The sequence below is a fragment of the Zophobas morio genome, unplaced genomic scaffold (genome assembly GCF_036711695.1).
Source record: "Zophobas morio isolate AGI-343-1 ecotype UQ-CSIRO unplaced genomic scaffold, CSIRO_AGI_Zmor_V1 ptg000030l, whole genome shotgun sequence".
Taxonomy (NCBI): Eukaryota; Metazoa; Arthropoda; class Insecta; order Coleoptera; family Tenebrionidae; genus Zophobas; species Zophobas morio.
In genome coordinates this window covers 7937564-8193806 of record NW_026972135.1, presented here as the reverse complement: position 1 = coordinate 8193806, position 256243 = coordinate 7937564, and the positions used below count along the sequence as shown (strand labels likewise).

The window sequence follows — 256243 nt, the reverse complement described above, 5'->3', positions numbered from 1 at the left end:
AACGGACTAATAAACCACAGATATAAGACCACATTACTTACAAAATTTTAAGATTTATTTAAGACAATTTTGAGACGACGTCATTAGATTTTTGGTTGATATGAATAAATAAATTATCGTTAATATTATAAATAGTGCAAAATGTTATTGCACATAGTACTAAAAATAATGCACACTTAATTACGATATTTTAAAAAATAAACTTCGTGACCCACTAGAAGACTTTGTTTCTACGAAATATTTTTTTACTGTCCATGGAAAACCTCCTGTCAAATTTTCGGAGGTGAGAACTTTTTTATTATTAGACAAATTTTCAAAGCTTCTAGCGGAAAATTATTTTTTATGGAAGAAGAAATATTCAGTTACAATCCCGCGTTTTCAATTTGAGTGTATTTAAACTCGAGTGATATTTTCAGCAACACACAAATAACACTTCGGTTCAAATGTTTACGTTATGGTAGATACCGCTCGAGTTTAAAATTGAAAAACAACAAACGATAACTGTTTTTAATTTTAGAATAAATGAAATCTAAAACTCTGCTTGTGGTTGACCGAAAAATTGTCAATCATGAAAAAACAATAAAGGACAGTGAGGGATACGGCAAAGAAGCAGGCGGGAAACACTAATAGCCGTAGCAAGTAGAAACAAATAAAGTCCACATATTAGTACGTGCTAAGATAAGACTGATTTTGGCCGTTTTATTTTATTCTTTTGTTTTCGCGGGCGCTCACCACCTGAGATCCGTGTCTCCGGCTTGAGAGCAACCCCGGCGCTCCCTCCTCCGGAAAGGGAACTGGCACCCGATTGACCGCCGCTCCTGACCGAAGGCGCCACCCCCGGCGGCGTGAAGGTCGCCGCATAAGCTTAGGTCGGCCAGACGTGTTTTTTTAAATCAGCGACACTAATCGGCCCAAGGCTTGGCACCCAGGTACGCCGCCACCTCACGTTATCGGCGAGATTCCGGACCGTCCGTCCGTCACTCCGGATTTTCGTCGCACTATGATAAGACTGTTTTTGGCAAATGAAATACATATCCTCTAAGAAAGTAAAGGGTGGGTGGGGGGAGCTAGTACTTGCTAAGATAAGACTGATTTTGCAGTGTTTAATTACACCGAAGGCTAGGCAACCCGTTGGGAAGCTGTAGACTGCAGTTTCGATCTTATTGGATCTCAACCAACCAGTGGACAGAAACAGCTACTTCCCAGATAAAAGCCCCGCCGGTCGCTGAATTACACCTGTCCGACTAATACTGATTTTGGAAAATGATAAGAAACTAAAGGGCGGGTGGGCGGGGCACTTGCTATGACAAGACTGATTTTGACAAATGAGATATCCTCTAACAAAATAAAGGGCGGGTGGGCGGGGCTTGTACTTGCTAAGATAAGCCTGATTTTGGCAAATGAAATATGCTCTAACAAAATAAAGGGCGGGTGGACCGGGCCTGTACTTACTAAGATAAGACTGGTTTTGGGAAATAAAATATCCTCGAAGAAAATAAAGGGCGGGTGGGCGAGGCTTGTACTAAGACTGAATTTGGAAAATGCAATACCCTCTAAAAAAACAGAGGGGGAGTGAGCGGGGCTAGTAGTTGCTAAGATAAGACTGATTTTGGCAAATGATATACCCTCTAAGAAACTAAAGGGCGGGTGGGCTGGGCTTGTACTTGCTAAGATAAGACTGAATTTGGCAAATGAAATATCCTCTAAGAAAACAGAGGGTGGGTGGGCGGGGCTAGTACTTGCTAAGATAAGACTGATTTTGGCAAATGAAATATCCTCTAACAAAATAAAGGGCGGGTGGGCGGAGCTTGTACTTGCTAAGATAAGACTTATTTTGGCAAATTACATTTCATATAAGAAAATAGAGGGCGAGTGGGCGCAGCTAGTATTTGCTGAGATAAGACTGATTTTCACAAATGAAGTATCCTCTAAGAAAATAAAGGTTGGATGGGCGGGGAATCACTTCAGACTGATTTTGCCAAATAAAATATCCTCTAAGAAATTAAAGGGCGGGTGGGCGGGGCTTGTACTTGCTAAGATAAGACTGATTTTGGCAAATGAAATATCCTCTAACAAAATAAAGGGCGGGTGGGCCGGGCTTGTACTTGCTAAGATAAGACTTACTTTGGCAAATTACATTTCATATAAGAAAATAGAGAGCGAGTGGGCGGAGCTAGTATTTGCTGAGATAAGACTGATTTTCACAAATGAAGTATCCTCTAAGAAAATAAAGGTTGGATGGGCGGGGAATCACTTAAGACTGATTTTGCCAAATAAAATATCCTCTAAGAAATTAAAGGGCGGGTGGGCGGGGCTTTTACTTGCTAAGATAAGACTGATTTTGGCAAATGAAATATCCTCTAAGAAAACAGAGGGCGGGTGGGCGGCGCTAGTACTTGCTAGGATAAAACTGATTTTGGCAAATGATATACCCTCTAAGAAACTAAAGGGCGGGTGGGCGGGGCTAGTACTTGCTATGATAAGACTAATTTTGGCAAATGAAATATCCTCTAAGAAAACAGAGGGCGGGTGGGCGGCGCTAGTACTTGCTAGGATAAAACTGATTTTGGCAAATGATATACCCTCTGAGAAACTAAAGGGCGGGTGGGCGGGGCTAGTACTTGCTATGATAAGACTAATTTTGGCAAACGAAATATCCTCTAAGAAAACAGAGGGTGGGTGGGCGGGGCTTGTACTTGCTAAGATAAGACTGATTTTGGCAAATGAAATATCCTCTAACAAAATAAAGGGCGGGTGGGCCGGGCTTGTACTTGCTAAGATAAGACTTACTTTGGCAAATTACATTTCATATAAGAAAATAGAGAGCGAGTGGGCGGAGCTAGTATTTGCTGAGATAAGACTGATTTTCACAAATGAAGTATCCTCTAAGAAAATAAAGGTTGGATGGGCGGGGAATCACTTAAGACTGATTTTGCCAAATAAAATATCCTCTAAGAAATTAAAGGGCGGGTGGGCGGGGCTTGTACTTGCTGAGATAAGACTGATTTTGGCAAATGAAATATCCTCTAAGAAAACAGAGGGCGGGTGGGCGGCGCTAGTACTTGCTAGGATAAAACTGATTTTGGCAAATGATATACCCTCTAAGAAACTAAAGGGCGGGTGGGCGGGGCTAGTACTTGCTATGATAAGACTAATTTTGGCAAATGAAATATCCTCTAAGAAAACAGAGGGTGGGTGGGCGGGGCTTGTACTTGCTAAGATAAGACTGATTTTGGCAAATGAAATATCCTCTAACAAAATAAAGGGCGGGTGGGCCGGGCTTGTACTTGCTAAGATAAGACTTATTTTGGCAAATTACATTTCATATAAGAAAATAGAGAGCGAGTGGGCGGAGCTAGTATTTGCTGAGATAAGACTGATTTTCACAAATGAAATATCCTCTAAGAAAATAAAGTTTGGATGGGCGGGGAATCTATTACTTAAGACTGATTTTAGCAAATGAAATATCCTCTAAGAAAACAGAGGGCGGGTGGGCGGGGCTAGTACTTGCTAAGATACGACTGATTTTGGCAAATGAAATATCCTCTAACAAAATAAAGGGCGGGTGGGCGGGGCTTGTAGTTGCTAAGATAAGACTTATTTTGGCAAATTACATTTCATATAAGAAAATAGAGGGCGAGTGGGCGGAGCTAGTATTTGCTGAGATAAGACTGATTTTCACAAATGAAGTATCCTCTAAGAAAATAAAGGTTGGCTGGGCGGGGAATCTATTACTTAAGACTGATTTTGGCAAATGAAATATCCTCTAAGAAAACAGAGGGCGTGTGGGCGGGGCTAATACTTGCTAGGATAAGACTGCTTTTGGCAAATGATATACCCTCTAAGAAACTAAAGGGCGGGTGGGCGGGGCTAGTACTTGCTATGATAAAACTGATTTTGACAAATGAAATATCCTCTAAGTCTAAGAAAACAAAGGGCGGGTGGGCGGGGCTTGTACTTGCTAAGATAAGACTGATTTTGGCAAATGAAATATCCTCTAACAAAATGCGGGGCGGGTGGGCGGGGCCTGTACTTGCTAAGGTAAGACTGGTTTTGGGAAATGAAATATCCTCTAAGAAAATAAAGGGCGGGTGGGCGGGCATTGTATTTGCTAAGATAAGACTGATTTTGGCAAATGCAATACTCTCTAAGAAAACATAGGGCGGGTGGGTGGGGTTAGTAGTTGCCACGATAAGACTGATTTTGGCAAATGATATACAGTCTAAGAAACTAAAGGGCAGGTGGGCGGGGTAATACTTCCTACGATAAAACTGATTTTGGCAAATGAAATATCCTCTAAGAAATTAAAGGGCGGCTGGGCGGGGCTTGTACTTGCTAAGATAAGACTGATTTTGGCAAATGAAATATCCTCTAACAAAATAAAAGGCGGTTGGACGGGGCTTGTAGTTGCTAAGATAAGACTTATTTTGGCAAATTACATTTCATATAATAAAATAGAGGGCGAGTGGGCGGAGCTAGTATGTGCTGAGATAAGACTGATTTTCACAAATGAAGTATCCTCTAAGAAAATAAAGGTTGGCTGGGCGGGGAATCTATTACTTAAGACTGATTTTGGCAAATGCAATGCTCTCTAAGAAAACATAGGGCGGGTGGGTGGGGCTAGTATTTGCCACGATAAGACTGATTTTGGCAAATGATATACAGTCTAAGAAACTAAAGGGCGGGTGGGCGGGGCTAGTACTTCCTACGTTAAAACTGATTTTGGCAAATGAAATATCCTCTAAGAAATTAAAGGGCGGCTGGGCGGGGCTTGTACTTGCTAAGATAAGACTGATTTTGGCAAATGAAATATCCTCTAACAAAATAAAAGGCGGTTGGGCGGGGCTTGTAGTTGCTAAGATAAGACTTATTTTGGCAAATTACATTTCATATAAGAAAATAGAGGGCGAGTGGGCGGAGCTAGTATGTGCTGAGATAAGACTGATTTTCACAAATGAAGTATCCTCTAAGAAAATAAAGGTTGGCTGGGCGGGGAATCTATTACTTAAGACTGATTTTGGCAAATGCAATGCTCTCTAAGAAAACATAGGGCGGGTGGGTGGGGCTAGTATTTGCCACGATAAGACTGATTTTGGCAAATGATATACAGTCTAAGAAACTAAAGGGCGGGTGGGCGGGGCTAGTACTTCCTACGTTAAAACTGATTTTGGCAAATGAAATATCCTCTAAGAAATTAAAGGGCGGCTGGGCGGGGCTTGTACTTGCTAAGATAAGACTGATTTTGGCAAATGAAATATCCTCTAACAAAATAAAAGGCGGTTGGGCGGGGCTTGTAGTTGCTAAGATAAGACTTATTTTGGCAAATTACATTTCATATAAGAAAATAGAGGGCGAGTGGGCGGAGCTAGTATGTGCTGAGATAAGACTGATTTTCACAAATGAAGTATCCTCTAAGAAAATAAAGGTTGGCTGGGCGGGGAATCTATTACTTAAGACTGATTTTGGCAAATGCAATGCTCTCTAAGAAAACATAGGGCGGGTGGGTGGGGCTAGTAGTTGCCACGATAAGACTGATTTAGCCAAATGATATACAGTCTAAGAAACTAAAGGGCGGGTGGGCGGGGCTAGTACTTCCTACGATAAAACTGATTTTGGCAAATGAAATATCCTCTAAGAAATTAAAGGGCGGCTGGGCGGGGCTTGTACTTGCTAAGATAAGACTGATTTTGGCAAATAAAATATCCTCTAACAAAATAAAAGGCGGTTGGGCGGGGCTTGTAGTTGCTAAGGTAAGACATATTTTGGCAAATTACATTTCATATAAGAAAATAGAGGGCGAGTGGGCGGAGCTAGTATGTGCTGAGATAAGACTGATTTTCACAAATGAAGTATCCTCTAAGAAAATAAAGTTTGGCTGGGCGGGGAATCTATTACTTAAGACTGATTTTGGCAAATGAAATATCCTCTAAGAAAACAGAGGGCGGGTGGGCGGGGCTAGTACTTGCTAAGATAAGACTGATTTTGGCACATTATATACCCTCTAAGAAACTAAAGGGCGGGTGGGCGGGGCTAGTACTTGCTATGATAAGACTGATTTTGGCAAATGAAATATCCTCTAACAAAATAAAGAGCGGGTGGGCGGGGCTTGTAATTACTAAGATAAGACTTATTTTGGCAAATTACATATCATATAAGAAAATAGAGGGCGAGTGGGTGGAGCTAGTATTTGCTAAGATAAGACTGATTTTGACAAATGAAGTATCTTCTAAGAAAATAAAGGGCGCGTGATAGGGGCTAGTACTTGCTAAGGGAAGACTCTTGTTGGCAAACGAAGTACTTTCTTAAAAAATAAAAGGCGGGTGGGCGGGGAACGTATTACTTACTAAGGTAAGACTGATTTTGGCAAATGAAATATCCTCTAAGAAATCAGAGGGCGGGTGGGCGGGGCTAGTACTTACTACGACAAGACTAATTTTGGCAAATGACATATCCTTTAACAAAATAAAGGGCGGGTGGGCGGGCCTTGTACTTACAAAGATAAGACTGATTTTGGCAAATGAAATATTCTCCAAGAAAACAGAGGGCGGGTGGGCGGGGTTAGTACTTGCTAAGATAAGACTGATTTTGGCAGATGATATTCCCTCTAAGAATCTAAAGGGCGGGTGGGCGGGGCTAGTATTTGATTTTGGCGAATTACATATCTTCTAATTTATTAATAGTAATCATGACAAATATGTCGTTACTTCCAACAGGTTTTTTATACCTAATTATAGGGAATTAATTGATACAACAGCAAAAATAAACTTAAATTACTTAACTACTGAAAAATAAAATTTAACTACCAAAAGCTTCGACTATACAATGTTTTATATAATTAAAAGAGTCCGCATTCAAATCACATTCCCTAGAAATTTTATTAAACACTTCACATATATGATTAATAGGAGACTTCATTAACAAATTAATGCTATTTGTTTGACAATAAAATACAAATGGTTGACGTAAATTATGACGAAGTACAACATCAAACTACAGCGTTGTATTCAAGTTTGGATCGAACAAGGGAAAAGTACAGTAAGCATAATGTACGAATTTCACTCTACAGTTCCTGTAAATAAAATCACAGATCTTGAATACTTTTGCAATAAGGGCGTTAATGTGCTCGATGAAAGTGAGTTTTGAATCATATAAAACACCCAAGTTTTTTTAAGTATGCGGCGGTACTATCGCGATCTGGCAGTCCCACGTTGGCACACAAGTGATGCTCCAACACTTCCTCTCGAGTCTTCGTCGTCTTCGAAGACCTCGGTGTTTACCCTATCACGAGCTGGTTCGGCCCGGGGCTACTCTTCGAACTCGCGGCTCTCGTGCGTGCCCTGGACCCATAACCTGTTAAAGAACAGTAGCGCCACGAAATGGGCGAAACTACTAATAAGCATATATTAACACACACTACAACACAAATATATACCGGGTGTCCCAGAGCACCTGTTCCACTCAAATATCTCAATTATTTTAAAATAAAAAAAATGAAATTTGGCATGTTCAGTATATAACATAGTCTATTAAATGGATAGAATACTGGTGTCGTACTAGTTTCAGTTAAAAGTTTAAATTAAGTGTTCAAATTTTTTGCTAATTTTGCCAAATACATACAACTTGGATGTTGTCTCTCCGGAAATCTTTCTTCGTATAATGTTCTGGATTGTCGTCTATTTCGCCTACACTCTCCGTAAATAAGTATCATATCTAACTTTACGGCATTTGCGAATCTTTAGTTTTTCCATTTTTTGACACTACAATATTTTATTTATATTAATCTAGAAGGGAGAAGGCAGAACAAGATACTGAGAAAAAACTTGCTTTAGAAACACCACCATATATTTTTTTTTTTTACAAGCGTTTTAAAGCTTCTAGATGTATACTGTTATACCGAGTCATATATCACTCAAAAGAGAACAAAAGCTCTCTTTTATGGTACTACAAACTATTCTGTTTAAGATTTAGAAAAAAAAGTTAATGTCATTTCCAGTGAAATTTTTTGGAGTTCACCAGATTGTGCTTCTTTAATAAGTTTTGATCGAAATGTATTCGCCTGTATATTCTATTATTGTTATTCTTCTTTAGGATTCCTTTCCATATTACTTATATGATGGGGGTTCTAGTTCATTTTTAGGAGAAATTAACGTGGAAAATTTGAGAAAAATTTGGAACATTTTGGAAATGTCAGTTCGAATGGGACTAAAGGTGGATGCAGGCAACCAGAAAACTCACCTCCAAAATGTCCTAATTTTTTCTGATTCTAAAGTTATTGTTCTTCTTTCTTAGTACATTTTCTTTATCTGTTTTATTTCATTATTAATGTATATATATGGTGTTTCCCTAATCTTTAATATCTTCCTATTTCTATTTTTTTTTTAATTTATTTTTCGTGGAGGAACTAAACCTACGTCAATTCGTTCAATTTTCCACCCGTTCTTGAAACACTTCACTGTCTTCATTAATCAAATGTAGAACACACCCAATTTACAGAAATTTATTATTCAAAGCCTGCTCCGCAAATTCTTTCAAAATTCATGGCTTGTTAGTCATTACGTTTCCCTTTTGTAAAAACTGTCCGCGACGCTTCATTAATTTTTTTTTACTTTATTAATTTAACGATAATGGACGCATGATATTCCACCAGAAATTATACCCAAGAGAAAATCATATTTTTTTTATATAGGAGCACTTTTGAAAGCAGGCTCTTCCTGAAGTTAAAACCCAAAATATTACTCCACTCACATAGATAATTATTATATAGCCTATTTGATCACTGCTTTGTAGTTCGACTGTAGTTTTTTCCTTCTTTAAATGTGACAAAATTTAGTATGAGTCCATGCTTTTTAAGTTATTTAGGGCGGAATTATTATTTTCCACGTTAACACAACGTAAATTAAAATTGCTGTCAAATAATAAATTGCATTACTCCTCACTCCGGAAACCGGAATGATGTAAAATTCTGTCGTGAAAATTTCAACAAATTTTCGCACTTTACGGCGACCTAACTACCTCGATGTATTTAGTTTTAATGATATTTCTGTCAGCCCGTCTACACGTACAAATTGCTTCTTCAACAATAGCTCAAAGGCACTTCATCCAGTTGCAACCCAGTTTGGATACGCAAACTATATGCCAGTGTTTCTGTTTGATTTGATTTGGTAGCAGGAGATGAATGGCTGTGCTAACAGGAAAAGGTAAATTAAATACAAAACTTGAAACATAATTATGTTGGAGACTCTACTAAAGGGTCAAAACGTTTTCTAAACGCTACCAAATGCGCAATATTTGCATTCACATCACGACTAACAAACAAAATTTAAAATAAAATAAAATAAGACAGCCCAGGTTCACGTATTTTTCTTTGTTAAGATTGCTAACAAAACTCTTTAATAATTCCACAAACACAATAAACCAACAACCTCCCCTTACAAAATCCAAATTCCAATTTACTTAACAAGAAAATTACGGAACACAGTCGCCACTCCACAAACAACCGCCATTTAAATTCGCTTTTGAACAAAATATCACTCAGAGGTGAAAATCTTACTCCTCGTAGTAATAAAGCAAATACTCCATTCTAATCCATTAATTACAACCCCATTGTTCGTTCAGATAATTTCTCTGTCGGAAGCGTAATTAGAAGTGTTCTTCGGCACACCCTCACTTAATTAAAATTAATGAGATGTAATTGTACAACATTACCCATAATAACTCCTAATGAAAAATGCTTTCATGTTGGGCATTTTTAATGCGTTATATGGAAAATAAATTAACCGCGCCAGCTCCACCTCATTAATTACCGACCTCGTCCAATAATTTTCTCATTAGAAGCACTTGAAACCGCGCTCCGGATAATATGTTTGCTGTTGTGAAGGGAAAGTGGATGTTTTCGAGGAAATTGCGTTGGAGAGGTACGTATTTTTAGATTATTGTTTCATTCGGTAAGAAGACGGTAAAGTGGTAAGTTTTCGTTTGAAAAAAATTAAGTTTGAATTAAAAATAAAACCGACTTTTTGCTGGTTATCATTCGTTCATTCATGCACTCGTTCATCGTTAAAGGTCAGTGCAATATCTCAAGAACGCATCAAATTTTAAAATTCTGTTAACGTCAGTGGTTGTAGCTTAAAGGAAAAACCTTAATTACATGTTTGATATTTTTAAAGTTGGTGTCATATTTTTTAGATGACACAAATTTGTTGACTTAAACATATCCCATTTCCAGAAAACTTAACAATTAACGACAATTACTGGCGTAAATTTAAACGATAATCATTAATATAATGGTACTTTGACTACCTCGACTGTTGTACTTACTTACCTTATTAATGCACAAATAACCTACAATTACAAATGATAAAATTGTAGATACGTTGTTTATCATTCACTACGTAACTACACAGTGATAATTGATAAAGATTTTACGTCAATCAAACATTGGAAAATGTTCGCTTGTTGAAAAATCTCTAGTAAAATTAAAAATTTCAGAAAACATTTCTCTCTTTTGTACAGAAATTTTAATCTGTACTTTTTTCTCCCTGTTAGGAATAATAACACCTTATTTTTTTTTTTTGAAGATTCTTGTAGACTTTGCTTTTCTGAACTTATTAATAATGTGCCATATATTAATCACCCATACTCCGCCACTGGCTTTGATTCGAACTCTGTTAACTTCTTTAAATTTGGTCTGGAGTGTACTTCTCCACCCATGATAGAAAAAAAGTCCCTGCAACAATCGAACGTCCACGATCTTCACGTCACAAGCCCGAAGTCACATATGCAATGACCCGATGAATAACCTTGTGGGAGCTTCGCAATTACTAGTGTGAACGGTTGCTATACAATTTCATTTATTTTACGAAAATTTAGTTGCCTCGAAGAAAACCTCAAGACGGATTCATAAACCACAAGTACAGGAGTATGTTACGTTATAAAATTTAAATCTTTCTTATTATGAAAAATTTTTGGTCGATATTTTATCATCCATGCGATGTTCCTAACGTACGTTTAAATATGGAGTAGATGAAAATGTTGAAAAATGTAAGACTTTAAAACTCGCAAAATTTGAAGTAAAAAATCAAAAAAACAAAGTCGAAAAATCTAAAAATTTAAAATCGAAATACATATTGAAACCTTGAAAAATCCCAAAATTTTAACAGAGAAATCGAAAAACTGAGAAATCGAATCATCGGAAAATTAAAGAATCGATTAATCGAGAAATTGAGAAATCGAAAAATCCAAAAATTTAGAAACGCCAAAAATTGAAAAATCGAAAAATTGAAAAAACGCGAAATCAAAACATCAAAAGATCGATAAGTCCAGAAGTCGAAAAATGGAAAAATTGAGGTATGGAAATAGCTAAAGATCGAAAAATGGGAAAATTCAAAATTGAAAAATTTAAGTTTAAAAAATGGAAATGTCAAAAAACTGAGATTAATTCCAAAAAATTGAAAAATCGGAAAATCTAAAAGACTGAGAAATCGAAACAGCACAAAAGTGAAAAATCTAAAATTTAAAAATTCGACAGATTGAAAATTTACAAAATCGAAAAATCAAATCAACAAATCGAAAAATCGAAAAATGAAGATTAAAAAAATCGCAGAATTTTGAAAAATTGAATAAGTAAAAAATCAAAAATCCAGAAAGTCCAAAAATCTAAAAATTTAAAAATCGAAATACACGTTGAAAAATCTCAAAATTGAAAAATCCCAAAACTTAAACACTGAAAATTTGGAAAGCGAAAAATCGGGAAATTGAGAAATCGAAAAATCCAAAAATTTTGAAACTCCAAAAACTGAAAAATTGAAAAATCGAAAAATTTAAATACATAAATCCCAAACTGAAACGTTGAAAAATTGGAAAATCGAAAAATCGAAACGACGAATTATCGAAAAACTGAGAAATCGAGAAATCGAAAGCGAAAACTTGAAAAATCCAAAAATTTAAATACACAAATCCCAAAACTGAAACGTCCAAAAATTGGAAACTGGAATAATCGGAAAACTGTGAAATCGAGAAATCGAAATCGAAAAATTGAAAAATCGCGAAATCGAAACATCAAAAGATTGATAAGTCGAAAAGTCGAAATATAGAAAAATTGAGATTTGGAACTAGCACAAGATCAAAAAATGGGAAAATTCATAATTGAAAATTTTAATGTTAAAAAACCCGATAAATCGAAAAATTGAAAAATCGAAATATCGAAAAACTGAGAAATTAATCCCAAAAAATTGAAAAATCAGAAAATCTAAAAGACTGAGAAATAGAAACAACACAAAAGTGAAAAATCTAAAATTTAAAAATTCGACAAATTGAAAATTTACAAAATCGAGAAGTAAAAACATCAACAAATCGAAAAATGAAGATTCAAAAATTTGCGGAATTTTGAAATATCGAATAAGTAAAATCTCAAAATTGAAAAATCCCAAAACTTAAATACTGAAAATTTGGAAAGCGAAAAATCCAGAAATTGAGAAATCGAGGAATCCAAAAATTTAGGAACGCCAAAAATTGAAAAATCGAAAAATTTAAATACATAAATCCCAAACTGAAACGTTGAAAAATTAGAAAATCGAAGAATCAAAACGACGAATTATTATCGAAAATCTGAGAAATCGAAATCGAAAAATTGAAAAATCCAAAAATTTAAATACATTAAATCCCAAAAGTGAAACGTCGAAAAATTGGAAACTGGAATTATCGAAAAACTGAGAAATCGAAATCAAAAAATTGAAAAATTGCGAATCGAAACATCAAAAGATTGAGAAGCCAAGAAGTCTAAAAATAGAAAAATTGAAAAATCGAAATATCGAAAAACTGAGAAATTAATTCCAAAAATTTGAAAAATCGGAAAATCTAAAAGACTGAGAAATCGAAACAACACAAAAGTGAAAAATATAAAATTTAAAAATTTGACAAATTAAAAATTTACAAAATCGAGAAATCAAATCATCAACAAATCGAAAAATGAACATACAAAAAATCACAGAATTTTGAAAAATCGAATAAGTAAAAAATCAAAAATCCAGAAAGTCGAAAAATCTAAAAATTTAAAAATCGAAATACATGTTGAAAAAGCTCAAAATTGAAAAATCCCAAAACTTAAACACAGAAAATTTGAAAAGCGAAAAATCGAGAAATTTAGAAATCGAAAATACAAAAATTTAAAAACGCCGAAAATTGAAAAATTGGAAAATCAAAAAATCGAAACAACGAATTATCGAAAAACTGAGAAATCGAGAAATCGAAATCGAAAAATTGAAAAATCGCGAAATCGAAACATCAAAAGATTGATACGTCGAGAAATCAAAAAATAGAAAAATTGAGATATGGAAATAGCTAAAAATCGAAAAATGGGAAAATTCAAAATTGAAAAATTTAAGTTCAAAAAAACTAGATAAATAGAAAAATTGAAAAATCGAAATATCAAAAAACTGAGAGATTAATTCCAAAAAATTGAAAAATCGGAAAATCTAAAAGACTGAGAAATCGAAACAACACAAAAGTGAAAAATCTAAAATTTAAAAATTCGACAAATTGAAAATTTACAAAATCGAGAAATCAAATCATCAACAAATCGAAAAATCGAAAAATGAAGATTCAAAAAATCGCAGAATTTTTAAAAATCAAATATGTAAAAATCAAAAATCCAGAAAGTCGAAAAATCTAAAAATTGAAAAATCGAAATACATGTTCAAAAATCTCAAAATTGAAAAATCCCAAAACTTAAATACTTAGAAAGCGAAAAGACGTGAAACTGAGAAATCGAGAAATCGAAATCAAAAAATTGAAAAATCCAAAAATTTAAATACTTAAATCCCAAAACTGAAACGTCGAAAAATTGGAAACTGGAATTATCGAAAAACTGAGAAATCGAAATCAAAAAATTGAAAAATTGCGAATCGAAACATCAAAAGATTGAGAAGCCGAGAAGTCGAAAAATAGAAAAATTGAAAAATCGAAATATCGAAAAACTGAGAAATTAATTCCAAAAATTTGAAAAATCGGAAAATCTAAAAGACTGAGAAATCGAAACAACACAAAAGTGAAAAATATAAAATTTAAAAATTTGACAAATTAAAAATTTACAAAATCGAGAAATCAAATCATCAACAAATCGAAAAATGAACATACAAAAAATCACAGAATTTTGAAAAATCGAATAAGTAAAAAATCAAAAATCCAGAAAGTCGAAAAATCTAAAAATTTAAAAATCGAAATACATGTTGAAAAAGCTCAAAATTGAAAAATCCCAAAACTTAAACACAGAAAATTTGAAAAGCGAAAAATCGAGAAATTTAGAAATCGAAAATACAAAAATTTAAAAACGCCGAAAATTGAAAAATTGGAAAATCAAAAAATCGAAACAACGAATTATCGAAAAACTGAGAAATCGAGAAATCGAAATCGAAAAATTGAAAAATCGCGAAATCGAAACATCAAAAGATTGATACGTCGAGAAATCAAAAAATAGAAAAATTGAGATATGGAAATAGCTAAAAATCGAAAAATGGGAAAATTCAAAATTGAAAAATTTAAGTTCAAAAAAACTAGATAAATAGAAAAATTGAAAAATCGAAATATCAAAAAACTGAGAGATTAATTCCAAAAAATTGAAAAATCGGAAAATCTAAAAGACTGAGAAATCGAAACAACACAAAAGTGAAAAATCTAAAATTTAAAAATTCGACAAATTGAAAATTTACAAAATCGAGAAATCAAATCATCAACAAATCGAAAAATCGAAAAATGAAGATTCAAAAAATCGCAGAATTTTTAAAAATCAAATATGTAAAAATCAAAAATCCAGAAAGTCGAAAAATCTAAAAATTGAAAAATCGAAATACATGTTCAAAAATCTCAAAATTGAAAAATCCCAAAACTTAAATACTTAGAAAGCGAAAAGACGTGAAACTGAGAAATCGAGAAATCGAAATCAAAAAATTGAAAAATCCAAAAATTTAAATACTTAAATCCCAAAACTGAAACGTCAAAAAATTGGAAACTGGAATAATTGAAAAACTGAGAAATCGAGAAATCGAAAAATTGAAAAATCGCGAAATCGCAGCGTCAAAAGATTGGTAAGTTGAGAAGTCGAAAAATAGAAAAATTGAGATATGGGAATAGTTAAAGATCGAAAAATGGGAAAATTCAAAATTGAAAAATTTAAGTTCAAAAAAACTCGAAAAATCGAAATATCAAAAAACTGAGAGATTAATTCCAAAAAATTGAAAAATCGGAAAATCTAAAAGACTGAGAAATCGAAACAACACAAAAGTGAAAAATCTAAAATTTAAAAATTTGACAAATTGAAAATTTACAAAATCGAGAAATCAAATCATCAATAAATCGAAAAATGGAAAAATGAAGATTCAAAAAATCGCAGAATTTTCAAAAATCGAATAAGTAAAAAATCAAAACTACACAAAGTCGAAAAATCTAAAAATTTAAAAATCGAAATATATGTTGAAAAATCTCAAAATTGAAAAATCCCAAAATTTAAACATTGAAAATTTGGAAAACGAAAAATCGAGAAATCCAAAAATTTAGAAACGCCAAAAATTGAAAAATCTAAAAATCGAAACGACGAATTATCGAAAAACTGAAAAATCGAAATCGAAAACTTCAAAAATCCAAAAATTTAGATACAGAAATCCCAAAACTAAAACGTCGAAAAATTGGAAACTGGAATAATCGAACAATTGAGAAATCGAGAATTCGAAGTCGAAAAATAGAAAAATTGAGATATGGAAATATCTAAAGCTCGAAAAATGGGAAAATTCAAAATTGTAAAATTTAAGTTTAAAAAATCCGATAATTCGAAAAATTGAAAAATCGAAATCTCGAAAAACTGAGAAATTAATTCCAAAAATTTGAAAAATCTAACAACACAAAAGTGAAAAATCTAAAATTTAAAAATTCGTCAAATTGAAAATGTCCAAAATCGAGAAATCGAAACAGCAACAAATCGAAAAATCGAAAAATGAAGATTCAAAAAATCTCAGAATTTTGAAAATCGAATAAGTAAAAAATCAAAAATCCAGAAAGTCGAGAAATCTAAAAATTTTAAAATCGAAATACTCGTTGAAAAATCTCAAAATTGAAAAATCCCAAAACTTAAACATTAAAAATTTGGATAGCGAAAAATCGAGAAATCGAAAAATCGAAAAATGTTGAAAGCCCAAAAATTGAAAAATCGAAAAATTTAAATACATAAATCCTAACCTGAAAAATTGCAAAATCGAAAAATCGAAACGACGAATTATCGGAAAACTGAGAAATCGAGAAATCGAAATCAAAAACTTGAAAAATCCAAAAATTTAAATACATAAATCCCAAAACTGAAACGTCGAAAAATTGGAAACTGGATTAATCGAAAAACTGAGAAATCGAGAAATCGAAAAATAGAAAAATTGAGATATGGAAATAGCTAAAGATCGAAAAATGGGAAAATTCAAAATTGAAAAATTTAAACTTAAAAAACCCGATAAATCCAAAAATTGAAAAATCGAAATATCGAAAAACTGAAAAATTAATTCCGAAAAATTGAAAAATCGAAAATTCTAGAAATGAGAGGGCAAAAAATCGAAAGACTGAGAAATCGAAATAACAAAAAAGTGAAAAATTTTAAATTCGAAAAATTGAAAATTTACAAAATCGAGAAATCAAAACATCAACAAATCGAAAAATCGAAAAATGAAGATTTAAACGATGGCAGAATTTTGAAAAATCGAATAAATAAAAAACCAAAAAAACAGAATGTGGAAAAATCTAAAAATTTAAAAATCAAAATACATATTAAAAAATCTCAAAATTCAAAAATCACAAAACTTGAACATTGAAAATTTGGAAATCGCAAAATTGAGAAATCAAGAAATCGGAAAGACGAAAAATCGAAAAGTCGAAAAATTAAAAAATCCTTTAATCGGGAAAATGAGAAATCGCAAAATCGAAAAATTTAGAAACGCCATAAATTAAAAAAAATAAAAATCGAAAAATTTCAATACAAAAATCCCAAGCTGAAACGTGAAAAATTGGAAAATCGAAAACTCGAAAAGATGAATTATCGAAAAACTGAAAAATCGAGAAGTCGAAAAATCAAAAATTGGGAAATGGAAGTGACTAAAAATCGAAAAATGGGAAAATTCAGAATTGAAAAATTTTAACTTTAAAAAACTAAACCGAAAAATGAAAAATCAAAACATCGAAAAAATGAAAAATTGAAAAATCGAAACTTCGAAAAACTGAAAAATTAATTCCGAAAAATTGAAAAAGCGAAAAATCTAGAAACGAGAAAGCAAAAAATCGAAAAATTTTAAATTTAAAAATTCGAAAAATTGAAAATTTTAAAAATCCAGCAATCAAAATATCAACAAACTCTAAAATCAAAAACCTGAAAGATCGAAAAATGTAATGTTTAAAAAGTTGCATAATTTTGAAAAATCCAATAAGTAAAAAATCAAAAATCCAGAAAGTCGAAAAATCTAAAAATTTAAAAATCGAAATACATGTTGAAAAATCTCAAAATTGAGAAATCCCAAAACTTACACACTGAAAATTTGGAAAGCGAAAAATTGAGAAATCGAGAAATCAGAAAGACGAAAAATCGAAAAGTCGAAAAATTAAAAATCCTTTAATCGGGAAATTGAGAAATCGCAAAATCTAAAAATTTAGAAACGCCAAAAATTGAAAAAATAAAAAATCGAAAAATTTAAATACATAAATCCCAAACTGAAACGTTGAAAAATTGGAAAATCGAAAAATCGAAACGACGAATTATCGAAAAACTGAGAAATCGAGAAATCGAAATCAAAAAATTGAAAAATCCAAAAATTTAAATACATAAATCCCAAAACTGAAACGTCGAAAAATTGGAAACTGGAATAATCGAAAAACTGAGAAATCGGGAAATCGAAATCAAAAAATTGAAAAATCGTGAAATCAAAACATCAAAAGATCGAGAAGTCGAGAAGCCGAAAAATTGAAAAACTGAGATATGGAAAAAGCTAAAGATCGAAAAATGGGAAGATTCAGAATTGAAAAATTTAAAGTTAAAAAACCCGATAAATCGAAAAATTGAAAAATCGAAATATCGAAAAATTGAGAAATTAAATAATTCCAAAAAATTGAATAATCGGAAAAGCTAAAAGACTGAGAAATCGAAACAACAGAAAAGTGAAAAATCTAAAATTTAAAAATTCGACAAATTGAAAATTTACAAAATCAAGAAATCAAATCATCAACAAATCGAAAAATCGAAAAATGAAGATTAAAAAAATCACAGAATTTTGAGAAATCGAATAAGTGAAAAATCAAAAATCCAGAAAGTCGAAAAATCTAAAAATTTAAAAATCGAAATACATGTTGAAAAATGTCAAAATTGAAAAATCCCAAAACTTAAACACTGAAAATTTGGAAAGCGAAAAATCGAGAAATTGAGAAATCGAAAAAGACGAAAAATCGGAAAAGTCCAAAATATAAAAAAAAAACCTTTAATCGAAAAATTGTGAAATCGAAAAATCCAAAAATTTAGAAACGCCAAAAATTGGAAAATCGAAACATTTAAATATATAAATCCCAAACCTGATTCGTCGAAAAATTGGCATCTGAGAAATCGAGAAATCGAAATCGAAAAATTGAAAAAACGCGAAATTGAAACATCAAAAGATCGAGAAGTCGAGAAGTCGAAAAATAGAAAAATTGAAATATGGAAATAGCTAAAGATCGAAAACTGGGAGAATTCAAAATTGAAAAATTTAAACTTAAAAAACCCGAAAAATTGAAAAATTGAAAAATCGAAATATCGAAAAACTGAGAAATTAAATAATTCCAAAAAATTGAAAAATCGGAAAAATCTTGAAAGACAGAAATCGAACAAATTGAAGAATCTAAAATTTGAAAATTCGACAAATTGAAAATTTACAAAATCGAGAAATCAAAACATCAACAAATCGAAAAATCAAAAAATGAAGATTTAAAAGATCGCAGAATTTTGAAAAATCGAATAAATAAAAAACCAAAGAACAGAAAGTCGAAAAATCTAAAAATTTAAAAATCAAAATACCTGTTGAAAAATCTTAAAATTGAATAATCCCAAAACTTAAACACTGAAAATTTGGAAATCAAAAAATTGAGAAATCGAGAAATCGGAGACGAAAAATTAAAAAACCCTTAAATCGGGTAATTGAGAAATCGCAAAATCGAAAAATTTAGAAACGCCAACAATTAAAAAAAGTAAAAATCGAAAAATTTCAATACATAAATCCCAAACTGACACGTGAAAAGTTGGAAAATCGAAAACTCGAAAAGATGAATTATCGAAAAATTGAAAAATCGAGAAATAGGAAAATTGGAAAAATCCCGAAATCGAAATATCTAAAAATCGAGAAGTCTAAAAATTGAACAATTGAGAAATGGAAGTGACTAAAAATCGAAAAATGGGAAAATTCAGAATTGAAAAATTTTAACTTAAAAAAACTAAACCGAAAAGTGAAAAATCAAAACATCGAAAAATTGAAAAATTGAAAAATCGAAACCTCGAAAAACTGAAAAATTAATTCCGAAAAGTTGAAAAAGCGAGAAATCTAGAAACGAGAAGGCAAAAAATCGAAAGACTGACAAATCGAAGAATTTAAAATTTAAAAATTCGAAAAATTGAAAATTTAAAAAATCCAGCAATCAAAACATCAACAAATCGAAAAATCAAAAACTGAAAAATCGAAAAATGTAAGGTTTAAAAAGTTGAAATATTTTGAAAAATCGAATAAGTAAAAAATCAAAAATCCAGAAAGTCGAAAAATCTAAAAATTTAAAAATCGAAATACATGTTGAAAAATCTCAAATTTGAAAAATCCCAAAACTTAAACACTGAAAATTTGGAAATCAAAAAATTGAGAAATCGAAAAGTCCAAAAATTTTTTAAATCCTTTAATCGAGAAATTGAGAAATCGAAAAATCCAAAAATTTAGAAACGCCAAAAATTGAAAAATTGGACAATCGAAAAATTAATACATAAATCCCACACCGAAACGTTGAAAAATTGGAAAATCGAAAAAATGAATTATCGAAAAACTGGAAAATCGAGAAATCGTAATCGAAAAATTGGAATATTGGGAAATGGAAGTGGCTAAAAATCGAAAAATGAGGAAATTCAAAATTGAAAAATTTTAACTCAAAAAAGACTGTAAACCAAATGGAAAATGGAAACATGGAAAAAATGAAAAATTAATTCCCAAAAATTGAAAAACCGGAAAATCTAAAAAAACGAGAAGGCGAAAAATCGAAAAAAAACGTTAAATCGAAAATTGAAAAATCGAAACCTCGAAAAACTGAAAAATTTATTCCGAAAAATTGAAAAAGCGAAAACTCTAGAAACGAGAAGGCAAAAAATCGAAAGACAGAAATCTTAAAATCAAAAAACTGAAAAATCCAAAAATTTTTAAATTTAAAAGTCGCAATATTTTGAAACATCGAATAAGTAAAAAATCAAAAACACGAAAAGTCGAAAATTCGAAAAATTTAAAAGTCGAAGTATTTAAAAATCTCAAAATTGAAATAGATGGAAGACAAACAGAAGATCAAGATAATTTAAAATCTCTAAATCTACCCATAATAAATTCAAAATTCATTTTTGTTAAAAAGTAATGATTCGTACGAATGTGGCGATTACTTGTTTAAACTTCATTAATTCACTTTTATCTTAAGAAAAGTACTTTCTGAGTTGAACATATTTTATTGTGTAATACTACAATACAGTTTCTACCTGAAGAAAGTACTATGTAACAAATCCCTGTACTCAAGCAATAAAGAAACTTTAGTCCTTGTCGATTTTTTTCCACCTGAGTGTTTAGGGAATTATGGCAACCCGCAGGGAGAGGAGTTTAATACGCCCCGCTGCTAGGTACCGACAATACTTTTGGGTGCGATAGTATAGTTTTGGAAATTTCATTCTACCTTACAAAATTAACTACTAACTACCTGCTAAATGTTCTCAGACAAATTCGAGTGAACTGGTGTGAACCATAGATATTTCTTACCATAGTACTACTATCCGTCTCATTATTGTCAATACAATTTTACAGAGTAGAATGAAATTTCCAAAATTATACATATGAAATTTGACAAAAATCGGTAGTACACAAACAGACGGAAATGGAGGGCCTGTTTTTTCGTATTCTAGAGGAGAAGACATGAAAGTGTCGTGTCCAGTCGCCCGCTGGACCCTAATTATTACAACACTTCCTTGGCTTACACTTGCGAAATAAAAAACTACAAAAATTGAACATCTTTTCTAATGTCCGTATTTTAATTTTTTTAATGATGAAAGCTATCTGAAAGGCCTTTTTGTGACAACTTCAGAGTTATAGGTACAGTAATTGGGCTAGTAATTAAATAAAACGAGCTGACTGTAAACCAGTCAAGGCCATGAATTCATTTTCGGAAATCGTAGTAAATATTATGAAAAAACCCTAAAGTTTGCTGCCTAATACTTGAATTTGTGTATATACGGGGCACTCTTTTAACCCTTGTTCGAACATGTGATTATATTTGGAAAACTATGTGGCATCAAGCTAAGTTTTTTTTTTTTAAATTTGTATATTTTAAGGTTTCTAATTTTTTCTGTGCATATACCGACATCACAGGTATGCAAGAGCCTAGCGCTATGAATGAATAAAACTGCAGTTAACTATCTCTTATCTTAGCAGATAAGAACACATTTACGATTATATGAATTCCTGATTGAAGGATAAATAAATCACAACGCTTTATATCAGTTGATAAAGAAGACCTTGAGCTCATATCATTTACCTACAGGAAACATGTTCCTTACGTTCACCTTATCGTCACACTTTTCTTTGTGTATTACAGAATGAAAAATATTTTACACGCTGTGGTGTCCTGTTTTGAAATTCAAACTTCGCGCCGAGAAGAACAACCATGGGAAACCGCATTTGAAAAATAAGAAAAATCAATAACGTAGATAACCATATGTTTAGAAAAATATCAGCAATCGGACAGGCGATCAGTTAATTCGCGATTTGCTCACAATTATCCAGGTTTGTTTTGCCGCAGAAGCAGAATTTTGATCTTCATCAGCTAATTTTTTAAGGAAATTTAACTATGTGATAAAATTATTAGCCGCTTTAATCAAAAAATGGACAATGATCGTCTCGACATATCTAAAGAGGGTTTAATTCTTGTTGACTAAATAACATGTTTATTATTAAACAGCCTCTATATCGCAGATGATTTTCTTAAACATGATTGGTTTAAAAGAAAAAAGAGGCGTGGCTTAAAGACTAAATGTAGGAAACATGTCGAGACTTGTTCACACAAGTCAAAAAATACTCTTTGATACATTTAACGTGACAATTATTACTGCAAATTTGGACTAGGACAAAAATTTAAACATTATTATGATTATTATCGTTAATGCAATTTAAATTAAGAACAAAATACCAATAAATAATGAAAAAAAAACAAACTCACCGATTTGATGCCCCGCCACTGCATTCACTCATTAACTAAGTATCAATAATTTCCCATTAAATTCGCCCAAAACAAAGCCAAAATTGTCCAAATTGTTCTAAATAAAACCCAGCCCCCAACAAACCCAAAAATTGTCACTTCGTTATAATTTTAAACCGATCAACTCACCTGCGCCTAGTTCCACACAAAAAATCCCTAAACAATTCGAATATCAAAACAAATCACTCGCGCGAAATTTTTAAAATTCCATGACACCGTGCCAAAATCAAACAGAAATAGAATTTTGTACTTGAACGCTCTTCAATAAACAAAACGTAATAGACTGTGCGATGGGGAAAGGACCAAAAGGTGGAAAGGCAGCCTCTAGTGGACAAGGGGACGTAAGTATTCACCACATTTTGCTAAAAATCGCTTGAAAGCGAGGTTCCATCTTTAGAAAAAAGCTCCACCGACTGCAGCCAAAACAAGCGGAGAGCCGAAGACCGCGAGCAAAGAGAGCACTCAGAAAGGGGGCAAAAAAGGTAAGGGCCCCATTTAACCCAAACTAACCCCACTAATAAAACACTTGTTGTTGCAGGAGGCAAAAAATGACCCAGAGAGCACCCACAACCACCCATTTGTTGTAAATTTAAAAATTTAGCACATTTCGTTTCGTTTCGTTTGACTGCGTTTGAATGATTTTAAATCTGTGACATTTGTCACATCCATGTTGGGTTGTTCCTGAAAAAAAAAACTGTTTGTATGCGAATAAAGCGCTAGTTTTCATTGTTCGTCTTTCATTCCAATTTTGTTCTAATAAATAAAAAATAGTAAAATAGTTGGAAGGATAAAATTTAAACCGGTGCCAAATTTGACACTTGACAGCCATCAGCCCCCATCAACTGTCACAATAGCTAACGTCAAAAGTGGTGTTGATAAGTATTTAATCGTAAAATCCACTAATCAGTCTTTTCAGGGTCGCGTATAATGACCGAACTTTAATCTTGCCTAGCCTGGAGCCGCTCGTGGTCGAGGAAACATGTTCATGGTAACAACCCGCACATAACCTCACTTTTGTGCAGTCGCCCCCTTGAGCCGCACCATGCCGTTGCCTCAAAACTTCAACGCTTTACTCGGTGCCGGCGTGTTCGGGATCGTGTGCGCAGCGACGCTGTACGTGGTAGAGCACTACCGACAGGACCGGAGACGACATGCCATGGCCAAAGACCTGGCCCGCTTAGACTCGGAGTTGGCGGTGCTGCGGCGGGAACTCGACTCACTCTTAGCGCAGCAAAAGCACAAGTATTTCTATGATGTGTTAGGGTTAAAACAGATTGAGTTGTGGCGTCTCTGTAGGGCCACGAAACGTGTGAAACGCAACAAAGAGGTGTTCATTACGTCGTCGAGCACCACGGAGGATTACACGTCGGCGGTGGACGCGGACAGCTCGGATTTGGAGTTCTACGACGTCAGCGACGACGAGACGGCCGATCGGATTAATGGGGATTTGGTAATTTTTTAAGATTTTTTTGTTGGATGAGAGAGAGAGTAAGTGGGCGTTTTGTAAGCCGGAGATTGTCTTTGAAAGGAGGTTGTGGGGTGGATAGTGTTAATTTAATCAATGGTTAATATAAGGCATAAGGGGCTCCAATGTTTAGATGAACAATATCAAAAGGAATGATAAAAATTTAGCGTCATCATAACAGTAAATATTATTGCAAGATATTCCAAGTGATAAGGTGTGATTGCATTGTTTCATACTTGGTTAATTCTTATTTAAAATAGTGGGAATGGGCTCGATAAAATGGCGTATTGTTGGTTGCATAAATTTAAACCAATTATGTTTGTGAAGTTTTGTGTTGTCAAATTTTTGTGAAAAATTCCTTCATAACTGTAAAAACGTTAAAGCATGTGTCAATTTAAATAATAAAGATAATGGAAGAAGAGGAAGAAGAAGCTACAAGTAGTTATTTCAAGGCGGAGGCAACGTCTTATGTAAGATCTTCAAATTTTTGAGGTAAAAGTAGATTTTTAATGAAAGGGTTTGACGTTTTATGAAATATTACGTTGCTAGGGATTATAAAATTAAAGTTAAAAATCCAGTCGTTGAAAAACAATGGTAACTTGCGTGAGGTGGTAGAAAGAAAATATATACCGGGTGTCTAGAAAATGGCCGATTAACTCTTCATTACGTCATAGATTAATATAGATGCGACATACGGGCTGATTTTGCAAAACCACTCTTATTGACATTGGAGTCCTCAACCGCCAAATTTAAATAGTCGAAATAGTTGTTTGGTCGGTTTTTATAACGACTAAGCGAACATTTTTGGTACATATTTAGATGATTTTACATATTTTGTTTAACTAAGAATTAATTCTTTATTTGTGTTTTATACTAGTAAAACGTCTTAAACTAAGAATTTTGTTGAGATCGTAGTAACCCAATGGATTTTTTTCGGGAAAATGTTTTGGAAACACTGTTCTATTTTGTATGAATTTTTATTAAATGTTTTTAGTGACAATTTTTGTATGGTATTAACAGTGAGAAAAAAAATGAAAAACAAAAATAATCGAAAATTCGAAACCTTAAAAAATCGTAAAACCGAAATATTGAAAAATCCAAATATTGAAGAACTGAAAATCGAAAAATGTAACATCAGAAAATCGAAAAAATGCAAAATTCAAAAATCTAAAATCTAAAAACCGAATAACGAAAAATCGAGAAATCGAAACCCCCAAATTTAAAAAATCGGATAATTGAAAAATCGAAATACCGAAAGACTGGAAAAACCAAGAAATCGTGGAGTCGAAAAGTCGAACAATTGAGAAACTGAAATAGGCCAAAATCAAAATATCGAAAAATCCAAATAAATAAAAAATAAATCGAGAAATCAAAAAAGTGAAGTCGAAAAATAGAAAAATAGAGAAATCCACAAACAAAAGGTTAAAAGTTGAAAAACTGGAAAAGCGGAAAAATCAAAAAACGAAAAAATGGAAAACTGGAAAAACTGAGAAACCGAAATAGGCCAAAATAAAAAATTGAAAAACTGAAAAACAGAACATCTAACCAGGACGTCGAAAAATCGAAAGATTAAGAAATATTGAAAAATTAAAATATCACAAGATTAAAAAATCTAAAATTTAAAAATCCAAAAATTGAAAAATCGACAAAGTAAAAAGGTAGACACATCGAAAAATCCAGAAGTCAAAAATAGAAAAGCCGAAGAATTCAAATATTGGAAAATCCTAAAACTGAAAAAACGAAAAATCAAAAAATTGAAGTCGAAAAATAGAAACCTAAAAAAATCGAAAAATTGAAAAATCAAAAAATTAAAGAATTGAAGAACAGGAAAATCGAAACACTCGAGGGTCAAGAAATGGGAAAATCAAAACATCGATTAATTGAAAAATCGAAAAATTGAGAGTTCATAAAAGTCAAATTTGAAAAATTAAAAAATCGAAAATTTGACAAATTGACAATTGAAAAAAAGAAAATCTAAAACCAGGAAGTCGAGAAATAATAAAAAAAAAAGATTAAGAAATCGAAACACCTGAAAAATTTGAAAACTTGAAAAATTGAAATATCGAAGAACTGAAATGAAACATCGAGAAATCGAAAAATCTAAAATTTTAAATATTCAAAAATTAAAATATCAAAAAACTGAGAAATCTAAAATTTAAAAATCGAAGAATTGAAAAAATGACAATTGAAAAACAAAATCTAAAACCGGGAAGTCCAAAAATCGAAAGATTAAGAAATCGAAACATTTGAAAAATGCAGATATGGAAGAGCTGAAATGAAAAATCGAGAAATCGAAAAATAAAAAATTTTCAATATTGAAAAATTAAAATACCGAAAAATTGAGAAATCTAAAATTTAAAAATCGAAAAAGTAAAAGGTCGACACATCAAAAAATCCAGAAGTCAAAAATGGAAAAGTCGAAGAACAGAAATATTGAAAAATCCCAAAACTGAAATATCGATAAACTGAAAAATGAAAGAAAAACTGACGAATCGAAAAACTAAAAAATCCTAAAACTGAAATATCCAAAAACTGAGAATCTAAAGAATCGAAAAATTAAGAAATCAGAAAATCAAAAAAGTGAAGTCGAAATATCGAAACCTTAAAAAAATCGAAAAATTGAACAATCAAAAACCTGCAAAATCGTAAGATCGAAAAATTGAATAACAAGTAAACTGAAAAATCCCAAAAGTGAAATATCAAAAAAGTGAGGTTGAAAAATCAAAACCTGAAAAAATAGAAAAATTGAAAAACCAAAAAACCTGAAAAATTAATTAATTGAAAAATCGACAATTAAAGAGTTTATAAAAGTCAAAAATTGAAAAATAGAGAAATCGACAAACAAAAAGTTAAAAATTGAAAAATTGGAAAAGCGGAAAAATCGAAAAACGAAAAAATGGAAAACTGGAAAAACTGAGAAACCGAAATAGGCCAACATAAAAAAATTGAAAAACTGATAAATCGAAAACCTGAACAATCAAATCTCGATAAATCGGGAATGAAAAATTAACAAATCGAAAAATTGAACAACAGAACATCTAAACAGGAAGTCGAAAAATCGAAAGATTAAGAAATATTGAAAAATTAAAATATCAAAAGATTGAAAAATCTAAAATTTAAAAATCCAAAAATTGAAAAATCGAAAAAGTAATAAGGTAGACCCATCGAAAAATCCAGAAGTCGAAAATAGAAAAGCCGAAGAATTGAAATATTGAAAAATCCTAAAACTGAAATATCTAAAAACTGAAAAATCGAAAAATCAAAAAATAGAAACCTTAAAAAATCGAAAAATTAAAAAATCAAAAAATTAAAAAATTGAAAAACAGGAAAATCGACACACTCGAGGGTCAAGAAATGGGAAAATCAAAACATCGATTAATTGAAAAATCGAAAAATTGAGAGTTTATAAAAGTCAAATTTGAAAAATTAAAAAATCGAAAATTTGACAAATTGACAATTGAAAAACAGAAAAACTAAAACCGGGAAGTCGAAAAATGAAAAGATTAAGAAGTCGAAACACTTAAAAAATTCGAAAACTTGACAAATTGAAATATCAAAGAACTGAAATGAAACATCGAGAAATCGAAAAATCAAAAATTTTCAATATTGAAAAATTAAAATACCAAAAATTGAGAAATCTAAAATTTAAAAATCGAAAAAGTAAAAAGTCGACACATCGAAAAATCCAGAAGTTAAAAATGGAAAAGTCGAAGAACAGAAATATTGAAAAATCCCAAAACTGTAATATCGAAAAACTGAAAAATGTAAGAAAAACTGACGAATCGAAAAACTGCAAATTCCAAAACTGAAATATCCAAAAACTGAGAATCCAAAGACTCGAAAAATTGAGAAATCGAAAAATCAAAAAAGTGAAGTCGAAATATGGAAACCTTAAACAATCGAAAAATTGAACAATAAAAAGTCTGCAAAATCGTAAGATCGAAAAATTGAATAACAAGTAAACTGAAAAATCCCAAAACTGAAATGTCCAAAAACTGAGAAATAAAAAAATTGAAAAATTGAGAAATCGAAGAATCAAAAAAGTAAAGTTGAAAAATCAAAACTTGAAAAAATTGAAAAACCAAAAAACCTGAAAAATTAATTAATTGAAAAATCGACAATTAAAGAGTTTATAAAAGCCAAAAATTGAAAAATAGAGAAATCGACAAACAAAAAGTTAAAAATTTAAAAACGAAAAGCGGAAAAATCAAAAAACGAAAAAATGGAAAACTGGAAAAACTGAGAAACCGAAATAGGCCAACATAAGAAATTGAAAAACAGAACATCTAAAACCAGGAAGTCGAAAAATCGAAAGATTGAGAAATAGAAACATTTGAAAAATTGAAATATGGAAGAGCTGAAATGAAAAATCGAGAAATCTGAAAATCTAAAATTTTAAATATTAAAAAATTAAAATACCAAAAAATTGAGAAATTAAAATTTAAAAATCGAAAAAGTAAAAAGTCGACACATCGAAAAATCCAGAAGTCAAAAATGGAAAAGTCGAAGAACAGAAATATTGAAAAATCCCAAAACTGAAATATCGAAAAACTGAAAAATGTAAGAAAAACTGACGAATCGAAAAACTGAGAAATCCCAAAACTGAAATATCCAAAAACTGAGAATTCGAAAGTTGAAACAGCAAGAAATTGTGGTCGAAACCGGTTAGGAAGTGTATCAGATCACGGATCATGGCTTATAAATCAAATCGTTTCCGAACGCTTAGAGTCGACATTGGCCTTAGTGCGCTCTGGTCTGTAGATCAAACGAGTTCTCAGACGACGAACTGTAATTCGTGTGACCCGAATTAAAGTGAAGGAAACAGTAAGCAAACGCGTCGTTAAAAATATTATGACATTTTTTTCTAGTTAATTTTATTCCTAGTTAGAAACAAACACTGTTGCCAACATAAGTCGAGGAGTCATTTAATTTAAACTATGACGCTTCTCTACGTTCTCTGATTACGTAATGTAGGGGCTTTCGGGAGTCCCAAAAAAATAATAAAAAAATCTTTATGAAGTAGATTATGAAAAAAAAACAATTTTAGAAAAGTAAAATTGGCAACGCTGCACGCACCTAATCGTGAATACCTCCGGCTTACTTTCTAATTTCTTAACGATGGTGACTTAAATCCACCTTAAACAAAGTATTATTTTTCATTAATAAATAAACCAAAAAAAAACATTTAATAAGACATTTATAAATTATAAACAAAGACGAAGCCAATAACAGAAAAATCCATTAAAGCATAACCAAATAAACAATAGAAAAGATGTTCAAAATTCCTGTCTTGTGCATATAAGTAATGGCATACCCTCTAAGAAAAGAGAGGGCGGGTGGGCGGTACTAATACCTGCTAAGATAAAACTGATTTTTTTTTTAATTGTCCAAATTCTCGTACATTTTTTTCAAGTTTTCTAAACGCTTGATTTCAGGGAATTCTTCTATTGGAATATTGCCTGAAGTACAGACGAACAGCAGCATCAAAATTTTTGTCACACTTTCCCAGTATTAATAGCATGTCTATTTTTTCAGAATTCGAAAACATTTTAAAGCAAACGATATTTGAAAATATTTGGCTGACAGAAATAATTTGTCATAATTTTGGTTCGCGTGAACAGATAAAATAAACACCCTGTATATCCCCAGTTCTAATTCGGTTTTATGATGTGTAAACGTTAACTTTCTTAACAATAGATTACTACCGCTGGTGATGGGACAGTCATAAATAAAGTAGTGATCTATTGTTAGGGAAATTAACTTTTACATAATAGGGTACTATCATAAAACCGAATTAGAACTGGGGAAACTATACAAACTTACCGGCTCATAATTGTTTTTATCATAATGACGTATTGTTAGTGTTAGGATTGATAATAGTCTCGACATGAGGTTCCACTTTAATAGAATAGATCATAAAACCGGTACAGATTAATTATTATTAACATTTGTAACAGCTGACGACGGGGCAAAATTCGAGAAATTTCGAAGCCAACTTGATGTTTGTGCAACCCAAAATACATTTTCAAATGATACTTCGCGAGTGATTCATTTGAATATTTTTTGAAAAACAAAAGTTATCTAATTCTAAGAACGGTCAAATTGATTAGTGAGTTTTTCAAATAATTATTCTAATCTAAAATATTTACAAACCGCATTTGCATTGCACATTTCTGGGGTTAATTTAATAATATTTAAACAAATTGCTTTGTTTTTAGTAACTTTGCGTTTTGAAGAAAACGGTGGTCGATTTAATTATCATATATTAATACTTATCGTATTTAATTATATCGTGAAAATGTATAGCTTTACTCGACCAACTTCAGTCGTTTCGAAAATTTCCCAAAATTTAAACATTGTCGAGTAAACGAATCACGCAACCTGATAAATTAAAACTGAAGTCGTACTTACCCTGTTTTCAGTCCTTTTCGGAAAAATATCCGTTTTCTTCCGTGTTCACAACAATAACACAACACATTTTGCCTAATATTTGTTAACAATAAATTAGAAATTCGCGAAATTGCTCTACTTTTACGCCAAAAGGACGCGACGATCTTGTCGCCATCAAACAGAAATTAAAACTGAACACAAAGGACCGAAAAAGGTGACCTTTGGACGGGTAGCTCACGTGACAGTGACGTCATCGCACGTCACGATGAGATTGCAAAAATTATTTTTCATATTTTAGCGGGGAAATTAGACATTTTCAGGATTAACTTAACAATATTTAAATAAATTGCTTTGTTTTTAATACCATCGTGTTTTTGGTAAAACGGTTTTCGGTTTGATTATCATATATTAATAGTTACTTACCGTATTTGAGCATTATAAATAATATTAATTATGTCTAAATTTTATTTAATTATATCGTGAAAATGTATAGCTTTGACCGATCAACTTCAACCGTTTCGAATTTTTTTCCAAAATTTAAACATTGTCGAGTAAACGAATCACGCAACCTGATAAATTAAAACTGAAGTCGTACTTACCCCGTTTTCAGTCCTTTTCGGAAAAATATCCATTTTCTTTCGTGTTCACATCACCAACATAACATATTTTCACTAATATTTATCAATAATAAATTATAAATCCGCGAAAAGAGCCTTTTTTTGACAAAATTTATAGAAAACTTGATGTCGATATTTTCATTTATTGAATTGTACTTAAGGGACGAGGGAAGTTGTCGAAATAACTTTCGACCTATTTTTTTTTATATACTAAGTTAAATAAACTAACATTAACTAACATAACCTAACTTAGTTACTAATGTTTTTGCGGTAAGCATAATAGAGGCTATAATAGTGATAACTTTCCATTGTCGAACGAAAGCAATAAATTATACAGGGTTATTAAAAATTGTAGAAGCAGTTGTATATTAAAGAAAGAAACAGAAAATGATGACCATAGCCCACTCATAATTATTAAAAAATATATACATCTTAAGCATACAACCTGTGAAAAATGAAACAGCCCGCTTCACTCTCCTTCGATTACTTTTCAAACCAAACTAATTCCAACGTGTCCACCCTCAGGACCTAGAACGTATCGACAAGACCCTCGAGGAAGGCAACATAACCGAGCTCGAATCCTGCGTCCTCGAGCTCCAGAATCTCTGCCTGGAGTTCCCCGAGAACCCGCAACTCTTATGGCGGCTAGGCAAAGCGCACTACCGACTCTTCGTAAAGACTGAGCAACAAGACCACATAGCCAAAGGTATCGAAGCCTGCGACACAGCTCTCAAACTAAAACCCGAGCTAGCCAACGTCCACAAATGGTACGCCATCCTGGTGGGCGAGCGCTCCCAGTTCCAGCCAATGAAAGAAAAGATCCACGACGGGCACCTGTTCAAGCAGCACGTGGATGCCGCGGTTAAGCTAAACCCGATGGACCCCACTTTGCACCACATGCTGGGTCGATTCGCTTATGACGTGGCGGAATTGAAATGGTACGAGAGGAAAGTGGCGTCGGCGTTGTTCGCGGAACCACCCAGTGGTACTTACGATGAAGCTTTAGAGCACTTTTTGGCCGCCGAGAATCTGTCGAACGACGAGTGGAAGGCAAATTTGCTGTATGTTGCCAAATGCAAGGTTAAGTTAGGGGCTGTTGAAGAGGCTGTGGTTATTTTAGAGAAAGCGGAGAAGGTTGAAACTGGCAATGGCGTGGTGAGTATGCGCGGAGGAGGGAGGGTTGGTTGATTGGTTTGGTTTCAGGATGATCAGACGGATGTGGAAGTTAAAGAGTTGCTGAGGAAACATAGACGGTAGATAATTTTAGGTGGTTTTTAATTTGTAGTGTCGTATGTTGAGGAAAATTTTAAGGATGGATTGGGGCGGTTGTTTTACTGGTATTTTATACAACTTTTTATGGGCATAGCATTCCAAATAAAATACACGGGTTACGAGGGCGGTTTTATTTCTGAAAAAAGGGTGTTTTGGAATCTTGACGTAACTACATAGAATTGGTGTTGAGTGTCTTCCTTTCGTCATATAGGTATATAGGTGTGGATGGCTGAGGTTATATTAAAATGCATAGATGTAGAGATGAGAATGTATAGTAACCCCAAAATGACCCACAAGATTTGGTTCAATAAAGAGCAAGATAAAAAATTATTTATTCCTCCACTGACAAAAAAAAAAAGCTGCGACTAAGTTGTGCCGGTTGAAAACACCTCTTAATGCTCATCTCCAAAAAAAAACTTGTCTAACTTTAAATGAAATCAAATTAAACGTTTCAAATCAATGCAAATATTTGAAAATCACAAATTTAATAAAAACAAAGAAACTGAATTAAAGTAGCTGGATGCAAATGCGCACAACTCTGTCCAGCAGGGCGCTATAAGAGTGTGGCGATCAAAATTTCCCATAGGGGGTGTTGTAGCACGAGCCGAGTTTGGGGCTCCTGGTCGTGGCTGTTCTCCCCACACGACGGTGATTCTATTCTATCAGCAAGCACTGACGCACAGCACCCCTCCATTACGAACATAGCGTACGAGCAGCCCGTTACGATCGCAAGCTCGTGGTTGGGTCCCGCCTATCGATAAGCCGACAGCGTCACGTAATCTTCGCAGAACAGGTAATCCCTGCCGCCTTCATCCTTTGTGCAGATGGCGCGATCGTCAGCTCGACAAGGAACCGCGCACTCCGCCACCTCAATTCCATTTTAAGTTTCAGAAAGAGCAATAAAGATTATTTAAATTCGCCATACACTGTCGTGAAATTTGAAACAGCAAAGAATTCTTCTCTGAGATTAAGATTGGACATCAGACAATTTAGATGATGGAAACATTAATCAACAAAATATTGACAAAAAAAAACTAGCAAAGATTTATAAAAACAGAAAAAAAATTACTAAATTATACAATATAGAAAATTACTGAAGTTAAAAATTGTGAGATAGAGAAAAATTGTATGAGGTGAAAAATTGCAAAGCTATCAAAATTACATGAGCTTAATATTTACCACACTTTATCAAGGATTCAAACAAAGAATTTACCTGGTGTTAAATTACGCCACACTTTATCAACGATTGAAACAAAGAATTGACATGATGTTGAATTATACCACACTTTATCAACTATTCCAACAAAGAATTTAGATGATGTGAAATTATGCGGCAATGTCACGGTTCAAGTTTAATTTAGCGCCAGAAAGAATGATATTTTTACTTCCCGAGCGTAAGCAAAGGAAGTATTGTAATCGAGTCCGTCGGCCGACTCTCTACTTTTACGTTTTCTCGATCTTTCATGACCCCTAGAAGACGAAGAAATAGGTCTCCCATTTCCGTCTGTCTGTCCGTCTGCCGTCCCGGATTTTTATTAGACAGATAATCTCCGAAAGTTCTCGACCGATTGTTGTGAAATTTTGTACTTATATTAAGAATATCATGTAGATGGTAAAACGCTAACCAAAATTTGTCAAATCATCCCCACCACTAATGCGATGACGTCACTTCAAAATTGTACATAGTAAATGGGTTTTCAATTGTGTAAAATAACATAGTCCTACACATGCAGTTTACAACTCCGAATCGACTTTTCACCCGAAACGTCCAGATTTTTGGAAAAAAAATCAAAATTATAAAACAACATTTTGAAATTTAATTTTTAATCTGCTAACCAGAATGCTTTGAAATGTTGCAGATGTTTTAAGGCTATAAAGAGCATCATAAATCTTTAGTCAAAAAATATTTGCTTATCCCCTCCAAAAACTTGATGACGTCAGCTCAAAAGTTTGTGAAATAAATCATATCTAAAATGTACAAAATATGATGAGTCTGTACTTGTAATCTATCACTCCATTCATATTTTTTGGATTTGCATTTACAGGGTGACTCAAAAAAATTAATGAATGCGTAAATATATTTTATTGATTTAATCAGGAACTACAAAACCGAATGCTCTGAAATCTTGCAGATGTTTTAAGGTCATAAAGAGCATAATAAATGTTTAGTCAAAATATATTTGCTTATCCCCTCCAAAAACTTGATGACGTCAGCTCGAAAGTTTGCCGAATAAATCATATCTAAAATGTACAAAATATGATGAGCCTGTACTTGTCATTTATCACTCCATTCATATTTTTTGGATTTGCATATACAGAGTGACTCAAAAAAATTAATGAATGCGTAAATATATTTTATTGATTTAATCAGGAACTACAAAACGGAATGCTCCGACATCTTGCAGATGTTTTAAGGTTATAAAAAGCATAATAAATGTTTAGTCAAAATATATTTGCTTATCCCCTCCAAAAACTTGATGACGTCAGCTCGAAAATTTGCCGAATAAATCATATCTAAAATGTACAAAATATGATCAGTCTGTACTTGTGATCTATCACTCCATTCATATTTTTTGGATTTGCATATACAGGGTGATTCAAGAAAATAAATGAAAGCGTAAATTTATTTTACTGATTTACTCAGGAACTACAAAACCGAATGCTTCGAAATCTTGAAGATATTTTAAAATTATCATAAGCATGGTAAATTTTTGATCAAAACGTATTTGGTCGTCCCCCCTAAAAAATTTATGATGTCACCACAAAATTTTGCTGAATAAATCCTATCTAAAATGTACAAAATATGGTGAGTCTCTTCTTGTGATTTATCATTCCATTCAAATTTTTTCGATTTGCATATACAGGGTGACTCAAAAAAATTAATGAATGCGTAAATTTATTTTATTGATTTTTAATCAGGAACCACAAAACCGAATGCTTTGAAATCTTGCAGATATTTTAAGGTTATAAAGAGCATAATAAATTTTTAGTCAAAATATATTTTGTTGTCTTCTACAAAAATCTGATGACGTCAGCTCAAAAGTTTGCCGAATAAATCGTATCTAAAATGTACAAAATATGATGAGTCTGTACTTGTGATTTATCATTCCATTCATATTTTTGGATTTGCATATGCAGGGTAACTCAAAAAAATTAATGAAGGCGTGAATTTATTTTATCGATTTAATCAGGAATTACAAAACCGAATGCTTTGAAATCTTGGGAATATTTTAAAGTTATTATAAGCATGGTAAACTTTTGTTCAAAATGTATTTGTTCATCCCTCCTAAAAAAATTGATCGCGTCACCCTTAAATTTTGCTGAATAAATCCTATCTAAAATGCAAAAAATATGATGAGTTTGTACTTGTGATTTATCATTCCATTCATATTTTTTAGATTTTCTTAAGAGGTGGTTAAAAAAAATTAATGAAGTCAATTTATTTTATTAATTAAATTAAAGGCAACACTTATTATTAGTATTACACCCCAACCAACCCAATTTGGTAGACACAAAATTTGTTAAAGGAAAAACTCTGTTGAAACTACTACCCTTAGCACGCTTATTTACATCGACTTTAACATTACAGACCTGCATTTGTTTTATGCGTTCACTTGGTTCCGCGAATGTGAAATAGACATGTTTATAATCAACCAATTGTGAATTTCACCGTCAAGAATTAAAATAAAACCCAATGTTTTATATAATAAGCGGAAGTCGAAGCAATAAAACCGATGGTCGTTTTGTTTACAGTTTCTCTGTTTGACTCTCACGTATGCTGTTACCCCTGTCATCTTAAATTAAGAATGTTTATACATACACGATTTTCAGTTGCCTCTGATACGTATACGTGAGTAAATTGTTTCGTTATTTTATTGATTATTACAAATCAATATTCAAAACGACCCAATTCATTTTCCCGAAAATTTGAGAATATAATAATTTTATTCTTAGTATTACACTACATCTATCCCAACTGATATACGTGTTCTTGCAAAAATGTTGATGACGTCATCGCAATTTTTTTTTAAATTCCCACTACAAAAATGTAATGAGAAAAAAAACACAATAGGCATGCAGTCGTCAAGTTTCCGACAGCGAGGGAAGTACTGTCTAAACTCTTTAGACCAATTTTTTCTGTAATGTAGATTTGCATGGCAGTAGATTAGAGAGACACTATCGTTATCCCCACGTATGAGTAAAATTTAATATAATTTTTAATTGATAATTCGTCAACCTCATGTAATACGATGGCGTCTGGCCAGTCTGCAATTCTTGTATGACGACAAAAAAAACGATATTATACCAGAAATGTTTGGATGTAATATTTTATAATAATTTAAACTGTGAAATATCTCAGGGACTTCTTAAATTATTATTTCAATTTAAATACATTGCAACTTGGAATTCTAGCATAAGATTTAAAAATTTTAAAAATAGTGTCGCTTTGGTAATAATCAACGAAATAATGTCATCGTGGATTTTATGCTGATTTTGTGTTGTTTTATGTGTTTTATGACTCCAAATTTGGAACATTGATTCTCGAACGTACCTCTCAAAACGATGTATAAACAAACCAAATGATATTTTGTGTTTTTGACCATATTGAACTTGTGTTTTATGTATTTATGTGTTGGGGAATTCGGTTGACAAATTCGGGCCAAGTCAAGATGGACAAATTTTTCCTCCGCATATCTCGTGTTGGCGGCCCACAAGAAACTGTGGCGTCGTCGTGGCTTCTCCATTTTTCTAACTACCAAACCAACTAAACAACCTAGCCAGCTTACTGCGTGCTTCCGTTCACATAACCAAACAATAGTGACGCGCCACTTACCCTCTACCAAACAAGTAAAATTCACTACCAACCCTCTTACTAGATACTAGAAACAAATTCCCCTAGAAAAGCTACCAACTATCCAAAAAGAACTAAATGTGCACATGGTTGCCTATACATATTTAACGATTTTCTTGATTGATTTTTTTTCAAATTTAAATTACTCAATTTTAATTCAAATCTGGTTACTACAAAACTGTTGACAAAATATGGCATAATTTAACTTCATGTAACATTTCTTGTTTAAAGTCCTTGATAGAGTGTGGCATAACAAAATTTTGGAAGTGCAAATTTTAGATTAATGCGGTCACTTGGAAAAGGAATGTCAACGTGGACAGCTTTCTGATTTGTTCTCAACTTAGCACTTTCAATCAAAAATCAACCTTTCTTAGTTTGTTCGCGTGGGAAACGAGTGGGTCGGCTGGCCTGGCGATAATCCATGGGGAGGTGGATGATACGGCCAATTATGTAACAGTTTTGTACCCTGAGGATGAGAATGTGTTGTAGCCCGAAAACCTCATGGATGTGATTTAGACTCCTGGTATAATGAATTTAGTCTTATATTGTTTGATTTAGGGGCGCTTTTCCAACCTTGGGGTCCACCACTTTGCATTTGAACGCAACGTAGGTTTCCAAATTTGTTGACGATCACAAGTCGAGGTCAAATTTTTGAATTTTTCGCGGGTTTTAAAATTTTGTTGACATGTGAAATTTTGGCTTGACATTTGGGCAGACAGTAAATTCTACCCATATGTGGTTTCGATGGCTAAGTTATTTGAAAATGATTCCAGGATGATAATGGGGTTATTTCAAGGACGGAATTTGCGGTCCACCACACTCTACTGCACCCAAATTCGAGCCACCCTACTTAAAACAAAAAGTACCAGCGCTAAACTTGGGTTTATTACCTTTCGTACTGATTCTTTGTGGATTTAAAACTTACCAAAAGAAAGGGCTGCACTGTAGAGTTGCATGGCCATGGAAAGTAATATATTATTGTGATGGCTATGTTATTCGACGAATTCGGGCTTCTCAGTACTTGTGTTAAAAGGGATGGGTTAACTTACAAAAAGACGATTTTGAGTTTTAATAGGGTTAATTTAAGGCAGGTGCGGCTGGCAAGGGTACGTGCCCTTCCAAAATTACAACGTCTACAAACACACTGGACATAGCAAAATAGTAATTTCCAATATTTAAAAAAAATATCCCGAAATTTGTGTCATAATTATCAAAAGTAATTTTTTTATCTCGCTCCACTTGTATAAAATATATCAAAACTTACATCCACTTACATCTAAAGATTTTGTGGCTTGGATATACAGAGTCATCAAAATTGATTGAGAGAGTTGGTAAACCTGAACTTGAATAATTTGGTTTATTAAGTTGTATAAAAATATTAGCTGTCAGATTTGAAGTTTCAAGTTATGATCAGCGGAGACGGAGACCTTATTTAGACGTTTTGTTTACACCGTTGCCATGGAAATCGTGCGTTTAGTCGCGATATTGCGCTGGAATCGGGTTCTATTCCGACAGTCCCCACCAGCACTAACTCAATTTAATAAAAAATTGTCCTCTGTGTCACAACGGTTCAGAGCAAAACGAAAGACTTTCATAGATATTTTAATATACGTAACGCGCATAATAAATATTCGTGGATGCGCGATTGTCAAAAAAATAAATAAATTGTATTGTGTGTCTCTTCAGTAATGAGTTAAAACCATCGTTATGGATTAATACTGGCGTGGATAATCTATGACATGAAGGTATGTGGACAAATACTTTTTTACTTTTATTGAATGTATTTTTGTATTTATTTCCGTCACACAATTTCGTCTATTAATTGGTAATAATAACCGTATTTAACTCATCAATCAAATTGTGTCCCCCATTTCAAAAGGTCCCGAGCCGCCACTGATTTAAAGACAAAATTTTCGGTCCACCACGCTTTCCAAAAGCGCTAGAAAGACTGTGAAATTATACCATCATGTGTAAGCGAAGAAAAATGTTGCTGTCTCCCGCTTGCCGGGCGGGTGGCCTGACCACTAGACTACAGGGCGGCTTATCTTTCATCGCTTACCAACGTATTATTGTGCCGCCACACATGTATTCAAGTCAAGACGTTCTTCTTCTAGTTTGGAAATCAAAAAGGGAATCAGAGGAAATCAAAGGAAATCACAGGAAATCGCAGGAAATCAAGAGGAAATCAACGAGAAATCAAGAGGAAATCAATGAGAAATTAACTATAAATCAACAAGAAAACGCGACGCCTAGCTATTTCATCCGACGAAAATCATTTGAATAACTGGGAATGGTACCAAATGGGTTTCAGTGACAGCGATCTGACATCGTATGTCCAAGACACTGTACATATTATCACAAAGTTAAGAACAAAGTTTTTAAAATCAGACTCTACAGTTGCTCACCATGAAATATTAGTAAAAAATTACACCAAAGATCAACATATGCTAACAATAACGGATTTGAAAGCAGAAGACAAAATGAACTATGCAGCGACAGAAAAAATGTGTAGCCCGGAAGTAAGAAAAATGATAGCCGACAACATTGACAATAGTGCAGGAACAACCGCTTATTTGAAACTAATGTATCTTATATCGGCAGCATTCTTGGACAAAACGTTATCTATTGTAGAAAGGATATATAACATTTGGTATTGCATATTTTTCCTACCAATATGGAAAAAATGGATTAAGGACCAAAGACAGTATACTTTAAAAGATAACTTTTTATCTTCCAATTGCTACACATGCGTTGAACTCAATGTGCACCCATTAATAAAAATAATTAAAATTTTTCAAAAAAGTAATCTTACTGATGATATGTTCTTGCCTTGGAAGTTTAGCTCTCAAACTTGTGAGAGTATGTTTAGAAGCCTTAGATCAATGACCTCAACTTTTAGCACAATTGTTAATTTTAGTATAAGAGATATGTCGCATCGAAGTGACAGACTGCAAACTATAAACAACATTAAAAACGATTTGGATAAAAAATTCGTTTTTCCTAGAGAAATCAGGAAAAAAAGTTCAATCATGAAGAGAGATTTTGTGAAAAATGATGACTTACGAAACATTTCAGATAAAGATATACAAAGCACCGTTGAATCAGCTTTAAGGGATTGTCTGCGTGACACTGACGATTTAGGAATGAAAGTGATAGATTTCAACTATGTATTTTTGCATCCGTGTAAACACAATGAATGCAATGACGAAGTTGAAGATGAAATGTTTAGTGAAGAACAGTGCGATCACATTGAAAATTACAACAATTCTCAAATAGCCATGAAACGTAACTGATTTCAAAGTTTGGAAAACGATCCAGTTGACCAAGATGAAGATTTACTGAATGATCTTTGCACAATTTCGTACGAATCTAAGAAATTTGACAGAGACACACACCTTAGAAGTTTTGATAGTGACGATATTTTTGTTGAGAAAGGTGATCTAGTCAGAATACGCTTAGATAATACAACAAAAGTTATAAAAAAGTCTTCACTTTGCTGGCTGTTAGACAATGAAAAGGATCGCGTCAGTGTGGGTCGTCTCAAAAGATTTATTCAAAATAAGAAATGTATAGTAGTAGAGTTAACTCAGAAACAGAGACCTGTCTTCAACATAAAGATGCATCTCAAATTCAAAAACCAGTCCAAATTGGAAAACAAAAAAGAATCTATAATATATCAAGTGACTCATCTGATTTAGACAACCCAAGTAGTATCGAATATGATGACAGCACGGACACCGAAAGTTTGAATCCTTCCAATTACTCTGATGATTTGAATCCTCGTTTGAATCTCAAGGCTGAAAATAGTAAGACTAATCGTTCTAAACCAGAGTTAAATATAGACGATTATATTATAGTACAATTAACAACTCAAAAACAAAACAAAAAATGTTACATTGGTAATGTGTTATCACTTAACCCTATTTTTTGTGATTTTTTGAAAAGGAATCTAAAAATTTCAGATACTTTTATGTTTCCGGACATTAAAGATCAGGGGGAGATCCAAGAAAATGAATATATAATGAAACTACCTCCACCTCAGGTACTCAGAAGAGGCAGTATAGTTTTTGAAAAAAAATTATTGAAAAAATATTTGATTTAATTCTACTTTTTTTTAAGTGGTGTGATTAAAATTTGTGATAATGTAACCTCAACCTGGGTCGAGATTTGTACAAGTATATATCGTAGAGAATACTAAAGTAAGAAACTGTGCAAAATTCTAGGTACCCATGAACACTTTTAAAGGGGAAAATTACCTCTGAAAATTTATCAAGTGGGGTTATCCACTCCTTTATTGTGCAAAAAAAAATTCTTACGTGCTAAATTTGCATTTGAAAAGTTTTTTTCTAATATGCTTCATTTGAAAGTTGTGAACAAAAAATTAAAAGTGTTATCATCTGTATTTATGGGTAACTAGAATTTAGCACAGTTTTTTACTTCAACATCATCTACAATATATACACAAATCTCGACCCAGGTTATGGGGTAAGTATTTTTTAAGAAGTTGTTTTATTTTGTGATATTTTGTTATGATCCAACAGAAGTGCTTTACTTTTATGTTTAGAGTTACCGTTTTTTAATAAAATAAATGAAACTACTTGCTTTTTCTGTTTATGCTACCATAATAAATGAATAAATCCAATTTTTAAAAAGTATTGACTTAAGTTATTATTATAAGTTTGATTTAATGGGTCAAACTTTATCATGATCTTGTATGCACAACACAGAGATGAACCTAATAGAATGATTTTGGACTATTTGGTATTCATTAATTACCTCTGTGAACGTATCAGCCAGTCGTTGTTGCCTTATGAGTATGAGTCACTGATAAGTAAAAACTCCTGACTTAACTAAAGATATCCTTGGCCTTATGTACTTTTAATTTCGTAAAGTCAAAAGCAAAATTTCATAATATAATTTATTAAAAAATTAATAATAATATATAATATAATTTATTAAATCTTTGAGTGATTTAAAGGAACTAATTTGTACACACCAGACATTTTTAATTTCAAAATTAAAATAGACCATAAGGTTTCCTGACTGAATGTGCAAAAAATCTAGAATATTGCATATGTCCACTTTTAGAACAAACATTTGACCCAGGAAAGTGTAAAATTCGAACGTATACTTATTCTATTGATCTAGACATCTAAAACCTCGCTTTTAGAGTAGCTTTCTTTTTGTAAGTAAAATCAGATTTTTTTTCTTAAACATTTCAGTTTGTTGCTTAGCAGCACAATACATTTTATTTATTTTTTGTTTCGTCTAACGGGAAAGCACTTCAGCTTACCTAATCACCGTACGTTAGTAAACACTTGGTAAAAAAAGGTTTAAATTCAACATCATTATCGGCAAAACAAAAAAGTCAAGTTAAAAAAAAGTTAACAATCGCCCTGTAGTACATTATGTAACCAAATTTTGAGGAAATCAAAAGGAAATCATAGTAAATCAAGAGGAAATAACAGGAAATCATAGGAAATCAAGAGGAAATCACAGGAAATCAAAGGAAATCGCAGGAAATCAAAGGAAATCAAAAGAAATCGGGGGAAATCAACAGGAAATCATTGTCAAAAGGAAATCAATTGTACACTTGTTGGTCGGCGGTTTACCCATCGGGAAATAAAAAGGCAACGACCAGAGTTTACCTATATGGGGTCTCCCTTTTTAAATCGTTCCTAGAATCCTCCAGTGGGACAGTGCCGGGATTCTTGACTTTGGTTTCCGTTATGCTTGTGGACAAGCTCGGCCTCCGTCAGGACCTATCTTTCTCGTAATTTAATTAGGAAGCTTTAGAAAAGGGAATAATTTCTTAATTAGGGAGCTTGCAACCTCTGATGCCTCTAACTTGTTTAGGAACTTGGGGATTAGAAGAAAGGACACCCTGATTGTACAAAAAGGAAGAGGTACAGTAGATCCAAAGACAACATCTACCACTTGGTTTTATTAGCTCAGATTCTCATGAAGAACCAGAATGAGCATGGACCAACCACCAACAGATTTGTGACAGCAAATATCTAAAACCCCTTTTCGTAAATCAGTTATGATTCATAATTTCTGGAGAATAGTACACAATTCTTTTTTGAGAAAAACCAAAATCACCTACCCTGTTGTATTATCACACACGGTTTCAGCAGTGACGAAACGTCGCTTTTTGGCACGAAGTGACTGAAATCTTGTAATGTCAAATTTTCGCGAACAGTGTGAAAAATATGATCACATTTTCAAACATCACGTGTGTCAAAAGTACTAAATAAAGGTAATGCACGACCTAGCCGCTATACCTAGCACTATTGGAGGGATAACTCAAGTAAGGCACAGTAAGCTCTTCAAATTTTTAAGGTAAAAGTAGATTGTTAATAAAGGGTAGAATTTGACGTATATACGTTAATAACAGAGCGTTGTCACGGATATAGAACATGATATAAAATAAAAAAAAAAGATTTAGGGCAGTGTAGCATGTGGTAACCCTAGACCTCCCCCAGGACCTAGAAACCATCGACAGCATCCTCAACGAAGGCAACATATCCGAACTTCAAGCGTGCCTTGAGCAACTCGAATGCCGTTGCCACCTAAATCCTAAAAACCCACACTACTTCTGGAGACTGGGCAAAGCCTGCAGCCGACTCTTCGTGAAAACTCACGACAAAGCATACGTGATCAAAGGAATCGAAGCCTGCGAAGCAGCTCTCAAAATGAAACCTGACCTGGCGAACGTCCATAAATGGTACGCGATTCTGGTGGGCGAGCGCTCGCAGTTCCAGTCAACCAAAAAGAAAATAGCGGACGGTTACTTGTTCAAGGAGCACCTGGATTTAGCCTCCGATTTAAACCCGGCTGATCCCACGTTGCATTTTTTGAAAGGTCGGTTTGCCTACGACGTATCGGAATTGAAATGGTACGAAAGGAAGATGGCGTCGGCGCTGTTCGCGACGCTACCTACGGCTACGGTTGAGGAGGCTTTGGAACACTTCATGGAGGCACAGAGGCTGTCTTCGGTGGAGTGGAAGATGAATATGTTGTACATCGCGAAGTGTAAGCTCAAGATGGGACACAAGGATGAGGCCATGGCTATTGTGGCAAGGGCTCAAAGATTACCGTCTGTAAGCGATGCGGTGAGAGGGCCAGGCTGGGGGTGGGATTGGAGTTTATTGGTTTGTTTTTAGGATACAGAAGCGGATTTGGAGCTTAACACTTTACGAAGGAAGTCCAAAATGAGTATAACTTCTTTCCGGAGTAGAACAAGGAGTAAATTTGGGGATTTATTTTAACTGTGTCTTGTACGTGTTGATAGGCATAACATTACAAATAAAACGTATGCAACTGCAGTTTTATTGTAGAAAACATCCGATCTATTTATTTAAAACATAAAAATTTGAACATAGGCATGTTCAATATATGTAATACAATCTATTGAATGAGGAGACTAGTGGCATCGTATTGGCTTCAGTTTTACCGAAAATGACATCAACTTTTTTCTAAATCTAAAAGAGTACAGTTTGTAGTACTACAAAAGAAAGCATTTTTTTCTTTTTTCAATGATATATTACTCGGTATAACCGTATTCACCTAGAAGCTTTAAAACGCTTGTAAATTGAAAAAAAAAATACGGTGGCTGTGGGGTAGAAGCCGATAGCGTTACGTCATGTCGATCGCCCTTGAATTCTATTCTAACCTGAATTTTTTGTGCAGATTACACGATAAATCCCGCCAGCTCGACTAGGAACCGCGCCCTCCGCTTCTGCCAAGCCCTTCTGTATTATTTAACCTCAATTCCATTTCAATGTTCAATTTTTATAACTCTGATATTAACTACAACTGAACAAGTGTCCAAGTTTCAAAAAGAGCAATAAACAACATTCATCAACAAAATATTTACAAAACAAAAACTTAGCAAAAATTTATAAAAACAAAAGATCTTCAATTTAAATTATACCACAAAAAAATTACTTAATTTAAAATTGTGAGATAGAGAAATATTGTATGAGGTGAAAATTGCAGAGTTAACAAATTTACATGAGATTAATATTTGCCACACTTTATCAACGATTCACGCAAGAGTTTACATTATGTTCAATTATGCCACACTTTATCAAGGATTCAAACAAAGAATTTATATGATGTTACATTATGCCATGATCCAAGTGAGTGGTTACTTAGAACAATTTGTGTTGAGGGTTTATATCGTGGACTGTTTATCTCAAACAAAACATATGATAAATAAACACAAAATGCATCAAGCGTTGCGAGGAAAACTCCTCAGTGATGTAGTTTTCAGCGTTGCGACACAATTGTCTCGGTGATGTGATGATGATACGGTGATAATATCGATGATAACTGCATAAGGAGAGAAATCTTTAATTCCCCCGTAAATTATTAGGAATCTTGTGTGAGGAATTAAGAAGTGTTACAATGTAACACTTAAGTATTAGCATCCAGAAACGTTATTCGTAACTTTATAAACGAAGGGTGTTACCCTGACTAAGTGAATTTCATGAAATCTCCTAGTAAGTATTATCTAAACAAATTCCCGATTGTTAAATTATCTTAGAACTAGTGAACGATTAAATTCCTAACCTGAACTGTGAATTTAAATAATAATTCACTTTTTGCCGATTAGAAGCCGCAAGAATTAGCTGCGCGTGTTGGGGAAAAATGTGGCGTCGCCGGCGTTACAATTAATTATCGTTAAGCTTTTATTAACTACTGAACCAACTAAACTTAGCTTAACTCACCGCGTCTTTTGACCATGTTTTTACGCACAGCACCAAACCAACAATGACGCTTTCACCTCTACCAAGCCGCCCACTTTTAACAACCCTCTAGTTCCAGCGGAAAACTACCCACTACCCAAAAGCGCTAACGTGCACATGGTTGCCGATGTTTAACAATTTTTTTGATTGATTTTTTTTTTAAATTCACATTATTCAAATATGATTTCGCCCGAAATTTTAATTCAAATTCGGTCACCATACTGGGCTTCAGAAAATCCTCACTGTTGGAATTTCTTGTAAACGGACTTTCTGTGTTATTAGAAGATTTTCCACTCGTCCTGAGAGAAAGAACGTATGTATTTCCAGCAAGATGTATTTGCTCTTCCCACCTAAAAAATTGATGACGTCACTCCAAAATTTTGCTGAATAAATCCTATCTAAAATGTACAAAATATGATGAGTCTGCACTTGTGATTTATCACTCCAATCATATTTTTTGGATTTGCATATACAGGGTGACTCAAAAAAATTAATGAATGCGTGAATTTATTTTATCGATTTAATCAGGAATTACAAAACCGAATGCTTTGAAATCTTGGAGATATTTTAAAGTTATTATAAGCATGGTAAACTTTTGTTCAAAATGTTTTTGTTCATCCCTCCTAAAAAAATTGATGACGTCACCCTTAAATTTTGCTGAATAAATCCTATCTAAAATGCAAAAAAAGATGATGAGTTTGTACTTGTGATTTATCATTCCATTCATATTTTTTTAGATTTTCTTAAGAGGTGGCTCAAGAAAATTTATGAAGTCAATTTATTTTATTGATTAAATTAAAGGCAACACTTATTATTAGTATTACATTGGACCAACCCAATTTGGTAAACACAAAATTTTTTAAAGTAAAAACTCGGTTGAAACATAAGGGTAACACGCTTATTTACATCTACTTTAACATTACAGACGTGCATTTGTTTTGTGCGCTAACTAGGTTCCGCCAATGTGGAATAGACATGTTTATAATTAACCAATTGTGAATTCCACCGTCAAAAATTGAAATAAAACCCAATGTTTTATATAATAAGCGGAAGTCGAAGCAATAAAACCGATGGTCGTTTTGTTTACAGTTTCTGTGTTTGCCTCTCACGTATGCTGTTACGCTTGTCATCTTAAATTAAGAATGCTTATACATACACGATTTTCAGTTCCCTCTCATATTACACGCCGGCGCCGTATACGTGAGTAAATTGTTTCGTTATTTTATTGATTATAACAAATCAATATTCAAAACGACCCAATTCATTTTCCCAAAAATTTGGGAATACAATAATTTTATTCTTAGTATTACACTACATCTATCCCAACTGATATACGTGTCCTTGCAAAAATGTTGATGACGTCATCGCAATTTTTTTTAAATTCCCACTACAAAAATGTAATGAGAAAAAAAAACACAATAGGCATGCAGTCGTCAAGTTTCCGACAGCGAGGGAAGTACTGTCTAAACTTTTTAGACCAATTTTTTTTACTTTTTTCACATCCTAGATGCTATTATTAGTTTCCATTCCCATTCCCATTCGACAGAAGAACATAAATAGCCCCGCCTACCCACCCTGTGCCTTTTTCAGAGGTTGATTTTATCCAAACTGAATGAAATGAGTGATCTTATACTGAACAGAAACAATATAAAGATTCCGAGAGAAAAAAAATACACCATTTTGTATAAATCTCGGGCATTTTAATTATATTATTACTTTTATCATTGTATTTTCATTAATTTTAATATCCATGTTACTAGTTTATTGAACATAACCTGATGACGACGTTAATTAATAAAGTCGAAACATGTAACCACAATCATTCAGTCTCCTAAGTCCTAATGATAAACTCCAGACGTTCAAGCGGATAATAACACCAAATTAAATAGAAACTTGAACAGAATGGATCTCCAAAAATTAAAATAAGACTGAGTTTGGCAAATGAGACACCCTCTAAGAAAAGAGTGGGCGGGTGGGCGGGGCTAGTACCTGCTAAGATAAGAGTGATTTTGCAAATGAGATACCTTCTAAGAAAAGAGAGGGTGGGCGGGCGGGGCTAGTACTTGCCAAAGTAAAACTGATTTTAACAAAAAAAAAATGCTATTATCGTTTTGTTTTTACTTTTTTCACATCCTAGATTCTATTATTAGTTTCCATTCCCATCCCCATTCGACAGAAGAACATAAATAGCGCCGCCCACCCACCCTGTGCCTTTTTCAGAGGTTGATTTTATCCAAACTGAATGAAATGAGTGATCTTATACTGAACAGAAACAATATAAAGATTCCGAGAGAAAAAAAAATACACCATTTTGTATAAATCTCGGGCATTTTAATTGTATTATTAATTTTATCATTGTATTTTCATAAATTTTAATATCCATGTTACTAGTTTATTGAACATAACCTGATGACGACGTTAATTAATAAAGTCGAAACATGTAACCGCAACCATTCAGTCTCCTAAGTCCTAATGATAAACTCCAGACGTTCAAGAGGCGGATAATAACACCAAATTAAATAGAAACTTGAACAGAATGGATCTCCAAAAATTTAAAAAAGACTGATTTTGGCAAATGAGACACCCTCTAAGAAAAGAGTGGGCGGGTGGGCGGGGCTAGTACCTGCTAAGATAAGAGTGATTTTGCAAAAGAGATACCTTCTAAGAAAAGAGAGGGTGGGCGGGCGGGGCTAGTACTTGCCAAAGTAAAACTGATTTTAACAAAAAAAAAATACTATTATCGTTTTGTTTTTACTTTTTTCACATCCTAGATGCTATTATTAGTTTCCATTCCCATTCCCATTCGACAGAAGAACATAAATAGCCCCGCCCACCCACCCTGTGCCTTTTTCAGAGGTTGATTTTATCCAAACTGAATAAAATGAGTGATCTTATCCTGAACAGAAACAATATAAAGATTCCGAGAGAAAAAAAAAATACACCATTTTGTATAAATCTCGGGCATTTTAATTATATTATTAATCTTATCATTGTATTTTCATAAATTTTAATATCCATGTTACTAGTTTATTGAACATAACCTGATGACGACGTTAATTAATAAAGTCGAAACATGTAACCACAACCATTCAGTCTCGTAAGTCCTAATGATAAACTCCAGACGTTCAAGAGGCGGATAATAACACCAAATTAAATAGAAACTTGAACAGAATGGATCTCCAAAAATTTAAAAAAGACTGATTTTGGCAAATGAGACACCCTCTAAGAAAAGAGAGGGTGGGCGGGCGGGGCTAGTACTTGCCAAAGTAAAACTGATTTTAACAAAAAAAAAATACTATTATCGTTTTGTTTTTACTTTTTTCACATCCTAGATGCTATTATTAGTTTCCATTCCCATTCCCATTCGACAGAAGAACATAAATAGCCCCGCCCACCCACCCTGTGCCTTTTTCAGAGGTTGATTTTATCCAAACTGAATAAAATGAGTGATCTTATCCTGAACAGAAACAATATAAAGATTCCGAGAGAAAAAAAAAATACACCATTTTGTATAAATCTCGGGCATTTTAATTATATTATTAATCTTATCATTGTATTTTCATAAATTTTAATATCCATGTTACTAGTTTATTGAACATAACCTGATGACGACGTTAATTAATAAAGTCGAAACATGTAACCACAACCATTCAGTCTCGTAAGTCCTAATGATAAACTCCAGACGTTCAAGAGGCGGATAATAACACCAAATTAAATAGAAACTTGAACAGAATGGATCTCCAAAAATTAAAATAAGACTGAGTTTGGCAAATGAGACACCCTCTAAGAAAAGAGTGGGCGGGTGGGCGGGGCTAGTACCTGCTAAGATAAGAGTGATTTTGCAAATGAGATACCTTCTAAGAAAAGAGAGGGTGGGCGGGCGGGGCTAGTACTTGCCAAAGTAAAACTGATTTTAACAAAAAAAATACGATTATCGTTTTTTTTTTACTTTTTCCACATCCTAGATTCTATTATTAGTTTCCATTCCCATTCCCATTCGACAGAAGAACATAAATAGCCCCGCCCACCCACCCTGTGCCTTTTTCAGAGGTTGATTTTATCCAAACTGAATGAAATGAGTGATCTTATACTGAACAGAAACAATATAAAGATTCCGAGAGAAAAAAAAAATACACCATTTTGTATAAATCTCGGGCATTTTAATTATATTATTAATCTTATCATTGTATTTTCATAAATTTTAATATCCATGTTACTAGTTTATTGAACATAACCTGATGACGACGTTAATTAATAAAGTCGAAACATGTAACCACAACCATTCAGTCTCCTAAGTCCTAATGATAAACTCCAGACGTTCAAGAGGCGGATAATAACACCAAATTAAATAGAAACTTGAACAGAATGGATCTCCAAAAATTAAAATAAGACTGAGTTTGGCAAATGAGACATCCTCTAAGAAAAAAGTGGGCGGGTGGGCGGGGCTAGTACCTGCTAAGATAAGAGTGATTTTGCAAATGAGATACCTTCTAAGAAAAGAGAGGGTGGGCGGGCGGGGCTAGTACTTGCCAAAGTAAAACTGATTTTAACAAAAAAAAAAACGATTATCGTTTTTTTTTACTTTTTTCACATCCTAGATTCTATTATTAGTTTCCATTCCAATTCCCATTCCCATTCGACAGAAGAACATAAATAGCCCCGCCCACCAACCCTGTCTCTTTTTCAGAGGTTGATTTTATCCAAATTGAATGAAATGAGTGATCTTATACTGAACAGAAACAATATAACGATTCCGAGAGAAAAAAAAATTACACAATTTTGTATAAATCTCGGGCATTTTAATTATATTATTAATTTTATCATTGTATTTTCATAAATTTTAATATCCATGTTAGTAGTTTATTCAACATAACGTGATGATGACGTTAATTAATAAAGTCGAAACATGTCGTAACCACAACCTTTCAGTCTCCTAATGATGGTGCACCACCACATAACGCGCGAATAATAACAGATTACTTGAACGATACAAATGGATTTGTATCTCCAGATCTAACACCCCTACATTTTTTTTTGTGGGGCAATTTAAAATTTAGGGTGCATCAGAAACTTCTAAGACACTTAGAAGACCTCAAGCAAAGAATTAGGGTAGAATGTTGTGTAGAAGCAGAAGAGTAGTAATATAGTGGGGCTCCTAGCCAGGTCAAATGAGGTCAAACTGGCCTAGTAGCCCCACCACTTTTTATCGAACGTTTGTCATCGCCTTATGCTCGGTCGATCTGTCCTCGGGGACGGTCGTGGTTTGCGCAGACTCGAGTTCTATAACGACTACCCCCTCATACAACTTAGTATGAAAGTACAGATTTATAAATAAAACATTTAAGTGTAGTTAGGTTGGTCGAGCGGTCTAAGGCGTTAGATTTAAGTTCTGATTCTCGAAAGGGAGTGTGGGTTCCAATCCCACACCTGACAGTTTTTTTCGTTTAAATGACACACATTTTAGTGTTATGTTATTTATTGAGGAAATATATAACATATTTAATGAACACAAACATTTTTTATTATTAGATATGATTATCACGTCAATTTGAACATTTAATTTAAAGTTATTGTTTTTGTTTCGTTTTATGTTTCTTTTTTTACTTCCCGGGCCTAGCTAAGGAAGTATAGTAATCGAGTCCATCGGACGAATGTTGTCAAATTTTGTTCGTATATTAGAAATATCATGTAGATGGTTAAATGATATTTAACATTATTTTGCTAATCATCCCCATTTGATGACGTCATTTCAAAGAATTCTATGTTTATTGATTTCTTTTATACAACAATATAGTCCTGTAAGTGTGATGTACGAATCCGCTTTGAGTTTTTTCCTTAACCGTTGGTTTTCCGTAAGTTATTATTTACGTTCCACAATTTCTCAATACAGATTTTCAAAATCAGCCTTTAACCATTGATCCCTCACAATATCAGTTAATTTAATATTGTTGTGGACTCTTCTGCAACTTGAATTTTGGACATTTATTCTTGAAATAAATTACAAAACTTGACGCAGCTTTTCTTTTTATGGTTTTGCTGTAGCGTAGCTGCGGATCCTCTTGTTTAAGGGTATTTGTAATGAAACACCAATAATAAACAATATCTATTATTTTAATTCAATTCGCTTAAACAGAGATTTTGTATTTTATAATAAAAATTAACAATTACAATTATATCATGTAAAAACAATTCCAGTGGAAAAACAAGCAAACGAACGCCAAGTCGTACAATTTCCTACTTCTCTATATATCTAAATAAAGTTGTAATTTTTGGTAAGTTGTCTGAACTCGTAAATCCAGTAATTTCAAACCACATAAATAAATAATTTGTTTAACAAAGCGATCCCTTTAATCAGCTATAAGACTAGTACAATGGTAAAAATAACAAATAAATTATTTGTATCAATAAATACTTGAAGCTGACCTTCCATGTTTTGTGTGTGTGTGTGTGTGGGTGGGTGTGTAAAGAAAAAAAACAACATTTTCACTTAATGTTGGGAAGAATTTTAATTTTTCTCCAATCAGCCCGACACCACTCGAAAAAATTAAAATTCCTCGTAAAAATCCATAAAAACCATTTCACTTACACGGCTGGAATGAGCGTAACCTCGGTACAAACTAGCGATCACGGTCGAAAATAAAAAAAGCGGAAAAAACCAGTGAACATGTCAAAGATGGCGCCGCTTTTCTTTTCCACTTACATAACATACAATTATCTACAATGTACACTCACGACACAGAATAACACATAATAAAAACCGAACGCGAAAAAGAAGAGCGGCAGCCTCACAAACCTCACCTACCTAATGATTATCTATACAAATGGCAGCATTCTGGCTAAGTGTATGAGCAGTCTGAGGGCGTTCCCCCACAGCTGCCGCAACGGGGCGTAACGTAACGTAAGGAAATGCCACATGCACATCACGGAAACGACCTGCAGACACCGGTACACCCAGTACAACCTGGACACCTGCTTGCGAGCCTTGGGGATGGAAGCCACGTCCTCCTTGAAAATAAACCGACGAATCCCCAAGACGTAGTCCTCCACGTACTGCTCCCAGTCGATCTTCGCCACGTCGAAGCTGAACTCCTCCCGGTCCTTCTCGCTGAGGGTGAGGTTCAGCGTGCGCACGTTCTCGTCGTCGAAGCGCCATTCGTTCGTCGTGAAATACTCGAGGCAAGTGGCGGCTTTGCTCAACTTGTCTTGAATTCGCACCATTCTACACACAAAAAATATATACACCACATACGAAAACGTATATCACGGACACTTACATCGGTTTGCCGCCTGTTATCCACACCAAACTGTCTAAAATATACGCAGGCAACCAGTGTAACAAATACTTATTGAAAATATTCAGGCTCCTGGAGGCGGTTACGGTTCCGTCGGGGTACCACGTGACTTCCGAGAACGGATGTTTCCGCATGTACTTGAAACACAAACCGACGAAGTTGCTCCACGTTATGGGTTTTCGTTGACCTGAAAAAATTCGTGCCACCACAATACTCCCCACTAAAAAGTAAAAACCGACCTGTACTACAATTGTATACTGGTATAGGCATGTCTTTGCTCTTTGTCGTGCCGATATTCCAGGCTGACACTAACATCAAGTTAATTACCATATCGACGGGCACCAGGTCCGCGACTTTCTCCGGGTCGCATAGCATTGTTCTGAACAGACCTTTACCGGCAGCAGCTATGATTCCTATAATAATTGTAAGTGTGAATACTTTTGTGCGGAAAAATTGTATTAGTTACCAGTCGGGCCGTTCCAATTGTCTACCCATCCTTTCATAGGTCCACTAAAACTACACAGTACGATACTAGGTCTGACTATGACCAATGGTAAGTCGCCTTTGTTCTCTTTTAACCAACATTCGGCTAACGCTTTTGTGAAAGTATACGTGTTGGGTCTGTTTCCTACTAATTTTGTTGTTAGAGAATCTAGTAAGCTTTCTTCGAGACAATCGACTAACGATGTTACTTGATCGGGACCTACAGGTGGCGGATAGATGACTTCTTTTACATCGCTACGGTCGCAGTTGCAGTAAGCTGTGGAAACGTGCACCTGGAAAAATATAAACATGAATTAATTACAACACAAACACTTAATTAATTAGTTAATTGGAAACAAATAAGGATAAAATCTAAGCTCGTGTCATTAAAGGTAAATGTGTGTTCGTAGAACTTATTATTATTGTAAGCATTCATTTGTTAAATAAATTAATAATAATTACTACGTACAACCACTGCAATTACGTTAAGTACTAATTAATTTTTAACGTAGCACACTGTAACTGTTTTGGTATGAGTCGCTATTTATGGGTCAATTACACATAAACGTTCAACGTTCCGTTTCGAATTATAAACATTGATAAAACGTTATTTTCTCCACTACACTTAATCAAGTAATAACGATGTTCTATTTTTGTTAAATCTATGGAAACGGTATTTAATTCATTGCAATACTTTCAAATTAAAAATACGGTTATCTTTGAAGATGCTTAGATATGATTTTATAAAAATGTTAAACATAATGTTGAACCCGGTGCGACTTTAAAACTTTGTTAGGTCGAACAAACTGCATTGACGTTTCTATCTGGTGGAGACCACAGAAATAGCAATAAAAGATAGTCGATATAACTGGAGAATGAAAAAAAATACTGTTTTAAGAAAAGTGGTGTCTGGCGCCCAAGATCCAATTTCACAAATAAAGGCCATAGTTACATGTGCTTTTGTGACCTTAGGGGACATTTTTTTTACAGAAAGCTGTACAATAATATTTTTTTCACCGTTATACTGCTATAAGTTGTAATTTGGATTTATTTGGGGAAAACTGGATGTTGGAAGCTTGGAGTAAAAACTCAAGGCGAATTCATAAACCAGAAGTATGGTCGAAAATTGACCGAAATTTTCATGAGGGAATAACAACAAATTTTGCTTTTGGAAACTTTCCAAAAAATTTACAAAAAATTCTGGGATATAGGTTTCCTCGTGTTGAATCCAAAAGCATGTTTATGCTCCCTAGGCAAGATTTATTTTATAAACATTCGACTTGAAAATATGTTTTGCACTTTCAAATTCTTTCCAAACAGGAACACCTAGAACCGTAAGATTGTTTAAATTTTCAAAAAAAAAACGGGGTCCCAAAATTAATTCAAAAACAGGTCAGGTCAGGTCAGATCTCATCTGCCAAAACCAGTCTTATCTTAGCACCTATTAGCCCCGCCCACCCACCCTCTATTTTCTTAGAGGGTATTTCATTAGCCAAAATCAGTCTTGTGTTAGCAGCTACTAGCCTCGCCCACCCACCTTCTCTTTTCTAAAAGGGTATGTCATTTGCCAAAATCAGTCTTGCTTTTGAAAAAGTCGCAAAAAAATTCCTAAAAAAAATCATGTTTATGCTCTTGGAGCCAGATTTAAAAATATTCGCTTTGAAAATATATTTTTTTAAAGCCCAAAAATTGCAATAATTCAGTGGGCGATTTTGGAAAAATAGTAGGCACTGAACCAAATGGTATCTTCTGAAGGTCTAAAATTTATAAGAAAATATCTTTCGACAAATTTCGAAAATTGTCGAAAATCTTGGCCGATTTTTTAAAAATTTAATTGAAAAATTTTGTTTTTGAAAAGTTAGCAAAAAATTCTTAAAAAAATTAGGGATATAGATTTCGTCGTGCTGATTCGTAAAATATGGCATGTTTATGCTCCTGGTGCAAGATTTGAAAATATATTTTTAAACCCCAAAAATTGCAACACATCAGTGGGCGATTTTGGAAAAATGGTAGGGGTTATCGAGGAAGTGAGCCAAAAATATCTCCTGGAGGTCGAAAATCTATAAGAAAATATCTTTCGTTAAATTTCGAAAATTGTCGAAAATCGACCGAAATTTTTATTTCAAAATTTTGTTTTTGAAAAGTTGCCGAAGATTTTTTTAAAATGCATGGGTAGAGATTTCGTCGTGCTGAGTCCAAAAATATAGCAGTTCAAGATTTTAAAAGTAAGCCTAATGTGATTTTTTGTGAACCTTTTCCTTTGCCAAAAAATTAAAAAAAAAATGGAATCTATAAGAAAAGGTTTTTGTTAAATTTCGCAAATTGTCGAAAGTTGGCCGAAATCTTCACTGAGTGGGATATTAAAAAATTTTGTTTTTAAATAAAAAGCTATCAAAATTGGATAGATTTTGAAAATTGAGAAAAATTGTCCGAAATTTTTACTGAAAAATTTTGCTCTGAAAGTCGCCCAAAAATTCTGAAAATAATCAGAGATATAGTAGATTTAATTGAGCTGATTCCAAAAATATAGCACGTTTTTGCTCCTGGACAAGATTTAAAAATATTCGCTTTGAAAATATATTTTTTTAAACCCCAAAAATTGCAATAATTCAGTGGGCGATTTTGGAAAAATTATAGGCGTTATGGAAAAAGTAAAACCATTTCGAAAATTGTCGAAAATCGGCCTAAATTTTTCTTGAAAAATTTTGCTTTTGAAAAAGGCGCCGAAAAATTCCTAAAAAAATCAGGGATATGGATTTTATTGTGTTGATTCCAAAAATATAGCACGTTTTTGCTCCTGGGCAAGATTTAAAAATATTCGCTTTGAAAATATATTTTTTTAACTCCAAAAATTGCAATAATTCAGTGGGCGATTTTGGAAAAATTATAGGAGCTGTGGAAAAAGTAAAACCATTTCGAAAATTGTCGAAAATCGGCCTAAATTTTTCTTGAAAAATTTTGCTTTTGAAAAAGGCGTCGAAAAATTCCTAAAAAAATCAGGGATATATTTTGTTGTGTTGATTCCAAATATGTAGCATGTTTATGCTCCTGGGGCAAGATATTTTTTTAACTCCAAAAATTGCAATAATTCAGTGGGCGATTTTGGAAAAATTATAGGAGCTGTGGAAAAAGTAAAACCATTTCGAAAATTGTCGAAAATCGGCCTAAATTTTTCTTGAAAAATTTTGTTTTTGAAAAAGGCGCCTAAAAATTCCTAAAAAAATCAGGGATATATTTTGTTGTGTTGATTCCAAATATGTAGCATGTAGCTCCTGGGGCAAGATTTAAAAATATTCGCTTTGAAAATACTCCTCTATATTAATTTAAACCCAAAAAATTGCAATAATTCAGTGGGAGATTTTGGAAAATTATAGGAGCTGTGGAAAAAGTAAAACCATTTCGAAAATTGTCGAAAATCGGCCTAAATTTTTCTTGAAAAATTTTGTTTTTGAAAAAGGCGCCAAAAAATTCCTAAAAAAATCAGGGATATAGATTTTGTTGTGTTGATTCCAAAAATGTAGCAGGTTTATGCTTCTGGGGCAAAATTTAAAAATATACGCTTTGAAAATATATTTCTTTAAACTCCAAAAATTGCAATAATTCAGTGGGCGATTTTGGAAAAATGGTAGGAGTTATCGAAGAAGTGAGACCAAAACTATCTCCTGGAGGTCAAATATCTATAAGAAAATATCTTTCGTTAAGTTTCGAAAATTGTCGAAAATATGCTGAAATTTTTATTGAAAAATTTTGCTTTTGAAAAAGCCGAAAAATTCTTAAAAAATTCATGGATAGAGATTTCATCGTGCTGAGTCCAAAAATATAGCAGTTCAAGATTTTAAAAATAAGTCTAATGTTATTTTTTGTGAACAATTCGTTTGCCAAAAAAATTCAAGAAAATTGGAATCTATAAAATGTTTTTTTGTTAAATTCGAAAATTGTCGAAAGTTGGTCGAAAACTTCACTCAGTGGGATATTAAAAAATTTTGTGTTTAAGAAAGTCATCAAAAAATTTCCTCATGCTGATTCCAAAAACATACCGTGTTTAAAAATATTTGTTTTTTTTTTAATCCGAAAAATTGCAATATTTCTGGAAAAAATGGTTGGAGCTATCGAAGAAATGGGACCGAAACTAACATCTGGAGGTCAAAATTAATAAATAAATTAATGTCTTTGGTTAAATTTTGAAAATTGTCGAAAATTGGCCGAAATTTTCATTGACTTGGAGAACTAAAAATTGAACAATTTCGCTTTTGAAAAAGTCGGCAAAAAATTCTGCGATATCGATATTTGAAAACTGTAATAATTAAAGCTTTTTTTATAAACACTGCATATGAAAATTTGATCTCATTTATATCACAACAGTCTTATTCGGGCAAGTATTGGCCCCGTCCACCCACCCTTTATTTTCTTCGAAGATATGCAATTTATCAAAATCAGTCTTACTTTGGCAAGTACAAAAAAAAGGACTAGTAAAGTAAAAATTGGAAAAAATTTTGTTGAAAAAGTCTTAAAAAAATTCAGGGATAGAGATTTCGTCGTTGGTGAATCCAAAAATAGAACAGTTCGAGATTTTAAAAGTAAGCCTAATGTGATTTTTTTGCGAAAATTGGCCGAAAATTTTGTTTTTGAAAAAATCGCCAAAAAATTCTAAAAAAAAATCAGGGACATAGATTACGTCGTGCTGATTCCAAAAATATAGCATGTTTAAGCTCCTGGGTCAAGATTTAAAATTAAAAATACCTGATTTGAAAATATATTTTTTAGACACCAAAAACTGCAATAATTCAGTGGACGATTCTACAAAAATGGTAGACGCTTTCAAAGAAATGTGACTTAAAATAACTTTTGGAGGTGAAAATTTAAAAGAAAATGTCAAATTTTGCTTTTGAAAAAGCCGCCCAAAAATTCCCAAAAAAAATTTGGATCTTGATTTTTTCTTATTAAACCAAAAAATTGTAATATTTCAGTGGGCGCTAGCAGCTGTCCAAGAAATGAGGCCGACACCAACTTCTGGAGGTCGAAATCAATAAGAAAATATTTTTTGTTAAATTCCGAAAATTGTCAAAAATTGGCCTAAATTTGCAGAGCAAAGATATTGAAAAATATCGCTTTTGGAAAAGTCTACGGAAAATTCCCAAAAAATTATTTCCTCATGCTGATTCCAACAACATAACGTGTTTATACTCCCCGGCCAAGATTTAAAAATATTTGGCTTGAGAATATATTTTTTTTAAATCCAAAAAAATGGAATATTTCGTTGAGCGATTCTAAAAAAAAATGGTTAGAGCCATCGAAGAAATGAAACCGAAACTAACTTCTGGATTTCAAAATCTACAAGAAAATGTCTTTCGTTAAATTTCTAAAATTAGCCGAAAAATTATTAAAAAATTCGGGGATATAGATTTCGTCCTGCTGATTGCAAAAGTTTCTAGAGGAAGATTTAATAATATTCGGTTGAAAATTTTTATTTTTTTAAACCCAAAATATTGCAAAAATGCAGTGGGCGATTCTAGAAAAATGATAGGAGCTATCAAAATCAAAATTTGTACTAAAATATAGAATATTATTTTTTTCAATTTTGTCATTATTTGGAATCGACATCTTTGTCATTTTTTTTCTGCGATTGCTGATTGCTTATTAAAAAAACTAAATTGGACGAAGTCGTCTCTAGGGTGTATAATGTGTTGCCTATGCAAAAACTGTCAGGCGTGTACAGATAAACTGAACACCCTGTATATCTAAAACTGTATTCCTTTGAGAATGGATACAACAAATGACAACCAACTGGTCATCAAAACGCAACCATCTGTCTAAATCTCCACACCAAAATTTTGCCTCATTCTAATAACTAACCGATCTGGCAAGTTAAAAATAGAGATCACACGTCAGAACTAAATGGATTAGAACGTACACATCCATAATGAGGAAATGACGCATAAATGACACAATACTGTATAAAATTAATGATAATTATTCCCAAAAATACTGTTTTTATCACGAAATTGTGGCCCCACTTGACAATAAAACCAAATCGTCCGCCATAAAAACACCCCATTCGAAACTTAAAACAATTAACGCACAAATGGCACAATTCTGTATAAAATTAGAGATAATTATTCGAAAAATACTGTTTTTATCACTTGACAACAAAACCAAATCGTTCAACCTAAAAGTACCACATTCGAAATTTAAAACAATCACAAGACACCAAAATTAGCAAAAGTGTTAAACACAAAAAAAACCTATTGACATAACTGCACTAGATTTACCTTAGCGGTTTTCGCAAATTAACGTGAAACTCTCCGAACAAATATTTATCCATAACACGATGCGAAGTTGCGTCGGTTTCCCGACTGATAAAGGGCGCTCAAATTTACAATGTTGTTACAGTTATAATATTGATCGCACTGTATTCATTACGAAAACATGCTTTTGTTGGGCGGAAAAATTCGGCCGAGTTAATTTAACGATGTCACTTTTAACAGTAAATGAATAAATGCAACTAGAAAAGGCCGGGAAGTGTGTCAGGTTGGTTTCTTCACAGACAACCAGATGTTGTACCGTAAATTATGCGGTGGCTTTTCTCAAGATGTGTTTGTGCATACGGAACGAATTAAGAAATTGTTTAGTAGGAAGAGACGTCTCACTTTCTCAAGGATTTTTGGTGGAGGTGATTTTATTGGCGGCTGGAGTTAATGGAGACGTGTGGCATGGGTATTTAACGGCGTTTTGGAACTGCCCGTTTAATTGCGATTCTATTGTTCGACGTGGAGTAGGCGGACCGAGAAAACATTTTGCGCTATTAAATTATAACAGTAATAATAATAATCGTAAAATAATGATACCTAGGTGGCTTTTTTTACATTTCAAGGTTTCCATCGATAACAGTTTTTATTTACAAGTGACAAATGCTTAAAGAAATAAAAAAAACAGTCATTACATTATTTATGCATTACGTGACACACTTGGTTTGACTTTAGTGTAAAGTAATACGCAACAGTCAGACTTAAATTAGTTTTTTTTTTCCCTCATTTTTGTTTATGACGATAGTTTTCCAACGGTGTTTTTTTTTCACATTCAGATATAAATACTCAATCAACGGTATAATCGACAGTAATTAGTTAATTACACAAGAGCTATTCATTTAACCGAACAAATTTTTGTTTCTAAGTTTAACTTTTTCCTAGAGAGTCGTTTATAGGAAAGCAGAAGGCCCGCCCACCCACCCCCTCTTCATTCTGGTGACTACTCTTAATACTGTTAATTATTGACAATATTATTGTCTTATTGGAATTTTCAGTAAATCTGTTAACCCTTGGTGAGAAAACAAATAAATTGTTATTTTCCTTCTATAAATTATTCGATCTACACGTTAACTATATTTCAAGGGTTTTTTCTTTGTTTATTGAAAGTGATAATGATGTTTTTTTATCCGCCATATTACATATACAGCATACGTTAATGGCATGTCAGATAAAAATACAAAAAATAGAATATGTAATAAGGAAAATACAAAATACAAGTGTAAATAATCTAAACAAACAAAAATGTTTGACAATTTGTCATTAATTTTTAAATTCTCTAAATTTAAACTGTTATTTTTTTTTAAACAATAAATTTCGTCTTCTTTCTGCTGCAATAAATTTTCGTAGTACTTTCTTTTTACAAAATAATCACCGAAAAGAAGGTGGGTGGGTGGGCGGGCGGGCTTTATTATATGTCCTTCCGCAGAGTGAAAATGGTAATAACTGACAGAAACTAAGCTGTAAAAAAAGCCGCTAATAGTAACTTTTTTGTTGTACTATTTGTTATAAGATTTATTTTTTATTTCAATTAAAAAAAAATGAGAGAACGGGTGGGTGGGTGGGGCTAAGTTTAACTTTTTCCTAGAGAGTCGTTTATAGGCAAGCAGAAGACCCGCCCACACACCTCCTCTTCATTCTGGTGACTACTCTTAATACTGTTAATTATATTGACAATATTACTGTCTTATTAGAATTTTCAGTAAATCTGTTAACCGTTGGTGAGAAAACAGATACATTGTTATTTTCCTTCTATAAATTATTCGATCTATACGTTAACAATATTTCAAGGGTTTTTTCTTTGTTTATTTATATAACAATGATGTTTTTTTTTCCGCCATATACATATACAACATACGTTAATGGCATGTCAGATAAAAATATAAAAAATAGAATATATAATAAGGAAAATATAAAATACAAGTGTAAATAGTTTAAACAAACAAAAATGTTGGGACAGTTTGCCATTAATTTTTGATTCATCTAAATTTCAACTGTTAATTTTTCTTTTAAATAATCGATTTCGTCTTCTTTCTGTTGCAATTAATTTTAGTAGTTTAGTAGTTTTTTTATAAAATAATCACAGAAAAGAAGGTGGGTGGGTGGGCGGGCTTTATTATATGTCCTTCTGCAGAGTGAAAGTGGTAAGTATCTGACAGAGACTAGGCTGTAAAGAAAGCTGCTAATCGTAACTTTTTTGCTCTACTATTTGTTATAAGATTTATTTCTTATTTCAATAAAAAAAATGAGAGAACGGGTGGGTGGGCGGGGCGAAGTTTAACTTTTTCCTAGAGAGTCGTTTATAGGCAGGCAGAAGGCCCGCCCACCCACCCCCTCTTCATTCTGGTGACTACCCTTAATACTGTTAATTATTGACAATATTATTGTCTTATTACAATTTTCAGTAAATCTGTTAACCGTTGGTGAGAAAACAGATAAATTGTTATTTTCCTTCTAGAAATTATTCGATCTACACATTAACTATATTTCAAGAGTTTTTTCTTTGTGTATTTATAGTGATAATGGTGTTTTTTATCCGCTATATTACATATACAACATACGTTAATGGCATGTCAGATAAAAATACAAAAAATAGAATATGTAATAAGGAAAATATAAAATACAAGTGTAAATAGTCTAAACAAACAAAAATTTTGGACAGTTTGTGATTAATTTTTAAATTCTCTAAATTTAAACTGTTCATTTTTTTGTTAAACAATAAATTTCCTCTTCTTTCTGCTCCAATAATTTTTCGTAGTACCTTCTTTTTACAAAATTAATCACCGAAAAGAGGGTGGGTGTGCGGGCGAGCTTATTATATGTCCTTCTGCAGAGTGAAAGTGGTAAGTAACTGACAGAGACTAGGCTGTAAAAAAAGCTGCTAATCGTAACTTTTTTGTTGTACTATTTGTTATAAGATTTATTTCTTATTTCAATTAAAAGAAAAATGAGAGAACGGGTGGGTGGGCGGGGTTAAGTTTAACTTTTTCCTAGAGAGTCGTTTATAGGCAAGCAGAAGGCCCGCCCACTCACCCCCTCTTCATTCTGGTGACTACTCTCAATACTGTTAATTATTGACAATATTATTGTCTTATTAGAATTTTCAATAAATTTGTTAACCGTTGAAGACAAAACAGAGAAATTCTTATTTTCCTTCAATAAATTATGCGATCTACACGTTAACTATATTTCAAGGTTTTTTCTTTATTTATTTATAGTGATAATGATGTTTTTCAATCCGCCATATTACACATACAACATACGTTAATGGCATTTCAAATAAAAATACAAAAAATACAATATGTAATAAGGAAAATATAGAATACAAGTGCGAATAGTTTAAACAAACAAAAATTTTGGACAGTTTGACATTAATTTTTTAATTCTCTAAATTTAAACTCTTCATTTTTTTGTTAAACAATAAATTTCGTCTTTTTTCTGCTGCAATAAATTTTCGTAGTACTTTCTTTTTATAAAATAATCATCGAAAAGCAGATGGGTGGGTGGGCGGGCGGGCTTTATTATATGTCCTTCTGCAGAGTGAAAGTGGTAAGTAACTGACAGAAACTAGGCAGTAAAAAAGCTGCTAATAGTAACTTTTTTGTTGTACTATTGGTTATAAGATTTATTTCTTATTTCAATTAAAAAAAATGAGAGAACGGGTGGGTGCGCGGGGCTAAGTTTAACTTTTTCCTAGAAAGTCGTTTACAGGCAAGCAGAAAGCCCGCCCACCCACCCCCTCTTCATTTTGATGACTACTCTTAATACTGTTAATTACTGACACTAATATTGTCTTATTAGAATTTTCAGTAAATCAGTTAACCGTTGGTGAGAAAACAGATAAATTGTTATTTTCCTTCTATAAGTTATTCGATCTACACGTTAACTATATTTCAAGGGTTTTTTTTTTCTTTGTTTATTTATAGTGATAATGATGTTTTTTATCCGCCATACTACATATACAACATGCGTTAATGGCATGTCAGATAAAAATACAAAAAATAGAATATGTAATAAGGAAAATACAAAATACAAGTGTAAATATTCTAAACAAACAAAAATTTTGGACAGTGTGTCATCAATTTTTAAATTATCTAAATTTAAACTGTTATTTTTTTTGTTAAACAATAAATTTCGTCTTCTTTCTGCTGCAATAAATTTTCGTACCACTTTCTTTTTACAAAATAATCACCGAAAAGAAGGTGGGTGGGAGGGCGGGCGGGCTTTATTATATGTTCTCCTGCAAAGTGAAAGTGGTAAGTAACTGACACAGACTAGGCTGTAAAAAAAGCTGCTAAACGTAACTTTTTGTTGTACTATTTGTTATAAGATTTATTTCTTATTTCAATAAAAAAATGAGAGAACGGGTGGGTGGGCGGGGCTAAGTTTAACTTTTTCCTAGAGAGTCGTTTATAGGAAAACAGAAGGCCCGCCCACCAACCCTCTCTTCATTCTGGTGACTACTCTTAATACTGTTAATTATTGACAATATTACTGTCTTATTAGAATTTTCAGTAAATCTGTTAACAGTTGGTGAGAAAACAGATAAATTGTTATTTTCCTTCTATAAATTATTCGATCTACACCTTAACTATTTTCAAGGGTTTTTTCTTGGTTTATTTATAGTGATAATGATGTTTTTTTTATCCGCCATATTACATATACAACATACGTTAATGCCATGTCAGATAAAAATACAAAAAATAGAATATGTAATAAGGAAAATATAAAATACAAGTGTAAATAGCATAAACAAACAAAAATTTTGGACAGTTTGTCATTAATTTTTAAATTCCCTAAATTTAAACTGTTCTTTTTTTTGTTAAACAATAAATTTCGTCTTCTTTCTGCTGCAATAAATTTTCGTAGTACTTTCTTTTTACAAAATAATCACCGAAAAGAAGGCGGGTGGGCTGGCGGGCGGGCTTTATATGTCCTTGTGCAGAGTGAAAGTAACTTTGATTTTTTCGTAGACACGCTTTTATAGGCAAGCAATACGTATTTTATTTTATATCCAAAGTACTGGATGGTTTTCCCAAAGTTATTATTTACATTCCCTAACTTCTCACTCGAGATTTTCAAAATAGTACATTATCAACACTTAAAACTAACTTTAAATATTGATCTCTCTTAAGAGAGCACTTTGGAAAATTCTATCGGTTAAAACCTACACTTTCACATCTTATCCCAAAGTGACATTTTCACTCGCATTAAAACATGAGATGAAATAGATTCTATGGTTTGTCTTATTTTATTTTCCAAACGTTGTACTTGTCAGGGCAGGTCAAGGAACAAACAATCACAACGTCCAACGTCTAGACGATTTTTTTTTTTACATATGCGCAAGAACAATTCCATTATTTTTTTTCTTAACTCACATTCGTCAGCAAAGTTGTAGTTCTTCGTAGGCAGTGACCTGTATACTTATCCGTATTTTTCAAACGCTGGAATGTTGTAACAGTGCAAGAAACGGGTTTTTCCCAATATCTGTGCAGTTGTATTCATTACTGTAATTCAAGAAGATTCTCTCATATTACAACCTTGCGGTTGTAACGATGTATCTTCTCTTTACAGTTTCAAGCACCTCATTTCTTCCTGATTAAGTACGAGTATAATTGTAAAAAATTATTTCTTGTCAGTTTTCATTTCAGGAACATTTACAGCATGGCCTCTATCCTATATTATTTGATTAAGTAATGTAATCGACAAATCTTGTCATCCACGATCACCAAATACACTAAACAGAACAACCTTGACTATCAATAATATTTTATTCGAACTCGAAATTCATGAATGAAATTTAACACCTGTTCTTTGGTTACGACTTTCAACTTTTCCGCTTCGTATCCCTTAGATATTCCCCCAACTTGGAATATTTTCCAGTATAGACATTGATGAAGCTTAAAGTCCGCCACATGTTAATAATTAAATAGGAGTAATAACTAAAATTACTTTTGTTAATTAACGCGTCTTATTAATTGTTGCACTCACTAACAATGCTAAAGTGGCGATTATTAAACATGCACTGCGCAAATGATTTTATATTTTAAATAAAGTGGACTTTTTTCAACATCAATTAAATCAGTAACTTTAATTTTATTATTTTTCGTTACTGTCTTACGATATTTATCTTTTTTGTTTTTTAGTTCATTCCAAGTAATACGACTTGACGCAGACAAATCTTAAAAAACTTTTGTTAATATTTAAATAAGTCGAGAAAGATTATTTTCGCAATTTTATTATTTTTGTAAGAAAACGTTCAAATATTTGAGATTCACGACACCTTGAAGCCATAAATTAGTTTTCTAAGAACTCCTACAATTGGCTATTTTATACTTTTTCAGCGTATTTTGTCGAAGCATGCTCACACTAATTTTAAGTTCATGGGTATTTAACGATACAATATTATGGAACAATGTAAACTTATAATCACACACGTACAATATTTAACCAAACTAATATTTATGGAACGTAATGTATATATTTTAGCTTATGTCATGCAAGAAACGACGTTTGTATTAATGTCAACAGTCCTTAGTCAGATTATCGGAAAAGCGATGCTTATCTTAATAATATTATTAGAGTACAACTTGTTGAAGATATGCAAATGTTAGCTGTTTTTTTATTAATATTAAAATTAAGTTGTTTTTGTCATGTTTCTTTTCCTTTGGCGTCAATCAATAAGTGGTAGTGTTGCCTTTCTATTATATTTGTGGTGTTTTTTAAACCGAAATGTCAAAAAAAAATCATGCTATAAGTATATATATACAGTAATAAGGAGTATAAAAACCCGATTTGAATATAGGTTGTTGGAGATTATTATTATTTCTGACCGATACATCGTTTTTATTGTTATCGTAGTAGGTGGATATTACTTCTGTAGTGTACGCAAAACTGATGCCGTTTAATATGTAGGTTGTCCGTAATGCAGCCATAATAAATTAATAAAATTGTCTAATTTTCCGTGCTTGCAACAATGACAGACAATGATATTACTGTATTGTATTAAAAAGCAAAACATTCAAAATTAGGCCGTTGATTGTTTTGTGATAACTCTGTGTGTACATTATTTATTTAAAATTTCACTACAAAAATTGGTAGAATGTTATTTCGGCAGAACTTCCCTCACTTGGTGCGTTTCAACAAATCCCGTTTCTTTGAAAGTATACAACATTTTTGTGATTTTAATAACACTTCCGCAGCTTTTTTACTTGAATTTTTCAGTTTTTCAATTTTCGAAATTTTGAATTTTACAATTTATAATTTTTCGTTTTGGTTTATTATTTTCTTAATTTTTTCAGTTTTTCAATGGTCCGATTTTATAATTTTTTGCTTTTTCAATTTCAAAATGTTTTCCTTCAATTTTACGAAATGCAACTTGTCGAAGTTTCATTTTAAAATTTTTCAGTTTTTGGATATTCCAACTTTTGGATATTTCAGTTTCTAATTTTTCAATTTTCGAATCTTTGATTTTTCATTTCTTAAAATTTTCGATTTTTCAATGTATCGATTTTATAATTTTTGATTTCTTCAATTTCAATTTTTAAACTTTCAGTTTCAATTGTTCATTTTTTTTTGTTTCTTCAATTTTAGGTTTGCAACTATTTAAAGTTTTAATTTTAACATTTTCACTTTTTCGATTATCCAGCTTTTGGATAATTCAATTTTGAATTTTTCAATTTTTCATATTTTTTTTATTTGCAATTTTTCGAGATTTTTAAAGTTTAAATTTTTCAGTTTTTCAATTTTCCAACTTTTGAATTTTTCAATTTATAATTTTTCGCTTTGGTATTTATTTTCGTTATTTTTTCAATTTTTCGATCTTCCAATCTCCTGATTTTATCATTTTTTGCTTTTTCAATTTCAATTTTTTCAACTTAAGGATTCTTCAATTTTTCGATTTGCAATTTTTTAATCTATCGTTTTTTTCATTCTTCAGTTTTACGACATGCAACTTTTAGAATTTTCATTTTTAAATTTTTCATTTCCCTAAATTTTCGATTTTTCAATGTTCTATTTTATAATTTTCTTCAATTCCAATTTTTTTAATTTTCCGTGTCCCCAATTTTTATTTTTTTTTTGTTTCTTCAGTTTTACTATCTACAATTCTTTGAGTTTTGATTTTAAAATTTTTCAGTTTTTCCATTATGCAACTTTTGAATGTGTCGATTTTTAGATTTTGCAAATTTTTAATTTGCAATTTCACGAGTTTTCAATTTTTAATTTTTCAATTTTTGGATTTTTTAATTTTTCATTTCCTCAATTTTTCGTTTCGGTTTCTATTTTCTTTATATTTTTAATTTTTCGATTTTCCAAAGTTCTATATAAGTTAATCTTTTTTTTCAATGTGAAATTTTTAAATTTTTCCATCTTCGTCCATCGTTTTTTCAATTTTAGGATTTCAGAATTTTTCCATTTGTCAATTAATGTATTTTAAATCTTTTATTTTCCAGCTTTTCTACATTTAATTTTTTCATTTTATGAATCTTTCAATGTTACAGTTTTTCGACTTTATAATTTTGACGATTCTATAATTTTTCGATCTTTCAATTTTTGGGTTTTCTAATTTTTAAGTTTCTCGATTCTTAGTTCTTCAATGTTTCGATTTTTTGTTTCTTCAGTTCTTCGATTTGCGATTATCGACTTTGCAGTTTTCGTTTTTTCAGTTTTTCGATTTTTAATTTTTTTTTATTTTGTTTTTCGATTTTTCAATTTTGAGAATCAAAAAAAGTGGAAAAATTGCAAAATTGTAAAACTGAAAAAAAATGGAAAACGGAAAAAGTATAAAATGAAAGTGTTGAAAAATTTAAAAACTGGAAATCATGAAATTGAAAAACTAAACAAACGAAAAATTGAAAAATGATCTTTCGAAATATTGTAAAATCGAAATACTGAAAATTAAAGAAATCGGATAATTGAGAAATCCAAAAATTGCAAAAGTGAAAAAAATGTAAAATTGTGATATAAAATTGGGAAAATGAAAATTAAAATACCGAGAAAATGAAAAATAAAAATCAAGAACTTGAAAAATTATGGAAACGAAAAAATTAAAAAATCGAAAGATGAAAAACTAATAAGCTGATAAACCGAAAAAGTGCAAAATCGAAAAATTTAAAAATTCGAAAATCGAGGAATCGAAATATCGTAGATTGAAATTTTGAAAAATTGAATAAACGAAAAATTGTAAAAGTGAATGAGACAAGTAAGGAATAAACGAAAAATTGTGTTATAAAATCGAGAAAATGCAAATTAAAACACCGGGAAAATGAAAAACAAAATTCAAGAACTTGAAAAATTAAGGAAGCGAAAAATTGAAAAATCGAAAGATGAAAAACTGATAAGCTTAAAAATCGAAAGTTCAAAATTTTTAACGCAATATTGATAAATCGAAATATTGAAAATAAAAAAAAATGGTAAAATCGAGAAATCCAAAAATTGCAAAACTGAAAAATTTTAAAATGGGAAAATCTGGGAATGGAAAAAAAAACTTGAAAAATTGAAGAAACTAAAATTTATAAAATCAAAAGAAACATGGAAAAAAGTAAGGAATAAATGAAAAACTGTGATATAAAATCGAGAAAATGAAAATTAAAACACCGGGAAAATGCAAATACAAACCAAGAATTTGAAAAATTTAGGAAAAGAAAAACTGAAAAAAAAGTGCAAAATCGAAAAACGCAATAATGGTAAATCGAAATATTGAAAATAAAAAAAACTGTAAAATTGGACAGTTATGAAATCCAAAAATTGCAAAACTGAAAAATATAAACATTGGAAAACCGAGGAATCAAAAAATCAAAGATTGAAAATTTGAAACATTGAATAAACGAAAAATTAAAAAACTGGGAAAATGAAAAATAAAAATCCAAGAACTTGAAAAATTAAGGAAACGAAAAAATGAAAAATCTAAAAATTAAAAATTGAGAAACTGAAAAATTGTAATATCCAAAAACTGCAAATTGTAAAATAGAAAAACATAAAACGGAAAATCGGATAATTGAAAAATCCAAAAATTGCAAAAACGAAAAATTTAAAAATCGGAAAATCGAGGAATTGAAAAATTTAAGATTAAAATTTTGAAAAATTGAATAAACGAAAAATTCATAAAAAATTGAGAATGTAAAAATTAAAACACCGGGAAAATGAAAATTAAAAATTAAGAACTTGAAAAATTAAGGAAACGAAAAATTGAAAATTCGAAAAATTAAAAAAACGAAAGATGAAAAACTGATAAACTGAAAAATTGAAAAAGTGCAAAATCGACAAACGCAACATTGATAGATAGAAATATTGAAAATAAAAAAAATAGTAAAATCGGATAATGAGAAATCCAAAAACTGAAAAACTGAAAAATTTAAAAATTGGAAAATCGAGGAATCGAAAAATCATAGATTGAAAGTTTGAATGATTGAATTATAAAAACGAAAGAAACATTGAAAAATTAAGGAATAAATAAAAAATAAAAATTAAGAACGTGAAAAATTAAGGAAACGAAAAATTGCAAAATCGAAATATTGAAAATAAAAAAAATCGTAAAATTGGATAGTTGTGAAATCCAAAAATTGCAAAGCTGAAAAATATAGATATTGAAAAATCGAGGAATCGAAAAATAGAAGATTGAAAATTTGAAAAATTGAACAAACGAAAAATTAAAAAAAAAAACACAAAGAAACAAATAGAGAAAACGAAAATTAAAACACCGGGAAAATGAGGAATAAAAACTTGAAAAATTGAGGAAACGAAAAAATGAAAAACTAAAAATTGAAAAGAAGAAATCCGAAAATCGGATAATTAAAAATCCAAAAATCGCAAAATTGAAAAATTTAAAAATTGGAAAACGAGGAATCTAAAAATCATAGACTGAAAAATTGAATAAACGACAAATTACAAAAACGAAAGAAACATTGAAAAATGTAAGGAATAATCGAAATCGAAAAACGCAATATTGATAAATCGAAATATTGAAAATCAAAAAAATCGTACAATTGGATAATTGAAAAATCCAAAAATTATTGCAAAATTGAAAAAAGTAAGAAATAAATGAAAAATTGAGAAACTGAAAAATCGAAAATTGCAAAATTGAAAAACTGCAAATTGAAAAATTGAAAAAATTAAAGTGGAAAAAAACGAAATGTTCTGAGAACGAAACACTGAAAAATGGAAAAATTGAAATATGAAAGAAAATGACAAAATGAAAAATTGTGATACCAAAAAATCGGTCGAAGGTAAAAAAATAATGCTGTTATATAGTTGATTTTTTTTTTAATTTTGATGTCTACAATAAAAACTGAGCACGGATGCGAAGGAGTATTTTATTTGATAAAACTGGAATAATATTTAGTAATGGAATTTTTGGATATGAGGTCATATCTTGCTGAATGTTTCCAAATTTTCATTTTTTGTGAAATAAACAATATAATTTTTTCAACATTCTCATGAGCCATCCCTGTCCCTTTCGTAAGGGCAAGTGCATAGGGTGCACAAACAAACAAGTGTGTTTTCGTAACATAATGCGTTCGAATTATAGACGGTGCCGGAGTATGGGTGATTAAAGAATGTAAAATATGTATTTTCATTAAAAAACTTGGATGTCGTAGATTTATATTTGTTTTAATTACTTATTTCTGCTTTTCTGTTTATTAATAACGACGATATTTACAAAAAAAACTTCACCACAATCTTCTCATCGTCCAACATCCACTCACTTTCCCAACATCAATTCCAAACACATCTCCTAAAATCCTCCAGCACTGTATAACCCAATACATAAGAAATTACTTTTCAATTGAAAAACTTTTTTAATTTAATGCTAACGCCGACGTATCTTCCAATAAACGAACGCATCCGTATCTACCTGCCGCGAAAAAGCCCACGATCCGCGTCCCGGAATTATTGATAACAAAATATCTGCGTTCACAGGAAGCGCCGCTTAAACAGCGGCGTGAACAACAAACATCTAACAACCGCTTTCGCGAATAAATCATTCATTGCAATTTCACACAACTTCAAAATTCATCCAGAGAATGAGAACAATCCGCTTGGAATGAGAATTTCTGAGCAGAGAACCAACTCCTCGATAGTCGCGTGCTGCATGCGTGTTTAGATATTTTAATGATAGCATCTCGTTAATAAAACGTCAACTTCACGGCGAATTCGACTATAGACGCGAAGGCGCCGGGTGCCGTGACCGGGATATGTTTTCATGCGGCACACAACATAAACCAATCGATTAGTCAACAACAAATTATTTGATCCTCATTAAGTCTGACTTGAATGGGACTTGTTTTAGCGATTAATTATTCAGTGACGGATTGTTTATGCTTGAACTTGAACTACATGTAAGTCAATGTGTACTTACTAAAGCTTCTAAGTTGGTCATCCTCTTGCACAATTCGACCAACCTCTGAGTCCCCAACATGTTGATCGTAACCGATAGTTTGAGTTTTTCGTCGAATTTAATTGTAGCGGCGCTATGGAACACAATGTTGACTGTGCGAGCCAACGTTAACCTGTCGTTGGGACTTATTGCCAATTCTGGTTGAGTGATGTCACCTTCGATTGGCAGCACCTTGTGCAAATCGGTCGGCCGACTCTTCCTTATTGGATCGAAGAGCTGAAAATAACAAGTTTTCTGCGTCAGCACGGTTGGATGCAAACGTGGTAAATTGTTATTATCCCCGCAACATCGAAAAAATCAATATACTACACTATACTCGAATTAAACGAAATGTTCGCTGCTGCGGGGGTAATAACGTGCTCGTATATATATTTATTGTTTTGGTGTGTTTCGATTTGAGTTTCACGAATTTTCAATTTTTCGTTACGATTTTTTATTTTCTTTATTTTTTCGATTGTTCAATTTTTCAATGTTTCGATTTTATATTTTTCTTTTTAAATTTTTTCAGTTTTCCGTTTCTTCAATTTTGTAATTCAGATTTTCACTGTTTTGATTTCAGTTTTTCTTTTTTTCGATGTGAAATTTTTCAATTTTTGGATTTTTCAATTTCTGTAAAATTGAAAAATCAAAAATGAAAAAAGGAACGCGTATAGAATAAAGATTTTGAAAAATTCTGGAGTTTTCAAATTTTCGGATTTTCACTGTTCTGATTTTATATTCCTTTTTTTCGATGTGAAATTTTTTAATTTTTGGAATTTTCAGTCTATTGATTTGCAATTTTTCGAGATTTCAAATTAAAATTTTGCATTTCAATTTTCCAATTAGAGTTTCTCGAGTTTCAATTTTTGGATTTGTAATTTCTCAATGTTTCGATTTTATATTTTTCCGTTTTTCAATTTAAATTTTTACAGTTTTGCAATTCTTCGATTTTTCAGTTTTTCAATTATTCAACTTTTCGAATAAAAATGGAAAAATTGCAAAATTGTAAAACTGAAATATCAAAAAATTAAAAAATTAGAACAAAATGATAACTTTGAAAAATTCACGAGTTTTAAATTTTTCGAATTTTCACTGTCCTGATTCACAATTTTTCTTTATGTGAAATTTTTCAATTTTTGGTTTTTCAATTTTTAGATTTTTTAATTTTTCAGTTTATTCAATTTCTCGGATTATTATCACTGTTCTGATTTTATAATTTTTCTCTCTTTATTTTTGATGTGAAATTTTTGAACTTTCGGATGTATCAGTTTTTCAATAGGCAATTTTTCTGTTTTCAATTGTTCGATTTTCAACTTTTAAATTTTTTAATTTTTCGTTTTTTTTTTATTTGCATTTTTCAATTTTCCAGTTCACATATGCAATTATAGTTATATTTTTAGAATGTTTAACTTTCCAATTTTAGAATTTTAATGTTTGCCATTTTCAATTTTTAGATTTTAAAAAAAAAATCATTTATTCGATTCTTGTTTCCTTCTTTCCAATTTTTCGATTTTTCAACTTTTGAAAATTGAAAACTCAAAATTGAAAAAACGAAGCTGTATAAAATGAAAATTTGAAAAATTTGAAAATTGGAAATCAAGAACTCGAAAAATTGAAAAAACTGAGAAATCGAAAAAAAATAAGTATGTATTGCAAAATCGAAATATTGAAAATTAAAAAAATCGGAAAATTCTATGACTCGAAATCCGAAAATCGAAGGACTAAAAAATCTAAGGTTGAAAATCTGAAATTCTTCAAAAAATAAATTGAATAAAAAATTTTGCAATTCAGATTTTCACTGTTTTGATTTCAGTTTTTCTTTTTTTCGATGTGAAATTTTTCAATTTTTGGATTTTTCAGTTTATTGATTTGCAATTTTTCGAAATTTCAAATAAAAATTTTTCAATTCAATTTTCCAACTTTTGGAATTTTTAATTATTAGATTTTGCAATTTTTCAATTTGAGTTTCTCGAGTTTCAATTTTTGGATTTCAAATTTCTCAATGTTTCAATTTTATATTTTCCTTTTTAAATTTAAATTTTTTCATTTTTTCAACTTTTCGATTTTTAATGGTTCATTTTTCCAATTTGCCAATTCTTCGATTTTTCAGTTTTTCAATTTTCCAACTTTTGGAATAAAAATAATGGAAAAATTGTAAAACTGAAATATCAAAAAATAAAAAATTAAAACAAAACGATCTTTGAAAAATTCACGAGTTTTCAATTTTTCGAATTTTCACTGTCATGATTTCACTTTTTTTTTGATGTGAAATTTTTCAATTTTTGGTTTTTCAATTTTTTTATTATTCAATTTTTAGATTTTTTAATTTTTCGCTTTTTCAATTTTTGGATAGCAATTTCTCATTTCTCGAAAACGTATAAAACGAAAATTTTGGAAAATCCACGAGTTTTCAATTTTTCGGTGTGAAAATTTTCAATTTTTGGATTTTTCAGTTTTTCGATTTTAAGTTCCTCGAGTTTTAATTTTCCAAAGTTTCAATTTTTCGTTTCTTCACTTTACCGATTTTGGAATTTTTCGATTTTTCAACTTGTGTAAAATTGAAAAATCAAAAATGAAAAATCGGAAATGTATAAAACGAAAACTTTTATTATGACGAGTTTTCAATTTCTCGGATTTTCACTGTTATGATCTGATAATTTTTCTTTTTTTTTTTTTGATGTGATGTTTTTAATATTTGGATTTTTCAGTTTTTCGATTTGCAATTTTTCGGTTTTAAATTTTTGCGATTTTTAAACTTTTAGATGTTACAATTTTTTTTTTCAGTTTTACATTTTTCAGTTAACGAATTTTCGATTTTTCGTTTCTTCAATTTTTGGTTTGCAATTTTTCCAATTTTCATTTCAAAGAAATTATGTAATAATAATTATAATTTTTAGAATGTTTAACTTTTTCCATTCGACGTATTTTGTAATTTTCCATTTTCAATTTTTAATTTTTTGATACGATTCGTTTTTTCTTCTTTCCAATTTTTGGATTTTTAATTTTCCAATCTTTCATTCTTTCCTTTCTTCAATTCTTCGACTTGAAATTTTTCGATTTTGCACTTTTTCAATTTTTCATCTTTTGTAAAATTGAAAAATCAAAAATGAAAAAACGAAAATATATAAAACGAAACCTTTGAAAAATTCACCAGTCTACAATTTTTTAGATTTTCACTGTTCTGATTTTATAAATTCTTTTTTTTTTCGATGTGAAATTTTACAGTTTTTGGATTTTGCAATTTTTCTTTCGATCTGCAATTTTTCGGGTTTTAATTTTTCGATTTTTCGATTTTTCAACGTTTAGATTTTTTAATTTTTGGTGTCTTCAATTTTTGCTTTGCAATTTTTCTAATTTTCATTTCAAATATGTAATAATAACTATAATTTTTAGAGTGTTGAACTTTTTCAATTTTCCCATTTTCAATTATTGGATTTTAACTTTTTAATTTTTTAATTTTTCGTTTTTTCAGTTTTAGATTTCAGTTTCTCGAATTTTCAATTTTCCGTTTCTTCAATTTTTGATTTGAAATTTTTCCATTTTTCATTTCAAATATGTAATAATAATTAAAGTATAATTTTTAGAAAGGTTAACTTTTCAGTTTTACGATTTTCGAATTTTTCCATTTTCAATTTTGGATTTTAAAACTGTTTCATTTTTTTTATTCGATTTTTCAATTTTTCATTTTTCGATTTTTGATTCGATTCGTTTTTCATTCTCTCCAATTTTTCGATTTTTAAGTTCTCGAGTTTTAATTTTCCAAAGTTTTCGTTTCTTCAATTCATCGATTTGCAATTTTTTGACTTTCCATTTTTCAATTTTACAACTTTTGAGATAAAAATTGAGAAATTGGAAAATCGTAAAATTGCAATTTTCCATTTTTGCATTTTACAATTTTTCGATTTTTCAACTTTTGTAAAATTGAAAAATCAAAAATGAAAAAACGAAAATGTATAAAATGTAAACTTTGAAAAATTCACTAGTTTTCAATTTCTCGATTTTATAACTTTTCTTTCTTTTTTGATGTGAAATTTTTAAATTTATCAGTTTTTAGATAGGCAATGTTTCGGTTTTCAATTGTTCGATTTTTCAAGTTTTAAAATTTTTAATTTTTCGTGTTTTTTTTTTATTTGCAATTTTTCTAATTTTGAGTTCAAATATGCAATAATAATTACAATTTTTAGAATGTTTAACTTTTTCAATTTTACGATTTTAGAATTTTCATTTTTTTCAATTTTCAATTATTAGATTTTTAAAAAATTTTCATTTATTCGATTTTCCGATATTTCGATTAGATTCGTGTTTCCTTCCTTCCAGTTTTTCGATTTTCAAGTTCCTCTAGTTTTAATTTTCCAATGTTTCAATTTTTCGTTTCTTCAGTTCTTCGATTTGTAATTTTTCGATTTTCCACTTTTTCGATTTTTCAACTTTCGTAAAATTAAAAAACAATGGAAATTTGAAAAATTTAAAAATTGGAAAACGAGAACTCGAAAAATTGAAGAAACGCAAAATTCAAAAATCGAAAGATTAGAATTTAGAAACTTAAAAATCGAAAAAGTGAGAAAACGAAATGAGTATTGCAAAATCGAAATATTAAGAATAAAAAAAAAATGGAAAATCCTATAACTCGAAATCCAAAAAGCGGAAAATTGAAAAATTTTAAAATTGGAAAATCAAGGATAAAAAATCTAAGATTGAAAATCTGAAAAAAGTAAAAATTGAGGAAACGAAAAAATGAAAAATCGAAAAATAAAAATTGAGAAATTGGAAAATCGTAAAATTGCAATTTTCCATTTTTGCATTTTACAATTTTTCGATTTTTCAACTTTTGTAAAATTGAAAAAACAAAAATGAAAAAACGAAAATGTATAAAATGGAAACTTTGAAAAATTCACTAGTTTTCAATTTCTCGATTTTATAATTTTTCTTTCTTTTTTGATGTGAAATTTTTTAATTTATCAGTTTTTAGATAGGCAATTTTTCGGTTTTCAATTGTTCGATTTTTCAAGTTTAAATTTTTTTAATTTTTAAAGATTAGATTGAGAAACTTAAAAATCGAAAAAGTGAAAAATCGAGAAAACGAAATAAGTATTGCAAAATCGAAATATTAAGAATTTAAAAAAATGGAGAATTCTATAACTCGAAATCCAAAAAGTGGTAAAATGAAAAATTTTAAAATTGGAAAATCGAGGAACTAAAAAAATTAAGATTGAAAATCTGAAAAAATTAAAAATTGAGGAAACGAAAAAATGAAAAATCGAAAAATAAAAATTGAGAAACTGTAAAATCGTAAAATTGCAGATTTTTCATTTTTGCATTTCACAATTTTTCGATTTTTCAACTTTTGTAAAACTGAAAAATCAAAAATGAAAAAACGAAAATGTATAAAATGTAAACTTTGAAAAATTCACTAGTTTTCAATTTCTCGATTTTATAACTTTTCTTTCTTTCTTGATGTGAAATTTTTGGATTTATCAGTTTTTAGATAGCCAATTTTCCGGTTTTCAATTCGATTTTTCAAGTTTTAAATTTTTTAATTTTTCGTTTTCTTATTTCTAATTTTCAGTTCAAATATGCAATAATAATTACAATTTTTAGAATGTTTAACTTTTTCAATTTTACGATTTTAGAATTTTCAGTTTTTTCAATTTTCAATTATTAAATTTTTAAAAAAATTTCATTTATTCGATTTTACGATATTTCGATTAGATTCGCGTTTGCTTCTTTCCAGTTTTTCGATTTGCAAGTTCCTCTAGTTTTAATTTTCCAATGTTTCAATTTTTCGTTTCTTCAGTTCTTCGATTTGCAATTTTTCGATTTTCCACTTTTTCGATTTTTCAACTTTTGTAAAATTAAAAAACAACAATGAAAGTTTGAAAAATTTAAAAATTGGAAAACAAGAACTCGAAAAATTGAAGAAACGCAAAATTCAAAAATCGAAAGATTAGAATTTAGAAACTTAAAAATCGAAAAAGTGAAAAATCGAGAAAACGAAATAAATACTGCAAAACCGAAATATTAAGAATTAAAAAAATTGGAGAATCCTATAACTCGAAATCCAAAATGTGGAAAATTGAAATTTTTAAAACTGGAGAATCGAGGAACTTCAAATCTAACATTGAAAATCTGAAAAAATGAAAAATTGAGGAAACGAAAAAATGAAAAATCGAAAAATTAAAATTGAGAAACTGCAAAATTTTGACGTTTTTATTTGCAAAAATCTGGATGTTTAGGGTGAAAACACAACACGGATTCGTACATAATAAGTGTAGGAGTATCTTATTTAAAAATCGAAAGATTAGAATTGAGAAACTTAAAAATCGAAAAAGTGAAAAATCGAGAAAACGGAATAAGTATTACAAAATGGAAATATTAAGAATTAAAAAAAATGGAGAATTCTATAACTCGAAATCCAAAAAGTGGAAAATTGAAAAATTTTAAAATTAGAAAATCGAGGAACTAAAAAATCTAAGATTGAAAATCTGAAAACATTAAAAATTGAGGAAACGAAAAAATGAAAAATCGAAAAATAAAAATTGAGAACTGCAAACTTTTGACTTTTTTGTTTGCAAAAATCAGGATGTTTAGGGTGAAAACACAACACGGATTCGTACATAATAATTGTTGGAGTATCTTATTTTATAAAATAAAAAAAAAATTATTGTAAATTTTGGAGATGTCCTCATCCCTTTAGTGGTGGGTATGTGTAGCCAAATTTTGATTAGCGTTTAGCCATCTAGATGATAATTCTAATATAAATACAAAATTTGACAACAATCTGTCCAGTAGTTTCCGAGGTCACGTGCCTAATAAAAATCGACACAGACGACAGACAGACAAACAGACGGACGGAAACGGAAACCACTTTTTTCGTACTATTTAGTTTACGCTCAGGAAGTGAAAAGTTTGAATAATCACTAACTTTAACGTAATAGATAAATTTTCTTAAACACATGTAAATTTAAGGCCAAACAACGATAAAGATAACGCGTTGAAAAATAAACGAATACATAGTAATGTTTTAAACTGGTAATAAAACAGCAATAGTGTGTCTAATAATACAAAATCACTCAATAACTCTTCAATCGTTTGCGATACGTTTACAAGAATTATATTAATAGTTTTAGTAAATAAAGCTATTAAATTTAAACGTATTTTCAGATTTAGAGTTGTTTCTTCAACTGCACTTTATTCTAATTTCGGCCAAAAACTTTTTTAAAGCTATACAGAAAAAAAAATACCATTTTTCACTACACAAAAAAATATAACGGCAACTAATTCAACATCATTATTATGTTTTATAAAATAAACACTTAAACGTACTTTTTATTATCCATTACATTACAAAGTGCAATTAGTTCGAAATAACTTTTAATTAAAAAGAGCACATCACGTAATTTGTTTAAATAGCTATCTTATCGTGCTAATAATTCTACTTCTACGTCGCTGACGATTAATTTGAATTTTAAAACAACACATTTCCTTGTCACAAAATGTGCAACGAATTCATGTTAGCTTTGAAGGTGTCGCAAAATGAAACTAATTTAATTGACATATTAACATATTAAATGATGAGACAGATTCGAGTTTGGTTCTGATGTCTATCAGCTCCCCACTAAAACTATGCACAAAAAGTACAAGAAACATTCACTTGAAATTTAGGAAATTGGCAAATCAGGCGATGACATTAGCATTTGTGGTGGAAAGAGATGACTGTGAGAGAAAGTCTAGAAATCTGGAGAAATACAAAATTGGCTAAGTTTGAATCACAGTAACGCTCAATAAATAGAATTGATATAATAACGACTCTGTGATCGGGGTAATTATTTCAAGGAAAATATTATTATTGAGCTGATGGAAGAGAAAATCGAGTAGCAATTTTTACCTGTCGTTGTTTTACTACTTTAGTATACTAGATCTCTGTGCAAAAAGTTAAAACGGTAGATATGTAAGTTCAAAATTTTTGGCTAGAAACTATTTCCGTTCTTGTTCAATCAAATTCAAATTTTCCTAATTCAAATACTCGTAGAAAATACCTGGTACATACATATTTAAAAACATGTTTTATAACGTCCATTATTACACGAGTTCAAGTTAGTAAAATGAGCCGCTTGTGGCGAGTTTTTACGTAGAACGAGTGTGACAATGACCTTATAAAACCCAATGACCCTTTGAAATTGGTCAGAGGTCATTTCGACAGAACTTCCCTCGGCCTGAAGTGCCACCTAACGAATTCCACTTCTTACAAAATTATTAAAAAAAAAGCGGAAATAACATCCCCGTAGCTTTTTTGACTGAAAATTTTCCATTTTTTTTTGTTTCTTCAGTTTTTCGATTTGCAATGTCTTAATTTTTCAGGTTGAAATTTTTCCAACTTTGGCATTTTACAATTTTTAATTTGTCAATTTTTCGTTTCGGATTTTTATTTTCTCTATTTTTTCAATTATTCAATTTTTCAAAGTTTAGATTTTATAATTTTTTTTGTTTTTTCAATCTTCCGAATTGAAATTTTTCTTTTTTGTTGCATCGAATTTTAAGTTTTTCGATTTTTCATTGTTTAGATTTTGTTTGATTTTTTTTGTTTCTTCAATTTTCCGTTTCTTCAATTTTCGATTTGCAGTTTTTCAATTTTTCATTTTTTTTTTTTTTGTTACTCCAATTTTTAAATTATGCAATTTTTCGTTTTAGAAGTTCTCAAGTTTTCAATTTCTTGATTTTTCGCTTCTTCAAATTTTGATTTGCAATTTTTTGTTTCGTTTTTTTGTCTTTATTTTTACAATTTTTAGAGTTTTTGATGATCCGATTTTTTGTTTTTTCAATTTCAATTTTTTCAATTTTTCCATTTACACTTTTTAAATTTGTTTCCATTTTAAAATTTTTCAGTTTTTCGACTTTCCAATTTTTGTTTTTCGCAATTGTTTGATTCACAATTTTACCAGTTTTTTTCACTTTTTTGTTACATCAATTTTTAAATTCTGTAATTTTTTTATTTAAAATTTCCCGAGTTTTCAATTTTCCGTTTCTTTATTTTTTTAAGTACGTATTCGATTTTCCAGTGTTCAGGTTTTATAATTTTTTGTTTCTTCAATTTAAAATTTACCGAGTTTTCAATTCTTAGATTTTGGTATTTTCGATTTGAGTTCCTCGACTTTTCAATTTTTCTTTCTTTTTATATTTTCTTTATTTTTTCAATTGTTCGATTTTTCAATGTTTCGATTCTATAATTTTTTTGTTTTTCCAATTTTAAGTTTTTGTTTTTTCATTTTTCGATTTGCATTTTTCAATTTTTCATTTTTTCTTGTTTTTTTTAGATTTTATAAATTTTCTATTTAAAATTTCTCAAGTTTCAATTTTAAATTTTTCAATTTTTCAATTTTTAATTTTTCATTTTTTCTAATTTTCGATTTGCAATTTTTCGTATCGGTTTTTTATTGTCTTTAATTTTACAATTTTTTCAATTTTTCCGTTTGCACTTTTTAAATTTTACGACATGTAACTCTTCGAGTTTTCATTTTAAAATTTTTCAGTTTTTCGACTTTCCAATTTTCAATTTTCAGATTTTGCAATTTTTTGATTCGCAATTTCACCAGTTTTCAATTTTTTTTTTCTTTCTTCAACTTTTGATATATGATTTATTTACTTTTTTTATTTTTTAAATTATGCAATTTTTCGATTAAAAATTTCCTAAATTTTCATTTTTCCAATTTGTCATTTCTTCAAATTTTGTCTTTAAATATTTTTACAATTTTTAGAGTTTTCGATGTCCCGATTTTTTGTTTTTTCAATTTCAATTTTTTCTATTTTTCCATTTGCAATTTTTAAATTTTCATTTTTCTCCTGAGTTTTCAGTTTAAAATTTTTGAGTTTTCCGATTTTACAACTTTTGGATGCATCAGTTTTTATGTTTTGCAATTTTTTGATTGGCAATTTCCCAAGTATTCGATTTTTAATTTTTCAATTTTTCAGGTTTTCAACTTTTCGATTTGTAATTTTTCGTTTCGGTTTTTTATTTTCTTAATTTTTTTCAATTTTTCGGTTTTCTAATGTTCTGATTTTATCCTTTTTGCTTCAATGAGAAATTGTTCACGTTTTGGATTTTTCAATTTTTCAGTTTTTCAATTTTTGATTTTCAATTTTTCAATTTTACCGTTATTCAATTAGATTTTAAAACTTTTTGAATTATTCGACTTACTATTTTTTCGATTTTTCATTTTTCAAATTCTCGATATTTAATTTTTCAACGCTACAGTTTTTCGCTTTTAGAATTTTGACGATTACATAATTTTTTGAATTTACAATTTTTGGGTTTTTCAATGTTTCGATTTGATTCGTTTTTCTTTACTTTTTTTTGAATCATTAATTCTTTTCGATTTTTTAAATTTCCCGAATTTTATATTTTTCAGTATCTTAATCTTTCGTTTCTTCAGTGTTTGGATTTGTAATTTTTCGATTTTCTACTTTTACGATTTTACAATTTTTTTCCGATTTTTTAGTTTTTCGGATAAAAAAAAAAGGAAAATGAAAAATTGTGAAATTGAAAAGTAAAAAATGAAAAACGAAAAAGTATAAAATGGAAACTTTGGAAAATATTAGAGATGTACCGACTACAGTCGGCCGACTAGTCGGCTTTGTCAAAACCGGTTAAAATTAGTTTAATCGAACGAAAATTGGTGTCAAAGTGTAGATAATCTTCCGCTAGTTACGATTCTGAAATCACCGTCACGATATATGGTCCAATGAACACGCAAAGCGAATTCAAAATTTCCAAAAATTTTCCAAAAAAGTGGTTAAAATTGGTTAAGTATTGTATAAACTGCCCTAAATTGTGTTATTCTTTATTTTTGTACTGAGTTACTACAAAAAATTAAATGTTAAAATTATCCAAAAAAATTTAACACATTTTTTGGAAAAAAAAGAAACTTCAGTTATTCCTTTTATTAAAATAAAACAAGTTTTTAAGGTAGTCAGAGAAATAGAAAAAAAAAACCACTGTCTGTTGCATTTATAAACAGTCGGCCGACTGTAGTCGGTACATCTCTAGAAAATATAAAAACTAGAAACAAAGAACTTGAAAAATTGAAGGAACGAATAATTGAAAAACGAAAGACTAAAAATTGAGATATTTAAAAATCGAAAAAGTGGAAAATCGGAAAAACCAAACATTGTGAAATCGAAATAAATATTGAAAACTAAAGAAATCGAAAAATGGCATCATCAAAAAATTTTAAAAACCGTAAAATTAAAGATTTTAAAATTGGAAAAGCGAGGAACTAAAAATTGGTCTAAAGAGTTTAGACAGTACTTCCCTCGCTGTCGGAAACTTGACGACTGCATGCTTATTGTGTTTTTTTTCTCATTACATTTTTGTAGTGGGAATTTAAAAAAAAATTGCGATGACGTCATCAACATTTTTGCAAGGACACGTATATCAGTTGGGATAGATGTAGTGTAATACTAAGAATAAAATTATTATATTCTCAAATTTTCGGGAAAATGAATTGGGTCGTTTGAATATTGATTTGTAATAATCAATAAAATAACGAAACAATTTACTCACGTATACCTACGTATCAGAGGCAACTGAAAATCGTGTATGTATAAACATTGTTAATTTAAGATGACAGGCGTAACAGCATACGTGAGAGCCAAACACAGAAACTGTAAACAAAACGACCGTCGGTTTTATTGCTTCGACTTCCGCTTATTATATAAAACATTGGGTTTTATTTTAATTCTTGACGGTGAAATTCACAATTGGTTGATTATAAACATGTCTATTTCACATTCGCGGAATCAAGTGAACGCATAAAACAAATGCAGGTCTGTAATGTTAAAGTCGATGTAAATAAGCGTGCTACCCTTATGTTTCAACCGAGTTTTTCCTTTAACAAATTTTGTGTCTACCAAATTGGGTTGGTTGGGGTGTAATACTAATAATAAGTGTTGCCTTTAATTTAATCAATAAAATAAATTGACTTCATTAATTTTTTTGAACCACCTCTTAAGAAAATCTAAAAAATATGAATGGAATGATAAATCACAAGTACAAACTCATCATATTTTTTGCATTTTAGATAGGATTTATTCAGCAAAATTTAAGGGTGACGTCATCAATTTTTTTAGGAGGGATGAACAAATACATTTTGAACAAAAGTTTACCATGCTTATAATAACTTTAAAATATTCCCAAGATTTCAAAGCATTCGGTTTTGTAATTCCTGATTAAATCGATAAAATAAATTCACGCCTTCATTAATTTTTTTGAGTCACCCTGCATATGCAAATCCAAAAATATGAATGGAATGATAAATCACAAGTACAGACTCATCATATTTTGTACATTTTAGATACGATTTATTCGGAAAACTTTTGAGCTGACGTCATCAGTTTTTTGTAGAAGATAACCAAATATATTTTGACTAAAAATTTATTATGCTTTTTATAACCTTAAAACATCTGCAAGATTTCAAAGCATTCGGTTTTGTAGTTCCTGATTAAATCAATAAAATAAATTTACGCATTCATTAATTTTTTTGAGTCACTCTGTATATGCAAATCCAAAAAATATGAATGGAGTGATAAATGACAAGTACAGGCTCATCATATTTTGTACATTTTAGATATGATTTATTCGGCAAACTTTCGAGCTGACGTCATCAAGTTTTTGGAGGGGATAAGCAAATATATTTTGACTAAACATTTATTATGCTCTTTATGACCTTAAAACATCTGCAAGATTTCAGAGCATTCGGTTTTGTAGTTCCTGATTAAATCAATAAAATATATTTACGCATTCATTAATTTTTTTGAGTCACCCTGTATATGCAAATCCAAAAAATATTAATGGAGTGATAGTTCACAAGTACAGACTCATCATATTTTGTACATTTTAGATATGATTTATTCCACAAACTTTTGAGCTGACGTCATCAAGTTTTTGGAGGGGATAAGCAAATATTTTTTGACTAAAGATTTATGATGCTCTTTATAGCCTTAAAACATCTGCAACATTTCAAAGCATTCTGGTTAGCAGATTAAAAATTAAATTTCAAAATGTTGTTTTATAATTTTGATTTTTTTTCCAAAAATCTGGACCTTTCGGGTGAAAAGTCGATTCAGAGTTGTAAACTACATGTGTAGGACTATGTTATTTTATACAATTGAAAACCCATTTAGTATGTACAATTTTGAAGTGACGTCATCGCTTTAGTGGTGGGGATGATTCGACAAATTTTGGTTAGCGTTTTACCATCTACATGATATTCTTAATATAAGTACAAAATTTCACAACAATCGGTCGAGTACTTTCGGAGATTATCTGTCTAATAAAAATCCGTGACAACAGACGGACAGACGGACAGACGGACAGACGGACGGACAGACGGACAGACGGACAGACGGACAGACGGACAGACGGACAGACAGACGGAAATGGGAGACCTATTTCTTCGTCTTCTAGGGGTCATGAAAGATCGAGAAAACGTAAAAGTAGAGAGTCGGCCGACGGACTCGATTACAATACTTCCTTTGCTTACGCTCGGGAAGTAAAAAATCAAAGATTTAAAAATTGAATGAACAAAAGATTATAAAATTGAAAGAAACATTGAAAAATAAAGGAAATGAAAAAGCGAGAAAATCAAAACTAAAAAATCCGGAAAATAAAACATAAATATCAAGAAACTGAAAAATTGAGGAAACGGAAAATTGAAATTTTGAGAAATTTAGAAACCGAAAATGTGGAAAATTGAAAAACCGAAATATTCAAAATTAAAGAAATAGGAAAATTGCATAATTGACAAATCCAAAAAATGGAAAATTGAAAACTTTAAAAGTTGGAAAAGCAAAAAATTAAAGATGGAAAATTATAAAAATTGAATAAACGAAAAATTATAAAATCGAAAAAACTATGAAAATATAAAGGAAATGAAAAAGCGAACAATTGTGATATAAAATCGAGAAAATGAAAATTAAAAAATCGGGAAAATGAAAAATAAAAATCTAGAAATTGAAAAATTGAGGATACGGAAAATTGTGAAATTTAAAAGTGGAAAATCGAAAAATCGAAATGTTGAAAATTTAAAAAATCTGAAAATTGCATAATTGAGAAATCCAAAAATTGGAAAATTGAAAACTTTAAAAGTTGGAAAAGCAAACAATTAAAGATGGAAACTTATAAAAATTGAATAAACGAAAAATTATAAAATCGAAAAAAACTATGAAAATATAAAGGAAATGAAAAAGCGAAAAATTGTGATACAAAATCGAGAAAATGAAAATTAAAAAATCGGGAAAATGAACAATAAAAATCAAGAAATTGAAAAATTGAGGAAACGAAAAATTGAAAAATTGTGAAATTTAAAAACCGAAAAAGTGGAAAATCGAAAAATCGAAATGTTGAAAATTAAAAAAATCTCAAAATTGCATAATTGAGAAATCCAAAATTTGGAAAATTGAAAAATTTAAGAATTGAAAAACCAGAGAATTGAAAAATTGAATAAACCAATAATTATAAAATCAAAAAAAACATTTTAAAGGAAATGAAAAAGCGAAAAACTGTGATATAAATTCGAGAAAATCCAAATCAAGAACTTGAAAAATTGAGGGGATGAAGAAACGAAAAATTGCGATATAAAATCTACACGAGGAAAATTAAAAAATCGGGAAAATGATAAATTGTAATATATAAAAATTGAAAAAACGAAAAAGTATCAAATGAAAACTTTGAAAAAACTAAAAATTGGAAGTAAAGAACTTGAAAAATTGAAGAAAAGAATAATTGAAAAATCGAAAGATTAAAAATTGAGAAATGTAAAAACCAGAAAAGTGGAAAATCGAAAAAAACGAAATATTGTGGAACAAAAATATTGAAATTTATAGAATCAAAAAGTCGCATGATCAAAAAATTTAAAAAACGCAAAATTGAAAAATTTAAAATTTGGAAAAGCGGGGAACTGAAAAATAACAGATTGAAAATTTGAAAAAATAAAGGAAATGAAAAAGTGAAAAATTGTGATATAAAATCGACAAAATAAAAATTATAAAAACGAGACGATGAAAATTAAAAAATCGGAAAAAAATTGTAATATCGAAAAATTGAAAAATGAAAGAAAATGAAAAAAGGAAAAATTAATATCAAAAAATTGTAAAATCGAAGAAAAAGGAAAATCGAAAAATTCTGACAAAAAATTAGTCGAAGCTCAGTAAATAAATTCAGATTTTTTGAAAAATTACAAGATTTTATTTTGCGAATTTTATTTTATAATGGAAATCCTAAGTTTAAAATAAAAATATGTATTTAATATTAAAGTAAATGTAAAGTTTGTTTCAAGTGAATTTTTCCATTACAAAATTTTGTGATAACGCTATCAACATGTTTGCAAGGACATTTATATCAATTTGAATAGATGTCTAGACTAATACTAATGATAATAATAATAGTACTGCATTTCCAAATTTTCGGGAAAATGGAGTGAGTCGTTCTTAACTTAATTAATGCAATAAATTGCCTCATTCATTAATTTTTTTGAGTCATAGGTCCAGTAATATTAAAACTATTAGCTCAAAAAGAAGAAACAAACACAATTTTAGAGCATGAAGCTCAAAATTAGAAAAAGTCCTCTTTTTTTTAAGTTTTAAATAGTTGGATTTTTTAAAATTTGCGGAATATTGTCGTGATTGGTACAAGTATTAAATTGTAACATTTGAAAAGTTTTCAGAATTCATTACTGCATAAATATTAATTCGTTTTTTTGACATTTATTCTATTTGTTACTTGACAGTGATATTTCTAATGAATACCAATCTTGGAAACAAAAATTACCCCAGTTCTATTACGAAATCTAATTAAGCTATTAGAGCACTCAGTTTGGACAAGTAACCGTTTTAATTAATTTTAGAACCAATTTTCACTTTCTTAACACACGTTCTTTCATGTATTAATTTTTAAACAATAAAATTTTACGTTGTTAATCAACAAAGCACTTGGCTTCTACCAAAAAAAAACTAGTTTTTTCACATTTCTGGACTTAAATATAAAACAAAAATAAAAAAAGCTAAAACTAAAAATTTCGACTTACCGGTGAACACAGAAGCAGTTTCAGCCTTTCGTGCGCATCCTGTCCTTTCTTGGGCCTGATCAGCAGGTAGATTTTGGCGACCCCCGGACACGACCTGAGCAGCTTCTCCAGGAGCACTTTGCCCATGAACCCGGTGCCGCCGGTGATGAAGACGGTCTTTCCGCTATAAAACTCACTCACTCCGCTGTGCGAAGAAGCCGCGTCCTGTATGGCAGCCATCTCCTCCGCGAGCGTCCTCTCAGACACCATGTATAACAAATACCCCGAATCGTCGAAAAAGGCTCAAAAAACGTCCATCAACAATATATCCTCTGGTAAAACTTCAACATTTAATCACTGGAAAGTCGAGGGTCCCTCGCAAAATTTGTGCTTGTTGCTTGGAAGCTGCGGAGCAATTGGAAGTTCACTTTTGGAGGATGGCGCTCTTCAGTTCTTCATTTCTTTCTTCTTTGCGGTGATCCTGCAACGACACCGACATGAGCACTGGACTCGCACGGTTGTACCATTAGAAACGGCGGGTTAGTGGGCTAAGGAAGTAGGTCGAGTGAATCAGAAGATCTTCTAGAAGGTCAATGTCTTCCGTTAGAGCCGCAGCGAGCGTCCCACAGGGAAAACGCCGCCGAAAATTTGCGCCTTTTTGCGGATTGTGGGAATTGGAAAGTGCGACAATGGAAATTATAACAGTACTAGACGGTACTGTTAGCGCAAGGACGCAGTTACGCAGGTTATTTTCATTTTTAATTAGCAATTGTAGTCCTGGTGGGACCTCAGGTGGTTGAGTTAACGCGAATATTTTTAATGGGATTTATTGATAATTCATTTACGAAGTAGAATTCTTACTGGTTCGAGAAAATTCATCAGCAAGAAGCTAATAATTAATCTGATAGTACACATGGAAATTTCAATGAGGGAAATAGGCGGCAAAAAACTACGTAATGAAGGTTATTGTCGTTGTTTAGTACTGATTTACACTCTAATTCTTATCTTAGGTTTTTTCTTGGTATCTGTTAAGGTTTCAATGTACGCTTTATCTTTCACTGCACTTTGAAAGTTTAAGTGCAAAACGTGTGACGGAAATGTTGGTAGATACGTAATACAAATGATAAACTCAAAAACAGTTACGAACTATAAGTCAAAAATTATACAATTAGATTTTGCGATGTTTATTTTGCGATAACCACTATAAAGTTAAAACGGCGTAAATAACACCCTCGCAGCCCCTGCGCCGTGGGGGCGCAAATTCCAAGGGGACGCCCGGGCTGATCTAGATTTTCTCACTTTCCTTAACTTAAAGATTTGGCAAAACTGGTGGAAAAATCCACCAGCCATCAGCCATCTGCAGCTGCCATTTCTTCTTCTGGAATTAAGGTGGGAAATAATTGCAATAATTGCACCATTAATTTTTATTAAAATAAATAATTTGAATGATTATTATTACTGTTATTATTGTCATTGTAGTTATTATAGTTAATTACGTAATAAGCTTTGTAATTTCCGAAGATTAAAATTTGAATTGAATGCCACATTTTTTTTACTAGTGTTATAGTCTATTTGTTAAAACAATTTTATTGTCACTAAAATTCCAATGGAATCCAATAAACAGTTAATAATACATAATCTCGATTGTAATCTTACTCAATCTATTCGCATTAACACCGAGCGAACAATAAAACCCATCAAAACCAGCCAAGGCTTTTTGAAGATTTGTCTTTGATAGAATTTTCGTCTTGTCAGATTACCGTGAACTTAAAATTTGAGTTTAAAATGCAACGATCAGACATATTTTCAAAAATTCGTGTCTGTTTTTGATCGTAGTTTTTATTGCTCTCTCGGTGTAAGATATAAGGAGGGAAACGCTCCCTCGGTATCTCATTAAATAGCATACATTAAAGTCATTTTAGACTATACAGAATGTTCCGATTTCGAGACACAGCACAAAATTTAGTTTTTTTTTTATAGAACACCTATTTTACATATATTCTAATTAACTCCTCCAAGGCTTTCTACACCACTTTTTCCCAATGCGACGTTGCCACGCAATGACGTTGTTTTTAAGGTCTGTGTTACAGTATTTTATGAGGGTTGGAATATTCACGATTTTTCTTTTATTTTTTTAACATATGTGTATTCAGTTTTTGATAGCGCTTTAATTTTTTTTTATCCACGTCTTGTTTCTGAGAGTTTTGAGCAATATAGAGATTTCATTTATATTTACGTTATTAAATAAAAATTGAGCCGGACTGATAAACTACAAATTTAGGACTGCTCAGTTTAAATACGTCATCAAATTGATGGTAGGAATAACCAAACAAATTTTGGTTAGCATTCTCCCACCTGACGATTTTTCTAAAATACAAATAAAACAATCAGTCCGATAGTTTCGGAGATTATCTATCTAAAGAAACCGGCACAGACATGAGGCGACAGACGGAAAAGGAGGACCTATTTTTTCATACTCTAAAAAAGTAAGAAAATTAATGTCCTATTTTATTGAAAATATTTTATTCTAACCAGTGTTCAATTTATTTTGATTTAAGTTGCATTAAAAGAGGTCGTAATTTGCATTCTATTTCCGAAATTTAACAAGAAGATTAAACAAAAGTGCGGTCTTTGTTATGGCATCAATTAAATATAATTTTAATTAGTGTTTATAAAAAAAATTAAAGTTTACAATTTTTGAACATCGAATTTCAGTTTTTTTCTCTATTTTTTGTTCTTTTTCTTTCAAAACGTCAGCATTTCCTTAAAAAAGTAAAAAACCTCAACTTTAAATATAAAAAATACAGTTGGGTCCTCCGAGAAGGTTTCACATTAAAAAACAAGACATTTGGGCCTCCCAAGCGGTTTTACATTTAAAAAAAGACAGTTGGGACCGTCGAGACGGTTTTACATTTCTAAAAAAGACAATTGGGGCCCCGGAGAAGGTTTCACATTCTTAAACAAAATACATTTGGGGCCCGCGAGAAGGTTTTACTTTTTTAAAAAAGACAGTTGGGAACCCCGAGAAGATTTAATATTCTTAAAAAAGACACTTGGGGCCCTCGAGAAGGTTTCACAATTTAAAAAAAAAACCTTGGCGCCCCTGAGAAGGTTTTACATTAAAAAAAAAAAAAAGACAAAGAGGACCCAGGAGAAGGTTTCACATTTTTAAACAAATACATTTGGGGCCCCCGAGAAGGTTTCACATTAAAAACCAAGACATTTGGGCCTCCCAAGAGGTTTTACATTTAAAAAAGACAGATGGGACCGCCGAGACCGTTTTACATTTCTAAGAAAGACAATTGGGACCCCGGAGGATTCACATTCTTAAAAAAATTGATTTGGGGCCCCCGAGAAGGTTTTACAATTTTAAAGTAGACACTTGGGAGCCATGAGAAGATTTAATATTCTTAAAAAAGACACTTGGGGCCCTCGAGAAGGTTTCACAATTTAAAGAAAAAGCCTTGGCGCCCCTGAGAAGGTTTCACATTTTTAAAAAAGGCAGTTGGAAGCTATGAGAAGATTTAATATTCTTAAAAAAGACACTTGGGGCCCTCGAGAAGGTTTCACAATTTAAAAAAAAAACTTTGGCGCCTCCGAGGTTTTACATTAAAAAAAAAAGACAAATGGGACCCAGGAGAAGGTTTCACATTTTTAAACAAATACATTTGGGGCCCCCGAGAAGGTTTTACATTTTTAAAAAAGACAAATGGGACCCAGGAGAAGGTTTCACATTTAAAAAAAAATCCATTTGGGGCCCCCGAGAAGGTTTTGCATTTTTAAAACAGGCAGTTGGGAGCCATGAGAAGATTTAATATTCTTAAAAAAGACACATAGGGCCCTCGAGAAGGTCTCACAATTTAAAAAAAAAACTTGGCGCCCCTGAGAAGGTTTCACATTTTTAAAAAAGGCAGTTGGAAGCTATGAGAAGATTTAATATTCTTAAAAAAGACAGTTGGGGCCCTCGAGAAGGTTTCACAATTTAAAAAAAAAACTGGCGCCTCCGAGATTTTACATTAAAAAAAAAAAGACAAATGGGACCCAGGAGAAGGTTTCACATTTTTAAACAAATACATTTGGGGCCCCCGAGAAGGTTTTACATTTTTAAAAAAGACAAATGGGACCCAGGAGAAGGATTCACATTTAAAAAAAAATCCATTTGGGAACCCTGAGGTTTTACATTTTTAAAAAAGACAGTTGGGAACCCCGAGAAGATTTAATATTCTTAAAAAAGACACTTGGGGCCCGCGAGAAGGTCTCACAATTTAAAAAAAAAAACTTTGGCGCCTCCGAGGTTTTACATTAAAAAAAAAGACAAATGGGACCCAGAAGAATGTTTCACATTTTTAAACAAAAACATTTGGGGCCCCCCGAGAAGGTTTTACATTTTTAAAAAAGACAAATGGGACCCAGGAGAAGGTTTCACATTTAAAAAAAATACATTTGGGGACCTTGAGGTTTTACATTTTTAAAAAAGACAGTTGGGAGCCCCGAGAAGATTTAATATTCTTAAAAAAGACACTTGGGTCCCCCGAGAAAGTTTCGCCTTTTTTAAAAAAGGACAGTTGGGACCCCCGAGAACGTTTTACATTCTTAACAAAAGACACTTGGCGCCCTCGAGAAAGTTTTACATTTTTAAAAGACACTTGGGGCCCCGAAAAGGTTTCGGTTTCTTTAAAAAAAGACAGTTTGAACCCCCGAGAAGGTTTCACATTCTTAAAAAAATACATTTGGGGCGCCTGAGGTTTTACATTTTTAAAAAGACAGTTGGGGCTTCCGAGAAGAGTTTCGTTTTCTTTAAAAAAGGACAGTTGGGACCCCCGAGAAGGTTTCACATTCTTAAAAAAGATATTTGCCGCCCCCGAGAAGGTATTACATTTTAAAAAAAAACACTTGGGACCCCCGAGAACACTTCATATTAAAAAAAAGACATTCGGGATACCCGAGAAGGTTTCACAATTCAAAAAAAAAAACGTTGACGCCCCCGAGGTTTTACATTTTTAAAAAAGACAAATGGGACCCCCGAGAAGGTTTCACATCAAAAAAAAACATTTGCCGCCCCCGGGGTTTTACATTTTTAAAAAAGACACTTGGGACTCCCGAGAAGACTTCATAGTAAAAAAAGGACATTCGGGACTCCCGAGAAGGTTTCACAATTCAAAACAAACCTTTGGCGCCCCCGAGGAGGTTTTACATTTTTAAAAAAGATAGTTGCGATCCCAAGAAGGTTTTAGAATTAAAAAAAAGACACTTGGACCCCGGAGAAGGTTTCACATTAAAAAAAAATACATTTGGGGCCTTCGAGAAGGTTTTACATTTTTAAAAAAGACAGTTGGGACCCCCGAGAAGGTTTTACATTTAAAAAGAGACAGTTGGGACCCAAGGGAAGGTTTCACATTCTTAAAAAAAAACCATTTTGGGCCCCTGAGGTTTTACATTTTTAAAAAAGGCAATTGGGACCTCCGAGAATGTTTCACAATAAAAAAAGACATTTGCGGCTCGCGAGGTTTTACAATTTTACAAAAGACAATTGGAATCCCGAGAAGATTCACCTTAAAAAAGAGACATTTGCAGCTCCCGAGGTTTTACATTTTTAAAAAAGACAGTTGGGATCCTGAGATTTCACCTTTAAAAAAAGACATTTGCGGCTCCCGAGAAGGTTTTACATTTTAAAAAACAATAGTTGGGACCCCCGAGGTTTCACATTCCAAAAAAAAAAACATTTGGCGCCCTTGAGGTTTTACTTTTTTAAAGACAGTTGGGACCTTCGAGAAGGTTTTACATTAAAAAAAAGACAGTTGGGACCCCCAGAAAGGTTTCATATTAAAGAAAGACATTTGGGGCTCCTGAGGTTTCACATTAAAAAAAAAACCTTTGGCGCCCCCGAAGTTTTACAATTAAAAAAAAACCCGAGAAGGTTTGAAAATACATTTGAGCTTTATAATTTCAAAAAAGACAGTTGGGACCGCCGAGAAGGTTTCAAATTAAAAAAAAAGACATTTGGGAGTCCCGAGAAGGTTTTACATTTTTAAAAGACAGCTGGGACCCCCGAGATGGTTTCACATTCTTAAAAAAATACATTTAGGGCCCCCGAGAAGGTTTTATGTTTTTAAAGAACAGAGTTGGGACCCCCGAGAAGGTTTTGCATTTTTAAATAAAGTGGGGCAAATTCTCACCTTTTCGATTAAGTGGAGTAATTTCATCAATAAAAAATTTGTTATGTCCTCATAAATACAGATAATACACAATGCCAAAGAAAAAGGAAAAAAAAAGGAATGGCCAAGCTTGGAGCCGAACGCTCCACGTCCAGCCCGCATTCCTGACTCGTAACCACTAGACCACGATCGGGATGCCTTACGCTAATGGTAAACTGTTACTACACTATGCATATGTTTTTGAGAAAATTTGGACAGCGAAAAAACTGAAAGCGGATTCGTACACCACACTTATAGAAGTATATTGTTGTATAACAGTTAAATCCAATAAACATAGAATTTTTTGAAATGACGCCATCAAATTGTTGGTGGGGATGATCAGAAAAATTTTGGTTAGCAGTTAACCATCTACATGATATTTCAAATATACATACAAAATTATAACATGAAAATATCGATATCTGAAAATTGTTCAAATTTAACACCTAAATCCCAAGAACAAATCCAGCTTTTGTAAATTTTGTGAATTTTCAATTCTGTTTTGAATATTTTAATACAGTTGGAAATTGCTACAAAAATGAAAATTAAACATTTTAAAGACCAAATCTTTCTAAAGAAATGTACGATATCATGCTACAGAAAATTGATGAAATAACAATACTGTTGCGGAGCGAGCGAGACGTTGTCTATAGAAATCAAGATTCATGAACATTTTTAGATTTTTACAACGAAGTAAACCTCGATCAACATATAAGTATAAACACTTCGAGTAAAAATACAAACCTAATTGGTTATTAATACACAAAGTGTATACGTTTTTACACTATTAACAATCAATTTCGTTCAATTTAAAAACAGCAGACGGTTATCAAATGTTGCTAAAAGTGTTACAATATTGTTGTGGTACGAGTGAGACGTTTTCCATACAAATCAAAAATTTTTTGAACATTTTGACAGTTTTGACAAAGTTAAGGTTAAATTTAAAAAACAAATGAATATTTTGGCCTTTTAAATATATAGCTTAACATCGACATTCGACATTGTTAAAAAAATAATAAAAAGTCACCGTAATTTTTATGACCTGATAATAGTGACATAAAAACAACAATTAAACTAAAGTGGTACTTAAGAATACGCACTTCAGATGTACTACAAGAACTCTAATTGAACATCACTATCTTGTCAAAATTACAGAAAAATTAGATACACCACTCCTGAGAAAATCGATAATCATAAAAATTTTAAGATAGATAGCGTTAATCAACGGAATCTATTGATACTTGAAGACACTTGTTCTAACCAATGGGAGCTTCAAATTCGTTGTTCAAGTGCTTTCACTCCTACAAATGGTACACTTTTGACTTATCACGACCTAGTTTCTGCTATTTTTAAACTGAAAATATTAATAGTGACCTTAAATATACTACTAATTTCAAATTCTCTTGCTAAAGAGCATTAATAGCTCTGGAAGATAAAGCCCCTCACTGAAATAACTGAAAATTACACTATCAAAACCCTCAGTGTTTAGTTAAACAAAATATGAAACACCTAAAAATAGGAAACAAAAACAAACACACGAAAAAGTGAGTTCGTGGAAAGCTAGTAAACAAATCTTCGCACTTTCTCAGCTAAAATTTTACGAATATCAAATTCATCCAAAAAATATCAAAATTAACACACTGAAAAAACTGACCCAAAAATTACCTTTAACATCCAAACACAACTGTATTTCTCACAAAAACCCGTCAAATTCCCTAGTCTACTCAATCATCTTTTTTCAGTCTTTTCCTTTTGGTGCCAGCACGCGCCACTCCAAACGCCGTTATGCATCTACATACCTTCCTCAGTCGCGATCAAGGCCGCGAACCTGGCCCACTAAACCGCCGCAGCACGACCAAACGGAGACACCGGGCCGGCTTGCTTACCGGAACTGGAACCCATTGAAGTTCAACGGTATATGGAGGTGCGTGTTATATGCGGCCCGATTCCTCACAAGATCCTGCCCCCACCCGCCGTTCTCTAGACTTAATAACAGTACATAATCGAAACTGTTTGCGATTAGACTGTTTATAGATAAACATCGAGGACATAATTTCGGCTTTACGACGGCTAGTCGAAATCAACTACTCTCATTCATGAGGGTACTATTATCGGGAGCACTCCAGTTTCGTGTAATTAATGACTTTCTATTGATTTTAATTATGCTACTTGACGTAAGGAGTGGAATATCGTATTCTTACGTAATTTAATGGGTTTTTGTGCAGGTGTTCGAGTGTTTGGGTTAATCTGTTGCAGTTGGAGATTTACTTAGATAAGGAGTTTGGTGTGATAATTTGATAAGATGTTCTATTTTTGGAGGACGGAGGAGCGCAAGGTGTTATCTGTTTTATTCATTTACTTTTTCACTTATAAAAATTTTATTATCATTATTATTATTATCCTCCAAATTCCGAACAGGATTATCATCGAAGATATGCATTTCACATTTTTTACTGATTCATCTCCACAGTTCTCGATTCATTTCCGTTGATTTACAGGTGTTCTGGAATCTGGCAACTGTGTAATAAAATATTTAATGAAAATGCACTATTCAATTAAAAATATATAAACATATTTTTAGAGCGTAATTTATCAAAATAATGTGAAATGTTTAGATACGATCTAAAAAGAACGAATACAGTTATTAATAAATATTTGTCCATTCGGTAGGTTGGCATTAATTTTATTGGTTAAGCTATTTATTTGATGAATACATGCTTTCGTTTATACAAAACTGCTACAGTTATTTAGACAGAACTCCCTCGCCTCTGAAGCACAACCAATGCATTTCATTATACAACCTTCAGTTTTTTATATAATAATAATATAAATAATTTTATATAATATCAGCGAAATTAACTTTAATGGGAAACTAGTTGTCAGGTGTATTAAAAAAGTTGGTAGAAGGTTATTTCGACAGAACATCCCTCACCCCTGAAGTACTTGAATTTTTCGATGAGTGTCATTTATGTGGTCAGTATTTTTGATTGTTTTTTGTCCGTAAATTTAATAAATGGTCAGTATTTTATAGTTTAAAATAAGTTTGTTTTGGATGAAGTCAGTAGCTTATGATCAGTGAAAATGTGGTCAGTAAAATTTATATTTTGTCAGTATTTTAAATAGTAGGTAATGTATTAAACACAAACTAGCAGTATTTTAATTTGTAGCGTCTGTAAATTAATTAAAATTGTTTTTTATAATGTAATGTGGCAGTATATACTTTCGCGGCAGAAACATAACCTATAAAAGAGTGACGTGAAAGTCAACATGATGTCTCAAATACTCTTAATAATGTTAATGCTTACACATCCGACGATGAAGCTGCAAGTTCTGTTCCTACACAGTTATGACAATTATTCCTATATTTTTTGTTATGTTCTTACAAGAATTTATTACGGTTAAGTTTTATTGATACAGAGTTTTTTGTTTATTTGTAAGACAATGATATTTTTCGTTAAATTGCATTTAAAGTATGTTCCTATAAAAATGTATTTACTACCATTTATTTGTTGTTAATTTAATATAATAAATAAAATTATATTTTTAAAACGTTCAATTATTTTTTACTAACAGTATCTAAAGTTTTTACTGATAAAAGGATATAAAATTACTAACCATACATGAATTATTATTTTACTCAAATCAATATTATACTGATAATGATGTATATTATACTGCTCGTAATATACACAAAAACTGACCATTTTTATTAAAAATACTTGCATTTTATTCATATAAATACTGACCAAATAAATAGAACCCTTTTTCGAATCTTCAATTTTTTTTTTTTTTTTTTTGTTTCTTCAGTTAGTCGATTTGGAATATTTCCAGTTGTTAAGTTCAAATTTTCAATTCCATTTTTTTTATTTTCTTTATTTTTTCAGTTGTTCGATTTTTCAATTTTCGATTTTAAATTTTTTATTTTTCCAATTTTAATTTTTTTAATTTTTCGTTTCTTCAATTTTGGATTTTGCAAATTTTCAATTAAAAATGTCTCAAGTTTCAATTTTTAATTTTTCGATTCTTCAATTTTTCGCTTCGGTTTTTTAATTTCCTTATTTTACAATTTCTGAATTTTTCAATGTTCAGATTTTATAATTTTTTGTTCATTTCAAATTTTTCAATTTTTTTTTCTATTTGCAGTTTTTCAATTTTTCATTTTTTGTTTCTTCAAGATTTCGCAAATTTCTAAGTTTCAATTTTTCGATTCTTTAACTTTTCATTTCTTCAAATTTTTGATTTGCAATTTTTCTTTTCGGTTTTATAATTTTTGTTTCAACTTCAAATTTTCCAATTTTTTTCGTTTCTACCATTTCTCCATTTGCAGTTTTTCAATTTGTCATTTTTTTGTTTCTTAAATTTTAGGATATGCAATTCTTCGAGTTTTCATTTTCTAATTTTCCAACTTTTAAATGTTTTCAATTTTTATTTTTTCAATTATTCGATTTTTCAATGTCTCTATTTTATTTTTTGTTTTTTTAATTTTGATTTTTTGAATTTTTGCGTTTCTTCAATGTTTCGATTTGCATTCTATTTTTTGTTTCTTCAATCTTTCGTTTCGGTTTTACCATTTTTTTGTTTTTTCAATTTAAAACTTTTCAAATTTTCGTTTCTTCAATTTTTCCATTTGCAGTTTTTCGATTTTATGATATGCAATTAATTCTTCGAGTTTTCATTTTATAATTTTTATTTTTTTTTCAACTTTTGGATGTTTCAATTTTCAGATTTTCAATTTTTCGATTGGCAATTTTTCTTTCGGTTTTTTTATTTTCTCCATTTTTTTTCAATTTTGTGTCCGATTTTTCAATATTTCGATTTTATTTTTTGTTTTTCCAATTTTGATTTTTTCGTTTCTTCAATTTTTCGATTTGCATTCTTCAATTTTTCATTTTTTGTTGTTTTAATTTTTAGATTTTCGATTTCAAATTTCTCAAGTTTCAATTTTTCGATTCCTTAATTTTTCATTTCTTCAAATTTTCGATTCGCAATTTTCCGTTTGGATTTTTTTTTTGTTTTTTCAATTTCAAATTGTTCAATTTTTTCGTTTCTTCAATGTTTCCATTTATGGTTGTTCAATTTTTCATTTTTTTGTTTCTTCACGTTTACGATATGCAATTCTTCGAATTTTCATTTGTTAATTTTTCATTTTTTCAATTTTTCAACTTTTGGATGTTTCAGTTTTTGCAATTTTTCGACTTGGTTTCTCGAGATTTTAATTTTTAATTTTTCAATATTTCAATTGGCAATTTTTCTTTCGGTTTTTTTATTTTCTCATTTTTTTTTTCAATTACGTATTCGATTTTTCAATATTTTGATTTTATTTTTTGTTTCTCCAATTTTGATTTTTTCGTTTCTTGATTTTTCGATTTGCATTCTTAAATTTTTCCTTTTATTGTTTCTTCAATAAATTTTCGATTTAAAATTTATCAAGTTTCAATTTTTTGATTTTTCAATTTTTCATTTCTTCATATGCTCGATTTGCAGTTTTTCTTTCAGTTTTTTCATTCTATTATCCTTATTTTTTAATTTTCGTTTCTTCAATTTGTCGATTTGCATTTTCCATTTTTTTTTGTTTCTTCAATTTCTAGATTTCGCAAATTTTCAATTTAAAATTTCTCAAATTTCAATTTTTCGATTCTACAATTTTTTGTTGGTTCAATTTCAAATTTTGCATTTTTTTCGTTTCTTCAATTTTCCATTTGCAGTTTTTCAATTTTTCATTCTTTTATTTCTTCAATTTTACGAAATATAATTCTTCGAGTTTTCATTTTAATTTTTTATTTTTTCAATTTTCCAACTTTTGGATGTTTCAGTTTTTAATTTAACAATTTTTCGATTGGTATTTTTCTTTCAATTTCTTCATTTTCTTTATTTTTGCAATTATTTGATTTGCAATGTTTATATTTTATAATTTATTGTTTTACCATGTTTTTTATTTTCGTTTCTTCAATTTTTCGATTTGCATTCTTCAATTCTGCATTCATTTTGTTTCTTCAATTTTTAGATTTCGCAAATTTTCGATTTAAAATTTCTCAAGTTTCAATTTTTCGATTCTTTAATTTTTCTTGTGGTTTTTATTTTCTTTATTTTTTTCACTAATTCAATTTTTCAATGTTTCGATTTTATAGTTTTTTGTTCTCCCAATCTTATTTGTTTAATTTTTCGTTTCTTCAATTTTTTGATTTCGCTAATTTTGGATTTAAAATTTCTCAGTTTCAATTTTGCAATTCTTTAATTTTTCATTTCTTCAAATTTTCGTTTCAGCTTTATAATTTTTCGATTTGACTTTCTTGAGTTTTCAATTTGACGTTATAGAGTTTTCAATTTTTAATTTTTCGATTGCAATTTTTCTTTCAGTTTCTTCATTTTCTTTATTTTTTCCATTATTCGATTCTCAATGTTTATATTTTATAATTTTTTGTTTTACCATTTTTTTTATTTTCGTTTCTTCAATTTTTCGATTTGCATTCTTCAATTTTGCATTCATTTTGTTTCTTCAATTGTCAGGTTTCGCAAATTTTCGATTTAAAATTTGTCAAGTTTCAATTTTCCGATTCTTTAATTTTTCATTTCTTCAAATTTTCGTTTCGGTTTTATAATTTTTTGTTTTTTGGATGTTTCAATTTTTAGATTTTCTAATTTTTCGATTTGACATTCTTGAGTTTTTAATTTGACGTTCCAGAGTTTTCAATTTTTAATCTTTCGATTTGCATATTTTCTTTCAGGTTATATTTCTTTATTGTCTTCAATTATCCGATTTTTCAGTGTTTCAATTCTACAATTTTTTGTTTTTCCAATTTCAATATTTTTTAGTTTTTCGTTTCTACAATTTTTTCAATTTGGATTCTTTTCTTCAATTTTTCTTTCTTGTTTGTTACTTCAATTTTTCGACCTAGCAAATTTTCAATTCAATATTTCTCAAGTTTTACTTTTTCGATTCTTTAATTTTTCACTTCTTCAAATTTTCGATTTGCAATTTTTCGTTTCCTTTCTTCAATTTTTCTAGAATTATTTGCAGTTTTCAATTTATATTTTTTTTGTTTCTTCAATTTTACGATGTTCAATTGCTCGAGTTTTCATTTTTCAATTTTTGAATTTTTCAAGTTTTCGCTTCTTCACTTTTTTGTTTAGCAATTTTTGTTTCGGTTTTTGATTGTCCTTATTTTGTTTATTTTATAGGTTTTTCACTGTTCTTTCAAATTGTATAATTTTTCTTTTTTCAATGTAAAATTTTTCAATTTTAGATTTTTCAATTTTCCGTTTCTTCAAATTTTTCATTTTAAATATGTATCTCATAATAATCATAATTTTTCACTTTTTCAATTTTACGATTTTAGAATTTTTCCATTTTTCAATTATTAAGATTTTAAAACTTTTTCATTTATTGGACTTTTTAGTTTTTTGATTTTTAATTTTTCAATCTACCAATGTTAGTTTTCCGACTTTACAATTTTGACGATTCTACATATAATTGTTCAATTTTACAATTTTTGATTTCCAATTTTCGATTAATTAATTTTTTTTTTTAATTTCTCTCGATTTTGAGTTTTTCCTTGTTTCGATTTTTCGTTTCCTTAGTTATTCGATTTTCCACTTTTTCGTTTTTCAGTTTTTCATTTTTGCAATTTTTAATTTTTCCATTTTTCAACTTTTTCGAATCAAAAAAATAGAAAAATTTCAAAATTGTAAAATTGACAACTCCAAAATGCAAAAACAAAAAAGTATAAAATGAAAACTTTAAAAAATCTAAAAATTGGAAATCAAAAACTTGAACAATTGTAGAAACGAAAAATTCAAAAGTCGAAAGATTAAAAATTGGGAAACTTAAAAATCGAAAAAGTGCAAAATCGAAAAAACGAAATATTGTAAAATCCAAATACTGAAAATTAACGAAATCAGAAAATCGGATAACTGAGAAATCCAAAAATTGCAAAATTGAAAAATTTAAAAATTCGTAAACCGAAGAACTGAATAAACGAAAAATTATACAATCCAAAGAAACATCGTAAAAATAAAGGAAATGAAAAACCGAAAAACTGTGATATAAAAACGAGAAAATAAAAATTAAAAAATCGGGAAATTGAAAAATAAAAAATTAAAAACTGGACAACTGAAAAACCCAAAACTCGAAAAGCTGTAATATCGAAAATAACCAAAATTGAAAAATTGCAAATTGAAAAATTTAAAGAAACGAAAAAATGAAAAGTTATGAAACCGAAACAACGAAAAGGGGGAAAATTGAAAAATAATGGAAAATGACAAACCGAAAAATTGTGATATCAAGAAGTTGGTCGAAGGTAAATGAATCCAGATTTTTCGAAAAATTATTGATTTTGCGATTTTTTTTTCCAAAAATCTTGGGTGAAAACTCAATACGGATTCATACTCCACAAGTACAGGAGTTTCTAATTTCATAATAATAAAAACAAATGTACTATTATAAATTTTGAAGATGACGCCATCAAACGAAGATTATCTGCCTAATAAAAATCCGGACAGACGACAGACAGACAGAAACGGGAGACCTATTTCTTCGTACTCTACGAATTATGAAAGGTTGAGAAAACACAAAAGTCGGGAGTCGGCAGACGGACTCTATTACAACCCTTCCTGAGCTTAAGTAAAAATTACGTTTGGTATTCTAAACATTCTAAATGTTTCAAGTAAAGAATCGTAACGTAATTACCGTTATTAAAAATGTATTAGGAACATGATTCTTACATATCACGACAACTTGGTTATTCAACCAACTACTTATTAAAATAATTGAAGTGCAGATAAATATTAATTACAACCAACTGTTCATGTTATCATTACTAGGATTGTCAGTTAATGTAGCTCTCGGCACGCGAAACACAGGTTTCTTTTTAAACAATTGATAGAATTTATGTCGAATCGATTTCTTCAATTTACCGACATTGAACGCTAAGATAATGCGGTGGAGAGAATAAAAACAAAAAACGTAAAACTTGCTGTTCTGAGTTTATGGTTTCTTAGAATAATGACTGAAAAGTTGGATAACTGTGATCGCATGATTTTTATTAGTATTTTAATCGCGATTTTGTTGGCATTAATCATATTTATTTATCACTTGGAGGTATATTCGCTTTTAATTCTGTTAATCCACACTCAGATAAGGTGTAATTAATTACAATCTGATGAAAAGTATTATTAGCAGAACAATATCGCTGCATTAGTACGTGTTGGTTTAAATTTCGCTTAACAAGCAATATTTCGCTTATCGGCTGAGATATTCCTCTGCGTAAAAACCACACTTAATGGCATGTTGACGTATTACTATTATTAATTGACAAAAACCGCGTCCATCGTGATACTGGTGTCAGCAGTGGGATTCGAGAAGAAATAAAAATGAAGCGACGAATCAAAACGAGTGAAACATGAATGGAAGAGAGAATGTACGAAAGTGGGAAAGGATTCAATGAATAAACAATACAATCAGATGAAAAAGATAATAAAAGTTGTCGAGTTTCTGGCTATTCAACAGTATCACAGATGTGTAAAGTTAGTAGTACAGAACTCAAATTTAGCACGTTCAGATAACAAACTTCAGCGGCATTTGCGTTAAAAGAAAATAAAGTGATTTTGTCTCCCCAACTTAATATCTAACTGCTTAAGTACTAGATTTTTAAGGTTATCGTAGTGAATCAGTACGCACCTGAAATCAAACATTGCTTGTGATTGAAAATAAAAACGGATTCATAAACCACAAATACAGAATTTGCTGAATTTTTGCTGATGATGGTTATCTGTACGTGCTTAAATGACTTAAATACGTTACAAAAAAGTGCAAACCTGTATTTCGTTCAAAAAACGGGACTTACTTTACACCCATACAACTTTTATCTTCTACAGTTTAACTACTAAAGACTAGTTGATCAATTTTCTAAATCATTAAATATGAAAATTTATTGTCATTGCACTTAAAAAACGGAAACAATACGACATAAACATCACATGAATGCTTCCATAATAACAATAAAAAAATTATGTAAGCGTGGTATCAACAATATGGTAACACAAACAACCTTATTTGCATTTAAATTTGTACCTGGTTGCATTTCCAGAACGCCCTCGTATTTTCTTCATCTGGTACAATGGAACTTTTATCTCCGAATTTCCACGTCCACTAATAATGTTTGTACAGAAAATCTCCAACTTTATAAATACCCAAAATAAACATGTGTACTCACGACACTGATAAAAATAATATTGAGCGTACAAGTTTAAAAACGCGCAAGCTCTAATTTTTCAATGAAAAATTGACCAGCACGTCTTGGATTAAGCGCCTCGTTAATTAATTAATGTTGATTCGTGGTTTAAAATAACGAGCTAATTCGCCCAAAAAACACAAAGATTTATCAACGGAAGCAAACAATTGATTACCATGTGTATATCCTCCATCTCACTACGGAATTAAGTTAATTTAGAAAAGTAGGTCGCACAATGAAAAAAGTCACGTTGACATTTTAGGCGTTAAAATACACAAAAACTCGTCAGGATTCCGGCACAACGTGAAATGATAATGAATTTCTTATCGGGGTTATTTACGCAATTAGAGTTATTAAATACCGGCTACCTGTTGTAAACTGACGATGGCAGAGAGAACAATGTTTAAGAACAAATATTTTTTGTTAAATAGAGTTTATGAATGGGTGTTCAAAATGTGTTTGTCGACGATAATCCTCTTCCAGTTTTGTGCGCGTAGTGAACAAACATACTTTCGTCACGAGTGAGGAAAGTGGCGACTTTCCTAAGTGATATTTCTCGTGCAATAATAACGTGCATGTGCATCAACAGGACGTGAATAAGAAAATGAAAGCAGAGAATACGGTCTGACTAATCTAGAAATTCCGGTGAATAATATACGATTTTCTGAGCTTGTGAAGCGATGTTGGATTCGTTCACCTGACTTATCTATCATATTGTTTACTTTCGTTGCTGTTCCCACTCGTTTAAATAAACTTTCTAGTTATCTTCACAGAAACCAAAGTCTCATACGATACGTTTTTATTCCTTTTAAATCGTCTCACCTATTAATTTATGATGTATTTTGGGAAATTGGTATGCACCAAAAGCTAAGTTTAATGTTATATTTTGTCATAACAAAAATATATTACCGAAGCATTTTGGTGAATATGTATTTATACAGAGATTTACTTGGTGAAATTTTGAAATGACGTCATCGAAATTGGGGAATGGATGACAAGATAAATTCTGGTAAACGGTTAAAATGACTAGTGTTTACTATGTACAACTGAATACAAATGGTCATTTTTTGGCCATTAACTTCGACCACATCATTAACTTCATTATAAAATTGTTCGTAAACACATTTGTTACACTTTGGTAAACAACGATCTAGATCTAAACGAGTTCCACAAGAAAACATCACAACATATTTTTAATGCGATCTATTAAAAAAAAAATGAGTAGACTTCCACCTTCGGAACCTATAACGCGCATTACATTTTGATACAAAGTTATTAAATTTTAATTAAAAAACGCATAATAATGTGATACTCCATAATTATTTTTCTATGCAACATGTAATCAACTACATATTTGCATAAACATACTTCTTATATTCTAGGAAAAAAATTACCTGTATTTTTCCACAATTTGAAGCAGCTTATAAAGTGAGGGAGAAAAACTATCACGATCAATTAATGTTAAAAAAATTGGTCTCAGGGTAATCAATTGAAATCCCTACGCCACGGGAACGCAAATTTCAATTATTACTTTGTCATCGTTAAATATCGCCGGGCGCATTCTCTATTTTCTAGAAAATAGGGGACGGAGTAAACACAGGATGTTCTGAATATTATTAATATTATTTTTTTTAAATAAAGACGGGCGTATTTTCACGTTTTCGAAAAAGTGAGGTCATTTCATCCAAATAAAAATGGATACAGACAGACAGACAGACGGAAACAAGAGACTACTTTTCCGTACTGTGGGGGTCATGAAACGTCGAGAAAATATAAAAGTGGCCATTCGTGCGATAAACTCGATTACTAAACCGGGTGTCTAGAAAATGGCGCTACGCTACGCTCTTAACAATCAACTGGTGAGTAGGAAAAATTAGAAATTTATAACAATTTTGGCGGACTTTGATGTTCTATCTCTGGAAAATTCTGACCGGACTTGGTTTGGAATTAATTTTGGGACCCCGTTTTTTTTTTTTGAAAAATGTAAAGCAATCTTGAAGTTCTAGGTTTTTCTGATTGGAAAGAATTTTCTTTTCAGGTACTAGCCCCAGCCGCCCGCCCTCTATTTTCTTGGAGAATGTCATTTGCCACAATCGATCTTAGATTAGCAAGTACTAACCCCGCCCACCCGCCCTCTATTTTCTTAGAAGGATCTCATTTGCCAAGCAGTCTTATCCTACCAGGTATTAGCCCCGCCCACCCACCCTCTCTTTTCTCAGAGGATACGTCATTTGCTAAAATCACTCTTATCTTAGGAACTAGTCCCGCCCACCCTCTCTTTTCTTAGAGTGTATTTACCAAAATCGGTCTTATTTTAGCAGGTACTAGCCCCGCCCACCCACCCTCTCTTTCCTTGGAAGGTATGCCATCTGCCAAAATCAGTCTTATCCTACCTAGCAGCTGCTACGATAAAACTGATTTTGGCAGATGAAATGGCCTCTAAGAAAAGAGAGGGTTGGTGGGCGGGCCTAATATCTGCCAAAGTAAAACTGATTTTGGCAGATGAGATCCTTCTAAAAAAACAAAGGGCGGGTGGGTGGGCTAAGTACCTCCTAAAATAAGTCGATTTTGGCAAATGACATATTCTCTAAAAAAAGAGGGGATACCCCGGGCGGGTATAGTACCTGCTAAAATTAGTCGATTTTGGCAAATGACACCCTCTAAGAAAAGAGTGGGTGGGTGGGCGGGGCTAGTAGCTGCTAAGATAAAACTGATTTTAGCAGATACTAGCCCCACCCACTATTTTCTTTGATAATATGTTATTTGCCAAAATCAGTCTTAAAACAAGTACTGACCCCACCCACCCGCTCTCTCTCTCTCTTTTCTCAGAGAGTTTCTCATTTGCCAAAATCAGTTTTACCTTGGCAGGAACTAGTGCCGCACACCCTTTCTTTTCTTAGAGGGTATGTCATTTACCAAAATCGGTCTTATTTTAGCAGGTACTAGCCCCGCCCACCCACCCTCTCTTTCCTTGGAAGGTATGCCATTTGCCAAAATCAGTCTTATCCTAGCTAGTAGCTGCTACGATAAAACTGATTTTGGCAGATGAAATGGCCTCTAAGAAAAGAAAGGGTGGGTGGGCGGGCCTGGTACCTGCCAAGGTAAAACTGATTTTGGCAGATGAGATCCTTCTAAGAAAATAGAGGGTGGGTGGGCGAGGTTAGTACCTGCTAAAATAAGTGGATTTTGGCAAATGATATACCCTGTAAAAAAAGAGAGGGTGGGTGGGCGGGGCTAGTAGCTCTTAAGATAAAATTTTTTTTAGCAGGTACTAGCCCCACCCGCCCACTATTTTCTTAGACAATATGTTAATTGCCAAAATCAATTTAACAAGTACTGGCCCCACCCACCCGCCCTCTCTCTTCTCAGAGGATACGTCATTTGCTAAAATCACTCTTATCTTAGGAACTAGTCCCGCCCATCCTCTCTTTTCTTAGAGGGTGTCATTTACCAAAATCGGTCTTATTTTAACAGGTACTAGCCGCGCCCACCAACCCTCTCTTTCCTTGGAAGGTATGCCATTTGCCAAAATCAGTCTTATCCTAGCTAGTAGCTGCTGCGATAAAACTGATTTTGGCAGATGAAATGGCCTCTAAGAAAAGAGAGGGTGGGTGGGCGGGCCTAGTACCTGCCAAGATAAGACTGATTTTGGCAAATGAGATCCCTCTAAGAAAATAGAGGACGGGTGGGCGGGGTTAGTACCTGCTAAAATAAGTCGATTTTGGCAAATCACATACCCTCTAAAAAAGAGAGGGTGTGTGGGCGGGGCTAGTAGCTTCTAAGATGAAACTGATTTTAGCAAGTATACTATCCTCAAACATATTTGGCGTTTATGACTTCACACCAATTTGACTCCCATTATAATTCAATAGGCCGTCACAACCGGATGTCTTAAACCCGCTCACCGATACCTACCTGAAAAGACCTTTTCTGGTAAAAGCACAGGGTAGGACTGAGTTTTGCATTTACCGACAACTGCGCCTTTCGAGTTTTTTATTTTAAGTAAAAACAAAGTAACTTTGTACTCAATCATTTTTTATTACAGCACAACTATTTACTTATTAACTACTGCTGCTTATTTATTGATCGAAATAGTCACTGTCATCATCACTCGACTCTTCTAAATTAATAATTAACGGTGTTATCAACCGTGCCCTGTACTGGTCTTCTTCTTTTGTGGAATGTCGTACACAATTGGCCCACATTTCGGCAGTTATTTTGGAAGCTTCTTCCCTAATTATGTCAATTGTTGCACTACTAAATTTTGGTGCCGTATTATTCCTTCTTATATTATTTTTCATTTGTAACCAGATTAGTTCGATGGGGTTAAATATACAATGGTACGGCGGAAGTCTAATCACCCTAAATCCACGATCTCGCGCCATAGCATCTGTTTTATATTGTTTCTCAAATTTTCGAGGGTGTAACACTTCTAATAATTGTGTCTTTGTGTAATTTTCTTCAAAGTATAAATCATGTTCTGTAAGGAAATTTTGACATTTGAAAATTTTAACAAACAAAATTACTCTGAGTCCGGTCCTTCGCGTCTCGACCGTCCCTGGCACGTCGAAAAGGTCTTTTCAGGTAGGTATCGGTGAGCGGGTTTAAGACATCCGGTTGTGACGGCCTATTGAATTATAATGGGAGTCAAATTGGTGTGAAGTCATAAACGCCAAATATGTTTGAGGATAGTATACTAGCCCCACCCGCCTACTATTTTGTTAGGGAATGTTATTTGCCAAAATCAGTTTAACTAGTACTGGCCCCACCCACCCGCCCTCTCTCTCTTTTCTTAGAGAGTATTTCATTTGCCAAAATCAGTTTTACCTTGGCAGGAACTAGCGCCGCCCACCCTCTCTTTTCTTAGAGGGTATGTCATTTACCAAAATCCGTCTTATTTTAGCAGGTACTAGCCCCGCCCACCCACCCTCTCTTTCCTTAGGTTTTTCATTTGCCAAAATCAGTCTTATCCTAGCTAGTAGCTGCTACGATAAAATTGATTTTGGCAGATGAAATGGCCTCTAAGAAAAGAGAGGGTGGGTGGGCGGGCCTAGTACCTGCCTAGGTAAGACTGATTTTGGCAAATGAGAGTATTCTAAGAAAATAGAGGGTGGGTGGGCGGGGTTAGTACCTGCTCAAGTAAGTCGATTTTGGCAAATGACATACCCTCTAAGAAAAGAGAGGGTGGGTGGGCGGGGCTAGTAACTGCTAGGATAAAACTTATTTTATTAGAGGGTATGTCATTTGCCAAAATCGAAACACACATTACACATTCACTGAATGCTACTAAATTAAAAAAACACACACACACACATTACGCGATAATTCATGATTATTAAATAACGATATGGTAAATATTAGAGAAAATACATTTATAATATCTACATGAGGCTCACAATTTTTGACGTGATTTTCATTTTTAAAATTGTTGTCTAAAATTTCTTAAAAAATTTAGTCACGAAGCAACATTTTCCAAAGTATCACTACGAAATGCGAATTTTTAAAAATTTCTAAAAATTTTGATATTTCAACGGTCGATTCCGAAAAAACGGTTGCTGTCATCAAAGAAACGATGCCGGAAGTGAATTTTAGAGCTCGAAATCTACAAGAAAATGTGTTTAGTTAACTTTCGAAAACGTCAAAATTTGGCCGAAATTTGAAGAAGTGGGTGGTAAACGAGGATTTGCCGAATTCAGGAAGACATGATTGACATTTCTGAACATTTTATCGTCATTTCTTTTATAGGACAGAGTCTATAAAATGGTCATTAGGTTGAGATATTAGTGGTGTACAATTTTGGTCTGAATACGCTTACACAAAAATAAAATTAATTAACTTGTCAGACATTTTCGTTGCAACTTGTTACAAGCAGGAATACGCTGATTAAACACCCAATTTTGAAAGAGTGTCCCGTACATAGGTTATAAATATAGCTTAGTTAATCCTCGAAAAATTATATATGGACAAAAACATGGTATGTCATCGAAAACATTTTTTTTTGGTGAAGATTTCCTCAGTATCAAAATTCTAACGAACACTTCGTCGATGGATTCACAAATAATTAAGCTTTTGCGAGTCAAAAACCCACTTTTAATCCGAATGAAACATGCTTTTTTTTTCCAGCCATTAACGTAACACAAAAATAGGAAATAATTTGATTAGAACAAAATGTAATGAAAATGGAATCAGTAGTCTGGTATCTACGTAGTCATGATTACCTATTTTTTCTTTAAATAGTGATTGCAGACTTCCTTCCGACCAAATCGCGTGAAATGTATGAGTTTGCCTACAAGTGTAAGGAAAAGAACATTGAAACCTATTCCGAGAACGTTTTGCTGGTGTATTTTGCCGATTTGGCAAAAACAATGAAATCATCCACTCTATGGTCGCAATATTCGATGGTAAAGACGAGTTTAAATATAAAAAATGGCATAGATATAGAAAAATTTTCAAAACGAAGAGCGTTTTTGAAGAAATAAGCGAAAAATTACGTTACAAGTCAAAGAAATCAAGAGTTTTAACAAATGACCAAATAGAAGATTTTTTAAGCTAGGCTCCAGATGAAAAATAATTATTTACGAAACTAAGTTTATAACTGAAATTAATGAAATGATTGCACTTTATAAGTTGTCCTTCAATTTGTTGTTAAATCAGGTTTACTTATAACGATTCCTCATACGAAAACTAAAAAACCAAAATCATTTACCGTTATGCGGGAAAAATATTTTAATATTTACCAAAAATATATATCTCTTCGATCCAAGAATTTTCATGAACGTCGATTTTTCGTTAAATAAGTAAATAGAAAGTGTCAGCGACAAGTAGTTGGAATTCACAAGATTAGCGACGTTCCAAGAGAAGTAGCTAAGTTTTTAAAATTGGAAAATCCCAATGAATATAGCCGACATTGCTTACATTGCAGGTCTGCCACTCTCCTTGTGGATGCTGGAGGTGACATTATATGTCTCAAGAGACACGGAGAGTGGAAATCGAAGAGTGTAGCGGAGGGGAACATCGAGGAATCAGTGAAATATAAGGAAGATGTGACGCGAAAAATTTTTCGGTTAGATGAAGCGAGTACGAGTGGAGTGATTCCCAAAAAACCACCGAACAGCAATGAAGTAAATATAACCAAAGACGTAACTGACAATGAAATAGCAGCAACATTGACAAACATTGTTAACACTGCTATTACAAGGGATAATAGTGACGGCAAATCGTTAATCCAATTTTCTGAAAGTTGTTCTAATTTTACATCTATACTTTCTATACTTATATTATAAAGCTGAAGTGTTTGTTTAATTAAACGCGTTAAACTCAGAAACTACTGGTTCGAATTCAAAAAATCTTTTTGTGTTGGATAGTCCATTTATCGTATCTACATATAGGCTATATACCATCACGCTACGATCAATAGGAGCGAAGTAGCAATGAAAAATTCGGAAAAACGGGAAAATTATTCCTCCTTTGACAGCTTCCGTTGCTTACGCTGCTTAAACGGTTAAAGTTACGTAAAAATCATGTATGATGAAATTGTTCCCCTCTAAAAGTATATATCTATCTTTTAAAGTCGACTCAGTATAACATTTTTTATGGTAATGAAATTTATTCTAAAATAATAATGCATTATGTATAAAATTCTCGCGTCACAGTGTTTCTAACCGAACTTCTCCGAAACGGGTTGACCGATTTGCATGAAATTTTTTATGTATATTCGGTAGGTTTGAGAATAGGTGGTAAACTATTTTTTATATCCCTAAGTGAAAAGGGTGGCCCACCCTAAAAATTTTTGTTTATTTTTTGGACAAAATTTTTTATTTTTACTTTAAGATTTGGCATCAAAAAATAGATATAACCCTAAATTTTCACCTTTCTACCACCAACCCCCATTTTTTAATCTTCTATATAATAAAAATCAATTGCTGTTTCTATTTGTTAGTCTCGCTAAAACTCAAAAACGGTTTGACCGATTTGAAGAATTTTTTATACTACGGGGATGGTTTATAAATAAAAAAAAAATAGGGAAAACTTAAAAGAACAGTTAAAAAATCAAAAAATTCTAAAAATTTTATACAGGAATTGCCACTTCGAACTAATTTCAATAGTTGGTATTCCTGACGGACCTGTCGTCTAACTGACGTGTCATACAAAACTATTTCTTCCGTGCAATTGTGAAAAGTATATTGCTTTTCAGGTTAATTAACTTTTATTTATGCATAAGTTGCGCAGTGGCCATAGAGATTCCCATCTCAATGTGTCTACCCCATACTAACTTATATTTTGGTGACTCGATTTTTGCCTTGATGGTTGAACACTGTCACTGTTTTCCTTGTTTGTTGTATCGAAATGATACTTGAGCATCAACTGTTACCTACTGGAGTATTAGCATCATCTAGAAAAACTAGAAATATTTTGATTTGATATTCGAGTAGATACTTCGTATTTGGAGTATGAGCATCTACTGAGTTTTATTTACATCAACCATTGTCAAAAAATTGATCGAACGTTGTTTCGACAGAACTTCCTTCGCACCAAAAGTATAATGAAACATATTCAACATTTTCGAGTTGAGTCTTTTTTCACACAATTTTGTGATGACCTAATCAACATTTACTATCAACACGTATACCACCTTGGATTGGTGCAGTGTAATACTAAAAATAACTGTATTGTATTCCCAAAATTATCTGCGAAAAACGAGTGAGCCGTTCCATCAATTTTTTGGGGGGAATAAATAAATATTCTTAACAATTTACCATGCTTACAATAACTTTAAAACGTCTGCAAAATCTCAAAGTATTAATTTCTGCAACTCTTGAGTTATTCACTAAAATAAATTGACTGATCCATACATTTTTTTGAGTCATTGTAAAAGCAAATCTAAAAAATATTAATGCAATGATAAATTACGAAAATATACTGATGATATTTTGCACATTTTAGATAGGATTCATTTGGCAAAATTTTTTTTTTATATCATAGTTCATCTGCAGCAATCAAGGAAGTTAAAAAGATTTCAAATAGTCCTAAATTAAATTAGAACTTAAGTTTCATAAATAACAACTACGAATTAATTGGTGTAACATTAACAAAATTAGAAAAACAAAAAGTACCCCTAAGTGAATCCGTACAGAATTACTTTTTCCAATCATTGATGCATACAATCCGAGCCTTAATTGATAAATTTCTTTTTTTCTTAGGCATCTTTGCATATGTGAAATTGGTTGCCAACCAAATTACTAGATTCCTATCTTTGTCTAAGAACATCCTGCACGGTATATATGTAGTAATAAATGTAACAATGAAAAATGTTCAAAAATTACATCGTGACAATTTTTATCCCTCACCTTACGTCTTCCTCGTAGTATTCAATGCAGAGACGACTGACTGATTCTCTTTTCTAGGTTATTTTAACATATAAATGTCTAATAAAATTGTAAATTACGGTCTGCTTTGTTTTTGCGATTGCTTGTACCTCGTGTACGGCGCCATCTGTGCCACGAGGTCGTCCTCTTACCCTCAAGACACTTCGGCACAATTTTTAAAAATAGCCGAAATTCGACTTTGGTTGCACTCAACCTACAAACTCCCGGTGGAGACAAATCGAAAGTATTATTTAACACTGACACACACCTATTAATAGCCGATTTATGAAAATCATTACCTGTGAACCACACTTATCCACCCACCCACATCTTCCACATTCATCCCATTATAAAATCGACAAAGAACGCATTTAGCGCAAAATTCTTGCCAAATCTTACATGATCTTGTCCAAACATCGCCGCAAAGACCCCACGTCTCGGCCTTATCTCAGATTACGCAACGCATTGCCTCGCCGAAAAACCCAAGTTCAAACAATAAGAAAAAACATACCCATTCCAAAGCGCCTCGAACCACCTCACCTCATCATCTTAACCAAACACCTTTGACGCTAATTTGACGTCCGCGAAACAAGTGCCAAATCGGCGCCGCCAACCCGATTGCGCCACCGGCCCATGCGGCCTACCATGCCGCGATCGCGCCCATGCCCATGGGCGCCCGGCGGCTGTTTGGCGCAACGGGGTCGGCGCGACGCTGCGCCCGGGCGCCGTGGGGGGGACGTCGGCTTTTAGGTTAGGTCGCGCCGCGGCCGGGCGACCGCCGGCCTGCGGGGGCTGCGGGAGTGGCGGGGGCGAGGGCCCGGCCCCGGCGCTGCGCTTACCTGACAGCTGAAGACCGCCGGCGACTCGATTTTTCCGAAAAACCGGCACAAACAGGCATTAACGCGCCGAGACACGCCCTCGCCGATGCGATGCTGTTTTCGGGGAATTCAGCGCGAAACGCGGGCCGAATTGGCGTGTAATTCGAGTTGTTTTATAAAAAAATCAATATAATGTCTCTGACACATACCAGGCTTTGAATGGGCGAGTACCATGGACGAGGCGGACGGGCGGGGCGACATCTGGCGGAGGGGCTGGCAGAGCGCGGCAGGGCGCTGCGGTAGGGGAGGGTGGCGCGAGATGGACCGGTGGACAAGTCGGACAAGACTGGGCATGGTGGATTTATATTTTACAACAGATTGTGATGCGTTATCTTTCCGGTCGGGATTGGAAATCTTATCTCGACTGAGAACCAATGGGTAAATATTTGAGCAGATTTTATGTTTTAGTTTGGGGAAATTAAATAGTGGGAAAAGTGATGGGGCAAAATGAAGCAAATAGATAGGACTGTGTTATCTTTGAAATTTTAAGCCGGTGATTAGGTTGAGGGTCATTCGAGACAAGTGTATCAGCCTGTCAGGGTCGTGGTGGATCAAGTTTTAGAGAATAATGATCCACAAAAAGAGTCATTTTCGTCACAAAATAAATAAAAGCGTTAACCAAATTTTTAGTTTTCCGTGTCAATTTACATGTCGCGACGACGACTGGATTTATAACAAATTACACACCCTCAAAAAATAGATACTTTCAACAAGATGGTGCTACGGCCAGACGGCCAATGAAACACTTACAATACTTACATACGTTCAAGAATAGTCTCGGTTGATTTGTGGTCTCCCAGATACCCAGACCTGTTTCCTTTGAATTTTTCCAAAGTTAAGGCTCCCCCACACAGTCATTAAAAGATGCCAAAATAAGGCAGAACGCCAACCCATTTTGCGCCTTTATTTTAACAGTTGAAGAGCAGGGCGATACATGTGCGTGCTCATGACATTAAAATCTTTAAGGAAGCGTCTTGTGTTTTTTAAAAAACGTAGCAGTTTTTAAAATAAAAAATACAGTGCGTAAAACCCCAGCGGATTTTTAGCGAAAACTATAACTCGGTGTGCTTTTAAAAAATATCGAGGTGACAGAGAATTTTTTTCTACTTTTGGCGCCACTCTTCGTTTTCTGTTAAAATTTTACTTCTTTTAGTTATTGTAAAAAAACTGAAAAGCATTTTGGGCAAATTTTGGTAAGTTAGGCAACCCAAAATATTAGCTGAGGCGGTAAGCTGTAATTTATGGCCCACACAATAGAGCACCTTTTAAATACCTTAAGCTTATTGGACCACCCTTTGAAGTACCTGACAATAGCATTAAGAAGGATATAGGCGAGTAAAATTTTTACAGAAATATGATGACATTTCTACGTTGTTGTTCTGATTTGATTCCCCCTTTTAATTAAATGAATGATAAATGGAATTTTATTATTGGAATACATTCAAGCTATATGTCTATGACAATATTCCATAATTAAGCAATATGACAATATGTGCAGTAAAACAAATAAAACTGCAGCTATAAATTACTACAATTCCTAAGAGAGGAGTTCTTATACTGCACAAATGGAAACGGGTACATACAAACTGGCTGACGCGGTCGGTTTTTTAATCCGGCCCCGAATATTGAATATAGGTACGTTGGCTCCGACAGTACGAAAGGGAGAGATAGATTTTATGATACCAAAGAATTTTCAAGCAGAAATTTATAGATAGCAAAAAGGTGTAATCGCATTGCGTTTTGTGAGTTTGGTAAACAGAGTGCTAACATCCCTGCCTCTATACACTGCATTTAAATATTAAACAATCACAGGAAACTATCATCATCAATAAAATCATATTAATAAAATAAAAATAATAACAAAAAAGCAAAGACCCCTTCAAAGCATAAAATTCAACATTTTACACTTATTGCCAAAAAAAACTTAACATTTGTCTATAAATCTTTTTTCAATATATATATTTAGGAGTTGCTGATGTCGACTCCACCACGAGTCAACAATTTCTGGTAGCATGGCATTTAAATAAAAATTTTCTAATGCATTTACCATATGTTTATTCCAGAAGTCATCATCTCTTTCAATCAAAAAATATTCTAAATCTACCTTAGTGTATATGATAAAATAACACCATTTTCTTTTAGTTATATGCAGTGGACCCTGTTATACCTGATACATATAGTTGTGGTTCGGGTTCAAACTAGGTAACTGTAATAACTGCATTTATTGAACAATAAATTAATGATTTTATTTTTAATAGCTCTTTAATATTTTTACTGCAAGCCGCATATGAACATTTAATCTCTGCAATTGAATTAGAATTTATTAACCCATCTGGAGAAGCTCCTCAAAATTTTTTTCAAATTTGTTAGAGCTTCAAATTTTTCTTTGGCCTTTTCTTCATTGTCAATAGCAAATTGGGCAATTTTTTCATAAAGTTTTATCGGAATGCACAATACTTTTAACGGTATTTGCGATGTTAATTCCGTCTCTCATTTTGTCCTTTCTTTACTCCATTCCCTACACATTCGCTGACCACAAGTACCTTTTTCAATAGCATTTACGTTACTCTGTGATAGCTTTATTAATAAATCCGATTTTTTTCTTTCATACACTTCGTTTTCGTTTGTTCATCGTTGACGATATTATTTTTACCGGAATCCAGACTTCGGATACGCAATTTTTTAATAGAGGTTTTAGTTTTATTAATCGTTTTTGTTTTTTTCAATTTTTGTTCCACAAACGCCTTCGTATACTAACATTGGCCTCCCCAATTTTTTTTTTTTTTTTAATAACGGAATTAGGAACGTACCCTTATTATTATAACTTATTGCCACAGGAAAGCATCACCCTTGATACGATCCTCGTGCAGAAAAACTTAAAAACTTATTCTTTTTCCTCCCACAAATTTATTAACGACTGAATTGTAGCATTCCACAGCATTGTTCTCAATATCAAAAAGTAAAATAGACGACAAAGTTGCAATTCTATTTAAAACTTGTTTGTAATGTTCGTATAAAACACCATTTGCGAAAGTAGAAATTAAAATATCATTTGACTGTCCACTTTTATAACAAAAATAACTTGCACATTGTTCGTGATTGCCAAATATATGCTGGAAGAGAAGGAAGAGGCTCATTTTTGCTAAATTTAATAGCACTTATAATAGCTATTCTAAATTTTAGAATACTATTTTTAAAAACATTTTTAATAGTGATATCTGTTTTCGTTGTTTTAACTATTTCTCTAATTTTGGAACAATAATTACGAAGTATGTGATTCTACATTCGATTTTTTCTATAAAATGATATGCATCATTTGGTTTTGCAGCCCGAACTTTTTTTAATACGCTACTATCCTCGTCGCCTATAATTCTCTTATAAAGTATCTAAAGTAAATCCCTCTGAAACTTCCATGGACATAGATGTTTGCTCCTAGTTTTTAAAACAGGTATGTGTTGGAATTTCTTTTTTCTGTTTCATATAGATTTTACAGAAACTACAAAGTTTGTTTTTGACTCCTACTTAAAGTATTTTTTTAGTTCTGGCACCAATTATACGTCCTACCCCAGACAGTGCATTGTAACGGTAGTATATGGAACGCAATCATTATCTACCTCCCTCGCCTTCACAGCTAATCAGTACTCTTCTTTACCTGCGTTTTGGTTTGTTCTTCGAAAAGTGCTTCGATGCTTTTTAGAACTCTAGCCTCGGCTTTACGATATGTCGCCTGGGATTTTTGAGGGATATCTAGAGCTGAACAAAATTCTGAAATTTGAGAATAACCTACGACCGTTGATCTAGCTCTACAAATAGCTGCATAATTGACTTTGTATATATGATTTTCAAGTTCAGTACAAAGATTACCGAATATTCCGTACATATGAAATTTGTGGTAGAAAACAATTTTTAAACGATAACAATTTTCATGAGTTATTTCAATATTATCTAAAGTACTGATTGATTTCAGTGTTGTTAATAAGTTGCCTATGTCAACAATTCTACGTCCAGTACTAATTTCTCGACGTGTCATGACCTCTAGAGTACGAAAAAAGTGGTCTCCCGTTTTCGTATGTCCGTCTGTCTGTCTGTCTGGTGTCTGTATCCATTTTTTTATTAGACAAGTGTTCTCCGAAACTACTGGATCGATTATTGCCATATTTTGTATGTATATTAGAAATATCATGTAGATGGTTAAACGCTAACTAAAATTTGGCAAATCATCTCCACCACCAATGGGATGACGTCATCTCCAAAATTTATAATACAAAGTTTTTTAAATTTGAAAAAATTAGATACTCCTGCACTTGTGGTGTGTAAATTCGAGTAGAATTTTCACCCTAGACATCTAGAATTTTTGGACAAAATTTTAACATATCCGGGTTCTCATAAAAAAAATAAAATTCGCATAATCAAATTTTATAATTTTTCGAAAAAGCTGGGTTTGTTTTATTGTATTTCAGAGGCGAGAGAAGTTCTGTTGAAATAACCTTCCATCAGTTTGCTTCATTCAAAATACATTCCGAGAGGTAACTAGGTATGTACCTACCTAAATTTCTAAGATTTCGGGTTGAAAAATTCCAAGATTACTAAGAAATACTCACAATAACGAACCTTCATACCTACAATAAAATATTCTTGGAAATTTAATTTTACTTTTCTACCTACTTACAGAATATGCCCAACACGTACGAATTTTTATGGAAACAGGAATTTAAAAATAAGAGGAAGAATTATGGTCGGAATTATATATATGAACAAGCATTTTTTTGTTGTGTGTATTGCGAGTAAAGATCTCAACAGTCTCTGACAATGATTTTATTAATTTATTTTAAAACACACATTTGGCTTTTTTCTCTTCTTATGACAGTAAATTAGGTTAAACCGCATATCAAAAATTCTCTTTCAAGGGACTTTATGCTAAAAAAAGGTAGGAGGTGCTATTTAAAAAATTATCGATGACGTCATACACCTGTCAAATATCGCTCAAAACTTTTGAAACTAATATTACAAAATGGCAATTTTTATATACCAGTAGACGTGTTTTTGCGTTTTTACTTCTCGAACGTAAGGTAAGAAATATTGTTTGTTTTCTTTCATAGTAGATAAATATTTTAGTTCCTTACTCTGCTCTACCTGCAAGCTGGGATACACTTCCCCCGCTGACAATAGCAGTAATAAAACTAGTTAAGTATTGTAAACGAAGTGAACGATTTTAACCCTTAGAAATGAGTGGCAGCTGTCATAACGAGGTAGCATGGGTGTTTTACAAGTTGCATATCTTTTAAAATAGAAATTTTCTTGAGGTGTGGTCACAGTAGAGATAACAATCAGTAGGGACGGCTCGCCGTTTTTCGTGACCCGTTTTCGTGGATGGTCGTTCGCTTTATGACCGAATGAGGGCGCCCAACTGACGTCTAAAATATTTGAAATTTGGCAGTTTTGTTACAATATTTTTGCCGGTTTTGCTTGTTTAAGACTGCTTTTCCAGTAGAATTGTACAAATAGTATAAAAATGTAATTTTCACAATAAAAGGTAAAATCTTCGTCCGATGAATTTTCATACAGGATCCCTGTTGTGCGCCTGCCTTATTCTCTCCCTCGTGTTTGGAATTCTTGGAAAAGATAGTAAACATAACACACTTTTTGTTTAAAAAGTCGTCGCAAACGAACAACAACGGTGGTTATGAAATAAATATAAAAAATTTATTATACTCGTATATGATTCCGTTGTTGTGGTAAAATTAAATATAAAAGTAATAAGAAACAAACTACACGTAACAAAAAATTATATAAGCAGACCTTCACTCAATAAACAATTTTTTTATTCATCATGTATATATATATTTTTTTTTGACCTACACAATCTTGAGTTTTATTTTGAGACGTTGCTTAACCCATAAGCAGTCGCGAGTGGGTAAAAATGACCCAAGCCGTACATTTTGTCAAATATCTTTTTTCGCTTAATCCCTATGGACTTCCGGTTTCATGAATTCCTTAATTATTCTTACCTGCGTCGACCCATACCAATTACCTGCACTTTATGCGAGTCGACAAATATGTATTTTTTTTTGTAATATTTTTTTTTTAAATAAAAATTTTACTTTATATGATATTACGCTTACGGGTTAAGTTGTTAGGTAAAATGCGTTTTTTTCGTAAAATTTTTGAAATTATTAAACAATTTAACAGGTGCTGTTCTTATTTTTATATTTATTCTTGTATAAAGTAATTACCATAATTACATTATCATGCCTGTCTGTTTATTTCTCTACTTTTTTTTAGCTTTCTACATATATAAATAATATGGATACTTTCTTTAATAACTAAAAGAGTCTATTCTCGAAAAATATTTAGTCCTCATAAAATACTCCTTTACCTACGGTCCATTACAAAGTGTACCATTTCCGGATTAACATTTATGACTGTATAAGTAATAAAATAAAAACTGTAACAAATCATCGTGTTTATAATTTAAATATCGACTTTTTTTTCTTATTGCGATTCATGATTATACGATTTGAGCAAACTACACAGTTTGCAATATTGCGTACACGAATCAATTTTTGAAATTTTAAATGAAGTGATACTTTTTAAATTGGGTGGCGACATCTAGGAATAGTTTAGGCAACGACCATCCATGACGGCTTAAAATTCGGGTCAGAAAGAACAAAGGCGCCGACACGAGCTGTCCCTACTGATTGTTATCTATGCTGTGGTGTGGTCACAGTAGAGATAACAATTGTTATCTCTACTGTGGTGTGGTAAAGCCTTAAACTTTATTTCCAACGTATAGGCAACCAGTAATACTTGGAGCTCTAGTGTCGCCCGGTTCCAGTGAGAAGAATTATTTTTGTAACTATGCAACCCAAAGTACCGATCCACCGCAGATACCGACCCAAAAACACGAAAGATTATGGTCACTGTAGGGAGTCCGTCATAAAATGCAAATCGGTAAACAACACCAGATAAGCTTATTTATTTTCAAATGAAAGGTACAGGGAAATGACCATCGAAATCCATTTGTCGCTACAATCAATTCGTTGACCATGATGCTAGCGGACGTTAAAAAAGTGGTTGGTGACCTCGTCGAAGAGAACAAGAAATTGAGACAAGAAATCGAACTGTTGAAAGATGAAAAATCCCATGGGCCATGCGTCCTTTCGGATGGAAACATTCTCGAAGAAGTTGAAGAAAGGCAGTTTCGGTCTCACAACATCATAATTCAGGAGGAATGGATGGAATTTAAAAAATTGGTCTAAAGAGTTTAGACAGTACTTCCCTCGCTGTCGGAAACTTGACGACTGCATGCCTATTGTGTTTTTTTTCTCATTACATTTTTGTAGTGGGAATTTAAAAAAAAATTGCGATGACGTCATCAACATTTCTGCAAGGACACGTATATCAGTTGGGATAGATGTAGTGTAATACTAAGAATAAAATTATTATATTCTCAAATTTTCGAGAAAGTGAATTGGGTCGTTTTGAATATTGATTTGTAATAATCAATAAAATAACGAAACAATTTACTCACGTATACGTATCAGAGGCAACTGAAAATCGTGTATGTATAAACATTCTTAATTTAAGATGACAGGCGTAACAGCATACGTGAGAATCAAACAGAGAAACTGTAAACAAAACGACCATCGGTTTTATTGCTTCGACTTCCGCTTATTATATAAAACATTGGGTTTTATTTTAATTCTTGACCGTGAAATTCACAATTGGTTGATTATAAACATGTCTATTTCACATTCGCGGAACCAAGTGAGCGCATAAAACAAATGCAGGTCTGTAATGTTAAAGTCGATGTAAATAAGCGGGCTACCCTTATGTTTCAACCGAGTTTTTCCTTTAACAAATTTTGTGTCTACCAAATTGGGTTGGTTGGGGTGTAATACTAATAATAAGTGTTACCTTTAATTTAATCAATAAAATAAATTGACTTCATTAATTTTTTTGAACCACCTCTTAAGAAAATCTAAAAAATATGAATGGAATGATAAATCACAAGTACAAACTCATCATATTTTTTGCATTTTAGATAGGATTTATTCAGCAAAATTTAAGGGTGACGTCATCAATTTTTTTAGGAGGGATGAACAAATACATTTTGAACAAAAGTTTACCATGCTTATAATAACTTTAAAATATTCCCAAGATTTCAAAGCATTCGGTTTTCTAATTCCTGATTAAATCGATAAAATAAATTCACGCCTTCATTAATTTTTTTGAGTCACCCTGCATATGCAAATCCAAAAATATGATTGGAATGATAAATCACAAGTACAGACTCATCATATTTTGTACATTTTAGATACGATTTATTCGGCAAACTTTTGAGCTGACGTCATCAGTTTTTTGTAGAAGATAACCAAATATATTTTGACTAAAAATTTATTATGCTCTTTATAACCTTAAAACATCTGCAAGATTTCAAAGCTTTCGGTTTTGTAGTTCCTGATTAAATCAATAAAATAAATTTACGCATTCATTAATTTTTTTGAGTCACCCTGTATCTGCAAATCGAAAAAATTTGAATGGAATGATAAATCACAAGAAGAGACTCACCATATTTTGTACATTTTAGATAGGATTTTTTCAGCAAAATTTTGTGGTGACATCATAAATTTTTTAGGGGGGACGACCAAATACGTTTTGATCAAAAATTTACCATGCTTATGATAATTTTAAAATATCTTCAAGATTTCGAAGCATTCGGTTTTGTAGTTCCTGAATAAATCAGTAAAATAAATTTACGCTTTCATTTATTTTCTTGAATCACCCTGTATATGCAAATTCAAAAAATATGAATGGAGTGATAGATCACAAGTACAGACTGATCATATTTTGTACATTTTAGATATGATTTATTCGGCAAATTTTCGAGCTGACGTCATCAAGTTTTTGGAGGGGATAAGCAAATATATTTTGACTAAACATTTATTATGCTCTTTATGACCTTAAAACATCTGCAAGATTTCAGAGCATTCGGTTTTGTAGTTCCTGATTAAATCAATAAAATATATTTACGCATTCATTAATTTTTTTGAGTCACCCTGTATATGCAAATCCAAAAAATATGAATGGAGTGATAGATCACAAGTACAGGCTCATCATATTTTGTACATTTTAGATATGATTTATTCCACAAACTTTTGAGCTGACGTCATCAAGTTTTTGGAGGGGATTAGTAAATATTTTTTGACTAAAGATTTATGATGCTCTTTATAGCCTTAAAACATCTGCAACATTTCAAAGCATTCTGGTTAGCAGATTAAAAATTAAATTTCAAAATGTTGTTTTATAATTTTGATTTTTTTTCCAAAAATCTGGACGTTTCGGGTGAAAAGTCGATTAAGAGTTGTAAACTACATGTGTAGGACTATGTTATTTTATACAATTGAAAACCCATTTACTATGTACAATTTTGAAGTGACGTCATCGCATTAGTGGTGGGGATGATTAGACAAATTTTGGTTAGCGTTTTACCATCTACATGATATTCTTAATATAAGTACAAAATTTCACAACAATCGGTCGAGTATTTTCGGAGATTATCTGTCTAATAAAAATCCGGGACACCAGACGGACAGACGGACAGACGGACGGACAGACGGACGGACAGGCGGACGGACAGACGGACAGACAGACGGAAATGGGAGACCTATTTCTTCGTCTTCTAGGGGTCATGAAAGATCGAGAAAACGCAAAAGTAGAGAGTCGGCCGACGGACTCGATTACAATACTTCCTTTGCTTACGCTCGGGAAGTAAAAATCTAATGCTACTAGGGATGATGCGACAGCTGATTTGAACAATGTAATATCTGAAATTGAAGAATGTAGGTTACGTAGTAATAATGTGTTGTTATTTAATATTCCCGAATCTTCTGCGTCGGAGATTGCGCAAAAGATTGATGACGATTTGCAACATGTCACATCGATTCTATCTCCATTAGGTTCGTTTCCTATACCGAAAAAAATTACACGTATTGGACAACATAAACCAAATGCTGTGCGCCCTTTAAGAATTACATACGATTCTGAAGCTACTGTTAAAGATGTTCTACGTTCGAATAGAAATAATTCTAATCGTAAACAACATTTTCGTCCAGATTTAACCAAATTACAGCGAGATTTTAATAATAATATGAGACAGGAATACAACGATAGGGTTTCTAAAGGTGAAAAGAATATAACTTTAAGGTACAAGAATAACATCCTTTATATCACTAAAAAGTTTAATTCGCAAAATAATTCCTCAAAAAAGTATTAAACTTTTTTTATCAGAATGCAGGCGGTATTAGGACGAAGTTAAATGATTTTTCGTTAAGTGTTAATTCCGGTGTATATGCTGTGATCATTATTTCTGAAACTTGGCTCTGCAGTAATATTGCTAATGAGGAATTACTTTTAAGTGATTATAATGTTTTCCGTGCTGATCGAGATGTTAATACTAGCAACAAAGTTAGGGGTGGCGGTGTGCTAATCGCTGTGAAAAGTTATATTCATTCGTCTCTTATTTTAACTGGTAATTCGGTTGAAAGTATTTATGTCCACATATCCCATAACGAATTAAACCTGATTGTTTGTGGTGTATATATACCTCCGGCTTCTCCATTAAATGTGTTTGAGGATTATTGTTGTGATTTGGAATCTATTTTCGAAAAATTTACGGAGTCTTCTTATATTATTGTGGGTGATTTTAATTTACCCCAACTTAGGTGGAATTTAGGCAACATTCAAAACAATGCACTTTCTGGTTCTCGTGATTATTATAATGTAATTTCTTACACTACTGCTTTTATGAACTTAGAACAACTAAACAAGATTATTAATAGTAGAAATGTCTTTCTAGATCTGGTTTTTTCCAATATTGTTAGTTTGGATATTAGTATTGCCATTGATCCTATATTTCCTGCGTCAGTTCATCATTTTCCATATGAATGGTGCGTGCCATCTACTTCTCTTTTTCCAGTGTATTCTGAGGCTCGATGTTTTGACTTTGCTAAAGGTAATTACAATCTTTTAAATAATTTTTTTGCTTCTGTACGTTGGGATTCTATATGGTCTGGTCTTACGATAGACGAAATGGTATCTGTATTTTATGACATTATATTTGCTGGTTTCAAATTGTATATTCCATTAAAGGTAGTAATAAATAGTGCTCAAACATTTCCAAAATGGTTTACCAAGGAACTCAAAGATTTATGTGTTATGAAAAAGTCTGCGCATTACCATTATAAGAAATCTGGAAAGTTGGACGATTACCTGCACTTTAAAAATTTAAGATCTCGTTGCAAAGAATTGAGTAGACAACTGTATTCGGCCTACGTTTCTAAAGTTAACTTGAGTATTTCTAACAACCCAAAATTTTTTTGGAAGTTCATTCGAGACAAGAGAAACAATGATATGATACCTAATGAGATGTGTCTGAATCAAGAAGTTGCTAAAGGAGGAAAACAAATAGCTGACCTTTTTGCGAAGTATTTTTCTTCAGTTTATGTGAAAGATGATTCAAGAAATTTTTTATGCGATTTTGAAGTGCCTTTGCAGGTGAATGATAATGATTTAAGCGTTACTCTTTCAATTGTTTTTGAACATATTTCGGCTTTGTATCTGTCTTGCAATAGTGGACCTGATGGAATTCCTAGCGTCGTTTTAAAGAATTGCAACTATATTCTTTCGCTGCCACTGTTTATTTTGTTTAAAACTTCTTTAAATTTGGGTATTTTCCCTCATGCATGGAAGAACAGTTACATTATTCCGGTCTTTAAATCTGGACAGCGACAGCGTGTTGATGACTATAGAGGAGTCTGCAATCAATCAGTAATTCCCAAACTTCTAGACAGTATTGTATCTTCTCAACTGCAGTGGACATCTTCATTAATAATCTCTTCTAAACAACATGGTTTTCGCAGCAACAGATCGACAATGTCTAATTTATTAGAATATTATTCTTTTCTTAATGAATCTATCAGCTGTCGATCTCAAGTTGATTCTATTTATACAGACTTCGCCAAAGCGTTCGATCGTGTTAACCATAGATTATTAATTTTGAAATTGCGAAAATTAGGGTTTACAGATTTGACAATTAGTTGGCTAACCTCTTTTCTTACGGACAGAAAACAACAGGTCCGCATTGGTAAATACATTTCTGATCATTTTGATGTTTCTTCTGGTGTACCGCAAGGTACACACTGTGGTCCTATACTTTTCCTATTATTCATCAATGATTTGACTAGTTGTTTTCGTCATTGTAATTATCTTTTTTATGCTGATGATTTGAAACTTTTTAAAAACATACGTTTTACTGTGGATGCTGAAAAACTTCAACTTGATTTAGAGTCTTTAATTGATTGGTGTGATAAAAATTGGCTACCTTTAAATTTAAAAAAGTGTTACATAATTTCATTTTATAATACGAAATCTTTCATTGAGTTCGACTATCAATTAAATAATCATTCTGTGTCTCGTATTTCAGAAATTAAAGATTTGGGGGTAATATTTGACTCTGCTCTTTCCTTCAAATCTCACTATTCGTATATTTTCAAAAAATCTTTGCAAATATGGGGACTCATTTGGTGTAACTGTAAGGATCTTTCTCCAGTGGCCTTAAAGACTCTTTTTTGTTCTTTGGTTCGCTATCATCTAGAGTATTGTTCCTCCATTTGGCTTCCAATTTACCATGTTGATTCTGAACTGTTGGAAAAAGTGCAAAAAAGGTTTCTCCGCACTTTAGAATATAAGCTAGGCCGTAGGCACAATAAAAGTGATTACCAATGGATTATGAATAAATTTAACATCCAAACATTGAGTGTTCGAAGACAGATTGCTGATGCTTGCGTTCTTCATGGGATTATTAATGGCTATATTGACAATCCAGATTTGTTAGCTAAGTTGTCCTTCGTCGTCCCGGCAGTTGACAGTCGATCTACACGTAACCTATCTATTTTTAGAATTCCTCCTGCGACAACTAATTTCTCTGCTAATCATCCTTTAAGAAGAATTATGGAGGCTGCTAATGGTTATATCAAACGCAAAGAAGTTTGTTTATTTAGTTCTTCCAAAGCGGTATTCAAGAATAAAATTACTTTTTATTACCGACATTAAGTTTTTTTTTTTTTTATGCATGCTAATATCTGTATCAAGGAATATATTCACCAGTTTATCTATTTATTAATTTTTTTTTTAACTATTTTGTATTTGTTTAAGTTATAAGTTAAGTTATTTAAAAATTATTTATATTTCTTTTCTTATGTAATTGGAGAGTTTTCCGTTAATAAACCATTATTATTATTATTATTTGTATGTATTTTGAAAGAAATTGAGTTGAAAGTTTCTGGGAAAATGGAGTGAGTCGTTCCTGATTTAATCAATAGAATAAATTGACTCATTCATTAATTAATTTTTTTGAGCCACCTAGGTATATAAGCAAATCTAAAAAATATGAATTACAAGTAAAAACTCATCATATTTTGCACATTTTTAGTAAAATTTTGAGATGACGTTATCAATTTTTTAGTAGCATAATCCTGAACTTGTGGTTTATAGATACATTATTGAGATTTTTCGGCTTTTCGGCTTTTCGATTTTTTAATTTTTGATGTTTCAATTTTTGACATTTTCAGTTTTTCCATTCTTCAAATTTTCGATTTCTCCATTTTTTTATTTTTCGATTTGTCAATTGTCCGATGTTTCAATGATACGATTTCGCAATTTTTCAACTTTTCGATATTTTAATTTTTCAATTTTTAAAATTCTAGATTTTTCGATTTGTCGAGTTTTCGGTTCTTCTATGCATATTTCAGTTTTTCAATTTTTGGAATTCATTAAATTTCTGATTTTCCATTTTTTTTTAGTTTTTCGATTTTCCAGTTTTTCGATGTTTCGATTTTTCAATTATACGATTGTTAAATTTCTCGATTTCTAAATTTTAGATGTTCCAATTTTTATTTTTTTGATTTTTTCATGTTTGGACTATTTATTATTGCTAAAAAGAAGTAACTACCAAAATGGTGACTAAAAATATGTAAAAATTAATAGAAAATAGAACACATTGCTGCTAAAACATAAAAATAACTGTACTTTCCCAAAAAAATCTATTGCATGATTACTGTTCCACTAGTATTGCTGATTTAGGACGTTAGTATCAAACGCAATGAAAGAATTAATTCTTAGTTAAACAAAAAAATAGTTGCATGTCAAAATCGAGTGAAACATGTGAGATGTGTGTAAACAAAAGCATCCAAATAATAACTTTTTCCCGCAGAATTTCTGGACGCTTATAGAGTCAACATTGGCCTGAGCGCCCTACGGTCTGTGGATCATACAAGTTCTCGAGCGACGATGTGTCTAACGAGGCAGTTGAAATACCTGATATGTCACAGCGCAAAAAGTATTTCTCAAAAAACTTTCAAACGTTGATGTCTTTTTAATCGAACAAAACACAATTGGCGAATTCAATAATCCAGAATGACGCGCAGAAAAATCCTTTAGACTAACCGAACGTTATTTTGGTAAAATTTGCAAAATGAGCGAACAACTAACAAGATAAATTTTGGGAAAATAATATGACAAAGCCCTAAAAAAATTTTATTTATATGCCTTACTTCCGGAGAGAGTAGATTCTCGCTATTAAACAAGTCATTAGACAAATTGTAAAGAAAAAATTGCACAAATAAAATTTTTTATTTGAATTCGCGTCATGTGTAGTTCATATAAATCTTTTGCCCTTCTAGTATAAACACACACAGGAATAAATAGTAATAGTGGAATAGGTTTACTGGAGATACCATGTAAAAAACGTAGTATTTTGCCGAGATAAGACGGATTTTGGCAGATAACATACCTTCTAAGAAAACGAAGGGTGGGTGGGCGGGGCTAGTACTTGCCAAGATAAGACGGATTTTGGCAGATGACATACCTACATTAAGGAAAAAAAAATGCAAAATCTAAGCCCCGCCCACCCGCCTTCTCTCAATTGTGACGAATTTTTTCATTCCTTGTCAGACAGAGGGGCGGAGCGTAATTGCAAAATCGATAGTTCTCTACAAAAATTTACCGTTTTAAACATGTTTTAAGTTTCTTGTTCTGGAAAGAAGACTATAGACATTAAGAAAAAACAAAGCCAAAATATAACACCCGCCCACCCGCCCTATCTCAATTGTGACGAATTTTTCATTCGTTGTCAAACTGAGGGGTGGAGCGTAATTGCAAAATCGATATTTCTCTACAAAAATTTACCATTTCAACATGTTTTAATTTTCTTGTACTTGCCAAGTTAAAACTGATTTTGGCAGATGACATATCTTCTAAGAAAACAAAGGGTGGGTGGGCGGGGCTAGTACTTTGCCGAGATAAGACGGATTTTGGCAGATAACATATCTTCTAAGAAAACAAAGGGTGGGTGGGCGGGGTTAGTACTTGGCATGATAAGACGGATTTTGGCAGATGACATGCCTATATTAAGGGAAAAAAAGCAAAATCTAAGCCCCGCCCACCCGCCCTATCTCAATTGTGACGAATTTTTCATTCCTTGTCAGACGGAGGGGTGGAGCGTAATTGCAAAATGGATAGTTCTGTACAAAATTTACCATTTTAAACATGTTTTAACTTTCTTGTTCTGGAAAGAAGACTACGGACATTAAGAAAAAAAAAAGCGAAATATAAGCCCCACCCACCCGCCCTATCTCAATTGTGACTAATTTTGCATTCGTTGTTAGACTGAGAGGCGGAGCGTAATTGCAAAATCGATATTTATCTACAAAAATTTGCCATTTTAAACATGTTTTAAGTGTTTAGACTTACTTTACTTGGGTAAAACTGATTTTGGCAAATAACATACCTTCTAAGAAAATAAAGGGTGGGTGGGCGGGGCTAGTACTTGGCAAGATGAAACTGATTTTGGCAGATCATATACCTCCTAAGAAAACAAAGGGTGGGTGGGTGGTGCTAGTACTTGCCAAGATACGACGGATTTTGGCACATGACATACCTATATTAAGGGAAAAAAATGCAAAATCTACCTCATAGGTGGTGCGGAAAAGAGTATCAAAAAATTAAATTTAACTAAATATGATTGTTCAGGTAAATAAGTGGTTAGTGAAGTGATGAGAATCTAAATCTTGTCACTTTTGTGTATTGATTAATATATAAAATGACAGATTAATAAAAAATATTTGAATAATTTTTGAAAGAAAATATTTTAGTAGAATGTATAAAATTATAAAAATGTGCATACTTTTAAATCAAGTTATGTCAGCAATGAAAGAAGTCGACTTGTAAAAGAGTTTCAACAATGTTGGTCAGCTAAGAGTATTTATGAGTTTTATGACCTAAAGTACCTGGACTGATTACCTGAAAGGGTCGGTCCGCAAGGCTCGCTTCTGTGTAAAACTCAGCCATTTATTGAAACGGAAAACCTTGTAAATAGGGTTGCCTAGTTTCACTTTATTTTCATTATTCAGTATTTTTTTAAAAAGCAAATATTTTGATAAATATAAATTTTAAACAAAAATTACCGGGTCTTCCCCATAGAGCTCAATGTTGTCTTTATTGCACTGATATAAAAGTTGAAGCGAAAAATGCTCTCTCCTCGTCTAAAAATGCAATTTCCTTCGAAGAATGAACGACTAATTAAACACTAAACAATCACTTATTTTAAAAAATATTGTGTCTTCCCGAGAGATTTAGACATAATCTATCAATTGAAATGTCGATCTTTTTTTCAAAGTTGAAATTACGCCCGTAAAATGAAATTATGTTCAGCTCATTTTTCGGTCTGCTACTGGGCACCCTTAAGGTTCCCAAAGCATCTCTGGAGACCCTAGTCCTTTTTTATTGTGGAGCAATCCTCGGGGACTCTCGTGTCTTTTTCTAAGGATACTAAAGAATCTCTGGAGCCCTGAGTGCCTTTTTCAAATAATGAGAAACAATTTTTTTTGAAGGATGCTAAAAATTCTCAGGAGCTTCTAGTGTCTTTTTTTATTGTAAAATAATCCCAAGGACCCCAGTATCATGCTAAAAAATCTCGCGGCCTCCGTCTGTACGTTTTTAAAAAATGTGAAACAATTTCAATGGAACGCTCCTTTTTTGTGAGAGGGTATGTCGTTTCCCAATAAGATATCTGCCAAACTCAATCTTATCCGAGCAAGTACTAGGCCCACCCACCCACCCTCTTCTCATTCTCAGGTCTAATTTTCATTCAGGGAAAATAAAACTAATCAATGAAATAGAGGCCGGGGTGGGTGGGCGGGGTTAATTATATCTTCGTCTGTAGAGTGGGAGTGGGAAATAATAATAGAACCTAGGCGGCAAAAAGTGAAAAAAAATTCGCCAGTCGTAACTTTTTCGTTGTACAATTTGCTATAACATTAATTTTTTATTTCAGAAAAAAAAAAGCTCCTATGGGTGGGTGGGAATGTTTACGTTTAACTATTTCCTAAGTTTTAAATTTAATTTTGTTACTTCATCTGGATGTTTTATTAATTTATTTCAAATGTATGTATACAGGGTGTCTTTCAAATGGAACACCTCTATTTTGTGAGAGAGTATATCATTTGCCAATAAAAGATGTGCCAAAATAAGTCTTATCTTAGCAAGTACTAGCAATTGCTAAAATAAAACTGATATTGCCAAATAGCATATCCAAGAAGAAAATAACGGGTGGGTGGGCGGGGCCAATACTTCCCAAGATAAGACTGATTTTGGCAAATGATATACCCTTTACCCGTCCTTTTCTTAGAAGATATGTCATTTGCCAATATCAGTCTTAACTTATCGGGCACCAGCCCCACCCACCCACCCTCCCTTTTCTTAGAGCGTATGTTATTTGCCAAAATCAGTCTTATCTTAGCAGGTACTAGTACTTTAGTAAAGTAAAGGGCGGGTGGACGGAGCTAGCGCTTGCCAAGCTAAGGCTGATATTAGCAAACAACATACCCTCTAAGAAAATAAAGAGTGGATGGGTGGGGCTAGTACTTGGAAAAATAAGACTGATTTTGGCAAAAGACATATCTTGTAAGAAAAGAGAGGGTGGGTGGGCGGGGCTAGCACTTGCTAAGATAAAACTGATATTACCAAATGGCATACCCAAGAAGAAAGTAAAGGGTGGGTGGGCGGGGCCCATACTTACCAAGTTAAGAGGGTATGTCATTTGTGAAAATCTGTCTTATCTTAGCAGGTACTAGCCCTACCCACCCACCCTCTCTTCTCTTATTAGAGTGTATCTCATTTGCCAAAATTAGTCTTACCTTGCCAGCTGCTAGCTCCACCCAAGCACTGTCATTGCATTACTTTTAAAAAGGAATTCATTACTTTAACAATTATTTTTTGCATTTTGAAAATTTTGGTGAGAAGACAATTTTAGATATTTCTGGTATAGTATATATACAGGTGTTCAATTTATCTGTTCACGCCTGAATATTTCTGCATAGGCAACGCATTTTACGTTCCTTATACAGCTCTGATTAATTTTTATTTTTAAATAATAATGAACGCATAACACAAAGATCAGAACCAAAATTGACAAATATTTGGGTGACAAATTATTTCTGTCACCCAAATATCTTCAATTTTCGTTTGCTTTAAAATGCTTTCGAATTCCGAAAGTCATTAGATTTTTTTCTTTGGGGGAAGGTAAAAAATGACGTTTATAGTGTCCCAATCGAAAATGAAAACCACTTACGTGAAAGGATAATAGCGTCATGCAGATTGTCATTATTTGGCATTGACATCTTTGTCATTTTGTTCTGTGATTGCTATGATTGCTTATTAAAAAAAATTAAATTGGATGAAGTCGTCTCTGCGGTGTATAATATGTTGCCTATGCAAAAAACTATCAAGCGTTAACAGATAAAATGAACACCCTGTATGATTAAAGTCAATTTAAGTCCCTCGGTATAGACAAAATAGTATCAACGAATTAAAAAATGAGGTTTTCTTGACATCTAATAATCCCACAAATCACCAAATTAGAAACAAAATCCTGTCAATCGTAAAATAAAATCACAGTAGAGATAACAATTGTTATCTATGCTGTGATAAAATTCTCAAAAAAATAGGCAGGCAACCAAACTTACATCCAAATTTTCATTTTTCAATTTTCGAAATTTTGCTACTTCTGAGGTCGAAATCTATAAGAAAATTTTGTTAAAATTTGAAAATTGTGAAAATTGGAGGAAATTTTCTTAAAATAAAATTTTGAATTAGAAAAAGTTGCCTGCAATTTTGGAGAAACTTTCCAGTTAGTTTGTCTTAACAATAAAAATACTCAATTACACAAATTAAATTTACAAATAGTCAGTTTTTCCATATTCTTCAAATATTACACTGCGTTTTATAAAATTTTCCTAGAAGTTTTCTTTTGATACTGAAAACAAACCTGAGATTAGAGAAAATGCTCTAAAATACAGGATGTTCGAATTAAAAACATGCCAGAACCGAACCTTTGCAAATAAATCACTGTAGGTACATAAATAAGTTAACAGTCTTCATACACTTTTTTTTTGGTTTGTTAAGAGAAGGTGTGTGTGTGGATAAAAAAATGTGGAAAATTCCCAATCTCCAATATGGCGACCTTGAGAATTGATCAGGAAAAATATAAAGGTGTTCCATAAAAAATTATATATGTTTCGTGTAAAACCCTTAATTTGAAACAGTTTGTATATTTGAAAATAATTGTAAATTTCCAGACCGTTTGGACACCTGTGTAAAAAAACCTGAAATATAGTCAATAAAAAAAAACGTCCTCAAATTGGCTCTAGATGGAAAACACCGCTCTAAAATTATTTAGACAAAATTTACCTCGTGTTTTAAATTAATAGAACAAAACCAGTTTTTTCGAAAAATTATAAAATTTAATTTTGTAAAATATAATATACACTAGTATATTTGAAAATTGCTATATACTGTAGATCTAAGTTGCCGTAAAGATTTTTTCATTGAGACAACCTGTACCGCCAAAACCAAATTTTCCTGCTACAGATTACTTTTAAATAACCTATAATTTGGACAGTTTATAATAAATATAAAACTGAATTCATGCAAATTGTGTCTAAAATCGTTTTTTTTTTCATTTTTCACAAAAAATCGAAATTTTAAAAATACCCCAGTAGCAAGCAATATTTTTCTAATATTTATACAAGATTGATATAATATTAAATGTTGACTAGATATTACAAATATTTTTATAATATTTATTTTATATTTATAAATTTATATATGAATTTCAACATATATTACATATTTATGAAATGTCTTTTTATCAAGATACCGAACAACAAAAATGAAAAAAAAAAGTACCATGTTGGGACAACTTGTAGGTAATTTATTTCATAGGATTTTTATTGGAGCAATATTAAAAATTGATTCGAAAAAATACCAGCTATTGTGAAATTGACACTATTCGAAATCTGGCTTTGCACACTATTAATTGCTCATTAAAAAGTAATATTTTTTTTATTTTTGCGAACAAAAAATAACAATTTTATTCATCATGTTTATAAAACTTACTTAAATTTGCGTTTCACCTACAGATGCGCTTGCTCTGCTGGAACGCGTTTGCGCAATGTGCAACATATACATATTTTCTGTTATTGTTGGTGGTTCAAAAAGTGTTTTGTGTAAGTTCATGGTGTTTGTCCTATTGAAAAAAAAAAATGATGAATGTCCGGGCGCAACCAAAAAAAAGAAGAAATCGAGTTAGAAATTGCGGGAGATACGCAGAAATTGGATGAATTGGTAAGCATTTAGTATTATTATTATTATTATTATTAACTTACTAGTTAAGTTATAAACTAGTTTCAGACTAATAATAATGTTTATTTGTCAGGAAGAGAAGACGTAAAAAACATGTATGCAATTTTGAATAAATTATTAATAATGAACCAAATTGCTTTCAAGTTTTCAGGGCAAGGAAAAAAATAAGCTCTCTTTTAGTGAACTCACAATTAACAAGGCTACAATATGTAAAGTTACGTGATTTCTTAAAAATTACGAACTTTGTAAGTTAATTTAATTGTCGGAAACGGAAACGTCACAAAAACGCCACAACTACTGAAATTTAAAAAATGGTAGGACCTCATTAAGCGCAGACAAAAGCAAGAATGAATTCTCATCGAAAAAAACATGAGGTAAGATTTTTTTTATTTTAATTAATTATATCGCTTTTCAATGAATTGGTTATAGAGCAAATAATTATTAAATAAATATTTCTGTATAACGATTGAAATGTAGCAGAACATTGTTAATTCCATTGACAATGTATTTTTATTTCATTGTAAGTTGGCAGTGTAGTTTTATGTTTAAAAAATTTATATTGTGTTTCACATCAGGTGATTTTTTAAGTTTATGCTCTGGTTGGCCATGAAGCTTATGCCAGCAGTTTTAGTTTCACTGCTGACATAAGTGTCATGGGTAACTACAGCAGAAAAAAAAAATCACTTGGTACAAATTTTCAACGAATTGGTTCTAGGACAAATAATTTTTAAATGTATAAATATTGCCGCAACGTTTCAAATACACTGTTATTTCCAGTGACAATGTTTTTTTGTGTTTAATAAATTTTATGTTGTATTCCATGCAAGTTTTTTTATATCCATACCCCCTTTCATATAAAGAACATTTATTAAATGTTCTGAACTAAATAAGTATTAAACATTGAAAATAAATATATATTCAATATTTAAAACCAATAATGATTTTCTAAAAAAAAATCTGTCGTTACCCATATTATTTAAATGTTAGAACTTCAATATCAGTGGCGTAACTACCGGTGTTCCACGTGTTCGGCGGAACACGGGCCCGCTGCTTCAAGGGGCCCGGTCCGGTCGCACGAACATTTTTTTATTAGATTTTTTTTATATTATTGCCCAAATTACATCCTGAAATAAAAAATTCGAAAATGTGCGGTAATCCCAGGATTGATGGTTGATTGCTATTTACGAATTTTTTGCTGCAAAGAGCGGCATCTCAATATTATAGACTCAATAAACTCGGGTTTTAGCCTTAGATCATATAATAAATAGATACCAATACTCAAACTGAAAGGTGTGACTAGACATGAAGCTATCTGTTGTCGTTTTCTACGTCCAGGGGAGTAGTATAATGCTATCCTTGTGTGATCACCACATCTTCATCTTTGTTATATGCATTTCATCTGTATATGTCTATTTCACTTCCATCCTTGTACCGCACCAACGCAACAAGTCGCTTTTGACAGATGTTTCTTCTAACCTCTCTTTCGAGTTGTTGTACAAAAAACAATTTTAGAATTTAGAACAAAGATCCTATTTTAAGTGATATAGTCATAAAGGATCACAATTGCTGCCCAATAATTTACTATTGCTTTCGTTATCTACTGTGAATTATTTATAAAATCAAGCTGTCAACATCTTTCTTCCGAAGTTAGTTCAGACATACTTCCTAAAATTTAGGCGCGCAAAATTCAAATAGTGATCAGGCAAGGATAGCTTCATTGTAATCCCTCCATGCACGAGAGAGATGTGTGACAGGAGGATGTCGTCACAGGCTGTCCTAGGGAAAGAAAACGGCATGGTGGTATCTATTTATTATATGATCTAAGGTTTTAGCGACCGGCACCGGTGTTTTATGAAAATTTTCGTATTTTCAAAACTATTTTAATTTTGTACTTGTGGTGCTTTTTTGGAATAATAAAATACATCTGACGTATGTTACAACTAATTTTTTAAGTAGAAAAAAAACTGGACTGGGAAATTATTACAGAATGACCTACTAGTGTCACTGAAATTATCACAGCATGTTTCACTTTTCTTACAATACCTCTTTCGGTGGTTTCAGCGGAAAGATCTTTTTCGAAATTAAAAATGACTAAAATTTTTTAAGAAACAATGAGCCAATGCAGATTACCTTCATTGAATCTCTCAAATGGAAATCAAATTGCTAGAAGCTTATATGTGTCAAATTTTGTATCAACTTGTGCCCATTGAAAAGCAAGAAGAAAACAATTTTGAGATTAGAAAAAAATGGGCATTTTATCTATACTTCTATACTTACTTATATTATAAAGTTGAAGAGTTTGTTTGGTTGAACGCGCCACTCTCAGAAACTACTGGTTTGAATTCAAAAAATCTGTTCGTGTTGGAAAGTACGTTTATCGAGGAAGGTTATAGAGTTATAGACTATATAACATCACCCTATGATTCAGGGCCGGCTTAACACGGTAAGCGAAAGATGCACCGCATCGGGGCGCCCGTGACAAAGGGCGCGGGGCGGCGGGCTATTATATATATTAACTCTATAAAAAAAATTAATATTAGTTTTGCATTGAATCACTAGCAATAAAATATTATAGCAGTAACAGACAAAGGCGTCCATCGAAAACTTTTCAGAAAAAGCTACATTTTAACATTCCACTATGACCACCAAAACAGATCCCAAGAAGTCAATTCCTGGCACTTTCAAACTGTAATATGTAATTGTAAAAAAGTGCGCCTTTGGGTTGGGTGATGGGACCTTTAGATCAATACCGAAAAAAAATAACCAGATTTATGATGCATTATCTGGGTAACAATTTAACGAGACAGCGGTATAACCACACCCAGATGTTTTTCCTAACATTTGTCACGTTTGTTTTTACCATAAAAGTCCATGTCGGCATACTTAAAAATTTTATTTTCCAAGTCTAGTCGGTTGGTTTTGGTTGTGGTGGTTATTCAACAGTTTTGTTATATTTTTCACTGTTCCTGTTTGTAGCCGAATTTGGTTGTGTGTATCATTTCGTGGCTTTTTGTCATCATTAATTTTAAATTTAAATTTCGATTAACATTGAGGTAAGTCTAAATTAAAAATAACTTTGAAATCGTATCAATTTTACAATATTAAAAATTGAAAAACGTTTGCAATATAAATATTTTTATATTTATACTATATATAGTTTAAGAAATATCGGTGTACCCTATAAAATTTTATTGACAATAACGAGGCGGACAGTAGTACAGTGGTAAGAAATATTTATGGCTCACACCAGTCCCCCCGAATTTGTTAAAGTGACTCGATCTTGAAATGTGTGGCAATTAGTAACTTTTATGAAATAGAAATATATCTGTGTCCTTGTTATGCTCCGTCTTTTCGACAGCAGGTATTTTTTGCTTTCAGTATGGCGATCCTGTTACTGTCATTTGGCCGTCAATTGCCTTGGTGGTAACACGTCTTCCACGACTGTTTGCTGGTTACCGGTGAGACTTTCTCGTTGAATAGGGCTGGAGTTACTTTGAGACTGGAATAGTGTTCTTTCCGGTCCGTTAACTCAATAATTCTAGTACAGTCTGTCGTAACCTCAAATCGTAAACACATCAAACTTTCGTTGACAGATAGCGAAAATTACTAGCCTCGCGCTATCTTTGTTTAACACATAGGTTAGGTTCCTCTCTGTCGAATTCCGACCACAGGCAGTTTGCCGTACTTTCTAAAAGTAATAGTAGATCTAGTGACTTTAGAATTTGTAGGAGAACATTTAGCAGGTAATTGTACGCATAGGATCGGACTTCCGCTGCTTTAGAAATTTAAGATCTGCGGATTACCGCCATGCGACAACTTTAAGTTGTAAATATCTCTTGCTATTGTAATACTGTCCGTCTCGTTATTGGCAAGAAAATTTTATAGGGTACAACGATATTTCCTAAACTATAGAAAAGTTGTTGCCCGCAGCTCCGTTTGCATGGAATTCGCAATTAGGACTCATCATTTTTCATACATGATAGTTTTCCGGGTTGGAACCGTGTAAATTGGGTTTTTGGGCTCAACGTTTCGCACACTTTCGTAAGTGGCGTCTTCAGGAGCAGGGTTAAAAATAAGGCAAAAGCACACGGTAACTCAGTATGTCAACCATACCAGAGGCGAAACTCTTTTGAGAAATTACACGGTTCCAACCCGGAAAACGATCATGTATTGATTCCGACCGTGAAAGCCTCCGAATTATCATTTTTCAACTCGTTCACTTCTCCCTCCCAAGTGAACCCGTCTGACTTAAAAACTCACGGCATTTCTGCACAAAGCTTCATCCCCTATTTTGTCCCCGTAGGAGCGGAATTTCCAGAAATCTTTTCTTAATGGGTGCTTATGACACAAAAGTAACCTACTGTCCAAATTTCATGTTTGTAGCTTCAGTAGTTGAGGCTTTGCGTTGATGAATCAGTCAGTCTGTCAGTTAAGACAAACATTTTTATATATTAAAATTGATTCATCATAATTTTATGCATGTTTGTTAATAAAAAGTATCTCTCTACAAAATTATGTGATTACAAAATTTTATTTGTTTTTTTTTACAAATTTTTTTTTAAAGGCGTTGAACAAGTAAGTTTGCATCGGGGCGCCTGGTCCCTTAGAGCCGGTCCTGCTATGATTAATAGGAGCAGAGCAGCAATGAAAAATATCGGAAAAACGGGAAAATTATTCGTCTTTTGACAGCTTCCGTTGCTTACGCTGCTTATTAAACGGCTAAAGTTACATAAAAATCATGTATGATGGAATTGTCCCCTTCTAAAAGTTCTAAAAAAAAGTCCGTGACAGCATACGTCAATCTTTTAAGGTCGACTCAGTATAACCTTTTTTATGGTAATGAATTTTTTTCTAAAATAATCTAATATAAAATTCTAGTGTCACAGTGTTTGTAACCAATCTCCTCCGAAACGCCTTGACCGATTTTTATGAAATTTTTTGTGTATATTCGGTAGGTCTAGTAAACTATTTTTTAAACCCCTAAGTGATAAGGGTGACCCACCAAACTTTTTTTATTTTTTAGACAACATTTTTTATTTTTATTTTTTTAAGATTTGGCATCAAAAAGTACATATAACCCTAAATTTTGATCCTTCTACCACCAACCCCCATTTTTTAATAACGATATGAGTATCTTTGCTTTCATCCACAGATGCGCAATAGTGTTGCAAGATGGCCATTGAATATAATCATTGCCGTACGATAAATTTTTATGTATTTATTTTAATTTAATTTTTTATTTAACTATGTACCAAAATACAACAACGTTTGCCGGGTCGGCTAGTTTCTAATATTGTATATATTTTAATTATGTCTTCAGGTAATTATTGTATTTTATTTTTTTAATTCAATGTTTCAGGTAGAATGATTTTAATAAAACGTTAGCGCTAATTGCAATCTACTCATTCTTTACTCATTATACTCGTATTTTTAAATATTTTTATTTCGCTGTTCATTAGGGGCCCCACAGTGTTGTAGAACACAGGCCCGCAGTTTGATTGTTACGCCACTGTTCAATATTTATTACATATAAAATGTTACTGGGGTAATATTAATACAGGTGTTCCATTTATATGTTTGGTGTTTCCAAGTTAGCATTAGACGCAATTTTACTCCTAGTCTGCTAATCCCGAAAGGTGCTGAAAAAGACTGCAAAAATCTAAAACCATATAGAATATTCTCTTTAAATGTATGAATACAGGGTGTAAAATTTTATAACTGACAGAAGAAAATACGGTTTCACATGGTACAAAAACTAAAAATTTTGACCTGACCTTAACACGCTTCTTAAAGGTTTATCATTTGAAAAAGTGAGTCTCATCTTAGTAAATGCTAACGATTTATCATCTTTCCTATAACCTTAAAACGTTTGTTATATTTCAGTACATTCTCTTTTGAAATTTTCAAGTTAAATTTCCCAAAAATCTCGATGTGAAAACTCAACAAATGGATTCTAAATTACACATGCATGGAATATGTAGTTCTATAAAATTTAAGAAACAAAATTCTATTCTACAAAATTATAAAATGACATTATTTTTCAGGAAGTTATAAACGAAAAAATTTTGATGCTTACGATAACCTAAAACGTTTCCAAAATTTCAGTGCAGGTTCATGAAAATATAATTAACAGAAATGAACTTTGATAAATTTCAGAAAACGTTGTAAATATGAAACGACATCTTTGAAAAAATGAAAAAAACAAACATTAAAAAAATGCTAAGGAACACTGTAGTATCATTTTATGAAATCGTGCAAATTTTTGGAGATATCAACACTTACCCTTGAGTAACAACACAAACACACTGAACCGGCAACTGGTTAGGCGATCGTGACCTTTAATGGATCTTTTGGTCTTTTATAAGCAAAGACCTCTCCAAGGACTTGTTTTTGCAAAGTTGTTTACCAGTTTAACCAGTCTGTTTGGCGTATCGTAAAAGTATTTGTGTTCCACCAAATAATCCTTAATTAACTTTAATACGAACATTTGTGTCCTTTTTGCTAAAATATTAACAAATTTAAACCACGAAACATAAAACTGGACACAAACGTTGATTAGCATGGTGTGGAGTCATAAAATGCAGGATTCACAAGGACAACCTCCAAAAAGTACGCGTCCGTTGATAAAGTTAAGTTAAATAAATAAATTTTATTGACAGAAATTCTTTGATTTTTCTTATTTGTGTCTACCCAAAATATCAGAACATTCATTAATAACTGTTTACTAAAGAAAAATCTATAAAGTGATTGTCGAAAGTTACTATGGAACGCAAAAATATTGTCGGTACCCAGCAAGGAGGGATATTAGACTGCTCCGCCTCATCACTGCGGGTTTCCGTAAAATTAAAAAAAAAAAAAACATCAAAAATTTTGTCTTTAGTCGAAAATAATTGTCATAATAGAAAACAAACAAAAAAACTTACAGTTTTTCGGGTTTGCCTGGCACTTCTACTTCACCGGTGGTTGGAAACAGACTCTCCGTTCGACCGCCAGGTTCAGTTTTATGAGTCGATTTTTATTTGTTGCCTTAGCAAATACGAAAATTATAATTATATTGATAATTCTGGTCGTCGTACAAAGGTCAACCCAAAGTTTTTTCGTGTTTAATTTGTTCACTCGTTTCCTTTTGTTTTTTCTCCAAAACTATTAACATGATTGTTGATTGACGCCAACCGGAATTTCTGTTCACCTCTACAAAAATGCAACGATGTTTTTGCGCACTGAATTTTTGAAACCGGTTCTCTAAAAAAGTAACGAGTGGATCAACTAATTTTATTGCGTCAACAATAGTCGACATAATTAATTTCTCAGAATGAAGACAAGTCGGCTTTGAAATATCGTGAAATTTGCCGCCTCGTTGTGATGATTGATGCCTAGTCGTCGCCTGTCATAAATGTCACTTATTACGTAGGCAACCAATTATTAAGTTGAGGTTATAGTTTTGTCACCTATCTCAATAGAACAGCAAACTGCAATGCAGTGACAGATTTTTCAAAGCCACCTTGATAAATCGGTGACACTGAATTACTGACGCCTTGCGGCCTTGACCATTGTTTTATTATCCTTTTTCTGCACAAAACAATTATTTAAATAATATTCTTCAAGAATGTGACACCTTTTTCGTGTTTTGTGAATACATATTGGAGTGCTACTATTTTAAGATTTCTTGTGAAAAGGAAATTTGTCAATAATATCATAGTCCAAATTTTTTTTCTTTTTTTAATAACTCATACAAAATCAAAACAAACAGACGTAAAATGCAAATTTGCACTTTCGTGTTTTGCGTGCTGTAAAACACTGGATTGTTAGTTTTTGTTACCATTTATTTTTCGTTTGACACTTCCAATTTCGGCTACAACCAAATGATCGTAATTCACCCAACGACAAACCCACATCACACCTATAAAACGATCTATTGAAAAAATTATCTTGTTTGAAAATAGTACTCCCATATAGAATTTGATAACAGCAACCAGCTAATTTTATTTCAATAAATACATAAAGCCCATCAAATACAAAAATGAGAAACACTTAAATTAATAATCTCAGATTCTAACTCTACAATAAACTAAAAATGAAGTAGCTAATAGGCACGACGAATATCGAGGCAGACATCTTCATTCCAAAGGCACAGGCAAAACCGTACCAGATTAAAGAGAAAATTCCGGCTTGGAAGGCCAAGTGGAGAAGAAGCAACCTAAAATAAAAAAATATATGTATATGTGACAGCGTAGCTGCTGAAACCCGCCACATCCACTTACACATTATCTTTGGCTTTGGCAGCCGGTAACGTCTTCAGCGGCTCCTTATTCAAATAAACCCGAGCCCCTAGTGCCAAATCCCTGAAATAATCTATCCACGTCAACTCCGCAATATCTAAATTAAACTTCTCTTGATCACTCTTCGACAACGAATTATGCAACTCCATCGTCTTAGTAGCGTCGTACTTCCACTCCGTAAAAATAAACTTCTCCAAACGATCCAACGAGTTGTTCACGTTGCGGTGCAACTTCATCAAACTACAACGTCATACGTTACTTAAGTCACATTTAACCCGACTTAACTTACATCGGACGTCCGCCGCCCAACTTCGTCACGAAATCCAGAAGTATAGCAGGCAGGATGTGAACGAAAAATGCAGATATTTTGTAGTACGTGATTGTGGGTACGAATTTCAGGTATGGGTACCAGACTGCTGATTTCAGGGGGTATTCGTGGAGGTAACCGTTGATTTGGTCTTCTATTAGCATCCAGGAGAAGGGTTTCCTGGTGCTGGAGGTGCAATGGTACACTTCTACGGCCTTGGCTTGCTTGGTGCCGGCACTGAAGCCTGCCGCTAGGAGGTTGTTGATGACCATGTCCACTGGGATGTAGTCGTAGATGAGGTTTCTGCCCACCGGGAGGCGGCGAATCACGCCTTTGGCCGCCCCCATGAGGAAGCCCTGGGGGCCGTTCTTGCTGATGGTCCAGCCGGGGACGGGTTCTTTCCATGCTCCGACAACTGAAACAATGTTGTTTTATGAGTTATTGATTTATTGTAATCGTAAAATGTTTACATAATAGTAAAATTATGCCAACTTGATGACTTTCTCGACTGAACACTAGTTATATAGCATCTTATGTTAGTAATACCCAATATGGTTCTGTCCACAAAACAACACTATAACAAATCTGTGTGAAATTACGCAATATCTGTTTAATAGTAATTTTAACGACTTCATCAAGTGGATGTTATGTGCGTACGCTTTCGAAGTGGTTGACCATAAAAGTTTACTACACAAATTACGCTATAAAAATATTTGTTTCCTAGTAACTTCTATAAAGTAAAAACCAGTGGTGAAATGACACTCTCACAACATTTTTGACTAGAATTTTTCAATTTTTTGTTTCTTTAGTTTTTCGATTTGCAATTTTTTATAACACTTCACGTTTTCATTTTTAAATGTTTCAATTTTTCGATTTTCCACCTTTTGGATGTTTAATTTTTTTAGATTTTGCAATTTTCCCAGTTGTAATTTCACGAGATTTCATTTTTTAATATTTGAATTTTTTAGACTTCTTGAATATTTCAATTTGCAATTTTTTGTTTCAATTTTTGACTTTCTTTATTTTTTCAATTTTTCGATTTTAAAATTTTTGAATTTTTCAATTTTTCGTTGCTTGAATTTTTCAATTTAAATTTTTTCAATTTTCTGTTTCTTCAGTTTTTCGATTCTTTAATTTTTGATTTACTTAAATTTTCGATTGCAATTTTTCAATTTTTGATTTTTTTTCCTTCATTTTTTTTTAATTTTTCAGTTTTTCGGTTTTCAATTTTTCAATTTGCGTTTTTCGTTTCGGATTTGTATTTTCTTTATTTTCTCAATTTTTCGTTTCTTCAATTTCTAAATTTTGCATTTTTTCGATTCTTTAATTTTTTATTTTCTAAAATTTTCGATTTAAAATTTTTCGTTTCGGATTTTTATTTTATTTATTTTTTTCAATTTTTCGCTTCTTCAATTTCTAAATTTTGCATTTTTTCGATTTTTTAATTTTTCATGTTCTCAAATTTTCGATTAGCAATTTTTAATTTCTCACTTTTTTTCCTTCAATATTACAACACTTCACGTTTTCATTTTAAAATTTTAAAATTTTCCGATTTTCTAACTTTTGGATGTTTTATTTGTTTCGAATTTGCAATTTTTCCATTTGTAATTTTACGAGTTTTCATTTTTTGATTTCTAAATTTTTAGATTTTTCAATTTTTCGTTTCTTGAATTTCCCAATTTGCAAATTTTTCGTTTTTCGGTTTTTCAATGTTCTAATTTTATAATTTTTCTTTTTTCAATATGAAATTTTTCGATTTTCAATTTTCGATTTCGCTTTTTCAATTTGGATGTTTCAATTTTTAAATTTTGCAATTTTTTGATTCGCAATTTCACGAGTTTTCGTTTTTTATTTTTAGATTTTTCAACTTTTCGTTTCTTGATTTTTTCAGTTTACAATTTTCCGTTTCGGATTTTGATTTTCTTTATTTTTCAATTTTTCGTTTCTTCAATTTCTAAATTCAGCAAATTTTCGTTTCGGTTTTTTATTTTCTTTAATTTATGTATAATTTTTCGATTTTTCAATATTCCGACTTTATAATTTTTCAGTTTCCCAATCTTCCCTTCAAATTTGCAACACTTCGCGTTTTCATTTTTAAATTTTTCAATTTTTCGATTTTCCACCTTTTGGATGTTTAATTTTTTTAGGTTTTGCAATTTTTCCATTTGTGATTTCACGAGTTTTCATTTTTTAATTTTTAGACTTTTCAATGCTTGTTCTTGTTTCAATTTTTACATTTTGCAATTTTTAGATTTTCCAATTTTTCGTTTCTTGAATTTTTCAATTTACAATTTTTTATTTGGGTTTCTGATTTTCTTTATTTCTTCAATTTTTCGTTTTTCGGTTTTTCAATGTTTTGATTTTATAATTTTTCTTTTTTCAATTTGAAATTTTTCGATTTTTAAATTTTTGAATTTTTAAATTTTTCAGTTTTTCGGTTTTCAATGTTCGATTTCGCTTTTTCGATTTGGTGTTTCAATTTGCAGTTTTTCGTTCCGGATTTTTATTTTCTTTATTTTTTCCATTTAAATTTTATCAATTTTTGTTTCTTCAATTTCTAAATTTTGCAATTTTTCGATTCTTTAATTTTTCATTTTCTCGAATTTCGATTTTTTCCTTCAATTTTACAACACCTCAGTTTTCATTTTTAAATTTTTCAATTTTTCGATTTTCTAACTTTTGGATGTTCCATTTGTAATTTTACGAGTTTTCATTTTTTTAAATTCTCAATTTTTTGCTTTTTGAATTTTTCGTGTCTTGAATTTTTGCAATTTTTTGGTTCGTTTTTTGATTTTCTTTATTTTTTCAATTTTGTGTTTTTCGGTTTTTCAGTGTTCTGATTTTATAATTTTTTTTCAAAATGAAATTTTTCAATTTTTCGATTTTCAAATTTTTCAATTTTTCGGTTTTCAATTTTCGATTTTGCTTTTTCAGTTTGGATGTTTCAATTTTTATATTTTGCAATATTTTGATTCATAATTTCACGACTTTTCATTTTTTAATTTTTCAATATTTAGATTTTCCAATTTTTCGTTTCTTGAATTTTTCAATTTGCAATTTTTCGGTTGGGATTTTTATTTTCTTTATTTTTTCAATTTTTCTAAATTTCTAAATTTTGCATTTTTTCGATTCTGTAATAAGTTTTCATTTACTCAAATTTTCGATTTGCAATTTTGACTTTCGGTTTTTTATTTTCTTTATTTTTATAATTTTTGAATTTTTCATTGTTTAGACTTTATTATTTTCTGTTTTCCAATTTCAATTTTTTCAATTTTTCGATTTCCAATTTTTCAATTTATCATTTTTTCCTTCAATTTTACAACACTTCTTGTTTTCATTTATATGTAATTATTCTGTTTTTCGATTTTCCAACTTTAGGATGTTTCATTTTTTAATTTCTTTTTTTTTCAATGTTTAATTTTTCGATTTTAAAATTTTCAATTTTCGATTTCACTTGTTGAATTTTCAATTTTTTGTTTCGGATTTTTATTTTCTTTGTTTTTTCAATTTAAATGTTTTCAAATTTTGTTTCTTCTATATCTAAATTTTGCAATATCCGATTCTTTAATTTTTTATTTTCTCAAATTTTCGATTTGCAATTTCTCGTTTCGGATTTTTATTTGCTTTATTTGTGTAATTTTTCAATTTTTCGTTTGTTGAATTTTTTCAGTTGCAATTTTTTGATTCGCAATTTCACGAATTTTTGCATTTTTAATTTTTCAATTTTCCGATTTTTCAGTTTTTCATTTCTTCAATTTTTTAATTTGCAATTTTTCGGTTCGGATTTTTATTTTATTTATTTTTTCAATATTTCTAAATTTCTAAATTTTGCAATTTTTCGATTCTGTAAGTTTTCAATTTCTCAAATTTTCGATTTGCAATTTTTAGCTTCGGTTTTTTATTTTCTTTATTTTTATAATTTTTATAATTTTTCAATTGTTCAGTGTTTAGGTCTTTATAATTTTCTGTTTTCCAATTTCAATTTTCTCAATTTTTCGAATTCCAATTTTTCAATTTCTCATTTTTCCCTTCAATTTTACAACACTTCGCGTTTTCATTTATATGTAATTATTCTGTTTTTCGATTTTCTACCTTTTGGATGTTTCATTTTTCAATTTTTCAGTTATCAATTTGCAATTTTTTGTTTCGGCTTTTGAGTTTCTTTATTTTTTTCAATTTTTAATTTTTCGATTTTAAAATTTTTCAATATTCGATTTCGCTTGTTGAATTTTCAATTTTTCGTTTCGGATTTTTATTTTCTTTGTTTTTTCAATTTAAATGTTTTCAAATTTCGTTTCTTCTATTTCCAAATTTTGCAATTATCCGATTCTTTAATTTTTTATTTTCTCAAATTTTCGATTTGCAATTTTTCGTTTCGGATTTTTATTTGCTTTATTTTTATAATTTTTCAATTTTTCGTTTGTTGAATTTTTTCATTTGCAATTTTTTGATTCGCAATTTCACGAATTTTTGCATTTTTAATTTTTCAATTTTCTGATTTTTCAGTTTTTCATTCCTTCAATTTTTTCATTTGCAATTTTTCGTTTCGGTTTTCATTTTAAGTGTGTAATAATAATTGCATTTTTCAAAATTTTTATTTTTTTCAATTGTTCTGTTTTAGGATTTTAGCGTTTTTTAGTTATTAGATTTTAAAACGTTTTTCTTTTATTCGCTTATTCACATTTCATTATTGTATTCATAAATTTTTTTAGATTTTTAGTTTATCAATGTTTCGATTTTGCAGTTTTCGAAAGTGGAAATATTGCAAGTCTGTAAAATTGAAAACTTCATATTGAAAAATCGAAAAATCATAAAATGAAAACTCTGAAAAATCTAAAAATTGTAAATTAAGATTTTGAAAAATTGAAAAACGAAATGTTGTAAATCGAAATACTGAAAATTAAAGCAATCGGATAACTGAGAAATTCAAAAATTGCTAAACTGAAAAATTTTAAAATTGGAAAACGGGGGAAATGAAAAATAAAAATCAAGAACTAGAAGAATTGGGAAAATCGAAAAATGAAAAAACAGAAAATGGATCGAAATTTTCGAAAAAAATAGCAAGCAAGTGGCTATAGAGCAAATAGACCTTCACGAGAGACGCCCTTCGCGCAGCTGTCGTCACGTGTCCTCACCCTGCGTCGTTTGTTTTTCACTCAACTTTTGTTGCTCGAATGTTCGTATTTAAATTTGTGCATCACGATGCAATTATTTTAATGTACTTGTTTTGCGTTTAAATCTCGTTGCAGCGGATGTTCGGTGTTGTTTCCTGACAAGTACGCGAACGTTGCATAAAGAATGATGTCATTGTCATGTAGATTCAGTTTTATTGTGTGGTTTTATGTTATGGCTTAATAGTGAATGCTGTATTCGCCTGTAATTAATTAACCCCAGGATAATATAATTCGTTGTGCAGCATTTGTGGTAGTTCTCTATTTTCGATAAAATCAAATATCTTTTTTTTGATTACAGGCTTAAATTAGTCTGGCCATTTTACAACCAAAACACCATCTCTCGACAATTATGTCGTAAGTATTACAAGCCCACATTTTGTAAATTTCCGACAATAAAATCTATTTTCATTTATTACAACCGGCTTATAAATATCCAATTAGACCGAAGGTGGTGTTAATAATTCGAAAGTAGGAAGGCAATCGGTAATCAACAACGATACAAAACAAGCTCAAAGGTGGAAAATGTTGTGACTCGATTAATTAAAAATTGCACCGTGTTGTAGTTTAATTTAATCGTATTTGCGTTCGCAAGCGTAATAAGACTTTACTTGGCCTTATTACAAACACCTTGTACAAATAACTTAATAGCTGGACGTTACATAATTTAAATAATATATGGAAGGCTTGCAATGAATGTTAAGCACAATTTGTCAGATAGTTAATAAATAATATATTTATTCTGACAATTTTTCGTACAAACTTGAACTCGTGCGGTAATAATATAAATTACAAAACCTACGCAAAATTTTGATTTAGTGCAAATTAACACCTTGATGCATTGAATTAAAATTTGAGGCACATAATTTGTTATGGGTTTTCCAATTAGTATGCACACTGAGAAGAAATAACAGTGTATTAAACAAATCGCAACGAATTATTACCGACAGAGCAATAAAAACATTATTAAAGACAGCCATAAATTTTTGAAAGTTTATCTTTGATTGTTGCATTTTCAATTCAAATTTTCAAACCAACAGCAACCTGACAGGCCGAAAATTCTATCAGAGACAAATCTTCAAAAATCCATGGTTTGATCGTATATTTTCTTTTGAACTCACGTCACTATTTTTTTTTTTCAAGCATGACTATACATAAAATTTTGTTAGTGTTATGCAATCATTACATCAATGTTAGTTTTTTACCAAAAACTCTTGAATGATTGAGTTTCTTAAATAAATATGTATATGTATGCATCCTATTATGCAAAGTATATTTTTCAAGGTAACCTTTATATGTTCGAAAAACTGGTATAATGTTAATCAGGTATAATTTCCTTCGTCTCTGAAGCACAATCTAATGCACAATTTTAGTTTCTTCGATAAATTAAAATATTTTCAAAGGAAAAATGTAGCCCCGCCCACCCGCCCTACCTCAATTGTGATGATTTTTTTATTCGTCGTGAGCCAAGAGGGTGGAGCTTAATTGCTAAAACCTTTTTTTTTTTACAGGAAATAAAAAACAGCAAGGTCAACGGATGATGTAAGCGATGCATAACTTCGTTGCGTATTTATCTTCCAACGGCAACGTTAACGGTGAACAGCAACCTTTAAGATAAGACTGATTTTGACAAAAGAACGCCTCAATTTTCTTCTAAGAAAATTGAGGCGTTCCATGTGAAAAATTTTCAGATGACGTCATCAATTTTTGGAAGAGAAGTGTTCTAGCAAACTATTATTATTATATTATTAATAATTAGACACGCAGTTCATTAAAACAAATTAGAATTACGAAGTTGATTCTTCAAATTTCTTGTTTAATATTTTTTGTGTAGGAATTTTTTTAACCATTTTCTTCCACCAACAGTTTCGTAGTTTCAGTAATTAATTAGTGTTTATATAGTAATATTGACAACAGACTGACGGAAACCGGAAGCATAGATATTCGTCAAAATCTATACGCAAAATAAAAAAAAAATAATTAAAGTATTGGTCTAATTTTTTGTGCTGACACTAATCTTCTCAGAAAACGTTAATTGCACGATTTTATGGCCTGAGAAGGTAAAAAATTCGGAAACGCGACACAGTACAGTTTGAGTGTGACTCTAAATCCTGGACTTTTTATATAGGTAGCTACATATAAAAAAAAATACAGTTAATTTCCGTTTCCACAATTATCTAATTGATACGAAAAGAGCTCTTTTAAAATAGATAGAAATTTAATTTCTCGAACCGAAGCTACTCCATTGGGCGAATGGCTACTTTCATGTTAGCTAGACAATCTCGGAAACTACCCGACTGATTGTTGTCAAATTTTATATGTATGTTAGGAATGTCAAGTAGATGGTAAAACGCTAACCAAAATTTGTCGAATCGTCCCTGCCAACAATGTGATGACGTCAGCTCAAAGTTTTGCATGATAAATGCCATTTAAGACCAATTTTTAATAAACGACTTACGTTTCTTCAGTTTTTCGATTTGAAATTTTTCAAGTTTTTAAGTTTAATTTTTTTAGTTTTTAAATTTTCCAACTTTAAAATTTTTCAGTTATTGAATTTTTCAATGTTTCGATTTTATAATTTCTTGTTTTTACAATTTTAATTTTTTCAATTTCTCGTTCCTTCAATTTTTCGATTTTTCATTTTTTTTTCAGTTTTTCGAATTTTTTTTGATTTTTCATTTCTTTAAATATACGATTTACACGTTTTCATTTCGGTATTTTATTTTTTTTATTTTTACAATTTTTGGATTTTATAATGTTTTGTTTTTCAAATTCAATTTTTTCAGTTTTTTTTTCTCCCATTTTTTGATTCGCAATTTTTCAATTTTTCATTTTCTTTGTTTCTTCAGGTCTACGATTTGCAACTCTTCGAGTTTTCATTCTAAAGTTTCTTAATTTTTCGATTTCCCAACTTTTGGATGTTTCAATAATTTTTCGGTTTTTCAATTTTTCATTCCTTCAGTTTTTCGACTTACAAGTTTTCGTTTCGATTTTTGATTTTCTTAATCATTTTTCTTTTTTTCAACCTGAAATTTCAATTTTTCGATTTGCATTCTTCAATTTTTCAATTCTTCAAATTTTCGATTTGCAAGTTTTCGTTTCGGTATTTTATTTTCTTTATGTTTCCTTTTTTCAATTTTTCATTTGCTGTTTCTTTAGGTTTACGATTTGCAACTCTTCGAGTATTCATTTTAAATCTTTCAGTTTTTCGATTTTCCAACCTTTGGATGTTTCAATAACTTTTAGATTTTGCATTTTTCGATTTGCAATTTCAGGAGTTTTCAATTTTTAAATTTTAATTTTTCGATTTTTCAATTTTTCATTTCTTCAATTTTTCGACTTGCAAGTTTTCGTTTCGATTTTTGATTTTCTTAATTTTTTCAATGTTTCGGTTTTCCATTGTTCTGATTTTATCATTTTTCTTTTTTTCAACCTGAAACTTCAATTTTTCGATTTGCATTCTTCAATTTTTCATTTTTTGTTTCTTCAATTTTCAGATTTTGCAAATTTTCGATTTAAAGTTTCTCAAGTTTCAATTTTTAATTTTTCGAATTTTTGGATTCTTTAATTTTTCATTTCTTCAAATTTTCGATTTGCAAGTTTTCGTTTCGGTATTTTATTTTCTTTATTTTTACAATTTTTGGATTTTGTTTCATTTTTTCAATTTTTCATTTACTTTGCTTCTTTAGGTTTACCATGTGCAACTCTTTGAGTTTTCATTTTTAAATTTTTAAGTTTTTCGATTTCCCAACTTTTGGATGTTTCAATAATTTTTAAATTTTCCATTTTTCGATTTACAATTTCAGGAGTTTACAATTTTTAATTTCAATTTTTCAATTTTTCATTTCTTCAGTTTTTCGATTTGCAAGTTTTCATTTCGATTTTTGATTTTCTTTCTTTTTTCAAATTTTTCGGTTTTTCAATGTTCTGATTTTATCCTTTTCCTTCTTTCAACCTGCAACTTTTTAATTTTTCGATTTGATTTCTTCAATTGTTCGTATTTTTTGTTTGTTCAATTTTCAGATTTTGTAAATTTTCGATTTAAGTTTCTCAAGTTTCAATTTTTAATTTTTCAATTTTTCGTTTCGGTTTTCATTTTCTTTATTTTTACAATTTCTGAATTTCCGATTTTATAATTTTTTCTTTTTTCAATTTGTCCATTATTTGCAGTTTTCAATTTCTTATTTTTTGTTTCTTCAAATTTACGATATACAATTCTTCGAGTTTTCATTTTGAATTTTTTCATTTTTTGGATTTTCCAACTTTTGGATGTTTCAGTTTTTAGATTTTGCAATTTTTCAATTTGCAATTTCACTAGTTTTCAATTTTTTGATTTTTCAATTTTCATTTCTTTAATTTCTCGTTTTTTGATTTTTCTATGTTCTTTCTGATTTTATAATTTTTCTTTTTTCGATGTAAAATTTTTCAGTTTTTAGATTTTTCAATTTTTTGATTTGCATTTTTTTAATTATATTTATTTTTATAATTTTTCGGGTTTTCAATGTTCCGACTTTATAATTTTTGTTTTTCAATTTCAATTTTTTCAAATTTTCTATTTCAAAGTTTTGAATTTTTCATTTTTTCCATGCAGCTTTTGGCGTTTTCATTTTAAAATTTTTCAATTTTTCGATCTTTCAATTTTTTAGACTTTTATCTTACATTTTTTTTCAATGTGAAAATTTTCAGTTTTTAAATTTTTCGATTTGCAATTTTTTGGTTTTCAATTTTCGGTTTTTCAGCTCTTAGATTTTTAAATTTTTTGTTTTTTGAATTCTAAATTTGTTAGTTCCTCGATTTTTCAGTTTTTCGTTTCTTCAATTTTTTAGGTTTCTATTTAAATATGTATGTAGCAATTTTAAAAATAAAAATAACAATTTTTAAAATCTTCAAACTTTTTCATTCATTCAATTTTTCAGTTTCCCCATGATTAATTTTTCAATTTTTCAATCTTTCAATGTTAGTGTTTCGATTCGATTCGTTTTTTCTTCTTTGCATTATTTGCAATTTTTTCGATTTTTAAGGTTCTGGTTTTTCAATGTTTCAATTTTTCGTTATTTGGATTCTTCGATTTTCAATTTTCCACTTTTTCGGTTTTCAACATTTCCAATAAAAAAATGCGAAAATTTCAAAACTGCAAAATCAAAAAACGATAAATTGAAGAAACAAAAAATTTAAAAATGGAAAGATTAAAAATTGAGAAACTTAAAAATCGAAAAAGTGCAAAAGCGAAAAGACGAAATATCGAAAATTAGAGAAATCGGAAAATCTGATAACTGGAAATCCAAAAATTGCAAAATTAAAAAATTGGAAAATCGTGTAATTGAAAAGTCGAAGATTGAAATTTTGAAAAATTAAATAAACGAAAAATTAAAAAACGGAAAGAAACATCAAGACAACAAAAAATTGAAAAGTCGAATAATTATGATAAAAAATTGGTCGAAGGTAAATAAATCCAGATTCGACTTCTCGATTTTTAATTTTTCGATTATACAATTTTCAGTTTTAATCTTCGCCAGTTTTCAGTTCTTCGTATCTGTAATTTTTCGATTCCCAATTACTTTTCAAATTTTACAATTTCTGTAGTTTTTGAAATTTATTCAATTTTCAGTCTTTCATTTCTCCTATTTTAAATTTTTCATTATTTCGTTTTTTCAAACTGCAGCTTTTTTCCATTTCTTTTTTCAACTTTTCGATTTCCATTGTTTACATTTTAATATTTAGAAATTTGGAAGTTTGAATTTGGAAATTTCGAAATTGAAAAACCGCCTCGATAGCCAATAATTGTCGGTTATAGAGTAAAAATGTTCTAAATAAATGGGCAGTCACTTTTACAATTTTTAAAATTTTGCAATTGATTGACATTTGAATATTTTAATTTTTAATTTTTCAATTTTTCAATTCTCCGCTTTATCAATATTTCGCTTTTAAATTTTTGGAAATTTCAAATCTTCGTTTCTTCAATTTTTCGACTTTTTCGATTCAACTGTTCCATTTTTGGACTTTTCAATTTTTAGCTTTTTCCATTTTTTGACTTTTAAGTTTCTTAATTTTTAGTTTTTCAATGCTTCAATTTTTCGTTTCTTCAGTTTTTCGGATGTTCAATTTTTCGATTTTTCAGCATTTCTATAAAAAAAAATTGATCGAAAGTTGTTTCGACCGAACTTAATTGAAATTGCGATTTTCATTTTTTATAATAACCATTATTAGTTAATAAAATAAAGATATGTATGTAATGGTAAAGTAAAAATCACATGGTATAAACAGATAATGTGTTATTTATGTACTTATTACTTCAATTTACTTTGTTATATAATCACTATCAAATTATTGTGCAACGTCAAAGCGTTTCTATGACGAGGTATTGAATTATTTTCCTGTTACATTTTATTTCAAATCTCTTACTAAGGTCACCGATATTTACATTTTCAACATAAATCAATATGCGATGATTGATGAAGATGCAAATACAATAAATAATACTTGAAGATTTTTTTTAGTAAACATTAACTTCTATTGAAATATGTCGTAACACAGGGAATTCTTGGATATTAGTATATACCTAGTAGAAAACGTTTAAATTGAGTGTCAAGTGTCAAGTCATTAAAACTTAACTACCGGCAATTCTGTCGCATGTACATATTTATATCCACTATTAAGTGCAGTGTGGGTGGATCTTCAACAAAACAATATCTACAGATACAACTAAAAAACTTACTCATGCTTGGCCTGACGATGGTACACGGAAACAGCCCCTCCACAGCCTTCACTTCATGCTCAGCCAAATGCTTAGTAATCGTGTAAGTATTCGGATGCTTCCCCAACAACTCCGGCGTCTTCTCCTCCAACTCCTTATCATCCAACTTCTTCACCACCGCGATCAACTCCTCCGCATCACACGGCTTCTCATAAATAATCTCCTCGCACTCCAGCCTATACGAATTCACGTAGGCGCTGCTCACATGCACCAGGACCTTCAGTTTGGGACACTCCTTCGCGAGCTCCGTGACCCTCCTCGTCCCCAAAACGTTGGTATTGACAGTGGTGCGGAGATTCTCCCCGAAGTCCAAAGTCGCAGCCGAGTGGATAATCACGTTGACGTTATCCGTAATGACCTTTCTGTCCTCGATGGACAAACCCAAGTTGTCCTCGCCGACGTCTCCGGCGATCGCTCGCACCTTCGCGAACGCTTCTTCCACGCTTCTGTCCTTGAGGAGGATTTCGAAGACTTGGGTGCTTTTTATTTCTTCGAGACGTTCGGCGATGGCTTTGCCTTTCTTGGGTCGGAGGAGGAGGTAGATGGTGCCATGGTTGGGGATGGTACGGAGGATTTTTTCTAAGAGGCAGATACCTACGAAACCGCTGCCTCCGGTTATGAAGATGTTCTTGTCTGCGTAGAACGAGGCGATGTCGTTGGACGCCATTCTGAAAAAGAATATCACCATTATTAATAATATGAAGTATATTTCTAGGAAATAGCCAACGGGGAAATATAGATATTCTTAATTTCTCAGCACATGCTTAACTTCGACTGTTTATGTTTATATTTAGAAAGAATTCAACTATTAACACCTTCAGATTACAAACGTCGGTGGTTAAAAGAAAATTAAATTTAATCGATTTTATTTCCTCAATGCAAAAGAGAGGACTGATTAATTATTCTACACTACGTTTTTTCCCAAAAACATTTTAATGGACGATTTACGATGACTCCAATTACCATAAAATATTTCTAAGATTTTACAGTTTTCGGTTTTTTGCAATTTTAAAATTATCTGTGTGAAGCACAAAATTTAGAAACTGTTTCCCAAAAATGTGAATTTCAAGGTAAAAACTCAATACGGATTCATAAACCACATGTACCGGAATTTCTTATTTTGTAATTTAAACAATATTGTAAATATTGGTTATCACGTCATTCTATTGTTGGTGGGGATGATTATCAAAATTTTGGTTAGCGTTTTACCATCTACACGATATTGATAACACACATACAAAATTTAAGAACAATCGGTCCAGTAGTTTCGCACATTATCCGTCTAATAAAAATCCGGACAGATGACAGACAGACAGACAGATAGACGGAAACTGGAGACCTATAGTAAAAATATGAATACAATGATAAACCACAAGAGTACACTCAACGTTTATTTATCCAGCAAAATGTTGAGATGACGTCATCAAATTTTGGAGGGGGTAAATAAATACATTTTGGTTAGCGATTTACCATGCTTATTGTAATTTTAAAACGTTTACAAGATTTCAGAACATTCGGTTTTAACGCTTCTAAGACAAATTATAAAAAGTAAGGAATAAAGGAAATTTAATAGAAAAAGTAAAGGCGGATTCATAAAGCACAGGTATATATAGATATATAGAAGTGTGATATTTATAAAATTCGAGAGATTTTGGTTAGCTCTTTATCATCAGAATGCCGATATTTTTAAACTACATACATCTAAAATTTCACCAAAGATTAGTCGTCTGTTCGGAGATTATCTATCTAATGAAATCGCCAACAGACAGACAGACAGACAGACACCATAGATTAATATAAATGCGACATACAGGTTGATTTTGCAAAACCACCCTTATTGACATTGGAGTCCTCAACCACCATTTTTTTTAATGTTTTTAGTGACAGTTTTTTTGGTTGTTTTCGATATACTGTATGATATTAACAGTGAGAAAAAAAAGAACAATTAAAATAATCGAAAATTCGAAAAATCGAGAAATCTAATAATCGAAAAATCGAAACCTTCAAAAATCGTAAAACCGAAACATTGAAAAATCGAAATATGGAAGAACCGAAAATCTAAAAAATGTAAAATTTAAAAATCTAAAATTTAAAAACCGAATAACGAAAAATCGAGGAATTTAAACTCTCAAATTTAAAAAATCGGATAACTGAAAAATCGAAACATTGAAAAGCTGTCAAATCGAAAAACTAAGAAATCGAAAAATCAAAAGATCAAGAAATCGTGGAGTCGAAAAGTCGAACAATTAAGAAACCGAAATAGGCTAAAATCGAAAAATCCAAATCTTGATAAATCGAGAAATCAAAAAACTTAGAAATTTGAAAAATTGAAAAATTGAGAGATTGAAAGATCCAAAGAACGAGAAATCGAAAAGTGATGAAGTCGAAAAATCGAAAAATAGAGAAATCGACAAAAAAAAGTTAAAAGTTGAAAAATTGGAAAAGCGGAAAAATCAAAAAATGAAAAAATGGAAAACTGGAAAAACTGAGAAACCGAAATAGGCCAAAATAAAAAATTGAAAAAATGATAAATCGAAAACCTGACCAATCAAATCTCAATAAATCGGGAATGAACAATTAACAAATCGAAAAATTGGAAAACAGAACATCTAGAGCCAGGAAGTCGAAAAATAGATAGGTTAAGAAATATTGAAAAATTAAAATATCGAAAGATCGAAAAATCTGAAATTTAAAAATCAAAAAATTGAAAAATCGAAAAAGTGAAAAGGTAGACACATCGAAAAACCCAGAAGTCAAAAATAGAAAAGCCGAAGAATTGAAAACTCCTAAAACTGAAATATCTAAAAACTGAAAAATGAAAGATCAAAAAAGTGAAGTCGAAAAATAGAAAGCTTAAAAATCGAAAAATTGAAAAATCAAAAAATTAAAGAATTGAACAGGAAAATCGAAACACTCGAAGGTCAAGAAATGGGAAAATCAAAACATGGATTAACTGAAAAGCCGAATAATTGAGAGTTTATAAAAGTCAAATTTGAAAAATTAAAAAATCGAAAATTTGACAAAATGACAATTGAAAAACAGAAAATCTAAAACCGGGAAGTCGAAAAATCAAAAGATTAAGAAATCGAAACATTTGAAAAATTCGAAAACTTGAAAAATTGAAATTTCGAAGAACTGAAATGAAAAATCAAGGAATCGAGAAATCTAAGATTTTAAAAATTAAAAAATCGAAAAATTGAAAAATCGAAAAAGTAAAAAAATCGACACATCGAAAAATCCAGGAGCCAAAAATCGGAAAGTCGAAGATTCGAAATATTGAAAAATCCCAAAACTGAAATAGCGAAAAACTGAAAAATGAAAGAAAAACTAAAAATTGGGAAATCAAAACATTGAAAAATCGAAAAATTTAAAACGACAATTGAAAACAGCAAATCTAAAACCGGGAAGTCGAAAAATCAAAAGATTAAGCAATTGAAAAATTGAAAAATCGAAAAAGTAAAAAAATCGACACATCGAAAACTCCAGAAGCCAAAAATCGAAAAGTCGAAGAATCAAAATATTGAAAAATCCCAAAACTGAAATATCTAAAAACTGAAAAATCGAAAGATCAAAAAAGTGAAGTCCAAAAATAGAAACCTTAAAAAATCGAAAAATTGAAAAATCAAAAACCTGAAAAATAAAAAAATTAAAGAATTGAAGAACAGGAAAATCGAAACACTCGAAGGTCAAGAAATGGGAAAATCAAAACATCGATTAATTGAAAAATCGAATAATTGAGAGTTAAAGTCAAATTTGAAAAATTAAAAAATCGAAAATTTGACAAAATGACAATTGAAAAACAGAAAATCTAAAACCGGGAAGTCGAAAAATCAAAAGATTAAGAAATCGAAACATTTGAAAAAGTCGAAAACTTGAAAAATTGAAATATCGAAGAACTGAAATGAAAAATCGAGAAATCGAAAAATCTAAAATTTTAAAAATTAAAAAATCTAAAATTAAAAAATCGAAAAATTGAAAAATCGAAAAAGTAAAAAAATCGACACATCGAAAAATCCAGGAGTCAAAAATCGGAAAGTCGAAGAATCGAAATATTGAAAAATCCCAAAACTGAAATACCGAAAAATTGAAAAATGAAAGAAAAACTAAAAACCGCGAAATCAAGACATTGAAAAATTGAAAAATTTAAAACGACAATTGAAAACAGCAAATCTAAAACTGGGAAGTCGAAAAATCGAAAGATTAAGCAATCGAAAAATAGAAAAATCGAAAAAGTAAAAAAATCGACACATCCAAAACTCCAGAAGGCAAAAATCGAAAAGTCGAAGAATCAAAATATTGAAAAATCCCAAAACTGAAATATCGAAAAACTAAAAAATGAAAGAAAAACTGAAAAATGGAAAACCTGAAAAATCCGAAAACTGAAATATCCAAAAACTGAGAACCTAAAAAGTCGAAAAATTGAGCAATAGAAAAATCCAAAAAGTGAAGTCGAAAAATTGAAAAAATAAAAAAAACAAAAACCTGAAAAATCGAAAAATTGACAGTTATAAATGTCAAATATGAAAAATTGAAAATTTGAAAAAACGACAATTGAAAAACAGAAAATCTAAAACAGGGAAGTCGAAAAATCGATTAATTAAGAAATCAAAACATTTGAAAAATTCGAAAAAGTAAAAAGGTAGACACATCGGAAAACCCAGAAGGCAAAAATAGAAAAGCCGAAGAATTGAAATATTGAAAAATCCTAAAACTGAAATATCTAAAAACTGAAAAATCGAAAAATTAAATAAGTGAAGTTGAAAAATAGAAACTTTAAAAAATCGAAAAATTGAAAAATCAAAAACCTGAAAAATCAAAAAATTAAAGAATTGAAGAACAGGAAAATCTAACTTGAAAAACTGAAATATCGAAGAACTGAAATGAAAAATCGAGAAATGGAAAAATCTAAAATTTTAAATATTGAAAAATTAGAACATCAAAAAACTGAAAAATCTAAAATTTAAACATCGAAAAATTGAAAAAACGACAATTGAAAAACAGAAAATCTAAAACCGGGAAGTGGAAAAATCGAAAGATTAAGAAATCGAAACATTTGAAAAATTGAAATATGGAAGGGCTGAAATGAAAAATCGAGAAATCGGAAAATCTAAAATTTTAAAAATTAAAAAATCGAAAAATTGAAAAATCGAAAAAGTAAAAAAATCGACACATCGAAAAATCCAGGAGTCAAAAATAGGAAAGTCGAAGAATCGAAATATTGAAAAATCCCAAAATTGAAATACCGAAAAACTGAAAAATGAAAGAAAAACTAAAAATCGGGAAATCAAAATATTGAAAAATCGAAAAATTTAAAACGACAATTGAAAACAGCAAATCTAAAACTAGGAAGTCGAAAAATCGAAAGATTAAGCAATCGAAAAATTGAAACATCGAAAAAGTAAAAAAAATCGACACATCGAAAACTCCAGAAGCCAAAAATCGAAAAGTCGAAGAATCAAAATATTGAAAAATCCCAAAACTGAAATATCGAAAAACTGAAAAATGAAAGAAAAACTGAAAAATGAAAAACCTGAAAAATCCGAAAACTGAAATATCCAAAAACTGAGAACCTAAAACGTCAAAAAATTGAGCAATAGAAAAATCCAAAAAGTGAAGTCGAAAAATTGAAAAAATAAAAAAATGAAAAACCTGAAAAATCGAAAAATTGACAGTTTATAAATGTCAAATATGAAAAATTGAAAATTTGAAGAAACGACAATTGAAAAACAGAAAATCTAAAACCGGGAAGTCGAAAAATCGATTGATTAAGTAATCAAAACATTTGAAAAATTTGAAAAAGTAAAAAGGTAGACACATCGAAAAACCCAGAAGGCAAAAATAGAAAAGAAAGAATTGAAATATTGAAAAATCCTAAAACTGAAATATCTAAAAACTGAAAAATCGAAAAATCAAAAAAGTGAAGTCGAAAAATAGAAACCTTAAAAAATCGAAAAATTGAAAAATCAAAACCTGAAAAATCAAAAAATTAAAGAATTGAAGAACAGGAAAATCCAACTTGAAAAACTGAAATATCGAAGAACTGAAATGAAAAATCGAGAAATGGAAAAATCTAAAATTTTAAATATTGAAAAATTAAAACATCAAAAAACTGAAAAATCAAAAATTTAAAAATTGAAAAAACGACAATTGAAAAACAGAAAATCTAAAACCGGAAAGTCGAAAAATCCAAAGATTAAGAAATCGAAACATTTGAAAAATTGAAATATGGAATAGCTGAAATGAAAATTCGAGAAATCGGAAAATCTAAAATTTTAAATATTAAAAAATTAAAATACCAAAAAATTGAGAAATCTACTGACACATCGAAAAATCCAGAAGTCAAAAATGGAAAAGTCGAAGAACAGAAATATTGAAAAACTGAAAAATGAAAGAAAAACTGACGAATCGAAAAACTGAAAAATCCCAAAACTGAACAAACCAAAAACTGAGAATCTAAAGAATCGAAAAATTGAAAAATCGAAAAATCAAAAAAGTGAAGTCGAAATATCGAAACGTTAAAAAAATCGAAAAATTGAAAATACAAAAACCTGCAAAATCGTGAGATAGAAAAATTGAATAATAAGCAAACTGAAAAATCCCCAAACTGAAATGTCCAAAAACTGAGAAATTAAAAAATTGAAAAATTGAGAAATCTAAAAATCAAAACCTGAAAAAATAGAAAAATTGAAAAACCAAAAAACCTGAAAAATTAATTAATTGAAAAATCGAAACATTTAAAAATCGTAAAATTGAAGAGAAAAACTGAAAACCGAGAAATTGAAAAATTGAGAAATTGTAAAATTGAATAATAAATAGGAGTAAATTGAAAAGTCTCCAAACTAAAGTTTCGAAAAACTGAGAATTCGAAAGTTGAGACAGCAGAAATTATGGTCGAAACCGGTTAGGATGTGTATCAGATCACGGATCAGACAGACAGACAGACACAGACAGACAGACACAGACAGACAGACAGACACAGACAGATAGACAGACAGACACAGACAGATAGACAGACAGACAGACAGACAGACATACAGACAGAGACAGACACAGGCAGACAGACACAGACAGACAGACAGACAGAGACAGAGAGACAGACAGAGACAGACAGACAGACACAGACTGCCAGACACAGATAGACAGATCCAGATAGACAGATACAGATAGACACAGACAAACTGAAATGGGAATTCTAGGAATTCAAGAAGTTAAAAATGAGAGTTAACTGAATTTTTGACAGTTTTATAAAGCTCATAAAAGCAGGTTTGGATGTCATAACTTCTTTAAAAATGTGACAGTAACGTTCTGATGATTTCAAAAAACAAGAAATCGTTTAATTTATTATGCACTGATGGCAAAACATTCAAAATAGTAAACTCTTCAGTCAATTTCAACATTACTAGCTAGTACATGCTAAAATAAGACCGATTTTGGCAAATAACAAACCCGCTAAGAAAAGAGAGGGTGGGCGGGGCTACTATCTTCTGAGATATGAGAGATTTTGGCAAATGAGATACCAGCTCAAAATTTTGCCGAATAAATCCTATCTAAAATGTACAAAATATGAAGAGTTTGTACTTGTATTTATCATTCCGCATGCGTGAATTTATTTTATTGATTTAATCAGGAACTAGAAAATCGAATGCTTTGAAATTTTGGACATGTTTTATAGTTATCATAAGCATGGTAAATTTTTAAATAAAATGTATTTGCTCATCCCCCCTAAAAAATTGATGACGTGATCTCAAAATTTGTCGAATAAATTAAGAAATGTGAAAATACAAACGTCTTTATTTAACAGGAATTTTAATAATGATATTCAGAACATTTTGTCGATTGTAGCTTACTACTTAACAGTTTTGATCCTGTTTTGAAGGAACGAACTCATTCAAATCAAACTAATTTCTACGTGACATTCTTCCGATGTATGAAGATAAACACTTTCAAGTTATTTTTCTGATCGAGGATAACCTAAGAACGTACAGTAATGGAGTCCATCGGGCAATTTGGTACTTTCATATTTTCTCGATATTTCATAACCCCCAGACAAGGTCGTAACTAGGGGGATACTTGGGGATGCTGAGCCTCCTCTAGATCTAGACAAGTTATAATTAACCAAATGTGAATGACTATATCGACAATAAAAATAAAATATAGTGTTTTATTCAATAAGCCGAAGTCAGAGCAATAAAAAAGTCTGGACCGTCCGCACTGATATTCGTAGAAAACATCTTTTAGTTTAGTTTCTGTTTCACAGTCACGTCTACAGGTTGATAAATGTTATCGCTATTTGCATTAAATTACGAGTACCATAAATGATTTTCAGTTCGGTCTTCAGTCACACCTCTGTTATTGTTACATACGGCACACGTGATTACATTGTGTCGTTATTTTATTGATTATAAATCACTGTTCAAGAATAACAATAGTACAATACTTTTATTATTAGTATTACAATGTATCTATCCAAACTGATATATGCGTCCTTGCAAAAATGTTGATGAGATCAACACAAAATTTTGTAATAGAAAAACTCGGGCATAAATCCTCGAAAAAGAAGTTTTGTTATTTTCTCAATGAATATTATAGTCGAAATTTGACAATATTTTATATTAGGTCCACGTATACTAACTATGTTTAGTATCTTCTGAGATATGCAAAAAGGACACGTAGTTTAAAACAGTTATCGCTGAAGGCAACCTTGGTATATATCACTCATCGTAAAATTTAAATTGCCTAAACCTTTTCTGAGAACACGAAACGAACAAACTTAGAAAAACACAAACAAAGCATTTAACAAAAACTAAAATAATTGCTTGGAATTACCAACAACGCGTATTCAAGTGGACGAATGTTTTATTCACCTAAATATTCTCTCACTGTGCACGCAAATTTCGGTTAGATAACCCAGATTTTTTTTTAAAGTTTGGTTAACTGTAAAATGTAACGAGACGAACGAGCAACGACCACCAGTCACTCTTCGTGGGCCAATGTAGCATTAATTAAGGTCACAAATGCTGGATACACCGATTTACCATTTTTAGATAATAAAAAACGAATAAATATTCGCAGCACTCACAAAAAGAAAACAATGAAGATGAGAGAGGCACTAGAACAAATATTTACAGAAAACACGAAGCGTTTGGTGTGATTAGATTCTTCTTCGATTTAAGAAAGATTTACGCAATAGAAGAGGTCAATGTTGACACTTACGATCGAAGATGATTAAAGCATTATTGTTCGTGCTGGAGTTTTTCTAGTTTTAAAATTAACGGTAATGTTTTTTTTATTGTTCTTTACGTTTACAAGTTGTTCGATTATTTTCAATTAGATGGAACTAAAGAAAACACGATAGTTGCAAGCCTTGGAGTTTGCTCTAACAATTGTTACGTCAGTGTTGTTTAAGGTGATGTTTGTTGAAGCAACCCGATTTTATTATTATTATTTGAATATAATTTAGTTCGAATCGAGCTACATCGACTTGTCAATGCTTACCAAGAACAGGTTTTTTTCTTATTAGAATGTTCGGCAACTAGTTCGAATTGGATTCCTGCGTGGTCAGCCTATAATTATAATTTTTGACTAACTGTATCTGCCTATTAAAATATTTTTTTACTGCTAAAACATAAAAAAACTGAGGCCGTGTACGGTAAAAGTGTGTGTCACCGGTTTATCTACAAATTTATGAACTATAAAAATCGCGGTAGCTAAATGAACAACCGAGCGATTTTGTTTCACGTTAGTAAAACTAAAGAGTTTTAGACAACTGTAGTTAAAATTAGCTTTTTTGTCGATAACCCACATAAAATGTTGACTTTTCCTATCTTCTGGTTGGTAGTTGCTGAAATCTCATTTTTGTTCTCTTTGGAATAAAATAGTTTTCCCACGGTGATTTCAATGTTTATTTTCACATTCAGATATAAAAACTCATTCCACGAATTTTTATATTTAGTGGAATCGGGGAAGCAATAATTTGTAGAAGATTTAGCATGATCCGGTTGTCAAAAAATTCCCAGCGAAATTTCGTATGTAAAGAAACGTACTAACCGTTTGTTACAAGTGAGTTTTTTGTGTTGATGTCATCTACATTTTTGCAAGGACGCATATATCAGTTTGGATGGATGCATTGTAATATTACGAAAAAGAGTCAGTAAAAAGTAAAACTGTGAGAATTAAACAGAAACTAAATTAAAAGATGTTTTCTACGAATTGCTATAACCGGATTACAATGCCGACGGTCCAGACTTTTTAATTGTTCTGACTTACCCTTATTGAATAAAACACTACATTTTATTTTGATTTTCGATGTTGTAATTCACATTTTGTTAATTGTAGCTTGTTTAGATCTAGGGGAGGCTCAGTATCCCCTAGCCTCCCTTTAGCTACGGCCTTTGGGTCATGAAATATCGAGAAAATCTGAAAGTAACAATTGCCCGACGGACTCCATTACTGTACGTCCTTAGCTTATCCTCGATAAGAAAAACAACTTGAAAGTGTTTATGCTTATACATCGGAAGAATGTCACGTAGAAATTAGTTTGGTTTGAGTGAGTTCGATTTTTAACTTTTTTTTTCTTAACATATATAATTTTCTTCCAACAATATGATACTTAAAAACATATTTTATTTGGTGTTTCTTGTAGAGAAATAAGCATTTTTCAATTAAGCGCCGCCCCTCGACTCACGACGAATAAAAATGTCATCACAACTGAGACGAGGGCGGGTGGGCGGGGTTTATATTTCGCCTTTTTTTTTTAAATATATGTACGTAGTTTTATATTCACGACAAAAAACTGAAAACTTGTTTACAATGGCAAATTTGTAGAGAAATGTGGAGATCAACATTTTCCAATTTGCAATTTTTCGTTTCGGTTTCTTATTGCTTTATTTTTACAATTTTTTGATTTTTCAATATTTTTGTAATATAATATTAATATGTAATAATAATTTAAAAAATGTTCACTTTTTCAATTTGACGATTTTAGAATTTTTCCATTTTTCAATTAATGGTTTTAAAACTTTTTCATTTATTCCATTTTCCAATTTTTCGATTTGCAATTTTTCGTTACGTTTATTATTTTCTTATTTTTATAATTTTTCGATATTTCAATATTCTGATTTTATAATTTGCTGTTTTTTGAATATCAATTTTTTTAATTTTCGTTTACGTTTATTTGCTTTGTTTCTACAATTTTTCGAATTTTTATTTGTTTAATTTTTTGGTTTTGCAATTTTTCGTTTCGACTTTCTATTTGCTTTGTTTCTACAATTTTTCGATTTTCCGATTTATAAATTTTAAAATTATTCACTTTTTCAATTTTACGATTTTAGAATTCTTCCAGTGTTCAACTTTTTCATTTATTTGACTTTTCAATTTTCCCATTTTTTATTTTTCTATTCTTCAATTGTTCCCTTCTTCAAATTTTCGAATTGCAATTTTTCGGTTTTTTGTTATCTTTACTTTTACATTTTTTCGATTTTTCAATGTTCCGATTTTATCACTTTTTCAATTTGACATTTTTTAAAATTTCCCGTTTCTTCAATTTCTTGATTTGCAATTTTAAAATTTGTTTTGTTCCTTCAATTTTTCGAATTGCGATTTTTCAATTTTTCTTTTTTTGTTCTTCAATTTTTTTATTTTTTCAATTTCTCAGTTTCCAATTTTTCGATTTACCAATTTTAGATATTTTATTTTTCGTTTCTTTAATTTTACGTTTTTCAGTTTCTCGATTTTTCAGTTTTTTGTTTCTTCAATTTTCCAATTTGCAATTTTTCGTTTCGGTTTCTTATTGCTTTATTTTTACAATGTTTCGATTTTTCAATATTTTTGTAATATAATATTAATATGTAATGATAATTTAAAAAATTTTCACTTTTTCAATTTGACGATTTTAGAATTTTTCCATTTTTCAATTATTGGTTTTAAAACTTTTTCATTTATTCCATTTTCCAGTTTTTCGATTTGAAATTTTTCGTTACGTTTATTATTTTCTTTATTTTTACAATTTTTCGATATTTCAATATTCTGATTATATAATTTGCTGGTTTTTGAATGTCAATTTTTTAAATTTTTCGTTATGCTTTATATTTGCTTTGTATCTATAATTTTTCGATTTTTTATTTCTTTAATTTTTAGGTTTTGCAATTTTCGTTTCGACTTTATATTTGCTTTGTTTCTACAATTTTTCGATTTTCCGATTCACAAATTTTAAAATTTTTCACTTTTTCAATTTTACGATTTTAGAATTCTTCGAGTTTTCAACTTTTTCATTTGTTCAAATTTTCAATTTTCCCATTCTTTATTTATCAATTCTTCAATTGTTCCTTTCTTCAAATTTTCGAATTGCAATTTTTCGGTTTTTTGTCATCTTTATTTTTACATTTTTTCGATTTTTCAATGTTCCGATTTTATCATTTTTCCAATTTGACAATTTTTTCAATTTTCCGTTTCTTCAATTTCTTGATTTGCAATTTTAAAATTTGTTTTGTTTCTTCAATTTTTCTAATTGCGATTTTTCAATTTTTCTTTTTTTTTGTTCTTCAGTTTTTTTATTTTTTCAATTTTTCAGTTTCCAATTTTTCGATTTATCAATTTTAGATATTTTTATTTTTCGTTTTTTTATTTTACATTTTTCAGTTTTTCGATTTTTCAGTTTTTTGTTTCTTCAATTTTCCAATTTGCAATTTTTCGTTTCGGTTTCTTATTGATTTATTTTTACAATTTTTTGATTTTTCAATATTTTTGTAATATAATATTAATATGTAATGATAATTTAAAAAATTTTCACTTTTTCAATTTGACGATTTTAGAATTTTTCCATTTTTCAATTACTGGTTTTAAAACTTTTTCATTTATTCCATTTTCCAGTTTTTCGATTTGAAATTTTTCGTTACGTTTATTATTTTCTTCATTTTTACAATTTTTCGATATTTCAATATTCTGATTTTATAATTTGCTGTTTTTTGAATGCCAATTTTTTTAATTTTTCTTTTCGCTTTTTTATTTGCTTTGTTTCTACAATTTTTCGATTTTCCAATTTATAAATTTTAAAATTCTTCACTTTTTCAATTTTACGATTTTAGAATTCTTCCAGTTTTCAACTGTTTCATTTATTCGACTTTTCAATTTTCCCATTTTTTATTTTTCTATTCTTCAATTGTTCCCTTCTTCAAATTTTCGAATTGCGATTTTTCGGTTTTTCGTTATCTTTATTTTTACATTTTTTCGATTTTTCAATGTGCCGATTTTATAATTTTTTCAATTTGACATTTTTTTAAATTTCCAGTTTCTTCAATTTCTTGATTTGCAATTTTAAAATTTGTTTTGTTCCTTCAATCTTTCGAATTGCGATTTTTCATTTTTTTTGTTCTTCAATTTTTTTATTTTTAAAATTTTTCAGTTTCCAATTTTTCGATTTATCAAGTTTAGATATTTTTATTTTTCGCTTTTTTAATTTTACGTTTTTCAGTTTCTGGATTTTTCAGTTTTTTGTTTCTTCAATTTTCCAATTTGCAATTTTTCGTTTCGGTTTCTAATTGCTTTATTTTTACGATTTTTCGACTTTTCAATTTTTTGTAATACAATATTAGTATGTTATAATAATTTAAAAAATATTCACTTTTTCAATTTGACGATTTTAGAATTTTTCCATTTTTCAATTATTGGTTTTAAAACTTTTTCATTTATTCCATTTTCTTGGAGTTTGCTCTAACAATTGTTACGTCCGTGTTGTTTAAGCTGATGTTTGTTGAAGTAACCCGATTTTATTATTATTATTATTATTTCAGATAATTTAGTTCAAATCGAGATACATTCGACTTGTCAGAGCTTACCAAGAACAGGTTTTTTTCTTAGAATGTTCGGCAACTAGTTCCAATTGGATTCCTGCGTGGTCAGCTTACAATTATAATTTTTGACTAACTGCTATTAAAATATTTTTTTACTGCTAAAACATAAAAAAACTGAGGCCGTGTACGGTAAAAGTGTGTGTCACCTGTTTATCTACAAATTTATGAACTATAAAAATCGCGGTAGCTAAATGAACAACCGAGCGATTTTGTTTCACGTTAGTAAAACTAAAGAATTTTAGACAACTGTAGTTAAAATTAGCTTTTTTGTCGATAACCCACATAAAATGTTGACTTTTCCTATCTTCTGGTTGGTAGTTGCTGAAATCTCATTTTTGTTCTCTTTGGAATAAAATAGTTTTCCCACGGTGATTTCAATGTTTATTTTCACATTCAGGTATAAAAACTCATTCCACGAATTTTTATATTTAGTGGAATCGGAAGAGCAATATAATTTGTAGAAGATTTAGCATGATCCGGTTGTCAAAAAATTCCCGTAATTGCGCTGTAGTCCCGTCTTGTTGAAAATATTACTTCAATTTCATCGCCGCGAAATTTCGTATGTAAAGAAACGTGCTAACCGTTTGTTACAAGTGAGTTTTTTGTGTTGATGTCATCTACATTTTTGCAAGGACGCATATATCAGTTTGGATGGATGCATTGTAATATTACTAAAAAAAAAGTAAGCAAAAAGTAAAACTGTGAGAATTAAACAGAAACTAAATTAAAAGATGTTTTCTACGAATTGCTATAACCGGATCACAATGCCGACGGTCCAGACTTTTTAATTGTTCTGACTTACGCTTATTGAATAGAACATAACATTTTATTTTGATTTTCGATGTTGTAACTTGTCTAGATCTAGGGGAAGCTCAGCATTCCCTAGCCTCTCTTTAGCTACGGCCTTATCTATGGGTCATGAAATATCGAGAAAATATGAAAGTACCAATTGCCCGACGGACTCCATTGTAGAGAAATGTGGAGGTTAAAATTTACCATTTTAAACATGTATTCAGTCTCTTGTTATGAAGAGTATGTACATTAAGAAAAAAAAAAAAAGGAAAACTCATAGGCCCCACCCATCCACCCTGTCTCAATTGTGACGATTTTTCTTTGTCCGTAGTGAGTAAGGGGGGTGGAGCTTAATTGCAAAATCTCTATTTTTCTACGAGAAATTACCATGTGAACACATGTTCTTAAGTAATCGTGTTGTTCAAAGAAAACTAAATGTATTAATGAAAAAAGAAAGCCAAAAGATAAGCCCCACCCATGTCTCCATGTCAACTGTGATGAATTTTTCATTCGTTGTCAGACCGAAAAATTTATGTTCCATTTTAAACATGTTTTAAGTTCTTGATATGAAAATAAGATTGTGTATTTAGAAAAACGCAAAATAGAAGCGGGACCCACCCACCCTTGTCTCAGCTGGGTGATTTTTTTTTTTTTCGCCGTGAGTTTTTCGATTTTCCAACTTTGGGATGTTTCAGTTTTTAGATTTCGCAATTTTTCGGTTTGAAACTTCACGAGTTTTCTATTTTTAATTTCTCATTTTTTCGATTTTTCAATTTAAATTTTTTCAATTTTTCGTTTCTTCAATTTCTTGATTTGTAATTTTTCAATTTTTCTGTTTTATTTCTTTAATTTTTAGATTTTGCAATTTTCTGTTTCGATTTTTCAGTGTTCCGATTTAATACATTTTTGATTCGTCAGTTTTTCATTTCTTCAATTTTTCGATTTGCAATTTTTCAATTTTTTTATTTCTTCACTTTTACCATGTTCTGATTATAATTTTTCTTTTTTTTCAATGCGAAATTTTACAATTTCTTGATTTTTCAATTTTGCGGTTTTTTAATTTTACAGTTTTAGAATTTTTCCATTTTTCAACTATTGGATTTAAAACTTTTTCATTTATTCCACTTTTCCTTTCTTTCGATTTTTGTTACATTTTTATTTTCTACATTTTTACAAATTCAATTTTTTCAATTTTCGTTTCTTCAATTTCTTGATTTGCAATTTTTCTTTTTTTATTTCTTTAATTTTTAGATTTTACAATTTTCCGTTTCGGTTTTTTATTTGCTTTGTTTCTACAATTTTTCGATTTTTCAGTGTTCCGATTTAATATTTTTTGATTCTTCAGTTTTTCACTTCTTCAATTTTGCGGTTTACAATTTTTCAATCTTTTTATTTCTTCGATTTTATCATATGCAAATCTTATTATTATTATTTATAAAAACAGTTTTTCGATTTTCCAACTTTTGGATATTTTAGTTTTTAGATTTCGCAATTTTTCGGTTTGCAATTTCATTTTTAATTTTTTAATTTTTCGTTTCGGTTTTTGATTTTCTTTGCTTTTTCAATTTTTTGGTTTTTTCAGTGTTCTTGTTATAATTTTTCTTTTTTCAATGCGAAATTTTACAATTTTTGAATTTTTCAATTTTGCGGTTTCCAAATGTTCGATTTTTCTATTTTGGATTTTTTAATTTTTCGTATTTTTAATTTTACAGTTTTAGAATTTTCCCATTTTTCAATTACTGGATTTAAAACTTTTTCATTTATTCCACTTTTCCAATGCTTCGATTTTAGTTACTTTTTTTATTTCCTACATTTCTACAATTTTTCGATTTTTCAATAATCCGCTTTTATAATTTCCGTTTCTTTCAAATTCAGTTTTTTCAATTTTTCGTTTCTTCAATTTCTTGATTTGCAATTTTTCTTTTTTTATTTCTTTAATTTTTAGATTTTACAATTTTCCGTTTCGGTTTTTTATTTGCTTTGTTTCTACAATTTTTCGATTTTTCAGTGTTCCGATTTAATAATTTTTTAATTCTTCAGTTTTTCACTTCTTCAATTTTGCGATTTACAATTTTTCAATCTTTTTATTTCTTCGATTTTATCATATGCAAGTCTTATTATTATTATTTATAAAAACAGTTTTTCGATTTTCCAACTTTTGGATATTTTAGTTTTTAGATTTCGCAATTTTTCGGTTTGCAATTTCATTTTTAATTTTTTAATTTTTCGTTTCGGTTTTTGATTTTCTTTGCTTTTGCAATTTTTTGGTTTTTCAGTGTTCTTGTTATAATTTTTCTTTTTTCAATGCGAAATTTTACAATTTTTGGATTTTTCAATTTTGCGGTTTCCAAATTTTAGATTTTTCTATTTTAGATTTTTTGAATTTTCGTATTTTTAATTTTACAGTTTTAAAATTTTACCATTTTTCAATTATTGGATTTAAAACTTTTTCATTTATTCCACTTTTCCAATTTTTCGATTTTTGTTACTTTTTTATTTTCTACATTTTTACAATTTTTCGATTTTTCAATAATCCGTTTTTATAATTTCCGTTTTTTCAAATTCAATTTTTTGTTCAATTTTTCGTTTCTTCAATTTCTTGATTTGCAATTTTTCTTTTTTGATTTCTTTAATTTTTAGATTTTACGATTTTCCGTTTTGGTTTTTTATTTGCTTTGTTTCTACAATTTTTCGATTTTTCAGTGTTCCGATTTAATAATTTTTTGATTCTTCAGTTTTTCGCTTCTTCAATTTTTCGATTTGCAATTTTTCGATCTTCTTTTTTCTTTGATTTTATCATATGCAAGTCTTATTATTATTTACAAATTTAAATTTTTCAGTTTTTCGATTTTCCAACTTTTGGATGTTTCAGTTTTTAAATTTCGCAATTTTTCGGTTTGCGATTTCACGAGTTTTCATTTTTAAGTTTTTCAATTTTTGGTTTTGATCTTTTATTTTTTCGATTTTTTAATTTTTCAATTTTTCGATTTATCAGTTTTAGTTTTTCGTTTTTTTAACATTTTTCAGTTTTTCGTTCCTTCAATTTTTTAAATTACAATTTTTCGATTTTTCAATGTTTTTGTAATATAATATCAATACGTAATAGTAATTATAAACTTAAAATTTTTATCACTTTTTCGATTTCACGATTTTAGAATTCTTCCATTTTTCAATTATTAAAATTAAATCTTTTTCATTTATTCGACTTTTCAATTTTTTCAGTTTTTTATTTGCTTTATTTTTACAATTTCTCGAATGTTTTCCTTCAATTTTACTATATGCGACTCTTCGAATTTAAAAATTAAAATTCAAATACTTTTGGAAGTTTCAGTTTTGAGATTTCGCAATTTTTCGGTTTGCAATTTTTCAGTTTTTCAGTGTTCTGGTTATAATTTTTCTTTTTTTCAACGTGGCATTTTTCAATGTTTGGATTTTTCAAGATTTCGGTTTCCAATTTTTCGATTTTTCAATTTTCGATTTTTTTATTTTACATTTTCCAGTTTCTCGACTTTTAAACAATTAATAATGTTATTACAATTTTTCCACTTTTCAATTACTGAATCGAATAAATGAAAAATTTTTAAAACTTTTTCATTTATTCGATTTTTTCATTTTTTGATTTTTAATTTTTCGGTTTCTCAATATTTCATTTTTCAATTTTTCGATCTTTAACTGTTACAGTTTTCCGACTTTACAAGTTCGACGATTCTATAATTCTTCGATTTTTCAATTTTTTTCTTTTTTTAGATTTTTGACATTTCAACTTTTCGAACATGTAAAAATTGCAAAATTATAAAATTCAAAAATTAAAAATGAAAAAACGAAAAAGTATAAAAAAATGTAAACATTATAAATCAAAAAATTTAAAAAAAATTCAAAAACCGAGAAACTTAAGAAACGAAAAAGCGCAAAATCAAAAAAACGAAATATGTATCGTAAAATCAAAATATTGAAAATTAAAGAAATCGGAAAATCGGATAAGTGGAAATGCAAAAAGTGAAAAATTTAAAATTCGGAAAATCGAGGAATTGAAAAATCAAATACATACACACTAAAATTTGAAAAATTATAAAATCGAAATATTGCAAATCGAAAAAAATTGATGTTAAAAAATGATAAAACCGAAACACTGAAAAATGGAAAAGTTGAAAATGAAAGAAAATCAAAGAAACAAAAATTGTGACATCAAAAAATTGTAAAATGGAAGAAAAAGTTATAAAATTCGATCTAAAATGGCGCCTTTAAGAAGATTTAAAAATATGCCAAGCACAGTCAACAGTAATAAAACTTTCATTAAATAAAAATCTAACTGCAATCACCACTCATCAGACACTTGAAGACACACATGTGAATTAATTTAAAAACAGATGGTTGTCGCAATCTGACAACCTCCACATGCATTCCAGTTGATGTAAATTTATTACGCTAAAAACATCTGGTTCCAACAAGATGAAGCGCCGCTGCATTTTGTAATTATTTAGATGAAGTATGACCAGCAAGATGGACTGGCGTCCCATTCCATTATATAATTTATTACATCCTTGGGGACCATATAGATTCTCGATTTTATGAATATTACCCATTGTCCATTATGGATAAGGAGCAGAACACCAACACTAATTTGCATAAAAGTTTTCAGTTTTTATGGTCGTAAAGTTGACGATCGTCAGTCAGCCAAAACAAAGCTAACAAAATTGACAATTCATTGATAAAGATGAACGTTAAACATATTATTTTGGACCGTTTAATCCGATATCCGGTTGAAACTGGATGGACGTGGAACAAGGTACAATTATTAATTTGGAAGATAAAAACCTACAATAAAGCCCCCAACAGGTCACTTTCCGAACCGGTCCAACACTGGCCAAGGACGCTAGGGTATGTTAACTAACAATAATAATAACAATAATAATAACAACAATATAAGTACTGTTGGTAATATTGCCACAACATAATTTTTATTTATCCACACAATAATAAAAACTCGAGCAGTACAATTAAGTTTAAAAACAGGGAAATTGCGTGCTCTCCATAATAATCCTGTTAACAGTACAAAAAATATTTTAAACAATACACAATGAAATAAACATAAAAAAATGAAAATGTTAGGCATGTTTAACGAACCAAAAAATGGTTCCGTAATGGTAATAGACGTCAATTTCAAGTCCTATATAATAGTCACAACAGAAAAATAAAATAAAACAATAAATTTAATTAACACTTTTCATGCAAAATTTGAGGTCACGTTATCAAATTGTTGGTGGGGATGGATCTTCCAATGTTACAGTTTTCGACTTTACAATTTTTCGATTTTAGAATTTTTGGGCTTTCCAATTTTTCTTCTTTCCAGTTTTTTGTTGCAATAACTTTTTTAATCAAAAACTGAAAACTTTGAAAAATCTAAAAACTGGAAAACTACTTGAAAAACTGAAAAAACGAAAGATTAAAAATTGAGAAACTTAAAAATCGAAAAAGTGCAAAATGGAAAAAACGAAACGAACATTGAAAATTTGAAAATCTGAATAAACGACAAATTAAAAACGAAAGATACATTGAAAAAATAGAAAAAATGAAAACACGAAAAATGGTGATATAAATTCGAGAAAATTCGAGAAAATGCGAGAAATTTAAAAACTCGAAAATATTGAGAAGTATAAAAATAAAAATTGAAGAACTGAAAAATCGAGAAACCGAAAAGGTAAAATTTTGGGAAATAGAAACGTCAAAAAATCGAAAAACAAAAGATTGATTATCTCAGAAAAACTGTATTTGTAAATTTTTAACACCAATAAAGTATTGCACAAGATACTTCGCTGTGAAATTTTTTAATGTGTTACCCGAAGAATTTCGTAGTAAGCCTATTAATATATTTAAAAAAAAAACTCAAAACTTTTCTTATTATGAATTGTTTTTATAGTTTTGAGGATTATCTTCGGTGTAGAAATTTTAATAGTTTATTGATTTAATTGAATGTGTTTGACTTGTGTAAAACTGTATTTGTAGTTTTGAACACTAATAAAGTATTGATTGATTGACTGATTGATATTGATTGATTGGTTGGACCGATAAATTAAAAAATTTAAAAAAGGAAAAATGGAAAAATAAAAAAATTGAAGAATCGAAATATGTACTTATTGAAAAATTCCAAAACTGAAATCGAAACTGGAATCAATAAATTGGAAAATCGATAAATTGAAAAATCGAAAATAACAGAAGAATCAAAAAGCGGAACATTTTTCATAATTTCTTCAATTTCTCGACTTATTAAATTTCCGATTTTTCGATTTTTGATTTTCCGCTACGACTTCTAAAATTTGCAGTTCTTAAAATTTTAGTTTTTTCGACTTGCCAAAATTTCGAAATTTCCATTTTGTGGTTTTTTAACATTCTTAAATTTTTAGATTTTTCGTTTCGAATTTTCGATTTTTTACATTTTTTTAATTGTCAATTTTGCGTTGAGTTCTCAATTTTACAATATTTCCGTTTTACGATTTTTCAACTATATACATATTATTCGATTTTTCAATTTTCGGCTACTCAGTTTTTTGACTTTTCGATTTTTAGATTTCTGGATTTTTTGATTTTCCCATTTCTGCGTTTCTCGACTTTACGATGTTTTCATTTTTCGACGTTTCGATTTCTCGATCTTGCAATTTTTTTATTCTTCAAGTTTTCTTCGATTTTCCGATTTATCAATTTTTTGATGTTGCAATTTCTTCAATTTTTCAACATTTTAATGATCGATTTTTTTTGTGGTTTTCGATATCCCAATTTTTGGATTTGCTAGTTTTTCGATTTGTGGATCTTTCAGAAAAAAATCAAAATTTTGTAACATTTTCTTCGACTTTTCAGTTTTTCGATTTATCTATTTATCAATTTTTCGATATTACAATGTTGGGATTTTTCATCATTTTCATTCTTAAATTTTTCGATGTTTCAACTTTTGATTTTTTTGGTGTTTCGATTTTCCAATTTTTCGATTGTTTTAGGTTTCTCGATTAATCGATTTTTTAATAATTTTTCAAATTTTAGATGTTCCGATTTTTTGATTTTCCCATATCTCGATTTCCTCACTTCTCAGTGTTTACGTTTTTCAACTTTTCGATTTCTCGATCTTTCAATTTTTGGATTCTTCAATTTATCTTGGATTTTTCGATTTATCATTTTTTTAATTTTTCAGTTTTGGAATTTTTCGACAATTCGATTCTTACATTTTTCGATTTTTTGTTTGGATTTCTAGATCTTTCAATTTTTCGATTTTTGGATGTTGGGATTACTCGATCTTCAATTTTTTGACTCCTTAATTTTCGAATTTTTAAATTTTTGGGTTTTTCGATTTCCCAATTTTTTTGATTTTGTTGTTTTTCTATTGAACTTGAAAATTAAAGAAATCGTAAAATCGAGGAACTCAAAAATCGAATATTGAAAATTGAAAATTTGAATAAACGAAAAATTAAAAACGAAAGAAACAATGAAAAAGTGGAGAAAATAAAAAAACGAAAAATTGTGACATAAATTCGAGAAAATACGAGAAATTTAAAAACTCGAAAATATTGAAAAGTACAAAAATCGAAGAACTAAAAAATCGAGAAACCGAAAAGGTAAAATCTTGAGAAATCGAAACATGAAAAAATCGAAAAACAAAAGATTGATTAAAGAATCGAAAAACTAAATCAAAAACTTGAGATAAAAACTGAAAAATCAAAAAGTCAGAAAAACTGTATTTGTAAATTTTTAACACCAATAAAGTATTGATTGATTAGTTGAACCGATAAATTAAAAAATTTAAAAAAGGAAAAATTGAAAAATCGAAAAATTGAAGAGCTGAAAAACTGAAAAAACGAGAAATCGAGAAGATGAAAAAACGAAACGTCGGAAAGTCGAGAAATCGAAAAATGGATAAATACAAAAATTAAAGAATCCAAATACTCATTGAAAAATCTCAAAACTGAAACACGGAACAATTAAGAAATCGAAAAATCTACAAATTGAAAAGTCGAAAAATCGAAGATAACAGAAGAATCAAAAAGTGGAAAATCTTTCATAATTTCTTCAATTTCTCGACTTATTAAATTTCCGATTTCTCGATTTTTGATTTTCCGCTATTTGGGTTTTACGAGTTTTATAATTTTCAGTTCTTAAAATTTTAGTTTTTTAGACTTATCAAAATTTCGAAATTTCCATTTTACGGTTTTTTAAGATTTTGATTCTTAAATTTTTAGATTTTTCGGTTCGAATTTTCGATTTTTTACATTTTCGATTGTTTCAATTTTCCGATTTTCCATTTTTACTTCCCGAGCGTAAGCAAAGGAAGTATTGTAATCGAGTCGGTCGGCCGACTCTCTACTTTTACGTTTTCTCGATCTTTCATGACTCCTAGAAGACGAAGAAATAGGTCTCCCATTTCCGTCTGTCTGTCCGTCCGTCTGTCCGTCCGTCTGTCCGTCCGTCTGTCCGTCCGTCTGTCCGTCCGTCTGTCCGTCCGTCTGTCCGTCTGTTGTCCCGGATTTTATTAGACAGATAATCTCCGAAAGTACTCGACCGATTGTTGTGAAATTTTGTACTTATATTAAGAATATCATGTAGATGGTAAAACGCTAACCAAAATTTGTCTAATCATCCCCACCACTAATGCGATGACGTCACTTCAAAATTGTACATAGTAAATGGGTTTTCAATTGTATAAAATAACATAGTCCTACACATGTAGTTTACAACTCTGAATCGACTTTTCACCCGAAACGTCCAGATTTTTGGAAAAAAAATCAAAATTATAAAACAACATTTTGAAATTTAATTTTTAATCTGCTAACCAGAATGCTTTGAAATGTTGCAGATGTTTTAAGGCTATAAAGAGCATCATAAATCTTTAGTCAAAAAATATTTGCTTATCCCCTCCAAAAACTTGATGACGTCAGCTCAAAATTTGTGGAATAAATCATATCTAAAATGTACAAAATATGATGAGTCTGTACTTGTGATCTATCACTCCATTCATATTTTTTGGATTTGCATATACAGGGTGACTCAAAAAAATTAATGAATGCGTAAATATATTTTATTGATTTAATCAGGAACTACAAAACCGAATGCTCTGAAATCTTGCAGATGTTTTAAGGTCATAAAGAGCATAATAAATGTTTAGTCAAAATATATTTGCTTATCCCCTCCAAAAACTTGATGACGTCAGCTCGAAAGTTTGCCGAATAAATCATATCTAAAATGTACAAAATATGATGAGCCTGTACTTGTCATTTATCACTCTATTCATATTTTTTGGATTTGCATATACAGAGTGACTCAAAAAAATTAATGAATGCGTAAATATATTTTATTGATTTAATCAGGAACTACAAAACGGAATGCTCTGACATCTTGCAGATGTTTTAAGGTTATAAAGAGCATAATAAATGTTTAGTCAAAATATATTTGCTTATCCCCTCCAAAAACTTGATGACGTCAACTCAAAAGTTTGCCGAATAAATCGTATCTAAAATGTACAAAATATGATGAGTCTGTACTTGTGATCTATCACTCCATTCATATTTTTTGGATCTGAATGTACAGGGTGACTCAAAAAAATTAATGAATGCGTAAATTTATTTTATTGATTTACTCAGGAACTACAAAACCGAATTCTTTGAAATCCACTGCGAAAAAAAAACATAATAGGCATACAGTCGTCACGTTTTCGACAGCGAGGGAAGTACTGTCTAAACTCTTTAGACCAATTTTTTTAATTGTCAATTTTGCGTTTCCATTTCTCAATTTTACAATATTCCTGTTTTACGATTTTTCAACTATATATTATTCGATTTTTCAATTTTTGGGCTACTTACTGTTTTGACTTCCCGAGTTTTAAATTTCTGGATTTTTTGATTTTCCCATTTCTGCGTTTCCCGATTTTTCGATGTTTTCATTTTTCGAGGTTTCGATTTCTCGATCTTGCAATTTTTGGATTCTTCAAGTTTTCTTCGATTTTCCGATTTATCAATTTTTTGATGTTGAGATTTCTTCAATTCTTCGACATTTTAATTATGATTTTTTAAATTTTTGTGGTTTTCGATATCCCATTTTTTTTATTTGCTGGTTTTTCGATATGTGGATCTTTCAGAAAAAATCAAAATTTTGTAACATTTTCTTTGATTTTTCAGTTTTTTGATTTATCTATTTATCAATTTTTCGATATTACAATATTGAGATTTTTTCTCACTTGCATTCTTAAATTTTTCGATTTTTCGATTTTTGATTTTTTCGGTTTTTCGATTTTCCAATTTTTCGACTTTTTAGGTTTCGATGTTTCCATTTTTTAATTGTCGACCTTTGAGTTTTAATTTCTCAATTTTCAATATTGTTGTTTTACGATTGCTCAATTTTCAATATTGTTATTTTACGATTGTTCAATTTTTGGCGTTTTTAAATTTTCAGTTTCTCGATTAATCGATTTTTTAATTTTTTGACTTTTCAACTTTTAGATGTTTCGATTTTTTTATTTTCCCATAACTCGACTTCCCCACTTCTCAATGTTTACGTTTTTCAACTTTTCGATTTCTCGATCTTCCGGTGTTTCTTGAATTTTTCGATTCATTTTATTTTCAATTTATCAATTTTTTAATTTTGGAATTTTTCGACAATTCGATTCTTAATTTTTTCGATTTTCAGTTTCGATTTCTAGATTTTTCAATTTTTCGATTTTTGGATGTTGCGATTTCTCGATTCTTCAATTTTTTGACTTCTTAATTTTCGAATTTTTAAATTTTTGGGTTTTTCGAATTTGAAAATCTGAATAAACGAAAAATTAAAAACGAAAGAAACAATGAAAAAGTGGAGAAAATGAAAATACGAAAAATTGTGACATAAATTCGAGAAAATGCGAGAAATTTAAAAACTCGAAAATATTGAAAAGTACAAAAGAACTGAAAAATCGAGAAACCGAAAAGGTGAAAACTTGAGAAATCGAAACGTCGAAAAATCTAAAACTGGAACAATAAAAAAAATTAAGAATCGAAATATTGAAAAATTCCAAAACTGAAATCGAAGCAACGAAAAATGGATGAGTTTATACCGAGAGAGAACAATGACAACCACGATCAATGCGATTTATCCAGTGAAATTTTGAAATGACGTCATCAAGTTTTTAGAGGGGATGATTGTTTCCAAAAATGCAGCGACCTAAAGTACAAAGCACAAACGCATTTTTATTTGGCGACAAAAAGCTAACCCGATGTGTAAACATTATCTAGTAGTGACACAAACTTGTTTTAGGTGTTATGTTTACTGCTTAGAAGGTTACAATAACCCCAGTGGTCGCGCCATCACAAGTATAAATAATCAAGAATGGACTGATGAAATGCAGCACACCTTTGTTTTATAACGTTTTCACAATCTACGATAAAATTGCTATCGTTGTACTCATAGCTCTTTCAAACGTGAGAAGAATGGAATTCGCTCGCTGTTCACTTCACAACTATTTCGAATTAATTTTGATTCGCATTAAATCACGAGTTGAAAGATTACAACTCACATTTAGGATTACACAAAAAAAACTGAGTTGTTAAGGAATAGGCTGAAAGAAGGAGTTGGCGATAACATACATATGTACACTGGGCACTGAGAAGATTCTCAGGTAGGGAATCTGTTAAAGAAGTCAGGGTGTAGGTGAAGTGATAATGATAACTGATAACTGTAAGAACCACATTTGACTGTGTTATCTGATTATATGACAACCAGATAAATAAATAACGAATATTTTATTTGCAAATTTAAATAACGCAAACAGGTGAATTTTATACTTTTTATCGTAAAATAAACAAACCAAGTTAAAAAAAACAAGTGACCGCCAAATTTTCCATACACATAACTTCTTCATCACCGAAAAATTTACACATTATCGGCCGCCAAAACCCCCAATCCACCCCTGCTCCCCAAGTGTCACAAGAGCACTTTTAGGTTATGTAAGAGCAAACCTCTCACACTGGCTTACCTCATTTACTTCTTCTTGCAATTCCAAGTAAATTCCGGGAGACGTTCACACACACTCCTCGACACACGACAAACAAATACACAAAAAAAAACTTGACCGGTTGTTTTATAACGTCTAGTCTTCCACATGCAAGTTTTGATTACTCAGGTGGAACGAACCAAAGAAGTAAGTTTTGGTATCGCGAAGCGCACTTTTCCCGCACGAATTCAGAACCGTAACGAATAATTGACCACAGAAGCGATTTTCGGCTTTTTCGCCGCTTTTTTGGACCCACACACAAACCAAAAAAAGTGGAATTTACGAGTTTGTATCAAGCGGGCGTTGGCTCACTAGTGACAATCGGAAAGTCCCTAAAAAGTGTGTGAATTTGAAGGAATTGGGAAAAAATAGGGAAGTGCGCGGTACGGGTTCCCATGGTTTGCATATTTTACTTGAATGGGTCAATGGGTTATTACGTAATGGTAGCAGGATCATGGTACAAGTGCAGACGTATAAAGTTTCCACGGATGCATTTTTTACATGTTTATAATAACAGGTGGGGTTTTCCTCGTTCAATGAAATTCACCTAATTTAAGAAAATTTCCCAGAATTGTTTTAAATAATCAATTATGATAATGACAGTCCGAGTTCAAACTTGAAACTTGGTGACTTTTCCTCCGTGACGTTGTTCACTTACGTTGGCAAACCTAACTCCCCAGCTCTCTCTCTTTCTATTGTTTGACAGACGCGCAAGTGTGTACGATGGCTGTTGTAAGTGTTCAAAATTCTCAAAGAAATCAAAAAATAAACATGAATCGCTCACAATATTGGTGAAAACCTTCGTAAACCACACTCACGCACTCATAGGTGTAGTTTTTTAGTGAAAATGTGGCACGATGGCTTCGATAAAAGTCGCCACAACATAACCTCCCTCGTCCAGAAATGCTCATAATTCGGTAAAATTTCGACCGTCGGTGGAAACAACGACGTGTTCTCGCCAATTTGTGAAGTTTCATGTTTCTTTGAAGCCCCAGTTTTGTGTAGTGGCCCCATAACCTCACTTTCACAAAGTCTGGCTGAAACACAACTAATCATGTTGTGGATTCCAGACGAAAGCGGTAGCCCCCGCCGGTGCCAAAGCGCAACCTAAGAAGCAACAAATCCGCGGAAAGGGGATCAAGAAGAAGAAGGTGGCGTTGAGGTTCATTGTAGACTGTACGCATCCAGTGGAAGACAACATTTTGGACGTCACCAACTTCGTAAGTAACGTCGTAACGTAAAATTTCCCGTTTGATTGAAGTCGTTTCGTAGGAGAACTACCTGAAGTCTAGAATTAAGATCAACGGAAAGACAGGAAACTTCGCCGGTGGTAAAGGTAGCCAGCATGCCGTAACGCTGGGGAAGGAAAAGGGAACTAAAGTCGTCCTCAACTCAGAAATTCCTTTCTCCAAGAGGTACCTCAAATACCTCACTAAGAAATATTTGAAGAAAAATAACTTGCGTGATTGGTTGAGGGTTGTAGCTGCTGGTAAAGACAGTTATGAGCTCAGATACTTCCAGATCAACAGTCAAGAAGACGACGATGAGGAAGACAATGAATGATTTTAACGCAGTTTGAATAAATGATAAATTGGTTTGTATTTGACTTTTTTAAATCCTAATTACAAAAAATGACAAGACGTGTGAAACAAAATTAAGACAAATGCACTGTACTCCTTATGGTTTACAAATATTTTTACACTTATTTCTTATGAACAAAGTCTTCACCTTTTTGTATATTTTTCTTCAATTCTGGGATTGCCTTCTTCAACAAATCTTGCTCAAAATCGTTCAATTTCCCCAAACCTAAGTTCTTCTCTAAACCGTTCTTACCCAATAAGAGAGGTGTTGAGAAGTACTTGGACTCTGTAACATCTGACTCCACATACGCACACTCCACAATATTCTGTTCTCCTTTTAACGCTCTTATTAATGAAATGGCAAACCGTGCTCCTGCGTAAGCCATGGACAGTGTGGCTGAACCAGCTCCAGCCTTAGCTTTCACTACTTCAGTTCCAGCCTCCTGGATCCTTTCAGTCAACGCTTTGAGCTGATCTGGAGGAAAACTGACCGCAGGGGTTGTTTGAGAAATCAGAGGAATAATCGTAACCCCTGAGTGACCCCCAATAACTGGTACTTTCACTTCCAACGGGTTTAAGCCTTTGAGTTCCGCCACAAAAGTGTTAGCTCTGACTATGTCCAGCGTGGACACTCCAAATAGCCGTTTAGGGTCATAAGTCCCTGCTTTTTTCAATACTTCAGCTGCTATAGGTACGGTTGAATTAACTGGATTGGAGATAATTCCAATTAGAGCCTTGGGGGCGCTTTGAGCGGCTGCTTCAGCCAAATCTCGCACGATGGACGCGTTCGTGTTAAACAAGTCATCTCGGGTCATTCCAGGCTTGCGTGGGACTCCAGCGGGGATTATAATTACCTCGGCGCCAGCGAACGCTTGTTTGAGGTTTTCAGGCCCATTGAAACCGGTGACTTTGGCGGGGGTTTCAATATGCGACAAATCGGCGGCTACTCCGGGGGTGTGAACGATGTCGTAGAGTGAGAGTTCGGTGACAAGGGGGCTCTGTTTGAGAAGTAAGGAGAGAGGTTGACCAATGCCGCCAGAGGCTCCAGCTACGGCTACTTTGACATTGTTCTGGAAGAGTCGTTACATAAACCTTCCGGGCTATTAATAGAACAGGATTTTTAATCTGATAACGATTATACTGGAAATGTGGAGTTGGTAAGTGTTACGTGGCGGGATTAAGTCAAGGCTTGGATTTGAATGAGAGTGGAAATGGAAAAGGGGTTTTTGGGGATTTTTACCTGTTTGCTGGTGCTGAAATTTCTTGCCGAGACAAGTGTGGGTCTTACTACTCTGGAGAACATTTTGGAGTTGTATGAATAGTGCCGGTTTAATTTACTATCTTTGTGAAACCTTTTGACCTCTGCAACCTTACGGAGTCGTAAATGTCACCACAATCTGAAAATGACATGTGACGTTAAGCAGAGCTGACGTCTGTGGCAGCGGTGGTTAAAGTGACACCAAAATGCAAAAATAAAAATATCTATTCTCTTGTAATAATTATAATATGTATTAAATAACTGTAGTAAAACAAGCAATGACTGTTAATCTGGTTGTTTAACTTACTTTTGGGTTAATGAAGCAATAAATTCAGAGTTTTGGATGCATGGAAGCGTGGTTGTAATTGTAGCCACAGCGTTTACATAACCTAAAATTTAAAAATAAACAGTTTTTTATTGTAGTGTGACATTTAAATTGAAAAAATGTCTTCAGACAGTTCCGACGATGAGGATTTAATGAAACTGCGAGAAGCAACTGATTCTCAATTTATTAATGATTCCATGTTTAATCAGAAACCTGGTAATTACTTATATTGATTAATTTAGTGTAAATTTTATGTTCTTTCATCTAGGGAAAGTCAACGTAAAGGAACAAATCGAAAGGCCGCAGTCGCTCCGATATAGTAAAGATGAAGACGAACAATTCAACCTGTTCCGTGTGTCCCCAGAGTTTAGAAACTATGTGGCAAAACATCTCTCTTCCATTTTGGATAAGGTTCTAGAAAAACAGTTAACTAGCGACAATTCTGTCTGTGATGGTTCTATAAAACCAAAACGACGAAAAAGTGGTGTTAAGCTCTTCCGGAATTCGCCCCACTACATTAAAGTGAAAACAAAGGATGTTGGTAGTGATGGCACACTTGTTAGAAGGACTATAGTTGCTAAAAGTGATGCAGATCCTGTTAGTGATGAACAATTAAGGTTAATTGCGGTAAATTCAGACGATATTTTGAGCCAGAAAGACGTGAAGTGTTGGTCTACACGTACTAAAGCACCTGTGTATAATTATGTTAAAACTAAAAATGGTTTAATGCTGAAGTAAACTTTGAAATCTTTTAGAATGTGTTTTATTTTTAAATTCATAGGTTGTCAAAAATTCTGTTTCAAAATTCTGTCAATCCTTTTCTCCTTCCTTCAATTTTGTTACATTATTTTTTGCATTTTTATCATAATATTGTGGTGACCGAATTTAAATCAAAGTTTTCGCGCTGAAATTAATTAACAGCGGCGCGAAATCACACTTGAATAATTTGAATTTGAAAGAAAAAAAAATTCAATAACAAAAAAGGAAATCGTTAAACATAGGCAACCTGGTGCACGGAAATGCTTGTTTGGTAATCGGACGATTTAGCGCTAGGGGTTTCTAGTTACTTCTAGTTACAGGGGTGGTTGATTGGTAGAGACAGGGCAGCATGGCGTAAGGTCATTCTGAATGTGCTTGTGTGAGTGTAACCACGTGGTAAGCGCTAGGTTTAAATTAGTTGGTTTGATAGTTAATAAAACGGGAGGAAGCCTTTGTTTAACGACAATCAATCGTAACTGACGTCACTCTGTTGTCCCCAACCCGCGCGGTTAATTCTTGCGGCCTTTTAATCGGAAAATGCGGATTTCCGGTCAACGCGAAACAAGTGCTGTAAATTTGTTTCATTGTCTGTAAATTCACCAATCAAGTTAGTTTTTCTTAATCGTCAGCTAGTGTTAACATAATTTAACAATCAGGATTATTTAAATAAACCACTTGCTAGATTTCATGAAATTCACTTAGTCAGGAAAACACCTTATTGTTTAATTACGAATAAGTTTCTGGATGCATATACGTAAGTGTTACATTATAACACTTCTTTATTTTTCACACAAGATTACGTTAAAGATTGATTACTTCATCGAGGCATGTCCTCCCAACGCTAGAGATTGGTAACATCAACGAGGCTTATTCCTCCCACCGCTAAAATATACATCATCGAGGTATTCCCTCACAACGATAAAAAAAATTACATCACCATTTGTTAGGGTAACCAGTTCGCGATATGCTAAACTCTCAAAGTAAATTGTTTTTTTTTTTAAGTAACCAATCACTTAAATCATGATATAATTTGACATAATGTGAACTCTTTGTTTGAATCATTGATAAAGTGTGGCAAGTATTAATCTCATGTAAATTTCTCATACAATATTTCTTTATCTCACAATTTTAACTTCAGTAATTTTCTTTATTGTATAATTTTAATTGAACGTAAAATTCATGTTCTACAGTTTTAACGTCACATAATATTTCTATTGGGGCAAGTTTATTTCTCACCAGATCTTTTGTTTTTCATAAATCTTTACTTGTTTTGTTTTGTAAATACTTTGATATCATATAAATTATTTGATGTCCAATTTTAATCTCACATAAGAATTATTTATTGTTTAAAATTTCACAAGATTGCATGGCGAATTTAAATGTTGTTAATTGCTCTTTTGAGTTAAAAGAAATTGAACATTTCTGCACAAGGGTTGCAGGCTTTGAACAGATCCAGTGGGAACGGTCTGGACGATGGGGTGTTGTCGGTTTGACTTCACCCCTAGTTTTCGACCGAAACGACCTGATTAGGACGCCATGTCCGTAATGGAGGAATGCTGTGCGGTAGGCTTGCCGATAGATAGAATCACCGTCGCGGGGGAGACTAGCTCGAACCGGTAGCCCCAAACTCCGCTTATGCTAGAACGCCCCAGGGGTACTTTTGTTGTGCTCCTGTTAACTGCCGTAACTTTAAATTTGACGCCACACGCCCGTAATAACTTGTGTATTTGCATCCAATTACTTTAATGCAGATTTTGCTTTGTTTTTTTATTAAATTTGTGACATTCAAATATTTACATCGATTCAACACAGATGTATAGGATTTTGTGGTTGTTCGTTTCTCATACGTCCGAGTCACTTTCGCTATTCGCTTCTTTCCTCCTAAGGAAGAGTGCCATTTTAACCCCTCCCAAATTTTGTCTATTATTTCTTGCGCTCTCGACTCACACACAATGTATGCTCACTTGTATGAAAGAACGTCTTCCCGCCACTTTTCAAAAAAAAAAAACACAACGTAGGTTTCCATTTGTTAGACGATCACAGCCAAGGCCAAAATTTGAATTTTTGAATTTTTCGCGTTTCTTTCAAACTTTTTTTCAAGGTCAATTAAAGACGGGAAGTTCGAGTTATCACAATCTCCTTGAAGAAAAAGACATTTTTTCATAATATTCTTAGCAATTATACAGCGTGTTATTGAAAGCTACGTACAAAATAAAATCGACAATTGGTCTCGAAGTATGAGTGCTAAAAGTAAAAAAAAGTTCAAGTAAAAGTGTCCTCCTTTTAGAGATAAAAATTATTAAAATTTATGTCCAAATTCGTTGTACGCCTCTGATAAAAAGATCATCTTTCGTTTCTATAGCAACATTTAGCCTTGACAAAAGTTTTATTGTTACAGTTGCTAGGATTTACGAAAATAAATTAATTTTACCTATTTATCCTTCAGTAGCGTCTAAAAAGGTTGGATAAGGGTTAATTTTCACCTTACAATTTTGATAACACAAAATAAGTTTTTCAGACTTCTTAGACTTCGCGAATAACTGTCAATTTTGTTGTACGTACCTTTTAATAACACCCTGTATAATAATAATAATTTTTATTGAACCAATTTTAAATAAGTAAATTAAAAACATTGGTACAAAAGGTACAGAAACAGCAAAAACTGATATTAATCTGACCTGACATTAGTATCTAACCTGACATTAGTATTAAAAAGAAGTTTCATTATTAATGAGTTAAAACAGACCTAAATTTATATTTGGTATTTCTCCATTCAGCAGTCGTTGTTTTAGCAGTTCTTCGAAGTTTGGGTAAAAATGAGGCTCTTCTCTGCGCCAATGACATTATTTATAACATACGCCACCAAGTAGGAAAATGAATTCCAACTCCTTTCTCCGCTAAATCGTTACTCTGACGATGATGAGGGCTAGACGTTGCAATAGTAAAGTGCCACTCATTTGCAAATGTATATTGTACTTTAGTAAATGGGTTTTCAATTGTATAAAATAACATAGTCCTACACATGTAGTTTACAACTCTGAATCGACTTTTCACCCGAAACGTCCAGATTTTTGGAAAAAAAATCAAAATTATAAAACAACATTTTGAAATTTAATTTTTAATCTGCTAACCAGAATGCTTTGAAATGTTGCAGATGTTTTAAGGCTATAAAGAGCATCATAAATCTTTAGTCAAAAAATATTTGCTTATCCCCTCCAAAAACTTGATGACGTCAGCTCAAAAGTTTGTGGAATAAATCATATCTAAAATGTACAAAATATGATGAGTCTGTACTTGTGATCTATCACTCCATTCATATTTTTTGGATTTGCATATACAGGGTGCCTCAAAAAAATTAATGAATGCGTAAATTTATTTTACTGATTTACTCAGAAACTACAAAACTGAATGCTTCGAAATCTTGAAGATATTTTAAAATTATCATAAGCATGGTAAATTTTTGATCAAAATGTTTTTGGTCGTCGCCCCTAAAAAATTTATGACGTCACCACAAAATTTTGCTGAATAAATCCTATCTAAAATGTACAAAATATAGTGAGTCTATTCTTGTGATTTATCATTCCATTAAAATTTTGTCGATTTGCATATACAGGGTGACTCAAAAAAATTAATGAATGCGTAAATTTATTTTATTGATTTAATCAGGAACTACAAAACCGAATGCTTTGAAATCTTGCAGATGTTTTAAGGTTATAAAGAGCATAATAAATTTTTAGTCAAAATATATTTGGTTATCTTCTACAAAAAACTGATGACGTCAGCTCAAAAGTTTGCCGAATAAATCGTATCTAAAATGTACAAAATATGATGAGTCTGTACTTGTGATTTATCATTCCATTCATATTTTTGGATTTGCATATGCAAGGTGACTCAAAAAAAATAATGAATACGTGAATTTATTTTATCGATTTAATCAGGAATTACGGGTCTAGTAATATGAAGGGCAACTGAAATACTGTCGGGCTACGTCTCGATTATAGGGGGGGACGTGCTGGATCGCCGGGTGATAGATAATCACTGAATTTAATCGGTACTAATTCCATAAATATAATTAACGATTTGTTAATCAAACGGCTAAGTAAATGAGAACGGGAATTAACAGCAGAGTGCAACGAAACAGCGTTATTCTAATCTCAAATAAACGACGTGCAGTCCGCAACCGCAATGAATTCGCATCCCGTACGAGCCGTACCGAGTTTGGCCTTGCCTAGCCCGACAGAAATCCGCTCTCTAGATATTACACACCGGCGCCGTATACGTGAGTAAATTGTTTCGTTATTTTATTGATTATAAGAAATCAATATTCAAAACGACCCAATTCATTTTCCCGAAAATTTGGGAATACAATAATTCTATTCTTAGTATTACACTACATCTATCCCAACTGATATACGTGTCCTTGCAAAAATGTTGATGACGTCATCACAATTTTTTTTTTAATTTCCACTACAAAATTGTAATGAGAAAAAAAACACAATAGGCATGCAGTCGTCAAGTTTCCGACAGCGAGGGAAGTACTGTCTAAACTCTTTAGACCAATTTTTTTCTCGAGGGGTAAACCGCAGAGGAAATCAATTGTACACGCTAGAGGAAATCAAAGGAAATCGCAGGAAATCAAAAAGGGAATCAGAGGAAATCAAAGGAAATCACAGGAAATGACAGGAAATCAAAGGAAATCAAAAGAAAATCAAGAGGAAATCAACGAAAAATCAAGAGGAAATCACTGAGAAATTAACGAGAAATCAACAAGAAAACAAAGAAAATCCAAAATCATCATAGCAAATCCAGTTAAACTAGATATTTTCTAGAACTAATAAACGTAACATGTACGACATAAGTCATAGCATTCATCATAAGAAAGAAAATATCAATTTAATCTTAAAAGCGGAGATTAAATAACCTTTTAAGGGCATAATGATAGAAAATTCCAGTATAATATCATTAACTGACAGCATGATATTTCAGCTTGACAAATATTAAAGTTATAGTTAATGAAGTGCAGTTCCGATGAGAAATGATACATTACATTGCTTTATACCTACAAACCAAATTTATAATTTCATCCCAAATTAGTTTTTAAAAATTGAGTTTGCGATATGAGGTACCAAATTCATTAAGTTCAGGTCGTGCAAAAATCTTACTGATGATGTTCTTGCCTTGGAAGTTTAGCTCTCAAACTTATTGTGAGAGTATGTTTAGAAGCCTTAGATCAATGACCTCAACTTTTAGCACAATTGTTAATTTTAGTATAAGAGATATGTTGCATCGAAGTGACAGACTGCAAACTATAAACAACATTAAAAACGATTTGGATAAAAAATTCGTTTTTCCTAGAGAAATCAGGAAAAAAATTCAATCATGAAGAGAGATTTTGTGAAAAATGATGACTTAGGAAACATTTCAGATAAAGATATACAAAACACCGTAGAATCAGCTTTACGGGATTGTCAGCGTGACACTGAAGATTTAGGACTGAAAGTGATAGATTTCAACTATGTATTTTTGCCTCCGTGTAAAGGCAATGAATGCAATGATGAAATGAAGAACAGTGCGATCACATTGAAAATTACAACAATTCTCAAATAGCCATGAAACGTAACTGTTTTCAAAGTTTGGAAAACGATCCAGTTGACCAAGCTGAAGATTTACTGAATGATCTTTGCACAATTTCGTACGAATCTAAGAAATTTGACAGAGACATACACCTTAGAAGTTTTGATAGTGACGATATTTTTATTGAGAAAGGTGATCTAGTCACAATACGCTTAGATAATACAACAAAAGTTATAAAAAAGTCTTCACTTTGCTGGCTGTTAGACAATGAAAAGGATCGCGTCAGTGTGGATCGTCTCAAAAGATTTATTAAAAATAAGAAATGTAATAGTAGTAGAGTTAACTCAGAAACAGATACCTGCCTTCAACATAAAGATGCATCTCAAATTCAAAAACCAGTCCAAATTGGAAAACAAAAAAGACGCTATAATATATCAAGTGACTCATCTGATTTACACAACCCAAGTAGTATCGAATTTGATGACAGCACGGACGCCGAAAGTTTGAATTCTTCCAATTATTCTGATGATTTGAATCCTCGTTTGAATCTCAAGGCTGAAAATAGTAAGACTGATCGTTCTAAACCAGACTTAAATATAGACGATTATATTATAGTACAATTAAGTAAATAATAAATGTATATATAATGTAATTAACAACTCAAAAACAAAACAAACAATGTTACATTGGTAAAGTGTTATCACTTAACCCTATTTTTTGTGATTTTTTGAAAAGAAATCCAAAAATTCCGCATGCTTTTATGTTTCCGGACATTAAAGATCAGGGGGAGATCCAAGAAAATGAATATATAATAAAACTACCTCCACCTCAGGTACTCAGAAGAGGCAGTTTAGTTTTTGAAAAAAAATTATTGAAAAAATATTTGATTTAATTCTAGTTTTTTTTTTTTAAGTGATGTGATTAAAATTTGTGATAATGTAACTTCAACCTGGGTCGAGATATGTACAAGTATATATCGTAGAGAATACTAAAGTAAGAAACTGTGCCAAATTCTAGGTGCCCATGAACACTTTTAAAGGGGAAAATTACCTCTGAAAATTTATCAAGAGGGGTTATCCACTCCTTCATTGTGCAAAAAAAAAATTCTTACGTGTTAAATTTTGCAAAAGTTTTTTTCTAATATGTTTCATTTGAAAGTTGTGAACAAAAAATTAAAAATGTTATCATCTGTATTTATGGGTAGCTAGAATTTAGCACAGGTTTTTACTTCAACATCATCTAGAATATATACACAAATCTCGACCCAGGTTATGGGGTAAGTATTTTTTAAGAAGTTGTTTTATTTTGTGATATTTTGTTATGATCCAACAGAAATGCTTTACTTTTATGTTTAGAGTTACCGTTTTTTTTAACATTTAATAAAATAAATGAAACTACTTGTTTTTTCTGTTTATGCTACCATAATAAATGAATAAACCCAATTTTTAAAAAGTAATGACTTAATTTATTATTATAAGTTTGATTAATTAGTAGGTCAAACTTTAACATGATCTTGTATGCACAACACAGAGATAAACCTAATAGAATGATTTTGGACTATTTGGTATTCATTAATTACCTCTGTGAACGTATGAGCCAGTCGTTGTTGCCTTATGAGTCACTGATAAGTAAAAACTGCTGACGTAACTAAAAATATCCTTGGCCTTATGTACTTTTAATTTCGTAAAGTCAAAAGCAAAATTTCATAATATAATTTATTAAAAAATTAATAATAATATATAACATACTTTATTAAATCTTTGAGTGATTTAAACGAACTAATTTGTACACACCAGACATTTTTAATTTCAAAATTAAAATAGATCATAAGGTTTTCTGACTGAATGTGCAAAAAATCTAGAATATTGCATATGTCCATTTTTAGAACAAACATTTGACCCAAGAAAGTGTAAAATTCGAACGTATACTTACTCTATTGATTTAGACATCTAAAACCTCGATTTCAGAGTAGCGTTCTTTTTGTAAGTAAAATCAGATTTTTTTTTCTTAAACATTTCAGTTTGTTGCTTAGCGGCACAATACATTTTATTTATTTATTTTTTTCGTCTAAAGGGAAAGCACTTCAGCTTACCTAGTCACCGTACGTTAGTAAACACTTGGTAAAAAAATTGGTCTAAAGAGTTTAGACAGTACTTCCCTCGCTGTCGGAAACTTGACGACTGCATGCCTATTGTGTTTTTTTTCTCATTACATTTTTGTAGTGGGAATTTAAAAAAAAATTGCGATGACGTCATCAACATTTTTGCAAGGACACGTATATCAGTTGGGATAGATGTAGTGTAATACTAAGAATAAAATTATTATATTCTCAAATTTTCGGGAAAATGAATTGGGTCGTTTGAATATTGATTTGTAATAATCAATAAAATAACGAAACAATTTACTCACGTATACCTACGTATCAGAGGCAACTGAAAATCGTGTATGTATAAACATTGTTAATTTAAGATGACAGGCGTAACAGCATACGTGAGAGCCAAACACAGAAACTGTAAACAAAACGACCGTCGGTTTTATTGCTTCGACTTCCGCTTATTATATAAAACATTGGGTTTTATTTTAATTCTTGACGGTGAAATTCACAATTGGTTGATTATAAACATGTCTATTTCACATTCGCGGAATCAAGTGAACGCATAAAACAAATGCAGGTCTGTAATGTTAAAGTCGATGTAAATAAGCGTGCTACCCTTATGTTTCAACCGAGTTTTTCCTTTAACAAATTTTGTGTCTACCAAATTGGGTTGGTTGGGGTGTAATACTAATAATAAGTGTTGCCTTTAATTTAATCAATAAAATAAATTGACTTCATTAATTTTTTTGAACCACCTCTTAAGAAAATCTAAAAAATATGAATGGAATGATAAATCACAAGTACAAACTCATCATATTTTTTGCATTTTAGATAGGATTTATTCAGCAAAATTTAAGGGTGACGTCATCAATTTTTTTAGGAGGGATGAACAAATACATTTTGAACAAAAGTTTACCATGCTTATAATAACTTTAAAATATTCCCAAGATTTCAAAGCATTCGGTTTTGTAATTCCTGATTAAATCGATAAAATAAATTCACGCCTTCATTAATTTTTTTGAGTCACCCTGCATATGCAAATCCAAAAATATGAATGGAATGATAAATCACAAGTACAGACTCATCATATTTTGTACATTTTAGATACGATTTATTCGGCAAACTTTTGAGCTGACGTCATCAGTTTTTTGTAGAAGATAACCAACTATATTTTGACTAAAAATTTATTATGCTCTTTATAACCTTAAAACATCTGCAAGATTTCAAAGTATTCGGTTTTGTAGTTCCTGATTAAATCAATAAAATAAATTTACGCATTCATTAATTTTTTTGAGTAACTCTGTATATGCAAATCCAAAAAATATGAATGGAGTGATAAATGACAAGTACAGGCTCATCATATTTTGTACATTTTAGATATGATTTATTCGGCAAACTTTCGAGCTGACGTCATCAAGTTTTTGGAGGGGATAAGCAAATATATTTTGACTAAACATTTATTATGCTCTTTATGACCTTAAAACATCTGCAAGATTTCAGAGCATTCGGTTTTGTAGTTCCTGATTAAATCAATAAAATATATTTACGCATTCATTAATTTTTTGAGTCACCCTGTATATGCAAATCCAAAAAATATGAATGGAGTGATAAATGACAAGTACAGGCTCATCATATTTTGTACATTTTAGATATGATTTATTCCACAAACTTTTGAGCTGACATCATCAAGTTTTTGGAGGGGATAAGCAAATATTTTTTGACTAAAGATTTATGATGCTCTTTATAGCCTTAAAACATCTGCAACATTTCAAAGCATTCTGGTTAGCAGATTAAAAATTAAATTTCAAAATGTTGTTTTATAATTTTGATTTTTTTTCCAAAAATCTGGACGTTTCGAGTGAAAAGTCGATTCAGAGTTGTAAACTACATGTGTAGGACTATGTTATTTTATACAATTGAAAACCCATTTACTATGTACAATTTTGAAGTGACGTCATCGCTTTAGTGGTGGGGATGATTCGACAAATTTTGGTTAGCGTTTTACCATCTACATGATATTCTTAATATAAGTACAAAATTTCACAACAATCGGTCGAGTACTTTCGGAGATTATCTGTCTAATAAAAATCCGTGACAACAGACGGACAGACGGACAGACGGACAGACGGACAGACGGACAGACGGACAGACAGACGGAAATGGGAGACCTATTTCTTCGTCTTCTAGGGGTCATGAAAGATCGAGAAAACGTAAAAGTAGAGAGTCGGCCGACGGACTCGATTACAATACTTCCTTTGCTTACGCTCGGGAAGTAAAAAAGGTTTAAATTCAACATCATTATCGGCAAAACAAAAAAGTCAAGTTAAAAAAAAGTTAACAATCGCCCTGTAGTACATAATGTAAACAAATTTTGAGGAAATTAAAAGGAAATAATAGGAAATCAAGAGGAAATCACAGGAAATCATAGGAAATCAAGAGGAAATCATAGGAAATCAAAGGAAATCACAGGAAATCAAAGGAAATCACAGGAAATCAAAGGAAATCAGAGGAAATCAAAAGAAATCGAGGAAAATCAACAGGAAATCATTGTCAAGAGGAAATCAATTGTACACTTGATGGTCGGCGGTTTACCCCTCGTTTTTTCTAAAGAAATGTGGATTTTGTAATTAAGATTCGTCCTTCGAAGTGACAATAAATGAAAAATTCATCACAATTGAGATAGGAGCGGGTGGGTGGGGCTTAATCATTGGTTTGTTTTTCTTAATGTATAGAGTTTACTTTCAACAACATAATACTTGAAACATATATAATTCTAACCTCGAGTTCACCTTTCGCTATTTTAAGTATTTTATTATTGAAATGGATAAAGCCCCACCCACCCGCCCCTTCTCAATTGTAAGGATTTTTTTTATTCGTCGTGAAATCGAGTAAAGTACATATTTCTGTACAAGATTATCGCATTGTTTTGAAAAAAATAGGGAACGAAAAAAAGAAAAAACTTCACAAAAGTAAAACTTTACAAAATTTTGCCAACATAGCAGCGCCATTAAACAGATTAAACAAGAAAAATGTGCAATTTAGTTGGAACGTGGAATGTCAAAACTCTTTTGAAACATTGAAAAATGCTTTAGTAAAACCACCAGTTTTCCAGTATCCAAATTTTGCGGAAAATAACACTTTTACTTTAAAAACGGACGCTTCTTCCATTGCATTAGGAGCCGTATTTCAGTAATATGTCATTTATATTTATTTTTCATGATACTAAAATACAAAAGGAAATCGGTTAGAATGCGAGCGCAGCGAGAATGTGTAGGTGTTATTAAAAATAATAATTCACTGTTGTCCCTGAGAAGCTAAATTATAAAAAAAATATACTAGTATTAATTTGTTATTTGCCTTACAGGCTTAATAAGATTCCCAATAAAAATAAATAAAATAAAATAATAATATAAAATTAACCTCCAGCTATCACTTCACATATTCTTTCTTTCACTCCTTCTGCCCTGAACATCCACGCCTCGTTCTGGATTCCATCCCCTCCTGGTGCCTTTCCTCTTTTCAGTCTTTCAATCTGTCTTCCTATTTCATCTTCTGTTATTTCCGTACCTGTCCACATTTCTTCCGTCGTTGTGATTCCTTTATTTTGCAGCATTTTTCCTCACAACCTTCCAATAATTCCATAAAGTGTCTTTTCCATTCATGTATTTTGATTTTCCTACTGACTTCAGTCTTCCTTCTCCGTTCCTTGTTTATATCTCCATACTTCTTCTTCTGTTTTCAGGGACTTTATTATCTTCTCCTCTTCTCGTTTTTCTCTTTTTCTTTCTTCACATTTTCTCCTATAATTCTCTCTTGCTTTAACGTACTCTTCTTTCCGTCCCCTGTTATTCTTCCATTTTCTTAATTTTCCCTTGCTTTTCTCTTCAACTCACTACATTCTCCGTTCCATCCATTATTCCTCCCTTGCCATATGTATATCTTTCTTTTTTTCCGTAGCTTCTATAATTAAGTTGATCAGTTCTGCTATCATAGCTTCTACATCTTCTTTTACTTCAAATTGCTTTTTTTCTAGTATACTTTTGTATCTTTGAATTCCCTTTTCATCCCATATTCTTTTTTCTATTTCTTTTCTTTCGTTTCTTTTCTCTTGTTTTTCGTACTCGCACAAAAAACCGGTTTGTTTTACAACAACAATAAACACAGATGTCTTGCGCGTTTGAATGGTGCCCATTTTCAAACATTCATAAACTACGCCACTGGTACGAAATCTTTTGAAAGAAAATTGTATAATGGGTTGCCTATCCACAATGTCATTTAACAAATGGCGACTTCATTTTGATAATTGACATTTAACCATAAAGTTTCTAGATTTCTAGGTTAGGTGCCATGTGCTTGCATCCCTTCAAAACAAACAGTCAATAAAATGCAACTAACGAAAAGTGCAAGGGCTTTCGATGCCCGAAAAGTCGAAGAAACCCTAAAAACCGAAAACAAATTCATAAGTGACTTATTTTCAATTTTGTCACTTCCTACAAGAAACGGTGCGTATATCAAACAATCCATTTTTGCATTACTAACCCCTACTTTAGACGACAGCCCCGACGAAGATGAACAAACCGAACCCACCAAACCCAAACTCTTCAACAAAAACGAAAAAACCAGAGCAAAATCCCTCAACGAGCTCCAGGAGCGGCTCCACGCCATAACCAGCAGGAAAAAACTAACCTACAAGGATAAAGTGGCCAAAAAGAACCTAAAAAGTCGCTTGAAGAAGAAAAATAAACAGGATGAACGTAACGCGCAGCAGAAACTACTACGAGCGGAAAAATCATTGAAGAAAGAACCTGAAACGAATAATTTAGTGAAGCCCGCCAAACCCGTCTTCAACAGCGAGGGGAAAATGGTGTTTTCCAAGTTCGATTTTTCAAATTTGGGCACAAAGAAAGAAAAGAAACAAGAGAAGGACCCTAAGAAAATATTAAAACAACTGGAGGACCAAAAAGAGAAGCTTGAAGAGTTACAAGAGAGTGGCGACGTGGGGAAAGTGGTAGAAATTAAAGAGAAAACGGCGTGGAAGAACGCGTTAGCTAAAGCGGAAGGAAAGAAGGTGAAGGACGACCCTGCCTTATTAAAAAAGAGTGTTCACAAGCAGGAGCAGAAAAAACGAGCTAGTAAGAAAAAGTGGGAAAAGAGGCAAGAAAACGTGGAGAAGGGCAAGAAGGAGCGCCAGGACAAGCGAACGGCCAATATCGAGAAACGGAAAAAAGAGAAGAAAAATAAAAAACTTAAAAAAGCTGTAAAGAAAGGGAAGATCATTCCTGGGTTTTAGGTGTAAATAAATTTTCATTTTTTATTATTTTATTATTTGTTTTTACAAAACCAGTCCTGACACAATTTTTACACTTTAATACTTAAAAAGTCACTCTTGTCTATAAATTTTCGATTTAAACACAGCCTTATCGAGAATGTCACTGAACGTCTGCTGCACGAGACTACACAGTTCTTTGCTTTCTTGGGCCGAGACTTCCAGTTCTTTGCCGAGGTGGGCATCGAAGTGGGAGGCTAGTGAAGCTTGGGATTCGCATATTCTGGCTAGTTGCATCATTAGGTTGACTATGTCGTCTACTAGGGGCGGGAAGGCTTCGCTTATTCTGACCAGGGCTGGTAGAATAGGTTTGAAGAGTTTGACGCGTTGGCTGCTTGATAAACCTGGGGAGGTGGAAATGTTTATAACTGGGGAAAATTAACATTAATAACTTACTTCCAAGTAGTGCATACAGTAGATTTAATGCTACTATGCACAAATTGAGACTTTTGGGTAAGGCGTACTGTATGCACAGGTGCGATAAGAGTTGGATGGCGAAGATCTGCTTGTTTAAGCTTGGTTGCTGCATGAGTTCCTGGAGGAAGTCCAAGCAGATGTGCATGGAAGGCACACCTTTGACTATCACATCGATGAGCTCACTTGGGTATCCCTATACGTTGATAAAAATCACTGGATTTAACAAACTCACAATTTTTATAAATATTTATGAAAATGTAAGGTGGAACGCTAGGCAAGCTTGAATATTATTGATTATTAAAGGTTTTTATTATGGAAAAAAAGGATATATATTTTATATATATATTTTTCTCTTGTTAATATCTATAGCTCTAACTGCAATTTGTTTTTCTTTAAAGAATGTGAATAAAATTCAATGCTTTTCCCACATTACAACGAGGCGGCAAACGCAAAATGCACGAAATTTCAAAGCCACTGTATTTTGGGACTTTTAAATTTTTCGATGTTTCGACTTTTCGTGTTTTTGATTTTTTACTTATGTATTCGATTTTTCAAAATATTGCGACTTTTTAAATCTTACATTTTTCGATTTTTCGAATTTTTAAATTTTAGATTTTTCAATTTTTGTTGTTTCGATTTCTGTCTCTGGATTTTTCAATTTTTCGGAATTAATTTTTCAGTTTTTCGATGTTTTGATTCTTCACTTTTTCGGTTTATCGTTTTTTTTAAGAATGATGTTTTGATTTCTCGATTTTGAAAATTTTCAATTTTTCGAATTTTTAAATTTCAGATTTTTCACTTTTTTGTTGTTTCGATTTCTCAGTCTCTGGATTTTTCAGTTTTTCGACTATTTGTCTTTCTAAATTTTTGGATTTTTCGATTTCTAATGTTCTGGATTAATGTATTTTTAATTTTTTGTCTTTTCGATTTTTCGTCTTTCCGAATTCTCGATTTCTCAATTTTTCGATTTCACAAATTTTCAATGTTTAAGTTTTGGGATTTTTCAATATGTATTTCGATTTTTAAATTTATAGATTTTTCGACTTTCTGTATTTTTGATTTTTTACTTATTAGATTTTTCAAAATTTTGCGACTTTTTAAATCTTCCATTTTGTAAAATTTCAATTTTTCGAATTTTAAAATTTTAGATTTTTCAATTTTTCGGGATTAATTTTTCAGTTTTTCGATATTTCGATTTTTTAATTTTGAATTTTTCCATTTTTTGATCTTTAGCTATTTCGATATTTCAATTTTTCGACTTCTCGATCTTTTGATGTTTCGATTTCTTGTTTTTTCAATTTCTCAGTTTTTCGATTATTCGAGTTTCCAATTTTTCGACGTTTCAGTTTGAGATTTATGTATTTAAATTTTTCGGTTTCTCAACTTTTCGATTAACGATTTTTAAATTTTTTCTTTTCGATTTTTCGTCTTTCCGATTTCTCAAATTTTCAATGTTGAAGTTTTGGGATTTTTCAATACGTACGTATTTCGATTTTTAAATTTTTAGACTTTCTGTTTTTTAATTTTTTTCTTATTCGATTTTTCAAAATTTTGCGACTTTAAATTTTCCATCTGTCGATTTTTCATTTTTTTTTTATTTTTCGATTCGTTGATGTGTTGATTTCTCGACTTTGTAAATTTTCAATTTTTGGAATTTTTAAATTTAATTTTTTCACTTTCGTGTTCCGATTTCTAAGTCTTTCGATTTTTTGCTTTCTTATTTTTAGATTTTTCGATGTTTCAATTTCTCGGAATTAATTTTTCAATTTTTCGATGTTTCCAATTTTTCGATTTTCGGTTTTTAAATTTTTTTGATTATTCGAGTTTACAAATTTTCAACATTTCAGTTTTGGGATTTATGCATTTAAATTTTTCGATTTCTCAATTTCTCAAATTTTCAATGTTCAAGTTTTGGGATTTTTCAAATGTATTTCGATTTTTAAATTTTTACATTTTTCGAATTTTTGATTTTGTACTTATTCGATTTTCCAAAATTTTGTGACTTAAATCTTACATTTTTCGATTTTTAAATTTTAGATTTTTCGCTTTTTTGTTGTTTCGATTTCTTAGTCATTCGATTTTTTGCCTTCCCAGTTTTAGATTTTGCGATATTTCAATTTTTCAGAATTCATTTTTCAGTTTTATCCAGTTTTTAAGTCTAAATTTTTCAATTTTGAATGTTCCCATTTTTCGATCTTTAGTTATTACAATATCTCAATTTTTCGATTTTTCGACTTCTCGATCTTTTGATGTTTTGATTATTCGAGTTTCTAATTTTTCGACCTTTCAGTTTTGGAATTTATGTGTGTATATTTTTTGATTTTTCAATTTTTGGCGTTTATAAATTTTTTGACTTTTCTATTTTTCGTCTTTCTGATTTCTGGATTTCTCAAATTTTCAAAGTTTAAGTTTTGGGATTTTCAATATGCATTTAGATTTTTAAATTTTTAGATTTTTCGACTTTCTGTATTTTTGATTTTTTATTTAATTTTTTACTTATTTGTTTTTCAAAATTTTCAATATTTCGATTTCGATTTCTGGATTTCTCAGTTTTTCCATTATTCGAGTTTCCAATTTTGCGACCTTTCAATTTTTTATTTTATTTTTTACTTATTTGATTTTTCAAAATTTTCAATTTTGCGACCTTTCAGTTTTGGGATTTATGTATGTAAATTTCTGGATTTTCCAATTTTAAAATTTTTGGAATTTTCGATTTTTTAATTTCTCGATTAATGGATTTTTTAATTTTTTGACTTTCCGATTTTTCGTCTTTTTGATTTTTCAAATTATCAATGCATAAGTTTTGGGATTTTCCAACATGTACTCGTATTTCAATTTTTTTAATTTTTAGATTTTTCGACTTTGTTTTTTGATTTTTTACTTAATCGATTTTTCAAAAATTTGCGACTTTTAAATCTTACATTTTTGATTTTTCGATTCGTTGATGGCTTTTTTCTCGATTTTGCAAATTTTCAATTTTTCGAAGTTTCAATTTTCCCATTTTTCGATCTTTAGTTATTTCGATTTTTCAATTTTTCGACTTCTCGACTCATCGATCGTTTGATTTTGCATTTTTTCAATTTTTCGTTTTCGATTTCTCAGTTTTTCGACTATTTGTCTTTATATGTGTAATTTTTGGATTTTTCAATTTTATAATTTTTGACGCTTCTAAATTTTTGGATTTTTCGATTTCTCATGGTCTCGATTAATGTATTTTTAATTTTTTGACTTTTCGATTTTTCGTCTTTCCGAATTCTTGATTTCTCGATTTTTCGATTTCACAAATTTTCAATGTTTAAGTTTTGGGATTTTTCAATATGTATTTCGATTTTTAAATTTTTAGATTTTTCGACTTTCTGGATTTTTGATTTTTTACTTATTAGATTTTTCAAAATTTTGCGATTTTTTAAATCTTCCATTTTTTAGATTTTTCATTTTTTGATTCGTTGATGTTTTGATTTTTCAATTTTGTAAATTTTCAATTTTTCACTTTTCTGTTGTTTCGATCTGTCTTTCGATTTTTTGCCTTCTCATTTTTAGATTTTTCAATTTTTCGAAATTAATTTTTTAGTTTTTTAATTTTTCGAAATTAATTTTTTAGTTTTTCAATTTGTGACCAGTTTTTTGTTTAAATTTTTCAATTTTGAATTTCCCCATTTTTTGATCTTTAGCTATTTCGATATCTCAATTTTTCGATTTCTCGACTTCTCGATCTTTTGATGTTTCGATTTCTTGTTTTTTCAATTTCTCAGTTTTTCGACTATTCGAGTTTCCAATTTTTCGACGTTTCAGCTTGGGATTTATGTATTACAATTTTTCGATTTTTAAATTTTTACACTTTGAATTTTCCATTTTTCGATTTTTCAATTTTTTTGATTTTTCGATTCGTTGATGATTTGATTTCTCGACTTTGTAAATTTTCAATTTTTCGAATTTTTAAATTTAAATTTTTTCACTTTCGTGTTTCGATTTCTCAGTCTTTCGATTTTTTGCCTTCTCATTTTTAGATTTTTCGATGTTTCAATTTCTCGGAATTAATTTTTCAGTTTTTCGATATTTCGATGTTTCAAATTTCTCGATTCTCGGCCTTCTTTTGATGTTTCGGTCTTTAAATTTTTCGGAATTAATTTTTCAATTTTTTGACGTTTCGATTCTTCCCTTTTTCGGTTTATCGTTTTTTTAAGTTAAAATTTGTCAATTTTGAATTTTCTCAGTTTTCGATTTTTAGCCACTTCGATCTCCCAATTTTTCAATTTTCCGATTTCGAATTCTCAGTTTTTAGAAAATTTATCTTTTTGATTATTCGAGTTTACAAATTTTCGACATTTCAGTTTCGGGATTTATGTATTTACATTTTCAATTTTTCAATTTTTGGCTTTTCTAAATTTTTGGATTTTTCGATTTCTCAATTTCTCAAATTCTCAATGTTCACGTTTTGGGATTTTTCAAATGTATTTCGATTTTTAAATTTTTACATTTTTCGATTTTTCACTTTTTTGTTGTTTTGATTTTTTAGTCATTCGATTTTTTGCCTTCTCAGTTTTGGATTTTGCGATTTTTCAATTTTTCAGAATTCATTTTTCAGTTTTATTCGGTTTTTAAGTCTAAATTCTTCAATTTTGAATGTTCCCATTTTTCGATATTTAGTTATTACGATATCTCAATTTTTCGATTTTACGGCTTCTCGATCTTTTGATGTTTCGATTATTCGAGTTTCTAATTTTTCGACCTTTCAGTTTTGGAATTTGTGTGTAAATTTTTTGATTTTTCAATTTTTGGCGTTGTAAATTTTTTGATTTTTCAATTTTTGGCGTTTATAAATTTTTTGACTTTTCTAATTTCCGTCTTTCTGATTTCTGGATTTCTCAAATTTTCAAAGTTAAGTTTTGGGATTTTTCAATATGCATTTAGATTTTTAAATTTTTAGATTTTTCGACTTTCTGTATTTTTGATTTTTAATTTTATTTTTTACTTATTTGATTTTTCAAAATTTTCAATATTTCGATTTCGATTTCTCGATTTCTCAGTTTTTCGATTATTCAAGTTTCCAATTTTGCGACCTTTCAATTTTTTATTTTATTTTTTACTTACATATTTGATTTTTCAAAATTTTCAATTTTTCGATTTCTCGATTTCTCAGTTTTTCGATTATTCGAGTTTCCAATTTTGCGACCTTTCAGTTTTGGGATTTATGTATGTAAATTTTTTGATTTTCTAATTTTTTAATTTTTGGATTTTTCGATTTTTTAATTTCTCGATTAATGGATTTTTTAGTTTTTCGACTTTTCAATTTTTCGTCTTCTCGATTTCTCAAATTTTCAGTGCATAAGTTTTGGGATTTTTCAACATGTACTCGTATTTGGATTTTTTTACTTGTTAGATTTTTCGACTTTGTTTTTTGATTTTTTACTTAATCGATTTTTCAAAAATTTGCAACTTTTAAATCTTACATTTTTCGATTTTTAAAATTTTTGATTTTTCGATTCGTTGATGGCTTTTTTCTCGATTTTGGAAATTTTCAATTTTTCACTTTTCAATTTTAGAATTTTCGATTTTTCAAGTATTTGGAATTAATTTTTCAGTTTTTCGATATTTCGATTTTTTTTCTATTTATTATCGGGTTTTTTAAGTTTAAATTTTTCAATTTTGAATTTTCCCACTTTTCAATCTATAATAGTTATTTCAATATCTCAATTTTTCGCTTTTTCGATCTTTTGATGTTTCGATTTCGCGTTTTTTCGATTTTTTGATTTCGGTTTCTCAGTTTTTGGATTATTTGTCTTTCCGATTATTCGAGTTTTAATTTTTTGGCTTTTCGACTTTTTTTCTGATTTCTCGATTTTTGATTTCTCAAATTTTCAATGCTTATGTATTAGGATTTTTCAATTTTGGGATTTTTCAAAATGTATTTCGGTTTTTTTTATTTTTAGATTTTTCGACTTTGTTTTTTGATTTTTTAAATCATCGATTTTTCAAAATTCTGCAACTTTTTAAATCTTGCATTTTTCGATTTTCAAAATTTTATATTTTTCACTTTTTTGTTGTTTCGATTTCTCAGTCTATCGATTTTTTGCCTTACATTTTTAGAATTTCCGATTTTTCAATTTTTCGATTTTTCGATCATCTGCTATTTCGATCTAAATTTTTCGATTTTTCGACTTCTCGACTTATCGATCTTTTGATTTCGCAATTTTTCAAAGTTTCAGTTTTGGGATTACTGTATTTAAATTTTTCGATTTCTCAATTTGTGGATTAATGAATTTCTTAATTTTTTGACTTTTCGATTTTTCGTCTTTCCGATTTCTCGATTTCTCAAATTTTCGATGTTTAAGTTTTGGGATTTTTCAATATGTATATTTCGATTTTTTAATTTTTAGATTTTGCGACTTCCTGTATTTTTGATTTTTTACTTATTCGATTTTTCAAATTTTTGATTTTTCGATTTGTTGTCTTGAATTCTCGATGTTTGAATTTTTAAATTTTTCGAATTTTTAAATGTTAGATTTTTCACAATTTTGTTTCGATTTCTCAATCTTTCGATTTTTTGCCTTCGCATTTTTCGATCTTCAGTTATTTCGATATCTCAATTTTTCGACTTTCGATCAATTAAAAAATCCGAGTAAACAAAAAATCGGAAAATTTCAAAATACTGAAGGATTGCAAAACTGATTTATAAATCGAAAAATCGTAGAAAAATTGAACCGATAAATTGGAAAATCTCAAAACTGAAACATCGACAAATGGAGAAATTGAAAACGTGAAAAATCTAGATCTCGAAAAATGGAAAATTTAAAAGAAAAAATTAAAAAATCAAAAATATGAAAAATCGAAAAAATGAAAAATTGAAAACCCGAAAATATGAATAATTGAAAAAAAAAAACTGAAACATTAAAATATTAAAAATCTAAAATTTGAAATTTTAAAAAATTGAAAAATATAAAAATTGAAAAATCGAAAAAATCGGGAAATCAAAAATTAAATTATAAAATTTCAAAAATCGAAGAATTGAAAAATCGAAAAATGAAGAATCGAAATATTAAAGCATCCCAAAAAAATTGAATCGATAAATTGGAAAATGTCAAAACTGAAACATCGAAAAATGAGGAAATTGAAAAAGTGAAAAATCGAGGAATTGAATATTGAAAAATCCCAAAACTAAAATATGAAATATTTGATAAATCGAAAAATCGAAGAAGAATTGAGGGACCGATAAATTGAAAAATAATCGGGAAATCGGGAAATCGACAAATCGAGGAATCAAAAAATATAAAATTAAAAAAATTGGAAGTTTGAAAAATCGAGACGTCGAAAAATTGAAAAATCAAAAATCGAAGAATAATTGCAGAATCGATGAATTAAAAAATCTTAAAACTGAAACATTGAAAAATGGAGAAATTGAAAACCTGAAAAATCTAGAAATCGAAAAATGGAAAATTTAAAAGAAAAAAATTGAAAAATCAAAAACCTGAAAAATCGAAAAAAAGAAAAATTGAAAACACGAAAATAATTGAAAAACTGAAACATTAAAAAATTAAAAATCCAAAATTTGAAATTTCAAAAAATTGAAAAAATATAAAAATTGAAAAATCGAGAAATCAAAAATTATAAAATTTAAAAAATCGTATATTTGAAAAATCGTAAAATTGATCGAAATATTAAAGCATCCCAAACCTGAAATATATTTCTTCGATATTTCAGTTTTGGGATTCTTAGCGATAAATCGAAATTTTGAGACATCGAAAACTCGAAAAATGGAATATTTGATAAATCGCAAAATCGAAGAAGAACTGAAGAATCGATATACTGAAAAATCCCAAAACTGAAACATCGAGAAATTGAGAAATCGACAAGGTGAAAAATCAAGAAATCACAAAAATCCAAGAACTGAAAAATCGATAAATGAATCGAAGTATTAAAGAATCACAAAACTGAAATATATATTTCTTCAACATTTCAAAAGTGATAAATAAATAAAGAAAAATTGAATCGATAAATTGGAAAATCTCAAAACTGGAAACATTGAATAATTGAGAAATTGAAATAGTGAAAAATCTAGAAATCGGAAAATATAAAATGTAAAAGGAAAAAATGAAAAATTTTAAATCCGAAACAGTGAAGAATTGAAAAACTGAAAAAACGGGAAATCGAGCTCCACTTCTTACTTTTTCAATTATTCGAGTTTCCAATTTTTCGGTTTTTAGCGTTTCTAAATTTTTGGATTTTTCAGATGTATTTCGACTTTTAAACTTTTTGATTTTTCGCATTTCTGTATAATTGATTTTTTTGTTAATTCGATTTTTCAAAATTTTGCGACTTTTTAAATTATGCATTTTTCGATTTTTCAAATTTTTGGTTTTTCGATTCGTTGTCTTGAATTCTCGATGTTTGAATTTTTAAATTTTTCGAAATTTTAAATTTTAGATTTTTCACAATTTTGTTTCGATTTCTCAATCTTTCGATTTTTTGCCTTCGCATTTTTCGATCTTTAGTTATTTCGATATCTCAATTTTTCGACTTTCGATCAATTAAAACATCTTAAAACTAAAACATCGGAAAATTAAAAATCCGAGTAAACAAAAAATCGGAAAATTTCAAAATACTGAAGGATTCCAAAACTGATTTATAAATCGAAAAATCGTAGAAAAATCGAACCGATAAATTGTAAAATCTCAAAACTGAAACATCGACAAATGGAGAAATTGAAAACGTAAAAAATCTAGAAATCGAAAAATTGAAAATTTAAAAGAAAAAATTAAAAAATCGAAAATATGAAAAATCGAAAAAATAAAAAATTGAAAACCCGAAAATATGAATAATTGAAAAAAAACTGAAACATTAAAATATTAAAAATCTAAAATTTGAAATTTTAAAAAATTGAAAAAATATAAAAATTGAAAAACCGAAAAAATCGGGAAATCAAAAATTGAATTATAAAATTTCAAAAATCGAAAAATGAAGAATCGAAATATTAAAGCATCCCAAAAAAATTGAATCGATAAATTGGAAAATGTCAAAACTGAAACATCGAAAAATGAGGAAATTGAAAAAGTGAAAAATCGAGGAATTGAATATTGAAAAATCCCAAAACTAAAATATGAAATATTTGATAAATCGAAAAATTAAAAAAGAATTGAGGGACCGATAAATTGAAAAATAATCGGGAAATCGACAAATCGAGGAATCAAAAAATATGAAATTTAAAAAATCGGAAGTTTGAAAAACCGAAAAACTGAAAAATGAGGAAATAAAAAATCCAAGAATTGAAAAATCTAAAAATAAAGAAATTCAAAATTAGTTCTGGGATTCTTAGCTTTAAATCGAAAAACTGAGACGTCGAAAAATTGAAAAATCAAGAATCGAAGAAAAATTGCAGAATCGATGAATTAAAAAATCTTAAAACTGAAACATTGAAAAACGGAGAAATTGAAAACCTGAAAAATCGAAAAAAAGGAAAATTGAAAACACGAAAATAATTGAAAAACTGAAACATTAAAAAATTAAAAATCCAAAATTTGAAATTTCAAAAAATTGAAAAAATATAAAAATTGAAAAATCGAGAAATCAAAAATTATAAAATTTAAAAAATCGTATATTTGAAAAATCGTAAAAATGAAAAATCAAGAAATAAAAAAATCCAAGAATTGAAAAATCGAAAAATTAATCGAAATATTAAAGCATCCCAAACCTGAAATATATTTCTTCGATATTTCAGTTTTGGGATTCTTAGCGATAAATCGAAATTTTGAGACATCGAAAACTCGAAAAATGGAATATTTGATAAATCGCAAAATCAAAGAAGAATTGAAGAATCGATAAACTGAAAAATCCCAAAAATCCAAGAACTGAAAAATCGATAAATGAACCGAAATATTAAAGAATCACAAAACTGAAATATATATTTCTTCAACATTTCAAAAGTGATAAATAAATCGAAGAAAAATTGAATCGATAAATTGGAAAATCTCAAAACTGGAAACATTGAATAATAGAGAAATTGAAATAGTGAAAAATCTAGAAATCGGAAAATATAAAATGTAAAAGGAAAAAATGAAAAATTTTAAATCCGAAACAGTGAAGAATTGAAAAACTGAAAAAACGGGAAATCGAGCTCCACTTCTTACTTTTTCAATTATTCGAGTTTCCAATTTTTCGGTTTTTAGCGTTTCTAAATTTTTGGATTTTTCAGATGAATTTCGACTTTTAAACTTTTTGATTTTTCGCATTTCTGTATAATTGATTTTCAAAATTTTACGACTTTTTAAATCTTCCATTTTTCTATTTCTGAATTTTATGATTTTTCGACCCGTTGATCTTTTGATTTATCGATTTTGTAAATTTTCAATTTTTCGAATTTTTTAATTTTAGATTTTTCAGTTTTTTGTTGTTTCGATTTCTCAGTTTTCCGATTCTTCGTCCTCGATTTTTCAATTTTTGGCGCTTCTAAATTTTTGGATTTTTCGATTTCCCAAATTCTCAATTAATCGATTTTTTAATTTTCCGATTTTTCTATTTCTTTAAGTTTTGGGTTTTTTCAATTTTAGGATTTTTCAAAATTTCGATTTTTAAATTTATAGATTTTTCAACTTGGTTATTTGGATTATTTACTCACTCGATTTTGAGTTTTTAAATCTTACATATTTCAACATTTTCATCTATTCGGTATTTTAATTTTCGAATTTTTGGATTTTTTAAATTCTTGATTTTTCAATTTTTCGGTTTTGACAATATTTTGATTTCTCCTTCAAAAACGAAACATCACATATTTAAAAAAAGACGCTAGGAGCCCGCAAGTTTCTGTAAAATTCTTTTCCAAATAAAGAACTCCACGAATCCTCGAGAATATTTAAAAGTACTTTAAAAATAAAACAAAAGAGGCTTCGAAGATTTTTTTATATTAAAAAAAAACACTACGCGCCTGCAAGACAATGTTTTAAACGCAAAAAATTGGTCTAAAGTAATTTAGACAGATCTTTCCTCGCTTCTGAAGTAAAAATATATTATCAGTACATGCTTAACTTGAACTGTTTATGTTTATACATCAAAAGAATGCGACACTTAAGCACGCAGCAAAATTTTCATTTTATCATTATTAAATATAAATAGGTGGGCGCAACATTACTGTATTCTAAAATGTGGTATAAAATGTGATCCAAAAACGGCGAAAAATGGGAAATCCATTTTATTCTACCTGAGTGTTTAGGGAATTATGACAATCCGCAAAAACGAGGCGGAGCAGCTTGCGTACGATAGTACTCTTACCTGAAAATGCACCAACTTCGCCAGCATCGTATCCGCGATGAACACCTGATGCAAATAGCTGCAAACCAGCGACCTAACCTCCTGCAAGGCCCACTGCTGCCCCCCGACCCTCCTATCGTCCTCGGTTTCTATGCAAGTCTCGAGCAACATCTGCACCGCCGCACTCTCCTGCAATCAACGACACGACTTCTTATGCTTCAAAATATCGACAGGCGTCAAACACAAGTCTTTATCGCAACGATCGCAATGAAACGCCTTGGAATTGGGCTTAACCACCACCTTAACCTCCTCATCCTCGCCTCTGGCCACACTCGGGCGACAAAAATACTCGTGCTGGATAACCTTAAACGGGGAAACCCCCAACTTCGTCTGCTGGCAAAACTGACAAACGAAGGGAGTAGAAGCGACGCGCTCCTCTATATCGCAAGCCCACTCTTCCTGGAGCAAACAACCGTAAGTCAAGTTTTCCGTAACGTGAACACCACCGAGCTCGGGATTCGGCGAGATTTTGAACGATTCGTGGAAGGGGTTTTTCTCGTGCTCGGGGACTCCCCCGGGATTCTCGTTATAAATTTGCTTCAAATCAGCGGGTAGCAGTCTCTTGACGTTATAACTCACTTCGGTGTTCATAAAACTGACTAAATCGTCGATGAAGTAGAAGATTTCTTTCTTGTTGATGTCTTTGGAAGGGTCGTCGAGCTTCGACTCGAGCTCGCGCTTCCATTTGCTGCGGAGCTTAAGCGCCCGCATCACAAGCGCTTTACCTTGACCGTAGTACGGCACGTCGATCAAGAGAAAATCGTCAAAAACGAACTTGGTCAAAGTCGTGTTACACCCAATCGTTTTTCCAAAGAGCATCAAGGTTTGAAGCGCCGGCATTCGCATGGTGTTGACAAGGTAGACTTTTTTAGTTTCCAAAATCGCTTGGTACACCAGGACTTGGTGCTTCTTACTGATGGGTCGCTTGCTGAAGTACCCGCTCGGTGGTACCTCAATATCGTCATTGTGCAACTCGAGAATCTCGGGATTGGTAGCAAAGAAACTCATCGGTCGCAAAAACACGTAGTTTTTGTTTTTCGTGTGGTACAACCTTTCGGATACGGTTTTGGACGAGTTGAACTCGTCTTCGACGGCGATTTGAGGGTACAACCCACTGGTGAGTACCAGTTTTAGCATGATCAGGTCCTTGTAACTATCTGCAGACGTTTCGTTCAATAGCTTCTGCAACTTCTTGAAGTCGTTGGAAATGCGAAATTCGACGTCCCGCAAGTCCGCTTTGTCCTCCTCTTCTTTTTCTTCGCTGTATATCTCGTACTTTAACTGCTTCCGTTCTGCTTTTTTCTCGTTCTTTAGGTTATAGCGCAGAGATTTTAGTTGTTTTAACTCGCCGTGTCTAATGGCACGTTCGCCACTAGACAACTCCCCCATGGCCACCTTCGAGAGAAGGTTAGCTTCGTCTAGAATATCCTTGAACTGTTCTAACAATTTAGTCGCTTCGTAGAACCTCTGCTCTTCCAAACACCTCTTCCTAGCCCACACTTTCGACGACTCTCCTCTTTGTCTTGAATGCGTCGGTACAGAGCTCTGTTTTATCGATAACCACTCTTTAAAGTAGTTCAGAAGGGATATAGGGTCACCGTGATTGGAATCCAGGCTTTTTCTCAACTCCTGAGCTTCCGAGTTTCGGTACGCCGTTTGCGTGAGCGGACTCTGTATACTAAGAAGGGCCGCAAGCGCTAGTACCGCGTTCACGTTGCCGAAAACCGTGGACAGAACTAACATCTTCCCTATGGTGAGGTCAACCGGGAGCTGTCCCAACGCGTCTCCCAGCGGCGTCAAATTCAAACAGTCGCTTTTCAGCTCCAGCGCTCCCGTGAATTTGAGTTTCTCGATGGCTTCTTCAATGCTCTTCTCGCTGGGTTTTTCCAGGAACGGGAAGTGCTTCAAGTCGCTCAACCCTAGGGAGATCATGTGTAGAAGAAGGGACTCCAGAGGCACCAAGTGGATTTCAGCGGGAGTAAAAGGGTCGAAGTTTTTGAAGTCTTCTTCAGAGTAGAGTCTGTAGCAAATTCCAGGACCGGTACGACCAGCCCTTCCGGATCTTTGTTTAGCGCTGTCTTGCGATATATTGGTTTCGGAGAGTTTGTTGACACCCCCGTTGGTGTGGTAGGTCATACGATTGACTTTTCCTGAGTCTATGACAAAGCGAACGCCGTCTATAGTGACCGACGTTTCGGCTATATTTGTACTGATGATGCATTTGCGGACACCTTCGGGCGGATAATCGAAAACTTTGTCTTGTTCTTCGAGGGATAGACTGCTGTGGAGCTGTAGCACGATCCAGTTTTTCTTAAATTGGCTGTAGTCGGCTACTGCGTCTGCCAGAGTCGAAATTTCGCTGTAGCCGTTCAAGAAAATCAACAAATCGCCTTTCTGGTGAGGTTGATATTTCTCGTCCACCATTTGTATAATCTGGAGGTAGGGGGTACAATCGAGTTTCTCCCGTTTACGTTCATAGGGGTCCTTGATAATAGGTCTGAAGTTAATGTCAATAGGGTACAACCTCCCGGGTACTTTAATCACTTGAACATTTTCCCGTGAGAAGTAACTAGTGAAAAGTTCTAGGTTAATAGTGGCTGACATCAGTATCAACTTAAAATCTTTTCTCTTATAGAGCATACATTTCATGATCCCTACGAGAAAATCACAGTGGAGGTGTCTTTCGTGTACCTCATCCAAAATCACCACATCATAGGACCCCAAAGTCTCTTCTTCAGCTGCCTGTCGCAACAATAACCCCTCCGTCATAAAAATAATCTGGGTATCGGCACGCTTACTCTTCTCGAACCGGATTTGGTACCCTACGGTACTCTTATAGTCGGTTAGAGTCTCATGCGCCACCCTTTTAGCCAACGAAACACACGCAATCCTCCTGGGCTGAGTACACACAATCTTACTATACCCAGCCTCTAACACATACTGCGGCACTTGCGTACTTTTCCCACACCCCGTATCCCCCGCTATCAACATAACCCTACATTCCTTCAACCTCTCCACAATCTCCCTCTTATACTGAGCAATCGGCAACTCATTCTGAGCCCCGCGCAACTTCTTCAACTTCGCAAACTTACTCTTCTGCTGAAAATCCTGATACACTCGTACCGCAGTTAAAAAACCCCGGAAATCGTCTCTACTTATCCGAACTCTCTCCCCGTTCCGGTCAAGCACTGGAAGTCTGTCAAACAGAGTCTCAAAATCGTCACTAAACTGCACATTCAGGATTTTACTGCGGTCGGTGGCTTTAACCGACTGAATTGCTTGATACTTGTCGTGGAATTTCCAGAAATCGCGGGTGTTTTTCACGTTGGCTTGGTCTTCCAGAAATCGGGTCAGCTCCGAAGAGTAGTCCGAGATTTTTCGGGGTTTTGGCGGCGAGCGGGAGCGGCGGCGCTTCGGGGGCGGCTCCCCGTGCGAGTGTCTGCGGTATTTTCGGTACATTACAGCTCTTCAGACGCGAAAACCCAACAATAACATTTTCGAGGTTATGTGCAAATCAACTAGAAACGTCAAACTGGCGGTGTCTAAAGTTACGTTCGCCATAAAACATCGACATTTTTAACCATTATTGTTACTAATTCGAACTACAGACACCTTGAAACGTTAATCGCAACCTAATTTTTGTGTATTTAGTTGGTGATTAATTTTTTTTTGTGTATTTAATTATTTGAACTAATTTGAAGTGACGCTTGTTGTTCATCGGATGGCGTCACTTGGCATAATTGACGTATTTGGTTCATCGACTGTCATCGCTTACCATTTATAATTACAAGCAACAAACTCTTTATTTATTATTAATCACTCATATTTAGACTTTATTTAATTTACCTGTGCCGCTATCGTGGCCCTACACATTTCCTCTCTGTCGCTCTCATTTAAAACCTGTCCCGTGTGGTCCAACCTCGGATTTGCTTGTAAATGCTGCATCAATTGGCTCCTTGAAGACGCCAAACTGGCCCTCAGCACCCTCAATACCACCGCATACAAGGGTGCGCATCGGTACACCCTCTCGTCGCACCTCATTATCTGCAACAACCCTGTCACACATAACCTCACTAAAACCCTACTCACCTGAAGCGGATCCTCCGCCACATCAATCCTCGTCAAATTCGAAAAATCATCGACTAGATTCTTCACGGTTAACACCCACAACCTCCGGGGAAGTACCGTGTTGAACCTCAACCACACATCTTTGTACAAGTCCTGCAGATACCTTGGTACCGTATCCGCCAAAATATTCTTAGCAAACTGGGTAAAAATTTCCGCAAAAGGCCAGATATCAATGGCTTCTTGTTTCAACAGTTTCTGCATGAGTTTGGCACACTTTGATGGGTTGGTGTCGATTTCAGTGAACGCCTCGACTACCATGATCTCGCTAATGTGGATGGGTTTGTACTCGGTTTTGATTGACATGTCGTCGAGCCAATCCTCGACGAGAGTCAAATGGGGGAAGTGCGTGGCTAGAAGCTTCAACAAAGGCCCGAATAACCCCGAGTAGGAACTTTGGTCTTTTTGGGCGTGGTGTAGGAGGTACTTAATCGGTAGCTCGGACATGAATTCCGGGCTATAAATTTTGATTTTGCGGTTGAAGGAGGCGAGGATGTGGGCGTTGCTTAAGCGGCAGTCCTCGTATAGGAGGAGGTAGTAAAGTAGGAGGAGCTGCGGGGTGAGACTACTGTTGTCCACGACTACGTCTTGGTTTTCCGAGTTGAGGTCGAAGTCCATGTTGAATATTGATTGTTTTTGGTCGAAGTACTGTCCGAAGATCGAGCTTTGGAAAACTCGGCGGATTTCGTTCTCGGTTAGGGGTTTGTTGGTTTCGGTGTTTTTGGATGTTGGCATTATGACGCTGTTGACGTAGACTTCGACCAGCATGGGGAGGACTGGGTGAAGGGGGCTCACGCTGGTGCAGATTTGTTTGTAGATCCAGTTTTTGATGTTGACGTTGTGTTTGGCGAAAGCTCGGCTTTTTAGTAGTTGGTGGATGCAGTGGATGGGGAGGAAGCCCATCATGTTGGCGCTTAAGGAGTTGGTGACGGGGACTTTGACGGCGTGTGCTGTGACTACTTGCTCGGTGAAGATTTCTTGGGTGAAGACCTGGAACGGTTAAAGCGATTACTAAATGGTAAAAACCGTTTTTAAAATTATTGGTTCTTGAATTTCTTGAACTAAATTATTGTTGTGATATTTATTTTGGTTTAAAAATGCGATTTAAAAAATTGTATAGGTATAGATATTTTATTTAAGAACATTTTAACCAGTATTGAGTGCGCAATAAAGTCTGGGACACCCACTACACTACTTTTAAATTTTGTATTAACTGCTAATCTGCAAAATCAAACAATATATAAATCAACGTTTTTTTTAAGTTTTTAAAATATGAAGTTTTACTTAGACAATTGTATACATATATTTCCATGACGATTTCTTAACCATGTGATACAGCTGTTTGAAAATACAAAAAATTTGTCTAAAGTTATTCAGATAGAAGCTTTCCTCGTCTCTGACGCACATTTAAACTATTTTTAAGAAAATGTATAAAATTTTATTTTTATGACAATCCCTATAAATGAACACAGAGAGGTGTGGACCATTAATTTTAATAAAATTTTGGAATGATGTCATCAATTTTTTAGCAAAGCCGACAAAGAATACGACCAAAAAAAAGGGAATAAAAAAAGAACATAAAAACCACGTACAAAGGTCAGCAAAAAAAAAGAAACAAAAAAAAGACGATTAAAAAAAAGAGCAAAAAAAAACGCAACAAAAAAACTAGAAAAAAACAATCAAATAAGCGACAAAGAGGATGGGACAAAAGCAACAACAAAAAAAACGAGACAAGCCCGACTAAACAAAACCACAGAAAAAGACGAAAAAAAGGCGTCAGAAAACACCAATTAAAAAGCGACAAAAACAAAAAAAGGACAAAAAAGGGGCCAAAAACCATGAGAAAAAATCAAAGACAAAAAAGCGAGGGGGGGACGACAAAAAGAAGACTAAAAAGGATAAAAAAGGCCACAAAAAACACGGTAAAATGAAGCGAAAAAACGACAAAACTGAAAACAGAGACGACAGAAAAGCGTCGAAAAAAAGACGATTAAAAAAGGTTAAAAACTCGACAAGAAAATGGCGAGAAAAAAGAGCAACCGGGAGGGGGGCAAAATAACATAATAAAAGCAAAAAATAAGACAAAAAAAGACAAAAAACCGACAAAACAAAACGACAAAAAAGACGAAAAAAGGGCGACCAAACAGCAAAAACGGAAAAATAAACAGAAAAGATGACAAAACAGAACAAAAAAAAGCAGCAAAAAAAAACTAAAAAAGAGCCCAACAAACGCGATGAAAGGGACAAAAAACACAAAAAAGCGAAAATACCCACTAAAAGAGACAAAAAAGGTGACAAAAGGCGGCAAAGCGATACAAAAAGACAATGAAAGCCATAAAAAAGTAAAAAAGACAATAAAAGCGACAAAAATGGACAAAAAATCGATAACACAAGACGAGAAAAAAAGCAAACAACAAGAGAGGGTGGAAAGTGATCAAAAAAGACGATTAAAGAAAGGAGTAAAAAACCTGACTAAAGGAAACGACAAAAAGAACGACAATAAAACGGCGAAAAAAGTGATTAAACAAGCAATAATTCTAAAAAAAAAATTCTAATTCTAATTCAATAAAATGGGGCAGAAAAGACAAAAAAAAAAACACGACAAAAAAGAGGGAAGGAGACAAAACGACAAAAAAAAGGCAACCAAAAAATTTGCAAAAAAAATCGGAAAAAAAACCGAAAAACAGGAAACAAACAAAAGTAACATAAAAAGGAAGAAGAAAAGGTGACGTAAAAAGGAACAAGAAAAGGCGACGCAACAAGGAACAAGAAAAGACGACAAAAAAATGACAAAAAAGCAAAGAAAAAAGCGAAAGGCAGGAAGCAAAAAAGATGACAAAAAGAGGACAAAAAAACACAACGAAAAAGGTCATCAAAAATCCAATATCAAAACAAAGAGAAAAAACAATATAAGAGACGACAAAAAATACGATTAAACACGGGTTAAAAACGCGACAAAAACAATGTGGAAAACCAAAAAGGGGTACAAAAAAACGATTAAAAGATGCAAAAAATACGAACAAGCAAAACGACAAAAAAATGAAAGAGGCGTCAGAAAAACGACGATTAAAAAAGCGACAAATACACAAAAAAGGACAGCACAAAGAGGGACCAAAAACCATGAGAAAAAATCAAAGAAAAAGGGGGGAGGGGCAAAAAGATGACTAAAAAATGAGCAAAAAGGACAAAGAAAGGCGACAAAAAATACGATAAAATGAATCGAAAAAAAAACAACAAAACCAAGGGATAAAAGAGACGGCAGAAAGCGTCGAAAAAAGACAATAAAAAAGAGCTAAAAACGCAACAAAAAAAGACTATAAAAAATGGCTAAAAACGCAACAAAAAAAAGACGAGAAAAAAAGAGCAAGCGGGAGGGGGGCAAAAAAAGATTAAAAAAACGCAAAAAATAAGACAAAAAAAAGCAGCGAAAAACCGACTAACTAAAACGATAAAAAAAAAGACGAAAAAAGAGGGACCAAACAAGCAGCAAAAACGGGGACAATAAACAGAAAAGGTGACAAAGAAGAACAAAAAACACAAAAAAGCGAAAAACACCGACTTAAAGAGACAAAAAGAGGCAAAGCGATACAAAAAGAGAATAAAAGCAATAAAAAAGTAAAAAAGACAATAAAAGCGTTAAAAAAATAAAAAATGACAAAAAAGCGATAGCAAAAGACGAGAGCGGAAAGTGGACAAAAAAAAGACGATTAAAAAAGGGGCAAAAACTCCGACTAAACGAAACAACAATAAGAACGAGAACAAAACGACGCAAAAAATGATTAAACAAGCATCAAAACGGGACAGAAAAGATAAAAAAGACGAAAAAAAAAAACGAGGACGGAGGAGAAGGCGACAAAACGACTAAAAAAAAGCAACCAAAAAAAGTAGCAAAAATGGGACGGAAAAAAACGAAAAAAAACCGAAGGACTCGATTACAATACTTCCTTTGCTTACGCTCGGGAAGTAAAAACAACGAAAAAGGTGACAAAGGGGATGGGGCAAAGACAAAAAAACAAAACAAGCCCAACTAAACAAAACGACAAAAAAAGACGAAAAAAGGCGTCAGAAAAACGACGATAAAAAAGAGCCAAAAAATAAATCAAAAAGGGATCAAAAAGCATCCGAAAAAATCAAAGACAAAAAAAAGCAAGGGTGGGAGAAAGACGACAAAAAGAAGATTAAAAAACGGGGCAGAAAGGATTAAAAAAGCCACAAAAAAAAAACACGATAAAGAGACGACAAAAACAAGGAATAAATAAGACAACAGAAAAGCATCGAAAAAAGACAATAAAAAAGGCGAGAAAAAAGAGCAACCCTGAGGGGGGCAAAGCAAGATTAAAAAATAGCAAGAAATAAGACAAAAAAAGCGAAAAACCGGCAAACAAAACGACAAAAGTCGAAAAAAGAGCGACCAAACAAGCAGCAAAAACGGAAAAAATAAACAGAAAAGGTGACCAAAAAGAACAAAAAAGGTAGTAAAAAAAGGGGCAAAAAACCTGACTAAACGAAACGACAATAAAACGCCGAAAAAAGTGATTAAACAAGTAGTAAAATGGAGTAGAAGAGACAAAAAAAAAAGGAAAGAGGGAAAGGCGACAAAACGACAAAAAAGTAGCAAAATAGGACGAAAAAAAAACGAAAAAGAGGGAACAAACAAAAGGGAACACAAAAAGGAAGAAGAAAAGGCGACCCAAAAAGGGACAAGAAAATGCGACAAAAATGAGAAAAAAGCAAAAGGCGGGGAGCAAAAAAGGTGAGAAAAAGAAGACAAAAAAACCAACGAAAAATATCAAAACAAAGCGAAAAAACAACATAATAATAAAAGAGACGGCAAAAAATACGATTAAACACGGGTTAAAAACGCGACAGAAAAAATGCGGAAAACCACATAAGGGGACAAAAAAGATTAAAAAAGGCAAAAAATACGACTAAAAAGCGCAAACACGAACAAACAACGACAAAAAAAAAAGAAAAAGAGGCGTTAGAATAACGACGATTAAAAAAGCGACAAATAAACAAAAAAGGACAACAAAAAGATGCCAGAACCATGAGAAAAAATCAAAGACAAAAAGCGAGGGGGGGGGGGGCAAAAAGAATACTAAAAAAGGGAGCAAAAGGGACAAAGAAAGGCGACAAAAACACGATAAAATGAAGCGGAAAAAAACAACAAAACCAAGGGATACAAGAGACGGCAGAAAACGTCGAAAAAAGGCGATAAAAAAGGCTAAAAAAGCAACAAAAAAGGTGAGAAAAAAGAGCAAGCGAGACGGGGGCAAAGAAAAACAAAAATAAGACAAAAAGAGGCGAAAAAAGAGCGAAGAAAATAAACAGAAAAGGTGACAAAAAAGAACAAAAAGAACAGTAAAAAAAAGACTAGAAAGGCAAATAAACGCGACAAAATAGTCAAACACAAAAAAGCGAAAAACACCGACTAAAAGAAACAAAAACGTGACAAAAGGAGGCAAAGCGATACAAAAAGAGAATAAAAGCAATAAAAAAGTACAAAAGACAATAAAAGCGTTAAAAAAATAAAAAACGACTAGAAAAAAGCAAACAAAAAAGAGAGCGGAAAGTGAACAAAAAAAGACGACTAAAAAAGGGGACAAAAACTCCGACTAGACGAAACAACAAAAAGAATGAGAACAAAACGACGAAAAAAATTATTAAACAAGCATCAAAACGGGACAGAAAAGGCAAAAAAGACTAAAAAAAAAGACGAGAAGAAACGATGAACGAGGGGAAGGCGACAAAACGACTAAAAAGGCAACCAAAAAAGTAGCAAAAATGGGATCGAGAAAATAAAAAAAACGGAAACGAGGGAATAAACAAAACGTAACACAAAAAGGAAGAAGAAAAGGCGATGCAAAAATGAACAAGGGAAGGTGACAAAAAAATGAGAAAGGGTTAAGAAAAAAGTGACAGGCGGGGAGCTGAAAAGGTGACAAAATAAGAGGAGCAAAAAAGAAGGGAAAAAACAACAAAAAAGGTCACAACGAAATCCGATATCAAAACAAAGCCAACAAAACGACAAAATAACAAAAGAGAGTTAAAAACGCGACAAAAAAAGACGAGGAAAATAGCAACCAAAAAACAATTAAAACACGGATAAAAAATACGACAAAAAAAAAAGAAAAATACGAACAAACAAAACGACAAAAAAATTAAAAAGAGGTGTCAGAAAAACGACGATTAAAAAAGCGACAAATACACAAAAAAGGACAGCACAAAGGGGCCAAAAACCATGAGAAAAAATCAAAGACAAAAAGCGAGGGGGGGCAAAAAGAAGACTGAAAAAGGGAGCAAAAAGGACAAAGTAAGGCGACAAAAAACATGATAAACTGAAGCGACAAAAACAACAAAACCAAGGCATAAAAGAGACGGCAGAAAGCGTCGAAAAAAAGACGATAAAAATTGCTAAAAACACAACAAAAAAGGCGAAAAAAAAGAGCGACCAAACAAGCAACAAAAACGGAGAAAATAAACAGAAAAGGTGTCAAAAAACAACAAAAAGAACAGTAAAAAATAAACGCGACAAAATAGACAAAAAACACAAAAAAGCGAAAAACACCGACTAAAAGAAACAAAAAAGTGACAAAAGGAGGCAAAGCGATACAAAAGGAGAATAAAAGCGTCAAAAAAATTAAAAATGACAAAAACGCGATAATAAAAGACTAGAAAAAAGCAAACAAAAAAGAGAGCGGAAAGTGAACAAAAAAAAACGATTCAAAAAGGGGACAAAAACTTTAAACGAAACAACAAAAAGAATGAGAACAAAACGGCGAAAAGAATGATGAAACAAGCATCAAAACGGGGTAGAAAAGACAAAAAAGAAGACAAAAAAAGACCAAAAAAAAAAAGAGGAAGGAGGGGAAGGCGACAAAACGACTAAAAAAAAGGGCAACCAAAAAAGTAGCAAAAATGGGACGGAAAAAACAAAAAAACGAGGCAACAAACAAAAAGGAAGAAGAAAAGGCGATGCAAAACAAGAGAAGGCGACAAAAAAAAAAAAGAAAAAAACAACGAAAAAGGGGGGTTAAAAACGTGACAAAAAAAAACAGGAAAATAGCAACCAAAAAGGGGGCACAAAACAATTAAAACACGGCTAAAAAATACGACAAAAAAACAACGAAAAAACACGAGCAATCAAAACGACAAACGACAGATCAAACAAGGAGCAAAAACGGAAAAAATAAGCAGAAAATGTGACAAAAAAAAGGCAACAAAAAAGACGCAAGAAAAACGAGCAAGGATGGGGACAGAAACAAAAAAAAAAGGCGATAAAAGGGGCAAAAAACACAACACTGACTAAACAAAGCGACAAAAAAACAACAGTCAAAAAACAAAAAAAAAACAATAAAAGGGTTAAAAAAGCGTCACAAAAGACGATAAAGAATGAACAGAGGAAAACGACTAAAAAAACGCTAAAACCTACAACAAAAAAAATGCGAAAAAAGCGATTACGCAAGAAGCAAAAGCGAGACAAAAAAGACAAAAAAACAACAACAAAAGACCAAGAAAAACGGGGAAGGAGGGACGGCGGCGGCAAAATGACTAAACAAGGTTTGGAAAACGAGCAAAATCACTACCAAAAAAAGTAACAAAAAAAAGCGAAAAAAAAGCGACTAAAAAAGTTATTAAAAAAAAGGGGCGACAAAAAAGGACGATTACAAAAAGGGACAAAAATAAAAAGAAAAAAAAAAGCGAAAAATCTCGAGTAAACAAAGCGACAAAAAATAAAGACAGCAAAAACGGGGCAAAAAAGACAAAAAGGCGAAAAACAAAGGGGGAAAAAGGCTACAAAATGCAAAAAGGGCGGAAAGAGATTATTAAAATAAAAATAGGCTACGAAAAAACGCGACTAAAAATATGAATACACTAATAAATCATAAACGTAGACCCATAGCATTTTGTGTATTTATCTAGCAAAATTTCGAGGTGACGTCATTAAATTTTTGGAGCGTATAAACAAAATTATTTTCAATCGCCATTTACTATTTTGACGATTAGTCGACATTATATAAATTCCAATGATACAGAGTGAGACAAAATCGCGCAGGCGAAGTTAGATTTTCGTCATCAATTGTTGATGGGAATGACTATACATAAAATTTCGATAAAAATGTCTTTTCTACTGCGGTTTTTATTCACACTTTTTCGACCTTTTTAGATTTCGTCAGTATAGCATATTTCAATGATTGTTTGGCATTCTAAAGTATTTAGCATAATCAGTCCAGTAGTTTCAAAAATTATCCATCTAATAAAATCGCCCACAAACGCTAGGCGCCAGACAGACGGAAAAGTGGGCCTACTTTTTCATATTCGAGAAATTACCTTAATTAAATATAACTTAACATTTTCAAAAATTACAACATCCTGCTGTGAAAACTATCTTTAGTTACGTCAATAATATATCTGTACTACTTTTTTAAAGTCGACTTCAGACACCATTTTTGTACATTTTCCAACTTATCATTAAATCCACCATACTACAATATCGTACAAACCTGCTTCATCCTCGTCATATTATTATGCCTAATCGGAATCTTCATCCCCAAAGTCGCACACACCAAATCGCAAATGGCGCTCAGCTGATTACTGTGAAAATGAATCGCCATCAACAGCAACATCTCCCCGAAACTGGCCGTCACGCCACTGGCCGACTCGAAATACGCCTCCTCCCGCACCAGCCACTGGACCCACTCGATGCTCCGCCTCTCGTGCTCCTGGAGCGAAATAAGCGAGGGGCAGGCGATGAGCATGCACAGACCAATCGAGACGAAGCGCACGCCCGCGGGGGTGGGGCTAGGGTGCGAGGTGAGGAGCTTGACGATGAGATTGACCTCCTCCTCCTGGAACTTGATAGCGGCGATGCCGCGCAGCGCGCAGTAGAGGCGGAGCAAGGCGGAGGCCTGCACCACCTGGCTGTCGAGCAGCTGCCCCTCGGCGGAGGAGTTGATTATGATCTGGAGGCGGCGCAGCAGCTCGTCGCGGAGCTGCTGCAGGGCGTTGCTCGAGATTTCGCCCTTTTTCTTCTGGCCGGTGCGGATGAAGAGGGCGATCCAGTTTCTACACACACATTATTATGTTTTAATTTTAATAATAAGTGAGTTTACCTAATTGTTTGGTCATTTCCCAACAACAAGCCTGAAATGAAGGCCACCATGTCGCCGTCTTCCCCACTGCCACTCTGGTTGTGTTCCAACGACAATGTAATTGCTAAGGCTGGCATTCGGCACAATTCCACACATTTGCTTCTAATACTTAAAGCTTGAGATGGATTCATTTTGCATAACAACGAAATTGCCGAAGCCCTAACTGTGCTCAATTTAGTTTCTTCCTGCTTTTCTCCAGTTTGTATCAAATAGGTACACACTTCTCGAAAACAATCAGGAAAATTAGCCACGATTCTACACACTATGGCTGGCCCATTATGTAAATGGAGCAACGTTTCAGTGATTGTTAAAATGTTAAGTGTGATTGGCAGCTCTGCAAGCGCTATGCAGATAATGTCGGACAATTCTTCAGCAAATATATCATTATCAAACAACTCTGACGGTTTTATATAAGATGAAGTTTCTGGATTTTCGTTGTCTTGAATCTGTGACTGGACATACAATAATTCCCCTAGTAGAATGCTCAAACGTCTAGTCATGTCACTACGTTCATACTCCAACGCCATACTCGTGTTTGATAAATTCCCGATTAAAATTGAGTCATTCTGAAGCGCTACTCCCTTCTGTCTTAACTGTTGCTCCTTTTTAACTTCAGTTTCAAGTCGGTGAAAATCAATTGATAAGAGAGCCACTATCGAGTTGACCAACTCCATCCCAGAAACAATTGTCAAAATGTCGACTTTCATGGTCATACATTTTTTTGAAGTGTCTAAGGGTGAAATGAGCCCCATTCGAACAAGACATGGTAAAACAGGCCGAATTTCCTGTTCCGTGCACTCGCCCAGTTGTTGCATGTCCACATTTTGTATGGCGCGGAAAACTTTAGGGTCTACGCCCTTTTTGAACGACATGGTGGGGCCCTAATTGAGGTTATGTCTCTATGGTTGTACAAACTTTGAATAAAGCATTGGTACAAATTATTAATTAGTGCACTTGCAATACAACGAAAAGTAGATTGTACACTAACTCGGAACTAGTTTTAGTTGTTTAAAGTTGATACGACAAAAGGGTTATGTTTGTGTTGACATAGAACGGTAACTGCATTACCGGCCGAACTGTCACCAGTCGCGAGTATTACTGAATTTGTACCTTGTTTTGTACTAAATCCACCACGAAATAGTAATAAAAATTGTATTTCTTCCCATTTCGTACTATTGTGCAACTTGAATTTGAAAAATTTGCAAATAGGTTAGGTTCACGCTGGTGATGCTACCTGTATTACCGGCTTTAACTGTCACTCAACTGAACATGTATGGACTTGCACCAAAATGTATATTTATTAATTAAACGATTATTTTTAACTCGTGACGTTTCAGCTATTTTCACGTCGATTTATATTCAAATTACCCGTTACTTTCGTTTCATAAAAACACCAATAAACACATTTACCGGCTTCCGCCACCTCATGCGCATTTTCGAAAAAGTGCAATTATTTTCACCCAACATTGTGCAATTTTGAAACACATTAGACAACCTTACCCAAAAACACTAATGCTATTATAAATGAAACCGCTTCGTCCCCAATAAAATTTATTAGAAAAGATGATTACACTATATTATTTAATGTTGCTTCCTTCTGAAGCTGCACCCTTCGGTCAACCGAGCTTTCCCTCCGGTTGATGTGCACAGTATGGTCGAGCATCCTTTGCAGGGTACAGCTGACTGGGCATGGGAGAAAATTGTCGATATAGCGTAACAACCGGGGCACTTCACATCCATAAAGTAACTGTTCGGGTGTTGGACCAATCTTTTGAGTTTGTGGGACCTCTTCTGCTTTTCAGCAGAAGGGTGCAATAAGTCGACCGCCAAAGGCATCTGTAAACATAAACAAGTGGTATTAGAATCGGCGAATTATGGTTGGGGGGGTTGTATGTTGGGTTTGGGGGCGGTGTGGGGCTATTACGTACTTTTTTAACAGCTTCTAACACTCTAAAAGGTTGATTTTAGTCGAACACGCACGTGGTGCTTTCGGTGATCAACCATGTAAAGGAAAGTGACAGTTGACAGGTGATACCACTACAAAGATGGAGGTGCCAACGCAACGGCACGAAAGTACTGGGTTTGCGAGGTTTGTTAAAATTTCGAGTGGTTTTAAAAAGTAAGAATCTAGGAATATTGGACTACAAACAAAGTGTGGTTGTTGTAAAATATTATTAACTTCAAGGCAGAAATAAATTAAATATATTTATTCAAATAGAGAATGCAACATACAATACACCAGAACGATTGATTTTCGTATTTAATTAAAAGTTTTGTTATTTATTCTCAAAATTTTCATGAAACAACAATTATTAACTCTTTTTCATTTGCATATACACAGTTCCGCACTTTCTTACTCGTGTGTTTTTAGGTGTTTAACTACAGACGTTTTATGTTTAGTGGCGAAAGGACACTTGTTACATTTGTACCATTTAGTGTCTTTCTCACTCATGTGTCGAGCAATTACGTGACTTTTTAGACTGACTGTATGTTTAGCTTTATATGGACACTGTGTGCAATGAAACCACTTAATATCCCCTCCACTCAAGTGACGTGCGTTCACGTGACTTGTTAAACTACACTTATACTTAGTTCTGAATGAACAATCTGTACATTCGTACCATTTAATGCAGTTTTCGTCCAAATGCATATACTTCACGTGGTTTTTTAAGTTAGAATATGTTGTACTTTTGTATGGACATTCCCTGCATTCATAGAACTTATTCTGTTCTTTTAAAGAGTGCGTTTTTAAATGGTATTTCAGGGGTATTTTTTCAGTGGTTTTGAATGGACATTTTGAACACTTGTACCATTTTATTGTTTGGTTAATCAAATGCCGCTCTTCCACGTGACTTTTTAAACCAGAATTTGTTTGACTTTTGAAAGGACACTCATTGCATTTATACCACTTATTTCGTTCCACTAGAAGATGTGAACTTATGTGGTACATCAGTCGATAGTTACACTTAGTTCTGTATGAGCACTCTTTACACTCATGCCATTTAGGTCCACTTTCGTCCGAATGCCGCGTGTTTAAGTGGATTTTTAAATGCGAATTTTGTTTGGTTTTGAAGGGACACTGTGCACAGTTGAACCACTTAATGTCATCTGTCACTCGTTTATTGTTACTTTTGGCCACAGAGTTAACCACTCCACAAGCTTTCTTCTTTTTTGTACACGTTGTTGCATGTTGAAGCCACTTAATCCCAAAGTGCGTTAAAAACTTGCATTTTTTGCAGCGGTTTGACCGAATAATGCGGTTTTTATGCAATAAATCAGTCCGATTTTTCCGGTTTGGGTTATGATGTTGTTGGAGGTGTTGTTTGAAAAGCAGCGTTAGCTCTGTCTCAAAATCGCAGTCTTTGCAGTAAAATATTTCAAGCCTGGGGTTCTGACATTGAAAACGTTGATGTGTGGAATGGCGTTTGATGTGGTTGACCAGGAGAAAAAATGACGTTGTGAAGTATGGGCAAAGTTGACAATGAAGGGCGGTTTTCATGGGGTGCCTGCTTTGGTTGGCTAATGTCTCCGAAAATTCCAGAACCGACATTTTGGTAGTCACCTAAATTCAATTCAAAACTAGTTTTTAAAAGAGGCAAAGTGATACTTGATTTTTCTTACCTATAGTTTTTTGGAAAAGTGTGTAGAATGTGTAAACTTGGAATTATTTTAATATGTGTGTCAAAATATAACCTCAAAAATTGTAAATGGTGCTTCATTGGGTGATCCGGTGATCGGAATTGATTGTAGTCAAGTCATCTGTGGAAATATAGACGTATGTCCGTACCTTAAATGCTATGGATAATACATTAATACACATCAAAAAATCTACTTATATATATATCTACTGTATACAAGTATATAAACATGTTTATTTTTTATTTTAGTGATAAACTGTAACTTTGGTCTTTAAGCGACTATACCATGGAATAAAAACTACAGGGTGCCGCATCCAAGTCTGGATATAGGAAATTAACATGGGAATTGGTTTTTATTTTATAATATCTCCCCAGATCACTTTAAAGCTATTATTGAGTGATGCCTTTATGGAGGTCGAAGAGGGCTATCGGCCAGTATTTTTTTCCAATCGTTGCATCGCGCTCATTCACTGTAAAAAGGTTTTAAAAATCGTATTTTGAAATTCGCGCCCGATCCGAATTGTCGCGAAATGTTCCGTCGCACTGTCGAAGTTCGACGATCGCGTCTTTCGATTAATCATGCTTAAGTCATTACTTTTTAAAAATTGGGTTTATTCATTTATTATAGTAGGTAGCATAAACAGAAAAAACTAGTAGTTTCATTTATTTTATTAAATGTTAAAAAAAACGGTAACTCTAAACATAAAAGTAAAGCATTTCTGTTGGATCATAACAAAATATCACCAAATAAAACAACTTCTTAAAAAATATTTACCCTATAACCTGGGTCGAGATTTGTGTATATATTGTAGATGATGTTGAAGTAAAAAAAAAATGTGCTAAATTCTAGCTACCCATAAATACAGATGATAACACTTTTAATTTTTTGTTCACAACTTTCAAATGAAGCATATTAGAAAAAACTTTTGAAATGCAAAATTTAACACGTAAGAATTTTTTTTGCACAATAAAGGAGTGGATAACCCCACTTGATAAATTTTCAGAGGTAATTTTTCCCTTTAAAAGTGTTCATGGGCACCTAGAATTTTGCACAGTTTCTTGCTTTAGTATTCTCTACGATATATACTTGTACAAATCTCGACCCAGGTTGAGGTTACATTATCACAAATTTTAATCACATCACTTAAAAAAAAACTAGAATTAAATCAAATATTTTTTCAATAATTTTTTTTCAAAAACTAAACTGCCTCTTCTGAGTACCTGAGGTGGAGGTAGTTTCATTATATATTCATTTTCTTGGATCTTCCCCTGATCTTTAATGTCCGGAAACATAAAAGCATCCGGAATTTTTGGATTTCTTTTCAAAAAATCACAAAAAATAGGGTTAAGTGATAACACTTTACCAATGTAATATTTTTTGTTTTGTTTTTGAGTTGTTAATTGTACTATAATATAATCGTCTATATTTAAGTCTGGTTTAGAACGATCAGTCTTACTATTTTCAGCCTTGAAATTCAAACGAGGATTCAAATCATCAGAATAATTGGAAGAATTCAAACTTTCGGTGTCCGTGCTGTCATCATATTCGATACTACTTGGGTTGTCTAAATCAGATGAGTCACTTGATATATTATAGCGTCTTTTTTGTTTTCCAATTTGGACTGGTTTTTGAATTTGAGATGCATCTTTATGTTGAAGGCAGGTATCTGTTTCTGAGTTAACTCTACTACTATTACATTTCTTATTTTGAATAAATATTTTGAGACGATCCACACTGACGCGATCCTTTTCATTGTCTAACAGCCAGCAAAGTGAAGACTTTTTTATAACTTTTGTTGTATTACCTAAGCGTATTCTGACTAGATCACCTTTCTCAACAAAAATATCGTCACTATCAAAACTTCTAAGGTGTATGTCTCTGTCAAATTTCTTAGATTCGTACGAAATTGTGCAAAGATCATTCAGTAAATCTTCATCTTGGTCAACTGGATCGTTTTCCAAACTTTGAAAACAGTTACATTTCATGGCTATTTGAGAATTGTAATTTTCAATGTGATCGCACTGTTCTTCACTAAACATTTCATATTCAACTTCGTCATTGCATTCATTGTCTTTACACGGAGCCAAAAATACATAGTTGAAATCTATCACTTTCATTCCTAAATCTTCAGTGTCACGCAGACAATCCCGTAAAGCTGATTCTACGGTGCTTTGTATATCTTTATCTGAAACGTTTCCTAAGTCATCATTTTTCACAAAATCTCTCTTCATGATTGAACTTTTTTTCCTGATTTCTCTAGGAAAAACGAATTTTTTATCCAAATCGTTTTTAATGTTGTTTATAGTTTGCAGTCTGTCACTTCGATGCAACATATCTCTTATATTAAAATTAACAATTGTGCTAAAAGTTGAGGTCATTGATCTAAAGGTAAGTGTCCACTTGCGAGAAATCGCCTCAAAATCAGCCCTGGAGAGCTCCGAGTCCAGTCGAGTAAAGACGAAACACTGATCGGCTGATCTCGCCGCGAACGATATTCTCTCCAGTGGACAAGCCAAACTGCGTTTACTTGCGAGAGATACTGTCCGTGTGAAGAAGCTTCGAATTGGGGAAGTATTCCCCGAGAGTAAGCAGTTCATCATAAATTATTTCTCGAGTAAAGCCGACTTATTTTACACGTTTATGATTCTATGCAAACAGTCGTGAAAAGGACTACGCAATTCGGCCAAATCTGATCGTTTACCTGACTTCAACATTTATACAGCGTTTTGAGATAGGTAACACATTTTTATGAAATTATTAAATACTAAAAAAAATGTAAAACGAAAATAAATGACTAAATTATGCTCATTTGTCGTAAATCTGAAGCAAGTAATGTGAAAAGTAGACTAGATTAACTTTTTTAATTTATAATTAAACATCATAGTTTGTATAAGTGATTCTGATTATACTTCATTATTATTATTATTATTTTGTTGTAGTACGAGATTAAACTATGCACAACGAAGTAAATTCATTTTTTATTATTCAAATAACGTTTTTAAATGAATTTTTAATAATAATTTACATATTAGGTACTACAAATGTATTGTTAAGTAGCATGAGTATTCAAAAATTAATATTTATATTTATTTTCGGTGTTTATCCACAAGTGCTTTTATAAATTGATACCTGCCTCACCTGAAAATATAATTATTAGGGACAATAATTTTATAGATGTTTTTACACACTACAACATTGCATGTAATTGTCCTTTGATGAATCATAACCTGCCGGGATGATAATCTTCAGGTGCCGGTCGTATTAAGCGCTCTTACCAATCTAACCCGGGAGACAATTTACCTATACCCTTTTTGCTACCTGTTTTCCCAGCATTTACATTTCAGTTGAATTTCTTGAAAGAGGATTAACAAAAAGCTCATAAAATCATAAATTATTTGTCGGTCGAGTACAAATCGCTCGTTTCTCTCGCTAGTGTACCCGAGCAGTGGACAGGGTAGCAAATTTGCTAGAACTTGGGCTCTAGTTGGAAACCAAAGCTGTGCCTCTCTGGAGGTACTTTCACAATACGAACACGTTTCGAATTCCTACAGTTCTGTCCGCGAGTGGTGAGCTTTGCCATGGCCAAATTTGGATGGTCAAAAGACCAAACTGCAGAACTAATTGCACGATATGGAAAAAAAGGACTATAGAAATCGCGTAGCATACACTAAAATTATTTTCAACTATACAGAGTGTTCTGTTTTTGAGGCGTAATATTCAACGTACTTTTTTAAATAGAATGCCTAATTCTAATTTTCTAAAAAATTTTTGTAATGAAGCGGTTCACAAAAAAATCGCAATCGTATTAATTTTAAGATCTGTGTTATAATATTTTATGGGGAGATAAACAAAAGTACGTGATTTGCTATGGTATCAATTAAATTAATTTCTAATATGCTGAGTGTTTATAAAAACAAAACTAAAATATTAACAATTTTCAAACATCGTTATTTCCGTCAGCCCATTCTCTACTTTTACGTTTTCTCGACCTTTCATGACCCCTAGAGTACGAAAAAATAAGTCTATAGTTTCCGTCTGTCTGTCTGTCCGTCTGTCTGCCGTCCCGATTTTTATTAGACAGATAATCTCCAAAAGTACTGGGTCGATTCCAGATTTTTGGAAAAGAAAACATAAAAGAACATTTTACAATTTAATTTTGATTCTTACAGCTGTTTTAAAGTTTGATAAGCATAATAAACTTTTAATCAAAATATATTTGCTTATCCCCTCCAAAAAATTGATAACGTCAGTTCAAAATTTTGCCGAATAATTTCCACCCGAAATGTGCAAAATATATATGATCAGTATAATACTTGTAATTTATTATTGTGTTCATATTTTTTAGATTTGCTTATACAGGGCGACTCAAAAAAAAAAATGAATGCGTGATTTTAGTTTCCTGAATAACACAAGAATTGCAAAACTGAATAGGTACTTTGAAATCTTCCAGACGTTTTAAGGTTATTGTAAGCGTGGTAAATTGTTAATCAAAACATATATGTTTATTCCCAACAAAAACTTGATGACGTCATCTCAAAGTTTTTCAGAATAAATTCTACCCAAAGTGTGCAAAATATGTTGAGTTTTTAATTGTGATTTATCACTGCATTCATATTCATCTACTGTTATTTTTAGTATTATACTGCACCAATCCAAGTTGATATACGTGACCTTGCAAAAATGTTGATGACGTCATCACAAAATTGTGTAAAGAAAAAACTCAACTCGAAAATGTTAGATATGTTTCATAGTTCTTTCGGTGCGAGGGAAGTTCTGTCGAAACAACTTTCGACCAATTTTTTACATTTTTAAGAGATATGTGGAAAGAAGATTTTACATAATATTAAATAAGAGTAATAATTGCAATGTTGATTTGATCAAAATCAACTCTACATTAAAATTATATGACATTATAATAGAGGGTGGGATCATATGAATGTGACAACCTGTGACACAGAAAAGAAAGGTCCAAAAACCCCAAAATGTACGTGACATAACCTATGAAGAACACCTTATTTTGTTCAATGATTTACATAATACTTTTATTACTTTTACATATGTACCTGATACAAAAAAATCGTAATGTTACTATTACTCTTTCATGAATAGAAATAGCATCGTGCATTTGCGTATTTCTTAGCACAATTTTAGGTCCAGATAATAATTTATGTCCTCTTACTACCTGTTTTCACAGCTGCAATATTTTACCGTATTTCGTGAAAAATAAATTAACAAAAGGCTCGTAAAATCATAAATTCTTTGTCGGTTCGAGTAAAGAGGGTCCATTTTCCTCGCAAGTGCAACTGTGTAGTGGACAGGGTTTTGAGAGCTTTGTCTGATCGACATCTATCGGCGAGCAAAATTTGCCAAAATATCCTCTCAAATCGACAAGCCCTTGAAAGTAACTCTCGCGAATTCTCGCCAAGTCACTCTCCAGTGGACACGTACCTTAAGGCTTCTAAACATACTCTCACAAATTTGAGAGCTAAACTCCCAAGGCAAGAACATATCATCAGTAAGATTTTTGCACGACCTGAACTTAATGAATTTGGTACCTCATATCACAAACTCAATTTTTAAAAACTAATTTGGGGTGAAATCATAAATTTGGTTTGTAGGTATAAAGCAATATAATGTATCATTTCTCATCGGAACTGCACTTCATTAATTACAACTTTAATATTTGTCAAGCTGAAATATCATGCTGTCAGTTAATGATATTATACTGGAATTTTCTATCATTATGCCCTTAAAAGGTTATTTAATCTCCACTTTTAAGATTAAATTGATATTTTCTTTCTTATGATGAATGCTATGACTTATGTCGCACATGTTACGTTTATTATTTCTAGAAAATATCTAGTTTAACTGGATTTGCTATGATGATTTTGGATTTCCTTTGTTTTCTTGTTGAATTCTCGTTAATTTCTCATTGATTTCCTCTTGATTTCTCTGTGATTTCCTGTGATTTCCTGTGATTTTCTGTAATTTCCTGTGATTTCCTGTGATTTCCTTTGATTTCCTCTGATACCTTTTTTGATTTCCTGTGATTTCCTTTGATTTTCTCTAGCGTATACAATTGATTTCCTCTGCGGTTTACCCCTCGGGAAGACCTTTTAGCTAGAGTGGTAACAGTGTTTTGCTCGACCGTGTCATGTAAATTGCATTTGAAGAGATTCCAGTTTTCCGAAATTGAATTACGACATAGTAGTGATCTCTAGTTTGGATCAATAGCTGTTCTCTTAAACGAAACAGTTCGTTTACGCGGTATAAAACAAATTTGCAGATTGACCATTAACGTAATATGATCCGAAATACTAAACGGATTAAGATAGTCTAAGCTGGAGAGAGAACTATCATCCGATGAAATGATTAAATCAAGGAGGGATGGATTATGGTTGAATCGGTATCTTGTCGGTTGTAAAACATGCTGGTGTAAATTCAACCAGTATTATTTATTTAAGTCTTGTAAGGAAAAAACTTATCAGATACTAAAACAATCTATACATCGATTAGTTTGCTGTCGGGTGCTCTTAAAATTATATTGACAACATACTCGTCATTATGCAAAATGGTTTTCTTAATGTACTTAAATCAGTTTTGTCAAATCTGCTTTCTCGCGCAAATGATTGGACACTAATTTTGGACAAAAATATTCCTGGAGTGGATGTTAGTGCCTCTGGCGGGGACCTGTTTCACCCCTCTCCACCCGTAAGGGTGGGAGCCAGGGCCACCACCACCTTGAAACACAGGGAACATTATTCATTCACTATTCATTATTCACTGACTCTTCAAGCACTCTTCAAGCGGTTAACATAGTCTTTTATATTCAATCTCTGGACCTAACGGTCATAATATCATACTCGCTCTAGAACACACTTGTTATTTATTTAATAAAACTACAAAACGACTGTCCGCTGCTCTTATTCATAATCCATCCTTAGCCAAAATCTTTGACAACGAAAATTTCAACATTTTGGGATTAGTGGAAACTTGCTCTATTTTCTTTTTATTTTTTTATTTATAGAAATATATAGCAGCATTTTATTATTTTCAAAGATCTTTATTTACTCCACCTAGTAAATATTTTTTTATATTATCTAATCTTTGGAAGATAATGTTTCTGGGTGTGTATTTACGTATTTAGAATGTAATCGCACGTCGGTTTTATTCGACGTTCCCACATGATTACATTCTGGAGTTTATGAAAGTTATTGGCAAATTTTTGTTTAAAGTGTTAAGTCCATGAAGCAACATTCTCATGTGAGTAAATGTATATTGTTACAGTTCCTTAGTTGTAAGTGTAAGTTCAAGTTGTCAGTTATGGCCAAATAATAATTTTTGAACAAACGAAAATAAGACTGACTAAACGGTAAACAAAATCTAAATTATGAAACACTGGAATCTACCTTAACTCCTGTCTGTTTGTGCTTTTTAAATTAGAAATTGGAGAATTCTCGAGAGAATTCTCAAGACTCGCTTGAAGAAAAAAGACGGAAACTTCTAGAAGAACTTCAGCTTGTAGATCAACAGCTAGCACAGAGAGAGGTGGAAAATTCAACACTGCAACGGTTGTCAACATCGCATGTAAGTTATTTTGATTTGTTTATATACATAATTTTAAAGTTGATATAGGTACTTATACAAACTAAATTTTCTAATTTATAAAAAAGATTTCAGAAAATGAAAATACAGATCAGCTGCTAGAAAAAAATCAAAAGGACATTACACCACAGACGGAGCAAATTTCTTTGTCCGAAGAAAACGTAAGGAGTTATTTTTAGTATACAATTTTTTAAACATTTTCTTTTAAGCAAATGTCTCATAAAAATACTCTTCAAATTTTATCATGTGTAAATTTTCAGGTTCTTGAGACGGACTCATCAAATTTTAAATTTTATAAAAAACGGAAGGGAGTAGTAGATTTCGGTAAAGGCTACGAATACCTGACTTGTGCACTCTACGCCCTGAAGTTGGGTTTAGACGACGACGTTTCTGATTTCCACATGACCACCAACAATGAGGACTGGGGCGATTTTGATGACATAGAAATTCAAGCCACTTTTAAAAATGGTAAACGGTCGATCTTCCTTTTCCAGTTAAAACATAAGTTCAACAAAGACTGCATTACCGAAAATTTGTTGACCAATGAAATTATCCACAAAAATAAGAAACAACAAAAGAGTAAATTCTACTTACCTCATTATTTACAATCTATTTCAAATTTTGAGAAGCAGGATGAAGATCTTCACTTTATTCTGTATACAAACAGCCAAACCGTCATTCGAGACGGCTCTGTGTTATCTTTCAAGAAAAAATATCCGACATTGTTGGTGGAAGATTGTAACAGTCTAGAACACAAAGAATTACTCACAAATTCTCAAAGTGATAAGATTAGAATCTTTAAAGTCAAACCAAACGTTGGTGCTGACACAGAAGAACTGAAAAGGGTGGAAAATGCCTGTAACAAGTTCTATTTTTTTACAAATCAAGATGATATTGACATCGTAAAACGAAACATTAAAGTATTGCTCGATAATATACTACAAGGTCAATACGACATTTTTGACCTCTTCATACAATTTATGGAATATTGGTGGTCGGAAAATTTTGTCTTGACGAAACATTTATTGTTAGTCAAATTAACCGAACTAGCGTTATCCCCTTACATAAAAACATTAACTGGTAAGAGAACTAATGAGAAAACCGATTTGCTAAAACAAGCGATAATGAATTTCGAGATGACGATTGTCGACAAAAGTCAAGAAGATATAGTCGTCAACATGTGGAAAGAAGCCGAAGAAAATTGTAGTGCATCTCCTCTGGTACAACAAAGTGAAAATGAATTAATAAGTATCCTACAAAAGACAAAAATTTTGTGGCATTTGGAAAAAATTCCACTTGTTATTTGGATCGATAAGTCTAACGCGAATATAGTAGAACGAGTAATGAAAGTTTTGCGCAAATTTTTACAAAACAAAAAAATTGTTCTATTAATTGACGATTCAACCTGTCAGTTTAACGACTGGTGTGTTTTTAACACTTTATTTGACATAATAAAAAATCACCCAAACGAAGAATATTGTTCCAGTATTAAAAATACGTTCAATATTTCACTCCAAGGTAGACAGTACATTTCCTTAAACCACCTAGTGAAGATTGACGTCAATATTGCTGAACATGTCACGACAAAAGACTTGTTTGCCATGTCTCAATGTGAATATATTTTAGTTGGTAATCGAGTGAAAGAACCACCCAGTTTACACAAACCGCGAATTGTGCGTGCCAATTTTATACACACCAAAGAAATTTTTAAACATGCAGGCTGTACAAGAAGTGACGCAATTATTGTTAACTGTGATGCAATTTTTAGACATTTATTAGTCACACATTTTGAAGTCATCGAATTATCTGAATATTTATCTACAGAAAATATAAAATTAAATGACGGTTGCATTCTTGTTTGTACGAAGAATAAATGTACTGACCATCAATTTGATCGGTTTTGTAAAAAATCCAACAAAGGGAACGTTTATTTGTTACAAGCCATAGACCAGGAGTACTGTATATTAGAAGGAAGTCGACAAAAACAGGATCTATTTCAGCTTACAACAAAATACATACAAGAAGCTAACATATTTGACAATTTTAAAAGCCTCTTAAATGTTTTTTGTGCGCCGCCAGGTATGGGAAAATCTAGGTTATTGAAAATTTTAAATCACAATTGTCCACGTGATTCTTGGGCAATTCATGTTGACTTAATTAAGTACAATTCGGTTTTTGCAAAAGGATCAAATCCGCAGGAAGTGTTAAATTATATCTTCGAAATGGAGGAAGGTAGTCGTGATTTATTAACAAATCACGTTAAAAATGCTTTGTTAAGGAACAAAAAAATACATGTTTTTTTCGATGGATTAGACGAGGTAGACAGCAAATACTTGAACGTTGTTATGGGCTGCATACGACAGTTAAAATTAGAAGGCATCAATATTTGGGTTACTTCAAGAGAAAATTTGCGTGAACAAGTATCACAAACGTTAAACGTTGCGCCAGTCGAAATAGAAGAGTTAAACCGCGACCAACAACAAAGTTATATCTGTGAAAGGTTGATCGACAAGTATCAGCTTGAAGAAATAGAAAATATAGCAGCTGCGTTGTCTAGTAGCGTAGACCTCAACAGAAGCCAAGCACTGTTAGGAATTCCACTGCAGCTCTATATAGTAACAGAAATGTTTCTGAACGATAAACAAGTGTACGAAGACTTGATGCAACAAGGTTTATTTGTACTAACTAAAATGTACAAAATATTTTTCGATGGTAAAGTAGAGTCCTGTTTTAAGAAAGTTGTAGCAGATAATCAACAACATCAGCTAGGAGTTACGTCACAGTTTCTTTTGAAACAGTATGAAGTCGTAGCTGTGAAATCGTGCCTCGACTCTTCAGACTTTGAAAAATTAACCTTAAATATGCAAGAGTGTCAAGACTTCATCGATGAGTTAAAAATTAACGGAGACAAACGTGGAATAATTGAAAACATCAACGATAACAACGAAGCTATATTTAATCATCAAACGTACGCAGAGTATTTTGCTTCGGTTTGGTTCAAGAAAAATCAAGACAAACTTCGATTATTCGGGAAGCACTTTTTTTCTGAAAGGTATGAAAATTTACGACTGATGTTTGACGTAAAAATGGCCGAAAAAATCCCCTTACATCTGGCTATAATTTATAAAGATGTCGACCTCTTTGGAGAACACATTGCAAACGTTGAGGTTCAAGACGAAGGTGGTCGTAATGCGTTACATATAGTATGTTGTTATGGAATGAGATATCCTAAAAATGAAAAGAGAACCAATCGAGAGTCGACTGCTTACACACAAATTGTTTCAAAGCTCTTCGAAAAACAAACAATAAAAATCGAACAACGAGATGATTTGTTTGATTTCGATTACGTAGACTATGCGTTAGCATCGAAATGTTTGTATGTAATAGAAATATTTTTTGAACACATGTTACTAACTTATCAAGTTTTGCTACCTTCAGTTGCTCGGTTTTATGATGAAGAAGCTTTGGTTCATTACGCGGCACAGATGGGTTATTCTAATTTGTTTTCAGGGATCATCGCTTCCAATTCAAGTATACTCCAAGTAAATACTCACAATAGAGAAATACATCGTTTGTTACAAATTGCAGTTTTCGGTGTTTTAGATGATAGAGACACCATTGAAACACCGAGAGCTGGAAATATAAGAGTTGCTGAATTGTTAGTAAAATATGATGTATATTTAAATCTACTGGTCGAAAATGAAACTATTCTAGATCAGGCCTGTTCTCAGCAAAAATACGATATGCTAAAATCTTTGACTGAAAATGGTGCCAAATGTAGCAATGGTAATACTATTTTGCACAAATTATTACAAGATAAAGATAAGATAGACGAACATGGAAAATTTGTGATATATGTGTTAGACAACTGGAACGTGGATGTAAATGTACAAAATTTTGATGGTCTGACCCCAGCACAGATGGCATGTAGAGGCGGTAGTCATGAAATTGTAAAGAAATTGTTTGATAAGGGAGCTGAACCAAACATTCTGACCTTGTTTAATTTCAATTTGCTACATTATGCGATAATAGAATCACAACCTGATAAAGAAATGATAAACATTTGTATAGAGCATGGTGTCGACATTAATAAGAAAAATAGTTTTGGAGAGTCACTTTTACACTTGGCATGTAATCATGGTAGTGCTGATGCAGTTGCAACGTTACTTGATAAAGGTGCAAATATCAATGCTGTGGACTGTGCTAATAACAACGCACTACATATCGCATTATCAACAAAGAACCAAAAAGACGAAATAATAGATTTATTGATTGATAGGGGTGTGGACATTAATGCACAAAACAAAAAAGGAAAGACACCACTACATATCGCTTGTAAAACTTCCTATTACCATGCGACACGATTATTACTCACAAAAGGGACTAATATTAACAGCATAGATATCAACAACAAAAACGCACTACATTATGCGTCAAAAAATTGGGCAAAAAACAGAGACATTATAATTTTATTGATTGAGAGTATGATCAACGTTAATTGCGAAAGGAATGCATTGCTAGCTCTACAACTTGCAAAGGAAAACAACGACAGTGAGATCATTGGAAAACTAATTCATTTTGAATCGACTACAAATCTGGTTGAAGACCACCAATTATCTGAGGAAACATCTAATACCGATAATGTCGAACACTCTGAAAGAGAGAAATTTCAAAGCAAAGGGCGAATTTCTGAAACTGAAGTTGGTGCAGGTTCAGTCAACTGTTTTTTTATTCACGATATAAATGAGCCAATACCATTTAATCGATACAGTAATAGATTTTATTTAGACATAAATCAAACAATATTTGGAGGAGATAACTATAATGATGATCAACAAGGATTGCAAAGAATACATGAATTCAAAGTTGCCCGTTATATGCGCGATTTTGAGAAAATGAAGCTGTTAATAAAAGAATGTGCTAAAGAAAACGTTATGGACAATGAGGGCAATACAGTATTACACCACTCCTCAATTTCAGATGAAGATAATGATCAGGTAGAAGTAATCCATCTGCTGATAAAGCATGGGGTTGATGTAAATGCTCAGAATAAATACGGACAGACACCTCTACAATTCGCGTGTTTGTGTTGCAACGAACGTACAGTACAAGAATTAACTGTGAACGGAGCAAAAATTGATACCGAAGATAATAAAAGAAACAATATTTGGCATTATACATTGTCGAATCGTGTGCTTTCGACTAATTTAGTAAACTTTTGGATCGACAACCATCTTGACATTAATTGTCAAAATCAGTATGGAATAGCACCCCTACATCTTGCATGTGAACAAGGAGCCAAGAAAGCTATAGTAAAATTAATACACGCAGGAGCAAACTCTGCTCTCTTGGACAATGACAAAAATAATGCTTTACATTACATGGTGCGAATTGAAAACAATGATGACGATTTATGCTCTCTGGTGACGTTTTTTTTAGTTTCAAACATTTTTGATGTAAACGCTCCAAACGTATTTGGAACAACAGCGCTACATCTGGCCTGTCAACATTGTAACTACAAGTTTGTAAAAATGTTACTTTCTGAGGGAGCTAGAACAGATATTTCGGATAACGATAGCAACACTGCGTTACATTATGCATGTTCTTCCGCAAAACCTAACGAAAAAATAATATATCTTTTATTACGACGTGGTTTAAACGTCAACGCACCAAATAAAAACGGAACATCACCGTTTCATCTTGCTTGCAAATATGCTAGTTTTTCAAGTTCAGAAATTCTGCTAGGTCGAGGAGCTAATAAAAACGACGTTGATCGTAATGGAAATAACGCACTGCATTATGCGTCTAGTTCAAATTATACAAATACAGGTTTGATTAACGTTCTACTTGATAGTGGTTTAGAGGTAAATTCGGTGAATAATTATGGTGCCTCCCCCGTACATCTTGCACGTAAAAGTGATAACATTGATATGCTATTGGAAGCCGGCGGACAATTGCACTCTTTGGACAACAACAAAAATAATATTTTGCATTACGTTTCACAACGGGCAAACGAAAATGTAAAATTATTGAACCACTTATTATCAGTTGCAGATTTTAATCTGAATGCACGAAATAACTGTGGAACAACTCCACTACAACTGGCATGCAGAAGTGGTAATTTTCTGATCGTAGGAAAATTACATGAAACTGGAGCTGAATTAAATATTTTAGACAACGATAACAAAAATGCGTTGCATTATGCTTTGCAATCACCGAAAGAAAATACTTGTTTAGTTAATTACTTAATTCATAACGGTATTATTGATGTTAATGCTCAAGATGTTCAAGGTAAAACACCACTGGAGCTAGGTGCTGATGCTAAAACATGTTGAAGTTCGCATAACCTTAGTGTTCAAATAAATTGGCAAAAACGAAAAAGCTTTCAACTTCTTACGTTTTAACCTCTTTGCAGTGATTTGCGGTGGTAGTAAGGAAATTTATTAAAAATACCATAACTTGTCTTAAATTCCATGTGATGACAAATAGCTGCAATGCCAACGTCATTGTTTTAAAAATAAATTTTATGCCTTACCAGACCACTTTTTTTCGGCATATACTTGTACAAATGCAGTGATCTATTTTTATTACACGTCTTCGTTTAGGTGGTTTATTTTATTTAATTTCGACATTTTAAACGATTTCTGGCTAATTTTTATGTATGTAACAAATATCTATCCACCCTGTTCTGATTCTAACTACTTATTTTGTTTCTATTCAGTAGAAGATTATTCATTTTATTCAGTTCGTATAAAATCAATCACTGAAAAGGAGACAGGGTGGGTGGGCGGGGCTAATTATGTTCTTCTGTTGAGTGCGAACTAATTATATAATCTAGGATGTGAAAAAGTAAAAAAAAGCGCTAATTGTAACTTGTTTTGTTAAAATCAAGCCTAGCTTAGGAAGTACTAGCCCCAACCACCCGTTTCAATTTTCTTGGAAAATATGTCATTTGCCAAAATCGTTATTATCTTAGGGGTTTGTATTGTGTCTTTGTTTCTTAATATATGTACGTCGTTTTCTTTTCACGACAAGAAACTGAAAACATTTTCCTTATTTTTCTACGAGAAATTACCAACTGTAAAAAAAAAGCCAAAAGATAAGCCCCTCTCATCCGTCTCGATCTCAATCGTGATGAATTTTTCATTCGTTGTCAGACCGAGGGGCGGAGCGTAATTGCAAAATCCATACGTGCTACGAAAGATGACTACGTATATTCTGAAAAAAGGGACAATATATTGTGCCTTTTTTTAAATATGCGTAATCATCTGTTTTAAATTTTTGTTGTGACGATGACAAGGTATATTAAGAAAACAAAAAACAAAATATATGCCCCACCCACCCGCCCTGTCTCAATTGTGATGATTATTTTTTATTCGTCGTGAGTCAAGAGGGCGGAGCTTAATTGCAAAATTCTTATTTCTCTACAAGAAATTATCATAAAAAACATGTTTTTGTTCAAAAAACACGATGTATATTAAATATTAAAGCCAGATTGAGAACGAGACGGATGCGTGGAGCTTATCTTTTGATATAGTTTGCTTTCAACAACACTATTTCTCAAGAACATGTTTCACATAGCAATTTCTAGCAGGAAAACAAGGATTTTGCAATTAAGCTCCGCCCCACGACTTACAACGGATAAAAAAAATCATCACGGTTGAGACAGGGTGGGTGGGCGGGGCTTATATTGTGCCTTTTTTGAAATATACGTAGTTATCTGTTTTAAATTTTTGTTGTGAAAAGATGACAAGATATATTAAGAAAGCAAAAAAACAAAATATATGCCCCACCCACCCGCCCTGTCTCAAGTGTGAAGATTTTTTTTATGCGTCGTAAGCCAAGAGGGTGGAGTTTAATTGCAAAATCCCTATTTCTCTACAAGAAATTATCATGTAAGCCATGTTTTTGAGCATCGTGTTATTCAAAAAATACATATTTATTTGTTGACCAAAGGTATACATAAAATTTTATATTTTTATATATTAGAGAGGCGTTTATGTTTATAAATGTATATTTTGTATAGTATTTACAGACTGTAACTTTAATCTTATTAAAATTGACCGTTAATGTGCTTCAAAAGAAACATTAAATGCATTGTTGGTTGCATATCATTTTAGAATGTAGGCCATATCTCTGATGTAGGCACAGTATAGACATCAATCAGTATGGACAACTCGTGTCGGCGCCTTTAATCTTTCTGACCCAATTTTTAAGCCGTCATCGGTGGTCGTTGCCCATGGTAGAAGTAGACATGGTATAGGCATCCGATGTAGAGTGTTTTTCTGTAAAAGGTACACACCAATAAACGTGTGCAAAAACCATTTACATAGATATTAATCGTACTATTACTAATATGATGAACATTTAAAGAAGGTAAATTGTCTAAGTTGCCTGTACTTTCGTCACGGTCAAATTCAAAGGATGTTCCTGGCTTTTCATTAGGACAGTTTTACACGAGGTGGACCATCAAGCGATGCAAATTTCAGTGGTAGTGCGAATTTTTACTTTTTTTTTTTACTTTATTCGTGTTGTCAATGACAATGCAAAATTAATAAAAATGTTGCACATTTTTTAACGAACGTTAAAAAATAGCATATTATTAGCCAAGGTTGTAAAGCCAAGCATTCTAGACCGAGCGCAAATTAGAACCCGAGACGCGCAGCGCAAGACGCAAGAAACAAAGAAATGGACGAGAAAATGGACACAAAATTGGAAGAAATGAACTAAAAATGGATGCAAGGGATGAGAAAATGAAGTCAACAATAGAAGAAGTGAACGGAAAAATGGAAATAATGGACGCAAAAATAGACAAGCAAAAAGATGACATACTCACCAGCCTAGGTTCATTGTTAGTTTGTGACATTGAAGGTTAGTAAGTATGTAAAAAAACTAAAAATAAACTCTACATAAAAAATAATAAAACCAATATAACAAATAATAAAAATAAAAATAAAAAATTCTCAAAACATAAAAAAATTCTTAAATAGAAAATCGTAAAAAACAAAAAATAAACTCTAAATAATAATTAAAAGTATAACAAAACAAAAAATATTCTAGAGTGATGCTTTTTGAAACTCTTGAAATAAAAAAAAATTATAAACTGGTATTTGGCACATTTTTATAAAATAAGTCAATGCGTGTATTTTTTTGTAAGCCAAAATGGTCTATTACTCTGTCATAAAATTGTGTTGTTTGGACTTGGTTTTTGATTAAACCCCTTTCGATGGCAATCTTTGATAAACTAGATAATCTCGTCTGAGTCATTGAATTTCTAATGAAAGTTTTTATTCTTTTTAAAGTTGAAATGCTTCTTTCCACTGAAGCTGAAGTCGAGGATAAACATAAAGCGATACAAAGCAATTTATATATTTCTGAAACCTCATTTTGCAGATCATTAATAAAAATGAAATTTAAAATGTCGGCATAATAGGAAGAATCTCCAAGTAGGTCTATATCTGAATACCACACGCGCAACTGACTTTGCAACTTAGCTTGGATGAACACATTTTTAAATGGTTCCATCATATTGATAACATATGTTCTAAGTTGACAAAAACATGTTTTGCTCTTTCAATTGCCTCTAAGCAGTGTAGTGTGTCTATAGTTAGACAACTCTATTTTGGCTGTTTCCACATCATTATACGCTATGCAATATGTCACTGGGGAGCTACCACTGACTCTCATAAAGTTTTTTTGATTCAAAAACGAGCTGTTCGAATGATGGCAAAGTTGAAATTTTCCGCTTCTTGTAGAAAAGCTTTTTGCGAACTGGGAATACTGACGGTACCCAGTATTTACATTTACGAACTTGTTTCTATGGTATGTAAAAATCTTTCAGACTTTACCATCAATAGAGCTAATTATCAATATCACACTAGACCAGTGGTTCGCAAACTTTTATTATTGATGGCACCCTAAAATATTAAACAAAATTTGGCGGCACCCCGCCAAGAACAGTTTTAATTGTAACAAATTTTTTATCAGAAACACTTTATCACATGATTGTATCATATGTAATTGATGTTAAGATTGTTTTATAAATATTTGTTTTCCATAATTTAAGCTTGTCTTTTAAAGCCAAAATTTTTTCACTGGAGGTTAAAATATTTTCATTTCTACCTTGCATACTTGAATTTATATATTTTATTTAAGTGTTCAAAAATATTTGTTAAATATGCTAGTTTTGCACACCAAACGTGGTATTGAAGGAGGTCAACAAATTGTTCAATATTTTCTGATTCAAAAAATGTTTATATCTGTTTTCTTAATTCCCAAAATCGGAAAAGAACACGGCCTTTAGATAGCCATCTTACTTCAGTATAGCGAAAATTAACATGTTCGGAACACATTTTCATTACTGAACAGTTGTACCATATTAATAAAATCAGATCATCAATTATTATTTTTTAAAGTTGGTTTTGTGCTTATATTTATTAAAATCATTATAAAATTTTCACGGCACCCAGTTTGCGAACCACTGCACTAGACATAAGAATGTGACTTTGTTACCACATAAACACACAACATCAATGTATCAGAAAGCTGGCTTCTATAACGGATGTAAGTTCTTTAATGCACTGCCAGTGGACATAAGAATTAACAACAATTTACGTGTGTTCAAGTTAAATGTCAAAAAATTTCTATTAAAAAAAAGCTATTATACATTAGATGAGTTCCTCCGTGATGTCTAACTCACAAACTTATATGTTGTACATTTATTAATTGGTTATTTGTAATGTTGACGATCTTTCCTTATAGATGTGTATATGTTTTTCTGGAAATGAATAAAGTTTATTATTATTATCTTAAATAAAATAATACCAATTTATTTTCGATTTACTTATTTCATCTCTCTGGTGTTTCTAATGGTGAACTTTTTTCTTCATGTTATCGCGTAGTACGCTCTGACAGAGATACAAACTATACTGGTCGATCTAGAGGTGGCGGCTCATTAATTGCTATAAATAAAAAATTTAATTTTGAAACAATTGACCTTCAGTTACCTTTACATTTGAAACTTATTGATGCAAGTAGTTGCAAATTAATTTCTGTCGCTTTTAATATACTTATTCTGAATTTATATGTACCTCCTGATATATCGATTACTGTATTTGAAAAACTACTTGATTTTCTTGAGCAAAAGCTTGTTCATTTTAATAATATAATAATAACAGGTGACTTTAACGTACCGAAATTTGCCAGTCAGGAGATGGATGATAGTAAAAGTCAATTACTACTTAAGTTTATGTCGTATCTAGGTCTAGTACAGTGTAATGACGTTATGAACATGAGTAATAGACTTCTTGATCTTGTCCTTGTTAGAGATATTAGAGTGGTTATAACAGAAGATAGTCAACCTTTAAGTAAAATAGATAAGCATCATCCACCGTTATCAATACAAGTAATATTTAATAAAGAGTTATTTGTAAATTTTCCATATTCCGATAAGTTTAATATGTACAATTTCAAAAAAGCTGATTTTTGTAATCTCTTTGATCAAATATCAAAGGTGAATTGGGATTTCTTGAGAAATCATACGAATGTAAATGACAAATGTGCTGCATTTTATGATAAACTATATTCACTAATGGATGAGTATGTCCCTACATACAGAGGGAGTAAAAACAAATTCCCTAAATGGTTTACCGCTGAACTCAAGCAGAATATTAAACAAAAAAATTTCTATTTTCGTAAATTTAAGAAAACCAAACTTCAAATTGATCGTCAAAAATTTGAGGAATTCAGGCGTGTATCAAAATTTCAAATTCGTAGAGACTATCAGGCTCATCTTAATGTTGTTCAATCAAGTGTTACAAGTGATCCTAAAAATTTTTGGAATTTTGTTAGGGACCGGAAAAATCATACTGCAATACCAGGTAGAATTATACGTAACAGTAATGAATATCAAAAACCCCAAGATATTGTGAACCAGTTTGGCGAGTATTTCTTTTCAGTTTTTAGTAGTGCAAATAAGTATACGTATATTGCGGACCAAATGAAATCCCCACATAACACCCATGTGCATGTAGCTGTAATTACTGAGGATGACATTTTTAAAGCTATGAAACGTATGAAATCAAATTGTTGGTCGGGACTCGATGGCATACCTGCATTTTTCTTGAAAGATTGTATGCCCATATTAGTGCAGCCCCTGTAGTCCATATTTAATACAGGTGTATTTCCTTCTGTTTGGAAGGAATCACGGGTACATCCGGTGCACAAAGGAGGAGTCAATTCAGACGTTGTAAACTATCGTCCCATTTCAATTCTATCGAATTTTGCTAAACTGCTGGAAAGTATACTTTATGATCATATTTATCCCATAGTTAAGAACAATATTACTATTAAACAACATGCATTCATGAGAGGCCGATCCACTTTGACAAATCTCTTGGCTGTGACACAATACTTATCTGAAAATGTTGACATGGGGAAACAAGTGGACGTTATTTACACTGACATAGCAAAAGCATTTGATCGGATTGTTTATAAGATTTTAATAAAGAAACTTCAAGACTTTGGCTTCTCTGACGCAATGATATCATTATTTACATCATATTTGCATGAAAGAAAACTTAGGGTGCTTTACAACGGATACATGTCAAAATTTTACGTCCAAACATCAGGAATACCTCAAGGCTCAAACTTAGGACCACTGCTATTTTTGCTATATATAAATGATGTTGTTGATGTTGTAAAACACTCTGAGTGTGCACTGTTTGCTGATGATTTGAAAATCTATAGAACTATTACAACATATGAAGATGTAAAACTACTACAAGATGATATTGACAAGGTTTTAAAGTGGGGAGAACAAAATGGCCTTCTTCTAAATAAGGATAAATGCTTGGTGGTGTCATTTAGTAAGAAGAACTTGCAACTTCAGCATGATTACATTATAAATGACAGAGTTATATCGCGTTCTAGAACAGTCAAAGATTTGGGTGTGGTTTTTGATAGCAAACTTAGCTTTAAAGAGCATGTAAATAAAATTGTTACTTCTGCACTTAAAGTTCTCGGTTTTATAATCCGCAACTGCAAATCTTTTAATGACATAATTGCATTAAAATGTTTATATTACGTAATAGTACGGTCGAAACTGGAATATTGTTCACTAATATTTTTTCCATATTATGCTTATCAATCTACATTGTTGGAAAATGTACAGAGACGATTCCTAACATTTTTGCATCATCAAATTTACTCTCAATATCCCGTGCATCATATTAATCAAAACCAATTATTAATACAATTTGATATACAATCTTTAAGACAACGAAGAATTATGCAATCAATAGCATTTATTCATAAATTAATTGATGGCGTAATTGATGATATGACAACTTTGAACCACATAAGTTTTATTGTTCCTCGGCAAAATTCTCGTTATTCAATCTATTTTCAATTACCCCGATGTCGAACTAATTTGATGTTGAAATCACCGATATATATTGCCTGTAAAAATTGTAATGCGATTTGTGACCAGTGTGACATATATGTTGAAAAGTTAGGCTCTATAATTAAAAAATGTAATACAATATTTAAAGGGGTATTATAAATTATAATTAATTAATTAATTGATGAAAAAATTGTTAGTAATTGTCAGTAATTTAGAGCTTGTTTTCAGATTAAATAACTTGCATGCAATATATATGTATATAGTTACAGAAATGTTCATTTAATCGAATTTAATTTAATTTAATTCAATTTAATTTAATTTAATTTAATTTTACTTATTTTACTTATTTAATTTAGATATAGTTGTCCTGTAATTGGAGAGATCTGTTGGGCAATAAACGTATTTATTTATTTATTTATTTATTTATTTATTTATTTATTTATTCATACATTAAATTAATTCGCTCTATGCCATAATAATGGGTATAAATGAACATCGAGCTACACTGTCTTAATCAGCGAAGATTTTTACTCATTCAGTGGCGGAGTTCGCATCTTTCACAATATGTTTTAAACACAATGTCGAAATCTACATCTGCATCTGCGAGTATGTTTTCAGGCTTAATTTAAATTAAATTTTTAATCATTCGTTATCTGGATTTGCCATTCTTTCTGAAAAAAAAACATCTTGGAAATTTTTTACTAATGACTTATATCATACATAAACTATATACAACACTGATGTAATCAACTAAAACAAATTTGTTACTCAAACATTAAACAAATATTTAACTTTACCCCTCTTGATAACTGAATCTATGGTACTTATGTTATCTATTATACGGATCTCTGTTGATGATAAGTTAAATAAAAGTCAAAAATTGAACAAAGTTGTGTTAAAATCGATAAGTTTATCCACAAGCACAGATAAAAATCGCTTTAAAAAATTAGTATCATTTAACACGAGAAATATTGGAGCATATTTGGAGTGGAGCCAATCCTTAACAGCAGGTGAGTATTCAATTTAAAATATATATATATTTCATATTTTTCAATTTATTTAAGCAGTGTTTTGTTTAATTTGTAGAATTTTCTAAATATTTTCAGAATGTATACGAAAATATTATCCATATTCTTACTTTACACATTCACCTCAGTTCATGCCCTGGATAATGGCTTAGCTTTAACGCCCCCTCTAGGATGGATGTCTTGGCAAAGATTTAGGTGTATCACTGACTGTGTTAACTATCCCAACGACTGTATCAGGTACTTTACTGTTAAAAACGCAATTTTTTTCAACATCGTTTAAAAAAGTTCATTTTTCGATCGTGATTTTACATTGTCTTTACCAATTATTAAAAAATTGTTGGAAAAATGCTGTTTACTACAGGTGCGGAAAGTTTCATAAGAAAAGAGTCACTTTCTCCACTTGTCAAACATTTCCATTTATTTTATTATCTTGACTTAAAACTTAGCGATCAGCTGTTCCGTGATACCGCTGATCGAATGGCAGAAGATGGCTACTTAGAAGCTGGTTATGAATATTTGATTATTGATGACTGCTGGTTGGCCAATGAAAGAGACAGCGATGGTCGTCTTCAACCTAACGCAGACAGATTTCCAAATGGAATTAAAGATCTCGCCGACTATGTAATCATCGTATCAAGTTTCTAAACTTAAATATATTGTTTAAATAATTATAGATCCATTCCAAAGGATTAAAGTTTGGAATTTACGAAGATATAGGTACCAATACCTGTGCCGGTTATCCAGGAATCAACGGACAATATGAAATTGACGCCAATACTTTTGCAGAATGGGGCGTGGACTATATCAAAGTAGATGGATGCTACGAAGATACTGAAGGAATGGAAGACAGTAAGTAACCAACAAAAGAGAAATAATTTTCTAAAGTATGTTTTTAGAATATGCACAATTTGGGGCTTATCTGAATCAAACTGAACGACCAATTGTTTATTCTTGTAGTTTTCCTGCCTACAAAGGACTGGAAGTAAAACGTTAATTTTTTGGAAAATATAAGAATTATGTTTTTGTTGTTGTAGGCCAACTACACTGCTGCAGTTGAAATTTGCAATCTTTGGAGAAATTATGGCGACATTCAAGACCAATGGGACGACGTGAAAAACATCGCTAATTGGTTTGCCACTAACCAAGGTTTTCTGAACAAATTTGCAGGACCTGGGCATTGGAACGACCCCGATATGGTAAACAAGACGAAGTTCAAAGACAGCCAATTCTATTTGTTATTCTAGTTGATAATTGGAGATTATGGTCTAAGCTATGACGAGAGCATTGCCCAAATGACCATTTGGACTGTTATGGCCGCACCCTTACTCATGTCGGTAGATTTAAGAAAAATAGAGCCAGAATTCAGAGACATTCTTCTAAATTCTGATGCTCTTAGTATTAACCAGGACGCCTTAGGTATTCCAGGACTCTTAGCTTGGAACGTAAATTGTCTCAAAATCTTTTGATTCTAATTAACCGTGTGATTCTAGAATGGAAATGTTCGCATTTGGACCAAACCTATTCTTCCTCAAGTTGATGATAAAAATTCGTACGCTTTTGGTATCGTTAATTACGAGAATGGTGGTAGTCCTCATGTGGTCGAGTTCACTCTTGACGAGTTCGGCTTGGACAATGCAGATGGATATACAATAAAAGTAATTCTTATCTAATCTTTTCCAACAACTGTTATTTATATGCTATTTATTTGGCAGAATGTTTTTGAACCAAGTGACCCCGTTACGGTATCTGTTACTGAACCTATTCGAATTTCGGTTAATCCTTCAGGTAGGATTTTGATAAATTCTTTGGCTTATCTGCTTTGGAGGAGTTGCGTAATATGATTTTATTTTTCAGGTGCTGCTCTCCTTCAGGTAAACCCAGTAGCTCCAAGCCATGCCACTTCTTTGTTATGAAAAATGAAATATTTGCCAAGTAAATATTAAAAAAAATGTATAAAAACATTAAGAATATATGAGAAATTGCAACTTCAGCACTTTTATTTTTGAAAAGGAGAAAACTGACAATCAACAAATTTACTCACCCTGCATAAATGACAGTCAACAAATTTACTCATCCTGTGTAGATAACCTGGTTCAACTTTTAATGCGTATGTCGAGACAAACTGACCAATAAGTTTATTCCAAATCTCCATTTGTGGAGTTACGAATTTTGATCACAAAACTTTTGTGGCATGCATTTTTTTTTCTATAAGGAATTTATATCTGTCAAAGTGCTTACATACCTATGGAAAGTACCTAATTAATTTACAACAAAGTACAACAAAACACAAGTGTCATCGAAAATACTTAGTGAACTGGAGCCCTAAATGAGTTGTCTTAGATTGTCATTTTTGTTTTAATAATTTACAGTAAATTATTAAAACATAAACATAACCTTTTGCCGACAGATCGTAAGAACACGTTGTGTGTGTATTAAATTTAGATCTTTCATTTTTTGTTTTATTTCATGCAACATTTTTTGACCATCGAACTAACATTTAATTAAAATAAAATAAAAACATAGTTAAATTTTGTTTAGACAATAACTAAAAAATTTACAGTCCAATATTTTAAATCTTTGAACGACTTTTATTATATCGGTGAACTTTTCTGGCAAACCACAATAATTTAAAAATGAAAGGTTAATCAAGAGTTATTTACTGCACTTTTGGCTGTGAAGTTGGTCAATGATTATAATTTATACATTACTGTTAATAATTAAAGATAATTTCGCAACGCGGCAATCCATTAACAGAGAAAGTATAACAAGTAAATACGCGGACTTTAAAGTACTCAGATTAGACGATATCGACTAGATATTTTGTTTAACTTTGACATCTGAATCAAATAAAAAGAAATGAAAAAAATTACAGACCTAAATATTTTAAAATGAAAATAAAAACAAAGAGAGAAGAAAAAAACAAGTCTTAGCAGAAACAAATAAATTAATTAAATTAATTTTTAAAATATATTGCGTATTCAATTAGAATATGTTTAATAATATTTTGAAATTTATCATTAAAACATATATACAAAAACTTATAGCAACAAATTTTACGAAAAAAATGGGAGTTCTTTCCAAATGCTAGTACTTTTACTTATTAAACAGCAGTTAATTAAGTTCCCTTCATTTACTGTTTTATTTTAGTAAAGTGTTATATTTTATTATTCGTTTTAACACAAAATTTTTGATACATTGATATGTATCAGCTGATGCTTCAAAGTTTAATATGTATTTGATGTTCAAAATTTTTCCACAGTTGCCGTACACTTGAAGGCCATTATTTTCAAACGTGAACCTGTTGAGAGTGAAGAAATTTATTGTTGTTTTTAACCAAAAACTCTAAACCAATGTTCGAAATCGATCTTCAATCAAACTGATAAGTGATAACATTCAATAACCGATATGTTTAAGATTTTATCTGAAGATCTTGCTTTTGAATCGTATCGGCTCTTCATACGATACAATTTAACTTATTAAAAATAAGTATTATTTTACAGCTTTCGTAAGTAGATTTTTTGTCAACCATTGTGAAGTAAAAGCACAAACACTTAAAAGAGATAGCAACAAAAAAAATAGGTTTTACAACTAAACAAAAAAATATGTAAAAAACATATATCTACCTGTAATTTTTTAAGCGTACTGTACAGTCCAAAATGTTGTACACATATATTGTATATTCATTAAATTGTTTAAAAAACACGTTTCTATGAAATCAAAAATTTTTAGATACCTAAAAAAGTAGCCAGTGTGTCCTTATGACTATTTCTATATAATCCCTCATCGGTGGTCGTTGCCCAAAATATTTCTAGATGTCGCCACCCAATTTACAAAGTATCACAAACGCTTCATTTTAAAATTGATTCGTGTACACAATTTACTACTCTTGAATTATGGAAAAGACTTAAAAATAGTGTAATAACAATAACATTTTGTAACTAGTTGATCTTAGAAACCACACAATCTATTATAATAAATAATTAATTAAGCGCCCTCTTCTCTGATTATGATTTTACGTTTCATTAATTTCTTTTTCATGATAGCTGTAAATGGTTGTAAAATTCAACGTTATTAGAAAACGCTAATATATGTACATTTCATTTTTTACAAAAAAATTAAACAGTAAACAATGGTCCTATGAAAACGTGAACAACGCTTTTTAAAATGTCTCTGTGAAAATTACACTTAACTGCAAAATTACACCGGAAGATCAGCCTTAAATCATCAAAACCAATGCAACTAAACTGCCAAATTTCAAGTATTTGACATTAAAGTCACTAGCATTGATTAAATACATATAGATAGATCCATGCTATTGTTGGGAGCGGACAGACCAAATGCGAACAAGAGTTGGCGCACCAACATTCGGCCGTCAAACGCCGGTGAAAAGCTGGACACCAATCACGAGCATAGGCAACCCAAATCATAGCAACAATACATTTAATAAATCTACTACTCGATAGAGGGCGACGAAACCAAAGTACCACGGTTCAATGTCCCAATGTGTAAGAAAGAGAAGTACCTAAAGTCACTATATATCTAGTGACTTTAGAAGTACCTTGCGTTGCGCGCCCTCATAAAAATAGCGAGTTGTCTCTACTGATTGACTGATTGATGTCTATACTGTGATTCAGGCGTGAACAGATAAAATGAACAGTGTAGTTAACCATAGAAACGTGTATTTCATAAAGTCAAATTCTGATTTTTGCGTTGTTGTCAGATTTCAGTCCGAACAGTACGAATCGTTCGAAGATCCTAATTCGAACGAGATGCAAGAATACGCCATTTATCATTTCATACGAAACTTAATGTGCGACAATTTTCGTATGCGAATAAAATACGTACAATTCCAGGAATTGGGCCCCAGGAGACGGAAATACTTACATTTTCAAAATATATACTTTGAACCCCAGAGAAAATAGTGGTCTAAGGTTATTAAGACGGAGCAGTCGTTCAGAATACATATGCTTTACGAACGACATGGTGTGTTACACCTTAAAAACAAAACACTCTGTATAGTTAAAAATAATTTTAGAGTGTAGTCCTTAAAGAACCGTACAACATTAGTCTTTGATTTTTTTTCTATTTCTAATAAATAATAATTATCGAGAAACGCGCTCTTTGTGACTCACACTGTATATATAAACAAAGTTTTCAAAACTGGTGCAAGAAAGTAATTTCGATAAATTTGAAAATGAAAATAATTTTTTACGTTTTTGTTCTTATATTTTGGATGATCCAAAAAATAATAAAAACCGTTCTAGTGGTATTTGAGCTTCAATAAAATATTTTCGTAGATGATAATAAACTGTTCCGCTTCGCAAATAATATTTTTTTTATTATCTAATCTTATGAAGATAAACTTTCTATGATCTTATACCAATTTTAATCGATGTAATTTACCAATGCTATTGACGTGTAAATAAATGGTTCTTGTTCACGATGAAGTAAAACAATCAGGTGAGTAAATATATGAAGCTACTTGTTAAAAATTAGTCGGTACTAGTTAATAGTCTGATTTGTGTATTTTAACAAACACGTGACCAAAGTATCATACAAACTCAGATAACTATTGCGATAGCGATCTTAGTTTTATGCGTAAACAAACGAAATAAACCCATACGCCGCCCCGGTACGACCTCTATGGGTTTTCTAGTATGTGCGGCGATGATGGGTGACTCATTAAATTTAATTTTTAA

General features: G+C 31.7%; 14 protein-coding genes and 1 long non-coding RNA gene across 27 annotated transcripts; 8 read left to right on the top strand and 7 right to left on the bottom strand.

The window, feature by feature from the left end:
- The first annotated feature begins 23294 nt into the window (after positions 1–23294).
- LOC135138303 (regulator of microtubule dynamics protein 1-like) lies at positions 23295–32390 on the top strand. Of its 3 annotated transcripts, none has more exons than XM_064068250.1 (5): positions 23295–23393; positions 23435–23769; positions 23824–23977; positions 31525–32154; positions 32203–32390. In XM_064068250.1, exons 2-5 carry the CDS (start codon positions 23570–23572, stop codon positions 32254–32256), a joined length of 1038 nt encoding a protein of 345 aa, XP_063924320.1. In that variant the 5' UTR covers positions 23295–23393; positions 23435–23569; the 3' UTR covers positions 32257–32390. The 3 variants fall into 3 exon arrangements, with proteins under 3 accessions (XP_063924320.1, XP_063924319.1, XP_063924321.1); XM_064068249.1 differs by having other exon boundaries at positions 23299–23393; positions 23444–23769; XM_064068251.1 differs by having other exon boundaries at positions 23320–23396; positions 23444–23769.
- Positions 32391–43324: 10934 nt separating this feature from the next.
- On the top strand, positions 43325–44411 carry LOC135139031 (regulator of microtubule dynamics protein 2-like). Of its 2 annotated transcripts, XM_064069101.1 has the most exons (3): positions 43325–43433; positions 43609–44238; positions 44290–44411. In XM_064069101.1, the coding sequence occupies exons 1-3, from the start codon at positions 43386–43388 to the stop codon at positions 44392–44394; spliced, it is 783 nt and encodes a 260-aa protein (XP_063925171.1). In that variant the 5' UTR covers positions 43325–43385; the 3' UTR covers positions 44395–44411. The 2 variants fall into 2 exon arrangements, 1 of the variants encoding a protein (XP_063925171.1); XR_010282104.1 differs by lacking the exon at positions 44290–44411 and having other exon boundaries at positions 43341–43465; positions 43609–43666.
- A 7558-nt stretch (positions 44412–51969) lies between these two features.
- Positions 51970–142839, bottom strand: LOC135139104 (putative fatty acyl-CoA reductase CG5065). 9 transcript variants are annotated; one of them, XM_064069195.1, is made up of 7 exons: positions 142734–142839; positions 88406–88865; positions 72312–72566; positions 53635–53944; positions 53408–53581; positions 53151–53355; positions 51970–53095 (listed from the first exon to the last, which is right to left on the bottom strand). In XM_064069195.1, exons 2-7 carry the CDS (start codon positions 88652–88654, stop codon positions 52690–52692), a joined length of 1599 nt encoding a protein of 532 aa, XP_063925265.1. In that variant the 5' UTR covers positions 88655–88865; positions 142734–142839; the 3' UTR covers positions 51970–52689. The 9 variants fall into 9 exon arrangements, with proteins under 9 accessions (XP_063925265.1, XP_063925269.1, XP_063925268.1 ...); XM_064069199.1 differs by lacking the exon at positions 142734–142839 and adding an exon at positions 142093–142175; XM_064069198.1 differs by lacking the exon at positions 142734–142839 and adding an exon at positions 115200–115341.
- A 924-nt stretch (positions 142840–143763) lies between these two features.
- On the bottom strand, positions 143764–183282 carry LOC135139121 (putative fatty acyl-CoA reductase CG8306). The gene is made up of 5 exons (XM_064069231.1): positions 182944–183282; positions 156283–156989; positions 144379–144811; positions 144072–144329; positions 143764–144007 (listed from the first exon to the last, which is right to left on the bottom strand). The coding sequence occupies exons 1-5, from the start codon at positions 182946–182948 to the stop codon at positions 143869–143871; spliced, it is 1542 nt and encodes a 513-aa protein (XP_063925301.1). The 5' UTR covers positions 182949–183282; the 3' UTR covers positions 143764–143868.
- On the top strand, positions 149688–151131 carry LOC135139125 (uncharacterized). Its single transcript, XR_010282121.1, has 3 exons — positions 149688–149820; positions 149869–149924; positions 151079–151131. It is a non-coding gene; the product is annotated as an uncharacterized LOC135139125 (long non-coding RNA).
- A 305-nt stretch (positions 183283–183587) lies between the features above and the next one.
- LOC135139124 (large ribosomal subunit protein eL22-like) lies at positions 183588–184562 on the top strand. Its single transcript, XM_064069235.1, has 3 exons — positions 183588–183693; positions 184032–184181; positions 184234–184562. Exons 1-3 carry the CDS (start codon positions 183685–183687, stop codon positions 184522–184524), a joined length of 450 nt encoding a protein of 149 aa, XP_063925305.1. The 5' UTR covers positions 183588–183684; the 3' UTR covers positions 184525–184562.
- Mdh2 (Malate dehydrogenase 2) lies at positions 184536–185933 on the bottom strand. Its single transcript, XM_064069232.1, has 2 exons — positions 185782–185933; positions 184536–185611 (listed from the first exon to the last, which is right to left on the bottom strand). The coding sequence occupies exons 1-2, from the start codon at positions 185842–185844 to the stop codon at positions 184664–184666; spliced, it is 1011 nt and encodes a 336-aa protein (XP_063925302.1). The 5' UTR covers positions 185845–185933; the 3' UTR covers positions 184536–184663.
- A 4-nt stretch (positions 185934–185937) lies between these two features.
- Positions 185938–186875, top strand: LOC135139123 (protein CUSTOS-like). The gene is made up of 2 exons (XM_064069234.1): positions 185938–186340; positions 186393–186875. The coding sequence occupies exons 1-2, from the start codon at positions 186244–186246 to the stop codon at positions 186860–186862; spliced, it is 567 nt and encodes a 188-aa protein (XP_063925304.1). The 5' UTR covers positions 185938–186243; the 3' UTR covers positions 186863–186875.
- An 11975-nt stretch (positions 186876–198850) lies between these two features.
- On the top strand, positions 198851–199869 carry LOC135139061 (surfeit locus protein 6 homolog). Its single transcript, XM_064069149.1, has 2 exons — positions 198851–199054; positions 199103–199869. Exons 1-2 carry the CDS (start codon positions 198937–198939, stop codon positions 199840–199842), a joined length of 858 nt encoding a protein of 285 aa, XP_063925219.1. The 5' UTR covers positions 198851–198936; the 3' UTR covers positions 199843–199869.
- Positions 199854–226001, bottom strand: LOC135139058 (integrator complex subunit 2). The gene is made up of 7 exons (XM_064069147.1): positions 224832–226001; positions 224223–224784; positions 215683–216708; positions 215440–215637; positions 211555–211722; positions 200275–200488; positions 199854–200222 (listed from the first exon to the last, which is right to left on the bottom strand). Exons 1-7 carry the CDS (start codon positions 225740–225742, stop codon positions 199933–199935), a joined length of 3369 nt encoding a protein of 1122 aa, XP_063925217.1. The 5' UTR covers positions 225743–226001; the 3' UTR covers positions 199854–199932.
- On the bottom strand, positions 211719–215127 carry LOC135139060 (probable ATP-dependent RNA helicase DHX34). Its single transcript, XM_064069148.1, has one exon. The coding sequence runs from the start codon at positions 215050–215052 to the stop codon at positions 211729–211731; it is 3324 nt and encodes a 1107-aa protein (XP_063925218.1). The 5' UTR covers positions 215053–215127; the 3' UTR covers positions 211719–211728.
- A 407-nt stretch (positions 226002–226408) lies between the features above and the next one.
- Positions 226409–226910, bottom strand: LOC135138163 (small ribosomal subunit protein eS27-like). Its single transcript, XM_064068056.1, has 2 exons — positions 226799–226910; positions 226409–226706 (listed from the first exon to the last, which is right to left on the bottom strand). The coding sequence occupies exon 2, from the start codon at positions 226704–226706 to the stop codon at positions 226452–226454; it is 255 nt and encodes an 84-aa protein (XP_063924126.1). The 5' UTR covers positions 226799–226910; the 3' UTR covers positions 226409–226451.
- A 252-nt stretch (positions 226911–227162) lies between these two features.
- LOC135138267 (zinc finger Y-chromosomal protein 2-like) lies at positions 227163–228781 on the bottom strand. The gene is made up of 2 exons (XM_064068207.1): positions 228492–228781; positions 227163–228432 (listed from the first exon to the last, which is right to left on the bottom strand). The coding sequence occupies exon 2, from the start codon at positions 228418–228420 to the stop codon at positions 227224–227226; it is 1197 nt and encodes a 398-aa protein (XP_063924277.1). The 5' UTR covers positions 228421–228432; positions 228492–228781; the 3' UTR covers positions 227163–227223.
- A 10700-nt stretch (positions 228782–239481) lies between these two features.
- On the top strand, positions 239482–242763 carry LOC135138738 (serine/threonine-protein phosphatase 6 regulatory ankyrin repeat subunit A-like). Its single transcript, XM_064068731.1, has one exon. The coding sequence runs from the start codon at positions 239519–239521 to the stop codon at positions 242447–242449; it is 2931 nt and encodes a 976-aa protein (XP_063924801.1). The 5' UTR covers positions 239482–239518; the 3' UTR covers positions 242450–242763.
- A 7641-nt stretch (positions 242764–250404) lies between these two features.
- On the top strand, positions 250405–252529 carry LOC135139114 (alpha-N-acetylgalactosaminidase-like). Of its 2 annotated transcripts, none has more exons than XM_064069218.1 (10): positions 250405–250526; positions 250623–250781; positions 250991–251165; positions 251219–251393; positions 251441–251526; positions 251579–251740; positions 251789–251986; positions 252035–252199; positions 252257–252329; positions 252399–252529. In XM_064069218.1, the coding sequence occupies exons 2-10, from the start codon at positions 250624–250626 to the stop codon at positions 252455–252457; spliced, it is 1251 nt and encodes a 416-aa protein (XP_063925288.1). In that variant the 5' UTR covers positions 250405–250526; position 250623; the 3' UTR covers positions 252458–252529. The 2 variants fall into 2 exon arrangements, with proteins under 2 accessions (XP_063925288.1, XP_063925289.1); XM_064069219.1 differs by having other exon boundaries at positions 250603–250781.
- The last annotated feature ends 3714 nt before the right edge of the window (positions 252530–256243 follow it).

Excerpts from the sequence above, each read along its gene's own strand:
- LOC135138303 (XM_064068250.1), top strand. The coding sequence starts at position 23,570 with ATGCCGTTGCCTCAAAACTTCAACGCTTTACTCGGTGCCGGCGTGTTC. Across the intron at positions 23,770-23,823 it reads TTAGCGCAGCAAAAGCACAA|GGCCACGAAACGTGTGAAAC; the intron begins GTATTTCTATGA and ends GCGTCTCTGTAG. Across the intron at positions 32,155-32,202 it reads TTGAAACTGGCAATGGCGTG|GATGATCAGACGGATGTGGA; the intron begins GTGAGTATGCGC and ends GTTTGGTTTCAG.
- LOC135139031 (XM_064069101.1), top strand. The coding sequence starts at position 43,386 with ATGCACGACCTAGCCGCTATACCTAGCACTATTGGAGGGATAACTCAA. Across the intron at positions 43,434-43,608 it reads CTATTGGAGGGATAACTCAA|GACCTAGAAACCATCGACAG; the intron begins GTAAGGCACAGT and ends GACCTCCCCCAG. Across the intron at positions 44,239-44,289 it reads TACCGTCTGTAAGCGATGCG|GATACAGAAGCGGATTTGGA; the intron begins GTGAGAGGGCCA and ends GTTTGTTTTTAG.
- LOC135139104 (XM_064069195.1), bottom strand. The coding sequence starts at position 88,654 with ATGGTGTCTGAGAGGACGCTCGCGGAGGAGATGGCTGCCATACAGGAC. Across the intron at positions 72,567-88,405 it reads AACTGCTTCTGTGTTCACCG|CTCTTCGATCCAATAAGGAA; the intron begins GTAAGTCGAAAT and ends TGTTATTTTCAG. Across the intron at positions 53,582-53,634 it reads CAATTGGAACGGCCCGACTG|GAATCATAGCTGCTGCCGGT; the intron begins GTAACTAATACA and ends CAATTATTATAG.
- LOC135139121 (XM_064069231.1), bottom strand. Across the intron at positions 144,812-156,282 it reads CATCGTCAGGCCAAGCATGA|TTGTCGGAGCATGGAAAGAA; the intron begins GTAAGTTTTTTA and ends ACATTGTTTCAG. Across the intron at positions 144,008-144,071 it reads GCCAAAGCCAAAGATAATGT|GTTGCTTCTTCTCCACTTGG; the intron begins GTAAGTGGATGT and ends TTTTTATTTTAG.
- LOC135139124 (XM_064069235.1), top strand. Across the intron at positions 184,182-184,233 it reads TTTTGGACGTCACCAACTTC|GAGAACTACCTGAAGTCTAG; the intron begins GTAAGTAACGTC and ends GTCGTTTCGTAG.
- Mdh2 (XM_064069232.1), bottom strand. The coding sequence starts at position 185,844 with ATGTTCTCCAGAGTAGTAAGACCCACACTTGTCTCGGCAAGAAATTTC. Across the intron at positions 185,612-185,781 it reads ATTTCAGCACCAGCAAACAG|AACAATGTCAAAGTAGCCGT; the intron begins GTAAAAATCCCC and ends CGACTCTTCCAG.
- LOC135139123 (XM_064069234.1), top strand. The coding sequence starts at position 186,244 with ATGTCTTCAGACAGTTCCGACGATGAGGATTTAATGAAACTGCGAGAA. Across the intron at positions 186,341-186,392 it reads CATGTTTAATCAGAAACCTG|GGAAAGTCAACGTAAAGGAA; the intron begins GTAATTACTTAT and ends TCTTTCATCTAG.
- LOC135139061 (XM_064069149.1), top strand. The coding sequence starts at position 198,937 with ATGCAACTAACGAAAAGTGCAAGGGCTTTCGATGCCCGAAAAGTCGAA. Across the intron at positions 199,055-199,102 it reads GTCACTTCCTACAAGAAACG|ACGACAGCCCCGACGAAGAT; the intron begins GTGCGTATATCA and ends CCCCTACTTTAG.
- LOC135139060 (XM_064069148.1), bottom strand. The coding sequence starts at position 215,052 with ATGTACCGAAAATACCGCAGACACTCGCACGGGGAGCCGCCCCCGAAG.
- LOC135139058 (XM_064069147.1), bottom strand. The coding sequence starts at position 225,742 with ATGTCGTTCAAAAAGGGCGTAGACCCTAAAGTTTTCCGCGCCATACAA. Across the intron at positions 200,489-211,554 it reads CGAAGTTGGTGCATTTTCAG|GGATACCCAAGTGAGCTCAT; the intron begins GTAAGAGTACTA and ends ATCAACGTATAG. Across the intron at positions 200,223-200,274 it reads ACTGTATGCACTACTTGGAA|GTTTATCAAGCAGCCAACGC; the intron begins GTAAGTTATTAA and ends CCACCTCCCCAG.
- LOC135138163 (XM_064068056.1), bottom strand. The coding sequence starts at position 226,706 with ATGCCTTTGGCGGTCGACTTATTGCACCCTTCTGCTGAAAAGCAGAAG.
- LOC135138267 (XM_064068207.1), bottom strand. The coding sequence starts at position 228,420 with ATGTCGGTTCTGGAATTTTCGGAGACATTAGCCAACCAAAGCAGGCAC.
- LOC135138738 (XM_064068731.1), top strand. The coding sequence starts at position 239,519 with ATGTTACTAACTTATCAAGTTTTGCTACCTTCAGTTGCTCGGTTTTAT.
- LOC135139114 (XM_064069218.1), top strand. The coding sequence starts at position 250,624 with ATGTATACGAAAATATTATCCATATTCTTACTTTACACATTCACCTCA. Across the intron at positions 251,527-251,578 it reads CTGCCTACAAAGGACTGGAA|GCCAACTACACTGCTGCAGT; the intron begins GTAAAACGTTAA and ends TTGTTGTTGTAG. Across the intron at positions 252,330-252,398 it reads AATTTCGGTTAATCCTTCAG|GTGCTGCTCTCCTTCAGGTA; the intron begins GTAGGATTTTGA and ends TTTATTTTTCAG.